Genomic DNA, 234,494 nt, shown 5'->3' with positions numbered 1-234,494 from the left:
GTTTTCAGCGCATCACTGGTGCATAAATGGGTTAGGAAATGTTGTTAGCAAGGCTGATATAATAGAAGTTGTTTCGATGTTTGTGCACCTTTAAAACTCATCCCCAAACTTCTTCAAACTTTTTCAGTCCGCCCGCAATTTGCCTGTTGGGTCTCCACTGGCCTCATTATCATAGGTCACTGAGCTCAGCGGCTGTGAGTTTCCTGGGTATGCACCGCTCCCGAAGTCAGTGTAAGTTACACCGAGACACATAAAGAGCCAGAGTGAGTGTGTGGTGGGTGGGGCCAGTGGGGGTGAGGCAAGGGTCAGAGGGTGGTGGGTGGGGGGAGAGAGGGCCAGAGGGTGGTGGGTGGGGGGAGAGAGGGCCAGAGGATGGGGTGGGTGAGGAGAGGGCCAGTGTGGGGGGTGGGGTGGGGGGTGGTGAGGAGAGGGCCGGGGTGGGGGGTGGTGAGGAGAGGGGGTGAGGAGAGGGCCGGGGGGGGGGGGTGAGGAGAAGGCCAGAGGGGAGGGGGGGGGCTGGTGAGGAGAGGGCCAGGGTGGGGAGAGGACCAGAGTGTGTGTGTGTGGGAGGGAGGGAGAGGGGCCAGAGTGTGGGGTGGGGGTGGGGTGAGGAGGGGACCAGTGGGTGGTGTGTGTGTGGGGGGGTGTGGGGGGAGTGTGAGGAGAGGGCCAGTGGGGGGGGGGGGGGGTGAATGATTATACAGGGAGCTGGAACTATCTCTGTGCTGTAGGGAAAGGTTGTAGTCCTGATGGAGCAGCGTGATAAGCAAGGTAGAACATTGTATCTGTCGTTGTATGAATTAATCAGTCAGAGCCGCAAAGCTTGTCCTTAAACAGGCGTCAGATTCATTTGTACAGTTTGATTGGGGCCTTGATTAAATTAGAAGTCGACACAAATAAAATAAACAGATGGAGGTAAATGGTGAGGGGATAAAAGGGACTGACAGCCAGCCCGGTGAAGCATCAAGTGTACAGAATCACTCGCACTGTAGCACCAGTTAATTCTCTCCAGTATTGCTGCCTCCTGCCCTCAAATCACTGCCTCTCACCGAGGTACATTCCCCGGGCCCATCCTCCGTTACAATGTCGCCATTTTTCATGTGTGACCCTAGATAGTCAGCCAGGTATGTAAACTATACCAACAACTAACTTCCCGCTCTATTCCAAACAGTTCCTGGTACAGCACGGGTTAGATACAGAGTAAAGCTCCCTCTACACTGTCCCATCAAACACTCCCAGGGCAGGTACAGCACGGGTTAGATACAGAGTAAAACTCCCTCTACACTGTCCCATCAAACACTCCCAGGGCAGGTACAGCATGGGTTAGATACAGAGTAAAGCTCCCTCTACACTGTCCCATCAAACACTCCCAGGGCAGGTACAGCACGGGGTTAGATACAGAGTAAAGCTCCCTCTACACTGTCCCATCAAACACTCCCAGAGCAGGTACAGCACGGGGTTAGATACAGAGTAAAGCTCCCTCTACACTGTCCCATCAAACACTCCCAGGGCAGGTACAGCACGGGGTTAGATACAGAGTAAAGCTCCCTCTACACTGTCCCATCAAACACTCCCAGGGCAGGTACAGCACGGGGTTAGATACAGAGTAAAGCTCCCTCTACACTGTCCCATCAAACACTCCCAGAGCAGGTACAGCTCGGGGTAGATACAGAGTAAAGCTCTCGCCAGTGAGAGTCAACACCTTCAGGAGAGGAGGGGGATCTGAACCCCAGTGAGATCCAGCACCTTCAGATGTCTATTCACCTAAACCCCCCCCATTCCTTTACAAATGTCACTGATTGGCCGAGGGACAATCTATGGATTTCAGCTTTGAGAGTCGATGCTTTATGTCTCTTTAAGAGTGAATAGTTTAAGAGGAAAGTGATTCCGTGCACATTCTCCAATCGCTGTTAAGCTGCTGAAGCTCAATTTTCAGCTAATATTAAGGTCGTGACAGCAGGCTATGAGGGCCTAGTAGGACATAATAGCGAAAGAATTGTAAATATTGGGTTTACTGAATGCGGAATGAGGAGCTGATGGGAAGGTTCCATTGGCTGCTCTCGGCCTCACTGGGCTGCGCTGAGCAATCGGTTTTTATATTCCAGTGTGTCACATTAGATTTTCGGAGGTGCAGTGTGTCAGGTACACACCATTAGTAACACTTTAAGCTGTAATGAACCCATTCATTTATCCTCCACACTCCTTATGAATACATAAACAGCTCTTCGACTGTGACAGACGAGCTGTGAGAGGGCGGAAAGTGTCCACAGGCTTTCCAGCACGAGATTACTTTCCTCGTGAACTGTAGAGGGACCAGCTGTGAAGGAGCAATCATCATTAACTGAATCATTTTAACTCTTTCTCTGCTCACTTTTATCTTTTAGTCCAGCCTTGGAATCTGAAAATAAGCAAGAAGGTAGGTATCAAGGAGCACCTTAAAGGAGGAGAGAGAGGCGGAGGGGTTTCGGGAGGAAATTCCAGAGCTTGGGGCCCAGGCAGCTGAAGGCACAGCCGCCAATGGTGAGGCGAAGGAAATGGAGGATGTGCAAGAGGCCAGAATTGGAGGAGTGGGGGTGGGGGTGGGTGGGGTTATGGGGCTGGAGGAGGTTACAGAGATAGGGAGGGGCGAGGCTATGGAGGGATTTGAAAATAAAGATGAAAATTTTAAACTTGAGGTGTTGCCAATGCAGGTTAGAGGGCACGGGGTTGATGGGTGAACGGGACTTGGTGCAAGTTTGGATGAGGGCGGCAGCATTTTTGACGAGCTGAAGTTTATGTAGGGTAGAATGTGGGAGGCCGGCCAGGAGAGCGTTGGAATAGTCAAGTGTAGAGGTAACAATGTCATGGATGAGGGTTTCAGTAGCAGGTGAGCTGAGGCAGAGATGGAGCCGGGCAATGTTACAGAGAGGGAAATAGGAACATAAGAACATAAGAAATAGGAACAACTTGGTTGTAATTTACCAAAATTCCCTGGATTCTGGGGAGGTCCCAGCAGATTGGAAAACTGCAAATGTAACGCTCCTATTTAAAAAAGGAGACAGACAAAAAGCAGGAAACTATAGACCAGTTAGCCTAACATCTGTGGTTGGAAAATGTTGGAGTCCATTATTAAAGAAGCAGTAGCAGGACATTTGGAAAAGCAAAATTTGGTCAGGCAGAGTCAGCATGGATTTATGAAGGGGAAGTCATGCTTAACAAATTTGCTAGAGTTCTTTGAGGATGTAATGAACAGGGTGGATAAAGGGGAACCAGTGGATGTGGTGTATTTGGACTTCCAGAAGGCATTTGACAAGGTGCCACATAAAAGGTTACTGCACAAGATAAAAGTTCACGGGCTGGGGGTAATATATTAGCATGGATAGAGGATTGGCTAACTAACAGAAAACAGAGTCAGGATAAATGATTCATTCTCTGGTTGGCAACCAGTAACTAGTGGGTGCCGCAGGGATCAGTGCTGGGACCCCAACTATTTACAATCTACATTAACGACTTGGAAGAAGGGACTGAGTGTAACGTAGCCAAGTTTGCTGACGATACAAAGATGGGAGGAAAAGCGATATGTGAGGAGGACACAAAAAATCTGCAAAAGGACATAGATAGGCTAAGTGAGTGGGCAAAAATTTGGCAGATGGAGTATAATGCTGGAAAGTGTGAGGTCATGCACTTTGGCAGAAAAAAATCAAAGAGCAAGTTATTATTTAAATGGAGAAAGATTGCAAAGTGCTGCAGTACAGCGGGACCTGGGGGTACTTGTGCACGAAACACAAAAGGATAGTATGCAGGTACAGCAAGTGATCAGGAAGGCCAATGGTATCTTAGCCTTTATTGCAAAGGGGATGGAGTATAAAAGCGGGGAAGTCTTACTACAGCTATACAAGGTATTGGTGAGGCCACACCTGGAATGATGCGTGCAGTTTTGGTTTCCATATTTATGAAAGGATATACTTGCTTTGGAGGCAGTTCAGAGAAGGTTCACTAGGTTGATTCCAGGGATGAGGAGGTTGACTTATGAGGAAAGGTTGAGTAGGTTGGGCCTCTACTCATTGGAATTCAGAAGAATGAGAGGTGATCATATCGAAACGTATAAGATTATGAGGGGGCTTGACAGGATGGATGCAGAGAGGATGTTTCCACTGATGGGGGAGACTAGAACTAGAGGGCATGATCTTAGAATAAGGTGCCGCCCATTTAAAACAGAGATGAGGATAAATTTCTTCTCGGAGGGTTGTAAATGTGTGGAATTCACTGCCTCAGAGAGCTGTTGAAGCTGGGATATTGAATAAATATAATACAGAAATAGACAGTTTCTTAAACGATAAGGGGATAAGGGGTTATGGGGAGCGGGCAGGAAAGTGGAGCTGAGTCCATGATCAGATCAGCCAAGATCTTATTGAATGGCAGAGCAGGCTCAAGGGGCCGTATGGCCTATTCCATAGGCGGTCTTAGTGATGGAGGAGATATGTGATCGGAAGCTCAGCTCGGGGTCAAATAAGACACGAAGGTTGCGAGCAGTCTGGTTCAGCCTCACAGTTTCCAGGGAGAGGAATGGAGTCAGTGGCTAGGGAATGGAATTTGTGGCAGGGACCAAAGACAATGGCTTCGGTCTTCCCAATATTTAATTGGAGGAAATTTCTGCTCATCCAGAACTGGATGTCGTACAAGCAGTCTGACAATCAGACAGTGGGGGGGTCGAAAGAGGTGGTGGTGAGATAGAGCTGGGTGTCGTCAGCATACATGTGGAATCTAAGTTATAAGAGAATAAATTACAAGGCACAAGATGGGGTGCGAGGGTGTATGGGGTCTAATGAGTGTGCGAGGGCACACGGGGTCTCAGTAGCCCAAGTAGTGAGTGTGACCGGCTATTTGGCCATGGGAGACATCACTGCCGAGCCTGGCCCTCTCCAACCATGTGAACTTCCAGCCCAAGTGACAGCTGGTGATCAAGAGCAGGATCTGAGGCTTGTCGATGGTTCAAGAGGAGGGCAGTGTCCCTCCCACTGGTCTGGCTGACCATTGGAAGTTCACCTGACCAGTTCCCACCCTAAAGATGAACCTAGATTTATTTTTCCAGATGTTGATCGACCTGCTGTCTATTTTCTGGTTTTATTTCAAATTCGCACTTCAAAAAAAAACTTGACCAGAAGAGTGGGATCTTGCTGTGTGAGTTGGAGCAATGTGACGGACAGAATCAAGGCCTCAAAAAAGCCTCAAAATTTATTTTTTCCCCCCTGACCGAGAAACCTTTTGAGATTAACACAGTCATTAAATATATTTTGACAAGGAACAGGAGCAGGCCATTCAGCCCCTTGAGTCTGTCTGCCATTCAATTAGATCATGGCTGATCTGAATCTGAACTCCATTTACCTGCCTTTACTCCGTATCTATTGATACCTCTGACAAAAATCTACTTGTCTGTCTCCGTCTTGAAAATTTCAATCGACCTCCAGATGTCCACAGCCTTTTGAGAGAGAATTTCAGATTTCTAGTACCCTTTGTGTGAAGAAATAAAGAAAGTCTTGCACCTTTTATGACATCGGGGTGTCCCAAAATGCTTTACAGCTAATGGAGTGTAGTCCGCTGTTGTAATGTAGGAAATGCAGCAGCCAATTTGTGCACAGCAAGCTCCCACAAACAGCAATGTGATAATGACCAGATTAATCTGTTTTAGAGATGTTGGTTGGGGGATAAAGATTGGGCAGGACACTGGGGAGAACTCTCCTGCTGTTATTCGACATAGTGCCCTGGGATCTTTCACGTCCACCTGAGAGGACAAATGGAGCCTCGGTTTAACATCTCATCGGAAAGAGGGCGCCTCCGACAGTGCAGCACTCCCTCAGTGGAGTGTCAGCCTGGATTGTGTGCTCAAGTCGCTGGAGTGGGCCTAGGATCCCACGACCTTGTGACTCAGAGATGAGAGTGTTACCACTGAACCGCGGCTGGCAAAGCGTCACCCCTGAACCTTCTGGACTCTCCCAGGCAGAGGAAATAGTTTCTCTGTACCTTACCTCATCAACTCCTTTAATCAGTTTAAACACTCTAGGAGAGAGAGAGAGAGAGAAAGAACCTTCGATATAAAAATCAAGGAGAGAATGGAAGAAAACCAGGCAACGGGTGATGGTGCTAAGATGGCAAGCTGCAGATAACGGGGCGATTTATTCCCGTGAGATACAAGCTGCAGCGTTTTTAGTTGAGGACAGTTAATTTAGTTTAAAATTTTCTTCTGATTTACTTTAATCTCTCCAGACTTTCATTGCGCTCCCCCCTCACGACTATGGATCCCCCGTCAGAAGTGGGAGAACATAAGTGATACTAGGCTGATTGTATTTAAAAGCAATAGGGAAAATAAAAAATATTTGAAAATGTATTTCATGGTAATAATGTCATATTTTATGGTGTGATAAAGGTACTGAGACACGAGCTGGATGCCTTAATTTGTATAGAAATTGTAATCATTTGTTCAACCCAAGGTGAAAATTGCATTTTTTAATTTAAATTGTATCTTCCATGATAGGCTATTATCTAGTAAAATTGTCTCCTTGTTCTGGGCCCATACAGTGAATTCACGCCTGTTAAGGTGTCGCTTATATTCATAAAAGGTTGCATTGCGTGCGTGTGTTTTTTAAAAGCTGCCCTTTTTTCGTAGAAAATTGTACAAAGAAGAGAAGAAGTCATTTAAATGTTTTCTTCTTGTTAATTAGTCAGGGTTAGGGAGACTGAACACACAATATCCAGGCAGCAGCAGAATTTCTTTTATCTCCCCTTGCTCTGAGTTTCTCTCTCAGCTTGTGGACACCAAGCTGGATTTTAACCCTTGGCCACCCAACCCTTTTACTGTTTTATTTCTTGTGTCTGATTTCTGAAATGTACCAGGAGGAATCGGTGACACCCCCACAGGACACCTATTTCCCCCACCCCCCTCCTCACACACTGCGAGTGCGGCCTAGTAAAGCAGGCTTTAATGTCTAATGAAGTAATTATAATGGAATTGGTTACTATTCTCATTTGATTAGGGTGTTGTCGTGGTAACACATGGTAAAACATGATGTTACCATGGAAAATTACTGTCGTTTACAATGAAAGCAGAATTGCCACAGCGAGAAATGAGGCCTTGACTCAACACCCTGCGAAGAACAGGCACTGCTCCGTTGTCTGAAGGCTCCACATCACCTTGGGCCCGGGTATTATGGGGCAAATTGGTACAGCAAGGTGAAGGGTCACTGCACAACAGTGCAGGGTGCCAGAGGAAAAAAGTAAAAGTGAATTGCAGTAAAAAGTGAATAGCGCCTTTCACAACCTCAGGATATCCCAAAGTGCTTTTCAGCCAATGAAGTACTTTGGAAGTGTAGGAAATGCAGTAGCCAGTCTGTGCACAGACAGCAATAAAATAAGTGAGCAGATAAACTGTTTTAGTGATGCTGATTGAGGGATAAATATTAGCCAGGACACCGGGGAGAACTCCCCTGCCCTTCTTCACATAATGTCGTGGGATCTTTTACATCCACCTGAGAGAGCAGACGTTTAACGGCTCACCCGAAAGAGGGCACCTCCGACAGCGCAGCGATCCCTCAGCACTGCACTGGGAGTATCAGTTGATTATGTGCTCAAGTTTCTGGAGTAGTGTTTAGGGTCACCAGGATTGGCGTGGTGTACCCAGGAATTAAAGATTAATCTCTAGGACACTGCTGCAAGTAAAATCCGAGGAGAAAAAGCACTGGGACATTTTAAAAAATTGTGTTTTTCTCATTTTCTTTGAACACTTTCCTTTATTATAAGAACATAAGAAATAGGAGCAGGAGCAGGCCATTTGGCCCCTCGAGCCTGCTCCGCCATTCAATAAGATCATGGCTGATCTGATCCTGGCCTCAACTCCACTTCCCTGCCTGCTCCCCATAACCTTTGACCCCTTTATCGTTCAAAAATCTGTCTACCTCCACCTTAAATATATTCAATGACCCAGCCTCCACAGCTCTTTGGGGTAGAGAATTCCAAAGATTCACGACCCCCTGAGAGAAGAAATTCCTCCTCATTTCTGTTTTAAATGGGCGACCCCTTTTATTCTGAAACTATGCCCCCTAGTTCTAGATTCCCCACGAGGGGAACCATCCTCTCTGCATCCACCCTGTCAAGCCCCCTCAAAATCTTATATGTTTCAATAAGATCACCTCTCATTCTTCTGAACTCCAATGAGTGTAAGCCCAACCTGCTCAACCTTTCTTCATAAGTCAACCCCTTCATCTCAGGAATCAACCTCGTGAACCTTCTCTGAACTGCTTTCAATGCAAGTATATCCTTCCTTAAATAAGAAGACCAAAACTGTACGCAGTACTCCAGGTGTGGTCCTGTACAGTATAGTTGGAGCAGAACTTCCCTAATTTTATACTCCATCCCCCTTGCAATAAAGGCCAATGTTCCATTTGCCTTCCTGATTCCTTGCTGTACCTGCACAGTAACTTTTTGCATTTCATGTACAAGGACCTCCAGATCCCTCTGTACTGCAGCATTTTGTAATCGCTTCCCATTTAAATAATAATTAGCTTTTTTATTTTTCCAACCAAAGTGGATAACCTCACATTTATTAATTATAAAAATCTTGGAGATGGGGAAAAAAGACTGTTTAACTGGGTGGGGTGGTTGGAAGTCATGTGATGAGCCCTCAGAGCTTGAGCCCACAACCTTGAGGCACGAGTGCTACCATTGATCCAAGGCTGACGCTGGGCAGTCAGTATGCAGTGACTACAACAACAACAACTTGTATTTATATAGCGCCTTAACGTAGTAAAACATCCCAAGACATTTCACAGGCGTATTATGCGCTAAAAATGACACCAAGCAGCATAAGTAGAAATTAGCGCAGGTGACCAAAAGCTTGGTCAAAGAGGTATGTTTTAAGGAGTGTCTTGAAGGAGGAAAAAGAGGCGGAGAGGTTTAGGGAGGGAGCTCCAGAGTTTGGGGCCTAGGCAGCAGAAGGCACGGCCACCGATGATTCAGCGATTACAATCAGGGATGCTCAAGAGGTCAGAATTAGAGGAGCGCAGACATCTCGGAGGGGTGGTGGGGCTAGAGGAGATTACAGAGATAGGGAGGGATGAGGGCTTTGAAAATAAGGATGAGAATTTTGAAATCGAGGCATGGCTTAACTGGAAGCCAATGTAGGTCAGCGAGCACAGGGGTGAAGGGTGAACAAGACTTGGTGCGAGTTAGGACACGGGCTGCTGAGTTTTGGATCACCTCTAGTTTATGTAGGGTAGAATGTGGGTGGCTAGCCAGGAGTGTGTTGGAATAGTCAAGTCTAGAGGTAACAAAGGCATGGATGAGGGCTTCAGCAGCGGATGAGCCGAAGCAGGGGCGGAGATGGGCGATGTTACGGAGGTGACTAGATAACACGTTTGGATATTAAAAGCCTGTAGACTGTAGGAGGAGGTAAGGAACATTAGCAACAGCAGGAGGCTATTCAGAGCCTCGAGTTTGCTGGTGTGTACCTCAACTCCATTTACCCGCTTTCACTCCATATCCCTTGATACCCTTACCCAACAAAAATCTATCCATCTCGGTTTTAAAAACTCCAATTGACTCCCAGCACCCACAGCTTTTTGAGGGAAGAGAGTTCCAGATTTCCACTACCTTGAAGGCTGAGGGAGGTGAGGAGTTCGACAGCAATTGCAGTCTGGGGAACAAATGGATTAGAGAAGGAGAGAGGATGTTAATCAATCTCAGGCCAGAATTCTCCTCTTTGCAATGGTGTTCTGGTGGGGCCCACTGCTCCGACTCCTGGGTCGGGGTCACGGTGGGTTCCTTGTCGGGTTCCCATGACCAAGAAGGAGCCTGCAATTGCCCGTGAGGAACACCAGGTGGTGCTACAGCACCTGACGACAGGCCGACGGTCCTTAAAGGGGTAAAGAAGCCCAGAAGAGAGCATTGCTTTTAGGCCTCAGTAAGGGAAACTTCCTGTTTACGGTGTTGCCTACACATAGTGACCAGAGTGAACCTTAGCCCCAGGTGACCAGAACTACTCACCAAAACCCCAGTTCACCAGCGAATTGCACAGGATTAAATGAACCTGTTTCCGTTTGTAATCCAATGCTCTCCAGCTGTATCCCAGGATTTGATTAAATCCTGATTAATACGAGCATGACATTGCCGGGATAGGTTTAGTGAGCGGCTGATCATCACAATCAAATCTTTTCCCTTTGCTAAAGGATGCGTATCCTGCGTGCCCACATGTTTCACATTTCCTTCACCAACGTTCTGTACCTCACTTCCATCCTCTTTAAAATCCGTCCCTCCCAGGATCCTTGTGAAATCCATTAACTTCATAATCATCGCCTGCCCTCGCTGTTTGGTGCCTTCACTGAACATTACAATTTCACTAGAAATTGTATCATTATTGATTTAATAAAGAACAGATTATCTAGTCATTTATCGCTTTGCTGCTTGTGGGATCTTGCTGTGTGCAAATTGGCTGCCATATTTCCCACATTGCAACAGTGACCACATTTCCTGAAGTGCTTCATTGACTGCAAAGCGCTTTGGGACATCCTGAGGTTGTGAAAGGCGCTCTATAATTGCAAATTCTTTCTTGATCCATGTAATTGTGACCATTGTGTGGAGCAGGCGGCCCAGAACAGGCCCCACCTAGCACAACCTGCCAGCACAGTTAGTCTAATGCTCACCACCTTCTGCCTTGTCCTCTCCGGCTGCTCCTGATTCATGTTGTTTCTCTAATATTTTTTAACCGAACTTTAACCTTCTTTGAGACCTCATATGTAGAACCAAATAAATTACACCCCACTGGACAGGACTCATCATCCACTAGGCCAGTTAATCTGGTCACGTGTTTGTAGTAAACCCGGCTTTCTAACACTCGCCCTCTGACCCCTACACATGATACAGATTCTCGGGTCACATTGACTGGATCTGGTGTTCATCTACAGTCTTAACTTGAAGACTGACGCAAAGATTTAATTTAACACACCTGTCATTTGCTGGTCTCCTGTGATATTCCCACCTAACATCCCTCAGAGGGTCAATCTGAACTTAGCACTGCAGTCACCTCACACACTCACTACTTTTTAGGGGCTATTTGCCAATTATCTATCCTGCCACCCACCCCCCCCCCCACCCCCAACCCCCAACCCCGCCAAAGTTCCTGACTCTCCCTGGGGTAAAGTCAACACAGACACTGACTCTTCCTGGGGTACGGGTTCCACAGACACTGACTCTCCCTGGGGTACAGTTCCATAGACACTGACTGTCCCTGGGGTACAGATTCCACAGACACTGACTCTCCCTGGGGTACGGGTTCCAAAGACACTGACTGTCCCTGGGGTACAGATTCCACAGACACTGACTCTCCCTGGGGTACAGTTCCATAGACACTGACTGTCCCTGGGGTACGGGTTCTACAGACACTGACTCTCCCTGGGGTACGGGTTCCAAAGACACTGACTGTCCCTGGGGTACAGATTCCACAGACACTGACTCTCCCTGGGGTACAGTTCCATAGACACTGACTGTCCCTGGGGTACAGATTCCACAGACACTGACTCTCCCTGGGGTACGGGTTCTACAGACACTGACTCTCCCTGGGGTACGGGTTCCAAAGACACTGACTGTCCCTGGGGTACGGGTTCCACAGACACTGACTCTCCCTGGGGTACGGGTTCTACAGACACTGACTCTCCCTGGGGTACGGGTTCCACAGACACTGACTCTCCCTGGGGTACGGGTTCCACAGACACTGACTCTCCCTGGGGTACGGGTTCCACAGACACTGACTCTCCCTGGGGTACAGGTTCCACAGACACTGACTCTCCCTGGGGTACGGGTTCTACAGACACTGACTCTCACTGGGGTACGGGTCCCACAGACACTGACTCTCCCTGGGGTACGGGTTCCACAGACACTGACTCTCCCTGAGGTACGGGTTCCATGGGCACCGGCTGCCTTCTGGTGCCTATGACCACCACAGCTCGCACGGTTCCTGTCCATTATGTGTAAATGCTTATGGGGGGTGGGGGCGGCGAGTTCTTTGCTGATTTTCCTGCTACCCGCCACTCTTGCACCTGTCAATATTCCACCATCCGTATCTGTGGACGTTGTCTAAGCTTGGCAAAGACAATGGGGAACTGTGGGTCTGCAGGGTTAAGGAACTGTGCTACGTGCTGGAAGGGACCAGCCTGGCACCGCCAGTGACAGCAATCGTCAGCCCCACTCTCCTTCCTGCTTCCAGCTGCCAGCACCATAATCCAGCACAGGTTCACGACACAGGAAGAGCTCATTGTGTCTGAGCCTGCTCTTTGTTAGACCAATCCTAAACTAGTCCCACTGCCCACTCTCCGCCCCCCCCCCCCCCCCCACATAGCTATGTGTCTACTTCTTCAAATATTTATCCAACCTTCCCTTGAAAGATGTGTTGGTCTCTTCCTCAAATATTCCCTGTGGTAAATCATCCCATGCTCCAACAACCTGCTTTGTAAAGACATTTCTCCAAACCTCTCTCCTCACCATCTTAGAGGTAATTTTAACTTGATGAACCCTTGTCACTGACTCTCCAACCAGAGGTTTTTCCTATTCATTCAATCAAAACCCTGCATAATTTTAGAAAAACCTCTGTTAAACCTCCTCTTAGCCTTCTCCGCTTCAGACATGACCTATGGGGATGGTACAGTGGAGGGGAAGGCATCTCATGCAGCAGCTGTCAAGCAGGGGTCAGGTGCTGGCTGGTTCTGTCTCAGGTTCACAGCTGGTGCCTACACATTGGGTTCAGTTCCCTTCATTCTGGCCTGCCCCTCTCCTGCTTCAGTCTCGGCAAAGGCCTCCTATAGGCTGAGATGTCTTCCAAATGCTGCAATCATTTATGTCCCCCTATACTGCCACTTCCCTTTAATTGTCCACTTCCCTGTAAATTTCACTGACTCACAATTGGTGTGGTCCCTGCACCTATCCAAATCTACACATGGAGCCGGTACAGACTCGATGGGCCGAATGGCCTCCTTCTGTGCTGTACTATTCTACGATACTATAAAAGTTGAATTTGATTACATTACCATTCTGATTGGATTTGTACCAGTTCTTAATTACTTAGAATTGAATTGGACCACTCCATGAAATAACATCATTCTATCTCTATATTTTCAGCTTCTCTGTAATCATTACTCGTAAATAAATTAAATACTAATTTTAGCCTGAATGCAATGGTCTAACAGTGCAGTATTTACCACCTTTCAGAATGGGAGGATAATATGGTGGACATCCTGCCCGATCTCCACTACAATCGACTATAATTAAAGAGTAATTGGTGGTATCCTGCCACACTAACACACTCACTGCACACATGCATGAAGGTGTAAGTTTTAGATTTTAAGGAAGAACGAAGAAAGAAAGACTTAGATTTATATAGTGCCTTTCACGACCACCGGACGTCTCAAAGTGCTTTTCAGCCAATAAATTACTTTGGGTGTGTAGCCACTGTTGTAATGTAAGCAACGTGGCAGCCAATTTGTGCACAATCAAACTTCCATAATGAGCAATGTGATAATGTGATCATTTGAACTAGTGCCATGGGTTCTTATATGCCCACCTGAGAGAGCAGACAGAGCCTCAGTTTATCATCTCATCTGAAAAATAACACCTCTGACAGTGCAGCACTCCCTCAGCACTGCACTGGAGTATCAGCCTGAAGTTTATGCTGGAGTCACTGGAGTGGGGCTTAAATCCACAACCTTCAGAAGCAACAGAGCTACGGCTATCAGAGCTTCACTGGTGTTTGGAAATTTCCTGCCACAAGTTAGCAAACAATTGGCTTTTTTTTGTTTCAAAAATATTTTTAACACTTTAAAATTTGAATTGTGGCACCTGAACAAAAAGAACTATGGGAACGTCTCCCATCATCACATCAGCCATGCCAGATACTCAGATCGCAATTGTCCCAGCGCCGGGGAACATATTCTGATAGTGACTGTCCTACTGAACGTAAATAGATGTCAGTACATCACACAACACAGCACAGCACACCAAAACTGATGGAGCTGGAATCTAAACGAGGGGTTTGGGTGGTTTATATTTAGAATAACATATACCCGGGAGTGAGTTACAGGCTGAAGTTATGTCATAGGTCATGGAGTGAACCTTTCCTGGGCTTCTGGCTTACACTCTGATCCCTGACCTGCGATGCCCACACCATGTTAGTCAGATGTTTGCTGGATTTGTTTTTGTTGATGACCAATACTGACAGAATGCTTGTGTGCACGCACTCGCTGGCTCACCTTCCTTGGCCACTCGCTGAATAGTCACCTGGGGGCTGTGCCTTGAGCTGAGCCTCAAACCCCACATCCACCCCATGACCAGCCTGCCATTTCATTCACCCCCACCCCACCCCACCCAGAGCCCACCCCACCCCACACAGGGCCCACCCACTCAGGGCCCACCTCACCCCACCCAGAGCCCACCCCACCCCACACAGGGCCCACCCACTCAGGGCCCACCCCACCCAGGGCCCACCGCACCCTGATCCCACCCCACCCCACACAGGGCCCACCCACTCAGGGCCCACCCCACCCAGGGCCCACCTCACCCCACCCAGGGCCCACCCCACGCAGAGCCCACCCCACCCCATCCAGAGCTCACCCCACCCCACCCAGGGCCCACCTCACCCCACCCAGAGCCCACCCACCCAGGACCCACCCCACCCCACCCAGAACTCACCCCACCCCACCCAGGGCCCACCTCACCCCACCCAGAGCCCACCCACCCAGAGCCCACCCATCCAGAGCTCACCCCACCCCACCCAGAGCCCACCCACCCAGAGCTCACCCCACCAAAAAGTCTGCACGCACCATTCTCTTTTGCAACAGGCCTGTTTACCCATAGACAAAACCATTGGGAGGAATGAGGGTGATGAATCGCATCTGAAGTTTGATGGCTGAGGTTATGAACCCTCGTAGTCCTACTCCAAATTCCAGTTTGATGCTAAGTCACAAATGACGTCCTATGTAACTGTGACTCTGGTAAGCTATCCCTCCTAATCCTTCTCGACCTGCCTGTAGCCTTTGACATGGTTGACCACAACATCCTCTTCTAATACCTCTTCTCCGTTGTCCAGCTGGGTGGAACTGCCCTTCGCTGATTTCATTCCTTTTTCTCCAGTCACAGCCAGAGAATCTGCAGCAATGGCTTCTCTTCCCTCTCCTGCTATCTTTGCAGTTCCCCAATGATCTCGCCGTGGCTCTCTCCTATTTCTCATCTACATGCTGTCCTTCGGCAACATCATCCGAAAACACATCAGGGTTCCACATGTACGCTGACGATACCCAGCTCTCCCACCACCACCTCTCTCGAGCACGCCACTGCTTATGTGCTCACCTGACCGGCCTTCCACCTTGCATCCTCCGTAAACTTGAGCTCAACTAAGATTCTGCTGCCCGTACCCTAACTCACACCAAGTCCTGTTCACCCATCCCCCCTGTGCTCGCTGACCTATATTGGCTTCCAGTTAAGCAACACCTCCATTTAAAAATTTTCACCCTTGTTTGCAAATCCCTCCATGACCTCACCCCTCCTTATCTCTGTCGCCTCCTCCAGCTCTACAACCCCCCCCCGCCCACCCTGAGATATCGAGATATCTGCACTCCTCCAATTCTGGCCTCTTACCATCCCTGATTTTAATCGCTCCAGCATTGGTGGCTTTGCCTTCAGCTGCCCAGGCCCTAAGCTTTGGAATTCCCTCTGTAAACCTCTCCTCCTCGCTACCTCTCTTTCATCCTTTAAGACGCTCCTTAAAACCTACCTCCTCTGCCTTAATATCTCCTTATGTGGCTCGATGTCAAATTTTGTTTGATAATGTTCCTGTGAAGCACATTAGGACATGTTACTACGTTAAAGGCGCTATATAAATGCAAGTTGTTGTTGTTGGTAAAGGGGCTATATAAATTGTTGCTGTTGTTGTTCACTCCCCTGTGCACACATTATGCCATAACCTCATTAACCTCATTAACCTCCACTGGCCCCCAGGTTCACCTTCACCCCTCTTCATGTGCCCACTCCATCCTACTGCTGAAATCTTCTGAAACCTTGTCCCAGCTTGCACCATCCACTCAGCCAGCTGGCCTCTTTTTGTCACTGCCTGAAAATCTCAACACCGTCAAAAATCCCCAGAAACTTCTCTCACTGATCCAACATTTCCACCCGACCATCTCTCCAGCCTCCCCTCGGTGGCCAGAACTCTGTCCGTAATGTGCTTGGACTTTGCCTCCGAGATCTCTGCGCTCCTCCAATTCTGGCACCTTGCGCATCCTCGATTTTCATCGTTCCACCATTGGTGGTCGTGCCTTCAGCTGCTTGGGCCCTAAACTGGAATTCCCTCTCTAAACCTCTCTGCCTCTCTACCTTTCTCTCCTCCTTTCAGACACTCCTTAAAACTTAATTCTTTGATTTGCTCTAATGGCTCCTTATGTAGCTTGGTGTCAAATTTTGTCTGCTAACCCTCCTGTGGGATGTTTAACTATGTTAAAGGTGCTATATTAATGCAAGTTATTGTTGTTGTATCAGCACTCTGAGGCTTGCAGTGATGCTGATTGTGTATGGAGTCTATGGTTGACCAACAGGAGGCAACATGCTCTGAGCACCAAGAATGCTGCAGAGCATCTGCTGCATGTTGGGATTTAACAGTCCTGAGCCATTTAGGGTGGAGGTTTCTTGAGCAACCTGTAGGGGTTAGTGGGGAGCTCTTGTCAATCTCACACACCGTAAGAGCATGACCTTTCACAGTGTCGATGACATTATCAGTTGCTTTATGATAAGTGCAGGATTTCCTCCAACCCTTGGGCAGCTGGCTCCCACCACAGACAATGAGGTTCCAAACAGCATGTTCCGATAGCTTGAAGTGCTCCGAAAACACAGCGTCAGTTTCCACATGTACGCTGATGACACTCAGCTCTACCTTACTACCATTTCTCACGACCTCTCCACGATTTCTAAATTGTCAGACATCTAGTTCTGGATGAACAGAAATGTTCTCCAATTGAATATTGGGAAGACTGAAGCCATTGTTTTCAGTTCCCACCACAAACTCAGTTCCCTAGCCACTGACTCCTTCCCTCTCCCCAACTTCTGTCTGAGGCTGAACCAGACTGTTCGCAACCTTGGTGTCATATTTTACCCTGAAATGAGCTTTCAACCAGATATCCGAAGCATTACTAAGACTGCCTATTTCCACCTCTGTAACATCGCCCGTCTCCACCCTTGCTTCAGCTGATTCGCTGCTGAAGCCCTCATCCATGCCTTTGTTACCTCTAGACTTGATTATACCAATGCACTCCTGGCTGGCCGCCTGCATTCTACCCTATATAAACTAGAGGTGATCCAAAATTCTGCTGCCTGTGTCCTAACTCGCACCAAGTCCCACTCACCCATCACCCCTGTGCTCGTTGACCTACATTGGCTCCCGGTTAAGCAGCACCTCGATTTCAAAATTCTCGTCCTTATTTTCAATTCCCTCCATGGCCTCGCCCCTCCTTATCTCAGTCATCTCCTCCAGCCCCACAACCCCACAAGATGTCTGCGCCACTCTATTTCTGCCCTCTTGAGCATCCCCGATTATAATCGCTCAATCATTGGTGGCCATGCTGTCTGTTGCCGAGGCCCCAAGCTCTGGAACTTCCTGGCTAAACCTCTCCGCCTCTCTACCTCTCTTTCCTCCTTCAAGACACTCCATAAAACTTTGACTCAGCTTTTGGTCACCTGCTTAATTTTTACTAATGCGCCTCATCAAATGTTTTATCTCATAATACCCCTGGGATGTTTCACTGTTAAAAGCGCTATATAAATGCAAATTGTTGTTGTTGCTTGGCAGTCTTTCCCCTTTATCCCTATCTAGTCTTCCAATTTTATCTTGCCTTATCTTCCCTCCCTCCCCTGGCCATGGCTCAGTGGGAAGCACTCTCGTCTCTGAGCCTAGAAGGTTGTGGGTTCAAACTTTGCTTCAGAGACTTGAGCACAAAAATCTAGGCTGACACTCCAGTGCTGCACTGTCAGAGGTGCCGTCTTTTGGATGGGACGTTAAACCGAGACCCCATCTGCTGGATGTAAAAGATCCCACAGCACTATTTCGAAGAAGAGCAGGGGAGTTTTCCTTGGTGACCTGGCCTCAACCAACATCACTAAAACAGATTCTCTGGTCATTATGGGCAGAGAAATCAAAGGTAAAAATCAAAAAGGGCCACATTACAACATCATTCTAAAAGGACAAAGAATGTTAAAAAAAAACAAGCCTGAAGGCTCTGTGTCTCAATGCGAGGAGCATTCGTAATAAGGTGGATGAATTGACTACGCAGACAGCTGTTAACGGATATGATGTAATTGGGATTACGGAGAGATGGCTCCAAGGTGACCAAGGCTGGGAACTCAACATCCAGGGGTAGTCAATATACAGGAAGGATAGACAGAAAGGAAAAGGAGGTGGGGTAGCGTTGCTGGTTAAAGAGGAGATTAATGCAAGTAAAGAAGGGCATTAGTTTGGATGATGTGGAATCTGCATGGGTAGAGCTGCGGAACACCAAAGGGAGGAAATTGCTAGTGGGAGTTGCACCAAACAATAGTAGTGAGGTTGGGGGTGGCATCAAACAGGAAATTAGGGATGCATGCAATAAAGGTACAGCAGTTATCATGGGTGACTTTAATCTCCATATAGATTGGGCTAAACAAACTGGTAGCAATACGGTGAAGGAGCATTTCCTGGAGTGTATAAGGGATGGTTTTCTAGACCAATATGTTGAGGAACTAACTAGAGAGCTGGCCATCCTAAACTGGGTGTTATGTAATGAGAGAGGATTAATTAGTAATCTTGTTGTGCGAGGCCCCTTGGGGAAGAGTGACCATAATATGGTACAATTCTTCATTAAGATGGAGAGTGACACAGTTAATTCAGAGACTAGGATCCTGAACTTAAAGAAAGGTAACTTCGATGGTATGAGATGTGAATTGGCTAGGATAGACTGGCGAATGATACTTAAAGGGTTGACGGTGGATAGGCAATGGCAGACATTTAAAGATCACATGGATGAACTTCAACAATAGTACATCCCTGTCTGGCATAAAAATAAAATGGGGAAGGTGGCTCAACCGTGGCTAACAAGGGAAATTAGGGATAGTGTTAAATCCAAGGAAGAGGCATATAAATTGGCCAGTAAAAGCAGCAAACCTGAGGACTGGAAGAAATTTTGAATTCAGCAGAGGAGGACAAAGGGTTTAATTAGGAGGGGGAAAATAGGGTAAGCTTGTAGGGAACATAAAAACTGACTGCTAAAGCTTCTATACATATGTGAAGAGAAAAAGATTAGTGAAGACAAATGTAGGTCCCTTGCAGTTAGAATCAGGTGAATTTATAATGAGGAACAAAGAAATGGCAGACCAATTGAACAAATACTTTGGTTCTGTCTTTACTAAGGAAGACACAAATAACCTTCCGGAAATACTAGGGGACCGAGGGGCTAGCGAGAAAGAGGAACTGAAGGAAATCCTTATTAGTCAGGAAATTGTGTTAGGGAAATTGATGAGATTGAAGGCCAATAAATCCTCAGGGCCTGATAGTCTGCATCCCAGAGTACTTAAGGAAGTGGCCCTAGAAATAGTGGATGCATTGGTGGTCATTTTCCAATATTCTATAGATGCTGAATCAGTTCCGATGGATTTGAGGGTAGCTAATGTAACGCCAATTTTTAAAAAAGGAGGGAGAGAGAAAACAGAGAATTATAGACCGGTTAGCCTGACATCAGTAGTGGGGAAAATGTTGGAATCAATTATTAAAGATGTAATAGCAGCGTATTTGGAAAGCAGTGACAGGATCGGTCCAAATCAGCATGGATTTATGAAAGGGAAATCATGCTTGACAAATCTAGAATTTTTTGACGATGTAACTAGTAGAGTGGACAAGGGAGAACCAGTGGATGTGGTGCATTTGGACTTTCAAAAGGCTTTTGAAAGTCCAAATACAAGAGATTAGTGTGCAAAATTAAAGCACATAGTATTGGGGGTAATGTATTGACATGGATCGAGAACTGGTTGGCAGACAGGAAGCAAAGAGTAGAAATAAATGGGTCCTTTTCAGAATGGCAGACAGTGACTAGTGGGGTACCGTACGGTTTGGTGCTGGGACCCCAACTATTTACAATATGCATTAATGATTTAGACGAAGGAATTGAATGTAATATCTCCAAGTTTGCTGATGGGTGGCAGTGTGAGCTGTGAGGAGGACGCTAAGAGGCTGCAGGGTGACTTGGACAGGTTAGGTGAGTGGGCAAATGCATGGCAGATGCGGTATAATGTAGATAAATGTGAGGTTATCCACTTTGGTGGCAAAAAACAGGAAGGCAGAATATTATCTGAATGGTGACAGATTAGGAAAAGGGGAGGAGCAACGAGACCTGGTACATCAGTCATTGAAAGTTGACATGCAGGTACAGCAGGCAGTGAAGAAGGCAAATGGCATGTTGGCCTTCATTGCAAGAGGAATTGAGTACAGGAGCAGGGAGGTCTTACTACAGTTGTACAGGGCCTTGGTGAGGCCACACCTTGAATATTGTGTTCAGTTTTGGTCTCCTAATCTGAGGAAGGGCATTCTTGCTGTTGAGGGAGTGCAGCGAAGGTTCACCAGACTGATTCCCAGGATGGCAGGACTGACATATGAAGAAAGATTGAATCGACTAGGCTTAAATCCACTGGAATTTAGAAGAATGAGTGGGGATCTCATAGAAACATATAAAATTCTGACGGGATTGGACAGATTAGATGCAGGAAGAATGTTTCCGATGTTGGGGAAGTCCAGAACCAAGGGTCATAGTCTAAGGATAAGGGATAAGCCACTTAGGACCGAGATGAGGAGAAAGTTTTTCACTCAGAGAATTGTGAACCTGTGGAATTCTCTACCACAGAAAATTGTTGAAGCCAGTTCATTGGATATATTCAAAAGGGAGTTAGATGTGGCCCTTACGGCTAAAGGGATCAGGGGGTATGGAGAGAAAGCAAGAATGGGGTACTGAAGTTGCATGATCAGCCATGATCATATTGAATGGTGGTGCAGTCTCGAAGGGCCGAATGGCCTACACCTGTACCTATTTTCTATGTTTCTATTATCACATTGCTGTTTGTGGGAGCTTGCTGTGCGCAAGTTGGCTGCCGTGTTTCCTACATTACAACAGTGACTACACTTCAAAAAGTACTTCAGTGGCTGTAAAGAGCTTTGGGACGTCCTGATGTTGTGAAAGGCGCTATATAAATGCAAGTCTTTCTTTCCTTGAATTTTTATTCAATTTTGTTCCTCTCTGTTCTGCCAACTCCTTCCCTCTGTCTTTCCTTCTTCCTTTGATCTACAGGCTTTAATCCCCAAGATTGGTGTCACTTATTCCCTACTTTTTGATTTATCTGACATTCCTTCAAGCTTGGTGCACTTTGGGCCTTGGGCACTTGTCTGCGTTTTAATAAAGCCAACCCCTGCATCTCATGAAACCCTGCGATTGAACCTTGCTTCCTTCCTGTACTTGTAGCCTTCTACCTTCAGTCTTGCTTTCTCTGGCGGGACAGGGACTCGGTGTTGGAGATGGATAGTCACACACACACACACACGTACTCCTGGTGCTGGCTAGTTTCAGTTAACTTTTAATGAGATAACAATTATAGCAGGTTACAAAGCCAGACATCTACTGACTGTATGTAAATGCGAGTACAGGTTCCCATCTACTCTATAATTAACAACGTAGCAGAATAAATTATGCAGTGGTTTTATATACACACATGCTCAATCAAATTATAAGAAACAAGTACAGAAGCTAGGAGACTTATTGGGACAGGGGTCAGGGAAGGGAGGTGGGTTGAAGGGTCTGTTAATGGTACAAGGATGAGCTAGACTGCCATTTAATGGAAATATAAGGTGCTTTTGAGTGTAACAATGAGGCTTTAGATATGACATTTCTGTACGACCTGCTTTTTCATCAAAGTTACTTTCAGGTGTAGCTGCCAGTCAGCTGCGTAGACCGCTATTCCAGTTGGATTTTACTGTCCACTGCATCCTCCACCCACCCCAGATTTAACCCATGAAGCACTGCACTAAAGGTCGCTCGCCAACCCTCCAGGATTGTCGGAGTCTCCAGGAATGAAATTAATCTCCAGGACACTGCTGTAAGCAGCACCCGGGGAGAAATATCACAGCGGGGGTAGAAACGTGTGTGTTTTGTTCACTTTCTTTTAACACTTTTGTTTATTTATAAACATATTGGAGATCGGGAAAGAAGGCTGTTTGACCGAGTGGGTCAGATGTAGGCGGGAGGTCATGTGATGAAATCTCCGGGTGGGCAGCCAGAGTTGGCCACCTCAGACCGCGCTGGTGTTTATTTGGTTATTTGTGTTTTGTTCTTTTATATTCCTCCCTCTAACCCCAACTCAATAATAAAATCTCAGTTACAACTCGAGGGGAAGTAGTCCACAAAAGCTCTTTGTTTTGGGGCGCATGTTGTTAACTCAATGAGGATTTGGACGGCCAAGTGTGGGACTGGGTTTGACCCCGCAGTCAATAGCTCGTCTCAGCCAAGAGGCAGTGGGGAAGGGGTCAGAGGAACGAAGCAACAAGAGGAGGCCATTTAGCCCCTCAATGTTCTGCCATTCACTGAGATCATGGGGGCGGGTGGGTGGTGATACCAGCATCTCCCTTTTATAGTGTTATTTTTAGAAAAGGATACCTGATTTGTGAATTTAAACAGTGGGAATAATAATTTTGTTTTGGATATCAATCAACTTATTGGGTCCTTTTAATCAAATTGATTTATGAATTTGTCATGGAGAAAGTACCTGTAACCATGTCACCATGGCAGGTAAATGGGATGCAGGCCTAAACTTAATGATCAGTGTCCTCCATAATAGGGGCTACAATTGGCCTCAAAGCCCTGAGCTGGGAGGGGGGAGGGGACGACGAATGAGCTGGCATTTTCCCACTCCTGATCGCTACCCAGCGAGACCCCTGTTTGGGAATTCTGAATGTTGCTGAGGTCAGGGTTGAATTTGAGTTGTGGTGGCCCTGGGTACCAAATGCCCTGCTCAATGTTGGCACAGGAAGAGCGGGCACAGGGTGGCGTGACAGGGAAGCTGCTGGTGTCAACAAGGGGGACTTCAGGAGAGGAGGTGAGAACGCTGCCTTGTCTTGTCACAGCTCGGGGTTTTCTGGGAATGAAAGCCTCGCCCGGGAGAGGGCACCGGGTTTCAGACAGCACCGAATATTTCCGTTAAATACAGTCAGGACAGAAATGGGATTTTTTTTTTTAAATTCTTGTGACGAGTCTACAATACAAGTTACAGCATAGATGGGAGGGGAGGGGGGGGGGAAGAGGGGATTGTGGGGGGGGGGGGGGAGAGAAAGAGTTATTCAGTATCTAACATGCCAAGAATGTCTATAGAATATCGGTAAAGTTCTGTCCAATGTTTTTTTTTAATTACAGTAAAATGCACGGAACCCAACTTCCTGCGACGGAAGATAAAAATCCTTCCTTGTTTCAGCACCCGGAGAAGTGGAAAAGGACAGGCTGAGAGTTTCTCCGAGTTACAGTACATTATGAAGCAGTGACCGTGGTCCCCAGGAGAGGCTGGATCCATCATAACTGAGCGGAAATGGACAATGGAGGAATGTGATCTCGAACGGTCTGGAAGGGAAGGAGAGGGTCCGAGCGAGAGCAGGGCTGGGCTGTGAGGAGACATTTACGCTAAAATGTCTTCATTCCGTTGGAGCAGTCTGTGTTCAGAGCATTCGATGTGGCAGCGTCCAGATCGCTTCTCCCTCTTGCTGAGATTCAAAGTCCTCCCAGGACCAGCCGACATTCCCGGTGTGCGTAATGGGGAAAACAAAACCCTCCTTCTGAGTTCATTTATTAAAGCAAATTGTTCTCGGAACTGCCAACTGGAGATGAGAAACACCACGAGTATTTCATTCCGGAATCAGGAATGTGGAACAGAGACAGAGTCGAGCCCAGATCCAGATTTAAACAGTGTGACTGACTCCAGGCCACTGACAGTGGGCCCGCTCTCAAAAAATACACAGAAGTCTTTTAGAAACAAACTACAGGACAATTCAGTGCCAATCTGCTATACACTCACTTATATAAACAGTATAACCCTTGCTGATCAATGCTGGAATGTTTGTGTATACTTTGAATCGCCTCCGACCGTTAATAACTGACACTTTGTACAAATCAAGAGATGAAAATTTGTTTGAATAAATCACACACACACGTTACTTTCCCTTCCAACCCCCGCAACCAAATGCAGAGCTGTTCCATCTTGCATTGGTCACAGGTCCTGCAAAAACAGGCTCCTTAATATCTGGCGCTTTTAAACTCAGTCTGGGTTTTTTTTTCTCCTCCCCTTCTTTTCAGAGAAAATCTTTCCTTTCCAAAAAAAAGTGTTTAAACTTCTGTGCGGTCTAGTTGGAATGGTTGCCGAGGCGGTGTATGAGTGGGCGAAGCCGCTGCTGACACGCCTCGCCCACGCGTTAGACTTGGGTCGCCGGCCGGAGCCTCTCTGCTTCTCCCGCGCGATGTTGAGGTGCCGAGAGTTTTTCCCCCGAGTGTTCCGGTCTGGAGTGTGAGCTTTTCCCTCTGTGCGCTCGGGTGGATCCGCCCAGCGGGTGCAGCCAGCCCGCGGCCCACGCTGGTTGTCTCACTGTGCCCATAACCAGGGCCCGGCCTCCTCCTCTCGCCACAGGGTCTCGCTGCCCTCCGTGGGGTCAGTCTCTCACAGGGCAAAGCGGCATTGACATTTCAACCCCCCCAAAAAATACACGTGTTACAAACCATCGAAGGAGCTGTACAGTTTTACAGGGGCAATTCTAGACCGTAAGCATCAAGGCCTGGATCAGAAAACACGTGGCGGCTGGTCGGCCTGAGGGTGCGGCACAGGAAGTTCGAGAACGGAGTCCAAGCTCTCCTCTAGAATTGCCCCACCATGTCCCAGCCCCAGTTTGAGCCGTTCATCTCTCTCTCTCTCTCTCTCACACACACACACACACACACCAGGCGACTGTTTTTCTCTCTCGTGTTGTTTTTTTTGTTTTGCTCCGGGAGTTTCGCGGTCCCGGGACGCCCTCAATAAGCTTGTCCCGTCTCGACCTGCAGCAACCCCAGAACAGCGGAGTGCTCGCTCAACTTCATCCGCCTCTGTGTGGACAGGCTCACGTTCTTGGTCAGGTAGTCGACCGCACCTGGGATTAAAAAAAACACACACAATCCAACAGGGTAAATAAACGCAAATCTCTCTGTCTGTCTCTCCTCATTGTTACTCCTTCACCCCCCCCCCCCCGCTTCAACAATAACAGAAACATAGAAAACTTGCATTTATATAGCACCTTTAACGTAGTAAAATGTCCCAAGGCGCAGCACAACAGCGTAAATCAGACAAACATTTGACTCCGAGCCACATAAGGCGATATTAGGCCAGACTTCCAAAAGCTTGGTTAAAGAGGTAGGTTTTAAGGAACGTCTTAAAGGAGGAGAGAGAGGCGGAGGTTTAAGGAGGGAATTCCAAAGCCTAGGATCTAGACTGATGAAGGCATGGCCGCCAATGGTGGGGCAAAAGGAATGGGGGATGTAAAGAGACTAGAATTTGAGGAATGCAGAGATCTCACACAGGATATACGGCACAGAAACAGGCCATTCGGCCCAACCAGTCCATGCTGGCATTTATGCTCCACTCGAGCCTGCTCCCGTCTTTCCTCATCTAAATCTATCAGCATCACCCTCTATTCCCTTCTCCCTCATATGCTTCTCTAGCCTCCCCTTAAATGCATCTATACTATTCGCTTCAACCACTCCCTGTGGCAGCAAGTTCCACATTCTCACCATTCGTTGAGTAAAGAAGTTTCTTCTGAATTCCCTACTGGAAGCTTGTAAGGGGCTACAGAGATAGGGAGAGGCGAGGCCATGGAAGAATATGGTTACCCTGCCAATAATTTGCCTGAGGGTTCATTCTTCACATGTGAATGAAGTGCCATTGGCCTATTTAACCATGAGGCAGCACCGGTCCTGCCTTCACCAACAGGGGTCAGTAGATGGTGATCAGGAGCAACAAGTCGGTCTGGCGCAGAGTGATCCTTGGCGTGTGCAAGGTGACCTCTGGCGTTTGTGATTTGACAAAGAATTGGAACGATTGGCTACGAATTTCAAAAAAAAAAAGTCGGTCTGACCTTTCCCTTCTCTCTAACCCGGAGTGTGAAACCCCAAATACTGTCACTGCGGAGATCAGCTAGCTCAGCACAGGCCGGGATCCAACCACATAAGGTGGGGTAATTACACTCGGAGCTATTGGGAGCGGGCCTAGAAAGCTGGAGAATAATAAAGCACTGGTGGCTCAGGAGATTCCAATCGTCAACTGATGGACATCTAGCACTGCCTGTGGTGACCTGCCATTCAGCATTAAATCTGCAGTCTAGTAACAGAAATACACAATAAAACAACAAGACTCTTCTCCTATCCCCCATAACACTCAAAGGGTTACTTTTTGGTACTGGAATTTAGAGTTGTGTTAACGTTCAGGAGTGTGGGGAGCTTCAAGGCCTAGAGTTCAGGCTTCAGGTGACGCAGTCCTGCATTTAAATGTACTCTCTTGATTCACGTTGGATAATCTTTGCTTTCTGTTCATTACCTCTCCATTTACTCTGCCAATAACTGTTCTGTGCGAGCTGGCACACCAGACAATCACTCCTGATAAATAAACAACATTTTCAGCGTGAAGCTCTCGTCATCTCTCTGCCCCAAAGGGGGGAGCGGTGTTCGATGGAAAGCCTTATTACCGAGCTGTCATTTCCATTTAAATTCACTTCATGGTCTCGCACAAAGTCTTTGATATTCCTTGGCACCAGTCTGGAGATGGGGGATTGGCTAATTAATGCACTGAGCATGCTCGGTGGCCCAGTGAGCACACCATGGCAGGATGACACCTCATGGTTCCCAGCAGGCCCTTCTTCTCAATGGACTTGTTACCCGTGGCCTTTGAACTGTGGCTCGGGGAGATCTGCTGGCGAGACTAAATCATTCAGAGTCCAGCTGAGAATTTGTTCTTCAAACCTCTTCATATCATTGGTGGCCAGTATGGTTATGGGGTGTCTGGGCTCGGACTGTGGTTATGGGGTGTCTGGGCTCAGACTGTGGTTATGGGGTATCTGGGCTCGGACTGTGGTTATGGGGTGTCTGGGCTCAGACTGTGGTTATGGGGTATCTGGGCTCAGACTGTGGTTATGGGGTGTCTGGGCTCAGACTGTGGTTATGGGGTGTCTGGGCTCAGACTGTGGTTATGGGGTGTCTGGGCTCAGACTGTGGTTATAGGGTGTCTGGGCTCAGACTGTGGTTATGGGGTGTCTGGGCTCAGACTGTGGTTATGGGGTGTCTGGGCTCAGACTGTGGTTATGGGGTGTCTGGGCTCAGACTGTGGTTCTGGGGTGTCTGGGTCTGTGGTTCCTCCCTTCCTTTTCTGTCTGAGTTGTACCGAGAATGAGCCAGTCCAGGGTCACTCGAGGTAACAAGGCTCAGGATGGGGGCTCCACACAAGGACAATCAGTGTGAGATCCTGGGGGACTCTTACAGGCCCAGATTGTCAAATAGCAGATGGGGGCTGGTAATCTTCCCATAACAAGGGTCATTTCACCACAGTGGAATGGTAGTGAGTGTACATCAGGGCTTCACCAAAGGGGGAGAACGTTGAAGGAAGAGCCTTCCGAGTGACAAGTCTATACAACGAGTAGCTGGGGGTGGTCCCTGACTGCAGACCAGGTATGTGCTGAGTTAGCAAATTGATTTTCGGCAAAAAAGCTGGGGGGAGGGGTGGGGAGATGAGGAGAATCTTTTTATGCAACGAGTTGTTGTGATCTGGAACACACTGCCTGAAAGGGCAGTGGAAGCAGATTCCATAGTAACGTTTGAAAAGGAATTGGACAAATACTTGAAAAGTAAAAATTTGCAGGGCTATGGGGAAAGAACAGGGGAGTGGGACTATTTGGATAGCGCTTTCAAAGAGCTGGCACAGGCACGATGGGCTGAATGGCTTCCTTCAGTGCTGTATCATTCTATAGGTTGGGTAACTGGTTGGGAGTAGGAGACAGAGAGGAAGGACAATGGGTTTGTTCCCTGATTGGCAGGATGGGACAAGTGGTGTTCCTCAGGAACCTGCACTGAGGCCTCAGCTTTTCACCATATATATTAATGATTTGGATGAAGGAATAAAGCATTGTACACGCAAGTTTTCAGGTGACACTAAATCAGGAGGCACAGTAAATTGTTTGGATTGGAGCAGGAAGTTACAAGGGGATATAGACAGACTAAGTGAGTGGGAGTTCAATGTTGGGATGTGCGAGGTTATCCACTTTGAGTCTCTCAGTAAGACAAATCGAAATATTTAGTTGTGGAGGAGCAAAGAGATTTGGATGTCCTTGTGCACAAATCACTAAAAGCTAGTAGACAGCTACAAAAAACTCATCAAAAAGGCTAATGGAATGTCAGTCTTTATCTCAAAGAGGGTGGGAATACAAAGGGGAAGCGTTCTGCCTCAGTTGTACAGAGTCTTGGACAGACCCCATCTGGAAGTGACGTTCAGTTTGGACACTGCTCCTCGGGAAGGATATATTGGTCTTAGAGGGGTTGCAGCACAGATTCAACAGAATGATACCAGGGGTTAGAGGGTTAAATTATGGGGACAGGTTACATAAAGTTCGTTTGTATTACCTTGAGATTAGGGGGTTGAACGAGGTGTTTAAAATAATAAAATAATTTTCAAGACAGAGATCGATAGATTTTAGTTGGGTAAGGGTATCAAGGGATATGGAGCTAAGGCTCCACATGGGGTTCAGCTACAGATCAGCCATGATCTAATTGAATGGCAGAGCATGCTCGAGGGGCTGACTGACCTCCTCCTGTTCCTATTGTTGTTGCTCCCAATCAATTTCCAGTGACCTCTACCGGAAAGGGTGTGTCTGTGTGGACATTGGTTGAAGACAAAAATTGGATTCAGCTGTGATGCCCCCACAGTTAAATAGCCCCGCCGACTCTCAAGTGTAGTTTTTCTGATTGGCAATATTTTAACTGTGCTACTACTGGTGTTTAAATAAGACCAACCGTAAAATCCAGCCTGACACGTGAAAATTGGCCTGTGGAAGTGTGTAACCCACACCTTCAGGAGAGGGGGAGGGAAATTAACAGATCAGGAAGGAGTTATAGGCTTCAGGTTGCCGATAGCTGTAAAAGAGTTTTGTTCCTGACGGGAGTGGAACAGGGGCCGTGAGCTCGTGAGAACCCCTAGGTTGTGTGGCAGGCTTTGGGACGCACTCCAGCCTGAGTCAGCAGTGTATGTGTACAGGAGCAGAGAGATCTGGGGGTGTACATACACAAAATCGAAGGCAGCAGGGCAAGTTGATAAGACTCTTAAAAAGGCATACGGGATCCTTGACTTTATAAATAGAGGCATAGAGTACAGAAGCAAGGAAGTTATGCTAAACTTTATAAATCACTGGTTAGGCCCCAGCTGGAATATTATGGACAATTCTGGGCACCGCACTTTAGGAAGGATGTCAAGACCTTGGAGAGGGTGCAGAGGAGATTTACTAGAATGGTTCCAGGGATGAGGGACTTCAGTTATGTGAAGAGGCTAGAGAAGCTGGGGTTGTTCTCTTTAGAGCAGAGAAGGTTAAGGGGAGATTTAATAGAGGTGTTCAAAATTTAGAGTGGTTTTGATATGTAGATAGGGTAGAAACTGTTTCCATGGGCAGGAGGGTCGGTAACCATAGGACACTGATTTAGGGTAATTGGCAAAAGAACCAGGGGGATATGAGGAGAATTGGTTTTATGCAGCGAGTTATGATCTGGAACGGACTGCCCGATAGGGCGGTGGAAGCAGATTCAATAGTAACTTTCAAAAGGGAATTAGATAAAAACCGGAAAAGGAAAAATTTTCAGGGCCATGGGGAAGAGTGGAGTGGAACTAATTGGATGGATCTTTAAAAGAGCCGACACAGGCACGATGGACCGAATGGCCTCCTTCTGTGCCGTAAGATTCTATATGATTCTGAACTAAATTAGCTGAGTTGTATTCAGCCTGCGCACAGGGTGTGACTGACACCTCGCCCCCGGGCACTCGTTATTGGCAATATACGATCGCAGTATTTATTCGAGATTTATATCAACTACACATGTCCGTTCACATCCAGAGGCAAGTGTGGGGAGGTCAGAGGTCGCTGCACGCGCTCGGTGAAAGGGAAAGCTGCTATTGATCCAGCCAGCTCCTGCAGAAGGTTTCAATTTAACGGCAGGAGCTAAAGACATTAGGAGCGGCTGCAGAGAGAGCGTGGAGAATGCGAGCTGGGGTCGGAAAGGACAGTAGAAGGGCAGGACAGCGAGAGCGGGGGGGAAAGGAAGAACCTCTGAACCCATTGAGCACAAGGGCTTTGTGACCAGGAAGCCGCTATTAGTTTAACATCCGAGCTCACAAACAGCAACTGGCCAGTGCGATGACCAGCTTCCATTCCCGTCTGAGAGACGGTTTTGCCTTCGTAACTTTAGCATCAAATTCTTATCAGATTCAAAACCCAACTTCTAACCTGTCAGCAATTTCCTCTCATGTCGAAGCATTTAAACAAATGGAAACAGTTTGTGGCTTCAACTATTGGTTCCAGTGAATGTTCAGCTTTGTACCTGGAGATTGCTCTCTCTCTCTCTCCCCCCCCCCCCTCTCTCCCCTGTCTCACGCACTGCAAAGGGAGAGGAAGGCTGACAATCACCTTTCAAAGAGCCCTCACTATAGCATTCCATAACACATCACAGCTCCATCAATACAAACACTCTGATATAACACACCCCTCACTGCAACACCCAGATATCCCACACCCCTTACTGTAACACCCAGATATAACGCACCCCTCACTGTAACACCCAGATATCCCACACCCCTCACTGTAACATCCAGATATAACACACCCCTCACTGTAACACCCTGATATCCCACACCCCTCACTGTAACACCCAGATATAACACACCGCTCACTGTAACACTCTGATATCCCACACCCCTCACTGTAACACTCTGATATAGCACACCCCTCACTATAACACTCTGATATAACACACCCCTCACTGTAACACTCTGATATAACACACCCCTCACTGTAACACTCTGATATAACACACCCCTCACTGTAACACCCAGACATAACACACCCCTCACTATAATATTCTGATATAACACACCCCTCACTGCAACACCCAGATATCCCACACCCCTCACTGTAACACCCAGATATAACGCACCCCTCACTGTAACACCTAGATATAACACACCCCTCACTGTAACACTCTGATATCCCACACCCCTCACTGTAACACTCTGATATAACACACCCCTCACTGTAACGCTCTGATATAACACACCCCTCACTGTAACACCCAGATATAACACACCCCTCACTATAACACTCTGATATAACACAACCCTCACTGTAACACCCAGATATAACACACCCCTCACTATAACACTCTGATATAACACATCCCTCACTGTAACACCCAGATATAACACACCCCTCACTATAACACTCTGATATAACACACCCCTCACTGTAATACATGGATATAACACACCCCTCACTGTAACACCCAGATATAACACAGCCCTCACTGTAACACCCGGATATAACACACCCCTCACTATAACACTCTGATATAACACACCCCTCACTGTAACACCCAGATATAACACAGCCCTCACTGTAACACCCGGATATAACACACCCCTCACTATAACACTCTGCTATAACACACCCCTCACTAACACTCTGATATAACACAACCCTCACTATAACTCTCTTATATAACACAGTCCTCACTGTAACACCCTGATAAATCCACATCCCTTACTGTAACACTCTGCTTTAACACACTCCTCACTATAACACTCTGATATCCCACACCCCTCACTGTCACACCCTGATCTAACACTTCACTGATCGTAACAGGATTTAGCTCATGAGCTATTATGTCCCATTGATTACAAAGTCTTTGCGTGTTATCAGCCTGGTTGTGCTGAAGTTCATGGTCAGATTTCTGAGCATGCTCACAGTCGGATACCGAGATCTTTCTAATGTGCTAAATGATCTTGCTGTGGCAGCAGGAGGTGGTGGCACAGAGCGGGAAGAAAATAAAGGAATTGGAGTTTTGAGCCCAGCTTTACGTTCAAATCTTCTTCCTTGAATAGAGACCCAACTAGTCCTCATCCACCACCATCCTCACAAACTTGTTCTCACATTGAACAACTTCTCCTTTAACTCCATTCACTTTCTCCAAATTAAAGGTGTTGCTATGGGAACACACATGGGTCCTAGCTATGCCTGCCTTTTCGTGGGATATGTGTAACATTCTTTGTTCCAGTCCTACTCAGGTCCCCTCCCTCAGCTCTTTTCCCCAGTACATTGATGACTGTATTGATGCCATTTCCTGCTCTCGCCCCAAACTGGAAAATGTTGTCAACTTTGCTTCCAATTTCCACTATTCCCTCGCCTTCACATGGTCCATCTCCAACTCTTCCCTTCCCTTCCTCGACTTCTCTGTATCCATTTTTGGGGATAGGCTATCAACCAGTATCCACAATAAGCCACTGACTCCCACAGCTACCTGGACTACACTTCCTCCCACCCCGCTTCCTGCAAGGACTCCATTCCATTCTCCTAGTTTCTCCATTTCCGTTGCATCTGTTCTTACGATGCCACCTTCCATACCAGTGCTTCCGATATGTCTTCCTTTTTCTTCAACCTAGGATTCCCCTCCACCATGGTTGACATGGCACTCGACTGTGTCTGTTCCATTTTCCGCAGTTCTGCTCTTACCCCTTCCTCTCCCTCCCAAATCACGACAGGGTTCCCCTTGTCCTCACCTTTCACTCCGCCAGCCTCCAGATTCATCGGATCATCCTCTGCCATTTTTGCCACCTCCAGTGTGATCCCACCACCAATCACATCTTCCCCTCCCCTTTCAGCATACCAATGGGACCGTTCCCTCCGCGACACCCTGGTCCAGTCATCAATCAACCCCAGCACCCACTCCCCTTCCCACGACACGGCAGGAGACGCAACACCTCCCCTTTTAGTCCCTCCCTTCCCAGGAACTAGGGCTCCAAACACTCCTTCCTCCTTCCAGGTGAAACAGTGATTTACTTGTATTTCAATATATAGATATATATATATTCGTTGCTCACATTGCGGTCTCCTCTACATTGGGGATACCAAATGCAGATTGGGTGACCGCTTTGCGGAACACCTCCTAAGCGTGACCCCGAGCTTCTGTTTACCTGTCCCTTTAATTCTCTGCTCCGCTCCCACTCCATCCTCGGCTTCTTACATTGTTCCAATGGAGCTCAACATAAGCTCGAGGAACAGCCCCTCGTCTTTCGATTAGGTACTTTACAACCTTCTGGACTCAACATCCAGTTCACCAATTTCAGGTCCTAACTGCGGCTCCCGTTGTTTTGGACGATAGCTGTTGATGGTTCTGCTCGTCCCTTTTACACCTCTGCTCGATCCATCTTTTGTTTCCTTACTGGTCCCATTACCAGCCCCTTGTGCCTCGCACCATCATCCCTTTTGTCATTTAATCTCTCCTGCCTTCCACCCTATCACAGATCTTCCCTTTTGTTCTTTCCTCCTCTCTCCTCTTTCCCTGCCTCTGTACTTGCTTAAAATCTGTTACACCTCGAACTTATTCCAGTGCTGACTGGAAAGGTCATCGACCTACAATGTTAACTTTGTTTCCCTCTCCACAGTTGCTGCCTGACCTGCTGGGTATTTCCAGCATTCTACTTCAGATGTCCAGCATCCGCGGTATTTTGCCTTTGTTTTTCCAATTCCCGCTGCATCGCTGTGGCCTGTGCCTTTAGTTTGAGGGCCCTCCAGTAATTCACTCAACATGCCATGCCTCCTCCGTCAGCCTGGACAGTCAGTGTTGACCATAAGTTCACCAACTCAAAGCCCATTGTGTCCTCACCCAGGGTAGACACATGCCCTGCCCAGAACAGTGTCACTGACAGTGATCAGGAAAGGGTGTTTGGGGCTTTTTCCTGCCTCCCTAACCCAAGGGCACTGAGGATAATTGTAGTGCCCCATATGCTCCCTTTTGGCTGAGATTGACTCACTCGGCATAGATGGAGGATCAAACCTGGGCCTCCCTGCTCAGTGTGTGAGACGTGGCACCATTTCTCCACCACCCTTTTCCCCCGCCCCAACCCCAGTACTGCTCTCTTCCCTGGGGTGTGCTTCCGGCGGGTGATGCTTACTCTGTCCATATTGGGCGTACTGGTAGCCGGGCACAGGGTCCATGCTGTATCCAGATGTGCTGTAGGCAGGCGTGCAGTAGGACTGTGAGCTGGGCAGGCTCTCCACACCCTTGATGGAGTCCGAACGCTGGCTGCAGCTGGCGGAGAGCGGGTTCGAGGTGTCCAGGCTCCCATGCATGGGGGAGATGGAGAAGTCGTGCTGCGGCTGGGTGGGGACCGCTCCGGGATTACTCAGGATACTCATCACCTGCGGGAGAGAGAAGGGGAGAGAGAGGCGAGATTACTGAAGAGAGAGGAGACTGGGCCAGAGAGAGGGAAGGGAGGTTAGAGGGGGAGGGGTGTTAGAGGAGGAGGGGGGGTTAGAGGGGAAGGTGAGGGGGGGGGGGGTGAGAGGGGTGGTTGGAGGGGCAGAGGTGAGGTGTTGAGAGAAAGGAGGAGGGGGATGAGAGGGGTGAGAAGGGAGGGGTGAGTGGGGGAGAGGGTTATTGGGAAGGGGTTAGAGAGGGGTGAGAAGGGAGGGGAGGGGTGAGTGAAGAGAGAGGGTTATAGGGGAGGGGTGAGAAGGGGAGGGGAAGCGATGATGGTGATCAGAACTCTCCGTTTTTCAAATAAAGATGTAGCCCCACCCCTGTCCCACATGTTTGTTTTTTGAAATTCGTAGCCAATCGTTCCAATTCTTTGTCAAATCACAAACGCCAGAGGTCACCTTGCACACGCCAAGGATCACTCTGCGCCAATGCTCTTAGCCAAAAGGCCTAGAGCCACTGCACCGTTCCTGGAAGTACTGCAATACCAGGTTCATGCCATGGAGGTGGATGGGTCAGGTCCCCCACACACCTCCGTGGAGGTGGATGGGTCAAGCCACCCCACCCACCTCCTGTTTCCAAAAAAGCAAGCATATACCTTCCTGATCCAGGGAGAACCACCCGGAGGTCATGGTGGCTACTCCCCTGTCAGGTCAGTTACGCATGATCTTAGCCAAAAGGCCCCACCCCTGTCCCACATGTTGGCTGTTTGGGTGCGCAGTCTATGTCAGTCCGCTAGGCTCCAGGGCCCCTGCTCCCGATCACCATCCAGTGACTCGTGAGTGTAGTTTGGGTGAGGAGAGGATCAGACTGGACTGTGACGCCCCCTTGGGGGATGGGGATAGAAATGGGGGATAGGGAGATGGGATAGGGGGTGGGAATAGGGAAGATGGGGATAGGGATAGGGGGTGGGGATAGGGGCGTGGGATTGGGGGAGGGGATAGGGGAGATGGGATAAGGATGTGGGATCGGGCCGCGGGGTGGGGGTTGTTTGGGACAGAGACCTGTCACCTAAAAACTATTTTCTGACTTGGAGTTTAGGAAGAACAAGAGAGAAAAGTTCGGAGGAGAACGGGCGGTAAGTGGATCAGACACAGCCTGCAAACTACAGCCGCACACACAGCTCCGTGCTGTAAAGTCAGCCCGAACAGCAGTGTGAGGGAGCAGCAGGCACTGACCCCCAAAATGGTCACCTGCCACTTCCCGCCTTCCGAATATCTAAAGCCCTGTCACACAGGTTGTCCTCAGGGTGGCAGTGTCGACACAGTGATCAAACACAGCAGCCCACACCAAAATACAAGCTAATGATCCCATTAAACACACATCATCCTCAGTCGGGGAAGTAAACTTTAAAAAAAACCCATGCAGGCCCTCCCCTCCCCCCGATGGGAATGTGTAAAGCGAGGTCGATGGTTCCTGAAGAGAAACCAGAAAGTGTGTAACATCTGCAATGCTTTATCTGATGGGCACTGGGAGCTCTGAGCAGCCCGGCTGTCAATCACACAGACTGACAGGGCTCCTCAGAAATCATAACCAGACCGCAGTGATTACTGGGGGTGGACTGGGCCGCTCTGCTCCCCGATCAAGGCTCTGCTGTGGGAACTTTCTGCAGGCTGGGGCGCTGGCTGCGCGGCGCTGGGGAGGATGGGTGTTTGATAGAAATCCAAGAGGTAAGGCTAAACACAGCGTCTCACTGAAAGATACGCAAAGCACCCTCGGGGCATCTCGCACTTTCCCTGCGAGATAAGTCATTCTTTGAGAGAGAAAAAAAGTAATTAATTCTGGCAACTTCAGAGCCAACAGCCTCGGGGAGTGCTAATCCCACAGGGACCATTACTTAACCCACACAAACAGCCCTGGCTGTTAAACAACAAGCTATCTGTTCCACTTACATGTGCTCCTGTTAAAGAGGGAGTCTCACCGTCAGGACCCCTTATAAAGAAGAGTCCCGCTGTCAGGACCCCTTATAAAGAGTGAGTCTCACCACCAAGACCCCCTTTAAAGAGGGAGTCAGTTACAGAGCGGAGAGGTTACTGAGTGACGGTGTGAGAGAGGTGGATTAACATTCGCAGAGATATTGTCAGTAACACAGGGCACTGGGGGAGGGTAACTGAGTTACAATGTGAGGGAGCTGATTAACATCAGTAGAGATACAGTCAATAACACACAAGTCGGGGGGGGGGTGGGGGGGGGAGAGTTACTGAGTTACAGTGTGAGGGAGCCTGATTAACATCAGTAGAGATACAGTCAGTGACACAGGGCGCTGGGGGAGGGGTTAATATAGCTCCCCCCAAATGTCACTCAGTAACCTCTCCCCCAGTGGTGTAGGGACCTGAACCCCAGTGAGAGTCAGCATCTTCATTGGAGCATGGGGAGGAATTAGGTTTAACCTTTTTTTTAAATCTATGAATGTGTTTGAAATGTTCCCTCAGTTTGAAAATTGACACCCGCAAAAATGCCAAAAGTGTCCCTTTAACCCACCAGTAATCCAGTTTTTTTTCACTCATTATTTGCACAGCATTCTCATGGAATATCAGCCTGCTGTTCTGGGGATAAAATTCCAGAGCCTTATTTTGGTCTGTGATGTTATTAAAACATCGTCTAAAACGCAAGCTGTGAATGGTTGGTGTGAGGGATCACTTCACCACTCAGCAATGTGACAAGGGGCTACACGACCCAGCTCCTCTCATTCCCACCCAGATACACTTTCACTCCTTGGCAGGGTCTGGGGATTTATAAAGCTAACGGGGCCAGATTCAGGCTACGATCACACAATGCTCTCCATCTAACCTTCACATTAGAAGACTGCAGAACATTGCGGGGTATACTGATACTCTACGCATTTAAAGGGGCAGTGTCTGCTGATAATACCTTTGCGATCTTCGTGTGTTTGCGGTCACAAGTGGGAGTGAAGTCTCTCACTTTACATATTCCAGTGATGTCACTTGCCAGTGAGGTGTTTTGACCTAATTTTACCGCTAGCTTGTCTTGGTCAGAGCATTGTGAACTTGAGCTCCACAATCCAGCGCAGTACCGACGGAGCACCACACTGTTGGAAGGGCTGTATTGAGGGAGTGCTGCACTGTCGGAGGGGCTGTACTGAGGCTGTGCTGTACTGAGGGAGTGCTGCATTGTCAGAGAGGCTGTACTGAGGGAGCACCGCACTGTCGGAGGGGCAGTACTGAGGGAGTGCTGGACTGCCGGAGGGGCAGTACTGAGGGAGTGCTGCACTATTAGAGGTGCAGTACTGAGGGAGTGCTGAACTGTTGAAGGGGCATTACTAGGGAGCGCTGCACTGTCAAAGGGTCAGTACTGAGGGAGCTGCACTTTCGGCAGGGCAGTACTGGGGGAGTGCTGCATTGTCGGAGATGCAGTACCGAGGGAGATCTGCATGGGTGAAGGCAATACTGAGGGAGCACTGCACTGTCGGAGGTGCAGTACTGAGGGAGTGCTGCACTGTCGGCGGTGCAGTACTGAGGGAGTGTTGCACTGTTGGAGGTGTAGTGCTGAGGGAGATCTGTACTGTCGGAGGGGCAGTACTGAGGGAGTGCTGCACCGTTGAGGGGCAGTGCTGAGGGAGTATTGCACTGTTGGAGGGGCAGTGCTGAGGGAGTGCTGCACTGTTGGAAGGGCAGTGCTGAGGGAGTGCTGCACTGTTGGAGGGGCAGTGCTGGGGGAGAGCTACACTGTCAGAGGGGCAGTGTTGAGGGAGCTGCACTGTCGGAGGGGCAGTACTGAGGGAATCATGCTGTGCTCAAAATGTCTATCATGTGCACCTATATAATTAACACTCACTGCATGCATCCTCCCCTGTGCTGAGACATGTTTCAACTCAATGAAGTGTATTTATAGAACAAGTTGTTGCAAAGCTGTGAAGGCCGAGCACCAGCTCAATTACTTCTCCACAAGCTTCAAGCAGTAATTGTTTAACACTGCAAAACTCGACTGCGAAGAATATTTTAGAGCAGGAGGACCACTCCTTTTTTTACAGCGAGCAAAATGCTCCTATTCCCAATGCAGACTGTCACGTGACAGCTGTGGCTCAGTGGATAGCAGTCTCACCTCTGAGTCAGAAGGTCATGGGTTCAAGCCCCACTCCAGAGACTTGAGCATGTAATCCAGGCTGACACTCCCAGGAGCAGTACTGAGGGAGTGCTGCTCTGTTGGATGTGCCATTTTTGACTGAGGCCCCGTCTGCCCTCTCAGGTGGACGTAAAAGATCCCACGGAATTATTCAAAGAAGAGCAGGGGAGCTTTCACGGGTGTCCTTGCGAATATTTATCACTAAAACAGATATCTGATTATTATCACATTGCTGTTTGTGGGACCCTGCTGTGCATGAATTGGCTGCCGCATATCCTACATTACAACAGTGACTAAACTTCAAAAGTACTTCATTGACGGTAAACTGCTTTCGGACATCCTGTGATTGTGAAAGGCGCTATATAAATGTAAGTTCTCTCCCTGGGTTTGATGTTGTGAAGATATAAAGACATTTAAGATAGAAAGGAGATAATTGATAAACTAATCAACCTTAACCTCTGGTCCAGATGGATTGCATCTGGGCATTTAAAAGAAGTTAGGGAAGAGATAGCAGAGGCACTATTACATGTACACAAAAAATTCACGAGAAAATGGGATAGTGCCAGAGGACTGGCGGACAGCTAATGTGATTTCTGTATATTAAAAGGGAGACAGAACAAGCCCAGGGAACTATAGACCAATTAGCTTAACATCAGTCATAGGAAAGTTAATAAAATCCTTAATCAAAGATGTAATAGAAAATCATCTAAAAACTGAAATTATAATTAAGAGTAGTCAGCACGGATTCCAAAAGTGAAGTTCATGCTTAACAGGCCTTATTGAATTCTTTGAAGAAGTAACAGAAAGGATAGATAAGGGTAATGAAGTAGACATAATATATTTTGTTTTCCAAAAAGCCTTCGATAAGGTACCGCATAGTAGACTCATGACTAAGGTCAGAACATGTGGAATCAGGGGACAAGTAGCAGAATGGATAGCAAGCTGACTACAAAACAGAAAACAGAGAGTCGGGGTTAAAGTTTGGCAAATAGTGGAAGTGGTATTCCACAAGAGATTTACGTAAACAATTTTGACTCAGGAATCGAAAGTCCAATTTCAAAATTTGAAGATAACACCAACTTGCGGGGGGAGGGGGGGAGCGAGGGGGTTGTTAATACGGAGGAGGACTGTGGTAAAATGCAGGCAAACATTAATAAACTTGCAGAATGGGCGTATAATTGCTAAATTAACTTCAATTTTGATAAGTGCGAGGTCATATATTTTGGTTGGAAGAATAAGGAGGCCACATACCCCCTGGAAAACAAGTGTCTAAATGGGGTAGAGGAACAGAGGGATTTGGGGGTACAGATACACACTTCATTAAAAGTCGTAATGCAGGTTTATAAGGCCATAAAAAAGCAAACAAAGCACTGGGGTTCTTTTCTAGAGGGATAGAATTGAAATTCAGTGAAGTTTGTTAAACTTGTATAGAAAGTTGGTTGGACCATACTTGGAGTACTGTGAACTGCTCTGGTCTCCATATTATAAAAAGGAGACAGAGGCACGGGAGAAGGTGCAAAATAGATTTACTAGGATGATACCAGAACTGAGAGGTTATACCTATCAGGGATGATTGAACAGGCTGGGGCTTTTTGCTCTAGAAAAGAGCAAAATGAAGGTTGACCTGATAGAGTTCTTCAAGATTATGAAAAGGTTTGATAGCGTAGACATAAATAAGATGTTTCCACTTGCAGGTGAGACCAGAACTGGAAGCCATAAATATAAGAGAGTTATTATTAAATCCAAAATGGGAATTCAGGAGAAACTTCATTTCCCAGAGAGTGGTTAGATTGTGGAACTCGCTGCCACAGGGAATAGTTGAGGTGAAAAGCATAGATACATTGAAGTGGAAGCTAGATAAATACATGAGTGAAAAAGGAATCGAAGGATACGTTGATGGAGTGAGATGAAGAGGGTTGGGAGGAGGCTCTTGTGGAATATAAACACCGCATGGACCAGTTGGGCCAAATGGTTTGTTTCTGTGCTGTAATAGTTTGTAAGTGCAGCCTGGTGATGCTGCATACTAACTCCAACTACCATTGAAAGGATTCCCGGAAAATAAATTATTTTGGGGTGAAAATGAAACATCATTTTTTTTTATTAAGAAGCTGAAAGGAAATATGGTTCAATTGGCCTCAGTATCACCTGGTTAGGAAGGGGCAGAATTGGGCTTGGCTGTGATGCCTTCCACAGTTGAACATCCCGATGACACCGGGGGTGTTAATTTTCTGAGCTGGCTGTCCTGAGGAGGAGCAGGTATCGGGAGTTTGGGCACATCCTCACCCCAGAATGCAAACACAGAAAATAGTCAAGTCACAACGTCAGTTTGGGTGAGTTAGTGAGGGTAGATGGAGATGGGTGGGGGAAATAATCGACCGCCATGGACTGTCAGCAAGAGTTATAACACTGGGGTGGGGATAGAGAAGAAACGTGGATTGGAAGGGATGAAGAGATGTAGCTGAATAAAACGCTAAATTAACAGCGAATGTGAGGTGCCTTTATTATCTTTTATTATTGCTCTATACTAAAATTATTTACATTTTTACCCTGAGTGGCACTGAAATCCGTTCTCACTCCATCTGTGATTGGTAATAATACTGTTTTTTTGCTTTGTATTCAAAGGAATCCAGGGCAATTCCTGGCTGCTGTGTGGTGTGAAAGACTGGGAACTGTTAGCAAATGATTTCGATTAAGGTTTAAAAGTTCTCTCTGTTTTCTCTCTCTTTCTCTCTCTCTCTGCACTCAGTGTTAGGAGCGCGCAGAAACCCCCTGCGGGCACAAGTAATAGACTACACCGAGTGACTTATTGGATCCAAACGAGGTTTCTTGAGATCTTTCGGGTCTCCTCAATGAAACGTGAAAGAGAGTCAAAGTACAAAGAGTGACAAGGGCAGGCTGCCCTGCCTGGGGCGACACTGTTTGCAGCACTGATAGACCGAGTTTCAGAACCCTGCCCTCCACTGCATCAGTCAGCCCCTGTAATCTATATCGAGCGGCGAAGGTGGGGGGGGGGGGGGGGGGGTGGGGGTTGTGAGGGGAACAGGAGGGGGTGGGGAGGCGAAAGGAGGGGGCACAAGACACCAGTTACAAAAACAGATCTAGTTGTTTAACAATCTGTTCTTTGAAAGCTTTGGGGGTGGGGGCTATACTGAAAGACAGCAAGGTTGAGACAGAGATAGAGGGGTGTCTTTTTATTTAAAGGGGAGAGACAATTGGAAAATGGGGCTAAATGAGACACCAAGTGAATGCAATTCACAGGGAGTTAATTTACTCGTCAGATTACAATGGAATCTGTGACCAGGCCTGATAGCAATTAAATGAATACCCAGTGTGTCCCAAACATGCAGCAACATTAAAGGCCCATCTCAGTGACTGACAAATGCAGCTAATTTCACGTAACTTAATCCTTTCACTTTAATATTTTAGTTTGTTGATGGAAGTTGAATTCTTGAAATACTGTTTAACCCTTCAACAGATCACACTGAGCTGGCACCCACTGTCCCAGCCCTCTCCCATTGGGTGACACTGAGCTAGAGCCCACTGTACCAGTCCTCTCCCACTGGGTGACACTGAGTTAGCACCCACTATCCCTCCCCTCTCCTACTGGGTGACACTGAGCTGGCACCCACCATCCCAGCCCTCACCCACTGGGTAACACTGAGCTGGAACCCCTGTACCAGCTCTCTCCCACTGGGTGACACTGAGTTAGCACCCACCGTCCCTCCCCTCTCCCACTGGGTGAAATCAAATCGCACGGGGTAGCCTGGAGGAGGAATTCATAGAATGCATACGGGATTGTTTCTTAGAACAGTATGTTACAGAACCTACAAGGGAGTAAGCTATCTTAGATCTGGTCCTGTGTAATGAGACAGGAATAATAAACGATCTCCTAGTAAAAGATCCTCTCGGAATGAGTGATCACAGTATGGTTGAATTTGTAATACAGATTGAGGGTGAGGAAGTAGTGTCTCAAACGAGCGTATTATGCTTAAACAAAGGGGACTACAGTGGGATGAGGGCAGAGTTGGCTAAAGTAGACTGGGAACACAGATTAAACGGTGGCACAATTGAGGAACAGTGGAGGACTTTTAAGGAGCTCTTTCAGAGTGCTCAACAAAAATATATTCCAGTGAAAAAGAAGGGCGGTAAGAGAAGGGATAACCAGCCGTGGATAACCAAGGAAATAAAGGAGAGTATCAAATTAAAAACCAATGCATATAAGGTGGCCAAGGTTAGTGGGAAACTAGAAGATTGGGAAAATTTTAAACGACAGCAAAGAATGACTAAGAAAGCAATAAAGAAAGGAAAGATAGATTACGAAAGTAAACTTGCGCAAAACATAAAAACAGATAGTAAAAGCTTTTACCGATATATAAAACGGAAGAGAGTGACTAAAGTAAATGTTGGTCCCTTAGAAGATGAGAAGGGCGATTTAATAATGGGAAATGTGGAAATGGCTGAGACCTTAAACAATTATTTTGCTTCAGTCTTCACAGTGGAAGACACAAAAACCATGCCAAAAATTGCTGGTCACGGGAGTGTGGGAAGGGAGGACCTTGAGACAATCACTATCACTAGGGAGGTAGTGCTGGACAGGCTAATGGGACTCAAGGTAGACAAGTCCCCTGGTCCTGATGAAATGCATTCCAATGTATTAAAAGAGATGGCGGAAGTTATAGCAGATGCATTCGTTATAATCTACCGAAGTAAAGGATGGTATCAAATTGAAAAAAAGGCAAACAATGTTGTGAAGGACAGTGGAAGGCCAGAGGATTGGGAAATTGTTAGAAACCAGCAAAGGACGACTAAAAAAATTGATGACAGAGAAGATAGCAGTTGAGAGCAAACTAGCAAGAAATATCAGTAAGAGCTTCTACAGGTAGCCTCAAAATACGGGGGAGCCAATTTAAAACCGAGTTGAGAAGGAATTTCTTCTCCCAGAGGGTTGTGAATCTGTGGAATTCTCTGCCCAAGGAAGAAGTTGAGGCTAGCTCATTGAATGTATTCAAGTCACAGATAGGTAGATTTTTAACTAATAAGGGAATTAAGGGTTATGGGGAGCAGGCGGGTAAGTGGAGCTGAGTCCACGGCCAGATCAGCCATGATCTTGTTGAATGGCGGAGCAGGCTCGAGGGGCTAGATGGCCTACTCCTGTTCCTAATTCTTAAAATTCTCTGGACTCTGGGGAGGTACCAGCGGATTGGAAAACAGCTAATGTAACGCCTCTGTTTAAAAAAGGGGGCAGACAAAAGGCAGGTAACTATAGGCCGGTTAGTTTAACATCTGTAGTGGGGAAAATGCTTGAAGCTATCATTAAGGAAGAAATAGTGGGACATCTAGATAGAAATAGTGCAATCAAGCAGACGCAACATGGATTCATGAAGGGGAAATCATGTGAAACTAATTTACTGGAATTCTTTGAGGATATAATGAGCATGGTGGATAGAGGTGTACCGATGGATGTGGTGTATTTAGATTTCCAAAAGGCATTCGATAAGGTGCCACACAAAAGGTTACTGCAGAAGATAAAGGTACGTGGAGTCAGAGGAAATGTATTAGCATGGATCGAGAATTGGCTGGCTAACAGAAAGCAGAGAGTTGGGTTAAATAGGTCCTTTTCGGGTTGGAAATCGGTGGTTAGTGGTGTGCCACAGGGATCGGTGCTGGGACCACAATTGTTTACAATATACATAGATGACCTGGAAGAGGGGACAGAGTGTAGTGTAACAAAATTTGCAGATGACACAAAGATTAGTGGGAAAGCGGGTTGTGTAGAGGACACAGAGAGGCTGCAAAGGGATTTAGATAGGTTAAGCGAATGGGCTAAGGTTTGGCAGATGGAATACAATGTCGGAAAATGTGAGGTCATCCACCTTGGAAAAAAAACAGTAAAAGGGAATATTATTTGAATGGGGAGAAATTACAACATGCTGCGGTGCAGAGGGACCTGGGGGTCCTTGTGCATGAATCCCAAAAAGTTTTGTTTGCAGGTGCAGCAGGTAATCAGGAAGGCGAATGGAATGTTGGCCTTCATTGCGAGAGGGATGGAATACAAAAGCAGGGAGGTCCTGCTGCAACTGTACAGGGTATTGGTGAGGCCGCACCTGGAGTACTGCGTGCAGTTTTGGTCACCTTACTTAAGGAAGGATATACTAGCCTTGGAGGGGGTACAGAGATGATTCACTAGGCTGATTCCGGAGATGAGGGTGTTACCTTATGATAATAGATTGAGTAGACTGGGTCTTTACTCGTTGGAGTTCAGAAGGATGAGGGGTGATCTTATAGAAACATTCAAAATAATGAAAGGGACAGACAAGATAGAGGCAGAGAGGTTGTTTCCACTGGTCGGGGAGACTAGAACTAGGGGGCACAGCCTCAAAATACGGGAAGCCAATTTAAAACTGAGCTGAGAAGGAATTTCTTCTCCCAGAGGGTTGTGAATCTGTGGAATTCTCTGCCCAAGGAAGCAGTTGAGGCTAGCTCATTGAATGTATTCAAATCACAGATAGACAGATTTTTAACCAATAAGGGAATTAGGGGTTGAGGGGAGCGGGTGGGTAAGTGGAGCTGAGTCCACGGCCAGATCAGCCATGATCTTTTTGAATGGCGGAGCAGTCTCGAGGGGCTAGATGGCCTACTCCTGTTCCTAATTCTTATGTTCTTATGTTCACCCACTGTCCCAGCCCTCTCCCACTGGGTGACACTGTTAGCACCCACAGTCCCTCCCCTCTCCCACTGGGTGACACTGAGCTGGCACCCACTGTCCCAACCCTTTCCCACTGGGTGATACTAAACTAACACCACTGTTAATGGAAATCCCTCTGGAGTAGCCAGCTGGGTCCATCTAGTGCTGACTCTGAGGATGCCCACCTGGAGGAGCTATATCACATGTCACCATGCCGAGGCAGTATAGAGCACAGTGATGGCAGTGAAGCAGGCACACAGCTTGCTGGTGCTCTCAAACCATCCTGGAGTGGTACCATCCATCGCCATTGTGTGGGATAGTCCTGTGAGCTGCGACAGAACAAGTCATCACCGCAGCCAACTGTTGCGTGCCACCACTACATACATCTTGCGCTCTGCCTTGAATGATTACTGCCGCGAGAAAGAGGCAAACGCACGTTTCACTCTGCCGGAACATGGAGGAGTTCACTCCCATTCAAACCTTCCTTCCTGCCCTTGGCGCTCAGTCACAAAACTACAACTCAGTCAATATTTAGTAATTGGACCTCCCAAATGAACATCACACCCAGTGCTCTTAATCCAGCACCAAATTGACAATCTCACTCAGAGCAGATGCAGCAAATAGAAATCTTGTCACACAATTGGAGCAAGGGAGGCACACCTGGAGTTTGAGCTTAGGAACATTGACAAGACCATGTAGAAGGAGCTTTACTCTGTATCTAACCCGTGCTGTACCTGCCCTGGGAGTGTTTGATGAGACAGTGTAGAGGAAGCTTTACTCTGTATCTAACCCGTGCTGTACCTGCCCTGGGAGTGTTTGATGGAGTAGTGTAGAGGGAGCTTTTCTCTGTATCTAACCCATGCTGTACCTGCTCTGGGAGTATTTGATGGGACAGTGTAGAGGGAGCTTTACTCTGTATATAACCCGTGCTGTACCTGCCCTAGGAGTGTTTGATGGGACAGTGTAGAGAGAGCTTTACTCTGTATCTAACCCGTGCTGTACCTGCCCTGGGAGTGTTTGATGGGACAGTGTAGAGGGAGCTTTACTCTGTATCTAACCCATGCTGTACCTGCCCTGGGAGTGTTTGATGGGACAGTGTAGAGGGAGCTTTACTCTGTATCTAACCCGTGCTGTACCTGCCCTGGGAGTGTTTGATGGGACAGTGTAGAGGGAGCTTTACTCTGTACCTAACCCGTGCTGAATCTGAGCTAGCTGCACTCAATGCAGAACACTGGGTGTCTATTTCCCAGGACTTACTGCCCTGATGAAAACAAATTTACCAAAGATATAAAGGAAATAAACATGAGAAACGTCACTCAGTTAAATCCATATAAAAAGTGCTGTGATTTTCAGATGAAGGATATGAGGGGAGGTGGCGCCACACTGAGGGGACTGGGAGGGGACAGGGGGAAGGGACCGAGAGGAAGGAAGTGGAGGGAATGGGGACGGGGGGGGGGGGGAGGGACAGTACATCTTTAAGCCAAAAAAACAGAAATTCATTACAAAAACAAATTGAGCTTCAAAACAAATTGTGATGAGTGCAATTATGAGGATTTTCATGCCTCGTTCAATCTGTTGTAATTAATAGACCTGGACTGGACAGTACTTGCGACTGAGCTTAGCTGGCTCCTGTCTGGCAGAGAGCAGATGACAGAGATGATTTTCTATCTGGTCTCCATGTCACTCGGCTAATTGGCTCCAGTGAGTTAATGAAAAGTGAAAAGCTCCAGAAGGAAATCACAGTGAGGTGGGGGGAGGGGGAGGGAAAAGGAGGGGGAGGGGGGGGAGAAGGGGGAGGAGGAGGAGGAGAGAGCGGGTGGAAGGAGGGGGAGGCCGAGGGGGGAGAGGAGGAGAGTGGGGAAGGAGGGAGAGCGGGAGGGAGAGCAGGAAGGAGGGGAGGGTGAGAGGAAGGAGAGGAGGAAGCAGAGGGAGAAGGAATGGAGAGGGAGAGAAGTGGGGCGGGGGAAGGAGAGGAGAGGAAGGAGGTGAGAGGGAGGCAGGGAAGGAGGGGAGAGGGAGGGAGGGTAGGAGGCGAGAGATAGGGAGGGAAGGAGGGGGGTGGGAAGATGGGGAGAGGGAGGGTGAGGGGGAGGGATAGGGAGGGAGGTTGAATGGGAAGAGTGGAGGAAGTGGGTTGAGGGAGGGAGAGGATGGGGAGGGAGAGGAGGAGGGTGAAGGGTATAGAGGGAGGGAGGGAAGGGGAGGGGCAGGTAGAAAATGGGCGAGAGGAGAAAGAGGGAGAGGTGGGGTGGCAGACGGAGGAAGGGAGGGGGAGGGTAGGGTCCCTGGAGTGGGCAGGAGTGTGGGACAGGGCAATTGAGCTGTTATTGTCCCAGATTATGAGTATTGCACCAGTGACAGGAAGTGAATGGTGAAGAGGATATGAAGACAAGAATAGGTCAGTAGAGGAAAGGGAGAGAAGTTCAGTGTTTGATGGTGAACCGGATTGCCCATGTTGCACTGTGTGTCACTGCCCAAGGTCCCAAACCCCAGCCTACAGTCTGACTAAAGACCTTACACTGGCAGAGGTGCGTTACTTACAAAGAAAGATCCCAGTCTCTGCTCATTGGTGAGGCATATTTTTCTTTAACTTATGTTCTCACCATGTTGAGTCCTTGCTCTGGCACTCGTTCTAATTTCCTCCTACCATCTAGAGCTTTATAAAACCCATGCTTGGTGTGATCACTCCTTGCTTCACTTCATCCTCTCTTCTGCTTCTCTTCAACCTTGGTGTCCTTGTCTAGATTAACAAGAGAAATGATGGCCCTATTTGCACCATGTTCCATCAATGTGCAGTGAGCAGGTGCACAGCCAATAAACAGCCTGTGCAGCAACTCGGAGATGTTTGGAGGATGTTGAGCTCAGATTTCACCCTCTGGAATCACCTCTCCCAGTACTGCCAACAACCAGTGGGAGATTATTCTAAACGAGTTAGAACATCACTCTCAACCAATCCGTGCTGGAGCTCTGACACAGAAGAAAAATATTTAAAACTGTTTAAACCTGTTTTGTAAGTGACAAATGTTTAATTACAGGGCTTCTCATAATACAACAACAACTTGCAATTATATAACACCTTTAACGTAGTAAAATGTCTCAAGGCGCATCACAGGGAAACTTGACACCGAGCTACAGAAGGAGATATTAGCACAGGAGACCAAAAGCTTGGTCAAAGAGCTAGGTTTTAAGGAGCGTCTTAAAGGAGGAGAGCAGTGAGAGGCAGAGAGGTTTAGGGAGGGAATTCCAGAGCTTAAGGCCTAGACGGCTGAAGGCCGTCAATGGCGGAGCAATGAAAGTGGGGGATGGGCAAGAGGCCAGAATTGGAGGCGCGCAGAGATCTCGGAGGGTTGTCGAGCTGGAGGGGATTACAGAGATTGGTTGGGGGGTGGGGGGGGGGTGCAGAACAGAGGCCATGGAGGGATTTGAACACGAGGGTGAGAATTTTAAAACTGAGGCATTACAGTAAGTTGCAGTCTGTGCTCGCCCCCAGTGACCATGCACTGAAGTGGACTCTTTGCTGGGTTCAGTGTCAGGAGCACCAAGTGCCCTCTGGCACCTGGCTCAACTAGCCAATATGGAAAGTGCCGACAAGCTGCTCAACTATGGTGGTCATCACACCCGTAATCAATTGAGTTAATGGGCAGTGATCAGGAACAGGCTCGCTGGCTGATCTTACACCTCTTCAGAATCTGCCCTTAACCCTGCTGTTGAGAGATGGGCCCAGGGAACGGACTTGGGACCTTGCACAACAGCCAGTCATTGGATTCATTGTGAGAAGAAATTTAAATACTTAACAGGAATATATATGGAAAGAGAAAAAAAAACATAGGGACCTCATACACTGTGTTTTATGGTAGGAGATTGCTTGAAACCTGTCAATCTAACGGATTTACCATATTTCCTGCCCTGTCCACGGTGACTCTTGAAAGGATCAATCCTAATTGGACACATCCGTCGCACACTTACAGTCAGACACGAGGTCAGCTTCAGGGTCAACTGTCTACCGACATGTGCAAGGGTTGGACGCTTAAACAGGCACTACCATCTGCTGTGCCCGGCTAATATGTCAGTGAATTAGCTGCCAGGCTTGCCTTGAGACATCAGGACTCTGCCAGTCTGATACACTGGTGTCGACAAGCTCCTTAAATTCATCTTTGAAAGATGACCAACAACAACAACTTGCATTTATATAGTGCCTTTAAAGTAGTAAAACGTCCTAACGCGCTTTGTAGAAGTGTTTTCAGAGCAAAAATTGATACTGAGCCATATAAGGCGACATTAGGACAGGTGACCAATAGCTTGGTCAAAGAGGTAGGTTTTAAGGAGGATCTTAAGGAGGAGAAAGAAGTGAGAGGTTTTTGAGAGGGAATTCCAGAACTTAGCATCTAGGCAGCCAATGTTGCAGTGATGAAAATCAGGGAATGCACAAGAGGCCAGAATTAGAGGAGTGCAGAGATCTCGGAGGGTTGTAGGGCTGAAGGAGGTTACAGAGATAGGGAGGGAGAAGGTTACAGAGATAGGGAGGAAGGAGGTTACAGAGATAGGGAGGAAGGAGGTTTCAGAGATAGGGAGGGAGGGGGTTACAGAGATAGGGAGGGAGGGAGGGGTTTGCAGAGATAGGGAGGGAGGAGGTTACAGAGGTAGGGAGGGAGGAGGTTACAGAGATAGGGAGGGAGGAGATTACAGAGATAGGGAGGGAGGAGATTACAGAGATATGGAGGGAGGAGGTTACAGAGGTAGGGAGGGAGGAGGTTACAATGATAGGGAGGGAGGGGGTTACAGTGATAGGGAGGGAGGGGGTTACAGAAATAGGGAGGGAGGAGGTTACAGAGATAGGGAGGGGGGAGGTTACAGAAATAGGGAGGGAGGAGGTTACAGAGATAGGGAGGGGGGAGGTTACAGAGATAGGGAGGTGGGGAAGTTACAGAGATAGGGAAGGGGGAGGTTACAGAGATAGGGAGGAGGGAGGTTACAGAGATAGGGAGGGAGGAGATTACAGAAATAGGGAGGGAGGAGATTACAGAAATAGGGAGGGGGGTTACAGAGATAGGGAGGGAGGAGGTTACAGAGATAGGGAGGGAGGAGATTACAGAAATAGGGAGGGAGGGGAGATTACAGTCCTAGGGAGGGGGGAGGTTACAGATATAGGGAGGGAGGTGGTAACAGAGATAGGGAGGGAGGAGATTACAGAAATAGGGAGGGGAATTACAGAGATAGGGAGGGGGGTTACAGAGATAGGGAGGGAGGAGATTACAGAAATAGGGAGGGGGTTACAGAGATAGGGAGAGGAGGTTACAGAGATAGGGAGGGAGGAGGTTACAGAGATAGAGAGGGAGGGGAGATTACATAGATAGGGAGGGATAAGGTTACAGAGATAGGGAGGGAGGAGGTTACAGAGATAGGGAGGTAGGGTTATAGAGATAGGAAGGGGGGAGATTACAGAGATAGGGAGGGAGGAGATTACAGAGCTAGGGAGGGAGGTGGTTACAGAACTAGGGAGGGTGGGGGGTTACAGAGATAGGGAGGGAGGAGATTACAGAGATAGGGAGGGAGGAGATTACAGAGCTAGGGAGGGGGGAGGTTGCAGAGATAGGGAGGGGGGAGGTTACAGAGATAGGGAGGGAGGGAGGAGGTTACAGAGATAGGGAGGGGGAGGTTACAGAGATAGGGAGGGCGGAGGTTACAGAGATAGGGAGGGGGGTGGTTACAGAGATAGGGAGGGCGGAGGTTACAGAGATAGGGAGGGGGGAGGTTACAGAGATAGGGAGGGCGGAGGTTACAGAGATAGGGAGGGAGGAGGTTACAGAGATAGGGAGGGCGGAGGTTACAGAGATAGGGAGGTAGGGTTATAGAGATAGGAAGGGGGGAGATTACAGAGATAGGGAGGGAGGAGATTACAGAGCTAGGGAGGGAGGAGGTTACAGAGATAGGGAGGGCGGAGGTTACAGAGATAGGGAGGGGGGTGGTTACAGAGATAGGGAGGGCGGAGGTTACAGAGATAGGGAGGGGGGAGGTTACAGAGATAGGGAGGGCGGAGGTTACAGAGATAGGGAGGGAGGAGGTTACAGAGATAGGGAGGGCGGAGGTTACAGAGATAGGGAGGGCCCCCCCACCCCTGTCAGTCAGGACCAAGACATGGGGACAGCAGGGCCTGGTTAACTGGAAGCAAGGTGGTGGGGCCAAAGCTTTGATCAAGGACTAGACTTTGCTCCATTCTTTATGTGAAAAGGTCGATGTGAGTGGAAGACAAGAGCCGGCTCAGGTTTAGACAAGAGTGGGAGTTACAAAGAAAGAAAGACTTGCATTTATATAGCGCTTTTCACAACCCCAGGACATCCCAAAGCGCTTTACAGCCAATGAAGTGTAGTCACTATTGTAATGTAGGAAACACGGCAGCCAATTTACACACAGCAAGTTCTCACAAACGGCAATGTGATAATGACCAGATAATCTGTTTTAGTGATTGTTGACTGAGGGATAAATATTGGCCAGGACACTGGAGATAACTCCCCCTGCTTTTCTTCAAAATAGTGCCATGGGATCTTTTACATCCACCTGAGAGAGCAGAAAGAACCTTGATTTAACATCTCATCTGAAAGACTGCACCTCCAACAGTGCCGCACTCCCTCAATACTGCATTGGAGTGTCTGCCTAGAATTTTCTGGAGTGGGTCTTGAACCCACAACCTTCTGACTCAGTAGACGAGAGTGCTACCCACTGAGCCACAGCGAATAGTGATGCTACGAAACAGATGCAGGATCTCGAAAGGTGGCAACCTATCACTCTGACAGTACAGATCGCTTGGAGGATCAGTCAGTTCTTGTGTTCCAGCACTACCAGACCACTAGTGGTTCATTGAATAACCTTATGGCACCACATGCACACAGCATGTTAACACAGTATACCGAGAATATCAAACACCACGGTTTCTCCAGTTGCTTTGCCAGTGTCAGAGCCCTGATCCCAGACCAATCCAAGCATCACCAAATCAGCCCATAAACCGAAACCCAAATGATCCCAACACTCAGTCTTGCAGTGAACCTATACTCTAATATTGCACTGATAGAGTCGTTCATTACATGATCCTAGCACTGTAATATTGGTGTGATCTTTATATATGATCCCAGTACAGTTAGTTCGCTCTATGTGGTCTGTATGGGTCCATGCACCAGTTTCTGTATCACTGATAACGGGAGCAATGATGGTGGAGAGAGTGCACAGTATTGCAAGCAAGAAATATAATCAAATTGTTCCAACTACATCACAACAATGAACACAAACCAGGATTGGGTTATTTGATGCAACTGCAAAGTAACACCAAAAGAAAATCAAATATATACCACTCTCTAATACTCCTCATAACATTCCATAAAAGACTCCTCTCCCTCTTATGTTCAGTTGTTGTAAAGCTCGTCCTTTGTAATGCTTCCCTCTAAATAACACTCCCCTCAATATAACCCTCCTTTAAATAACGTGCCCTTCTATACAACACACCTTATGTAATGCTCATCTCTAACATGTCCCTCTAAAATGCTGCACTGTATATCATGTTTTCCCCCATATAATGACCTCCTTATTTAAGTCCTGTTCACCAATCATCATCATCCACACGAGTCCCATCACCCCTGTGCTCGCTGACCTACATTGTCTCCCGGTCCCCAACGCCTCAAATTTAAAATTCTCATCTCTGTGTTCAAATTCCTCCATGGCCTCACCCCTCCCTATCTCTGTAACTTTCTCCAGTCCCACAAGCCCCCGAGATCTCTGCGTTTCTCCTACTCTGGCCTCTTGAGCATCCCCCACTCCCTTCGCTCCACCATCGACGGCCGTGCTTTCAACTCTCTGGCCCTAAACTCTGGAATTCCCTCCCTAAAGCTCTCAGCTGCTTCATCTCCCTCTCCTCGATTAAGACGCACCTTAAAACCTTCCTCTTAGACAAAGCTCTTGGTCACCCGTCCTAATATCTCCTTAAGTGGCTCGGTGTCAATTATTGGCTGATAGCTGCTCCTGTGAAGCACCTTGGGACATTTTACTATGTTAAAGTTTCTGTATAAACTGTAAGTTGTCGTTGATTATATTCCCGTTTCTCTGATCCAATTCCGCTGATTACAATGGGCACTGGATCAAACAGCCTAGCTTTATTTGAATTCTGCTGTTAAAGTCATCCCTGACTTGTGCAGGATTAATCTCCCATGGTCTTAGATCAATACCCTGGAGTGAAGTATGATCAGGGATCATTACAAAGCTGGATGTAGTCCACAGTGAGTTAGACGACACATCTGGGAGAGACCAGAGACCACTTAGCAATCCTGCTCTACCCATCTATTACTTTACATAATACTGAGCAGACACAGCACAGTCCCTGGGTGTAAATGGTGGCTGAAAAAAATAATAGCTGGTTGTAGATGTGAATGTAGTGTCTCTCCCTGGGTTTGTGTAGAGATAGCGAGTGAGCGAGAGAGAGAACTGTGATAAACATTATCTGCGACCCTAGGGTGTGATTTTGTACCCGGGAGAATTGGAGCACACAGCAGCTGTTTCTCAAACACTCTCTATTCATGTTTGCGATCCAATAATGACAAAGGAAAGCTGGTGTATTAATTAAAATAGTGTGTGTGCTACTGTACTGATAGTACTGACATCAGCCACCCCAAGGGCTCGCGGGAAGAATGCTCCACTCAGTGGGGTACTGAGACAGTCAGCAAGATCTCAGGTTCGAGGTCTGGTCCGTGCCGAGTTAGTGCACCTCGGCTGGGCTGGGTGTTGAGTTTCTGTCGCTTGTTTCAGTTCTGCCTGGGTTAGTGGAAATGTCAGCTGGGATTCCAGCTCCTAAAAGCTGCCCAGCGACGCTTGCTGGATCGTGCATGTCTGTGGATGTTGGACAAAAACAGAGTGGGTACTGGCTGTAACGGTCCCCTCCCCTCTCCCCGGGGGGTAATACCCTGCTAATGCTATTGAAGCTCACGCATGAGGGACGAGCATTCAGCATGGCAGTAGTGAGAGTCAGCACCTTCAGGGGAGGAGGGTCCTGAACCCCAGTGAGATTCAGCACCTTCACGGGAGGAGGGTCCTGAACCCCAGTGAGAGTCAGCATCTTCAGGGGAGGTAGGTCCTGAACCCCAGTGAGAGTCAGCACCTTCAGGGGAGGAGGGTCCTGAACTCCAGTGAGAGTCTGCACCTTCAGGGGAGGAGGGTCCTGAACCCCAGTGAGAGTCAGCACCTTCAGGGGAGGTAGGTCCTGAACCCCAGTGAGAGTCAGCACCTTCAGGGGAGGAGGGTCCTGAACTCCAGTGAGAGTCAGCACCTTCAGGGGAGGAGGGTCCTGAACCCCAGTGAGAGTCAGCATCTTCAGGGGAGGTAGGTCCTGAACCCCAGTGAGAGTCAGCACCTTCAGGGGAGGAGGGTCCTGAACTCCAGTGAGAGTCTGCACCTTCAGGGGAGGAGGGGATCTGAACCCCAGTGAGAGTCAGCACCTTCAGGGGAGGAGGGTCCTGAACCCCAGTGAGAGTCAGCACCTTCAGGGGAGGTAGGTCCTGAACCCCAGTGAGAGTCAGCACCTTCAGGGGAGGAGGGGATCTGAACCCCAGTGAGAGTCAGCACCTTCAGGGGAGGAGGGTCATGAACCCCAGTGAGAGTCAGCACCTTCAGGGGAGGTAGGTCCTGAACCCCAGTGAGAGTCAGCACCTTCAGGGGAGGTAGGTCCTGAACCCCAGTGAGAGTCAGCACCTTCAGGGGAGGAGGGTCCTGAACTCCAGTGAGAGTCAGCACCTTCAGGGGAGGTAGGTCCTGAACCCCAGTGAGAGTCAGCACCTTCAGGAGATCCAATCGCACAGTTGAGCAGGCATTTTGATAGAAGATTACCAGACAGAGTACGGAGACAGTGGAAGGGCGCAGCAGATATTCTGATATCGGACACTATCTAATGAGATAGGCATTTGTCCTGGGTGGCAGAATAAATCAGCAGCTGGTTTTATACTCCTTTTTGGAAAAGGAAATCGGGTGGTGCTGCCTCGCTATCGCCGGTTTGGTGTCGATACCGGGAATTATTTCATTCGCCCCGCAACACACACAGGGCACCGGCTGATTCAGAAATTCTTCATGCAGTTCTAAAGAGTGTGCAGCGACAGAGGGACCTGGGGGCTCATGTGCACAGATCTTTGAAGGTGGCAGGACATACTGAGAGGGTAGTTAGCAAAGCATATGGGATCCTGGGCTACATAAATAGAGGTATTGAGTACAAAAGCAGGGAATTATGTTGAACCTTTATAAAGCTCTGGTTAGGCCACAACTGGAGTATTGTGTGCAGTTCTGGTCACCACACTTTAGGAAGGACGTGAAGGTCCTCGAGAGGGTGCAGAGGAGATTCGCCAGAATGGTTCCAGGGATGAGCGATTTTAGCTACAAGGTTAGGTTGGAGAAGGGTTGTTCTCCTTGGATTTAAAGGAGGTTGAGGGGAGATTTGATAGAGGGTACAAGATTATGACAGGTTTAGGTAAGGTAGACAAAGAAAAGCTGTTCCCATTAGCTGATGGTACAAAACCAGAGGACTCATAATTAAGGTTTTGGGCAAGAGATACAGGGGGAATGTGAGGAAGAACTTTTTTACGCGGCGAGTGGTAATGACCTAGAACTCATTGCCGGCGAGGATGGTGGAAGTGGAGATGATCAATGATTTCAAAAGGAAATTGGATAGGCACTTGAGGGAAATAAACTTGCAAGCTAACGGGGATAGAGCGGCGAATGGGACTGACTGCATTGCTCTACAGAGAGCCGGCATGGACTCGATGGGCCGAATGGTGTCCTTCTGTGCCATAATGACTCTATGACTCTATTTAGGTGTGAGCATGTTTCGAGGTTTACAAACATGACAACCACTGGAACAGCTGCTCTCTGTTACAAACTGCGACCGATTAATGAGAGGTTAATATTTCACATTAAAGTTTCATTTCAAAGAACCTTTGACGCAAATTTATTCGGAGAATCTGTCAGTTTCCGAGTTCAGATTCACCAACAAGTGTAAAAAAAATGCTTTCCATACACAGCTTGCCAGATAGTCGAGCAGTGAATGAAACCGCTGAGATTAATAGTGGAAGCACAGGTCTGTTATGAATCTGCGCCGCAGTTTGAAGAGAAAACCCAGAGCAGGTTCTGAGTGGCAAGCGGTTTTGAGCGAGAACAGTGGGGAAGAGGCAAAGTGAGAAATGTCAAAGCAAATTGCTGTTGACAGAGTTAATAACTGCACCTTACAGACATAATTACATGTAAATAAATAGTGAAATAGGCTCAGCTGGAGTCTGAGTGAAGACGAGCAGCCACTTGGAGCAGTCACCAGCTGACAACTCCGAGTGGGCACGGGTTTAACCCTTGGAGTGCCGACTCTGAGTGGGCAATGGTTTAACCCTTAGCGTGCCGACTCCGACGGAGCACGGGTTTAACCCTTAGAGTGCCGACTCCGCATAGGGACCGGTTTAACCCTGAGAGTGCTGACAACTCTGAGTGGGCAACGGTTTAACCCTTCGAGTGCCAACTCTGAGTGGGAACGGGTTTGACCCTTAGAGTGCCGACTCCGACGGAGCATGGGTTTAACCCTTAGAGTGCTGACTCCGCGTGGGGACGGGTTTAACCCTGAGAGTGCCGACTCCAAGTGGGCATGGGTTTAACCCCAAGAGTGCCGACTCCGAGTGGGCAAAGATATAATCCTGAGTGCCAACTCCGACGGAACATGTATTTAGCCCTGAGAGTGCCCACACACACATACATAACCCTATACAGATATAGATGTTCACATATTCACGCGCACTCATAGTCACACATAGGCAGATCTACCAAAACATACGGACACACACATGTATAAACATACAAGTATTCATACAGACACAAACAATCATTTAGACATTCACACAAATATACATACACAGATTATATACATAGAAAATTATATACCTGTACATACACAACCACACACACACGTACATAAGAACATAAGAAATGGGAGCAGGAGTAGGCCATAAAGCCTCTCGAGCCTGCTCCGCCATTCAATAAGATCATGGCTGATCTGATCATGGACTCAGCTTCACTTCCCTGCCTGCTCCCCATAACCCCTCATCCCCCCATTGCTCAAGAAACTGTCTATTTCGGTCTTAAATTTATTTAATGTCCCAGCTTCCACAGCTCTCTGGGGCAGCGAATTCCATAGATTCACAACCCTCTGAGAGAAGAAATTTCTCCTCATCTCAGTTCTAAATGTGCGGCCCCTTATTATAAGATCATGCCCTCTAGTTCTAGTCTCCCCCACCAGTGGAAACATCCTCTCTGCATTCACCTTGTCAAGCCCCCTCATAATCTTATACGTTTCTATAAGATCACCTCTCATTCTTCTGAATTCCAATGAGTAGAGGCCCAACCTACTCAACCTTTCCTCATAAGTCAACCCCCTTATCCCCGGGATCAACCTAGTGAACCTTCTCTGAACTGCCTCCAAAGCAAGTATATCCTTTCGTAAATATGGAAACCAAAACTGCACGCAGTATTCCAGGTGTGGCCTCACCAATACCCTGTACAGCTGTAACAAGACTTCCCTGCTTTTATACTCCATCCACTTTGTAATAAAGGCCAAGATTCCATTGGCACAGTAACACACACATACATGCTCACACAGGTACATACTCACACTCTCTGACACATGTACACACTCGCACTCACACACAAGTACACACTCACACACACGTACACATTCATAAGCACACACATACACACTCATTCACACTCACACTCACACAATGTACACACTCACAAGTGGATCTCCCATGCGGCTGCTTCCAGTGGGTTTGTGGTTACACTGCTGTATAATAGGGCCATTATCACTAAGTATGATAGGAGTGAAGTATGATTCTTTTACACAACACGTTTTATTTATATAATAAACCTGCTGCTGATCCCTCAATGGCTCAGTGCCTGGTGTAATACTGAGTCAGACAGGAGGGGAGAAATCAGTCAGCGATCCCCCTCCTGATCGGTATCCACCGACCCTTGCTAGAAGGAGTGCATGTGACAGAGACCGTGTGTATGTGTGACCAGCTCAGCATCAGGCTTGCGTGTGAATACTTCTCCAGTGCAATAGCCTGCTGGCACCCATTGTGCGGCTGCACCCGGAAAAGACGGAGGTATCAGAGGGCCAGTACCCCAGCAAGGAGCCAGCAAACCTCGGGAGATGGGAAAGAGCAGAGGGAAGGAACTTTGGCAAGAGTGAGTGCAGAGGATGTGAAGGGGCTGCTCTTTGAGCCCACACCACAGCTCGCCAGGAAACTGCTGGCGATGCCAAATCACACCTGGAGCGGAGGGAGAAATGACAGTCGCGGGGAGTGTCAGTGACATTGTGGCAGCTGACCCCAAATTATGAAGGGTTTTGATGGAGTAAAGAAGGAGAACCTTTTTGCACTGGCAGATGAGTTCGTAACCAGAGGACACAGATTTAAGGTAATTGGTAAAAGAACTGGAGGGGAGACAGAGGTTTTTTTTTTACACAGTGCGTTACGATCGGGAAAGCACTGCCTGAAAGGGTGATGGAAGCAGATTGAAGAGTAACTTACAAAGGAGAATTGGATAACTACTTGAAGAGCTATGGGGAAAGAGCGGGGGGAGTGGGACTAATTGGATAACTCCAGCAAAGAGTCGGCAAAGGCACGATGGGCCGAATGGCCTCCTTCTGTGTTGTATCATTCTATGATTGTATGACTTTGGAATGAGAGAATGAGGTGGAGATTGCAGCAAGAATCTGTGGTGTTGATTGTGACCTTGCTCGATGGTGAAAGAGTAAACACTCTCACAGCCCATGGTGAATAACAGTGGTGGCTAACAGTGAATTTTACTCTCCAACTCTGCTCCACAGAATCATCCACAGTCCCAGGGTGAGAAAAGGAAGAAGCCGGGCTTGGAGAAGGCCAGGGATTAATCACAGGGCCCGCCCCTGTCAGTCTGGTATTTGTAACTAACGGAAAGCACATGCGCCCAATTGACCTTTCCGTCTCGAGCAGGCTTTCGATATCTGTCTGTTTGTCACCACATCATCATCCCTGATCCACCGCCTGTTGTACAAGAAGCATTAAAGAATCAGAGACATCAGAGCCATGCAAACAGATACAGAATGGCTCTGGGAGTGCTCGATAGGGGGAGGGAGCTCGGAGGAGAGGGAGCAAGAGTGAGGAAGGGAGAGAGAGAGGGAACGTGAGGGAATATGAGGGAGGGAGAGAGGAAATGTGAGGGAGGAAGAAAAATAATGTGAGGGAGGAAGAGAGGGAACATGAGGAAGGAAGGGCGGGACAGTGAGGGAATGTGAGGGAGGGAGAGAGAGAGAGGGAATGTGAGGGAGGGAGAGAGGGAATGTGAGGGAGGGAGAGAGGGAATGTGAGAGAGGGAGAGAGGGAGAGGGAAGGTGAGGGAGGGAGAGAGGGAAGGTGAGGGAGGGAGAGAGGGAAGGTGAGGGAGGGAGAGAGGGAAGGTGAGGGAGGGAGAGAGGGAAGGTGAGGGAGGGAGAGGGAGGGAGAGAAGGAGAGAGAGAGAGAGCGAGAGAGGGAGGGAGGGAAGTAGAGAGGGAGAGAGAGTGAGGGAGGAAGAGTGAGCGAGGGAGAGTGTGGGAGGGAGAGGGAGTTAGGAAGAGGGAGGGAGGGAGTGGAAGGTAGGGAGAAAGAAGGAGAGGGGGAGGGAGGAAGGGAGAGGGAAGTAGGAAGAGGGAGGTAGGGAGAGGGAGAGAGAGGGCAAGGGAGAGAGAGGGAGGTAGAGGGAGGAAGAGTGAAGGAGGGAAGAGAGAGTGAGGGAGGGTGAAGGAGGGAGAGTAGGGAGATTGGTGGCGAGGAAGGGAGAATAAGAGAGGGAGGGAGTAAAAGGAGGGAGAGAGAGACAGAGGGAGTCAGGGAGAGCGGGAGGGAAGGAGAAAGAGAGGGTGAGAGAGGGAGAAGGGAGAGAGAGACTGACAGTGACAGAGATAGGGAGAGAGAGTGAGACAAGCAGAGAAAGAGGACAGAGAGAGAAAGGGATGGGGAGAGAGAGAGAAGGGATAGACTGTATCGAGTGCTATTTTCCCGTGAATGATAACATACTTGGATGAAATTCCTAACGATGCTATTTTATCGGAGGCATTAACCTCTGCATTGTGGAAAAGAGTGCGGACAATATTTGTACAAACACATCTCGGCTCGGAGGAGAGCAACAGCAATCATAATTTCAAACCTATAGCCAGAGAGACAGGCAAAGATTTACAGAGAGAGAGCGAAAGTATTTACGAGATGTCTGCCTCAACATGACAAAGTATTTAATATATTCTGAAGCACCTGTACCGGAGTTCTCTGTTCCAGATATATATATTTTATTGTATTTCTACAGTTTACCAGCTGCTGGTGCGGAGGGTTCTGCACAGTGCTGGGGATCTGCTCTTATCTCCGACAGACACTTGCCAGGAATAACTGAAAACCACTCGCTCAGTCAGACTGGAAGTGGTTGTGAAGCGAGCCTGGGGCGGTGGATCAAAGGGATGCGAGGATCTCTCTCATTCCCTCGCACTGCACTCACCGAGGTGATAGCGGCTCGCTGAACATCAAATGGAGCCCAGCTCCCTCCGACTAATCAGCCCATATTCTAATTACAAAGATTCACAAATTTCTCTCTTCTTACTTATCTAGTAAAATAAAATAAAGCGAAACAAGGCCACTTGGCTCCTGATGATGAGTCGCTGTGTCCAATAAAGAGCTTCCATTCAGGAGGATTAAAGTCACCAATTGTTTGGTTGCACAAGGAGATAATTAGAAGTGTTGAGAACAATCAGACTCCCGCAGACCCCAACCCTCACAGACCCCCACAGACCCCCCACCATCCCCCACAAATCCTCACCATCCCCCGCAGACCCTCACAGACCCCCACCATTCCCCACAGAACCACAAAGACCCCCACCATCCTCCACAGACCCCCACCATCCCCCGCAGACCCCCGCAGACCCCCAGACCCCCACCAACCCCCACAGACCCCCACAGACCCCACCCCCAGAACCCCATAGACCACAACCCCCACAGACTCCCGCGGACCCCCACCATTCCCCACAGACCCCCGCAGACATCCACCATCCCCCACAGACCCCACCTTCCTTCACAGACCCCACCATCCCCCACAGACCCCTACAGACCCCCACTTCCCCCACAGACCACCACCCTCGCCCGCAGACCCTCACCATCTCCCACAGACCCTCACAATCTCCCACAGAACCCCACCATCCCCCGCAGACCCCCACCACCCCCCACAGATCCCCACCATCCCCCGCAGATCCCCACAGACCCCCACCATCCCCCCACAGACCCCCACCATCTCCCACAGACCCCACCACTCCCCACAGACCCCCACCATCCCCCGCAGATCCCCACAGACCCCCACCATCCCCCCACAGACCCCACCATCTCCCACAGACCCCCACCATCCCCTGCAGATCCCCACCACCCCCCACAGACCCCCACCATCCCCCGCAGACCCCCACAGACCCCAATCCCCCGGACCCCCACAGATCCCAACCCACACAGATGCCCCCCAGACCTCCCAGACCTTGACCTTCACAGATCTCAACTCCCCCCAGACTCCGACCCCCACAGACCCTGACCCCTACAGATCCCGACCCCCCACAGACCACGCCCTCCAGACCCCCACAGACCCCCCTCCCTGGACCCCCACCCTCCGTGACACCCCTCCTTGGACCCACACTCTCCGTGACCTCCCTCCCTGCATCCACACCCTCCACGAGCGCGACTCTTCGCCTGGGACCCCCCTTTCACCATAATGGCTGCCCCCCTAATGACTGACATTGTTGGTAATAATAATACAATAATCCAGCAAACAGAGCTATCAAACAACTGGAGAAAGAGAATGAAAGCAGACTGTAAAACATTTGTTAAAACGTTCTCATTGAGATAGAACTGACAGGCCACCACTCTGCATTAATGATTCTGTCTCCACTGATGTTAATCCTGCTCCCTCATACTGTTGGGCCCTGTAACTCCTGTTTTTTTGTAATCTTATTCCTTAATAAACTTAATTTGGTTTTTTTAGCCTCCTGGTGTTTTCTGCTAGCCCGAGAGATCAGGAGAATGAAATTCTGGTTGCCAAAGCAACAGAATATGGGTGGGACCTGGTCTTGTAGAATTCGCGCTCCTTCATCCGCCTGTCAGGAATTGTGGCAGAAGTGGACAGGGACACATAATATGCCCACCCACAAATGGGCGGGGCATTGTGATGCTATGCAACTGAGTGTACTACACCAATGGATGTGTTTGTGCCTGAATCTTGGCATATCTGGGGGCATCACTGAATATTGATTGCAGGGCTTTTTACTGGTATTCTGGAAATTGGGCTCCAGTGAAAACTGCAAGGCTTTTAGGCTCTGAAATTCACCTCCTTCCTTTCCTTGATCCCACCTATCCTGCAATGGGACACTACTGAGAATTCAGATCCCCATGTGTGGTGGGCACCACAACAGTGCTCTAGATGGTCAGACACACAGGAACAGGAGGAGCTCATTCAACCCCTTGAGTCTGTTTCGCCGTTCAATTAGTCCGTGGCTGATCTTAGCTCTATCTACCTGCTTTGTTTCTGTAACCTTTAATGCCCTTACCCAGCAAAAATCTATCAATTTCAGTTCTGAAATTTTCAATTGAACCCCCCAGCCTCAGCAGCTTTTTGGGGGCGAGATAGCTCCAGATTCCCACTACCCTGTGTGTGAAACTCTTTTAGAGTCTACCTGCAAAACATAAACATTAAACTGTGCCACCCGACCTGGGTGACACACCAGACATTTACAAGGCCCTTTTTTTCCTTTTTTTTTTTTTTTTTTGGGCACTAAAATCACAATTTCTCCGGTGCCCCCTATAAAAGGGAAGGGGACACTAAAAGCACCGGCAATTAAAACAAATTAAACTTTAAAACGTAAAATCAAATTAAAATTTGGTTGCCGGGCCGTGATGATGCACTCCAGTCCCTCCGGTGCCCACCTCTCGCGGAAGGCCGCGAGCGTACCGGTGGACACCGCGTGCTCCATCTCCAAGGACACCCTGGACCGGATGTAAGAGCGGAAGAGAGGCAGGCAGTCAGGTTGAACGAACCCTGTGTGTGAAGAAGTGCTTCCTGACATCGCACCTGAATGGCCTGGCTCCAATTTTAGGGTTATGCCTCCCTGTTCTAGACTCCCCCACCCGTCTAGCTAGCAATTCCTTTAATCAGTTTAAGTACCTCAATTCGGTGACAAGTGCCCCTTTGGGACAGGGTCAGGAGGCAATAATAAGGCAGCTGGAAGTTCTGCCCTGTTTCGCATCCTCCTCTAGAAGTGTAGAGGGAACGTGCACTGTGCCTGGTCTGTACCTCAATCAGTTATAGGGGCTTGGCACTCGGGTGGGACATCCTGTTTGGATTTCCCCGCGAGCCGGACCTTGCTGTGCAAGTGGTCCTTTGCGCTGAGGCTGAATTATCAGTGTGGCATGGATCTAAGAGGCCAGGGTGGGAGATCCATGGGCTCAGCAGCACCAGAAGCCCACACAGGTTAACAGCTCCGCCTGATGGTTAGTGCTGCAGGGGACTGTTTAATGTGGAAATATAATTTGAATGTTTTTAAGTAAAATTTGCATTAAATTAACAACAAACTGATAGCTGAGGTATCCCTCCCAACAGAGAGAGCATCTGCTCCTCCGATCTATTGTGTATAGAAGAACTCCATGAGGCTGAGTACTGTGAGCTAAACTTAGTGTGACCTTAGTCTTCTTTATTACTTCAGAGTGCCTAAACAACATGGCAGCCAACCTTTTATACTGGCCCTGCACGTGTGTGCAGGTGACCATTAGGACTCCAACAGTCATGCCCTCTGGTGGCAAGTATTACATAGTTACATACATAACATGATCAGTACACGCTCGCTCTCTATCTCTGTATTTGTCTGTCTCTTTCCCTCTCTCTTTGTCTCTGCCTGCTTGTCTGGATCCATGTGTTTCTCTGTGAGTCTGTCTCTCAATCTCCGTGCCTGTCATAGTTTCTCAGTCTCTCATTCACAGTCTCTTCCTCAGTCTTCCCTTGCTCTCAGATTTTCTCTCCCTCTCTCTCACACAGAATCTCTCTATCTCTCTCTGTCTCTCTTTCACAGTCACTCACTCTCTCTCTTGCTTACAGATTCTCTCTCTTCAATCCCCTGTTTTGGAGTTTGTTCAAGTAAGTAACACAAAAGCACTTGATTTAACATTACACAGTTTAAGAAAAGTGTTGTGCTTATCAAGGTTACAAGATGACTGTGAGGCAGCCCACTCAAGTATCTCGGAGAAACAGTAGCACAGATCGAGTGAGAACATTTTACTGGGATTACTGAAAAAAAAACGGGATTTGTTCCAAAAGGGGGTGGAAGCCGAAGAAAGGAACTTTCAACCAGAGCAAGAACACAGCTAGAAATCTGTGCAAAGTATTTAACAGCCCCCTGAGGATGGGGGGAGCTTAGCTTTCCATAGCCCTGCCATAAGATCATGATGATATGTCATGCCATGTGGCTGCAAGGCGGCCCTGCCAAGTTAGAGTGCAGACATTGTTCGGACCGTACCAGGTGCTACTAAGATCCGCTTCTCAGACAAGCTTTTTGCTCCACAGGGAACATGAAAATGAAGAACTTTCCGGCAAATGTGTCATACCCACTGCCCCGCCCACTAACAGGGAGTCAGGTCATGAGAAATTGAACGCAGTCCAGAACAGGGCTTAATGCTTCGAGTGTGGGTCTCACCGACTGACCAGCCTGAAGTGGGAAAGGATTCAATCAGTTCAGCATTCCCTGTCCCCTTGTCTCAACCCCTTTCCTGAAGGTGCTGACTCTCTGGGCTGAGAAATGGGATTCTGGTCCCCATTTCTAATGAAAGCCCTCTCTCACGCTCTTGTATCTGGGGAGGTCCCTCTCTCACTCCTGTATCTGGGTAGGTCTCTCTCTCACTCCTTTATCTGGGGAGGTCCCTCTCTCACTCCTGTATCTGGGGAGGTCCCTCTCTCACTCCTGTATCTGGGGAGGTCCCTCTCTCACTCCTGTATCTGGGGAGGTCCCTCTCTCACTCCTGTATCTGGGGAGGTCCCTCTCTCACTCCTGTATCTGGGGAGGTCCCTCTCTCACTCCTGTATCTGGGGAGGTCCCTCTCTCACTCCTGTATCTGGGGAGGTCTCTCTCTCACTCCTGTATCTGGGGAGGTCCCTCTCTCACTCCTGTATCTGGGGAGGTCCCTCTCTCACTCCTGTATCTGGGGAGGTCTCTCTCTCTCACTCCTTTATCTGGGGAGGTCCCTCTCTCACTCCTGTATCTGGGGAGGTCCCTCTCGCACTCCTGTATCTGGGGAGGTCCCTCTCCTGTATTTGGGGAGGTCCCTCTCTCACTCCTGTATCTGGGGAGGTCCCTCTTTCACTCCTGTATCTGGGGAGGTCCCTCTCTCAATCCTGTATCTGGGGAGGTCCCTCTCTCACTCCTGTATCTGAGGAGGTCTCTCTCTCACTCCTGTATCTGGGGAGGTCCCTCTCTCACTCCTGTATCTGGGGAGGTCCCTCTCTCACTCCTGTTTCTGGGGAGGTCCCTCTAACCCCTCTCTCACTTCTGTATCTGGGGTGGCCCCTCTCAACCCTCTCTCACTTCTGTATCTGGGAGGTCCCTCTAACCCCTCTCTCCCCTCTCTCACTCCTGTATCTGGGGAGGTCCCTCTCTCACTCCTGTTTCTGGGGAGGTCCCTCTAACCCCTCTCTCACTTCTGTATCTGGGGTGGCCCCTCTCAACCCTCTCTCACTCCTGTATCTGGGAGGTCCTTCTAACCCCTCTCATCCCTCTCTCACTCCTGTATCTGGGAGGCCCCTCTAACCCCTCTCACCGCTCTCTCACTCCTGTATCTGGGAGGCTCCTCTAACCCCTCTCTCACTCCTGTATTTTGGAGGCCCCTCTAACCCCTCTCTCTCACTCCTCTTTCTGGGAGGCCCCTCTCATCCCTCTCTCACTCCTGTATCTGGGAGGCCCCTCTAACCCCTCTCTTACTCCTGTATCTGGGAGATCTGTCTAACCCCTCTCTCACTCCTGTATCTGGGGAGGTCACTCTAACTCCTCTCTCACTCCTGTATCTGGGGAGGTCCCTCTAACCCCTCTCTCACTCCTGTATCTGGGGAAGTCCCTCTAATCCCTCTCATACTCCGGTACTGAACACAAGGTAAAGATTGTTGGGTCCATCGCTTACCTCTAGCTCCCACTTTCCCTCTTTACATTGCAAACACTCTAATCTCTCTCATGTTTTATCGATCAGTGCTCCCGATCTTTCCTTTCTTGTCCTTTTGAAGCTCTGAATGCCCCGTCCTAAACACACTTCCCTTTCTAAATCTTAAATCTAGGCTGACACGCCAATGCAGTGCTGAGGGAGCGCTGCACTGTCGGAGGTGCTGTCTTTTAGGTTAAACCGAGGCCCCGTCTACCCTCTCGGGTGGACGTAAAAGATCCCATGGCACTATTTCGAAGAAGAGCAGGGGAGTTCTCCCTGGTGTCCTGGCCAATATTTATCCCTCAATCAACATAACAAAAACAGATTATCCGGTCATTATCACATTGCTGTTTGTGGGAGCTTGCTGTGCGCAAATTGGCTGCCACGTTTCCCACATTACAACAGTGACTGCACTCCAAAAGTACTTCATGGGCTGTAAAACACTTTGAGACGTCCGGTGGTGGTGAAAGGCACTATAAAAATGCAAATCTTTCTTTCTTCTTTCTTTCCTAACAACACTGTGTTGCAATCAGCACATGCTGTGTCGTTCGCCGCTCAAACTCAGTCTATCCCAGGACCTCAATACTGTAGGTGTTCTCCCCTCTCTAAGTCTTCCAGACCCTCAACCTCAAGCTGGTTGTTCGTCAACCAATGTTTCCTGATTTGTCGCAATTTGTCTTTCACTCTTTTCAGTCTGGGTGCTGGACTGCACTGTGGCCTTTGGCCTTCACCTAATGGATTCCGATCCATTTGGAAATGACCGTTTGATTATCTGAATATTCCATTGAGCTCAGAGAACCAGCATAGACGTACCTTGTTACGAAGTCCAGGCTGTACCAATTGGATGAGTTATTTGGCGTGGCAGTAGCAGTGAGGGGCTCGCACTGAACATTGGCACTACTGCCTGTGTCAATGACTGACTTGATTTGGGGTGAGCTTTAATCACGGGGGTTGGGGGAGGGGGCTAACAGTGAGCAGCTGTGCCAGAGATGTTCGGGAAAACGACTGTGTGGAGGCTGACCTGTGGAGAGAGTCCATTGCTGACCTGGTTCATGGGGTTGTTGGGTCCTGTTGGGTTCATGAAGCTGTCGGGGTAGCTGGAGAAGGTGTGCCGATTGGACGTTAGGCCGTAGGAGCCAGTCTCTGCTGCCGCTGCCAGGCCGCTCTGATGCATAGACGAGGGCGGGAGAGGCTGCGGCCTGTGGACAGTGCTTCCTCCATCTGCGACCAATCACACGCCACAATCATTTCGTCACATGTTACATCACATCCACAATGTATTTCCTCTCCCCCACCTCCTCCCCACCCCTCCCTCCTCTCCTCTCCTCCTCCCCTTCTCTCCTCCCCTCCTCCCCTTCTCTCCTTCCCTCCCCCCTCCTCCGCACCCCACCCTCCTTTCCTCGCCTTCTCCCCTCCCTCCTCCCCACTCCTCCCTCCTCTTCTCCTCCCCTCCTCCCCTCCCCCCTCCTCCGCACCCTTCCCTCCTGTCCTCTCCTCCTCTCCTCCTTCCCTCCTCCCCACTCCTACCTCCTCCCCACTCCTCCTCCCCAACCCTCCCTCCTCTCCTCTCCTACTCCCCTCCTCCCCACTCCTCCCTCCTCTCCTCCTCCCCTCCTCTCCTCCCCTCACCCATCCTCCGCACCCCACCCTCCTCTCCTCCTCTCCTCCTTCCCTCCTCCCCACTCCTACCTTCTCTCCTCCCCACTCCTCCTCCCCAACCCTCCCTCCTCTCCTCTCCTACTCCCCTCCTCCCCACTCCTCCCTCCTCTCCTCCTCCCCTCCTCTCCTCCCCTCACCTCTCCTCCGCACCCCACCCTCCTCTCCTCTTCTCTCCTCCTCCTCATCTCTCCCTTCCCTTTGCTCTCCCACTCCCCTATCCTTTTCTCCTCCCCACCCCGCCCTACTTTCCTCTCCTCTCCTCCTACTCCCCTCCCTTCTCCTCCTCCCCTTTCCTCCTCACCTCTCTTCTCCCTAACCATCCCCTCTGCTCCCCTTCCCTTTCCTCCCCTCTTTTCCCCCTTCTTTCCCCTTATCTCCTCCCTTCCCCTCCTCTACTCTCCCCGCCCCCTCTTTTCTCCTCACCTCCCCTCCTCTCCCCCTCTCCTCCCCTTATAGCCTCACTTCCCCTCCTCCCCTCATCACCTCTTTTTCTCCCTTCCCCTCCCCTCTCATCTCCCCTCCCCTCTCCTCCCTTCCCCTTTTATCCCCTCCGCCTCCCCTCTTGTGGTTCCACAAGCACTGGCAGCTGGTCAACGCCTGCTACCAGTAGCTAATGCCTGATCAGTGTTAGCGGACACAGGGGCATCGTAGATGAGCCCGACACCCTCTAATGATCACACTTTCCAGCAGGCGTGACTAGACAGCATTCAGAAGCAGGAACCCTGGCTCATCCTTGCCCTCCCCAACCCAGTGGCACGGAGGCGTTGTGCTGCCCCTTTCAGCTGACCTGGCAGAGATCAGCCAAGTCTGCACAGGCAAAGGATAGAGGCCCTGAGTCAGTGGAAGAGTTCCTTAACATGCTAATCATCAGATTTTAAGAATGTGTCTGAGATTTCTGGGGTGGTAGGTTCCACCTTGTTGAACAGTAAACAGGAGAGAATCGCTCATTCCGGCTACAACATGCCTCATTTATAGTTCCATTGAAATCAATAGCATGAAAATCAGACAGGTTCCAGATCAGTCGGAGATTCCACTGCACCACATCGCCCCCAAATGGTCACTGTGATGTTGACTCCCGAGTGTCAGTTCGACCAAACACGGGGGTGGAATTGGTCTTTGCCAGGAGTGTGAAACAGGTTTGTAATGAATAGCAGCTGGTTCTGGACCACGTCCGATCGTCTTGTCTGTCGGAGTGGTGTAGAACAGGCAGCTGATTCGCTACAAGCCCGTTTGGCACTGCTACCGAAGGCCAATTTCACCACCATGTTGTTTGGCAAGCTGCCGTGTTGTACTGGATGTTGCCCTTACCTTGGGAGAGGGCAGTTGTTGGGTACGACGACTCAGGCAGCTGGTACGGGGGCAAGGTTGGCATTCCAGTGGGCGGGAAGCCTCCGGGCAACAGGTGGTTGAAAGCTGCCAGCTGGTTGGCTCCGGCCTGCTTACGCCACCGTGCACGACGATTACTGAACCACACCTGAAAATTGGAGAAAGATTATTACCGAGTGCAGCAGAAATCTACTGCTCAGGAGAGTTAAGCTAGAGCAGAGAATGGGGCACCCGGGCGGTGGCAGAGAGAGAAATGCCCAGCACACTCTTAATTCTCCTCATTCCGAATTTCACAAATGAAAAATGTATCCTGTGTGTGGCTATTTCCTTGACCTTGCTCTCACTCCGTCCATGGTCTTGATCATAGACAAGATCACTTCCTTGTTTCCCTCTCCCCTCCCCCCACCCCCAGCTCTCTGTTCCTCCAACTCTGACCTCTTGTGCATCCCCTCTCCCATCACCCCAGCTGAGCCTTACACACTGGAATTTCTCCCCTCAACCGCTCCGTCTCGCACTCCCTTTAAGGCCCTCCATAAAACCCATCTCTTTGATCAAGCTTTTGGTTACTCCAGTTAATATCTTTTGCTTTGGCTGATTTACGCTTCTCGAAGCGCCTGGGACGATTGTTCTACCTTAAAGGCCCTATATAAATGCAAGTTGTTGTTATTGTCCATGCACACTTGTCCACACTTGTCAGGAGTGTGATGGAATACTCTCCACTTGCCTGGATGAATGCAGCTCCAACAACACTCAAGAAGCTCGACACCATCCAGGACCAAGCAGCCTGCTTGATTGGCACCCCATCCACCACCTTAAATATTCACTCCCTCCACCACCGACGTACCGTGGCTGCAGTGTATACCATCTACAAGATGCACAGCAGCAACTCACCAAGACTTCTTCGGCAGCACCTCCCAAACCCACGACCTCTACCACCTAGAAGGACAAAAGCAGCAGGCGCATGGGAACACCACCACCTCCACATTCCGTATCCAAGTCACACACCATCCTGACTTGAAAATATATCATCGTTCCTTCATCGTCGCTGGGTCAAAATCCTGGAACTCCCTCCCTAACAGCACTATGGGAGTACCTTCACCACACGGACTGCAGCGGTTCAAGAAGGTGGCTCACCACCACCTTCTCAAGGGCAATTAGGGATGGGCAATAAATGCTGGCCTTGTCAGCGACACCCGCATCCCATAAACGAATAAAAAAAACTACGCACCTGTCCACACGCACCTGCCCGCCTCTTTCTCCCCTCCCATTTTCTTCACCTGAAAATGCAGATTCTCATTGGGGTTCCGTTCCATGAGCAATGGTTATCCTCCTCCAGTATTTCACACAAGCGTCTACCCTCCATCTGTGAACCGAGGCTTTGATATTTGGTGGACTATTCCATGATGAAAGGCATCACAGTCAAGCTGGATTCTGTCCTCTGAGCAGGTGCGCTTTCCATCAGGAGTCACTGGGGTAGTGACCAGGAATAGGAATCCTGGCTGGTTCTTCCCTTCTCCTAGCCCAGGGACACTGCAGCCCACTGTAGCATCTCTGAGTGCTGCCCCAGCATATTAAAAGGACAGGTTCCAAGGAGGCTTTTAATGGCAGGGAGAAAGGTAACGACTATGAGCCAAAGTGGCACTAATAGATACACAGCTCCATACACATGTGAAACCCCAGAACTAGACACATACAGGTACCTGCACAGACCTGCACACACACCCACACAAGTGAGTTTATTGTACCATAACATGAAGTGAAGTAATTCAGAGGTTGTGAGTTCAAATCCGTCCAGTGCAATTTGGGAAATTGAATTCAGTAAATCAGGTGATTTAAGGCCTGGCACCAGATAAAATAACCATGAAAGTTGTTGGTTTGTCATAAAAACCCAATCGCTTCACTATGTCCTTCGGAGAAGGGGCCCTACCGCCCCTACCCAGTCTGGCCTACACGTGACTTCAGTCCCACACCAACGTGGTCGATTCTTAATGCCCTCAGGGTAAGTAGGGATGGGCAATAAATGTGGCTTTGCCAGTGTGACTCACATCCCCAGAACAAAGAAAAGAGAACTGACATCTGAGGGTCAAAGGTGAAGTAATGTCAAGTGCATCGCAAACATATCCATGTGCAGACTAACCGAGTGTGTGAAAATATTTACAGTCAGACCTCAGTATGGAATTGACCCGTGCGGGTTCTGCTTACTGAGGCATGAATCACAAGGTTTGGCTGCTATGGGAACTGAGTGGGAAATGGGCAAGACTGCCTCCGACTGAAAATTGACAGTAACAGTTGCGACTGTGAGTGGGAGTTGTTTGCGTCGAGCCTCCAGCTACACAGAGATCTTTTGTTTTACAAAAACAGGCCGAACTGCAACCCATCGGAAGCCTGCTTGGGATTACACTCTGAAGCGAAGCCTGGCTTCACAGCAAAGACTGACGCCTTTTCAATTTATGACATCTTTAGAACGTTCGGAGCACAGGACACATTTTTAACAGGATTGCTTTCAAAAATATCCAGTTTGAAGTTAGAACAGCTAGTCCAAACCCATTAGCACCTGGAGTCAAATTTGTCTCCAATATCAGCCCACTCAAAAGTGAGAAAAAGAGGCCACTATAAAAGTTGTGTTTCAATGAAATACTTGGCCAATGTCTGGAGAACCCACGGAGGCACAGCAAGGGAAATGGCCAATTAGTTATCAATCCTACTCCTTCCACGGCCCCTGTACACTCTACCCTATCATGGATCCCACCAACCCACTTAACCTCCTTCCACAGCCTCTGTGTACTCTACCCTACCATAAACTCTACCTCACTCAATTAATCTCCTCCCCAAAGCCCTTGTACACTCTACCCTATCATCGACTCTACCCACCCACTTAACCTACTTCATTAGCTGCAAATCGTTTTGAAGCATCCGGTGGTACCTCATCATGGACCCCACCAGACCACTTAATCTCCTCCCATAGCCCCTGTGCACTCTACCCTACCATTGGCTCTACCCACCCATTTAATCTCCTCCCACAGCCCATGTACACTCTCTACTCTATCATGAACTCTAACTCACTCAAATAATCACTTTTCACACCCCATGCACAATTTACCCAAGAATGGACCCTACCCCACCTATGTAATCTGCTGAGGGAAGGTAACGTAAAAATTTCTCCCTGCTCCCAAAGCTAAATGAGTTAAACTCCAGAATATTTCTCGACATTTACATCACACATCCTTAACCTGTTGCCTTCCTGAACAAAGATGTATAAAGGGCATAGCTAGACATGGCCTGGCACTATGGCAAGTTATTTGGCTCAGAGTATTGGGTCTGAGTCAAACTTGTGCTGTTGCTATAACACGTTAAAAGACCTTACATAGACAGAGTAATACACTCTATTACTATCACATGCTTCTAGGATTTAAAGTAGTCCTCTCAGCTGCACTGAGTTGCTAGGCCACACTACTGGGCCTCAAGTGGGCCTTGAGCCTAACTGTAGTCTGTTGCTATGGCCTGTCAGTGGGCCTCTCAAAAGCTTTAAGTTAGAAGTGCACCACAGTTATGATGCATTGCCGTAGCCCAGTAGCCCCAAGTCAGTCATGTGCTTTTTTAATGGCATATCACTGAGTCAAAACTTGGACAGACACAGTTGCTAGGATACGATTTAGGCCTTAAATAGAAGTTCTTCAGGCACCATTGCAATGGGCTCTTATTAGGCCTTTGAATCATGGGTGTTGTTCAGTGGCTTACTCTCTTAATTTTGTCACTACAAACTCAATTCTATTGTGGTGGGGGAGCTCAGTCATAAATCAAATTTAATTTCAGGATTTATTTTTCTGCATCTTCGGTTCGTACTGGCAGGTAGGCCGAGGCGGCAGGGGCAGGGGCAGGGGCGGGGAAACAGTGATGGAGAATGATATGGAGGGGAAGACAAGATTTGGTGTACGGAGTCCGACTGTGAGAAAACAAACAGCGGTCTGCAGTGGGTTATTTACTGCAGGTCAACATCAGACATTCCCATCTGCCCCCACCGGATAGATTTCACTGCAACTCTCAGCAAGATAGCTGAACTCTGACCCTTCCCGTCCACAAAACCCCTCCTCCCTTTTATGTTCTCTTTAACTCCGTCCCTCAGAAGGGAAAGTGCTTAGCAGGGAACCCTGGCTCGAAAAGAAACCCCTGGTCAAAGCAGACAGTGCGTCACCCTGAGGTAACACTAGAGATGCTTGGCCAAAACGACTCTGCTTATCACTGTCTCTAACTACATTCTGTGTCAGATTATTAAATTTCACAGTCAGGAGAGCAGCATGTCAGAACTAGAGCCGTAAAAACTAAACATTAATCTTTGCCTGGTGTGCTACAGTCCTTTGGGGAAAGGGGTGGGGGGAGGGGCAGTGGGTGACGGAGGCACTGGGCAGTAACAATATTTACCCAATATTTATTTAAGTAGCCGTGTTGTGGTTGAAGAAAATCTTTGGAGATTGCAGTTGGGGAGCAGTTAAAGATGGAATGCATTTAGGGAATGGGGATCATGAATGAACTATTCTTTTCCCAATCTAGAACACATTTCAAAGTTCGCACCGGAGTCGCTGCCCCTCCTCTTTTCCAGTTGTGTTTCTCCTCTCCCACCCTGTCCCAAAGGCCCTGGTCGTTGCTGGGGTAACGGTTCCACGGGTGCTGGTAAACTCTTTGCAGCTCATTCCAGTGATGATCCTTCATATATCAGCCTCAGCAGCGAGTGTCAAGGGTCTGAGCGAATTTGGATATCATCACAGATCCCATCCAGTTCTCACCTGTTGAAGGGATCAATGAGCAGTCGATAGTGGGAGGCTTGGCTAATTTTCCACTCCACCATCCCAGGGTAATGAAGAAATTATAAATTTAGCTCCCAGTTAGAGGTCTGTGCACAGCTTTCGGCTCCTCATTATAGAAAGGATATTAAAGCCAGAGAGCGCGTGCAGTGTAGCTTCAAAATGAGGCCCCTTCCATTTTCAAAAATTGTCCTCTCTCCTCATCTCTCCTGGTAATGGGACTGTTGTTGATCTCACTTCCCCAACCCCTTCCCAGGTTATGTTTGTCCGTGTAGCCCGAGACTAACCATGGGTCTCTCAGAGAGGGCAACGTCTGGAGTTTCTGCTTCTCGAGGCTGGAGACTGTGTAAGGAACGATGATTCCTTTATACTGTATCTCACTGCAGATTAAGTTACCAGAATAAAGGTTTATTGGTAATGAAATGTAATCCTGCAGCAGATTGAGTGAGGAACCTGGGGTCCCATAAACTCCTGCAGTCTGCCCGATACTCCGCAACCCAACAGAAAAAAAGGTTGTTTATCTCAGCTGTTCAAATTCTCTGTGGTACCGAGACAGGTCCCACTGAGCATGTGAAATGCCTCAAATTTACATTTAAAGAATGTAAAGTATCAGTGTGCAACTGAGCCCCGCACGCAGAGCAGGACGAGCCCAGGTTCCATCCCGGCCTGTGTTGAGATCCTTGACCTCAGTTGGTAAAGGCAGTAGGCAGGTTACCATGGGCCGAGGTGCTCTGTGGTAGGGATAGGAAAGGAAGAACTCAGCCAGGAATCCCGCTCCGGAACATTGAACGGACCACACAGAAAGAACAGCTACTTGGGTGAGGGGCCTTCAGTGCTGTACAACCCTTCAATGGAGGTGGGAGGATTAGTGGGGAGGGGATGGAGGAGAGGATTGGGGGAGAGGGTTTGGGGGAGAGGGTTTGGGGGAGAGGGTTTGGGGGAGGGGATGGGGATGGGAAACGGGATTGGGATGGGGGGATTGGTTACAGGATTGGGGGGAATAGGGGAGGGGATTGGGAATGGGATTGGGGAGGATGATTAGTGGGAGTGATTGGGGAGGGGTGATTAGTGGGGGTGATTGGGGAGGGGTGATTAGTGGGGGTGATTGGGGAGGGGTGATTAGTGGGGGTGATTGGGGAGGGGTGATTAGTGGGGGTGATTGGGGAGGGGTGATTAGTGGGGGTGATTGGTGAGGGTGATTAGTGGGGGTGATTGGGGAGGGGTGATTAGTGGGGGTGATTGGGGAGGGGTGATTAGTGGGGGTGATTGGGGAGGGGTGATTAGTGGGGGTGATTGGGGAGGGGTGATTAGTGGGGGTGATTGAGGAGGGGTGATTAGTGGGGGTGATTGGTGAGGGTGATTAGTGGGGGTGATTGGTGAGGGTGATTGGGGAGGGGTGATTAGTGGGGGTGATTGGTGAGGGTGATTAGTGGGGGTGATTGGGGAGGGGTGATTAGTGGGGGTGATTGGGGAGGGGTGATTAGTGGGGGTGATTGAGGAGGGGTGATTAGTGGGGGTGATTGGTGAGGGTGATTAGTGGGGGTGATTGGTGAGGGTGATTGGGGAGGGGATTGGGGAGGGTGATTGGGGAGGGGATTGGGGCGAGGATAATTAATGGGGTGCTATGGTTGCCAACCTTCCAGGATTGTCCATGAGAATGGATGTGGCAAGGGACCAATGATGGGGTGGGAGGTAGTCGGAGGTGGGAGATCATGTGATGAAGCATCCTGGAATACATCCAACCAGAGTTTGTAATCTTGGGCAGGGGGTGGGGGGGAGGGCAGGACAGAAAATTTAAGGGAAAAAAGGGCAGAAGGAAAGAATTAGAGAGGAAGAAAAGGGATGAGAAAAGAAGGAGCGAGAAATAAAGGCAGGAGAAAGCCTGGAAGAGTGTCGGACAGGTAGGATTGTGTCAGTACAGAGGATCTGGGATTAATTACACCAGGAGCTGAAGATAAGGATCAGCTCTTGCAATTTGTCAGACAAGCCAGTAAGTGATCCCTTACACAGGGGAGAGGCCCAGAATCGCTCCCTCAATTGGAACCTGCCTGTTTTATGAAGATAAATTGTCTTCCAGGTGCTGAAGTGTAACAGAGCACAGCCAAAAACACCAGAGCTCACACAGTGCAGGAGTGGGAGCTTTGGCTCGACACCTTCCCGATCGTAGCCTCCTCCAAGGCCACTTTGACTGTTTTCCTCACAGAATGTTCTGCAGGTTGGCGTGGCTAAAATGAGACTGTTGACCATCGGCATTCCCTCAAAACATTACATCCTTGCGGCAATTAACCCTTTAGTGGGTCCGCGCGGCATTTCCACATTGAATGAGACATAAAGCGAGATTGAAATAAAAGCAGAAAGCGGTGGCGGTGCAGAGCAGGTCTGCCAGTGCGGGAAGCGATCGAATAATATTCCAGACATAACCTTCACTGGGTGCACCTGAGAAAGTAGGGTCTGATCAGAGAGTAACAGGCCTAAATATTGGATCACCCTTGAATTCGGTGGGAGGAGGAGGAGGAAGGGGGTGGGGGGAGGGAGGAGAGGGAGCATGGAGAGCGGGAGAACGTGGGAGTGGGGAGGGGGAGAGTGCGGGAGAGGATGGAGAGCGGGGGAGAGGGTTAGTGGGGGAGAGTATTAGTGGGGGAGAGGGGGGAGGACAGAGAGCAGGAGAGGGGGAGAAGGGAAGAGGGGGAGCAGTGGCGAGTGGGGAGAGAAGGGGAGAGGTGAACAGAGGACAGAGAGTGAGGGGAGAGTGGGCCGTGGAGGAGAGTGGGGTATGGGGAAAGGGGAAGAGAGGGCGGGAGGACGGAGAGTATGAGTGGAGAAGTGGGTTACTGGGGGAAGAGGGGGAGAGAGGGGAGGGGGAGAGAGGGGAGAGGACAGAGAGTGGGAGAGAGTGGGAGTGGGGGATGGGGGAGAGGAGGAGAGGATGGGAGTGGGGAGGAGGAGGGAGTGCGGGAGAGGGGGGAGTGGACAGAGAGCGGGAAAGAGTGGGAGTGGGGTAGAGGAGGAGAGGATGGAGAGCAGGGGAAAGGGTTAGAGGGGGAAAGGGGGGGAGAACAGAGCGGGAGAGGGAGAGTGGGGAAGTGGGGAGAGAGGGAGTGGGGGAGAGAGCGGATGAGTAGGGAGAGGATGGAGAGTGGGGAGAGGATGAGAGGGGGGTGTGGGGAGGGGAAGTGGGGGGAGGAGCGGATGAGTAGGGAGAGCCCAGAGAAGGGGGTGTAAGGGGGAGAGTGGGGTGTGGGGGAGAGGGTTAGTGGGGGAGAGGACAGAGAGCGGGACAGGGCGAGAGGGGGGTGTGGGCGAGGGGGAGTGGGGGGAGGAGTGGGGGAGATGGGGAGTGGGGGGAGAGGAGGGAGAGCGTGGGAGGGGGGAAAGGACAGAGTGGGAGAGGGGGAGTGGAGAGAGGACAGAGAGCGGGAGAGGGGGAGCGGGGGCAAGTGGGGAGAGAACAGAGAGTGGGGAGAGTGGCCCGTGGGGGAGAGGGGGGTGTGGGGAAGTGGGGAAGTGGGGAGAGAGGGAGTGGGGGGGAAGAGCGGATGAGTAGGGAGAGGATGGAGAATGGGGAGAGGGCGAGAGGGGGGTGTGGGGAGGGGAAGTGGGGGGAGGAGCGGATGAGTAGGGAGAGCCCAGAGAAGGGGGTGTAAGGGGGAGAGTGGGGTGTGGGGGAGAGGGTTAGTGGGGGAGAGGACAGAGAGCGGGACAGGGCGAGAGGGGGGTGTGGGCGAGGGGGAGTGGGGGGAGGAGTGGGGGAGAGGGAGAGTGGGGGGAAGAGCGGATGAGTAGGGAGAGGACGGAGAGGGGGGTGTGGGGGGGGGAGAGCGGGGTGTGGGGGAGAGGGTTAGTGGGGGAAAGGCCAGAGAGCGGGACAGGGCGATAGGGGGATGTGGGAGAGGGTGAGTGGGAGGAGGAGCGGACAAGTAGGAAGAGGACGCAGAGTGGGGAGGGGGGTGTGGAGGGGAGAGTGGGAGCACTCCTGCACCCTCTTGGCTTTATAATAAGATAAGTTAAAAGACCTGAAACGTTCGGGTGGACACTTCCAGTGGCCCTGTCAGTGAATTGACGGGCAGCACACGTCCAGGGTGGAATGAGCACAGCATGGCAGCCGCCATATTGGACCTCTAGGCGTTTTTTTTATGCCTGCAAAACAGGCTTAGCCTGAACCAATTTCTACGCCACATTACGGTGAAAATAAAAATGGGGAGAGGTGTAAAACAGGCTGCTGATTCGCTCTCACCCATTTTACAAAATGACCCCCATTGAGTGTTGTGCGAGAGAGACACAAAGGTAAGTGAGATGACTGCTGCCCATCAGTCTCTTTAGTGCTGTTTGTTCCCATTTGTTCCCGTACCAAACTCTATCTAACCTGCTCTTATCCCTCCCATTCGGCAGTGTGTGCCGGGGTCACAGAGCGTTAATGATATCAGTGCTCCTCGGAAACTGAATACTTCTCACAGTATCCCGGCTGTGTGTCTGTCCCATGACTGGGGAACATGTTTGCGTCACATGGCTTCTGCTCTTTAAATAAATCCATTCACCCACAAATTAAATTAGTGTGTAACGTGACTGTTCATCTGTACAAAGACTTGGTGATGACAATTCCACTTTCACAGCACTTTAACAGCCAGGCGCAGCCCGTGGAAGGAGGTTCGAAGTTGGGGGCCGGGTTCCGGGCTCGCATGTCCTCACAGAAAGAAAGAAAGCAAGAGAAAGAGAGAAAAAGAAGGAAAGAAAAAGAAAGAGAAAAAAGAAAAAGGAAGGAAAGACTTATATGTATATAGCGCCTTTCGCAACCTCAGGACCTCCCAAAACTCTTTACAGCCAATGAAGTACTTTTGAAGAGTACTTGTTGTAATTTAGGAAACACAGCAGCCAATTTGTGCACAGCAAAGTCCCACTAACAGTAATGTGATAATGATCAGAAAGTCTGTTCTAGTGATGTTGATTGAGGGATAAATATTGGCTAGGACATCAGGAATAACTCCCCTGGTCTTCTTTGAAAAAGTGCCATGGGATTTTTTATGTCCACCTGAAAGAGTAGATGGGGCCTTGGCTTAACATCTCATCTGAAAGTCGGCACCTCTGACTCAGTGCTGCTCTGCGAGTATCCGCCTATATTATGGGCTCAAGTCTCTGGATCTCGGCTTGAGTGCTACCCACTGAGCCACGGCTGACACCATGAACACGACATGGAGGGATTTGAATTCTCCCCGATTGGCGGGAAAAGGACGGTGAAGCTGCTAAAATGGCACAGCGCCATTTCCGGCTTATTTGTCCCATTTTACCGCCGCTGGTTTTGGCAATGGATGGTCTCGTTAATAAATGCAAATCAGGGCTCCATGAGATACATGGAACCCCAATGGCATTTTAACCTCTTCCTTAATCTGCAAAAGGACATAGACAGGCTAAGTGAGTGGGCAAAAATTTGGCAGATGGAGTATAATGTTGGAAAGTGTGAGGTCATGCACTTTGGCAGAAAAAAATCAAAGAGCAAGTTATTATTTAAATAGAGAAAGATTGCAAAGTGCTGGTACAGCAAGTGATCAGGAAGGCCAATGGTATCGGCCTTTATTGCAAAGGGGATGGAGTGTAAAAGTCTTGCTACAGCTATATAAGGTATTGGTGAGGCCACACCTGGAATACTGCATGCAGTTTTGGTTTCCATATTTATGAAAGGATATATTTGCTTTGGAGGCAGTTCAGAGATGGTTCATTAGGTTGATCCCGGGGATGAGAGGGTTGACTTATGAGGAAAGGTTGAGTAGGCTGGGCCTCTACTCATTGGAATTCAGAAGAATGAGGTGTGATCTTATCGAAACGTATAAGATTATGAGGGGGCTTGACAAGGTGGATGCAGAGAGGATGTTCCCACTGATGGGGGAGACTAGAACTAGAGGGCATGATCTTAGAATAAGGGGCCATCCATTTAAAACAGAGATGAGGAGAAATTTCTTCTCTCAGAGGGTTGTGAATCTGTGGAATTTGCTGCCTCAGAGAGCTGTGGAAGCTGGGACATTGAATACATTTAAGACAGAAATAGACAGTTTCTTAAACAATAAGGGGATAAGGGGTTATGGGGAGTGGGCAGGGAAGTGGAGCTGAGTCCATGATCAGATCAGCCATGATCTTATTGAATGGCTCGAGGGGCCGAATGGCCTGCTGCTGCTCCTATTTATTATGTTATTACTAGATAAAGGACAGGTAAAGCTGTCTGAAAAGGGAGTAGCACCAGGCATTTCTGAAAATGAGGAGACAACCTGGGGAAGCTGCAACACAGGACTACATTCATGCTAAATAGCAAAAGCAGCGTGCTATAGACAGAGCCAAGTGATCCCACAATCAACAGATCAGATCAAAGCTCTGCAGTCCTACCACATCCAATCATAAATGATGGTGATGAATTAAACAACTAACAGGAGGCGGTGGCTTCACAAACATCACCACCTTTAACGATGGTGGAGTCCAGCATGTCAGGGCAAAAGACAAGGCTGAAGCATTCGCAACCATCTTCAGCCAGATGTGCCGACTGGATGATCCATATCGGTCTCCTCCTGAAGTCCCCTCCATCACAGAAGCCAGTCTTCAGCCAATTCGAGTCACTCCATGTGATACCAAGAAACGGCTGAGCGCCCTGGTTACAGCGAAGACTATGGGCATTGACAACATCCCTGCTGTTGTGCTGAAGACTTGTGCTCCAGAACTGGCCGCGCTTCTAGCCAAGCCGTTCCAGTACAGTTACAACACTGACATCTATGCGGCAATGTGGAAAATTATCCAGGTATATCCTGTTCACACGAAAAAGAAAAGACTTGCATTTATGTAATGCATTTCACGACCACCAGACGTCCCAAAGCACTCTACAGCCAATGAAGTGCTTTTTGAAGTGCAGTGACTGTTGTAATGTAGGAAACGCGGCAGCCAATTTGCGCACGAGCAAGCTCCTGCAAACAGCAATGTGATAATGACCAGATAATCTGTTTTTATGATGTTGATTGAGGGATAAATATTGGCCAGGACACGGGGGCTAACTCCCTTGCTCATCTTCGAAATAATGCCATGTCCGCCTGAGAGCAGACGGGGCCTTGGTTTAATGCCTCATCCGAGATGCGGCACCTCCACCAGTACAGCACTCCCGCGGTACTGTACTGAGTGTCAGCCGAGATTTTTGCACTCAAGTCCTGCAGTGGGACTTGAACCCACAACCTTCTGACTGGCTGACAGAAGCAGGGCTAACCCAACCCGGCCAATTACCGTCCCATCAGCCTTCTCTCAATCATCAGCAAAGTGATGGAGAAGAGTGCTATCCAGCGGCACTTACTCACCAAAAACCAAAACTGGAAGGCTGCTGTTTATCTCAGCAACCTTGGTCCAGGGAGTAGGCCTAAATGGGTAGCTATTGCAAAGAGCCAGCACAGGCACGATGGGCTGAATGGCCTTCTTCTAAGCTGTAAGATTCTACGATTCTAATATGCTTCAGTGTAGCTGAAGGAGCTTTTCACTCTTGTTTCATTTCCAAGTGAGTGTCTCACACAAAATCTCAGCTTTGAGGGGCAGAAAATCTAAAGAGAAGCTTGTTTGTAGGGAAAAAAAAATAAAGGCGACAGCTGTTGTTAGCACACATTCCAGAAAGATTTCTCACTGGCAGATCCTGCCTCTTCCCACCACTTTCAAGCCCACCGATCCCGCAAACATTTTCTACATTGCAACGTCAATCCCTCAACCTCTCTGGGGCCTTCTGAAAGACTGCAAACATTAATCACTGGAGTGCTCGCGCAGCCCCAAACTCTGCCCATCCCCCACCTTCGCTGCTGAGGGGCCGAGGGGCTGAGAAAGTCTTTATGGGAACCGCGAGGAATAAGGCTAGTGGCAGAAGCCAACCCCCAAACCCCCCTCCCCGCCCCCCCCCCCCCACCACCCCACTCCGATAATTCATCGGATCATACATCTGACAAATGATTTTCTTCGGAGGTGTGGAAATCTCGGAGGCTGAGGTGAAGAATTGATGATGGGGAAGAGTTTGAGGAGTAACTGAGGGAATGGTACCAGCCTATAAGGTGAGGCGTGGGAGGAGGGGGGCCTTGGTATGATCTGCTTCATTGCCTTTCAGCTCTGTGCTCACTTCATTTGGTCCCAAAGGCTTAAGATGAGGCACTCGTGTGTCAGCCGTGACTCTGTGGCTAGCACTCTCGCCTCTGAGTCAGAAGGTCATGGGTTCAAGCCCCACTCCATAGACATGAGCCTGTGATCCAGGCCAACACTCCCAATGCAGAACTGAGGGAATGCCGCACTGTTGGAGGTGCCGTCTTTCGGATGAGATGTTAAACCGAGACCCCTTCTGCCCTCTCAGGGTGACGTAAAAGATCCCATGGCACCATTTCGAAGAAGAGCAGAGGAGATATCCCTGGTGGCCTGGACAATATTCATCCTTCAACCAACATCACTAACAAGAGAGATTATCTGGTCATTTATCACATTGCTGTTTGTGGGTTCTTACTCAGCTTCAGATCTCCGGCTCAAACGTCCCACAATCTGTTATTCCACTTTACTGGTATTCCTGGACTTGGAACTCAGAACGGCCAGCTTGCGTTGAACTCTTCTGCTTTGATTTTTTTGGTGATGAAGTAGTTGCACAAACCTTGTGTGCTGAACCCAACAGCATCCCACATTAATCCAACCACTTTGACAGGCAGGGTCGCTGCCCAGTTAAAAACTTTCATCTGTCCTGCTCCAGCGCAAACGTCTGTGCTTTGCTGCCACAACATCTGGTCCTTGCTGTTTCGTAGCAAAGGCTCCGTCAAACCCCTGCCCAAAGTATCAGCGAGAGTCGTTCCTTTCCCACTGTCCCATTTCAATCAGGGCATCCCGACATTAAAACAAGAAATGCAGTAACAGCGCATAAAGCACACAAGCCAAACAAAGCAGCTGATATTACGATTCTACAGAGGGGTGGAATGTGGAGCCCCAAATAATTCACTTACAAATATACCCTGTAATAGGACTGGGGAGAGACTTTATCACTGAGAGGCAGTGCTCGACATTCTATCATAGAATCATAGAATGATGCAGCACAGAAGGAGGCCATTCGGCTCATCGTGCCAGTGCCGGCTCTTTGGTAGAGCGATCCGATTAGTCCCACTCCTCTGCTCTTTCCCCAAAGCCCTGTCATTTTTTCCCTTCAAGTATCTATCCAATTCCCTTTTGAAAGTCACTATTGAATCTGCTTCCACCACCCTTTCAGGCAGCGCGTCCCGATTACAACAACTCGCTGCGTAAAACAAAGCCCTCATGTCGCCTCTGGTTCTTTTACCAATCACCTTAAATCTGTGTCCTCTGGTTACCGACCCTTCTGCCAGTGGAAACAGTTCCTCCTTATTTACTCCATTAAAACTGTTCATGATTCTGAACACCTCTATTAAAGCTCCTCTTAACCTTCTCTGCTCTAAGGAGACCAACCCTAGCTTCTACACATAGAAACATTGAAACATAGAGATTTACTGCGCAGAAGAAGGCCATTTCGGCCCATCGTGTCCACGCCAGCCAACAAAGAGCCACACGGCCCTTGGTCAGCAGCCTTGATGGTTACATATAAACCCATGAACAATGAACAATGGTGGACAGGTAAAGAGCGTCCGGCCCAACCAGTCCACTCCACACAACTGCGATACCCCATGTATTACACATTTTACGCTCCACCCCACTCAGAGCTATGTGATCTCCTGGGAGAGGCAAAAAAACAGATAAAAACTCAAGCCAATTGGGGGAAAAAATCTGGGAAAATTCCTCTTCGACCCAGGCGATCGAAACTAGTCCAGGAGACCACTCTGGCCATATCAGATTCCCTGATGTACTTACCATCGTATCTGCGCCAGCGAACAAGAAGTTATCCAGTCTAGTCCCACTTAACAGCTCTAGGTCCATAACCCTGCAGGTTACAGCACTTCAAGTGCCCATCCAAGCACCTTTTAAATGTGGTGAGGATTTCTGTCTCTACCATCTTTCCAGACAGTGAGTTCCAAATCCCCACAACCCTCTGTGTGAAGAAATTTCCCCTCAAATCCCCTCTAAACCTTCCACCAATCACCTTAAACCTATGTCCCCTTGTAATTGACCCCTCCACCAAGGGAAATAGGCCCTTGCTATCCACCATATTCAAGCCCCTCAAAATTTTATACACCTCAATGAGGTCTCCGCTCAGCCTCCTCTGTTCCAAGGAGAACAAACCCAGCCTATCCAATCTGTCCTCATAACTAAGATTCTCCATTCCAGGCAGCATCCTCGTAAATCTCCTCTGCACCCTCTCCAATGCAATCACGTCCTTCCCGTAATACGGCGACCAGAACTGCATGCAGTACTCCAGCTGTGGCCTAACCAGTGTATTATACAATTTAAACATAACCTCCCTGCTCTTGTATTCTATGCCTCAGCCAATAAAGGTAAGCATTCTGTATGCCTTTTTAACCACCTGGCCTGTTACATTCAGGGATCTGTGGACAAGCACGCCAAGATCCCTTTGTTCATCTACACTTCTAAGTAGCCTGCCGCTTAATGTGTATACCCTTTCTTTATGCATTACCTCACACTTCTCCGAATTAAATTCCATTTGCCACTGTTCTGCCCACCTGACCAGTAGATTGATATCCTCCTGCTGTCCATGACTTTCCTATTCATTATCAACCACACAGCCAATTTTAGTGTCAACTGCAAACTTCTTAATCATACCCCCATATTCAAATCTAGATCATTGATGTATACCACAAAAAGCAAGGGACCCAGTACTGAGCCCTGCAGAACCCCACTGGAAACATCCTTCCAGTCACAAATACATCCATCAACCATTACCCTTTGCTTCCTACCTCCAAGCGAATTTTGGATCTAACTTGCCACTTTGCCCTGGATCCCATGGGCTTTTACTTTTTCGACTAGTCTACCATGTGGGACCTTATCAAAAGTTTTGCTAAAGTCCATATACACTACATTGTAGGCACTACCCTCATCGACCCTCCTGGTTACCTCCTTGAAAAATGTAATCAGGTTAGTCAAACACAATCTTCCCTTAACAAATCCGTGCTGACTGTCCCTGATTAAGACTTGCCTTTCTAAATTTAGATTTATCCTGTCCTTCAGGATTTTTTCCAATAATTTTCCCACCACTGAGGTTAGGCTGACAGGCCTATAATTACTCAGCCTATCCCTTTCTCCCTTCTTAAACAAGGGTACTACATTAGCAGTTCTCCAGTCCTCCGGCACCATGCCTGAATCCAAAGAGAACTGGAAAATGATGGTCAAGGCCTCTGCTATTTCCTCTTTTGCTTTGCTCAACAGCCTGGGATACATTTCATCTGGGCCTAGGGGCATCCACTTTCAAAGCTGCTAAACCCCTTAATACCTCCTCTCTCACTATGTTTATTTCATGCAGAATTTCACACTCCTCCTCGATAGCAATATCTGCATTGCCCCTTTCCTTTGTGAAAACAAATGCAAAGTATTCATTAAGAACCATACCCACATATTCTGCCTCTACACACAGATTACCCTCATGGTCTCTAATAGGCCCTACCCTTTCTTTAGTTATCCTCTTGCTCTTAATATAGTTATAGAACATCTTTGGGTTTTCCTTGATTTTACTTGCCAAGAATTTTTCATGCTCTCTCTTAGCATTTCTAATATCCTTTTAATTTCACCTCTGAACTTTCTATATTCCTCCAGAGATTCTACAGTATTTAGCCATCGGTTTATGACATAAGCTTCCTTTTTTTCTTTATCCTCCCCTGTAAATCCCTAGACATCCAGGAGGCTCTAGAATTGTTATTCCCGCCCTTTTTTTTAGGGGCACAGGTATGGCCTGAGCCCTCCGGATCTCCTCCTTGAATGCCTCCCACTGTTCCGACACTGATTTACCTTCAAGTAGCTGTTTCCAGTCCACCATGACCAAATCACTTCACAACTTAGCAAAGTTAGCTTTTCTCCAATTTGGGACTTTTATTCGTGGTGTATCCTTGTCCTTATCCATAACTACCTTGAATCTGACTGATTTATGGTCACTGGCACCCAAGTGCTCTCCCACTGATACCTGCCCAACTTTATTCCCCAAAACTAAATCCAGAATTGCCCCCTGGGCTTGTTACATACTGACTAAAGAAGTTCTCTTGAATGCATTTTAGGAATTCAGTGCCCTCGATATCCTTCAAACTATATTTGTCCCAATCAATATTAGGAGAGTTAAAATCCCCTGCTATTACTGTCATATGGTTTTTAGACTTCACAGAAATTTTCCTACATATTTGCTCTTCTATCTCCCTGCCACTGTTTGGGGGTCTATAATACACGCCCAGCAGTGTGATCGCCCCTTTTTTATTTTTCAGTTCGACCCATATGGCCTAATTTGATGATCTCTCTAACATATCATCCCTCCTCACAGCTGTAATACTTTCTTTAATCAATACTGCAACCCTCCCCCCCTTTTTACCCCCCTTTCTATCTTGTCTAAAAATCCTGTAACCAGGAATAGTGATCTGCCAAACCTGCCCCTCTTTCAGCCATGTCTCTGTAATGGCTCTAATGTCATACTCCCAAGTGTCTACCTGTGCTCTTAGCTCATCCGCCTTATTCGCTATACTCCTTGCATTAAACTATATACCATTTAGCACAGGAAGACCTCCTTGATTACTACTTACTAACCCTTGTTTCCTCTGTCTTACAGATTCACTTTCTACATTCTTGCTTTACAATTTCAGCTTTACTTCCTTCTCTATTGAATTTGTTCTCATGTTCCCAACCCCCTGCCAAGCTAGTTTAAACTTTCCCCAACAGCACTAGCAAAAATGAAGCCCTTTAGCACAACTATATCTGTATCAGTCAGTCAGTGCCATTTTAAACCCACTGAAGTGAATTCATTGACCCCACTCTCTCAGCGTGCAATCCCACTCAAAGGGAATATGGGGCGGAGGACGAGCCTGTGAGTCAATGTAGCTATATCTCTGATCCATGCTGTCTTCCGGTGATCTCCCCACACTATCTCGGAGTTTATTCACCTAGACGTTCTCTCCTTTGCAAACAGTTTTAATGTTGGGTTAAAGATTTATACTCATGGAGGTGAGGGATGTCATGCCAATGAGATGCAGCAAAATCTCACCAAGAGAGCTGGCCAATATCTTGCCGAAGTTTATCTGTTCAGTAGCGGAGCCATGCAGAGCAGTACTGTCCCAGGTTAAATCTCTGGTCTGTGTTAAGTTAACTGATCTCACCCAGGGCAGCAGTGGGGTTGGCACAATTGGCCTCAGTGTCCCTTAGACTAGAGAGGGGGGAAAAGCAGTCAGGGTTCCTTCTCTTGATCACTGTCTGGTGACCCACCTGTATGTGGGCATCGGGTGAGGAGAGTATTAGGCTTCACTGCAGTATTCTCCATTATCAGATACCCTGCCAATGCTCTCTGTCTAGCTCACATAGAAATGACGAAGTATTGGGGAATGCTTAGCACCTGTGCAACTGTGTCCTGGCAGGCAGTCAAATTGGTCTTTGGCAGTAGCTCGAAATGGACTCATAATGAATCCACAGTCCATTTTATACCACTCCTAATGTTCTTATGTGTTGAAGTCAATGGGAGAGAAAATCCAGTGTGGTTAAGAATAGGAGGCTCATTTGCTACGAGCCCCTTTCCCAATACTGACAAAGACCACCTTCACCCCCAATGTCTTCAGGTCAGATGGAGGAGGCGAGAGAGAGGGAGCTTGGCTGAATGTTTAGCATTGTGAATGTCCAGCGACGTGACAGGCATGCTGCTGCCCTCACCCCGTGTAGACTGCAGGCTGGGGACCCAGTGCCAGTCTGGTTTGCAGTTGTCAGAGCAGAAACTGATCTTTGCTGAAATTTGTTCCTGAAACAGCTCCCTGGAGTCTTGGTGTAAAAATGAAACTAAATAAAGGTCCTTGCACAACCTCCACTCTCACACTTTGATGCTGCTCATTCACCAAGTGTGGGTATCACTAGATAAATACATAGCTGACCAAAGCTTAGATTCCCAATGGATCAAACCCTTTCCCATTCACTCCCATTATACAGAATCCCAAAGCACCAAAACCCTTCCCATTCACTCCCATTGTACATAATCCCAATGGATTTAAACCCCTTCCCATCAACTCCCATTGTACAGAATCCCAAAGCACCAGAATTCTTCCCACCCACTCCCATTATACTGAATCCCAATAGATTTAAACCACTTCCCATCCACTCCCATTGTATAGAATCCAATGGATTTAAACCCCTTCCCATTCAGTCCCATTGTGCAGAATCCCAGGGGAGTTATCCCTTTCCCATTCACTCCAACTAAAGATAATTTCAATGCAAACAAACTGTGTCATTCATTCCCATTGTATAAAATTCCAATGGCCAAAACTTTTACTCGTCCAATCACATTGTCAAGAATTCCAATGGACTAGACCCTTCCCATTTATTCCCATTATACAGTGTTCCTATTCCATAACTAAGAAGTGACTTGGAGAAGGGAAAATATTTTGTAGTGTACTATAGGGGGAGTCCTGAAGAGCTTTGGAAACTCAGGAAAAGCAGGATAAACTGGGAAGTCGTCCCTTACATGTAGCAAAGCGACGTCAGCAATTTACATGAATGTAATACCTTACTAATGGTGCATATGTTGGGTATACTCCATGCAGGCTCCACTACCAGGTGATGGGTAATGTGGATGTTTCACTCTGATCTGTACCCTGAGGATAATGAGCAGTGAAGAGAGGGCTGGCATTGGGACTGCCACTGGCCTTTTATTGTTAACAGCTTCTAATTCAGATGAGGAGCAGGTCCAAAGGGAACAATTGGAGTAGGACACTGGACCGGAATGGGGGTGTTACATTATTGGGGTTTCTCCCATTGTGTTGCCATAACTTTGACAGAAGCCCCGATTACGCAGGAAAATAGGTCCCTGCCAAAGGTGTGACGATGGAGCCCTGAGGGTAGTGACCCCAGAAGATCAGAGAAGGAGACAATGAAAGTTCAGAGACAGAGGGAGGGATGAATATGCCAATATCCTGTATTACAATTTCCTGGCTTTGTCTGACTTTTCAGTGTTTTCAGCATGTTAGACTAACATTGCGATAGAAAGCAGAACAAACGTCGCTCGACATGGTTCAAAGGACATAAACCAGCGGCCCTCACTCTGCTGTCTGTTTGGTGTCTCTCTCTGTGTGGGAGACTTTGGAGGCGCTGGTTGAGGTTTCTCTTGTCGAGTTGAAAGGATAGGATATGCTGATAGGCTGAGATAAGGTAGGGTGGGAGGAGGCTTGTGTGGAGCATGAACGCTGGCGTAGACCCATTGGGCCAAATGGACTGTTTCTGTGCTGTAGACTCGATGTAACTCGACACACCCACCTGGACCCGTGCCTCTGTGAGTTTGGTCCTCTGGGCCAGCTCCTCCCTGGTATAGATGTCTGGGTAGTGGGTCCTCTCGAAGGCCTTCTCCAACTCCTCCAGCTGCTCGGCGGTAAACGTGGTGCGACTGCGGCGCTGCTTTCGTTTCAGCGGGAGGTCCGGCTCGGATTCCACGTCAGAGGTCCCATCATCTAAGCGATTGCCTATTGAGTGGTAATATTCAACAGAATCGTTAGTGGATAGGGTTTAAAGAATGACATGAGCATCTTTCACAAGTCCTGAGGTGAAGAGGACTGCATATTGTGCCAAGGACACCTGAGTGCCCAACCAAAGTAATGTAGAGTATAGACAGGGCCAAGGTTAGACTGAGGGACAGGCCAAACCTGCAATGTACTTCCAATCAGAGACTATAGAAAAAAACTGCTCTCGAGGGGACAGTTCTGTGTAGCTATTCTGCCATGAGGGTTCATGGAAGCACAAAACAGCCGTTAGCGAATCAGAAGCTCACTTCCTTGAAATTCAGGTGGGGTGTAAAACAGGCCACTGATTCGCTATGGCTCATTTTGATCTTCCGCCCAGGAGGAATTTCACCCATCCACACCGCATCATGTAAACAGCACGTGCTATTGACATCTAGTGCTAGAATATCGTTACCACACCAATGTTTTCTGATTCCATATCAACTCTGAGCGATGTGACAATGGCCCTAATCTCATGTACAGCTGCTAATGCAGCTCTGCTCAGTGTTCTGAGCTCAGGCTTCAGCCTCAAGCCATGTCTGGGCCCAGTGCAAAGGATCCAGTGCAAAGGATCCAGTGCAAAGGATCCAGTGCGAACGATCCAATGCGAAGGATCCAGAGTAAATGATCCACAGCGAAGGACAGCTAGATAAGGTGGTTAAGGCAGCATTCAGGATACTTTCCTTTATTAGCCGAGGCAGAGAATACAAGAGGTTATGCTTGAACTGTATACAACACTAGTTAGGCCACAGCTAGAGTACTGTGTGCAGTTCTGGTCAGCACATTACAGGAAATATGTGATTGCACTCGTGAGGGTACAGAGAAGATATACGAGGATGTTGCCAGGATTGGAGAGTTTTAGCTCTGAGGAAAGATTGGATAGGCTAGGGTTGTTTTCTTTGAAAACTGAGGCTGAGGGAAGACTTAATTGAGGTGTATAAAATTATGAGGGGCCTAGATAGAGTGTATAGAAAGGACCTATTTCCCTTAGCAGGAGGGTCAATAACCAGGGGGCATAGATTTAACGTGATTGGCAGAAGGATCACATGGAAGTTGAGAAGAACTTTTTTCACCCGGAGGGTGGTGGGGGTCCGGAACTCACTGCCTGAAAGGGTGGTAGAGGCAAAAACCTTCACCACATTTAAAAAGTACTGGGATATGCACTTGAAGTGCCATAACCTACAGGGCTATGGACCTAAAGCTGGAGAGTGGGATTAGGCTGGATAGTTCTTTGTCGGCCAACACAGATGCGGTGGGAAGAATGGTCTCTTTCTGTGCTGTAAATGTCTATGATTCTAAGATGATCCACTGTGAAGGATCCAGTGTGAATGATCTAGTGTGAATGATCTAGTGTGAAGGATCCAGTGTGAATGATCTAGTGTGAATGATCTAGTGTGAATGATTCAGTGTGAAGAATCCAGTGTGAAGGATATATTGTGAAGGATACAGTGTGAATGACCCAGTGCAAAGGATCCAGTATAAACGATCTTGTGTGAAGGATCCAGTGTATACGATCCAGTGTGAAGGACCCAGCGTGAAGGATCCAGTATGAAGGATCCAGTGTGAAGGATTCAGTGTGAATGACCAGAGTAAATGATCCAGTGTGAAGGACCCAGTGTGAAGGATCCACTGTGTATGATCTAGTGTGAAGGATCCCGTGTGAATGATCCAGTGAAAAGGACCCAGTGTGAAGGATCCACTGTGTATGATCTAGTGTGAAGGATCCCGTGTGAATGATCCAGTGCGAAGGACCCAGTGTGAATGATCCAGTGTGTATGATCTAGTGTAAAGGATCCCATGTGAATGATCCAGTGCGAAGGACCCAGTGTGAATGATCCAGTGTGAAAGCACCAACTCTTGTTGGTTCTACAAAATCAAGCACTCTGCAGAGCCTCACCCAGACTCCACGTCTGGTCGTAGACAGTGAACATTGGCAGACTATTCAACTGTAGAGGGCATCACAGCTGAGTCTGATTCTGCCCTCACCTGCTGTGCACACAGATACTATCCAGTAAGAATCCCAGGTTACTGATTGGGAGCAGGAATTTTCCTTATCCTGGGAAGGGGCTGAGGAGGATTAGTGCCCAGCTGAGGTCAGCTAAATTCAGTCCAGACTGGAGATGGAGACCGGGACCTTGCTGTGCGATGACTCAGTATCATTGGACCATCATGGGATCACAATTTAAAATGAGTTACGGCTCGTATAAAACAGTGCCATAAAAAGGTAGGGTTCGTCTCCCCTGTAAATGTACAAGGGGTTGAGAAATATTTTCCTTTTATAATTCTACAAGATTGGACTTATTGCATAAGACTCTGATAGGGTTAATGTCAGATCCATGCACTTCTCGAAGGGTGAAGGATATTTAATCCAGTCACAGACTGGTTGCAGGAAGGCAGCTGTGGAGCTCCTGTGAAGACCAGTCCTGGCCTGCTAACATTTCTCAGCCTCACCATCAGGATGTTGCAAAACTTGGTGTCATGCTAGAGGGTTTAGCACATCAGCCAGTTACCACGGCTCTGCGGCAAGTTCTAAAGACACTGGGTGTGCGGCACAGCAAACTTACCAAGTAGTTCCTTACCTAGAATTCCGCGGACAATTTCTCCCCTACGCTGTGCTCTCGGGAGCACGGTGAACCCTGCTCGGATACTGGGCACCTCCTGGACCCTTGTCCATCCGCCAGTGACTGTCAGTTGCGTATTCGACTGAGCCAGACATCATTGCCGTGGCCGCTCCTGTCCACACATGCGGAATTTGCTACAGGAGTCCCTGGTTAATGATCTACGGTGGGAATCTTGGTTGATTTTTCACACCCTAACCCGGGGGCTCCTCAACTGCTCAACTGACAGAGATCACCTAATTAAGAGCTGACTACACATCAAACCTTCTCCTCCCTGTAACACCCTGATATAACACACCCCTCACTGTAATACCCTGATATAACACATCCCTCACTGTAATACCCTGATATAACACATCCCTCACTGTAATACCCTGATATAACACATCCCTCACTGTAATACCCTGATATAACACATCCCTCATTGTAACACCCAGATATAACACACCCCTCACTGTAATACCCTGATATAACACATCCCTCACTGTAATACCCTGATATAACACATCCCTCACTGTAATACCCTGATATAACACATCCCTCACTGTAATACCCAGATATAACACACCCCTCACTGTAATACCCTGATATAACACATCCCTCACTGTAATACCCTGATATAACACATCCCTCACTGTAATACCCTGATATAACACATCCCTCACTGTAATACCCAGATATAACACACCCCTCACTGTAACACCCTGATGTAACACACTCCTCACTGTAACGCACGGATATCACTTTTTTTTTTCTTAGACGGTCCCTCGGAGTCGAGGATGACTTGCTTCCACGTTAAAAATGAGTTCTCAGGTGATTGAAGAGTACAATGTGCAACCTACAGTCTCTGTCAGAGGTGGGGCAAACGGTGGTTGAAGGAACAGATGGTTGGGGTGCCTGGGTTGCCAAGCGCTCCTTTCCACTGTCGACGCTTGGCTTCAGCTTGCTCTCGGCGAAGAGAGTCGAGGTGTTCAGCGCCTTCCCGGATGCTTTTCCTCCAATTTGGGCGGTCTAGGGCCAGGGATTCCCAGCTATCGGTGGGGATGTTGCACATTATCAAGGAGGCTTTGAGGGTGTCCTTGAAGCGTTTCCTCTGCCCACCTGGGGCTCGCTTGCCGTGTCGGAGCTCTGAGTAGAGTGCTTGTTTTGGGAGTCTAGTATCAGGCATATGGACAATGTGGCCTGCCCAATGGAGCTGATCGAGCGTGGTCAATGCTTTGATGCTGGGATGTTGGCCTGAGTGAGAACACTGATGTTGGTGCATCTGTCCTACCAATGGATTTGCAGGATCTTGCGGAGGCAACGCTGGTGGTACTTCTCCAGTGTTTTGAGGTGCCTGCTATACATAGTCCACGTTGCTGAGCCAATAGGAGGGCGGGTATCACTACTGCTCTGTAGACCATGAGCTTGGTACTGGGTTTGAGGTCCTGGTCTTCAAACACTCTCTTCCTCAGGCAACTGAAGGCTGCGCTGGCACACTGAAGGCGATGTTGGACCTCATCGTCGATGTCTGCCCTTGTTAACAGTAGGCTCCCGAGGTATGGAAAATGGTTCACGTTGTCTAAGGCCTTGTCATGGATTTCAATAACCGGGGGACAGTGCTGTATGGCAGGGGCAGGTTGGTAGAGGACCTTTATCTTACGGATGTTTAGTGTAAGGCCCATGCTCTCGTACGCCTCGGTGAAGATGTTGATGATGGCTTGGAGTTCGGCTCCAAGGGCGTGCAGACGCAAGCGTCGTCCGCATACTGTAGTCCGATGACAGAGGATGGGACAACCTTGGATCTGAACTGGAGGCGGCGGAGGTTGAACAGATTCCTGTTTTTTCTGTAATTTAGCTCAACTCCAGCGGGGAGCTTGCTGAGGGTGAGATGGAGCATTGCAGCAAGGAAGATCGTGAAGAGTGTTGGTGCGATGGCAGCCTTGCTTGACCCCGTTCCGAACATGGATTGGGTCTGTGGTGGATCCGTTGGTCAGGATCACGGCTTGCATGTCATCGTGGAGCAGGCGGAGGATGGTGATAAACTTTTAGGGGTAGCCGAATTGGAGGAGGATGCTCCATAATCCCTTATGGGTGACAGTGTCGAAGGCCTTTGTGAGGTCAAAGAAGGCAATGTACAAGGGTTGGTACTGTTCCCTGCACTTCTCTTGTATTCGCCACGCGGTGAAGATCATGTCCATTGTATCCGTAGTGGGCGGAATCCACATTGCGACTCTGGGAGGAGCTCTTCAGCCACAGGAAGAAGGCGATTCAGGAGGATTCTTGCGATGACTTTCCCGGTGGTCGATAGCAGGGAAATTCCTCTGTAGTCACCGCAGTCGTACTTGTCACCTTTCTTGAAGATGGTCACGATTACGGCATCTCTGAGATCTCCTGGCATGCTCTACTCCTTCCAGATAAGAGAGATAAGGTCATGTATTCGCGCCAATTGTGCCTCTTCGCCATGTTTTAGCGCTTTGGCGGGGATTCCATCTGCTCCTGATGCCTTGTTGTTCTTTAGCTGTCGGATGGCCTTTTCTACCTCGTGCCGGGCTGGGGTTTTGCTGAGATGGTGGCGGGTAGCATGCTGCGGCTTGGAATCCAGGACACATGCGTCGAAGACAGAGTTTCGGTTAAGGAGATCTTCAAAGTGCTCCTTCCAGCGGGCCCTGACTGTCCTTGATGAGCACCTCTCCGTTCTTGGCCAGCAGTGGGGTGGAGCCTTGGGTCGTAGGTGGTTTTGGCTGCATTAAAGAATCCTCGCATGTCATTGTTGTCGGCTAACTGCTGGATCTCCTGTGTTTTCTCCACCCACCATCTGTTCTTGAGGTCGCTGTTTTTTTGTTGGACCTTGGCCTTCAGCCGTCTGTAGAGCTGCTTTCTTGCTCTCGAGTTGGGTTGCTGCTTCAGGTTCAGAAAAGCCTTGCGGCTTGCAGCTGATCAGCTCCTGGATCTCCTGGTCATTCTTGTCAAACCAGTCTTGGGCCCGAAATTGATCAACTTACCGCCCACTGCCGCCGATATTCCTCTGCAAGATCCGAACCAGTGCCACTTTCGAGGTGGGCTGGAACGGGCGGGAGGGGACAACCGCCCGCTGACGACAGCGGACGGCCGAGTGGCGCAACTGAGCTCCTGCCTGCCGAGCTCCCATATTGATGCAGGCGGGAGTCGGCGCCAGAACGGGGGTGGACCGCTGGCTGGAGGCTGGCCTATCCCCCACGGTATGTCTGAAGATCTGGAAAAAAAGGTTAGTGAACATTTTTTTTTTCCAGAGCGACTTACCTGGATGGGGTCCTCTGAAGGGCTTCTGATAGTTTTTTTTTCCTGATGATTTTTAATTTCAGCTGTTCGACCCTCCGTGGGCCCGACTCCAGCCTCACCGGCACTTGGGTGGCAAGCGCCTTTGCTGCCGAGAGTGGGAGCTTCCGTCGGCCGCCGCCCAGATGGGTGGCATAAGTCCCTGATTTGCTGCCCGCCGACCTTCGAGGAATATCTCGCCGAAAAAACCGTCAGGTACCTCGGCGGGCATCGGCGGTCCTTTGGGCGGCACTTGGGTGGGCGGGGGCCTTTATCAATTTCGGGCCCTTGGTGTTTCCTGGTCGAGTGACCGAGCATCTCTTCGCAGGTGATAATTATGGAGGTCTTGAGGACAGACCAGGCGCTGTGGACAATCTGCGTTTCTCGGTCACCGGGAGTCATCAGGTTGGCAGTGAGGTGCTGGCTGAATAGGGCTTTCTTATCAGGGTCTTTGTGTGCCCCAGCATGAATTTTCCTGCGGCATTGTTTCAGTTGCCGTTGTTGCTTTGGGGTTACATTGATGTTGATGACAGAGCGGATTAGGCGGTGGTCCGTCCAGCAGTCATCAGCTCCTGTCGGGTGATACACAAATTCTCGCAGTCCCTTGCTCGGACAATAACGCACCCCTCACTGTAACACCCTGATATAACACATCCCTCACTGTAACACCCTGATATAACACACCTCTCACTGTAACACCCTGATATAACACACCTCTCACTGTAACACCCTGATAGAACACACCCCTCACTGTAACACCCTGATATAACATACCTCTCACTGTAACACCCTGATATAACACACCTCTCACTGTAACACCCTGATATAACACACCTCTCACTGTAACACCCTGATATAACACACCCCTCACTGTAACACCCTGATATAACACACCTCTCACTGTAACACTGTAATATGCAGGGTATGGAACAATGCAATCTGCAGCCCTGATTGAAGAATGGGCAGTGTTTCAGAATGCATCAAGGCACAGTTGTGTAGGAGCTACGTTACTAGATGAGTAATCCAGGGTACAGTTGTGTAGGGGTTCTGTTACTGGCATAGTAATCCAGAGGCCTGGACTAATAATCCAGAAAATGTGAGTTTTTAAAAATTCATTTTTGAGATATGGGCGTCAATGACAAGGGCAGCATTGATTGCCCATCTCTAGTTGGTGTGGGACTGGAGTTACATATAGACCAGACCGGGTAAGGACGTCAGGTTTCCTTTCCTAAAGGACATTCGTTCAATGAGCTCAAACCCCACTGTGGTAGGTTGAAAATTTGAATTCAGTTTTTAAAAATCTGGTGTCAGTAAAAGTGACCGTGAAGCTGTCAGATTGTTGTAAAAGCCCAACTGGTTGGCTAATGTCCATTGGGAAAGAAATCTGCCATCCTTACCTGGTCTGGGCCTATGGGCTAGAACCTCCACTTTTGTGCTTATCACAATGGGCGTTATTTCCGGCGTGGGTTTTCAGATCACTGGCTTCTCGCCCAATCTCAAAACACCTAGTTTACATTTTTGAAAATGGGTGTTACCGCAAGCGATATCAAATGGGAGGTAGCGTTAAATTTTTTTGACCTTCTGCCGTAAAGTGTGGCCGTCCTTAGCAACGGCATGGCAACATCGATTCCTGCGATTCTGGAGGTCAAGGGTCCCCATGACAGGCGCAGAAGAGGAGACAGAGAGGGGGAAGCTCAGAGGGACTGAAGGCGTGGCTGGGTGTGGTGTGGTTGCTTTGGGAGGAAGGAAGGAGACTTTAGTGCTTCACAGCAAGTAGGCAAACAAAAATTAGCTGTTACCAGCCACATATTTGACCGAATTTGCCCTATAATGGAGAGAGAGGAGGAGGCATCACAGCACGCTGTGGAGACTGAAGCTGGAGAGAGCAGTGAGGTGGGAGAGGAGCACATTGGAGGCCGTAAAAGAGCCAGGAGGTTCTCGGACGAGGCAAATGCTTCCCTCTTGCAGGAGGTCGAGTTACGCTGGGGTGATTTGACACAGGGAGGGAGTGGGGAGCCCACCCCAAAGGCCTACCAGAGGATATGGACCGAGATAGCAGAGGTGGTCTCGTCGACGACCAACATGGTGTGTGAGGGCAACCAATGCCGCAAATGATGGATCTGCAAGTATAAGTATTACATTGATTTACATGTACTTATGTATTCATACAATGTGATTTGTAACAGTCATGAGTGACTATCAGCAGATGTGAGGTATTGCACTTTTACCGGGATTGTTTTACTCAAAGCCTGCGGTCACAGTGTACGTCTTTAGGTAAACAATGATAATCATCATAATAACCATGATTACATCTGTCGGTTATGTGTTGTATCAGTGTCTGTGACAGTACCTAGCAATGATATCACGCAATGATCTCATGCCATGTCGTCCTGTCACCTTTTACAGAAGAAGCTATCGACGATTAGGTCCGTACAGAGGCGAACAGGTGGGGGGGCCATCAGACCCCAGCGACATCACAGAGATGGAGAAGCGGGTGCTCTCACTCATGGGGAAGCACCCCCAGACAGCCACAGATGCATCTGCAGACCCTGAAGTGATGCCATGTGAGTAAAGCTTACACCATTGCGTGATGTAAAGTCAATAGATGCCACACTAACTCATATCCGAATAATCATATATGATAGATGATTTCTAAAATTGTCATAGAAATAATGCTGGCTTAATGAAAATCATTGCAAAGCAAATGTGTTGATGGTCATGAAATGTGATGTCTATGATGATTTTGAGAGCGGTGGTGCTTTTGTCGTGCATATGCTGTGTGTAGCGCTTGACTCACCTTGTCACCCTAGCACCCACTTCTCCTCTAATAACCTCATTTGTATCTTGCAGCTCAGGCCCAGGCCCCAGGCAAGGCCACAAAGGCCAGAAGGTGGGGGTGCGGGGCAGGAGTCGGCAGACGATCCTACTACATCTGGTGCTGAGGAGCTCCGATTGTCGCCCGTCAATCCGCTGGGTCTGTTCTCGAGGGATGAGAGCGCGGACTTCGAAGAACCTGCATCGTCACGCTCCAGAAGCCAATCCACCCCAAGGCCATCTAGTGGCCCTCCGGTCATTCCCGCCTCCACTCTGGAGGTACTGGCCCCAAGCACCTCTCCAAAGTGCACCCCATTTGTCCCCAGGATGGTGCCGACCCCGCAGAGGCCTCCAGGATGCGGCAGGTCTGTTCCACGAGCGCGACATGACAGCGGAGAGGTTGTCCAGGAGGACTGTAGACATTGGTGACCAGCTCATCGAAGCATTGGGGGGCATATCCCGACAGCTGATCACTATGACCGAGTACATTCCGCGCATGGTGGAGTCCCTGCTTGCAATAGCCAGGAACACTGCTGCCACAAGCCTCCCAGTGGTCGCTGAGCGCGGCACTCCACCCCTAGGTTCCGCACCACCACTGCGAACGACAGATGAGAGCAAGGACCAAGATCCTGCTTCTGCATCAGAGAATGTTGCCCCCTCGGCAACCCCCGCTCCCATACCCGTGCAACCACCGCATCTGCCTTCATCCCCCCCCCCAATGAGGCACGTGCTGAGGAGCTCCTCGGCTGGGAAGGGAAGGGAAGCGGTAGAGTTGGGGAGAAGAAGGAGAAGGGGAAAGAAAGTGAGGTGCATGTGCGCAGGTGATGGCTGTGTTATATCTCCATCTGGGTGTATGCAATTTGTTGCAATGTATGGAGGCTGGGGACCATGCTTTGCCTTTGTCTTCTGTGTTGGTGGACATGTTGAACTTGTGATTTATGTCAATGGTGACAAAAGTGGGGTGTGAGTGGGAGTTGGATGTTATTGGCTGTGATACTTATGATTTCAGACCATTGTTAGTATTAAACTTTTGTTAATGAACATAACCTTGTTGCGCATTGTCTAGATAGCTGGACCATTACACACTGGTGATTCCTTACCATGAAAGGGTTAAATACAACTTAAGATCAATCAATGTAAACTTTAACTGGCACCAAGATGATGGGCACCATTGATGTCTGAGCTGCACACACACAGCAGTGTGTCAGCGTTGTCACTCACATCAGCACTCTTTCAGGCAAATCTTTCCGATATCAGCTCCTCACGTAAGAGTGGGATTTAACAAATGCCAGCCACACCGCTGGTGTTTGTTCTGGTTAATTCCACTTTTTGTGAGCGTTTTTTTGAGCGAGCGATATTGTGGCCGATATGTGTGCGAGGTGGTGAAATTGACAATGGGCGACCTCCATGGCTGCTAGTTTGGGTAAATATGCTCTTTACGACAAAAAACAGTGGGCGGGCGTTCATATTGAATCTCGGCTTTAATTCCGTGTGGAGAGTAACGCTGGGCAATATTATGGGCGTTGATTTCGCCCATTCTGCTGATTCCGCCCAAAAAAAGAGGGCGAGTGGTAATATTTTTTCCCGGCGTTAAGCCCATTGGGAAAATAACGCTCGGCGATAAGTCTCCTAAAAAAGCCTGTCAGTTTCCATTTTGTGCCAAAATAAGCGATATATGGGTGCTATACGTAATTTCAATGGTAAAATGGGCGTTAAGTGGGCGTTAAGCATGCAAGAAAAGTGGAGGTTCTAGCCCTATATGTGACTCCAGTTCCACACCAACGTGGTTGACTTTTAACTGCCCTGTGAATTGGCCTAGCATGACACTCAATTGTACAGGACAACGAGGGACGGGCAATAAATGCCGGCCTTGCCAGTGATGCCCAAATCCCGAGAGCGAATTAAGAAAAAATGCGCGACCCTGGTGCGGAGCCTGCCCGGCCGGAATCACTGGGTAAGTGCGGATGTGCTCTCCTTGACTGTCGGCCCGTTTATTTGAATCGTGGGCAATGTGCCCATGATGCCCGAGTGCAGGGTGCCAGAGGGTGAGGGTCTGCACTTGGAGCTCGCAGTCAGTATCTCCGCCCTCTTGTCCAAACTGTAACACGTGTTCCCATCACCAGGAGGCAGTGTGCCCCCTAACTCTGTGTTGGTAGCCGCGACTGATCCATTACTGGACCTCTGGCCTGGTGTAACTGTGCGCTGTGCCGCTCTGGCTGGCTACCAGTGTAAGTTGGCCAGTTCATTTCCTGCTGTGGTTGAACCCAATCCCATTCCTCTTTAACACTCTTCTTAAAACAGCTTGAAGCCACCAATGATCAGATCCCTCTGCTGCTTGCCAAAGGAGACCAGAGGAAGCTAAATGAAAATTAGAAGTGTGGAGGCAGAGGGGTTAGAGCCTGGAGGATTAGGCCGAAATATATAAGCAAAGGCCTTTCAGGGGCTTAAAATGTAACCGTCCTTCAAATTCAATTTGATAGTGGCGGTGAAGCTGTAAACAATGTTTGCAGGTGTGATGTGGTCATTTGTGTGGGGGTTGTGAGAGTGGAAAAATTGCAGCTTTGTGATGCAGTCTACCATGAACAAATGTGTAAATTAGTGAGTAGAAGTCAAGCAGCCAGGGCACATTCTCCAATAATAAATCCAAACAAGCCCAAGAGTCATTACAGGAACGTCTTTGCAGAAGGAGTTTTGTGCGGTTAGGATTACGGAAAAATACATTTCTTGGTAAATTGAGGTGGGGGGAGGGGGGGGGCGGGAAATTGGGGCCAAGATACGCAGCGAATCAGCGATCGGCCGTGAAGTTTAATTAAACAAGGTGTTAAGGGATTAGGTGGAACCTGTCATTAAGACCCACTCAGGGGCTCCTCAGGACTGAGAGATGCTGTTTTACTTTGGAGAGGGAGTTGTGGACGGTTGCAGACATGAGGACGCATTAATGAAATTGAATTGCACATCAGCCCCTTGCAGCACCATCGCTGTGTCGGGTTTTGTTTTCTCGGGATGGCTGCGATCAGGGCTGCCCTTAGTTTGGCCTGATGCAACTCGAGGACCCAGGCCCCTGAGACAACGTCTCACGTTTCACACAGTCACTGATCCCGGGGGCTCGACGAACCCTGCTCTGAAGAGAAAAGGAGCTGATCTCAGAGAGAGCTGGACCTGTGAGTGGGCGATGGGCCGGGGTGAGGCACCTGGGGGAGGGGTGCGGAATGGATCAGCGGGCAACCCGCCTGCCGATCGATGGTTCTCTGCCCAAGGCTGACCCACGAGATGCCACGTCGAGTGCGGACACTCGGATGCCAATTGCTATACTGGCCGCAGTGGGAAGTGGCTCTGGTTCCGGGGAAACTCCCGACCTCTTGGACTCAGATCATCCCTCGGGCGGCAACACAAAACAGGCGGTATCAAATCAGCCGCTCTTTATATCCCCGTGCCCGATATTCAGTCCCATTGACTTCAACAGACAATACTGTGCTCAGTTCTGGTCTCCATATTATAAAAAGGGTACAAAGACACTGGAGAAGGTGAAACAAAGATTTACTGGAATTAGACCAGAACTGAGAGGTTAGAAATATCAAAACAGATTGAACTGGCTGCGGCTCTTTTCTCTAGAAAAGACAAGGCTGAAGGGTGACCTGATAGAGATCTTTAAGGCGATGAAAGGGTTTGATAGCGTAGACATAAATAAGATGTTTCCGCTTGTGGCGAGTCCAGAACTAGGGGCCATAAATATAAGATAGTCACTAATAAATCCAATAGGGAATTCAGGAGAAACATCTTTACCCAGAGAGTGGTTAGAATGTGGAACTCACTACCACATGGAGTGATCGAGGCGAATAGCAAAGATGCATTTCAGGGGAAGCTAGATAAACACACAAGGGAGAAAGGAATGGAAGGTTATGCTGTTAGGGTTAAATGAAGGAAGATGGGAGGAGGCTCATGTGGAGCATAAACACCGGCGTGGACCAGTTGAGCCGAATGGTCTGTTTCTGTGCTATAAATACTATGTAATTCTGTGTAATAGAACTGAATATCAAGCAGGGCTTGTAACAGCAGTTGATGTGATACCGGCCAAGGCCAAGAAATATTTCTACCCCACTGACGTCCCTCCGCTTCCCACTTCTCCGATTTGTGCTCCTACCAGCTGCCATTCTGCCCTCGGGGATTTTAAATAAAGGGGAAAAAGATCACCTGGTACATACTTTACTGTGTAAAGACACCACCCAATGTGATACACAAAGTCCCAGGTTCCAGCCCTGGTCGCTGATGAGTTAGTTAATCTCATCAGTTGGGATACTTCAATTAGCTTCATCAGCCCTGGGTAGTGAGGAGAGAGCCATCAGGCAGGGTTACTGCTCCGGATCACTATCCAACATGTGGAAGTCAGGTGTGAAGGGACCAGGCTCCGCTATGATGCCCTTCATGGTTGAATACCTGATTAGTACTCACTGCCAGGGCTCACATATGAAGAGTGGCTACTTGGGCGTGGAATCAAAGGGTGACGAATGACCCAGCAAAGGAGGGGAACTTCAGAACGGAGAAAATTGGACAATAAAAATCGTAAAACTAAAGTAAGGGAAAAAGAGGGTTAAGAAAAGGCGGAGTGAGTGGATGATGGAGCTGACACTGTTACCCTCACACCCCGGTCTACGCAGCAACAGATGCAATGTCCATCAAACCCGGTAACTGCTTTCCTTTCACATGTTCAAGCCCTTTTTCTTTGCTTGTGTCTGACCTTGCAGTGGGCTCAGAGCTAATGGGGCCTCAGCCAGTCCCTCTCCACATCTGTGAAGTCTATTATAGGCTTCACTCTGTATTCATTGCTGTGGGCACAGGCAGCCTGGGGACCTGCTCGGGAGCCTGTGCATGGACAGAAAGAGATGGGTGCAGACAGACAGACACAGAGAGAGGCAGACACAGACAGACAGAAAAAGGGAGCGAGTGACAGACAGAGAAAGTGATAGATGCAGGCAGAGAGAGAATGACAAACACAGAGAGGTTCAGAGGCAGACAGAGAGAGTGCCAGAAACAGACAAATAGACAGAGACAAAGCAGAGAAAGACAGACATACAGATAAACAGAGAGAGAGGCAGACTGAGACAAAGAGATAGCGAGAAAGAAACAGGGACGGAGAAAGACAGAGAGATATATGGAAAGAGATACAGAGGGAGACGAATATAGAGAGAAAGGCAGAGACAGAGAAAGGGAGGTAGAGAGAGAGGGAGAGAGACAGACAGAGAGAGGGAGACACACAGACAGGGAGAGGGAGAGAGAGACACACACAGACAGAGAGAGGGAGAGAGACAGAGAGAAGGAGACACACAGAGACAGAGAGAGGGACATGGACCATTGTGGATTCTGCAGTTTGCTCCTTTATTGTTTCCTGACTGGGCAAAACATTACCTCCATCATTCTGTGTTAACCCCGGACACAAACTCTCAGAAATAACTAATATTTGAGGCCTTAATTTTGGGCGGTAAAAATCGCTTCAGAAACAGTCTGGTTTTTTTTAAATTTCAGAAACAGTATAAATGTTTTTTTTTCAAGCCCAAATGAATGAAAACGCTCAAGTCTTTTATTTTTTGGCTGATAATAGTTTCTTTTGAAGGATGGGGAATTCACGGCCTTCAACTGAGCAGTTGGGCCTCCTCCCTTTTAGCACACAAAAACCTGGCACCATTTGGCTTTTAATAGCTCTTGTCATGTGTGCTGTGTGCACTCCGATTTTTTTGTCTCACCTAGGACAAAACAGAGGCCCACGGACCCTTTCAGCACTCAGCGGCCTGCACCTTAGGGGTCCATTAGTGAGTGAATACAGCACTGACAGACCCGTGCAGCCCAATGTGATATCTATAAACGCTGACATATTTACTCGATGTGGTGCGCTGTGAAGGAAGGTGCTGCCTGAATATTAAAACATTAAGCAGCGGGGGGTGGGATCACAGGGTCTCGGGCTGTTTCAGGCATAACAAAGGTACCTGCTCTTCAGGCCTAGTGGCTAAGACAGGCTGTCATTATGACTAGCTCCAAGGCCCTTTTCACACTTCCAGCCTACCCATTGATTTTTTTTCCCTTTTTTTGAGAGGGGGGGGGGAGGGAGGTGTGGTTGGTGGTGAGGGAGGAGGAGGAGGAACGAAAGTTTAAAGTGATGCTGTGAACTTATTTTTCCGCACTAATAGTCAGCCTTGGGTTTTAACCCTTTCCCGGCAGGGCCTTGTTTTGGTTGGGGTGGCAGAACCAGAATAAAATGGCTGCAGGCATCTCGGGCTGGTTAGGGGTTGGTCTGGATGTTATATTGGTGTATTAACCCTCCAACCCCCCCCCCACCCCCCAATTCCATTCCAGGTCCCTCCCTCACCATCACTGACATGTAGTCCCATGTGTCAAAGGGCTAACAGTTTGCAGCCACCTCAAGGACTGTTGGAAGTATGAACTTTACACAAATATTCCGAGGACCTTCCATCCCGCCCCCTCACCCTGTGGATTTTGATTTATTTCGAGACTCCTCCCTGCCCCCAGGCCAGTTGCAGAATTCATGGTGAGTTATTGACACTCACTGTGCCTCGAGTCTGTCCTCTCGCCTTCCGACTGGGGGAAGTGGAGCTGGGAATGTGACATAGAATTTATAGCACAGAAACAGACCATTCGGCCCATCAGGTCTGTGCTGGCATTCTCCACACGGGCCTCCTCCCGCCCACTGCATCTCAACCCATCAACATTCCTATTCCTTTCTCGCTCTTGTGCCTACCTAGCTTCCTCTTAAGTGGCTCAATGCTGTTTGCCTCAATCACTCCATGTGGTAGCAAATCCCATATTCTAACCACTCCCTGGGTAAAGATGTTTCTTCTGAATTCCTTGTTGGATTTATTAGTGGCTATCTTATATTTATGGCACCTAGTTCTGATCTCGGCCGCAAGTGGAAACAGCTTCTCTATGTCCACCCTATCAAACCCTTTCATTATCTTCATGACTGCTATCAGATCACCCCTCAGTCTTCTCCTTTCTAGAGAAAAAAGCCTAAGCCTGTTCAATCTTTCCTGATAAGTATAATCTCTCTGTTCTGGTATCATTCTAGTAAATCTTGTTTTTCACCTTCTCCAGTACCTCTATATCCTTTTTATAATATGGAGACCAGAGCTGTGCACAACACTCCAAGTGTGGTCTAAACGTGGTTCAATACATATTTAACATAACTTCTCTGCTTTTCAATTCTATCTCTCTAGAAATGAACCCCAGTGCTTGGTTTGCTTAGTTATGCCCTTTGTAACCTACGCCACTACTTTTAATGATGTATGCATCTGTGCCCCCAGATCCCTCCGCTCCTTTACCCCATTTAGAATGAGAGCAAGGGGAAAGCTCTTTTAGAGAGCCAACACGATGGGCCAAATGGTCACCTCCTGTGCTGTAAAATTCTATTAACCTGAATACCAACCCCCAAAACAGGCAGGACTTTCTATCCTTTTAAATGCATTTGGATAGAATTATATTTCAGCTGTGTCGAACCGTGTGTCTGAGTTTGTTGGTCAGATATTTGAGTGTCTGCACCCGCAGCCCCTGTGGTGATTTACAGATATATTGGATTACTTTACCCACTGGTGCCAGTACTGAGGCGCTGGCATTCCCATTCATCTCCGGGTTATCCAATGTTTTCTTTCTATGTATCACTATCTCCTGAGCAGACATTAACCACACTCCTGCTATCCACACCAAATTCCACTCACAGTCCAGACACTTTCACAGCGCTGAGAATGTTGTCAATGATCCTGAAGGATTTAGCATGGAGATCAAGAATACAAGCACGCTCGATCTCACGGGCACTGAAATTGGTGTCTGTAAATCCTGCACTGGGGAGTAGAAACTGAGCTGGGGGTTCTGCTCCTTGTTCTCTGCTCCTACTGGAAAGTGTTTCTGTGCAGGTGAATGTATGTGTGAGTGATTCAATGTGTGTGCACGGATGTGTCTGAGTGCGTGTGTGTCTGAGTGAATGTGTGCATCTGAGTGACTGTGTGCTTTTGCATATATAAGTGAATGAGTATGTGAGTGTGTGCTTGTGTGCAGGAGTGAATGTGTGTCTTTGTGTGGATGAATGGGTGAGTGAGAGAATGAGTGTGTGAGTGTGTATTGTGTGTGTGTGAGTCTGTAAGTGAATGAGTGTGTGTGTGCATGTGAGTGAATGTGTGTGTGAGTGAATGAGTGTGTGTGTATTGTGTGTGTGAGTCTATGAGTGAATGAGTGTGCGTTTGCATGTGTGAGTGTGTGTTTGCATGTGAGTGTGTGTTGTGTGTGTGAGTGTGTGAGTGAATGAGTGTGTGTTCGCGTGTGAGTGAATGTGTGTGTGAGTATGTATGGCTAAGTGAATGTGCCTGTGTGTGTGTGTGCATGAGTGAATGTGTGTGAGTGTTTTTTTAAATTAATTCACAGGATGTGGGCGATATCAGCAAGGTCAGCATTCAGTGCCCATCCTTAATTGCCTTTGAAAAGGTGGCTGCCCTCTTGAAGACGTGGCTTGCGAGGCCATTTCAGAGGGGCAGTTAGGAGTCAAGCACATTGCTGTGGGTCTGGAGTCACATATAGGCCAGACCAGGTATGGACAGCAGATTTCCTTCCCTAGAGGACACTAATGAACCAGATGGGTTTTTTGACAATCCGGTGGTTTAATGGTCACCATTACTAATACTAGCTTTTTATTCCAGATTTATTTAATTGAATTTAAATTCCCCAGCTGCCCTGGCAGTATTTGAACTCACATCTCCGGATCATTAGTCCAAGCCCCTGGTTAGTGTGTGTGAGTGTGAGTGCGCGTATGTCTGTATCTGGGAGTGTGGGACAGTGTTCACTGCGGCTCTGACTTCAAAACCTTAATTCTTGTTAGAGAAAAAACATCCGAAGCCCGTACAGACATTGTCTGGATCAACGGTTCAGTCAGGAGGGGATTCATTTCAGAGTCTGGTCCATCCCAAAGAACCAACAATGACCTGAGCTTAATGTCTGGGGCAGTGGTAGGGCTAGCAACAGCTTCCTTCAATCTTTTAGGACATGAATCTGCTTGAAATTTTTCAACCAAGATGGCAAGTAGGAAAGGTTGTTGCCTCAATCGACCTCCATCCTTCAGTCAGCCTCCCAGCCTAATGCCCCCCTCTCATCTCCCTCTGCAGATAAAGTGACTGTCCATTGTAGGACTGAGTAGAGCCTGGGGAAAGGGGGAAAGTGTGAGTGCCGGTGTGTGTGTGAGTGTCTGATTGTCTGGTAAGGACAGGATTGGGCCTCAACGTTCTGCCCTCTATGATCAAATAACCTGTGACACTCACTGTCTGGACCCACACAGGACAAGTGGGCACTTTGCACCATGGAACTTGTGCCTCTGTGAGAGCCATAGCCTTGAAGAGAGATGGGACTAGGGTACGATATCTGGCAGGGGCTGGGGTGTTATATCTGACAGGGGTTGGGATGTTATATCTGGCAGGGGTTGGGGTGCGATATCTGGCAGGGGCTGGGGTGTTATATCTGACAGGAGTTGGGGTACGATATCTGGCAGGGACTGGGGTGTTGTATCTGACAGGGGCTGGGGTGTTATATCTGGCAGGGGTTGGAGTGTTATATCTGACAGGGGCTGGGGTGTTATATCTGGCAGGGGCTGGGGTGTTATATCTGACAGGGGCTGGGGTGTTATATCTGGCAGGGGTTGGGGTGTTATATCTGACAGGGGCTGGGGTGTTATATTTGGCACGGGTTGGGTATTATATCTGACAGGGGCTGGGGTGTTATATCTGGCACGGGTTGGGGTATTATATCTGGCAGGGGTTGAGGTGTTATATCTGACAGGGGCTGGGGTGTTATATCTGGCACGGGTTGGGGTATTATATCTGGCAGGGGTTAGGGTGTTATATCTGACAGGGGCTGGGGTGTTATATCTGGCAGGAGTTGGGGTACAATATCTGGCAGGGGTTGGGGTACAATATCTGGCAGGAGTTGGGGTGTTATATTTGGTAGGGGTTGGGGTGTTATATCTGACAGGGGCTGGGGTGTTATATTTGGCACGGGTTGGGGTGTTATATCTGACAGGGGCTGGGGTGTTATATCTGGCAGGGGCTGGGGTGTTATATCTGGCAGGAGTTGGGGTGCGATATCTGACAGGGGCTGGGGTGTTATATCTGACAGGGGCTGGGGTGTTATATCTGACAGGGGTTGGGATGTTATATCTGGCAGGGGTTGGGGTGCGATATCTGGCAGGAGTTGGGGTTAGAGTTAATCCTCAATCAAAGGAATGTAGTGATGGGCAGGGCTGCCTTTTCTCATCATCTTAACGTGCAAATCTGACCAGCTGGAGGCTAGCGGTGCGTTTGTAACGTTGACTCGGGCACAAAGGTGTCTGTGAGGAGCCTAGCGAGAGCTGTGCGGGAGACAAAGCCCATGAATGGACCATATGCTTGCGGAGAGAGAGCCTCCTGCGGTTCCCGCTCAGCTACTTCAACCTGTTTCTGAAGAAACTGGAAACATGTTGCATTCTTAAAACTTTTTAACCCTGTCTTGCCCAACCTGTCTCTCTTATTGTGTCTTCATCTTTTAAAAAAAAATTCTTAGGTTGTGAGCATCACTGGCAAGGCCTGCATTTATTGCCCGGAGAAGCAGCTGGCGGCTTTTTCTGGAACCACTGGCCGTTTTAAGACTTCAGAGAGCAGTTATGAGTTAACCACGTGGGTGTGGGACTGGAGTCACATATAGGCCCAAACCGGATAAGGAAGCTTCCTTCTTTAAAGGACATTAGTGAACCAGTTGGGTTTTACAACAGTCCGACAGCTTCACGGTCACTTTTACTGAAAACACGCATTTTATTTCCAGATTTTTTAAATTGATTTCAAATTCTCAAACTGCCCTGGTGGGATTTGAAGTCTCGTTCACTGAATTATTAGTCTAGGGCTCAGGATTGCGAGTCCAGTAACAGATCATTACCAAACCCAACGTAACCTGAAAGCACCAGCTCTCACTGGGGTCCAATACCCTCCTTTCCTTGAACACAAACCAAAAACAGTAACACTAACCCGTGGTCCTAACTAGACACAAAGACTAGAGACACCAATTCGGGGCTCCAACCTGTGACACTAACAGGAGATGCTAACCAGGGACACCAACCGGGTACTTCATCCGGTCTAGACATCGCCAAATATGATCTTTGTTGGACAATGTGCTCGTAGAGACATCAGGCGAATGCAGGATCAGGCTTCGCTATAATGCCCTCAGTGGCTGAAACGCCTCCTGATACTGTCCAGGCTCCCAACAACAGCAACCACTTGCATTTATATAGCATCTTTAACATAGTAAAATGTCCCAGTCCGCTTCAAATGAGCATTATGAGACAACATTTGACACAGAGCCACATAAGGATAATTAGGACACGTGACCAAAAGCTTGGTCAGAGGCAGGTTTTAAGGAGCGTCTTGAAGCGGGAGAGTGAGGCGGAGAGGTTCAGAGAGGAAATACCAAAGCCGAGGGCCCAGGCAGCTGAAGGCAGGCCGCCAATGGTGGAGCGAAGGAAATTGGGAATGCGCAAGAGGCCAGACTTGGTGGAGTGCGGAGCTCTGGGAGGGTTGTAAGGCTGGAGGAGTTTGCAGAAATAGGGAGGGGGCATGATGAATGAGTGAGATATGCAGGTGCCCGTGGAACCTGTGCCTCAGTGACAGGAGGAGGAAAACAAACTTTTTTTTAATGATGCTCATCCCTCCTCCTCAAAACAAACAGGGTTCCTTAACAAGATATGAACTGTTCGTAAAAAAGAAAATGTGTTAAAGAAAGCTTCCAATAAGTACATCAAAAAGTTTTCGTTGCGTGAGATTATTTTAAATAAAATCGCTCACAGCTCTGCTTCAGCTCAACGCGAGAAGAAAAAGCAGCTCGAGATCAAACAAACCCAGCCAGGCATCAATAAACCTCCCCCCCTCTGCCCCGCTCCCTCCCCCCTCAAAAGAGGAATGGGAACAGCGAGCTGCCTCCCAGCTGGCCAGTCCCTACTGCTGGGCTCGCAGTCCAGCTCATTGATACATTAAGTTGGTGTAAAAGTCTGAACAAATTACTGATTTGCAACACTCAGGGAAGAACCATTTACCGCCTTTGTTTGTGTGAAAATCTCACGTGGAAATGAATCTGCTGACAGTCTCTGGCAAACTCACTGAAAAGCATAAAATGGGAGATTTTCTGCCCATAAGTGGCGTGAGTTAATGTCCATGTTTCAGCCACTGGACCATGCTGCTCGTTAGTGAAACGGGCCCTGTGATCTCACCAGGTATCTGACTTCTTAATTACTGCATAATCGTCACACAAAGCAGTCTTGCTTTGCTCCCTCCCCCGTGGCTCAATGGGTACATGGACTGTCCTCCTCATACCCAGTGAGCGAAAGACCCAGCCCAATCTCTGGTCTGGGCCTAACCAGCCAATCACAGCTCAAGTAGTCAGTGGGTACAACTGGTCACAGCGCTCCCTGGGCCAATGGAAGGAAACAATGAGGCCGAGTTCCCACTCCGTATTACTGCCTGCTGCTAAATGGACATGTGTGGACAGCATGGGGCTCTGACTGTGAAGCCTTCTGCAGTTGAATTGCCTGTCAACACTTACATATCAGTAAAGACCACTTGGGTGTGATAGCAGAGGACACCTGCTGCTGGTGAAACTTGACCTGGCAAACAGTCAGAACCCCAGTGAGAGTCAGCACCTTCAGGGGAGGAGGGGACCTGACCCTCAGTGAGAGTCAGCACCTTCAGGACAGGGGCCATACCAGCAGAGCACAGCAGGCCCCCGGACACACTGCCAGACCAGTGACAGGAAGCGCGAGTTTCCCGGAACAGTTAATCTGTCCGGGGAGGTTCTGTGCGGCTGTGGTTTGTTGACATAAACTTTGCGTTGGTAAAATAATCTGGCCACGGTTTTCACAATTCTGTTTGTTTAATCATACTTTTCAAATTCTCAGAAGAGGTTCTCCAACCTCTGTGATTACAGCGGCGTCAAACTATCCGGGACCCGTGCCAAGCCTGCCCGAGTGGGACCCTCCCCAACACAGAGTTCCCTCACACCTCGCCTGGGCTCGAGAGCGAGGCAGGCAGAGAATGGCAGATAGAGACTGAAAGAGAAAGAGAGGAGAGAGAAACACGTGCATTTATATAGCGTCTTCCGTGATCTCAGAGCGTCCCATAGCGCTTTACAGCCAGTTAAGTACTTTCTTAAGTGCAGTCACATTTCTAATGTAGGGAAACGTGGCAGCCAGTATGTGTCCAGCAAGATCCCACAAACAGCAATGAAATAAATGACCAGATCTGTTTTAGTTACGTTGGTTCAGGGGTAATTATTGGCCATGGCACCGGGGAGAACTCTCCTGCTCTCCTTTACATCCACCTGAGAGAGCAGACGAGGCCTCGATTTCACATCTCATCCGGAAGACGGCACCTCTGACTGTTCAGCACTCCCTCAGCACTGCACTAGAGGGTCAGGCTAGATGTTCAAGTCTCTGGAGTGGGGACTTAAACATACAACCTTCTGACGCAAAGGTGAGAGTGTTAGCCACTGAGCCACATTGAAATTCGTGTATGGAATCTATGCCAGTGTCATTTCGACTTTGTTCTTACTCGAGTAGCTAAACAACTTCCCTCCGCTTACCGCTCAGTCAGACATCAACCCATTTATTTTTTGAATGCTACAGCGTGGTCATCTATTCCATAAATTCTCACTTCCTCTGCTGGAGGTGTTAACTCCTTACTGGAGTGCAGTAACCATGGGCACTGGCTGCCCTCAGATAAGCCGTCCAAATGGCCACGGTGGGCTATTTGACCACTAAGGGCATCGCATCCCAGTCCTCGTTTCATGTAAATGCTTTACACTTCTATCCTTTTCTACCCCTGCCACAGACAGGGACTGAAATCTGGGAACTTGCACAAGCGGAGCCTTCAGACAGATTGCTCAGGAATGGAGGGAAGAAGATTAGGAGAGATGGGGGTGGTGGAATAAAAGTGAGTGCCTTGCAGGGAGCTGATACCTCTTCAAACATCATGCTAGGCTCAGATGTATGTTTTATTGAGTTACAGGATCTCACAAGGTATCAGTTAACCACCAAAGCAGATCACCATGAGATCCGATACACATCACATACTGGACCCAAACACTTTGTGGGAAAAGTAAAGGTAATGAATGTCTCCCTCATCAATCACAGGGATTTCTGAATTTTACACGATTAGAGAGAGAAAAAAAAATCAAGTTCCACATAAAACAGGATCTCTTCCTAAAGACATTTATCAGCCGTGGAAGAAAAATAGATGGACTCATTCCTGGTAATATATCCCAAACATCCAGCCACGACTCACAACCCTGAAACTGCTCTTAAGGTCACACAGCTCAATCCAGACGGAGCCGAACTTGCCCCTTCCTGCCTTGGGGTTCTCACCTACACTGCTTGGGTTTGTGTTGGGGGGGGGGGGTGCGGAGACGGGGATAAACAAATGATATCCCTCCTTTTCAGTGCCTCGTGGCACCATCCTCTCCCCACCCAGCCCGCCAGCACCACACTGTCAGGTATCAGTGCACCATAAACAAGGGCCCCGGCTTTGATGTGTTGCCTGTCTCCGGGCAACGGGAGGTGGCACCCAAAGCACTGGCCTCTTGCCGACAAACAGCAAGGCACCGACATTGCACAGCCTTTCAAAGCATCTCGTATAAAACGGGAACGTTCCCAGTGGAGCCTTTGGGTCATTTGTAAAATCAGGGAGACCTGATACTAAGACTCGAAATCAACTAGCGTCTCTTGTAAAATACTTTCAGGAAATTCACCTGAGCTGCATTCCTCAGTTTAAACACGTTACAGATAGATGCTCACCAATACTGATTATCCGATCCTCTGTCTTCCTCTGAGCAAGAGTGGGTGTGAGTGAGTGAATGTTTGTGTGCGTGCGAGAGTGAGTACATGTGTGTGTGTGTGTGAGAGTGAGTACGTGTGTGTGTCAGAGTACGTGTGTGTGAGAGTGAGTACATGTTTGTGTGTGTGTGTGAGTACATGTGTGTGAGTGTGAGTGTGAGTACATGTGTGTGTGAGAGTGAGTACATGTGTGTGTTAGAGTGAGTACATGTGTGTGTCAGAGTGAGTACATGTGTGCATGTGAGAGTGAGTACATGTGTGTGTGAGTGAGTGTGAGTACATGTCTGTGTCAGAGTGAGTATGTGTGTGTGTGAGAGTGAGTACATGTGCCTGTCAGAGTGAGTACATGTGTGTGTCAGTGTGAGTACATGTGTGCATGTGAGAGTGAGTATATGTGTGTGTGTGAGTGTAAGTACATGTGTGTGTTGAGTGAGTACATGCATGTGTCAGAGTGAGTACATGTGTGTGTCAGGGTGAGTACATGTGCATGTGAGAGAGTGAGTACATGTGTGTGTGTGAGAGTGAGTACGTGTGTGAGTGAGTACATGTGTGTGTGTTTATGTGCATGTGAGAGAATGAGTACATATGTGTATGTCAGGGTGAGTACATATGTGTGTGAGAGTGAGTACATGTGTGAGAGAGTGAGTACATGTGTGTGTCAGAGTGAGTACATGTTTGTGTGAGAGAGTGAGTACATGTGTGTGTGTGAGAGAGAGTACATGTGTGTGTGAGAAAGTGAGTACATGTGTAGTGAGTACATGTGTGTGTGTGTTTGTGTGAGTGTGTGTCACGTACACACATCATGTCTCTCTCCCTTGCCCATCTCTGGGTTCTCTCTATCTTTCTATCGCTTTCTTTCTGCCTCTGACTCCTCGCTATGGCTTTTCTCTCTGCCTCGTCTTGCTTTCTTTCTCTCTCTTGCACTCTTCCTCTTTCCCTCTTGCCTGACACAAACAGTTCTCAGATTTGATACATCCAATATCAACCAAAATAAAAATTAAATGATGGCAATTGAGCCCAAGAAACAGCAGATGACTGATTAAAGCTGAGGCTGGCTGGGGGTGGGTTGAGCTGTGACACTGATCAATGCAGCAAACAGCTCTGTTTATTGCAGGGCTGGTCTCTTGGGGAAGTTAATGCCTAAATGCATTGTCTTGCTAGTTAATTAATTGAGTTAATATGTACTTAACTATTGTGCGCTGTCTAACTGACTCAGCTGGAGTTGGAACTGTTGTTTAAAATATCTGAACAGTGGTAACCTCTCAAGGAGTGGGAGCAGGAAAGTCCAGCGAACTTTGTAACACTCTCAAAAGAGGAGGGGAGCCTCACATTTTACAACGAGAAACACGAGGAGGGGGTCTTGGAAATGGCGGAGTAAATCAAAGGGGTCCCAGCCGGCTGATGGTTTACAATTCACGGCTGAACTGCTTATGATAAAACCAGATGCTGCACCTGATCGCTGATCAGGATTAACTTCATTTAGGTGAAGGGGTTTTAATAAAGTAGAAGTAAAAATGAACGCAGGAGGCTACAACATGTTTAAATTAAATTAAACAGCTTAGTGAAGCTCACAGTACTCAATCCAACATCTCTCAGCGAATACTTCCTCTGATTTTTAACAGGTTTTTCCTCCTCCCCTGAAGGTGCCGACTCTCACTGGGGTTCAAGTCCCCTCCTCCCCTGAAGGTGCTGACTTTCACAGGCACCAACCTCCCTTCAACTGGCCATTCTTCATGTACAAGTCTGGACAGTGAGCATGAGCTGACTATTCAACTGTAGTAGTTATTACAGCCCAACCTATCCTATCCTCCTGCGACATCCACACTAACACTGGACAATGACCAGGAGCAGGAATTCTAACCAATTCTTTCCTTTCCCTAACCCGGGGTACTGAGACCAATAAGGGCGCTCCGACTGCTGTCCCCAGCTGAGACCAGCACAGACTGGGGATGGAATCCGAGGTCTTGCTGATCTGCCTGGCTGACCATATCAACATTGCATTTACAAACTGAGCCAGAGAGACCAGGGGTTTGTAACTGTGGTTCTGCTCTGTCCTGAGAAAGCAGGTGAAGGGTTAATTCAGTTGCAGCCTCCGTCCTCTTGCCACTTGGCCCCGTGCTTGGCCTGAGAGGAGGGTTACGTCTGTGCCTCCTGCTGGCCCTGTGATCCCGGCCTAGTCCAGGTCAAATCCCACTGACACTTGTTCCCCTTTCAATGTGCTAAGTATAGGTTAGTGAGGTCATAAGTCAGGGGGCAGTCTGTGCTCAATCAGCTATGAACAGGAGTCCAGTTCTTTGAGAGCAAGAGCGAGACACACACACACAAACTGACAAAAGAATTCTCCCTTCCAAAGTGACAGTCTATCAGCCGGTCCCATGGTTAGAGACCAGGAGGATCACAAAATCTGTTTTATTCAGATTTTATAAATGAAGTTAAAAATCGTATGTCTGTGTGATGTAGTTCTATAGAGCAGCTTGCAAAGGGTAGTCGAGATCTGGAACTCTCTCCTTCAAAAGGCTGTGGATGCTGGGGCTCAATTAGAGCTCTCAAGTCTGATATCGATAGATTTTTGTTGAGTAAGGGTATCAAGGGATATGGAGCAGAGGCGGGTGAATGGAGTTGAGGTGCACACCTGCCAAGATCGAATTGAATGGCAGAGCAGGCCCGAGGGCCCTTCTAGAATTATACAGCACACAAAGAGTCCATTCGGCCCATTGTGCCTGTGTTGGCTCTTTGAAAGAGCTCTTCAATGTTTCCCACTCTGTTGCCCTTTCCCCATAGACCAGCAAAGTTTTCCCCTTCATGCATTTATCCAATTCACTTTGGAAAGTTATTATTGAATCGGCATGCACCACCCTTTCAGGCAGTGCATTCCAGATAATAACTCGTTGTGTAAACCTTTTTCCTCATGTTGCCTCTGGTTCTTTTGGTAATTGCCTTAAATCTGTGTCCTCTGGTTACTGACCCTCCTGTCACTGAAAACAGTTTCTCCAAATTTACTCCACCAAAACTCTTAATGATTTTGAACACCTTTATCAAACCTCCCTTTAACCTTCGCTGTTCTAAGGAGAACAACCACAGTTTCTCCAGTCTCTCCATGTAACTGAAGTCTTTCATCCCTGGTACCATTCGAGTAACTCTCTCTAAAGCCTTGACATCCTTCCTAAAATGCCGTGCCCAGAATTGGCAACAATACTCCAGCTGGGGCCTAACCAGTGTTTTATGAAGGTTTAGCATAACTCTTTACTTTTGTACTCTATGCCTCTAGAACATTGGTCCTAATACCGACCCCTGCGGGACACCACTGCACACTTTCTGAAAAAACAAATGTTCACCACTACTCCCTGCTTTCTGTCCCTTAGCCAATTATGCTTCCATGTTGCCACTGCCTCTTTGATCCCATGGGGCTTCAATTTTGCTAACAAGTCTTAATATGCGGTACTTTATCAAATGCATTTTTGAAAGTCCATATACACAACATCAACCCTCATCAACCTTCTCCGTTACTTCATCAAACAACTGTTCCTACCATTGGTTTGTGATAACAACGTGATGTTCTTGGTCACATGGTTGGCAGGGCCAAGTTTGATTCCATTACCAGCCTCATCATCCCAGCCCCACTCAGCCTCCCTGCTCCCAGCCCCACTCCCAATCTCCCCGCTCCCAGCCCCACACAGCCTCCCCGCTCCCAGCCCCACTCCCAGTCTCCCTGCTTCCAGCCCCACTCCCAGTCCCCTCGCTCCCAGCCCCGCTCCCAGCCCCACATAGCCTCCCCGTTCCCAGCCTCACTCCCAGCCTCCCCGCTCCCAGCCCCACTCTCAGTCTCCCCGCTCCCAGCCTCACTCCCAGTCACCCCGCTCCCAGCCCCACTCCCAGTCCTCCCGTTCCCAGCCCCACACAGCCTCCCCGCTCCCAGCCTCACCCAGCCTCCCCGCTCCCAGCCTCACTCCCAGCCTCCCCGCTCCCAGCCTCACTCCCAGCCTCCCCGCTCCCAGCCTCACTCCCAGTCTCTCCGCTCCCAGCCTCACTCCCAGTCCCCCCGTTCCCAGCCTCACCCCCATTCCCCCCATTCCCAGCCTCACTCCCAGCCCCCCCACTCTCAGCCCCACCCCACTCTCCCCACTCTCAGCCCCAAACAGCATCCCAGCCCCACACAGTCTCCCCACTCCCAGATTCATATAGCGTCCCGCTCCCAGCCACCCCCCTCCCCCACCCCCGCTCCTAACCCCACACTACCTCCCGCACTCCCAGCCACATTTTGCCTGCACCATACATGAACCCCAAGTTGCTCAGTGTATAACCATTGCTACGGAATCTCAACTGTACATATTGCAGATTAAAACAGTGTAAATGCAGCAAAAATGGTCCGGGTCCAACAGCAGCTGGAACAAGCATCAGCAACTCTTTCCAGTTCTGATAAAAATCTCTAATGAAAAGTTAGCTGGGTCTCTGTCTGTCTGTCTCTTTCTCTCTGTCCGTCTCTTTTTCTGTCCCCCTCTATGTTTCTCTCACTCTCTCTCTGCCTCTCTTTCTCTGTCTCTGTCTCTCTCTGTGTCTCGACCTCTCTGTCTCTCTTTAAGTCACTGTCGCGCTCTCTCTCTCTCTCTCTCTCTCTCTGTCTCTCTCGTTCACTCTGTCTGTCTCTCTCTGTTTCAGTCTGTATATCTCTGACTCTTTCTCAGTCTGTCTCTCTCTGTCTGTCTCTACCTGTCTCTATCTCTACCTCTCTCTGTGTCTCTCTCTCGCTCTCTCTTCGACTCATAGGGTCTTTGTTGTGTTCTACTATTCTCGATTTCATGTTCCAGATTTTCATGATTCACAGTGTTTTCACTCCATGTGTCGAGAATATCACAACCACTTGATGATAGAAGCTGTAATCTCATCCCCGCCACCCCCGTCAAACATATTCTGCTTTGCTCAATCAAGCCGCTTGCATTATGAGATACTCTGAACCCTGTTGCTCGCAGTTCACAGAAGCACTGCGGCTGGTGATTATCACAGTAGGTCAAAGTAACACAGGGCTCCTGATCACTGGAGGGCTTGCGTTCCTGGGAGACATGTTTCTGCCAAAGGGAAATTCAGGGTCCAGAGGATTTGATAATTTCCTCAATAAATTAATAAAACAGCCACTGGAACAATAACTCACCATGTAGTCAGGCAATTGGGGAGCATGCTGGTGACGCATCCAATTTCCTTCACGATCACTTCACATGACACTTTGTGTCAGCGCTGGGGGAGCATGATGGGATCATCCCTACATTTTCGAAAGGGCATCATAAATTCTTATTTTTGAAAATTCTGCATCGGAGAGGTTGAATTGGCCACAGTGCCCCAGGCTATATAGGTCGGGGAATGGCCAGCGTTCCTGCTGCTGATGGGTATCCCGTGACTCCTGCTGGAAGTGTGGCTATAAGGCCAGGACAGATCGGGCTCCTCTGCGATGCCCCCCCCCCACCCCACAGTGGAATAGCCGCCCAGCACTTGGGGCAGGACACGTGGAGAGTGGCCACTGGGGTAAGGTACCCGGACAGGAATTGATGGCCCTTCGAGCACCCAGTGCCCATTCTTCATGCGCGAGCTTATAAGAAGCTTCATCTCAGAGAAAGACTGACAGCTGATCCCAGTCCTGCCGCCACCAATCTCCGCACACGGACACACTTTCCGGCATGGCTCACTGGGTAGTGATCAGGAGCAGAGTCCCTTGCTCAGCCACCCATTTCTTTTCTCCGGTAGTTTGTCTGAGTGCCAGGCTTTTGGCCAAGGAACCGCCAAGGTGGTTCCACAATCACTGCCGGTGGAAGGAGAGAGGAAGCTCCAGTTCACCGATGGCCTATCAACCATTTAAGCGCCAGACTAACCCTGCATGCAGCCAATATCGGGCTCCAGACGCTACAACGCTGGTTTGGCTGAGGGTAGGGCTCTACCATACCGGGCCGTATACTAAGCTGCTTCAGTTGTCGATGGGACTGAAGGGCTGGGCTCTTCCCTTCTCTCCAGGTTGTGCAGACTCCCGCCAAGGTACAGGGTCTACAAGCTCCGCCTACCCTCCTGAGCAGCCATTCTTCATGAGTGACCATGAAGCTGTTGGATTGTCATAAAAACCCAACTGGTTCGCTAATGTCCTTTAGGGAAGAAAACCTGCCATCCTTACCTGGTCTGGACCTATATGTGACTCCAGTCCCACACTAACTTAGTTGATGCTTGGCTGCTCTCTGAAGTGGCCTCTCAGTCATATCAAACCACTTCAGGAAGGCCCACCACCACCTTCTCAGGGCAACTAGGGATGGGTAATAAATGCTGACCTTGCCAGCAAAGCCCACATCCTGCAAATGAATAATTAAAACAAGAATTGATTTTTTTCCTCCTCCCTTCTCTACCCCAGGGAGTTGATGCCGAATGTGGGCTCCTACCCCTGCTACTCAGACAGAGGGACTGTGATTCAGCACAGACCAGCAGTCCATCCTGGGGCCTTCGGGTCTGTTAGTCTCAGGAGTGTGCTGGAAGGTGCTCCTTTTTTAATCTTGTTGGGATGTGGTTCCCGGTTCGGCAACGCCTCAATTTTAAAATTCTCCTCATGTTCAGATCCCTCCATGGTCTCGCCCCTCCCCATCTCTGTAACCTCCTCCAGCCCTACAACCCTTCGAGATCTCCGCACTCCTCAAATTAATTGCTCCACCATTGGCGGCCATGCTTTCAGCTGCCTAGGCCCTAAGCTCTGGAATTCCTTCCCTAGACTTCTCTATCTCTTTCTCCTCCTTTAAGACGCTCCTTAAAATCTAGCCCCTTGAAGAAGCTTTTGGTCACCTGTCCTAATATCGGTTTATGTGGCTCAGTGTTAAACTTTGTTTGCTAACACTCCTGTGAAGTGCCTCTGGATGTTTTACTATGTTAAAGGTGCTATATAAATGCAAGATGTTGTTGGACTCCAAACCTGGAATGCACAGTGCAATGACGTGATGCATTCTGGGCTGATCCACATATACAAACTTTGAGCAGTTCCTGATGTGATTGAGCCCAAGCACAGCGTCTGTTTCAGGCCTCTGAGCTGCAACTGTCCCTGCACTGGAACGGAGGGTAACCATGGAGCCTGAGATGGAATGAGCTGTCTCCAGGCAGTGGGCGTGGACCAAAGGGGATCATTCTCACCGCACCAGAGCCCAGCCACAGGGAACTGGTCGTCCGACAGTGAGGGACCTCAGCCTCCGTCTGTGGCTTCGCCTCACTGGTGTGGCGACTGAGTGACCGACTGTGCCCGCGTTGAGGTTAAACAATCCTCGCAGAAACAACAGTGCAGCGCTTTGTGCTGATCACATCCCACGCAATCTTGGGGCAAGCTGTTCCAGTAACTGAGCATGCTCCCGACCCTCCCCAACCAACCCCCGAAAGGTCTGGTGATGTCCCTTTAAACAGCAATTGGTGCTTCATGCCATCCTGGTCTTCTCCTGGGATTTCTGTGAGTGGTGAAATTGGGGGAAAGTCCCAGAATAAGGGGTCGGCTATTTAGGAATGAAATGTGGAGAAATTCCTTCACTCGGAGCATGGTGGATCTTTGGAATTCTCTACCCCAGCAGGCTGCGGATGCTCAGTCGTTGAGTATATTCAAGGCAGCGATTGCTAGATTTTTGAATACTAGGGGCTAGAAATTGCATAACGGCCCATTTGGAGTGATAACTTTTGAAGGAGCGCAAAAGTATCGTCAGGCGGAAAAGATGTTTTGCTCCCGGGACCTTCCGCTTTAGCGCTGCAAGAGGGAAGTGGAGTGCTATATCAAGCGCTACCACTTCCCTTAGAGCGTTAAAGTGTGCGAGAGGGGCGGGAGCAGCAGAGCACTGAGCAATGTTCAGTGCAGTGCTGCCGTCTTTACAGGCTGCTTCCCTCGCTTAAAGGGAAGGGCCTATGGTGGGTTGAATGAATCTTCCTCCTGTCTCTGTGGGGCCATGGGACCTGCGCTACATGCATAACAGCCCCAAGCACTCTGAGAGAGTGGAGGGCTGAGGAATTGCGAGGTCAAAATCACTCAGAAGGCACCAGACTGGGGAGATCAACACGTTCTGCCCTACCTGACCAGCACTGCCTTTAAATAGCGTTCCCGAAGCGGCCAGCTGAGGTGACAATGCCTCCTGCAGCTGCCGTTGTTGATGCCCGGTGATGCTGCAGGGGGCGGGAGCAAGTATCACATCCGGGGCGGTAACGGGGTGCTGCGCACCGGATGACATCACGATCTATGGGGCGCAAGAGAGCGAGGCGGTAAATGTTAGCACCAGCGTAAAACCACCAGGGAAGTTTGCGGGCGTCGGTTAATTCACCGCGCCCAGTCGGTAAACCCTTAGCGCCCCGTTACCGCCACCTGCAGGCACTAATGGGAGGCGCAAACCAGGCGAATTTCTCCCATAAGGGAATTAAGGGATATGGGATAGTGCTGGAAAGTGGAGTTGAGGTTGAAGATCAGCCATGATCATATTGAATTGTGGAGCAGGCTCGAGGGGCCGAATGGCCTGTTTCTGCTTCTAATTCATATGTTTTTATGGTGTTTGGCAGAACTGGTGATCACAAGTTTCCATTGGAAAAGAAAAATGCTGGGTTGTAAACCGAGCTCCCGATTTATTTTGTGCTACCACCAAAAAAACAATTTCACCTCCATGGTATTTACAGCACAGAACAAGCCATTCGGCCCAACTGGTCCAAGCCAGTGTGTATACTCCACACGAGCCTCCTGCCACCCTGCTCCCCTAACCTTCTGCTCCATTCTCCCTCATGTCTGCATCAAACCTCACCTTAAAGTGTTGATGCTGTCTACTTCAACCACACCATGTGGCAGTGGGTTACACATTCTCACCAATGTTCCCGCCAATGGTCTGGAGGTCTCATGCAGGCCACTCACCAGCTTTTAAATGGGAAAAACGGACAGTACGCAGACATTCAAATGGGTCGCAATGCCTGTTAAAGGGGCTGCACAACCCTAAACATATGGAGATATGATTTGATTCTCACCAATCTGTGTACAGGAATATCTCCTCCATTCGTTATTTGATCTATTAGTGACGATCTTATAATTATGCCCCCTTGTTCTGGACTCATCCACAAGTTGAAACAGTTTCACTACACCCACTCTATTGAACCCATTGAGTTTTAACGAACTCTATCAGGTCGCCTCTCAGCCTTCTCTTCTCCAGAGAAAAGAGCCTCAGCCTGCTCAATCCTTCATAATAGTTGCATCCTCTCAATTCTGGTAACATATTTTAAAAACTTTTCTGCACTATCTCCAATGCATTTATATCCTGTACCGTGTGTTCTCACTGTCCCGGACTGCGTGTTCTCACTCTCTCGTACCGCGTGTTCTCACCGTCCAGTACCATGTGTTCTCACTGTCCCATACCGTGTGTTCTCACTGTCCCATACCACGTGTTCTCACTGTCCCGCACCGCATGTTCTCACTCTCCCGCGTGTTCTCACTGTCCCAAACCGTGTGTTCTTACCGTCCCATACCATGTGTTCTCACTGTCCCATACCGTGTGTTCTCACTGTCTCATACCGCGTGTTCTCACTGTCCCCTACTGTGTGTTCTCACTGTCCCGTACCGTGTGTTCTCACTGTCCCGTACCGCGTGTTCTCACTGTCCCGTACCGTGTGTTGTCACTGTCCCGTACGATATGTTCTCACTGTCCCATACATAAGTTCTCACTGTCCTGTACTGTGTTCTCATTGTCCCGTACTGTGTTCTCACTGTCCTGTACCGCGTGTTCTCACTGTCCCGTACTGTGTTCTCACTGTCCCGTACTGTGTTCTCACTGTCCCGTACCGCGTGTTCTCACTGTCCCATACCACGTGTTCTCACTGTCCCGTACCGTGTGTTCTCACTGTCCCGTACCGCGTATTCTCACTGTTCCATACCGTGTGTTCTCACTGTCCCGTACCGCGTGTTCTCACTGTCCCATACCGCGTGTTCTCACTGTCCCATACCACGTGTTCTCACTGTCCCGTACCGTGTGTTCTCACTGTCCCGTACCGCGTGTTCTCACTGTCCCATACTGTGTGTTCTCACCATTCCGTACCATGTATTTTCACTGTCCCGCGTGTTCTCACTGTCCCGTACCGCGTGTTCTCACTGTCCCGTACCCCGTGTTCTCACTGTCCCGTACCGCGTGTTCTCACTGTCCCGTACCGCGTGTTGTCACTGTCCCATACCGTATGTTCTCACTGTCCCGTACCGCGTGTTCTCACCGTCCCGTACCACGTGTTGTCACTGTCCCGTACCGCGTGTTCTCACTGTCCCATACCGCGTGTTCTCACCGTCCCGTACCGCGTGTTCTCACCATCCCGTACCGCGTGTTCTCACAGTCCCATGCCGTGTGTTCTCACTGTCCCGTACCGCGTGTTCTCACTGTCCCGTACCGCGTGTTGTCACTGTCCCGTACGATGTGTTCTCACTGTCCCGTACCGTGTTCTCACTGTCCCATACCATAAGTTCTCACTGTCCTGTACTGTGTTCTCACTGTCCCGTACTGTGTTCTCACTGTCCCATACCGCGCGTTCTCACTGTCCCATACCGCGTGTTCTCACTGTCCCATACCACGTGTTCTCACTGTCCCGTACCATGTGTTCTCATTGTCCCGTACTGCGTGTTCTCACTGTCCCATACTGTGTGTTCTCACCGTTCCATACCATGTGTTTTCACTGTCCCGCGTGTTCTCACTGTCCTGTACCGTGTGTTCTCACTGTCCCGTACCCCGTGTTCTCACTGTCCCGTACCGCGTGTTCTCACCGTCCCGTACCGCGTGTTGTCACTGTTCCATACCGTATGTTCTCACTGTCCCGTACCGCGTGTTCTCACTGTCCCATGCCGTGTGTTCTCACTGTCCCGTACCGCGTATTCTCACTATCCCATACCGCGTGTTCTCACTGTGCCGCGTGTTCTCACTGTCCCGTACCGCGTGTTCTCACTGTCCCATACTGTGTGTTCTCACTGTCCCGTACCGTGTTCTCACTGTCCCGTACCGTGTTCTCACTGTCCCGTACCACGTGTTTTCACTGTCCAATACCGTGTGTTCTGACTGTCCTGCTTGTTCTCACTGTCCCATACCACATGTTCTCAATGTTTCGCGTGTTCTCACTGTCCCATACCGTGTATTCTCACTATCCCATACCGCGTGTTCTCACCATCCCGTACCATGTTCTCACTGTCACGTACTGTGTGTTCTCGCTGTCCCGTACCGCATGTTCTCACTCTCCCGCGTGTTCTCACTGTCCCATGCCGCGTGTTCTCACTGTCTCGTACCGCGTGTTCTCACTGTCCCGTACTGGGTGTTCTCACTGTTCCATACCGCGTGTTCTCACTGTCCCGTACCGTGAGTTCTCACTGACCCGAACCGCGTGTTCTCACTGTCCCGTAATGCGTGTTCTCACTGTCCCGTACCGCGTGTTCTCACTGTCCCGTACTGCGTGTTCTCACTGTCCCACACCGCGTGTTCTCACTGTCCCGTACTGGGTGTTCTCACTGTTCCATACCGCGTGTTCTCACTGTCCCGTACCATGAGTTCTCACTGACCCGAACCGCGTGTTCTCACTGTCCCGTAATGCGTGTTCTCACTGTTCCATACCTCGTGTTCTCACTGTCCCGTACCATGAGTTCTCACTGACCCGAACCGTGTGTTCTCACTGTCCCGTAACGCGTGTTCTCACTGTCCCACACCGCGTGTTCTCATTGTCCCGTACCGCGTGTTCTCACTGTCCCATACCGCATGTTCTCACGTCCCGTAACGCGTTTTCTCACTGTCCCGTACCGCGTGTTCTCAGTGTTCCACATGTTCTCATTCTCCCGTACCATGTGTTGTCACTGTCCTGTACCGCGTGTTCCACTGTCCCATACCGCGTGTTCTCACTGTCCCATACCGCGTGTTCTCACTGTCCCATACCTCGTGTTCTCACTGTATCGTACCGCGTGTTCTCACTGTCCTGTACCGAGAGTTCTCACTGACCCGAACCGCGTGTTCTCACTGTCCCGTAACGCGTGTTCTCACTGTCCCACACCGCGTGTTCTCACTGTCCCGTACCGTGAGTTCTCACTGACCCGAACCACGTGTTCTCACTGTCCCATTACGCGTGTTCTCACTGTCCTGTACCGCATGTTCTCACTGTCCCGTACCGCATGTTCTCACTGTCCCACACCGCGTATTCTCACTGTCCCGTACCGCGTGTTCTCACTGTCCCATACCACGTGTTCTCACCGTCCCGTACCGCGTGTTCTCACTGTCTCATACTGCGTGTTCTCACTGTCCCGTACCTCGTGTTCTCACTGTCCCGTACCGCATGTTCTCACTGTCACGTACCGTGTGTTCTCACTGTCTTGTACCACGTGTTCTCACTGTCATGTATCATGTGATTTCATTGTCCCATACCATATGTTCTCACTGTCCCGTACCGCGTGTTCTCACTGTCCCGTACCACGTGTTCTCACTGACCCATACAGTGTGTTCTCTCTGTCTTGTGCCGCGTGTTCTCACTGTCATCTGTGTTCTCACTTACATGTACCATGTGTTCTCACTGTCCCATACCGTGTGTTCCCACTGTCCCATGTGTTCTCCCTGTCACATACCATGTGTTCCCACTGTCCCATGTGTTCTCCCTGTCACATACCATGTGTTCTCACTGTTCCGTGTGTTCTCACTCTCCCGTGTGTTCTCATTGTCCCATGTGTTCTCAATGTCCCATACCGCGTGTTCTGATTGTCCCATACCGTGTGTTCTCACTGTCCCATACCGCGTGTGCTCACTGTCATGTATTGCACATTCTCACTGTCACATACCATGTGATCGCACTGTCCCGTACCGTGTGTGCTCACTGTCCCGTACTGCGTGTTCTCACTGTCCCACACCGCGTGTTCTCACTGTCCCGTACTGGGTGTTCTCACTGTTCCATACCGCGTGTTCTCACTGTCCCGTACCATGAGTTCTCACTGACCCGAACCGCGTGTTCTCACTGTCCCGTAACGCGTGTTCTCACTGTCCCATACCTCGTGTTCTCACTGTCCCGTACCGTGAGTTCTCACTGACCCGAACCGCGTGTTCTCACTGTCCCGTAACGCGTGTTCCCACTGTCCCACACAGCGTGTTCTCATTGTCCCGTACCGCGTGTTCTCACTGTCCCATACCGCATGTTCTCACGTCCCATAACGCGTTTTCTCACTGTCCCGTACCGCGTGTTCTCAGTGTTCCACATGTTCTCATTCTCCCGTACCATGTGTTATCACTGTCCTGTACCGCTTGTTCCATTGTCCCATACCGCGTGTTCTCACTGTCCCATACCGCGTGTTCTCACTGTCCCATACCTCGTGTTCTCACTGTATCGTACCGCGTGTTCTCACTGTCCTGTACCGTGAGTTCTCACTGACCCGAACCGCGTGTTCTCACTGTCCCGTAACGCGTGTTCTCACTGTCCCACACCGCGTGTTCTCACTGTCCCGTACCGTGAGTTCTCACTGACCCGAACCACGTGTTCTCACTGTCCCGTACCATGTGTTCTCATTGTCCCGTACTGCGTGTTCTCACTGTCCCATACTGTGTGTTCTCACCGTTCCATACCATGTGTTTTCACTGTCCCGCGTGTTCTCACTGTCCCGTACCGCGTGTTCTCACTGTCCCGTACCCCGTGTTCTCACTGTCCCGTACCGCGTGTTCTCACCGTCCCGTACCGCGTGTTGTCACTGTTCCATACCGTATGTTCTCACTGTCCCGTACCGCGTGTTCTCACCGTCCCGTACCGCGTGTTGTCACTGTCCCGTACCGCGTGTTCTCACTGTCCCATGCCGTGTGTTCTCACTGTCCCATACCGCGTATTCTCACTATCCCATACCGCGTGTTCTCACTGTGCCGCCTGTTCTCACTGTCCCGTACCATGTGTTCTCACTGTTCCATACCGCGTGTTCTCACTGTCCCATACTGTGTGTTCTCACTGTCCCGTACCGTGTTCTCACTGTCCCGTACCGTGTTCTCACTGTCCCGTACCACGTGTTTTCACTGTCCAATACCGTGTGTTCTGACTGTCCTGCTTGTTCTCACTGTCCCATACCACATGTTCTCAATGTTTTGCGTGTTCTCACTGTTCCATACCGTGTATTCTCACTATCCCATACCGCGTGTTCTCACCATCCCGTACCATGTTCTCACTGTCACGTACTGTGTGTTCTCGCTGTCCCGTACCGGATGTTCTCACTCTCCCGCGTGTTCTCACTGTCCCATGCTGCGTGTTCTCACTGTCTCGTACCGCGTGTTCTCACTGTCCCGTACTGGGTGTTCTCACTGTTCCATACCGCGTGTTCTCACTGTCCCGTACCGTGAGTTCTCACTGACCCGAACCGCGTGTTCTCACTGTCCCGTAACGCGTGTTCTCACTGTCCCGTACCGCGTGTTCTCACTGTCCCGTACTGCGTGTTCTCACTGTCCCACACCGCGTGTTCTCACTGTCCCGTACTGGGTGTTCTCACTGTTCCATACCGCGTGTTCTCACTGTCCCGTACCATGAGTTCTCACTGACCCGAACCGCGTGTTCTCACTGTCCCGTAACGCGTGTTCTCACTGTCCCATACCTCGTGTTCTCACTGTCCCATACCATGAGTTCTCACTGACCCGAACCGCGTGTTCTCACTGTCCCGTAACGCATGTTCTCACTGTCCCACACCGCGTGTTCTCATTGTCCCATACCGCGTGTTCTCACTGTCCCATACCGCATGTTCTCACGTCCCGTAACGCGTTTTCTCACTGTCCCGTACCGCGTGTTCTCAGTGTTCCACATGTTCTCATTCTCCCGTACCATGTGTTATCACTGTCCTGTACCGCGTGTTCCACTGTCCCATACCGCGTGTTCTCACTGTCCCATACCGCGTGTTCTCACTGTCCCATACCTCGTGTTCTCACTGTATCGTACCGCGTGTTCTCACTGTCCTGTACCGTGAGTTCTCACTGACCCGAACCGCGTGTTCTCACTGTCCCGTAACGCGTGTTCTCACTTTCCCACACCGCGTGTTCTCACTGTCCCGTACCGTGAGTTCTCACTGACCCGAACCACGTGTTCTCACTGTCCCGTTACGCGTGTTCTCACTGTCCCATACCACGTGTTCTCACCGTCCCGTACCGCGTGTTCTCACCGTCTCATACAGCGTGTTCTCACTGTCCCGTACCTCGTGTTCTCACTGTCCCGTACCGCATGTTCTCACTGTCACGTACCGTGTGTTCTCACTGTCTTGTACCACGTGTTCTCACTGTCATGTATCATGTGATTTCATTGTCCCATACCATATGTTCTCACTGTCCCGTACCACGTGTTCTCACTGTCCCATACCACGTGTTCTCACTGACCCGTACAGTGTGTTCTCTCTGTCTTGTGCTGCGTGTTCTCACTGTCATCTGTGTTCTCACTTACATGTACCATGTGTTCTCACTGTCCCATACCGTGTGTTCCCACTGTCCCATGTGTTCTCCCTGTCACATACCATGTGTTCCCACTGTCCCATGTGTTCTCCCTGTCACATACCATGTGTTCTCACTGTTCCGTGTGTTCTCACTCTCCCGTGTGTTCTCATTGTCCCATGTGTTCTCAATGTCCCATAACGCGTGTTCTGACTGTCCCATACCGTGTGTTCTCACTGTTCCATACCACGTGTTCTCACTGTCATGTATTGCGTATTCTCACTGTCACATACCATGTGATCGCACTGTCCCGTACCGTGTGTGCTCACTGTCCCGTAACGCATTTTCTCACTGTCCCGTACCACGTGTTCTCAGTGTCCCACATGTTCTCACTCTCCCATACCACGTGTTATCACTGTCCTGTACCGCGTGTTCCACTGTCCCATACCGCGTGTTCTCACTGTCCCATACCTCGTGTTCTCACTGTCTCGTACAGCGTGTTCTCACTGTCCCGTACTGGGTGTTCTCACTGTTCCATACCGTGTGTTCTCACTGTCCCGTACCGTGAGTTCTCACTGACCCGAACCACGTGTTCTCACTGTCCCGTAACGCGTGTTCTCACTGTCCCGTACCACATGTTCTCACTGTCCCGTACCACGTGTTCTCACTGTCCCACAGCGCGTATTCTCACTGTCCCATACCACGTGTTCTCACTGTCCCATACCACGTGTTCTCACCGTCCCGTACCGCGTGTTCTCACTGTCTCGTATCACGTGTTCTCACTGTCCCGTACCTCGTGTTCTCACTGTCACATACCATATGTTCTCACTGTCACGTACCGTGTGTTTTCACTGTCTTGTACCGCGCGTTCTCACTGTCATATATCATGTGATCTCATTGTCCCATACCATATGTTCTCACTGTCCTGTACCACGTGTTCTCACTGTCCCATACCACGTGTTCTCACTGACCCATACAGTGTGTTCTCTCTGTCCTGTGCCGCGTGTTCTCACTGTCATCTGTGTTCTCACTTACATGTACCATGTGTTCTCACTGTCCCGTACCGTGTGTTCCCACTGTCCCATGTGTTCTCCCTGTCACATACCATGTGTTCCCACTGTCCCATGTGTTCTCCCTGTCACATACCATGTGTTCTCACTGTTCCGTGTGTTCTCACTCTCCCGTGTGTTCTCATTGTCCCATGTGTTCTCAATGTCCCATACCGCGTGTTCTGACTGTCCCATACCGTGTGTTCCCACTGTCCCATACCGCGTGTTCTCACTGTCATGTATTGCGTATTCTCACTGTCACATACCATGTGATCGCACTGTCCCGTACCGTGTGTGCTCACTGTCCCGTAACGCATTTTCTCACTGTCCCGTACCACGTGTTCTCAGTGTCCCACATGTTCTCACTCTCCCGTACCACGTGTTATCACTGTCCTGTACCACATGTTCCACTGTCCCATACCGCGTGTTCTCACTGTCCCATACCTCGTGTTCTCACTGTCTCGTACAGCGTGTTCTCACTGTCCCGTACTGGGTGTTCTCACTGTCCCATACCGTGTGTTCTCACTGTCCCGTACCGTGAGTTCTCACTGTCCCGTAGCGTGAGTTCTCACTGACCCGAACCGCGTGTTCTCACTATCCCGTAACGCGTGTTCTCACTGTCATGTACCATGCGATCTCATTGCCCCATACCATGTGTTCTCACTGTCCCACACCGCGTGTTCACGCTATCCCGTATTATGTGTTCTCACTGTCCCGTACCGCGTGTTCTCACTGTCCCATACCACGTGTTCTCACTGACCCATACAGTGTGTTCTCTCTGTCCTGTGACACGTGTTCTCACTGTCATCTGTGTTCTTACTTACATGTACCATGTGTTCTCACTGTCCCATACCATGTGTTCCCACTATCCCATGTGTCCTCCCTGTCACATACCATGTGTTCTCACTGTTCCGTGTGTTCTCACTCTCCCGTGTGTTCTCATTGTCCCATGTGTTCTCAATGTTCCATACCCCGTGTTCTGACTGTCCCATACCGTGTGTTCCCACTGTCCCATACCGCGTGTTCTCACCAGGTCATACTGCGTGTTCTCACTGTCATGTACTGCGTGTTCTCACAGTCCCATACCATGTGTTCGCACTGTCCTGTACTGTGTTCTCACTGTCCCGTACTGTGTTCTCACTATCCCGTACCGAGTGTTCACACTGTCCAGTACCGTGTGTTCTGACTGTCCTGCGTGTTCTCACTGTCCCATACCACATGTTCTCACTGTTTCGCGTGTTCTCACTGTCCCGTACCATGTATTCTCACTATCCCGTACCGCGTGTTCTCACTGTCCCATACCGCTTGTTCTCACTGTCACATACTGTGTGTTCTCACTGTCCCATACAGCTTGTTCTCACTGTCCCGTCCCACGTGTTTTCACTGTCGCGTACTGTGTTTTCTCACTGTCCCATGTATTCTCACTGTCCTGTACCGCATGTTTTCACTGTCGCGCACTCATGTTCTCACTGTTCCGTACCGCGTGTTCTCACTGTCCCGTACCGTGCATTCTCATTTTCACATACTGCGTGTTCTCACTGTCCTGTACTGCGTGTTCCCACTGTCGTGTACCGCATGTTCTCACTGTCCCATACCGCGTGTTCTCACTGTCACGTACCGCGTGTTCTCACTGTCCCGTCCCGCGTGTTTTCACTGTCGCGCACCGCATGTTCTCACTGTCCCGTACCGTGTGTTCTCACTGTCCCGTACCGTGTGTTCTCACTGTCCCGTCCCGCGTGTTTTCACTGTTGCGCACCGCATGTTCTCACTGTCCCGTACCGCGTGTTCTCACTGTCCCGTACCATGTATTCTCACTGTCCCCTACCGTGTGTTCTCACTGTCGCATACTGCATCTTCTCACTGTTCCATACCACGTGTTCTCATTGTCTCATACCGCGTGTTCTCACTGTCGCATACTGCATGTTCTCACTGTCCCGTACCGCGTGTTCTCACTGTCCCGTACCGCGTGTTCTCACTGTCCCGTACTGCGTGTTCTCACTGTCCCACACCGCGTGTTCTCACTGTCCCGTACTGGGCGTTCTCACTGTTCCATACCGCGTGTTCTCACTGTCCCGTACCATGAGTTCTCACTGACCCGAACCACATGTTCTCACTGTCCAGTAACGCGTGTTCTCAATGTCCCATACCACATGTTCTCACTGTCCCGTACCACGTGTTTTCACTGTCCCACACCGCGTATTCTCACTGTCCCATACCGCGTGTTCTCACTGTCCCATACCACGTGTTCTCACCGTCCCGTACCGCGTGTTCTCACTGTCTCGTACCGCGTGTTCTCACTGTCCCGTACCTCGTGTTCTCACTGTCACATACCATGTGTTCTCACTGTCACGTACCGTGTGTTTTCACTGTCTTGTACTGCGCGTTCTCACTGTCATGTATCATGTGATCTCATTGTCCCATACCATATGTTCTCACTGTCCCGTACCACGTGTTCTCACTGTCCCATACCACGTGTTCCCACTGATCCATACAGTGTGTTCTCTCTGTCCTGTGCCGCGTGTTCTCACTGTCATCTGTGTTCTCACTTACATGTACCATGTGTTCTCACTGTCCCGTACCGTGTGTTCCCACTATCCCATGTGTTCTCCCTGTCACATACCATGTGTTCCCACTGTCCCATGTGTTCTCCCTGTCACATACCATGTGTTCTCACTGTTCCGTGTGTTCTCACTCTCCCGTGTGATATCATTGTCCCACGTGTTCTCAATGTCCCATACCGCGTGTTCTGACTGTCCCATACCGTGTGTTCCCACTGTCCCATACCGCGTGTTCTCACTGTCATGTATTGCGTATTCTCACTGTCACATACCATGTGATCGCACTGTCCCGTACCGTGTGTGCTCACTGTCCCGTAACGCATTTTCTCACTGTCCCGTACCACGTGTTCTCAGTGTCCCACATGTTCTCACTCTCCCGTACCACGTGTTATCACTGTCCTGTACCGCGTGTTCCACTGTCCCATACCGCATGTTCTCACTGTCCCATACCTCGTGTTCTCACTGTCTCATACAGCGTGTTCTCACTGTCCCGTACTGGGTGTTCTCACTGTCCCATACCGTGTGTTCTCACTGTCCCGTACCGTGAGTTCTCACTGTCCCGTAGCGTGAGTTCTCACTGACCCGAACCGCGTGTTCTCACTATCCCGTAACACGTGTTCTCACTGTCATGTACCATGCGATCTCATTGCCCCATACCATGTGTTCTCACTGTCCCACACCGCGTGTTCACGCTATCCCGTATTATGTGTTCTCACTGTCCCGTACCTCGTGTTCTCACTGTCCCATACCACGTGTTCTCACTGACCCATACAGTGTATTCTCTCTGTCCTGTGCCACGTGTTCTCACTGTCATCTGTGTTCTTACTTACATGTACCATGTGTTCTCACTGTCCCATACCATGTGTTCCCACTGTCCCATGTGTCCTCCCTGTCACATACCATGTGTTCTCACTGTTCCATGTGTTCTCACTCTCCCGTGTGTTCTCATTGTCCCATGTGTTCTCAATGTTCCATACCCCGTGTTCTGACTGTCCCATACCGTGTGTTCCCACTGTCCCATACCGCGTGTTCTCACCAGGTCGTACTGTGTGTTCTCACTGTCATGTACTGCGTGTTCTCACTGTTCCATACCATGTGTTCTCACTGTCCTGTACTGTGTTCTCACTGTCCCGTACTGTGTTCTCACTATCCCGTACCGAGTGTTCTCACTGTCCAGTACCGTGTGTTCTGACTGTCCTGCGTGTTCTCACTGTCCCATACCACATGTTCTCACTGTTTCGCGTGTTCTCACTGTCCCGTACCATGTATTCTCACTATCCCGTACCGCGTGTTCTCACTGTCCCATACCACTTGTTCTCACTGTCACATACTGTGTGTTCTCACTGTCCCATACCGCTTGTTCTCACTGTCCCATCCCGCGTGTTTTCACTGTCGCGTACTGTGTTTTCTCACTGTCCCATTTATTCTCACTGTCCTGTACCGCATGTTTTCACTGTCGCGCACTCATGTTCTCACTGTTCCGTACCGCGTGTTCTCACTGTCCCGTACCGTGCATTCTCATTTTCACATACTGCGTGTTCTCACTGTCCTGTACTGCGTGTTCCCACTGTCGTGTACCGCATGTTCTCACTGTCCCATACCGCGTGTTCTCACTGTCACGTACCACGTGTTCTCACTGTCCCGTCCCGCGTGTTTTCACTGTCGCGCACCGCATGTTCTCACTGTCCCGTACCGTGTGTTCTCACTGTCCCGTACCGTGTGTTCTCACTGTCCCGTCCCGCGTGTTTTCACTGTTGCGCACCGCATGTTCTCACTGTCCTGTACCGCGTGTTCTCACTGTCCCGTACCATGTATTCTCACTGTCCCCTACCGTGTGTTCTCACTGTCGCATACTGCATGTTCTCACTGTTCTATACCACGTGTTCTCACTGTCTCGTACCGCGTGTTCTCACTGTCGCATACTGCATGTTCTCACTGTCCCGTACCGTGTGTTCTCACTGTCCTGTACCGTGTGTTCTCACTGTCCCGTCCCGCGTGTTTTCACTGTTGCGCACCGCATGTTCTCACTGTCCCGTACCGTGTGTTCTCACTGTCCCGTACCATGTATTCTCACTGTCCCCTACCGTGTGTTCTCACTGTCGCATACTGCATGTTCTCACTGTTCCATACCACGTGTTCTCATTGTCTCGTACCGCGTGTTCTCACTGTCGCATACTGCATGTTCTCACTGTCCTGTACCGCATGTTCTCACTGTCCCGTACGTGTTCTCACTGTCCTGTACCGCGTGTTCTCATTTTCCCATATTGCGTGTTCTCATGGTCACGTACCTCATGTTCTCACTGTCCCATACCGCGTGTTCTCACTGTCCCATACTACATGTTCTCACTGTCCCGTACCGTGTGTTCTCACTGTCCCGTACCGCGTGTTCTCATTTTCCCATACTGCGTGTGTTCACTGTCCTGTACCGTATGTTCTCACTATCGTGCGTGTTCTCACTGTCCCATGTGTTCTCACTGACCTGTACCACATGTTCTCACTGTCCTGTACCACGTGTTCTCACTGTCGTGTACTGCGTGTTCTCACTGTCCTGTCCCACGTGTTTTCACTGTCGCATACCGCATGTTCTCATTGTCCCATACCATGTGTTCTCACTGTCCCGTACCGCGTGTTCTCACTGTCCCGTACCGCATGTTCTCACTGTCTCATACCACGTGTTCTCACTGTCCCGTACCACGTGTTCTCACTTTCCCGTACCACGTGTTCTCATTGTCCCACACCACATGTTCTCACGTTCCTGTACTGCGTGTTCCACGGTCACATGTGTTCTCGCTGTCCCATACCGCATGTTCTCACTGTCCCGTACTGTGTGTTCTCACTATCCCATGCCATGTTCTCACTATTCCGTGTGTTCTCACCATCCCACACCACATGTTCACACTGTCCCATACCGCGTGTTCTCACCGGGTCATACCGCGTGTTCTCACTGTCCCGTACCGTGCGTTCTCCATTATCGATTATGTGATGTGTGAACTACTTTCCCTTCCATTTACCTTCATCAAACCCTTTCTGTTTGAAGGGCGGCTTCTGATTCTACAAAGCTGGTTCCTCCCTCCGAAGGTGGAGTTACAAACTTAAACTTGTGATTTGTTGAACTCCAATTCTGCTATCTGCACTCAACCATTTAGCTTGGTGGAAATTAACTAGAAATAATGACTTTAAGTAAGGAAAAATGAGAGAATACATCAGAAAGGACGACTGCAGTAGTCCATGGAGATTCAAACAATCAGCACGTTTTTAAAAGTTTTAAGATTTGTAAGCTTTTCAGATCGCTTTTCAGATGTGGGACTAGACTTTTTGCTGTAATAAAAGCAGCAAATGCTGGACCCAGTGAGCGGGCCAGGCAACGTGTGCGGAGAGAGGCAGGTAGGGCTAACGTTTCAGATCCAGGAGCTCTGGGGCACAGCCCAAACGTTTTGTTGCGCCCTTTGTGTGTGTGATTGCAGACACTCGGCAGCGAAAAGGCCAGGCTGACAGAGAGGGCCTGGGGGGACCCTCACACTCTGAGTAGTGCAGATGTACATTAATGCAGAAAGCGGCTCAGATCCATAGATTTTTTTTTTTAAAAGAGCGACCCAAATAAGTCTCCTTCCCTTTTAACATACTGTTGTCTGGTTTGATGGTGTCACTTTTGTGAGAGGTCCTATTGGGAAGTATTCAGGCAGCAGCTTTTGTGAGGGGGGCCTGATTGGGAGTTGATGAACTCACTTGCCTACTTGCTTCAACCCTTTAGTCCCCATTGTTTTCTGGCCTCTTAATAAACTTTTTGGAAGAGTTAATTAATCCGCTTGAATTGCTTGATGGAGTGATTCTCAGAAGTTGAAATAACAGAAGGTTCCCCTTTTGAAGGGGCTGGGAGAGGAGAGTGTGTGACAGACATCAGCGTGTCACGTAATCAAAGCCAGGAAGGAAACAAAAAACCCAGCCTCCAACTCGGAGAAAGGAACGCCGGAGTTAGGAGCGAGTTCCCTTTTCACTGTCCGAATGCCCTGTGTTATAACAGACCATCAGTCCAACCTGTCACAGCTGACGAATATATCAGGGTCTGCCGCTTTACAGAATTTAAATAGCGGGTTATTTTGGGGAGATCACATTGAGGAGAATTACTCTCAGCTCTTTAGTTGACCCATTTGTTTTAAAATTACTCAGATTATAACAGTTTCATTCTCGATGTTAGATGATTTAGTTGCCTTTGCTTTACTAACGTGTTGTGATGGAGTTATCTCCCCCAGGATTATTAGAATTAAAGGCAGTTTAACATTTCTATGTGGGCGGAGGAGTCGGTTAACGGGACAGTGCCGTGTATAAAGAACCGGTCCCATTACTCACCCCCCCCCCCTTCCCCCTTCCCCGATGGGCGCATTCGAGCCAGTGTTTGGAGAGAGTGGGTCAGGATCCCGGGATAGTCAGTGTGGAAGGATGGACCAGTTCCAGGTTACTCTCCTTGCACTGACACCCACTGTGGATGTGTCTGTAACGGGGCGTTTACAGCCCGTGAGCACCAACACTAGGAAAAGGGACTGCAGACAGACTCACCGAGATATTCTTCCCCTTTCTCGCCTTTCCTTCTCCTGCCTCGCTCTTCCTCCGTTTCTTACTGTATAATTCCGAGTTCCCCACCCTCCTTCTGTATATATATTTAGGAGTCAACTCGGTATCCGATACCTCACTCACTCACTCACCCCATCCCATTCCCCTCCCGCATCTCCTCCCTTGGCCCCTCTCTCTCTACTGGCCCCTCTCCCTGCTTCTGCCCCTCCACTCGCCCCCTCTCCCTGCTCAGTCCAAACTGTAGCTGTGTCCAGTTATAAAGTTGCAGTTTGAGCACAGCGCACTTTATATAAAACACATGTAAACAAGTGGGGGAAAACCCCTTTAACAAATGGAATTCAGGTTAGTCGGGAATATCACAGAGCAGGTGAGAGAAAATGTGTTTGTGATAAGTCCAATTAAATAAATTCTGTTAGTCCCCTCACCTGGGGAGGGGAGAGTTGGTTAGTTTTTGAGACTGTGGGAGTGGGGCCGATGAGAGAGAAACAAAATAAAGAGAGGTAGATCGATCTACAGGTCGGTGTTAAATAATAACATTCCAACAAGTCACTTCCAGACTGCAGTGAAGTCTATGCGCTTTTCATTCTCGGGACACTACAGCTAATAACACATTGCGGTTAGAAGTTCAATATCTCAATTGACAAATAATATTGGTATTTTGGAAACCGCATCAGTGACAGGATAAAGCCGTGTGCAATCGGGCAATGACTGAGGCGATCTACTCTCCCTGCTTCTGTCTTTCTTTCTAAACTTCAAATATTTGCTGTTCTTAATCCGCTGGGTTATTTGCAATCATCCAGAGAATGATCTGTCCCGTAGTATTCCACATTAGCCCCTCGTGGTGAGGCAAAGACAGATCACAGTCTGTGGGATTCCCCAGACTGATAACCCACAGGTAAAATCCGGCACGTTACTCAAACTCATTGAAATGTCGTGCTAGCCTCCTTCTGCAAGGAGAGAAGTCTATTTCAGGTAGTCCTTCTCCCCTGGATCTGTCGAAGTATCAGTGGTGTTTATGTGTTCTGTATACACTGATACTTCAATATATCGATATGCGGTGATATTCTGCAGATTGTATATTCACTGGTATTCTAATGATTGTATGTGCGGATTTTGATTGTATATGTAATAGCATCCTGCAGTTTGGCTATTGAGTGGTGCTCTGCCGATGTGTCCCTGACCATATTATTAGGAAATATGTGTTTATGCTTCTAACAGCCGTGTTAATCTGCCTATAATCCCAGCTGTGTCTAAACCTGTTTTGGCCACATGTTATGTTCACAACTAAGGACTGTTTTGGACCACAGTTTTCTCCTTCACACACTCTCTCACACACCCATTCACCATAATCCACACACACTCATTCTCTCACACTCCCATTCTCTCAGGCACATTCCCTCCATCTCTCGTATACACACATTTCCAGAAACATTCTCTCTCCCCCATGCACATTGTCTCTCATATACTCACACACATACATTCTCTCTCACATATGTTCTCTATCACATATTTTCTCTCCCAAATATATATCCTACCCACACCTTGTACCCAGCTATCACTCCACACCCAGACAACACCTGGGCCTCACCCCATACCATCCTATACTTGGCACTGCCCCAGCCATTGCTTAATGTCCAAATTTCACCCCCGGCCAGGCTCTGCATGCTCTCACTGCACCCGCTCACTACACCCTCACACCACTCTGCACCATCCATCACACCACTTTTCAGCCAGCCGTCAACATGCCCCCCAAAAGAGTTGTATCCAGCCCGTACACCACACTCAGCCCGTACCCCGCGCCCGTACCCTGCACCCACAGCCCACACCCAGCCATTACCCTACACCCAACACTTAGCCTACACCCAGCCCATACCCCGTGCCCACACCCTGCGCCCACAGCCCACACCCAGCCATTACCCTACACCCAACACTTTGCCTACACCCAGCCCTTACCCGATCCTGATCCATCACACTCATCCCTCACCCCCTCAGCCAATCAATTCCCTGTAGATTCCTTTCACTCAGGGAGTCCCAGGAATGGCTGATGGAACAAAACTAAAAAATACTTTAACCCCCAAACATTTCTAAATGTGTGTTCCCCAGGTGATCTGTAGAATGAGGAGCCCTAATATATTTGATCTCACTACTGTTCGCAGCTGGTTAAGCAGAGTTTGGTTTGCACTCTACTGAAACTGGAGTGCATCATCACCCCCGGAAACCACATTTTGAATTAATTTGTAAGATTTTCTTTAACATTTTTGGTTAGTTTGCAGTTTCTAGTTGTTGTGCCCCATTAACAAGGGGGCTCTTGGTTTAATTGTATAATTTAAAAGAATGGCAATCTACTGAACAGGCTGGACATGTCTAAAAATTGAATGTCCCCGGTATACTGGAATAATTAGACAGGTAGAAAATTGTTAAACCAAGGTGAGGAATAAGCACACATTTGAGCTTGATCGGACAAACTGTAGCCCTTCAAATTGTACACTGTCCCCAAGAACTCAAGTTCGCAGTCCGGTTGAACCAACTCCCCTCCCACCCCAAGTGAGACTAATTGGACAGCTTTTCCAAAGAACCAGCACAGGCTCGATGGGTCAAATGGCCTCAACAACAATCACAACAACAACTTATATTTATATAGCGCCTTTAACGTAATGAAACGTCCCAAGGCACTATTATGAGATAAAAATTTGAAATCGAGCCACATAAATAGAAATTCGCGCAGATTACCAAAATCTTGGTCAAAGAGGTAGGTTTTAAGGAGTGTCTTGAAGGAGGTAGAGAGGCAGTGAGGTTTAGGAAGGGAGTTCTAGAGCTTGGACAGGCAGCAGAAGGTACCGCCACCAATGACTGAGTGATTATAATCAGGGATGCTCAAGAGGGCAGAATTAGAGGAGCACAGACATCTCATGGGATTGTGGGGCTGGAAGAGATTACTGAACTAGGGAGGAGTGAGGCCATGGAGGGATTTCAAAATAAGTATGAGAATTTTGAAATTTCGGCATTGCTTAACCAGAAGCCAATGTTGGTCAGAGGTGATGGGTGAGTGGGACTTGGTGCGAGTTAGGACATGGGCAGCCGAGTTTTGGATCATCTCTAGTTTACGTAGAGTAGAATGTGAGAAGCCTGCTAGGAGTGCGTTGGAATAGTCAAGTCTGGAGGTAACAAAGGCATGGATGAGGAAAGGGCGGAGATGGGCGATGTTACAGAGGTGGAAATAGGTGGTCTTGTGCTGCGGATATGTGGTCGAAAGCTCATTTCAGAGTCAAATATGACACCAAAGTTGCAAACAGTCTGGTTCAGCCTTAGATAGAAGTTGGGGAAAGGGATGGAGTCAGTGGCTAGGGGACGGAGTTTGTGGCGGTATGATTTTATGATTACTCCTACCTGTGCTGTATTCTAGGGCCTACCAGAAGCTAGTGGGCATCTCTGAAATGGCCCGGCCCAGCTTCATCAGAATCTGTGCTCGACTTAAAGGGCAGTGCTTTTGGAAATGTAATTTTATTTTATTCATCATTATCTGCAGTCTTTCAAGAAAATGAGGCTGTCTCCTTAAGGATGCAGTCATGCGTTTTCCCTTTAAATTCAATAATGATCGACTAAACAAAGAGCCCCCAATTGTCCTTTTACGGGCCCATTATGCAAAGCAGGGTCTGGATATGGGACTGGTGGTCACCCGAAGCCACGCTTCACTCTCTGACCCTTTCCCCAGTCTCTCTCTTCCCTCCCCCCACTTTTCCCTCAGTCGCCGTTTAATTAAAGGCTGATTATAGACTGGGGAGCGGCAGGGACCCGAAACTCCTTATCCAGGTGCGAGTCCCCAGCGGCAGATAAATTACAGAGCAAGTGCAAATAAGTGGAGTTTACATCCAACCGGGTTCAAAAACCCCTTGGAGCCGCCGCCAAATCCCAGCACAGCCAGTCTGCAGTGAAGCGGGCGATGCTAAGCCATGCAAAAAATGGGCAAGTTAACTGGGAAATAACAGAGCATTTCACAGACCTATTAACATTCCTCTATCACACGGACAACACACAGCCCCGCACACATACACCACAGCTCTAAAAAGAGTTTGCAGAAACTGAGGTCCTTGTACTCAGGGCAGCCCCGAGTATTAAACTCAGAAACAGCCAGCACTTGAAAGTACGGTAAAAATCTTAACCCCAGCCGGCAAACCGTGCCCTCTAATGTACCTCCAGTCTGTGTGCAATTAGCAGCTCGTTCAATTCCAATCAAAGTTCGGCCCAGAAAGAGACGGGGTTCAAGAGTTGTTGAGGGTGAATGGATCCCATAATCCAACGGTGTGTGAGGGTCACAGGGGCTGGGGTTCTCGGAGAGGAGGGGGTTGAATGGGCTTCTGAAGGAGGGATGGGTTGGGGGTGGCGAGAGGAGTTCTGGGGAGGGAGAGGGGGTTTTCGATGGGGTTCTGGGGGAGATGGATGGGGGTCTGGAGAGAGGGATGGGGTTCTGGAGGAAGAGGGGACACGGTGCAGAAGGTTGATTCGAATTTACATAGAATTCCATACAGTACAGAAACAGGCCCTTCGGCCCAACTGGTCTATGCTTCATGCTCCACGGGGACCTCCTCCCAACCCTCTTCCCCTCGCCTTATCAGCATATCCTATTCTTTTCGCCCTCATAGAGTTATCTAACTTCCCCTTAACTGTATCTGCGCTATTCGCTTCAACTATTCCATGTGGTCGTGAGTTCCACATTCTCAGCACTCTCTGGGTAAAGCAGTTTTCCCTGATTTTATTGGTGACTATCTTACATTCGTGTTTTGATGATCTCCACAAGTGGAACCATCTTCTCTATGTCTCCCCTATCAAACCCATTTATAATCTTAAAGATCTCTATCAAGTCACCCCTCAGACTTCTCTTCCCCAGACTGTTCGATCTTTCCTGGTAATTTCACCAATCCCGGACTGTCCCATTAGATTCAACTGGCAAAGAACGGGATCAGAAAGTGAGCAGATTGAGCGAGTTAAATAAGAATCACAATTTGTTCTCCAGAGTTGGAGAGTTCGTTATATTCGATTCTTAAACAAACGAAAACTCAGGAGAAGTCATCCCCAACCCATTCCAAACTAACATGGAAGTGCTTCTTGGATGCTATGTTTTTAATAAAGTAGACTCTCTGATAACTGGAGCTAAAATGGGGTTAATAATCACCGAAAACGGACTATCAAGGTTCAGTGTCTTCTTTTGATCATATAAGTTTGTCACACAGGGTGGGAATCTATATTCAGAATTAGAGAGCGACACAGGCGGGCGAAGCAGTGGACGATCACATTCTGTGAAATGATGTCTCCACAGATTCTGACTGCACTTCCAGCTATTGTTGCTGATTTCCAGTATTTTCAGTTGTTTGCTAGTCTTTATTTTGAACTGAAACCCCAGGACTCCTGATCCCACTTCCTGGTCACGCGCATCCAGGGCTCAAACCTCATTCGGATTTGTAATAAACAAAACTGCATTTACGACCAGTGCTTTTTAGGGGGCGAGAGATATAACGGGGGGGAGGGGAGGTGGGGCGTGGAGCTGCTTTACTTCACCAGATTAGCGATATTGGAGCAATTTTATCAAGCAGTTCTATCCAGATATGAAGCGCAGGCTGCAGGGTTTGGGACTGTGACGGGAATGAGCTGCACTCGCAGGGTCAGAGTGAATGATGCATGTGACTCAGGTTTTACTCCGCCGAGTCCTCGCCGCTTTCTCCTTTGTACAATCACCATCTTTTGTTAGATAATCAGCCGCCTGATGGGATGAGGAATAGATAAAGATTCTTGGCATCTGGCGGCTAAAATGAAAGGGGGATTAGGTACCGGCCGCTGCACACTCCATGGCACAAGGGGCTGCTATTCCCCCCCATTCAGGACACCATTCATTACACACAACTCTCCGTGTTTGGTTACATCTCCCGAGATGTTTGTATTTCTAAATTCGTTGGACAAAAAGTAAGTAACCCCATGCTGAATGTGAAAGAAAGTACCTTTTAACATCTTCAATTACTGGGAACCTTAAAGGGACAGTCCTACCTCTGCAGCGCTCCATCGTTAAATTACCGCAGTAAACAACACACCTTTCTCGCTCCAGTGGTTTAAAGTATAACATTAAACGACGGGTTTATAACAATTTTGCAGTGTTTAACAACACAGGCTTTCGTGCGCAAAGTGATTAAAATCGACGATTGCTGTAGAGCTAGGATAGCTCTTACATTATAAAGACTGGGATAGTCACTACAGTATAAGAGCATACGAACATAAAAATTAGGAGCAGGAGGAGGCCATTCGGCCCCTCGAGCCTCCTCCACCATTCAATAAGATCATAGCTGATCTTCGACCTCAACTCCACTTTCTGCACTGTCCCCATATCCCTTGATTTCCTTAATATTCAAAAATCCATCGATCCCTGTCTTGAATATACTCAAAGACTCAGCCTCCACAGCCCAAGGGAAATATCCTCCCTGCATCGACCCTGTCAAGCCCTGTAAAAATGTTGTATGTTTCAATGAGATCATCTCTTATTCTTCTAAACTCTAGAGAATATAGGGCTAGTCTACTGGCTCTCTCCGTATAGGACAATCCCTCCATCCCAGGAATCAGTCTGGTGAACCTTTGTTGCATTCCTTCTATGGCAAGTATATCCTTCCTTAGGTAAGGAGACCAAACTGTACACAATACTCCAGGTGTGGTCTCACCAGGGCCCTATATAATTGCAATAAGACGTCTTTACTCTTATACTCAAAACCTCTTGTAATAAAGGCCAACATACCATTAGCTTTTTTAATTGCTTGTTGTACCTGCATGTTCACTTTCAGTAATTCATGTACAAGGACACCCAGGTCCTTCTGAACACCAACATTTCCCAATCTATCACCGGTATAAATAACTGCGATAGTCCCTACAGTGTATAGAACTGGGATAGTCTCTACAACAACAACAACATTTATTTATATAGCACCTTTAATGTAGTAAAATGTCCCAAGGCGCTACACAGCAGTGTTAAGACAAAATAAATACATTTGACACTGAGCCACATAGAAAGAAATTATGGTAGATCCCCAAAAGCTTGGTCAAAGAGGTAGGGTTTAAGGAGTATCTTAAAGGATCAAAGAGAGGTAGAAAGGCAGAAAGGTTTAGGGGGGGAGTTCCAGAGTTTAGGGCCCAGGCAGCTGAAGGCATGCCCACCGATGGTTAAGCAGTATTAATCAGGGATGCTCAAGAGAGCAGAATTTGAGGAGCACTGACATCTCATGGGGTTATGAGGCTGAAAGAGATTACAGAGATAGGGAGGGGTGAGACCATGGTAGGATTTGTAAACAGGGATGAGGATTTTGAAATCGAGGCGTTACTAAACAGGGAGCCAATGTCGGTCAGCGAGCACAGGGGTTTGTCACCATCCTCCGCCTGCTGCACAATGACATGCAAGCCGTGATCTTGACCAACGGATCCACCACAGAACCAACCCACGTCCGGACCGGGGTAAAGCAAGGCTGCGCCATTGCGCCAACGCTATTCTCGATCTTCCTCACTGCAATGCTCCATCTCACGCTCAACCAGCTCCCCGTTGGAGTGGAACTAAACTATAGAACCAATGGGAACCTGTTTAACCTTCTTCACTTCCAGGCTAGATCCAAGGTCGTCCCATCCTCTGTCATCCAATTACAGTACACGGACGACACTTGCATCTGCGCACATTCAGAGGCTGAATTCCAAGCCATCATCAACATCTTCACCGAGGCGTATGACAGCATGGGTCTTACACTAAACACCCATATGACAAAGGTCCTCCACCAACCTGACCCCACCACACAGCACTGCCCCAGTCATCAAAATCCACGCACGGCCTTGGACAACATGGAACATGTTCCATACCTTGGAAGCTTACTATCAGCAAGGGCAGACATCGACGACGAGGTCCAACATCGCCTCCAGTGTGCCAGTGCAGCCTTCGGTCGCCTGAGGAAGAGTGTTCGAAGACCAGGACTTCAAATCTGGCACAAAGCTTATGGTCTACAGGGCTTGAGTGATATCAGCCCTCCTATATGGCTCAGAAATGTGGACCATATACAGTAGACACCTCAAAGCGCTGGAGAAATACCAGCAACGCTGCCTCCGCAAGATCCTGCAAATCCCCTGGGAGGATAGATGCACCAACATCAGTGTTCTCAATAAGGCCAAAATCCCCAGCATCGAAGCACTGACCACACTCAACCAGCACTATTGGGTGGGCCACATCGTCCGCATGCCCAACATGAGACTCCTAAAGCAAGCACTCTATTTGGAACTCTTACATGGCAAGCGAGCCCCAAGTGGGCAGAGGAAATGTTTCAAGGACACCCTCAAAGCCTCCTTGATAAAGTGCAACATCCCCACCGACACCTGGGAATCCCTGACCCAAGACTGCCCTAAGTGGAGGAAGAGCATCCGGGAGGGCGCTGAGCACCTCGAGTCCCATCACCGAGAGCATGCAGAAAACAAGCGGATGGAACGTGCGGCAAACCAGACTCCCCACCTTTCCTCCAACGACTATCTGCCCCACATGTGACAGAGACTGTAATTCCCATATTGGACTGTTCAGTCACCTGAGAACTTACTTTTAGAGTTGGAGCAAGTCTTCCTCGATTTCTAGTGACTGCCTATGATGATGATGATGAGTGATTGGGACTTGGTACGAGTTAGGACACGGGCTGTCGAGTTTTGGATGACCTCACGTAGGGTAGAATGTGAAGGCCAGCCAGGAGTGCATTGGAGTAGTCAGGTCTAGAGGTAACAAAGGCATGGATGAGGGTTTCAGCAGCAGATGAGCTGAGGCAGGGGCAGAGGCAGGCAATGTTATGGAGGTGGAAATAGGCAGTTTTAGTTATGCCGCGGATATGTGGCCGGAAGCTCAATTCAGGGTCAAATATGACACCTAGGTTGCGAACAGTCTGGTTTAGACTCAGATAGATGCTAGGGAGAGGGATGGAATCAGTGGCTAAGGAATGCAGTTTGTGGCGGGGACCAAAGACAATGGCTTCGGTCTTCCCAATATTTAATTGGAGAACATTTCTGCTCATCCAGTACTGCTCATCCAGTACTACAGAATAAAGAACTGGGATTGTCCCTACAATATATAGAACTGGGATAGAATCATAGAAATCATAGAAATTTACAGCATGGAAGGAGGCCATTTCGGCCCATCGTGCCCACGCCGACCAACAAAGCTATGCAGCCTAATCCCACTTTACAGCACTAGGTCCATAGCCCCATAGGTTATGGCACTTCAAGTGCACATGCAAGTACTTTTTAAATGTGGAGAGGATTTCTGCCTCTACCATCCTTTTAGGCAGTGAGTTCCAAACCCCCACCATCATCTGGGTGAAGAAATTTCCCCTCAAATCCCTTCTAAACCTCCCACCAATTATTTTAAATCTATGCCCCCTGGTTGTTGACTAAGGGAAATAAGTTCATCCTAGCCACTCTATCTAGGCCTCTCTTAATTTTATACACCTCAATAAGGTCTCCCCTCAACCTCCATTGTTCCAAAGAAAACAAACCCAGCCTATTCAATCTTTCCTCATAGCTAAAATTCTCCAGTCCAGGCAACATCCTCGTAAATCTCCTCTGCACCCTATCTAGTGCAATCACATATTTCCTGTAATGTGGTGACCGGAACTGCATGCAGTACTCTAGCTGTGGCCTAAATAGTGTTTTATACAGTTCAAGCATAACCTCCCTGCTCTTTTATTCTATGCCTCGGCTAATAAAGGCATGTATTCCGTATGCCTTCTTAACCACCTTATCTACTTGGCCTGGTACAGTCAGGGATCAGTGGACCTGCACTCCAAGATCCCTTTGTTCCTCTACATTTCTCAGTGCCCTACCATTTAATGTGTATTCCTTGTCTTGTTAGCCCTCCCCAAATACATTACCTCACACTTCTGATTGAATTCCATTTGCCACTATTCTGCCCACCTGACCAGTTCATTGATATCTTCCTGCAGTCTACAGCTTTCTTTATTATCAACCACACAGCCGATTTTAGTATCGTCTACAAACTTCTTAATCATACCCCCTACATTCAAGTCTAAATCATTGAAATATGCCACAAAAAGCAAGGGGCCCAGTACTGAGCCCCACTGGAAACAGCTTTGAAGTCACAAAAACACCTATCAACCATTATTACCCATTGCTTCCTGCCTTTGAGTATATTTTGGATCCAACTAGCCACTTGCCCTGGAACCATTGGGCTTTTACTTTCACGACCAGTCTGTCAAGTGATATCTTATCAAAAGCCTTGCTAAAATCCATATACACTACATCAAATGCACTACCCTCATCGACCCTCCTTGTTACCTGCTCAAAAAATTCAGTCAAGTTAGTCAGACACGACCTCCTTTAAGAAATCCATGCTGACTGTCTTTGATTAATCCATATCTTTCGAAATGAAGAGTTATCCTGTCCCTCAGAATTTTTTCCATGAAATTTCCCACCACCGAGATTAGGCTGACTGGCCTGTAATTACTCGGTCTATCCCTTTCGCCCTTTTTAAACAAAGGTACCATGTTAGCACTTCTCCAGTCCTCCGGCACCACGCCAGTAGCCAGAGAGGATTGGAAAATGATGGTCAGAGCCTCTGCTATTTCCTCTTTTGCTTCTCTTAACAGCCTGGGATACATTGCATCTGGGCCTGGGGATTTATCCACTTTCAAAGCTGCTAAGCCCCTTAATACTTCCTCTCTCACTATGTTTATCTTGTCGAACATTTCACACTCCTCCTCCCTGATTGCAATGTCTGCTTCACCCCTCTCTTTTGTGAAAACAGACGCAAAGTATTCATTAAGAACCATACCCACATATTCTGCCTCCACACACAGATTACCTTTATGGTCGGCAATAGGCCCTACACTTTATTTAGTTATCCTCTTACTCTTAATGTATTTATAAAACATCTTTGGGTTTTTCTTGATTTTACTTGCCAAAATTTTTTCATGCTCTCTTTGCTTTCCTAATTTCCTTTTTAATTTCACCCCTGTGCTTTCTATACTCCTCTAGAGTTTTTGCAGTATTGAGCCCTCGGTATCTGTCATAAGCCTCCCTTTTTTACTTTTCCCAACCCTGTATGTCCCTTGACATCTAGGGGGCTCTAGATTTGTTAGTCCCACCCTTTTTCTTTCAGGGAACATACTTGCTCTGAACCCTCCGGATCTTCTCCTTGAGTGCCCCCCACTGCTCTGACACTGATTAACCTTCAAGTAGCTGTTTCCAGTCCACTATGGCTAAATCACCTTGCAGCTTACCAAAATTGGCTTTTCCCCATTTATTCCTGGTCTAACTTTGTTCTTTTCCATAATGACCGTAAGTCAAACTGAATTTTGATCACTAGCACCAAAACGCTCTTTCACTGATACCCTTTCCACCTGCCCAGCTTCATTCCCCAAAACTACACCCAGAACTGCCCCTCCATTGTTGGGCTCTAAATCTTTCACACTAATTTTATCCCAGTTAATATTTGTGTAGTTGCAATTCCCTACTATTATTGTGCTATAGTTGTTGCACTTCTCAGAAATGTGCTTACATATTTGCTCTTCTATCTTCCTCTGACTGTTTTGGGGTCTATAGTACACTACCAGCAGTTTGATCGCCCCTTTTTTGTTCTTCAATTCCACCCATATGACCTCATTTAATGATCCTTCCATCATATCATCCCTCCTCACAGCTGTTATTGTTTCGTTAATCAATACTGTGACCTCCCCTCCTTTTTTTTACCCCCTCTCTATCCTGTCTGAAAACCCTGTAACCAGGAATGTTGAGCTACCATACCTGCCCTTCTTTCAGCCATGTCTCAGTAATAACTATAATATCATACACCCAAGTGTCTATCTGTGCTCTCAGCTCATCTCCTTATTCCCTATATTCCTTGCATTGAAGTGCATACCATTTAGCACTGCCAAACTTCCTTGCTTTCTATTGTCTAGCCCTTGTTTCCTCTGTCTTCCAAATTCTCTTTCTACTTTCTTGCTTTCCAATTCCAGCTTTGCTTCTCTCCATACTGAATATATTCTCAGGTTCCCATCCTCCTGCCAAGCTAGTTTAAATCCTCCCCAACAGCACTAGCAACCCCCCCATCTCCTGACGAAGATATCGGTCCTGGCTCTGTTGAGGTGCAACCCATCTGGCTTGTACAGGTCCCACCTCCCCCAGAAATGGTCCCAATGCCTCAGGAATCTAAAGCCCTCTCTCATGTACCATCCTTCCAGCCACGTATTCATGTGCTCTATCCTCCTACTTCTGTACTCACTAGCTCATGGCACCAGGAGTAATCCAGAGATTACTATCTTTGAGGTTCTGCTTTTTAATTTCTCTCCTAGCTCCCTAAAATCTTCCTGTAGGACCTCTTTCTACCTATGTCATTGGTACCGAAATGGACCACAACCACTGGCTGTTCATCCTTTCCCCACAGAATGTCCTGCAGCTGCTCTGTGACATTATTGACCCTGGCACCAGGGAGGCAACATCCCATTCTTGAGTCACATCGGTGGCCGTAGAAACGCCTGTCTGCTCGCATAACTATTGAATCCCCTACCACTATTGCTCTTCCACTCTTTTTCCTCTCCCCTGTGCAACTGAGGCACCTTTGGTGCCATGGACTTGGCTCTGGTTGCGCCCCCACCAGTAATTAGAACAGAATACTGGTTGGAGAGTGAGATGCACTCAGGGGACTTCTGCACTACCTGTCTGGTCCTCCTCTTCTGTCTGGCGGTTACCCACTTCCTCTGTGCCTGCACACTCTTAAGCTGTGGGGTGGCCACCTCTAAAAACATGCTATTCAAGAAGTTCTCAGCCTCACGGATGCACCGCTTTGATTCCAGCCGCCGATCAAGCTCCAAAACCCGGAGCTCAAGTTGCTGTAGCTGGTAACAGTACCTGCACATGTGGTCGTCCAGTGCATAGAACTGGGATAGCGCCTACAGTATAAAGAATTGGGATAGTTCCTACAGTATAAGAACTGGGATAGTGTCTACAGTGTATATTACTGGAATAGTCCATATAGTACAGAGTACTAGCATAGCTCCTACAGTACAAAGAACTGGGATAGTCCCTACAATATATAAAACTGGGATAGATCCTTCAGTGTATAGAACTGGGATAACCTGTGCAGTACATAGCACTGGAATAGTCCCTACAACAACAACAACAACAACTTGTATTTATGTAGCACCTTTAACGCAGTAAAACATCACTAGTTGCTCCACAGAAGTGTTATAAGACAAAACAAATAAATTTGACACCGAGCCACATAAGAAGAAATTACAGCAGATGACTAAATGCTTGGTCAAAAATGTAGGTTTGAAGGAGCGTCTTAAAGGAGGAAAGCGAGGTAAAGAGTCAGAGAGGTTGAAGCTCATTTCAGGGTCAAATATGACATCTAGGTTGCGAACAGTCTGGTTCAGCCTCAGACAGATGCTAGGGAGAGGGTTGGAGTCTGTGGCTAGGGAACGCAGTTTGTGGTGGGGACCAAAGACAATGGCTTCGGTCTTCCCAGTATTTAATTGGAGAAAATCTCTGCTTATCCAGTACTGGATGTCGGCCACATATTCGTGGCATAACTAAAACCGCCTATTTCCACCTCTGTAATGTTGCTCGTCTCCACCCCTGCCTCAGCTCATTTTTGAGAAGAGGGATGATGATGATAGATTTGAAGGAGAGGGGGACAGTACCTGAGGAGAAATGTTAACAATGTCAGGTAACATGCGAGCAAGAAAAGGATGTTGGTGGTCAGCGGTTTAGTGGGAATAGGGTCAAGGGAGCAGGAAATGGGTCTTATAAGAACATAAGAAATAGGAGCAGGAGAAGCCTGCTCCACCATTTAATACGATCATGGCTGATCCGACCATGGACTCAGGTCCACTTCCCTGCCCGTTCTCCATAACCCCTTATTCCGTTATTGTTTAAGAAACTGTCTATTTCTGTCTTAAATTTATTCAATGTCCGAGCTTCCACAGCTCTCTGAGGCAGCAAATTCTACAGATCCACAACCCTCGTAGAGAAGAAATTTCTCCTCATCTCAGTTTTAAATGCATGTCCCCTTATTCTAAGATTATGCCCTCTAGTTCTAGTCACCCCTATCAGTGGAACCACCCTCTCTGCATCCACCTTATCAAGCCCCCTCATAACCTTATATGTTTTGATAAGATTGCCGCTCAGTCTTCTGAATTCCAATGAGTAGAGGCCTAACCTACTCAACCTTTCCTCATAAGTCAACCCCCTCATTCTGGAATCAACCTTGTGAACCTTCTATGAACTGCCTCTGAAGCAAGTATATCCTTTCATAATTATGGAAACCAAAACTGCATGCAGTATTCCAGGTCTCATGGACAAGATGAGCGTAGAGAGGTCAAGAGAAAAGGATGAGGCAGAACTGGACTGTTCACAACCTAGATGTCATATTTGACCCTGAAATGAGCTTCCGGCCACATATCCGCGGCATAATTAAAACCGCCTATTTACAACTCCATAACATTGCCTGTCTCCGCCCCTGCCTCAGCTCATCTGCTGTTGACAATTTAGAGACCATGGAGGGGTCGAGAGAAGTAGTAGTGAAGTAGAGCTGGGTGTCATCAGCGTACATGTGGAAACTGACACCGTGTTTTCGGATGATGTCGCCTCGGGGCAGCATATAGATGAGAAATATGAGGGGTTCAAGGATAGATACTTGTGGGACAACAGAGGCAATGATGCGGGAGTGGGAAGAGAAGCCATTGCAGGTGATTTTCTGGCTATGATTAGATAGATAAGAATGGAACAGGGCGAGTGCCGTCCCACCCAGCTGGACGGTGGCGGAGAGGCGTTGGAGGAGGATGGAGTGGTCAGCTGTGTCAAATGCTGCAGACACGTTGATTAGGATGAGGAGGGATAGTTTACCTTTGTCACAGTCACAAAAGATGTCATTTGTGACTTTGATGAGAGCCGTTTCGGTACTGTGGTTGGGGCAGAAACCTGATTGAAGGGATTTAAACATGGAGTTCCGGGAAAGATGGACATGGATTTGGGAGGCAACAACACATTCAAGGACTTTGGAGAGAGATGAAGATTGGAGATGGGGCGGTAACTTGCAAGCACAATGGGTTCAAGGGTTGTTTTTTTGAGGAGAGGGGCGATGACGGCAGATTTGAAGGAGAGGGGACAGAGGAGAGAGAGCCTTTAACAATGTCAGGTAACATGGGAGCCAGAAAAGGAGGTTGGGTGGTCAGCAGTTTAGTGGGAATAGGGTCAAGGGAGCAGGAAGTGGGTCTCCTGGACAAGATGAGCATGGAGAGGTCAAGAGGGAAGATCAGAGAGAGATGCAAGTTCAGGGCTAGAGCAGGGGGGAACCTTACAGGAAGTTTGGCCCTCCAGTATACAGAACTGAAATAGTATCTACAGTATAAAGAACTGGGATAGCCCCTACAGTATTATCAACTGGGATCATCGCTACAGTGTATAGAACTGGGATTAGAGGGAACGGTAGCATAGTGGTTAAATTACAGGACTAGTAATCCAGAGACATAATTTCAAATCCCACCACGGCAGCTGTGGAACTTAAATTCAGTTAATTAAATAAAAATCTGGAATAAAAAACTAGTGTCAGTAATGGTGACCAAGAACTACTGGATTATCGTAAAAACCCATCTGGTTCACTAATGTCCTTTCGGAAAGGAAATCTGCCGTCCTTTCCCGATCTGGCCTATATGTGACTCTAGACCCACAGCAATGTGGCTGACTCTTAACTGCCCTCTGAAATGGCCTAGCAAGCCACTCAATTGTAACAAATCACTACAGGAAAGAATAAAACTGGACGGACCACCAATTGTTACAATTGAATAGCTTGCTGGGCCATTTCAGAGGGCAGTTAAGAGTCAGCCACATTGCTGTGGGCCTGGAGTCACATATAGGCCAGACCAGGTAAAGACGACAGATTTCCTTCCCTAAAGGACATTAACAGCAGCAGAATTGTATTCCAACCTGGGAAAGCTGCAACACAGGACTACATGCATGCTAAGCAGTGGAAGTGGCATACCATAAACAGAGCTAAATGATCCCACAGTTAACGATTCAGATCAAAGCTCTGCAGTCCTGCCACATCCAGTCGTGAATGGTGGTGAACAATTTAACAACTAATGGGAGGAGGAGGCTCCATGAATATCCCCATCCTCAATGATGACAGAGCCCAGCACGCGAGTGCAAAAGTCATGGCTGAAACATTTGCAAACATCTTCAGCCAGAAGTGCCGAATAGATGATCCATATCATCCTCCTCCTGAGGTCCCCATCATCACAGTCCTCGTGATACTCCTCGTGATACCAAGAAATGGCGGAGTACTCTGGATACAGCAAAGGCTATGGGCCCCGACAACATCCCGACTGTTGTGCTGAAGACTTGTGCTCCAGAACTAGCCGCACCTCTAGCTAAACTGTTCCAGTACAGCTATAACACTGGCATCTACCCGACAATGTGGGAAACTGCCCAGGTATGTCCTGTCCACAAAAAGCAGGGCAAATCCAACCCGGTCAATTATCGCCCCATCAGGCTACTCTCAATCATCAGCAAAGACGACAGTGCTATCAAATGGCACTTACAATATATAAAACTGGGATCGTCCCTACAGTATAGAACTGGGATATTTCCTACTGTGTGTAGCTGTTGAGAGAGTTTACCTGATAGCTGGATAGAAATTTGCAATTTGTGTTCTGTGGGGATAGAAGTGATGTGTTTTAAGATGGATTGCTTGACTCAGGGTTCTGACTGACTGGCTCGCTTGCTGAGACAGAGCGAGGCGTTGGTATGCTAGCCTGTGCATTTAGTGGTGGGAAATCGCCCGCTGTGACAGAGCATTCATCTTGTTGGGTAATTCAGGCAGCTGGGGTTTGGGGGTCGGGTCTGGTGTGCGCTGTAGAGACAAGCAGGCAGGGACTAGGAGAGAAGTTGCAAGAGGCATTGCTCAATAGCGGCCATCACACTGCACCTTAATCCCAGACCATCGTCTAACTCGTGCAGTCATCGCAAGTCCCTGGAGCAGCACATGGCCCGGAATGGAGAGGGGACTGAGGGGATTGGTCTTCCAGTCTCTTCACTTTTACACATTACTGCGCAATGTTAACCTGACGCCAACAACTGCACCCCCAGAGCCCGGGGACCTGGGATGGACTGTCCATTTTCCCCGGACAAGGGCATTGCTCAGTTGGGCCAATCCTGTAACACTGTCTCTTGCAATTTACAGGGAACAAATATTTACAGCAGTGCTTGCAGCCGCCAGAAATTAGCGCGGAGGCGAAAGCTTGCAGAGAACTTTTCAGGAGATGGGAGTTATGCCGAGGTGATGAATAGGATATTTGGCGCTATCGCCGCGTACCGCGACCGATTGGAAAAGACAGAAAACTGTGCTCAAAGCACGGCCACGGATCTGGGAATTGGAGCGGAAAGCACATTCCACCCACCTCGCCCCATAAAGCATTTGGTCTCACAGATCTTGGGCTTTGAGATATATCTAATCTGCTGCAACATTTTAAAAATAACAAATATTGTAAAATATGTGGCGGCACATTCTGTGTATTTGGCTTTCGGAGTGCTGCGGGAAGAGCCCGTGTCCCGCCCACTCTCACTCCGGACAGACTGCTTGCACCAATTGATTTAAACGAGTTTGTTCTGATTGCCTGTAGCCCCAGAGCGGGACAGCGCGTCCCATGTGGATTATTAATTAACGTGCTTGATGTATGAGGTAACTAATTAACAAACCCCTCTCCCGACCCAGGACATTCACGGTCGTTACCCGCAGATAGATATATCACGACAGCCAGCTTTAAAGTCTTCCCTATCAATGGAACCTCTCCCGTTCAGGTTTGGAGCCCGTTCTCCAGTCGCGGGACCGGTCCCAATTCAGGGGTTTCATTTCCCAGCACTGCAGACCTGAAATCTTTCATCAAACTGCCAGAAGTCTGCTCATTACAAGTGTTATTCTCTCTCTCTCCCTCTCTGTTGTCATTGCTTTTCAGAAAGACAAGTTGCCCCGAGCGCCCTGTGTCTGTGCAGCAACCCCCAGGAGTTCTGCAGCAAACTTTGTTTCAGCTTTTCAATCCGAGCTCTTGCGCGCAGTAAATATGTATCCACTCGCTCCAGAGCACACACGGAGCACGGGGCTGACAGGGTTAATCAGTAAAGTTTCTCTCTCATTCCATCCACTCCAGGTCTCCCCCGCCCCCTCCCCCTCCATTACTCTGGCGGGGTCACTTTCATCTGCGGTCTGTGCCTCTCAACAAAGAGCTCAGGCCAGGCGCAAAGGGCGAGAGCAGCCGGCGGCTCCTTGGGCCAAAGTCCGCTAAACAGAACTTCATCAAAAGCTGGTCAGGGTCAGGGAAAGTTCTGTTACGCTTTCTAATTCTGGACGCTGCAAACACACCGGAGTAGTGAGTACTGCAGTGTTGACACAGCAATGAGTACAGCAGCATTGAGAGGGTAGTGTGTACAGCAGTATTGAGAAAGTAATGAATAGAGCAATATTATCACAGTAGTGAGTACAGCAATATTGAGAGGGCAGTGAGTACTGCAGTATTGAGAGAGTAGTGAATAAAGCAGTATTATGACAGCAGTGAGTATAGCAGTATTGAGGAGGTATTGAAGACAACAGGATTCTGACAGTAATGTGTACAGCAGTATTATGACAGTAGTGAGTACGGCAATATTATGAGAGTAGTGAATAAAGCAATATTATGAGAGTAATGAGTACAGCAGTATTATGAGTAGTGAATACAGCAGTATTGAGACACTTGTGAATACAGCCTTATCGTGAGTCGTGAATACAACAGTATTGTGACATAGTGAGTACAGTAGTTTTAAAGAAAGACTTGCATTGAAATAGCGCCTTTCACTGCATCAGAACATCCCAAAGCCCTTTACAGCCAATGAATTACGTTTGAAGTGTTGTCATTGTTGTAATATAGGAAACGGGGCAGCCAATTTTCGCACAGGAAGCTCCCAGAAACAGCAATTTGTTAATGATCAGATAATCTGTTTTTAGAGAAGTTGATTGAGTTGTAAGTATTGGCCAAATGGCAGGGATAGCTTTCATACTCTATGAAATAGTGCCATGGCATCTTTCACGCCCACCTGTGAGGGCAGACTGGGCCTCGTTTTATCATCTCATCAGAAACACAATGCCCCCAACAGTGTAGCACTCCCTCAGCACTGCACTGGAGTGTCAGCCTTGATTTGTCCTCAAGTCTTTGGAGTGGGATTTGAACCTATAACCTTCAACTCAGAGATAAGAGACTGCTGCCCACTGAGCAACGGTTCACAGAGTAATGAACTCAGCAGTATTGATAGATTAGTGAGTACAGAGATGCTGAGAGGGGAGTGAGTTCAGTAGTATTGAGAGATTAGTGAGTACAGTGATATTGAGACAGTAGTGACTATTGCAATATTGAGTGGGTAGTGATTTCAACAGTATTGAGCGGGTAGGGAGTACAGCAGTATTGAGAGCGTATTGAGCACAGCAGTTTTGTGACCATAGTTAATGCTGCAGTGGTGTGACTGTAATCAGTAAAGCAGTATTGACACAGCAGTGAGTACAGCGGTATTGAGAGAATAGTGGGCAGAGCAGTATTATGACAGTAGTGAGTACAGCAATATTGGGACAGTAGTGAGGTCAGTAGTATTGAGAAGGTAGTTTCAAATTATTGCCAGTTCTGATGACAGTAGTGAGTACATGCAGTATTTGACCTGAAATATTAACTCTGTTTCTCTCTCCATAGAGGCTGCCTGACCCACTGAGATTTCCAGAATTTTCTGTTTTTATTTCAGATTCTAGCATCCGCAGCATTTTGCTTTTGTATATTAAAAGGGTTGTGAGTAAGGCAGTATTGAGAGGTTGGGACGAACAGCAGTATTGAGAAGGTAGTGAGTCCAGCGATATTGAGACAGTAGTGACAAATGCAATATTAAGAGGGTAGTGCGTACAGCGATATTGACTCAGTAGTGAGTATTGCAGGAAACTATAAACCAGTTAGTCTAATATCTGTCATTGGGAAAATGCTGGAGTCCATTATTAAGGAAGCAGTAGCGGTACATTTGGAAAAGCATAATTCAATCAATCAGAGTCAGCATGGGTTTATGAAAGGGAAATCATGTTTGACAAATTTGCTGGAGTTCTTTGACAATGTAATGAGCAGGGTGGATAAGGGAGAACCAGTGGATGTGGTGTATTTGGATGTCCAGAAGGCATTCGATAAGGTGCTACATAAGAGGTTACATAAGAACATAAGAATTAGGAACAGGAGTAGGCCATCTAGCCCCTCGAGCCTGCTCCGCCATTCAATAAGATCATGGCTGTTCTGGCCGTGGACTCAGCTCCACTTACCCGCCCGCTCCCCGTAACCCTTAATTCCCTTATTGGTTAAAAATCTATCTATCTGTGACTTGAATACATTCAATTAGCTAACCTCAACTGCTTCTTTGGGCAGAGACTGCAGTTACTGCACAAGGTAAAAGCTCATGGGGTTGGGTGTAATATATTAGCATGGATAGAGGATTGGCTAACTAACAGAAAACAGAGAGTTGGGATACATGGGTCATTTTTCAGTTGGCAAACTGTGACTACTGGGGTGCCGCAAGTATTGGTACAATCTAATTTAATGACTTGGATGAAGGGACCGAGTGTAATGTAGCCAAGTTTGCTGATGATACAAAGATGGGTGGGAAAGCAAATTGTGAGGAGGTCACAAAAAATCATCAAAGGGATATAGACAGGCTAAGTGAGTGGGCAAAAATTTGGCAGATGGAGTATAATATGGGAAAATGTGAGGCTATCCACTTTGGCAGAAATAATAGAAAAACAAATTATAATTTAAATGGAGAAAAATTACAAAGTGCTGCAGTACAGAGGGACCTGGGGTCCTTGTGCATGAATCACAAAACGTTTGTGTACAGGTATTGCAAGTAATCAGGAAGGCAAATGGAATGTTGGCCTTTATTGCAAGGGTGATAGAGTATAAAAGTAGGGAAGTCCTGCTACAACTGTACAGGATATTGGTGAGGCCACACCTGGAGTACTGCATACAGTTTTGATCTCCATATTTAAAGAAGGCTATACTTGCATTGGAGGCTGTTCAGAGAAGGTTCACTAGGTTGATTCCGGAGATGAGGGACTTATGAGGATAGGTTGAGTAAGTTGGGCCTATACACATTGAAGTTCAGAGAATGAGAGATGATCTTATTGAAACTTATAAGATAATGAGGGGGTTCGTCAAGGTGGATGCAGAGAGGATATTTCCACTCATAGGGGAAACTAAAACTAGGGGACATAGTCTTAGAATAAGGGACCGCCCATTTAAAACTGAGATGAGGAGAAATGTCTTCTCTCAGAGGGTAAATCTATGGAATTCTCTGCCCCAGAGAGCTGTGGAGGCTGGGTCATTGAATATATTTAAGGCGGAGATAGACAGATTTTTGAGCGATAAGGGTTATGGGGAGCGGGCAGGGAAGTGGAGCTGAGTCCATGATCAGATCAGCCATGATCTTATTGAATGGGGAGCAGGCTTGAGGGGCCAAATGGCCTCCTCCTGCTCCTATTTCTTATGTTCTTATGTATTGCAATATTGAGAGGGTAGTGACTTCAACAGTATTGAGAGGGTAGTAGGTACAGCAGTATTGAGAGGGCAGTTAGTACTGCAGTATTGAGAGTGTATTGAGCACAGCAGCTTTGTGACAGTATTAAGCACTGCAGTGGTGTGACTGTAGTCAGTAAAGCAGTATTGACACAGCAGTGAGTACAGTGGTATTGTGAGAGTAGTGAGTATTGCTGTATCGAGAGGGTAGGTATAGCAGTATTGAGGGGATAGTGAGTATAGTAGTGTTGAGGGGGTAGAGAGGACAGCAGTGTTGAGGGAATGGGGAGGGCAGCAGTGTTGAGGGGGTATTGAGTACAGCAGTGTTGAGGGGGTGGGGAGGACAGCCATGTTGAGGGGGTATTGAGTACAGCAGTGTTGAGGGGGTGGGGAGGACAGCCGTGTTGAGGGGGTAGTGAGTACAGCAGTGTTGAGGGGGTATTGAGTACAGCAGTGTTGAGGGAGTGGGGAGGACAGCCGTGTTGAGGGGGTATTGAGTACAGCAGTGTTGAGGGGGTAGTGAGTACAGCAGTGTTGAGGGAATGGGGAGGACAGCAGTGTTGAGGGAATGGGGAGGACAGCAGTGTTGAGGGGGTAGTGAGTACAGCAGTGTTGAGGGGGTAGTGAGTACAGCAGTGTTGAGGGGGTATTGAGTACAGCAGTGTTGAGGGGGTAGGGAGTACAGCAGTATTGAGGGGGTAGGGAGGACAGCAGTGTTGAGGGGGTAGTGAGTACAGCAGTGTTGAGGGGGTAGGGAGTACAGCAGTGTTGAGGGGGTAGGGAGTATAGCAGTGTTGAGGGGGTAGGGAGGACAGCAGTGTTGAGGAGGTAGGGAGTACAGCAGTATTGAGGGGGTAGTGAGTACAGCAGTGTTGAGGGGGTAGGGAGTATAGCAGTGTTGAGGGGGTAGGGAGGACAGCAGTATTGAGGGGGTAGTGAGTACAGCAGTATTGAGGGGGTAGTGAGTACAGCAGTGTTGAGGGGGTAGTGAGTACAGCAGTGTTGAGGGGGTAGTGATTACAGCAGTATTGAGGGGGTAGTGAGTACAGCCGTGTTGAGGGGGTATTGAGTACAGCAGTGTTATGGGGGTAGTGAGTACAGCAGTGTTGAGGGAATGGGGAGGACAGCAGTGTTTAGGGGGTAGTGAGTACAGCAGTGTTGAGGGAATGGGGAGGACAGCAGTGTTGAGGAGGTAGTGAGTACAGCAGTGTTGAGGGGGTATTGAGTACAGCAGTGTTGAGGGGGTAGGGAGTACAGCAATATTGAGGGGGTAGGGAGGACAGCAGTGTTGAGGGGGTAGTGAGTACAGCAGTGTTGAGGGGGTAGTGAGTACAGCAGTGTTGAGCAGGTAGTGAGTACAGCAGTGTTGAGGGGGTAGTGAGTTCAGCAGTGTTGAGGGGGTAGTGAGTACAGCAGTGTTGAGGGGGTAGTGAGTTCAGCAGTATTGAGGGGGTAGGGAGGACAGCAGTATTGAGGGGGTAGGGAGTACAGCAGTGTTGAGGGGGTAGTGAGTTCAGCAGTATTGAGAGGGTAGGGAGTACAGCAGTGTTGAGGGGTTAGGGAGTACAGCAGTATTGAGGGGGTAGGGAGTACAGCAGTGTTGAGGGGGTAGTGAGTACAGCAGTGTTGAGGGGGTAGGGAGTACAGCAGTATTGAGGGGGTAGGGAGTACAGCAGTGTTGAGGGGGTAGTGAGTACAGCAGTGTTGAGGGGGTAGGGAGTACAGCAGTGTTGAGGGGGTAGGGAGTACAGCAGTATTGAGGGGGTAGGGTGTACAGCAGTCTTGAGGGGGTAGTGAGTACAGCAGTGTTGAGGGGGTAGGGAGTACAGCAGTGTTGAGGGGGTAGGGAGTACAGCAGTATTGAGGGGGTAGGGAGTACAGCAGTGTTGAGGGGGTAGTGAGTACAGCAGTGTTGAGGGGGTAGTGAGTACAGCAGTATTGAGAGGGTAGTGAGTACAGCAGTGTTGAGGGGGTAGTGAGTACAGCAGTATTGAGGGGGTAGGGAGTGCAGCAGTGTTGAGGGGGTAGTGAGTACAGCAGTATTGAGGGGGTAGTGAGTACAGCAGTGTTGAGGGGGTAGTGAGTACAGCAGTGTTGAGGGGGTAGTGAGTACAGCAGTGTTGAGGGGGTAGTGAGTACAGCAGTGTTGAGGGGGTAGTGAGTACAGCAGTGTTGAGGGGGTAGTGAGTACAGCAGCGTTGAGGGGGTAGTGAGTACAGCAGTGTTGAGGGGGTAGTGAGTACAGCAGTGTTGAGGGAGTAGTGAGTACAGCAGTGTTGAGGGGGTAGTGAGTACAGCAGTGTTGAGGGGGTAGTGAGTACAGCAGTGTTGAGGGGGTAGTGAGTACAGCAGTGTTGTGAGAGCGGCAGACTGCAAGAAACAATTGCACTCTGGAGCTGCAGGCGACAGTCTTTAATTAAACCTACCAGCGGGGATTTCTGGCCTTTACTTGTACCTTATTGTAACGCCGCGCATCATTTAAAGACCCTCTATCTAAGTCTCTTCCCCTCCTCCCATTCAAAGCGGCGTCTCAACATTCGTCGAGTCCACAACGCACCTGGGAGATGGTGCAGTTGAAAGTTGGTTTCGGGGCTGTGCTGTTAATCCGGTTCCTCCACCTCAGACACAGCCGTTTCCACGACTACTGAATTAACTCTTCCTTTCTTTTAACCCTTATTCAAACACTCGTCGAGTTCTGAGCTGATCTATCAGTGGTGAATACACAGGGAGAGGGAGCAGTACATTGATATGTTAGACTCAAACGTTTCCCCGTAGGTTATGTAATAATTTATAATGAAATTGCTGACATATAGTTCCCAAGCGGAAACACATCACTAACACAAGTCTGGTTTAACATATACAGTGCACGTGAAGACTGGCCTTTATGTAACGTCCCTTCTTGAGTTACCAACATTGAATGATACATCACACAAGGAGGCCATTCGGCCCATCGAGCTGTCCGATTAATCCCACTCCGTGTTCCTTCCCAATAGCCTTGCAAATTTTTCCTTTTCAAATATTTATCCTTTTGAAAGTTTAGGATATTTTCAGTGAGTTTATAGCCGCCTCGACCTATATAACCTCACGGCATCCCCCACCACGCCCCCCGCCCCCGACATAAAACAGCATGGTTCGCTAAATATGCGTTAATTATTTTCCTACAGTAATCGATCGAGTATGGGCTCAAACTGAGAGGTGGATGGTGTGGAGTGGATGTTTTTAGCTATTGGTGGGATTAGTGAATGGCTATTTCATATAATATTATTTACAGATAGTGTGGTCTCCTGTGAATTTGCGGGGCTGGCTCTGAATCAATTTACTCCATATTGAAGCACTAAGGCTAAGGGCATTTAGACGGCGGGGACCCTTCAGTACTGGGGCGGGGAAGGGGAGGGGGTGCGGGTCACTCAATAAATTGGCCCCAAATCTCGGCGGGTTTTGTATGGTCACTGCGGGGTGTCTGTATGTCAGAGATCCGGGGCTTCGGAGCCGCATTTCTCGATGGTTCAAATATTCCGATTTAATTTAAAGAGGGATCTGGACTGAAAAGTGCCTAAAATAACGAGAAATCCATCCCCTACAGCCTCAAATCACATCTGATGGCTCACTGGACGTTGTTAACGAGGAACTGGATTCCTGCCCCGTCTCCCTCAACATACACACACAAACACATACTCTCACACTCACACACAAAGACACACTCTCACACTCTCTCACATATTCTCTCACACACACCCACAGATATACAATCACGCCCTCACAGACATACAGACACGCGCACACACACACACTCTCAGAAATATCAACACACCCTCAAAGACCTACACACTCATACCCACTCTCACACTCACACATAAAGACACACTCACACAGTCTCACACACACTCAGAGATATACAAAGACACCCTCACAGACATACACACACTCACACTCTCAAACACACACTCTCAGAAATATCCAACACACCCTCAAAGACCTACACACTCATACCCACTCTCACACTCACACAAAGACATACTCTGACACACACACTCAGAGATATACAAACACACCCTCACAGACATACACACTCACACTCTCAAACACACACTCTCTCGGAAATATAAACACACCCTCAAAGACCTACACACTCATACCCACTCTCACACTCACACAAAGACACACTCTGACACACACTCAGAGATATACAAACACACCCTTACAGACATACACACACACTCACACACTCATTCTCAAACACACACTCACTCTCTCAGACATATAAACACAGCCTCAAAGACCTACACACACACTTACACACACTCACAGATATACAGACACATTCACAGAGACATACATATACTCACACAGACACACGTTTCAATTCTCGGACTGTATAAAACAAGGAGTCTCCATCTCCTTTACAAATGAACGTTAGTAAATGGTTTCAGAGAAAGGTTGAAGAGGGCTGAAGGGTCAGAGTGACCGATTTCTTTTCATTCTTCTCAATTTTTTCTTTACATACAAATTAACATTACATCTCACGGGTTCTCTGAGGAGAGGTCAATACAGTTCCGACCCAAGATCCGTGGCCATATAATAGCACAGATTAACCCGACGGGAGATAAATTCAAACACACAGATAATAAAACGCACTTTCGGTTGATCTTTTACAACCTGTCCCCCCTGCCCTTCCACCGCCGTATCTCAGAGTCCCAGATTAGTTCGATCTTTCATTCACCTTCTTTACTTGTGGATATTTCGTCTGCTCTGAAATCCTGGCTCTAAACAGTTCCTGCAACAGTTCCGAGTACAGTGGGCAGGTCGCGGCAGCTGGCTGACTTTCTCCTAAACTAATCCTTTACAAACACTGACACAAAGTTTACCGAGAGATTAAACGAATTTAACCTCCGCTTGCAATCACTGTAATAATTCACTGTAAGAGACTAAGGGGCAAAGTCTGACCCTCTCTGTACCATTTATTGCTTGGAACAGGCCAAACCCGTCAGCAATTCCGACCGTATTCTTTTAAAACCATCTGTTGATTTAAAAAGTTCAAATATTGCAGCCCATGGTGGGGAGATGGTCTCTGCCTGCCCACGTGAAACAAGATGGGTAAACTGGGCACAACAATTGCCCTTAATTTGGCCAATTCGCAATCTAACTGAGAGAGGCTGAGGGCTAGCTGGTGTGGGAAATGGGAAAATGTCACATCGGCACAAGTGGGACACTTCTACTTGCGAAGAGACATTTTGATGGGACAGTTTAGAGGGAGCTTTACTCTGTACCTAATCCGTACTGTACTTGCCCTGTGAGTGTTTGATGGGACAGTGTAGAGGGAGCTTTACTCTGTACCTAACCGTGCTGTACCTGCCCTGGGATTGTTTGATGGACCAGTTTAGAGGGGGGTTAATCTGTATCTAACCCGTGCTGTACCTACCCTGGGAGTGTTTGATGGACCAGTTTAGAGGGGGGTTAATCTGTATCTAACCCATGCTGCACCTGCCTCCTGGGAGAGTTGGTAACTGACACTGGGTACGTGAAATAAAACGAATCCTCGCACTAACAGCTTCACCTGATTAACTATGACTGAAGGTGAGGGAGGTGAGGGCCGGTACAGGAGGGATGCCTGATGACCTGTCAATAAAACTAGAAGTGTGGGCTGAAGTGGTGAGGGGGTGGTCGATGCTCTGCATTTCAGCAGCGCCGGGTGTCCTGCTCCCGAAGGTGATCGAACACTTTCTGGGCTTCACGTGCGGTCTAACTGCCGACTGTGTGGAGCCAATTCCTTCTAACTTAATGTCCAGGTCGGGTCGAAAACCTCCATCTTTTATTGTTGTTGAGAGCGGACATCGCGGGCAGGGTTAAAACCCTCACTGGCATTCTCAGACTGCCGCTGAAACCTGTGTCTGGCCCGGGTATCCTGCGCCACAGGTCCGATCAGTGCTCACCCCTGGCACTACCTTAACTGGGGCACTGGTGCCGAACTTACACCCGTTGTATCAAGGCACCAATAAAGGAGATTAATTCCAGGCGAGAAATGTGCCAGGACCCTCAGACATCCCAATCGAAGACCTGCCAACTGGGCAGGCAACTCGAATACATTTTGGAGCCACTAGCCGTGTTGCCATTAATATTCTAAGATTAGTTTTGTGTGGGCGAATCTCGATTGGGAGTTATTTTAACAAAACAGCAAATTTAGGAAGAGGCGGGGATTTATTCCGTACATTTTATTCTGTTAGCACAGACCTCCTAAATTCCGCACTGTGATTCCCCCTCCCACCACAAAGAATGGCCAGAGAACCCTATTCATTCGAGCAAGTGATATGTGTGCTGAGATCTAGCCTGTCCCCAATGCAGACTCTCCTTAATTAGTTGAAAACGGGAGCCCCGCACTAAAGCATGGCGAGACTGTAATATGATGAACTCCCTTTGTTAAAGTGTCACCATAAATGTTCCTGATAAGCAAAAGCGAGAAGGATCAAAGGAAATAAGCTTCTCAATTTCCTGACTCGGTCTCGTACTTTTCCTCACCTAGTTTTTTTCCTTTAAACAACAGCCCCGACAATCCGTCCTGTTCCTTGCCAACGGGAGTTCAGAGGTCAGCCAAGCACTTGGAAATAATTGCGTATTAATATCCCCCTCAAAAGGCTTATTCTAGGCTTTCCCCCCAGATGTAAATGACAAATGTCTTTATAAATTCGCATTGAGATGACATCCAATTTTATTTTTCCTTGGTCACGATCCTACAGCCGAGTCTGAAACTTAATCTGCTGTGGAGTTTGTCTGAAAGTGTCCCTTTACAAAGCGGGGATGGGTTATCGGCTCCTATTAAATATTTCTCAAAACGCACCATAATCAACTTCCCCCTTCCTCCCCCACCCATCCCCAACAGCAGTGGCTGGCGGGCGTCTGGATTGTTTTCTAAGGCAGGTTTAGATGTTTTGCTTCTTTCCTTGTTTGTTATGACTGAATTGGCCCTGTGTTTTGGGTTGGGCGCATGTTAGTATCTGTGTGTTTGGACTCAGTTTCCTTTGATGTGGCTCTAAGACCAGAAGCTGCACAGTTGCAGCCTTATTAAGATTTGCAGGTTCCAAATCTTGTGTATATATTTAAAAAAAACATAAAATTCGATTCCATATTTCAACATTGATTTGCAAATCCAACCTGTTTCTTTAAGTTTAAATGTGAGACACTGTTTCCTATTGTATCCGCGCTGCAGCCCGTATTGGGACAACCTGTTGGCGTGTGCTGTATTAAAGTTGCTGTAATGATCACCCATATTAAACCAGCTCAATGTGACGCGAGATCCCTGCACAGCCTCCAATCCCCAGTATCAAGCTCAATCCCTCAGTCTTGTCCTATGGGTAGTTTGTACCTGGAATAGCAAATCGATATCTGCCCTGCAAAGCTCCCACAAAGTCAGGATGAATCTGATCTTTGATACAGAGTCACCTCACACACTCGCACCCCACGTCTGGGATGTCCCGTCGGTCCTGTCACCTTTCATCGAAAACTCGGTACTTCATACAATCCAGTGTTGTCTGAAACATCGAGTTGAATCGATTTACCAGGACCGCTGCACTTCCGGCTAAACTTTGGGATGCAATCGATAACGTGACTATGGATTGACGAAATAAATAAACCATTTAAAATTAGAAATCGCCAATAGCGGAAAGAAGCGCGGTATTATACAGAAGCTACATTTCCAACTTTGTTTCAGCGAACCTTTAAATAAACTCACATCACCTTTAACACCAGGGGATTCTGGGTAAGGCACAACGATTTAAAAAAATTGTTTAACTTAAATTCCGAAGTGTGACTCTCCCAATCTGCGATGGATGGCATTTCACAATCGAATTGAAATGCTGGGTCACTTTTTTATTATTATTGTTATTATTTAATAAATTTGAGAGCGGATTTAGGGTTTTGCTCCGTCCCAAAGACCTTTCAGCTTTAAGTTCTGGGTCCTATATGTTCTTTAAAATCCTTTCCATACAAATTGCAATGAAATATAGAAGGGGTAAGAGGGAAAGCCTTGATGGGAAAGGGGAGGTTAATCCTGGTTTAATGCAGTGATGCAGCTATAGGACCGAGCTCTGCTGATTGTGTTATCTCTGCCCAACATTTGTATCTCGCTCAATTCCTGCAGCCAAATAGCTGGGAGAAAGTGGAGATGTATGGACTGCTGATGCCTCGGGAAAATATGTTATTAATATCTAAATAACGTTGCCATATTTGAGCTAAATCTCTCTCTCTCACTCTTTCCTGGTGTTGGATGAATTCGTTTGAAGTGCAGTCCTATCGCTTTCTCTCATCCTCTTTCTTCGTTATGCCTCCTCACTTCTGACACATGAATCGTAGATAGTTTAACTCATGCAAAATATTAAAAAAATACTCAATTTCCTAACTCAGTCTGGTAAATTATTCTCTGTCCCTTTCTTTTTCTCCCTCAGCCTTTATTCCTTTCTCTACACTTTTCTATCCTTTTACACTCTCACTTGCAATTATTCTGATTTAAATCATATTATTGGTTTCGAGTTTCTTTGCTCTGATGTCTCTTGCTCTCTGCTTCCCATCATCCAAAAAGGTACAATTCTCTCTTTCGTTTCCCTAAGCCACGGTTCTTTCGCTTCTACTGTTTCCATCATTCCATCCCCTTCAAACCTTGCCCATTACCCCAAATCGTTCCCACATTCTCCTTTTTCCAGTTCGTTGAACTTGAATCGCTCTGTTTACTGTCTTAACTTGTTTTCTCTCTCGTCCACTCGCGTGTTTATTTATGTAAACCCCGACTAGTAAAGTATTCCGCGCTAGTATTTGCTTTAGTAATTGCTATCTCAGCGTTGTGCCTTATTTGTCTTCGCTTTCTCTGACAAGTGTCATTCGTGTGGCTACTATATCCTTTTCTTTAATTGAATATGCACATTACAATGAGTTGTAGGCCCGGATAGTTTGACATTCCGCTATCTGTTCCCTGGCCTCTATTATTTCAGCTGATTCCCCTCACAAACACAGAAATCCTCTCTGCTTTCTGTTTGATTAAATTCACAACTTCCAGGTGACCCTCCGGTCTTCAAGTGTCTATTATAGCCTCTCTCTCTCTCTCCTACACATGCAGGTTGCCGGTTAACTCTCTGTAGTTAGATTACTAAATAGACTCTCCTATCTCAGCAAGCTAAAAAAAACGCCTCCAGGTGTGAAATACCCACCCCCACCCCTCCTCCCCAAATACTTTAGTGGGTGTCTCCTTCATTTTATTCATATCCCTCCTTGTCAGCTCCCTGTATAGAGTATAACCTGGCTCGCACACGCGGTATCACTCTGCTTTGCCAAATGCAACTGGCTTGTCCAAATGTTTACATGATCGCAAAAGTCAACACCTCCCCACTCCATCACACACGACTGTACACCAAACACATTCACAAATCTCCTCACCAAAAACAATCGGCCTGCCTATGCTTCTAAACTTCATTCTCACTCAGAATCCCCAATCGCCAATCTCTAAAACTACCACACATTAATTACACTATCAGATTGCTCCATTGTTTATTCGTCCGATGCAAATTTCTTCCTTAATATTGCATTGATCTCTATTATTGGCCATTGTTCGTTACACAGTCTATTTACCCATCGTTTTTCTCCAACACTTGTCACCTAATTTAATTCCCCCGTGTCTGTTGATCTAGCTCCCATTTATAATAATGCACACACCACGTATTGTTGTAACATGTTGCAGATGCTCGCAATCGTCACCTACATTTCTACTTTCATTGCAAATCGTGTCGTGCATATTGCAATACTATCAGAGAAATTCCGTAGTATAAAAATCATCCACGGCAATTTTTTTCTCATCATTCCGCTCATTTGCCGTTTCCAGATTATGTCGAATCTGTACCCACTCGAGATATTTTTGGAGTCGACAATTCATTAATAAATCAACGGGAATTGTACTTTTGGGAGGAGTGTTGACGCAGTAATCCCCCCCCCCCCCCCCCGCCACCACACACCCCCTCGGTATTACCGGCCAGAAGCCCAGTGTCAGTAGATGAACTTTATTTCAAGCATCCATTCATTGTCACAGAATTTATTTGATTGCAACCATCTCCCTTTTAAATATACAGTTTTGTTTTTAACAAGTTCCCTCAACCACACAGTAAGCATTTTCAACAATTATTTCCAGCACTGGGTGATTGTTGTCAGCACGAGGTCGGAGGAGCATGTGACAAAATGTTAAATATATCCTAAAATAATATATAAATTTATAAAAAAATCTCGTACTATAAAAGGGAACTGAAATCTGGCAAATTTGTGCCTGGAGCTACGCAGAGCGAAGCGTTTAAAGATGAAAGTGCGAGAAATAAAAGGGCTCAATTTAATCTGCCTTAAAACCCTTCAACATAACGTTTGTGCTTAAAAGTCCCCACAGTGGCTGATTGGGGCTAAATACACTTCTAACCGTGGCTAGGAGCTATTACACTCCTCGGAAACACAGCCCCTCATTCACACGGCGCCGTTTTCATTACTTTCTATAATAAGCCTAAACATTATTAAATGTCAGAGAGCTGAGAGAGAAAGGAACAGTCCAGCAAAATCTTTGCTTAAAAAAGAGAGAAAGGGCATTAGAATCTCTGCCATGAGTTACCGCAGTAAAGACACAAATTAAGTTAAGATATGTTTGGTTTCCTGTCGTTCTGTGAAATATAAATAATTGCACAAATGAATTCGCTTAAGGAGACAGGCCCATATGTTGGCACTTTCTACTCAGCGTGTATTATAGGCAAGTATTGAAGAGTCAGCATAAAAAAGTTGTCACCAAAGTTCCTCTTTTAAAAGTTATCAGAAGCAGTCCCCCAGATGTTGCGATGGGATGTGTGGTTATTGATAGGTGGGTGTTAAGATTGTTTTGTGCGGTGTTAACACCCAGGGCTGTTGAACCACGCGTGTTATTGGGCGCCCGTGCGGTTTGATATTTTGAAGATTTCTAAAAACAAAATTCTGTTTAGGTCTAAAGATGACTATGAGCGAAGATATTCCACCTCACGAATGGTTTAAATTAGAGATCTATACCCTTAAAAAAAATCACAAAGGTCGTCAGCGGTTTAAACATCCGGTCGTCTTACTGGACTGAATTTAAAAAGTAAAAGGAAAGTTTTGTAGACTTTTTTTTAAACACTTCCACTAAAAATGTATTTATAAATATAAACACGATCATGTCACCCGGGTGTCTTAAAGAAAAAAATCAGTCTTTTCGCTGTCGCCCAGCGAGGGCTCCAGCTCCTCTTTAAAGGCAGCACGCGGGGCTCTCTTTTTTAAATGTTTTAGCATTTTAAAACATATATTTTAAATGTTAAGAATCAAAGCTTTCGGCGAGTGCCACAAGGTAGTTATATATAACTCAGCATAAATTTCATCTTCTCTAAAACTCACTACCTGAAACTTGAGGGTAAGTTTAAGATAATGAAAAGTTTTTGAAAGTTGGAATTTGTTAAATCGGCGACAAATTTTTTTTAAACTGTGAAAGATTTGCAAATTAAACTACATTCACCCAGACCAATAACTAAAACATAAACAAACAGTCAGTAAACATTTTTTTTTACAGTTTATCTCGGCTGGAATGAGATTTATCAAACCAAATCTCTTTCATGCAATGAGTGTCCATAATCAATTAAAACCTCAGTATAATCGCTTACAAAATTATACCGTTCAGAATTTTTCAGACTTTGTTCTACTGAGATTGAATTTATATATATATGGATAGTTTTAAACGGATGGAAGGCCTGCATTGCGGAGTGCGCAAGCAAACAGCATTTAAAAAGCTCAGGGCAAGAACTGCACGAGAGTGACACACTAAATAAAATCCGAGAACGGATTAAATAAAACTTGACAAAATAATTAAAGACTTCATTATATCAGGACGGTTTAAGAAAAACCGAAGAGAAGTGTTTCCTCGTTTCCTTCTTATGTGACTCCCTCTGCGATATAGTAGAGGTTTATTTTTTAAATTTGATTTAAATGTTTAAACATTTAGCGTTGAATTGTTGGATTCAGAAGCGGACGGGGGCAAACTGCACGGAATCTGCCTCCCAAATGAATATTGACTGTTTCTAAATGTTTTTTTAAAATCGTTTTGTACCTTCAACCAGTTATTCTTTCCCAATAATATTACAAAACTCTTAACAGCGGGGAGGGTTTGCATTATTCATGTGATTCCCCTTCTCCATTATTTGCTCCCTCGCTCTTTTGTTCTGATATTTTTTTCCCCTCTCGCAGGTTTTTTGAATGAGAATGTCGGCCTCTGTCCGCCTTAGCACAGGCTGCTGTCTTTCTCTTTCTCTCTCTCTCTCTCTCCTCGCCTCTGTTCGCTTTTGTATTTCAGCTTTTAAAACATTTTCAATGGACTCGATGGTCTTTGTGCTCAAGTTCATCTCCAAGTCTGGAAATGAGTCCGTCTTCGAGAAACCCCTTTGTCAAACCCAGTAGAAATGTTTGAACATCTCGTTTGACAGTTTTTTGTCCTCTTTTTTTTAACAAGAAAAAAAAGAGTAAGTGTTTATTTGAATATTCCCGAGTGGCCCCCGAGGAATTAAAAGAACAAGCGAGCTTTTTTTTCAAAGTTTGGAGCACGAATAATCTCGAGTTGGTACACAAGTCAGCGGCCAAGCTTCACCCCGTCAGCACTTAAAGGATAAACCGATTGATTCAACTTAAAGGGACTTTGCTTGTAACACGTCAGATAATATAAGGGGAAGGAGCGGAGTCAGAAGCATGTGTGAGGGAAGCCATTTACTCTAACAGAGACTATCTTAAATTTAACCAAACATGCATGAAACCAAAGGCAAATATTCCAACTTAATTTGCATAAAAATCATATCACACCATTTATTTCTGATTTCCCCAAGAAACAACAGCATTACTAAATAAATACAAGTTAATAACTTTTCTGATCTATATTTTCGGGCCATATCCTTTCGCATTGATCCCCTGAACTCTCCAATTTATTTCCTAACGAAGTGATGGTGTTTGTATTTTATCCCCCCCCCCCCCACCCCCCCACCGTACCCTTGTCTGTCCCTTGATCATCAGAACAGAGTAAATGTCCCATCTCTTCGCCTTTCATCAGCCGGCCGCACCGATCTCCCTTCCTAATTGTTATTGATTGGCAAAGCGGGCAACTGTCAAGCGCGGTTTCAAGGGACCGTTTAAGAAACGCGGAGAACGATCTGTCCACAACACAAATTAATTTAAGCACCGACAATACTTTCCATCAGGCTCTGGGGTGAATAATTGATGGCTGCAGCCTGCCAAAGGGGACGCCAGCAGTTTTCAACTTCCTGCACCAAAGCGTTTTACACTCGGGGCCGTCTCATGGGATGGAAGTTTCCTAGTTTGGACAGAATATTCACCCGAATCTACAGAAACACTTTAGGGCCCAGCCACAGACTTGTGAATATAACAAAATAACTCACTATTTCTGCGAGGGAAGGACAGAGCGGGCTGAACACTCATGTTCTTTCTCTTTACTGCATACTTTATATGTACATATCCAACCATTGTATCGACAATATTTATGTGTGTGTGTGCATATGTGTATATTCTATGGAATATATAAGATAACAAACACAGATCTGTGTGTGTATTTCTATCTACATTCAGAATCCATTTCTGATTCCATCATGAACAGGCCGCGAACCCAAAACCGAGCGCCGATACTGAGCGCAGGAATGCAGGCGGGTGCAGGCCACTGCACTTTTATAAAGCATTCTGAATAACCCCGCTCCCCCTATTAAAAAATGAAGATTTAAGATGCAAAATTCATTTTTCATTTTCAAAATAAAAAAGTTCCCAATTTTGGTAAAACAAAAAAAAAGTGGTGAAATCCAGACTTAAGCAGGAAATTTCTCCTCCCCCCCCCCCCCACCCAACCCCCACCTTCCCGGTTCCCACCCACCCTAGAAATCGGCGGAACGTAAAGAGCAACTCAACTAAACCCCAGTGGGAAAAAAAACAGGCGTCAATGTTACCTTTCTCCCCGAGGATTCCATCAATACTATGTTTAGTCTTTCTGCCCCCTTCTTCCTCTTTCTTCTCCATTTCTTCGTCATCATCTCTCTTTCCAAACTTGGCTCTTAACACCCGACTGATGGAACTCACTTTCAAAAGAAAAAAATAAATAAAAGAATTATAAAAAAAATTTAGGAAACTTTGAAAATCGACAGTCTGGAAGGTTTTGTTTAAGTGCCGATTCTCTACATCGTAAGCTTTAAACAAATCCATCCAACCTAAGCCAATTCTTCACATGTCTCCTGGCCATTTAAGGCAATAATTTAATAATTTCGGATTAAAAAGTTCTCTTTAAAAAGTTCTTATGTAATTTGATAACATTAAATATAAGCCGTGGTCGTTTTTCTTAAAATTAGCTGTTGACAAATTCGATCCTGCTCACTAATAATGACCTTTCCTGATGGTCGTTACTGAGAGTTTATGTAACCAGAAAGGTAATTCTGAAAAGTTTGTGCCAGTTAATGGTAAAACTCCGGGTGTCTGAGGGGACTGGGGAGTGTTGGGACTGTCCCAGAACTGTAGCTCCCCCTCCCCATTCCCAACCCCCTAAACCTGTCAATTTCGAGTCAATTTCATTGATTGGAATAGCAACCGATTGCCGGCGCTTCGGTCCCAGGGGTGGTAGGAAGATCGGTGAAACCGACCGCTGTGGCCCAACCGGAAGAAAGAAAAATGATCACGAAGAAATGCTGCAAAAAAAAACACGAAAATAGTCAACAGAAAAAAAACAGAATAGTTTCCGCCTGCCCTCGGTACCGAATTCTAGCATAGGGCCCGTGGGGGGCTCAATGACACCAACCTGCAACTTCAAACAGTTTAGCTGAAACTGAGCGTTTAAATCTACCGGCATCGAGCTGCAATAGAAGGTGATTAAATTGTCAGGGATAGTTTTACAGATAAATCAAATTGTGTGTGTACTTTTTTTTTGCATGGGTGTCAATTTTGATGAAGTTTAAGTGAGAACTGTAGCAAGCCCAAGGAGACACAGAGGCTTTAACAACTGCAGTTTGTGTCGCGGCTGGGTTCTGCTATCCCTTTCTGTCTCTCTCTAACGTGGCTGAGATCAGTAATGGAAATTATGTGTTTCCCTCTGACAGGTGCTCTCTGTGCATGCTCAGGGCGCAGGCTGTTGAAGCGAGAAATCCCCCTCACCTGAAGGAACAGTGCTCCTGTCACAAATCCCGTCTTTCAGTAGTTTGTCCCTGATCTCCCAACTAAACATCCCCGGGTTTTCTCGCTTGTATTCCTCGATCTTTTTCTCCACATCAGGCGTTGCTACCTGCTTTAGAGGGGAACAGACACAGAAACAGACAGGCACCGACACAGACAGACAAGCGCAAACAGGCACAGGGAAACACAGGCATACAGACAGACACAGAAAGACAAAAATAAACTTTTAATTTAATTGATGTGAAATCAAAAAGTAATTAAAACAGAACATTTCAATCCATTGGTTGCAAATCACTGAAATTACTTTAAACATTCACGTTTGTTGGAATTCTAATATTTATTGTTGTGAATTGCTATATGTTTTCTCTAATTGTGATAAGGACAGTATATGAGGCGATTCCCAACTGCACATTTTCCTTCCTCTTAAATACGAGTTTCTTTAAATTATATATACAGCTTTTTATTGATTGTGATGGTTTCGGTCTGTGATGATGCTGATTTATGTCCTACTGTGAATTCAGGTTTTAAAACTCAGTATCGAATTCCAGTCCAGTTCGCTCAGCTCTCAACGTTGTTACTGTCCAGGTTTATTTTGAAAGGACTCTCTCTGTGTCTGTGTGGCTGTGAGGAATAGTGATTCTGTTCTTTTGCCTGTGTCTCAAACACTAGCTAGCCGGGACACCCGCTGGTTTAAGTTAATAGTTTTGCTCCGTGTTACCAATTTGGCGGAATATCCGCTGCTTCGAAAAAAAAAGCCACAACAAGCATTTTAAGGAAAGTTTTTTTTCCGGTGGTGTTTTATACTAAGTTTGCTTCGAGAAATAAATAAAATTGACCGGCGAGCGAGGGATGCAGGCAATGACTTAAGGATCTCTACTGGAGTGCGTGCTCGCGTTGGCCGTTGTGGGTTTAGGCCTTTTGGGAGGGTTATTTTTGTGCTGTGGTTTTTAAAAAATAGATGCAAATTATTTTTATTATTGTTCATACTTTTTCTACTTGCAGCCTTCACCAGACATCTCCAACACACGTTTAGCATTGGGGCTAGGAGGTGTGAGTGTGTGGGAGGTAATATAAAGTGTAACTTAGGAAGCCCAATTGGACTAGTGCCGATGGAGGAGAATGCTGTGAAGATTTCGATGATTATTCTCAGCGTCTCTCTCTCTCTCTGAATTGCACATTCCCCTCTCCTCCAAATATATCCTGTATTTTATTTCTTGCTCCTCTCTGTCATCATTCCGACCTGTCAATGGGTCACCTCGGCCCCGCCATTTCCTCCACTCACCCTGGGCTTGCTGCCTCCGATGGCCCCAGGCCGGATAGAGCCAGTCTCTTGATAGCGGCACAAGATTTTGGAAACGCAGCCGTGGGAGACTCGCAACTGCCTGGAGATGACACAGGGTCGGATGCCGTGATGAGCCATTTCCACGATTTTGTGTCGAATATGGTTCGGTAAGGGTCTGCCGTTTATAAACACTCCGCCCAGCTGGTTAACTCTCCCCTGACCCAGAGGCGTGGACACTGTTTAGAGAGAGAGAGAGAGAGAAAGAGAAAGAGAGAAAAAGAGATAGAGTAAAACATGTCACCAGTGGCACTAGCACCCAGCGAGCACACGGTATCTGTCAAAAACTGTGTCAGCTTTAAAACTACCCAACAGTGATGTGCAGCTGAACCCACAAAACATCGCCTTTATTTTCACTTTAATTAGGAGATCTTATTTCCCCTGAAGACTCCTGGAATCTATATCAGCCCCTAAGATGGTGATAATTGTCGAACAGATGAATGCAGCTTTTCAAACAGGTGTGTGTTACTGGCTTGGCTCCAGACTCAGTTACAAGAAGTTAAGGAACTGCCCATCTCCTGTGATTGTTTAAGAAGTGTAATATTCATTTAATATTAGTTTGTAATGTAACTTTTCCCGATTAAATATTAGGGAAAAAATGCTGAGTTAAACTTCAGTTGAGGCGGTCACAAACTCCGGTGGAGATGAACACAGTTTGAGCCAAATATCCTAGAAATTTAATCAGGCTAATGTAATTAAACCTCTAACTTTTTAAACAGGCCTGAGGATATCCGGCCATGCAAGGTTTACAAACCTTTCTATAGAATTGAAAATAATTCTAATTTAATGCATTCGCTCAATACAAATCGGGGCGACCTCTCTTCATAGAAATGTTTTATTTTCCAGTTAAAGGCCGAACTCCGCTAACGAAATCGGCTTTAATAAATTCGTTTTCCAAGAAAGGTTTGCTTGCTAAATGAAGTGTGTTAGTTGTATTTAATGGATAAAAGGCGAGACGGAATAAAAATACATACAAGCCGATCGGAAGCTCGCATCGCCGCTCCACCAAGCAGATTAGGGCTCTTTATTTCTTAATCTGAATCAGGCATTGCTAATTTAAAGTAATGATGACCAACACATGCGGTTAGCTGGGACACGACTCATTCCTCCCAAACATCTTCAAGTGGCCCATTTCAGCACTCAATAGACACTGGAAATTGTAGCACTTTCCTCACTCATTATTCCCAGTCATGTTGTGCAAATATTGGTGTAATCCCCCTTATCCCTCTCCTGACTATTTCTTCACTTCAATGTGCTGAATGATGCACTTCACTAAATCCACCGGGCTTGTGTGTTTTACGGCATGCGTGGCTTGTGGGGTTTTGCGAATTTCTCCTTAATCACGAAATGCACGAGTCGAGAGCAGCAACTAAATAAATCCTATCCCAAACCCTACAGCAACATCACTCTGTGCAGGGCTGCACGTGCTCGGAAATCTTATAACACAAATAAAATTAGCAATAAATGCCCAGTGCCACTTAATTCAAGATACATTAACGCCTTATGTTAAAACAGGTGCATCAGAACTGAGCAGACTCCAGGGAAAATAAACTAACTTTCCCCCCAACACGGTTAAGGAAATATTATATTTATGTAAACTCTACTTATATTTAAAATACGAATCTATGTTTATTTTCCTTCCATCTAGACTTGTTTGTACTTTTATATGTTAATTTATTTCATTAAATTGAGACACACGGTGATCAGGCCAGACATACCTTCTAAAGGGAATCCAGTCCTGCTGTAGTTCTGGCCTGCACTCGGGCGCATCATCCGCGGTACTGTCCCGGTTAGAGACGTCATTCTCGAATCGGTATCGAGACGAATGGTATCGGGGGGGCAAAAGGAGAGATTTACAAAAAAAAGTAATGAGCGAATCACAAAGTCCTGCAGACAGGGTGAATGGAGTAGCTCTCGCCCCTGGTGATCTGATGCTTGTCAGTCTGTATCCGCCGCAGCTGCCTTCGCCGGCCAGGCTGGACTCGCTCTGTGGTCTTTCTGAAAAAAAGTTTCTTAGGAAAATGGGATTGAGGAGTTAGAAGACTGAAGGGAGAGTTGGGGGCGCAGAAGTAAAGGGAATCCTTTACTGGTCTGATGTAGCAATCCCCGCCCCAACAAGACTTTCCTTGTTTGCTGTTAATTCCCCCCCCCCCACCCCCCCCCCACCCAGCCCTGATTTTTTTTAATGCTCTTTTGTGGAGGGTTTCTACACTGCTAAAAGTCTCCAGGAAGCTGGGAGATGTTGAGGCGCCCAAGTTCGGCGCAGTGTGGAGGAGGAGAGGAGTTTAAACTGTGATAGGCTCGGGCTGATTCTTTTATTCATGAGGAGGGTGCGAATACACTGACAAGTGAATGCGCCAATGACGGTGGGAGACTCCGGGCCCGATCACACTCTGTACATTCACTCTTTCGCTGCCTCGTTTTGAACCAAACAGATGTTTTATTAAAACAAATCTAAAAAATAAAAATATAAACCAGCCACGAGTAAAAATAATCAGTGATAAAAGCTATTTGAACAAATAGAGACATCTCTCCCCGCCTTCTCATCAATGGGAACCATAGGCAGAGCCGGCATTATTAACTAAACTTCAGCCGGAAAGATGGGATATTTCAAACTCACTCCAATACACGTTGTTTAACAACCTCTCGCACCCAACTGGACAAACATCGAGCTAAAAAGCAAAACGCCTTGTCTCCACAGCCGCGGTCTGACTTACTGTCTCTGAACACCGTTGTCTGATCGTGTATACAAATAGTGGTATTAATGACAGATTGTGATCCCTATTTAAGAAATGTCATTTAACATTAACTCGCTTTAATGCTGTAGATCCAGCGACTGAAATTGAGCGAGTGTCAGTATCCCTCAGGTTGCGAGGAGGTTATACAGGACTATAACCCGTGGAACTACATTAAAAGATGTAATGTAAAAGTGTATGTGTTGATGACAACAATAAGGGATTGTGTTTTATGCCAGGATCTGTTAGATTCGCCTCTCCTTCTATCTCCCTTATACATATCCCACACCTTCGGAACGGTCTTGTCTTGGGTTATATAATTTTATTCTTATAGCAACTTTTTTCGAATATTTCAAAATTCATTTGACCAGGCAGAGATTTCCCTCTGAGCATTTCCGTATTTTTAATTCCTGTTGGTATCAATTCGTTAACATTACTTAATCCACACCAGGGAAACATAAAAAACGAAATATTTTTTCGTTCTGTTTAAATAGGCCGTTTATTCTGAGAGCTGGAATGAGGGGTCGGGATGTGCTGTGTCTTTTTCCCATCACATAGAGCGCAGATGTGTTTGGAAACGGTGGTTGTTTTTAAGGCATGAATCTTTTTGATGGATTTGAAAAAGAACCCCCTTGTCTGAGAAAGCTGTGCCGGAATCTCCTTCCCAAAACCACATCAAGTACAGACCGGCATCACCTGCGCCGAACACCCCCTCCACCACTACCACACATACACATACACACACACACATACACACACACACACACATACACCAACACACACACATACACACATATATACACACACATACCCACACACCCATACACACACGCACATATATACACACACACCCACACACCCATACACACACACATACACACACACATACACACACACACACCCATACAGACCCATAAACACACCCACACACCCATACACACACACACACACACACCCACACACATACACACACACACATACCCATACACCCACACACCCATACACACACCACCATACACACACACCCATACACACACATACACACACACACACACATACATCCCCATACACACCCACCCACACGCACACATACACCCATACACACCCACCCACACACACACACACATACCCATACACACACACCCACACTCCTATACACACACGCCCCCATACACCCCCCCACACACACACACACCCATACACCCCGATACACACCACCCACACACACACTTACACCTACACACCCATGCACACACACCCATACAAACACACACACGCACGTACCAATACACACACACCCATACACACACGCGCACACTCGTACACACACAGGCACACACATCCACACGCACACACACCCAAACATACACACAAACACATAAACTCACACACACACCCAAATGCACACTCACACACACATACCCACACTCACACACAGACCCCCCCCCAACACACATACATACATACGCGCATCCAGACACACACACACATACACAAACCCATGCACAGAAATACACAAACATACACCCCTCACACACAGATACATACACGCACCCAGATCGACACTCACACACACACATACACACATTCATAAACACCCAAATACACACCCACACACACATACCCACACCCACACGCAGAACCCCCCCCAACACACACATACATACACGCATCCAGATACACACACACTCATTCACACACACACACACACACACAGAGAAATATACACACGTACACCTCCCACACACACATATATACACGCACCCAGATATACACACACACACTCACAGATATACACCCACAGACACACAGACACATCCATACACACAGACACACAAAATACACACCCACACACACAGACAGATACACATACATACACACACATACACACACAAATACACACACTTATATACACACACTAACACACACGCACCAATGCACACACCCCACATACACACCCACACACACAAACACACAGATACATTCACCCATAAACACACACACACAAAATAGAACCTTGTTATGAGAATCACCAAAAATGACTCACAAAAGTTTCTGATTCAATTTCCCCTCAGTGGCTGATCTCCCGAGCATGTTAATTGTTCTAATGTAATACAACACTGATCATTGGTGCCAGGAACCAATCGATGATTCCTTTATTAAATGTGTTCTGTTATGGCTATTTTACAAAATGTCACTGATGTTAATTATAATAATAAGAATTTTAAAAAGTTGCGCTTTGCTTCACACACCCTCCCTTAATCTTCATTTAATTCGTATTCAGCTCGGCTAATAATTCGCCTGCCAAGTAATAACAGCGCGTGTATTCCACAAATAACACTCTAAATGAAAATTGGGAACAAAAGGGTGTCTCGCTGTGTGTCAGCCAGATACCCAGGCCGGAGGTGAGACCCGTACAGTCCCTGAAATCCACACAATAATTAATTGCAATTCACTTCTCTTTTTATTAAAAATGTTACAAATATTTGGACCATCCGTTACGTTCGAACTGCATTAAAACAATCTCCACGCAGAAGTTGAATCATGAATTGATCCGGCTCCATGACAACTCATCTGAGTGCGATATTCACTCCGAGATGACCGCCAGTTCTCTGGTAGTCTGTTTAGAGTTCCTGCTTAGAGCGGTGTTCTTATAAACCGTTCAGTAATTGAAATACCGTTTCTGATATTCTTAGCCTCTAACTCTTCCCACCCTAACCTTCATCCCGACTCGAATCCTAGCATAATTCAACCCCAGCCCCAAACCTAACCCTAAAACCCGACTCTAACCCAATTGCAGCCCAATACTGACCCCAATCTCTATTCTAACCCTAACCATATTCCTAACACAGTTTTCCGTGCCTGCTAGCCCAACTCAAATCCTACATCTCGGCCTCAGTCCTAAACCAAATAATTGCTCAGAGTCCTGCCGGTTACAATTGAACGAATTGCTATAAAGAGCAACGTTTGAAACCATTTGCCTAATCCCGGGAGAGCGGCGAGCGTCACGGGACACGGCTTGTACCGAACGGTCAGACTCTTCTTCCTGCAGCTGCCTCTCGGGTTCCAGCTCCCTGCTCCTCCCGAATCGTAGTCCGATTTCCTTTTTAGCCTCGTCTCAACGTTCATTGAGAGAAAGAGGCAGTCAGCTGAAAAAGACGGATGGGCGGGTAGATGAAAAAGTGGAATATCAATCCCCCATTATCAAATGATATTACTCTCCAGTGTCCAGTTATCTCTTTCAAAAATATCCAGTTCTGCGAATCCTTAATATCAAGTTATGCCAGTCCCTAATGAACAGTTACATCCGTGTCACTATCCACTTAAGACGCTCTCCAATATTCAGATACATTAGTCCCCAATATCCAGTTATTTCAATCCCCAATATCCAGTTAGATCAACCCCCAATATCCCGTTATATCAGTCCCCAATATCAAGTTATTTCAGTTCCCAATAACCAGTTATACCAATCTCCAGTATTCAGTTATTTTGGACCCCAATATCCCGCTAATTCAGTCCCCAATATCCAGTTATATTTCTCCACTATATTCAGTCGTGGCAGTGCCCAATATACATATATAAAAGTTTCTAACATCCAGTTATAACAGGTCATTAAATTGAATTATATTAGCCCCTAATATTCAGTTATATCAGTCTCCAATATTGCTGTATCAGTCCTGAATATCCAGTTATATCAGTTCCCAAAATCCACTTATTAGTTCCCAATATGCAATTATATCAGTCCCAACTATCCAGATATGTGAGCCCCCAAATCAAGTTATAACAGACCATACTATTCAGTATATTAGTCATCAATAACCAGTCATATCAACTACCAATAATGAGATATATTCATTCCTAATATCTAGTTACCAGCCCCAATATCTAGTTAATAATTCCAATATTGACATATTTGTTCCTAAAGTGCAGTTTCATCAACACCTGTTATATCTATCCCAATAGTCAGTAATTATCTGTCTTCAATATCCAGTTGAATCACTTCCTAATATTTACTTATATTTGGTTTTCAAAATCCAATTATACCAGTTCCCAATGTTCAGGTATATTAACCTCCAATAACTTGTTCAGTTATATCAGCCCCCAATATCCAGTTATATTAGTCCCCAGTATCCAGTTATATCAGCTCCAATATCCAGTTATATCAGCCCCAGTATCCAGTTATCAGTCCCCAATATCCAGATATATCAGTCCCCAATATCCAGTTACACCAGCTCCAATATCCAGTTATATCAACCCCAATACCCAGTTATATCCATCCCCAATATCCTGTTATATCAACCCCAATATCCAGTCCATCAATCTCCAATATCCAGTTATATCAGCCCTAGTATCCAGTTATATTAGCCCCAATATCTAATTATATCAGCCCCAATATCCAGTTAAACCGGCCCCAATATTCAGTTATATTAGCCACAATATCCAGTTATATCAGTCCCCAATATCCATTTATATCAGTCCCCAATATCCATTTATATCAGCCCCAATATCCAGTTATATCAGCCCCAGTATTCAGTTATCAGTCCCCAATATCCAGTTAAATCAAATTCCAGTAATATCAACGTCAATACCCAGTTATATCAGCCCCAATATCCAGTTATATCAGGCCCCAATATCCAGATATAACAGTCCCCAATATCTAGATATATTAGCCCCCAAAAGCCAGTAATATCAGTCCCCAATATCCAGTTATATTAGTTCACAATATCCAGATATATCAATCCTCAATATACAGTTCCCAATATCCAGTTCTACCGTCACCAATATCCAGTTATATCAGTTCTCAATATCCAGTTATAATAGTTGCCAATATCTAGTTATAGCAGTCCCCAATATCCAGCTATATCAATCACCAATATCCAGATATATCAGTCCCCGATATCCAGTTATGTTAATTCCAATATCCAGTTATATTAGCCCCAATATCTAGTTATATCAGTCCCCAATATCCAGTTACAGCAACTCCAATATCCAATTATATCAGCCCCAATACCCACTTATATCAATCCCCAATATCCAATTATATCAGCCTCAATATCCAGTCCATCAAACTCCAATATCCAGTTAAATCAGCCCCAATATTCAGTTATATTAGCCACAAAATCCAGTCGTATCAGTCCCTAATATCCAGTTAGACCAACTCCAATATCCAGTTATATCTGCCTCAACATCCAGTTATATAATTTCACAATATTCAGTTATATCAGTCCCCAATATCCAGTTATATCAGTCCCCAATATCCAGATATACGAGTCCCCAATATCCAGTTACACCAACTCCAAATTCCAGTTATATCAACCCCAATACCCAATTATATCAGTCCCAACATCCAGTTATATCATTTCACAATATCCAGCTATATCAGCCCCAATATCCAGTTATATCAGTCCCCAATATCCACATATATCAATCCCCAATATACAGTTATATCAGTCCCCAATATCCAGTTCTACCATCCCCAATATCCAGTTATATCAGTCCTCAATATCCATTTATATCAGTCCCCAATATCCTGCGATATCAGACCCTACTATGCAGTAATATCAGTCCCCAATATCCAGCTATATCAGTCCCCAATATCCAGATATATCAGTCCCCAATATCCAGATATATCAGTCCCCGATATCCAGTTATATTAACTCCAATATCCAGTTATATCAGTCCACATATCCAGTTATGTTAGTCCCCAATATCGAGTTATATCAACTCTAATATCCAGTTATCCTATATCAAGTCCATGACACTCCAATATCTAGATAAATCAGCCCCAATATCCAATTATTTCAGTCCCCAATATCCAGTTATATTAGCCCCCAATATCCAGTTATATCAACTCCAATATTCAGTTATATCAGTCCCCAATATCCAATTATATCAATCCCCAATACTCAATTATATACTTCCCCAATATCCAGTTATATCAGTCCCTAATATTCAGTTACATCAGTCCCGAATATCTCATTATATCAGTGCCCAATATCCAGTTATATCAGTTCTCAATATCCAGCTATATCAGTCCCCAATATCATAGAATCATAGAAATTTACAGCACGGAAGGAGGCCATTTCAGTCCATCATGTCCGCGTTGGCCGACGAAGAGCTAGCCAACCTAATCCCACTTTCCAACTATATTAGTCCCCAATATCCAATTTTAATAATCGCCACTATCGAGAAATATCAGTCTCCAATATCCAGTTAATTCAGCCCCAATAACCAGTTATACCAGTCCCCAATATCCAGTTATATTAGTGCCCAATATCCAGTTATAGCAGTCCCAATATCCAGTTATATCAGCCCCCAGTATCTAGATGTATTAGTCCTCAATATCCAGATATATCACTCCCCAATATCCAATTATATCATCCCCAATATCCAGTTATATCAGTCCCCAATATCCAGTTATATCGGTCCCCAATATCCAGTTATATCTATCCCCAATATCCAGTTATATCAGTCCCCAATATCCAGTTATATCAACTCCAATATTCAGTTATATCAGTCCCCAATATCCAATTATATCAATCCCCAATACTCAATTATATACTTCCCCAATATCCAGTTATATCAGTCCCTAATATTCAGTTACATCAGTCCCGAATATCTCATTATATCAGTGCCCAATATCCAGTTATATCAGTTCTCAATATCCAGCTATATCAGTCCCCAATATCATAGAATCATAGAAATTTACAGCACGGAAGGAGGCCATTTCAGTCCATCATGTCCGCGTTGGCCGACGAAGAGCTAGCCAACCTAATCCCACTTTCCAACTATATTAGTCCCCAATATCCAATTTTAATAATCGCCACTATCCAGAAATATCAGTCTCCAATATCCAGTTAATTCAGCCCCAATAACCAGTTATACCAGTCCCCAATATCCAGTTATATTAGTGCCCAATATCCAGTTGTATCAGACTCAATATCCAGTTATATCTGCCCCAGTATCCAGTTATCAGTCCCCAATATCCAGATATACCAGTCCCCAATATCCAGTCACACCAACACCAATGTCCAGTTATATCAGCCCCATCATTATCATCATAGGCAGTCCCTCGGAATCGAGGAAGACTTGTTTCCACTCATGAAGTGAGTTGTTTAGTGGCTGAACAGTCCAATACGAGAGCCACAGACTCTGTCACAAGAGGGACAGATAGTCATTGAGGGAAGGGGTCAGTGGGACTGGTTTGCCGCATGCTCTTTCCGCTGCCTGCGCTTGATTTCTGCATGCTCTCGGTGTTGAGACTCGAAGTGCTCAACGCCCTCCCGGATGCACTTTCTCCACTTAGAGCAATCTTTGGCCAGGGACTCCCAGGTGTCAGTGGCGATGTTGCACTTTTTCAGGAAGGCTTTGAGGATGTCCTTGTAATGTTTCCTCTGCCCACCTTTGGCTCGTTTGCCATGAAGGAGTTCCACATAGAGCACTTGCTTTTGGAGTGTTGTGTCTGGCATGCGAACTATGTGGCCTACCCAGCGAAGCCGATCGAGTGTGGTCAGTGCTTCAATGCTGGGGATGTTAGCCTGGATGAGGACACTGATGTTGGTGTGCCTGTCCTCTCAGGGGATTTATAGGATCTTGCGGAGACATCATTGGTGATATATCTCCAGCGACTTGACATATTTCTGTACATCATCCATGCTTCTGAACCATACAGGAGGGCAGGTATTACTACAGTCCTGTAGACCAGGAGCTTGGTGGCAGATTTGAGGGCAGTCCATCAAACTCCGATATCCAGTTATATCCGTCCCCAATATCCTGTTACATCAGCCCCAATATTCAGTTATGTTAACCCCAATATCCAGTTATATCAGCCCCAATATTCAGTTATATTAACCCCAATATCCAGTTATATCAGTCCCCAATATCCAGATATATTAGTCCCCAATATCCAGATATATCAGTCCCCAATATCCAGTTATACCATCCCCAATATCCAGTTATATTAGCCCCAATATCCAGTTATATCAACTCCAATATTCAGTTATATCAGTCCCCAATATCCAATTATATAAATCCCCAATACTCAATTATATACTTCCCCAATATCCAGTTATATCAGTCCCTAATATTCAGTTACATCAATCCCGAAATATCCCATTATATCAGTGCCCAATATCCAGTTATATCAGTTCTCAATATCCAGCTATATCAGTCCCCAATATCATAGAATCATAGAAATTTACAGCACGGAAGGAGGCCATTTCAGTCCATCATGTCCGCGTTGGCCGACGAAGAGCTAGCCAACCTAATCCCACTTTCCAACTATATTAGTCCCCAATATCCAATTTTAATAATCGCCAATATCCAGAAATATCAGTCCCCAATATCCAGTTAATTCAGCCCCAATAACCAGTTATACCAGTCCCCAATATCCAGTTATATTAGTGCCCAATATCCAGTTGTATCAGACTCAATATCCAGTTATATCTGCCCCAGTATCCAGTTATCAGTCCCCAATATCCAGATATACCAGTCCCCAATATCCAGTCACACCAACACCAATGTCCAGTTATATCAGCCCCATCATTATCATCATAGGCAGTCCCTCGGAATCGAGGAAGACTTGTTTCCACTCATGAAGTGAGTTGTTTAGTGGCTGAACAGTCCAATACGAGAGCCACAGACTCCGTCACAAGAGGAACAGATAGTCGTTGAGGGAAGGGGTCAGTGGGACTGGTTTGCCGCATGCTCTTTCCGCTGCCTGCGCTTGATTTCTGCATGCTCTCGGTGTTGAGACTCGAAATGCTCAACGCCCTCCCGGATGCACTTTCTCCACTTAGGGCGATCTTTGGCCAGGGACTCCCAGGTGTCAGTGGCGATGTTGCACTTTTTCAGGGAGGCTTTGAGGGTGTCCTTGTAATGTTTCCTCTGCCCACCTTTGGCTCGTTTGCCATGAAGGAGTTCCACATAGAGCACTTGCTTTTGGAGTGTTGTGTCTGGCATGCGAACTATGTGGCCTACCCAGCGAAGCTGATCGAGTGTGGTCAGTGCTTCAATGCTGGGGATGTTAGCCTGGATGAGGACACTGATGTTGGTGTGCCTGTCCTCTAAGGGGATTTATAGGATCTTGCGGAGACATCATTGGTGATATATCTCCAGCGACTTGACATATTTCTGTACATCATCCATGCTTCTGAACCATACAGGAGGGCAGGTATTACTACAGTCCTGTAGACCAGGAGCTTGGTGGCAGATTTGAGGGCAGTCCATCAAACTCCGATATCCAGTTATATCCGTCCCCAATATCCTGTTACATCAGCCCCAATATTCAGTTATGTTAACCCCAATATCCAGTTATATCAGTCCCCAATATCCAGATATATTAGTCCCCAATGTCCAGATATATCAGTCCCCAATATCCAGTTATACCATCCCTAATATCCAGTTATAATAGTCACCAATATCCAGTCATATCGGTCCCCAATATCCAGTTATATATGTCCCCAATATCCAGTTATAATAGTCGCCAATATCCAGATATATCAGTCCCCAATATCCAGTTATACCATCCCCAATATCCAGTTATATCAGTCCCCAATATCCAGTTATAGCAACCCCAATATCCAGTTGTATCAGCACCAATATACAATTATATCAGTCCCCAATATCAAATTATATCAACTCCAATATCCTGTTCTATCAGTCTCTAATATCCAGTTAGATGAGCCCCACTATTCAGTTATATCAGTCCCCATTATCCAATTATATCAATCCCCAATATCCAGTTATATCAGTCCCCAATATCCAGTTTAATTAGCCCCAATATTCAGTTATATCAGTCCCCAATATCCAATTATATCAATCGCCAATACTCAAATATATCCTTCCCCAATATCCAGTTATATCAGTCCCTAATATCCAGTTATATTATTCCCCAATATCCCATTATATCAGCCTGTTGTTGATCGATAATAATAGACCCAGGTTCGGGATCTGGATGAATGTTAAATAAGAGACAAGACAAATGAAGTAAAGATAAAACACCGTTTACTGAGAGAAATGAAACATAATACAACACCAATATCCAGTTAAATCAGCCCAATATCCAGTTATATCAGCCCTAATATCAAGTTACACCAACTGAAATATCCACTTCAATCAGCCCCAATATCCAGTTATATCAGACCCCAATATACAGTTATATCAGTTCCCAATATGCAGATATATCAGTCCCCAATATCCAGTTATATGAGCCCCAATATCCAAGTATATCTGTCGCCAATATCCAGGTACACCAACTCCAATATCCTGTTATATCAGCCCCAATACCCAGTTATATCAGTCAGCAATATACAGTTATATCAGCCCCAATATCCAGCCTATCAAACACCAATATCCAGTTAAATCAGCCCAATATCCAGTTATATCAGCCCTAATATCAAGTTACACCAACTGAACATCCAGTTCAATCAGCCCCAATATCCAGTTATATCAGACCCCAATATACAGTTATATCGGTTCCCAATATGCAGATATATCAGTCCCCAATATCCAGTTATATGAGCCCCAAATATCCAGTTATACTAGTCGCCAATATCCAGTTATATCAGTCCCCAATATCCAGTGATATCAGTCCCCAATATCCAGTTATACCACCCCCAATATCCAGTTATATCAGCCCCAATATCCAGTTAGATGCATATCAATTGTAGTTATATTTATATCCTTTATTCAGTATATCTGTCCCAATATCCAGTTACATCACTGCTCATTATCCATTCATATTATCCAAATAACAAGTTATCATTTGTCTTTAATATTGTACTAAATTACTTTATAATATGCACTTGCAACAATTGTCCAAATTACAGATATATTAGTTTCAATAACCAGTCTATCAAACCACAATATCCAATTATATTAACTCTAATATCCAGTTATATCCGTCCCCAATCTCCAGTTATGACAGTCCCCAATATTTAGTTATAATAGTCACCAATAATCAGTTACAGAAGTCTCCAATATCCAGTTATATCAATCCCCAATATCCACATATATCAGTCCACAATATCCACTTATATTAGTCCCGAATATCCAGTTATAATAGTCACCAATATCCCATTATATCAGTCCCCAATATCCAGTGATATCAGTCCCCAATATCCAGTTATACCACCCCCAATATCCAGTTATAATAGTCCCCAATATCCAGTTATATCATCCCCAATATCCAGTTATATCAGCCCCAATATCCAGTTAGATGCATATCAATTGTAGTTATATTTATATCCTTTATTCAGTATATCTGTCCCAATATCCAGTTACATCATTGTTCATTATCCAGTCATATTATCCAAATAACAAGTTATCATCTGTCTTTAATATTGTACTAAATTACTTTATAATATGCACTTGCAACAATTGTCCAAATTACAGATATATTAGTTTCAATAACCAGTCTATCAAACCACAATATCCAATTATATTAACTCTAATATCCAATTATATCCGTCCCCAATCTCCAGTTATGACAGTCCCCAATATTTAGTTATAATAGTCACCAATAATCAGTTACAGCAGTCTGCAATATCCAGTTATATCAGTCCCCAATATCCACATATATCAGTCCCCAATATCCAGATGTATTAGTCCCCAATATCCAAATATATCTCCCCAATATCCAGTTATACCATCCCCAATATCCAGTTATATTAGTCCCCAATATCCAGATATATCAGTCCCCAGTATCCAGTTATATCAGTACCCAATATTCAGTTATAGCAACTCCAATATCCTGTTCTATCAGTCTCCAATATCCAATTATATGAAACCCAATACTCAGTTATACATGTCCCCAATATCCAGTCATATCGGTCCCCAATATCGAGTTATATCAGTCCCCAATATCCAGTTATATCAGTCCCCAATATCCAGCTATATCAGTCCCCAATATCCAGTTACATTAGTTCCCAATATCCTGTTATATCAGCCCCAATATCCAGTCCATCAAACTCCAATATGAGTTATATCAGTCCCAATATCCAGTTATATGAGCCCCAATATCCAAGTATATCTGTCGCCAATATCCAGGTACACCAACTCCAATATCCTGTTATATCAGCCCCAATACCCAGTTATATCATCAGCAATATACAGTTATATCAGCCCCAATATGCAGATATGTCAGTCCCCAATATCCAGTTATATGAGCCCCAAATATCCAGTTATACTAGTCGCCAATATCCAGTTATATCAGTCCCCAATATCCAGTGATATCAGTCCCCAATATCCAGTTATACCACCCCCAATATCCAGTTATAATAGTCCCCAATATCCAGTTATACCATCCCCAATATCCAGTTATATTAGTCCCCAATATCCAGATATATCAGTCCCCAATATCCAGTTATATCAGTCCCCAATATTCAGTTATAGCAAATCCAATATCCTGTTCTATCAGTCTCCAATATCCAATTATATGAAACCCAATGCTCAGTTATACATGTCACCAATATCCAGTCATATTGGTCCCCAATATCGAGTTATATCAGTCCCCAATATCCAGTTATATCCGTCCCCAATATCCAGCTATATCAGTCCCCAATATCCAGTTACATTAGTTCCCAATATCCTGTTATATCAGCCCCAATATCCAGTCCATCAAACTCCAATATGAGTTATATCAGTCCCAATATCCAGTTATATGAGCCCCAATATCCAAGTATATCTGTCGCCAATATCCAGGTACACCAACTCCAATATCCTGTTATATCAGCCCCAATACCCAGTTATATCAGTCAGCAATATACAGTTATATCAGCCCCAATATCCAGCCCATCAAACACCAATATCCAGTTAAATCAGCCCAATATCCAGTTATATCAGCCCTAATATCAAGTTACACCAACTGAAATATCCAGTTCAATCAGCCCCAATATCCAATTATATCAGACCCCAATATACAGTTATATCAGTTCCCAATATGCAGATATATCAGTCTCCAATATACAGTTATATGAGCCCCAATATCCAAGTATATCTGTCGCCAATATCCAGGTACACCAACTCCAATATCCTGTTATATCTGCCCCAATACCCAGTTATATCAGTCAGCAATATACAGTTATATCAGCCCCAATATCCAGCCCATCAAACACCAATATCCAGTTAAATCAGCCCAATATCCAGTTATATCAGCCCTAATATCAAGTTACACCAACTGAAATATCCAGTTCAATCAGCCCCAATATCCAGTTATATCAGACCCCAATATACAGTTATATCGGTTCCCAATATGCAGATATATCAGTCCCCAATATCCAGTTATATGAGCCCCAAATATCCAGTTATACTAGTCGCCAATATCCAGTTATATCAGTCCCCAATATCCAGTGATATAAGTCCCCAATATCCAGTTATAATAGTTCCCAATATCCAGTTATATCATCCCCAATATCCAGTTATATCAGCCCCAATATCCAGTTAGATGCATATCAATTGTAGTTATATTTATATCCTTTATTCAGTATATCTGTCCCAATATCCAGTTACATTACTGCTCATTATCCATTCATATTATCCAAATAACAAGTTATCATTTGTCTTTAATATTGTACTAAATTACTTTATAATATGCACTTGCAACAATTGTCCAAATTACAGATATATTAGTTTCAATAACCAGTCTATAAAACCACAATATCCAATTATATTAACTCTAATATACAGTTATATCCGTCCCCAATCTCCAGTTATGACAGTCCCCAATATTTAGTTATAATAGTCACCAATAATCAGTTACAGCAGTCTCCAATATCCAGTTATATCAGTCCCCAATATCCACATATATCAGTCCACAATATCCACTTATATTAGTCCCGAATATCCAGTTATAATAGTCACCAATATCCCATTATATCAGTCCCCAATAACCAGTTATATCAGTCCCCAATATCCAGTTATATTAGTCCACAATACCCAGTTATATCAGTCCCCAATATCCAGTTATATCAGTCCCCAATATCCAGTTATAGCAGTCCCAATATCCAGTTATATCAGTCCCCAATATCCAGATGTATTAGTCCCCAATATCCAGATATATCACTCCCCAATATCCAATTATATCATCCCCAATATCCAGTTATATCAGTTCCCAATATCTAGATACATCAGTCCCCAATATCCAGTTATATCAGTCCCCAATATTCAGTTATAGCAACTCCAATATCCTGTTCTATCAGTCTCCAATATCCAATTATATGAAACCCAATACTCAGTTATACATGTCTCCAATATCCAGTCATATTGGTCCCCAATATCGAGTTATATCAGTCCCCAATATCCAGTTATATCAGTCCCAATATCCAAGTATATCTGTCGCCAATATCCAGGTACACCAACTCCAATATCAGTCCCCAATATCCAGTTACATTAGTTCCCAATATCCTGTTATATCAGCCCCAATACCCAGTTATATCAGTCCGCAATATACAGTTATATCAGCCCCAAAATCCAGCCCATCAAACACAAATATCCAGTTAAATCAGTCCAATATCCAGTTATATCAGCCCTAATATCAAGTTACACCACCTGCAATATCCAGCTAAATCAGCCCCAATATCCGCTTATATCAGAACCCAATATACAGTTATATCGGTTCCCAATATCCAGATATATCAGTCCCCAATATCCAGTTATATGAGCCCCAAATATCCAGTTATACTAGTCACCAATATCCAGTTATATCAGTCCCCAATATCTAGATATATCAGTCCCCAATATCCAGTGATATCAGTCCCCAATATCGAGTTATACCATCCCCAATATCCAGTTATAATAGTCCCCAATATCCAGTTATATCAGCCCCAATATCCAGTTAGATGCATATCAATTGTAGTTATATTTATATCCTTTATTCAGTATATCTGTCCCAATATCCAGTTACATCATTGCTCATTATCCAGTCATATTATCCAAATAACAAGTTATCATTTGTCTTTTATATTGTACTAAATTACTTTATAATATGCACTTGCAACAATTGTCCAAATTACAGATATATTAGTTTCAATAACCAGTCTATCAAACCCCAATATCCAATTATATTAACTCTAATATCCAGTTATATCCGTCCCCAATCTCCAGTTATGACAGTCCCCAATATTTAGTTATAATAGTCACCAATAATCAGTTACAGCAGTCTCCAATATCCAGTTATATCAGTCCCCAATATCCACATATATCAGTCCACAATATCCACTTATATTAGTCCCGAATATCCAGTTATAATAGTCACCAATATCCCATTATATCAGTCCCCAATATCCAGTGATATCAGTCCCCAATATCCAGTTATACCACCCCCAATATCCAGTTATAATAGTCCCCAATATCCAGTTATATCATCCCCAATATCCAGTTATATCAGCCCCAATATCCAGTTAGATGCATATCAATTGTAGTTATATTTATATCCTTTATTCAGTATATCTGTCCCAATATCCAGTTACATCATTGTTCATTATCCAGTCATATTATCCAAATAACAAGTTATCATTTGTCTTTAATATTGTACTAAATTACTTTATAATATGCACTTGCAACAATTGTCCAAATTAAAGATATATTAGTTTCAATAACCAGTCTATCAAACCCCAATATCCAATTATATTAAATCTAATATCCAGTTATATCCATCCCCAATCTCCAGTTATGACAGTCCCCAATATTTAGTTATAATAGTCACCAATAATCAGTTACAGCAGTCTCCAATATCCAGTTATAATAGTCACCAATATCCACATATATCAGTCCCCAATATCCAGTGATATCAGTCCCCAATATCCAGTTATACAACCCCCAATATCCAGTTATAACAGTCCCCAATAACCAGTTATATCAGTCCCCAATATCCAGTTATATTAGTCCACAATACCCAGTTATATCCGTCCCCAATATCCAGTTATATCAGTCCCCAATATCCAGTTATAGCAGTCCCAATATCCAGTTATATCAGTCCCCAATATCCAGATGTATTAGTCCCCAATATCCAGATATATCACTCCCCAATATCCAAATATACCATCCCCAATATCCAGTTATATCAGTCCCCAATATCTAGATATATCAGTCCCCAATATCCAGTTATATCAGTCCCCAATATTCAGTTATAGCAACTCCAATATCCTGTTCTATCAGTCTCCAATATCCAATTATATGAAACCCAATACTCAGTTATACATGTCTCCAATATCCAGTCATATTGGTCCCCAATATCGAGTTATATCAGTCCCCAATATCCAGTTATATCAGTCCCAATATCCAAGTATATCTGTCGCCAATATCCAGGTACACCAACTCCAATATCAGTCCCCAATATCCAGTTACATTAGTTCCCAATATCCTGTTATATCAGCCCCAATACCCAGTTATATCAGTCCGCAATATAAAGTTATATCAGCCCCAAAATCCAGCCCATCAAACACAAATATCCAGTTAAATCAGTCCAATATCCAGTTATATCAGCCCTAATATCAAGTTACACCACCTGCAATATCCAGCTAAATCAGCCCCAATATCCGCTTATATCAGAACCCAATATACAGTTATATCGGTTCCCAATATCCAGATATATCAGTCCCCAATATCCAGTTATATGAGCCCCAAATATCCAGTTATACTAGTCACCAATATCCAGTTATATCAGTCCCCAATATCTAGATATATCAGTCCCCAATATCCAGTGATATCAGTCCCCAATATCGAGTTATACCATCCCCAATATCCAGTTATAATAGTCCCCAATATCCAGTTATATCAGCCCCAATATCCAGTTAGATGCATATCAATTGTAGTTATATTTATATCCTTTATTCAGTATATCTGTCCCAATATCCAGTTACATCATTGTTCATTATCCAGTCATATTATCCAAATAACAAGTTATCATTTGTCTTTTATATTGTACTAAATTACTTTATAATATGCACTTGCAACAATTGTCCAAATTACAGATATATTAGTTTCAATAACCAGTCTATCAAACCCCAATATCCAATTATATTAACTCTAATATCCAGTTATATCCGTCCCCAATCTCCAGTTATGACAGTCCCCAATATTTAGTTATAATAGTCACCAATAACCAGTTACAGCAGTCTCCAATATCCAGTTATATCAGTCCCCAATATCCACATATATCAGTCCACAATATCCACTTATATTAGTCCCAAATATCCAGTTATAATAGTCACCAATATCCCATTATATCAGTCCCCAATATCCAGTTATATCAGTCGTCAATATTCAGTTATATCAGCCTCAATAACCAGTTATATCAGTCCCCAATATCCAGTTATATTAGTCCACAATACCCAGTTATATCAGTCCCCAATATCCAGTTATATCTGCCCCCAATATCCAGTTATAGCAGTCCCAATATCCAGTTATATCAGCCCCCAGTATCTAGATGTATTAGTCCCCAATATCCAGATATATCACTCCCCAATATCCAATTATATCATCCCCAATATCCAGTTATATCAGTCCCCAATATCCAGTTATATCGGTCCCCAATATCCAGTTATATCTATCCCCAATATCCAGTTATATCAGTCCCCAATATCCAGTTATATTAGTCCACAATACCCAGTTATATCAGTCCCCAATATCCAGTTATATCTGCCCCCAATATCCAGTTATAGCAGTCCCAATATCCAGTTATATCAGTCCCCAGTATCTAGATGTATTAGTCCCCAATATCCAGATATATCACTCCCCAATATCCAGTTATACCATCCCCAATATCCAGTTATATCAGTCCCCAATATCCAGTTATATCGGTCCCCAATATCCAGTTATATCTATCCCCAATATCCAGATATATCAGTCCCCAATATCATAGAATCATAGAATCATGGAAATTTACAACACGGAAGGAGGCCTTTTTGGCCCAGCATGACCGCGCCGGCTGACCAATAGCTGTGCAGCCTAATCCCACTTTCCAGCTATTTTAGTCCCCAATATCCAATTATAATAGTCACCAATATCCAATTATATCAGTCCCCAATATCCAGTTAGTTGCATATCAATTGTAATTATATTTATACCCATTATTCAGTATATCTGCCCCAATATCCAGTTATATCATTCCTCATTATCCGGTCATATTGTCCCAATAACAAGTTATCATTAGTTTTATAATATTGTGTTAAATTGCTTTATAATATGCACTTGCAACAATTGTCCAAAATACAGATATATTAGTATCAATAATTGAATAAATTAATAAATTGAAAAGCTGAACCACAAAGGTAATAATCTCTGCATTATTACCTGAGCCACGAGCAAATTGTCATAGGGTCAATAGAATCAGGGAGATGAGTGCGTGGCTCAGAGGTTGGTGTGGGAGAAGTGGGTTTTAATTCGTGGGGCACTGGCACCAATACTCGGGAAAGAGAGAGCTGTTCCGTGGGTACGGACTACACCTGAACTATGCTGGGACCAGAGTTCTAGCGAATCGAATAACTAGGGAGGTAAACAGGGCTTTAAACTAAATAAGGGTGTGGCGGGGGTGAGTGGGGGCGGGGCGGCGCGGGTGGTAGTGTGTGTGGGCGGATCCCAGTGGAGAGCAATCTAGAATGCTAAAGAGAAAAGAAAAGGAAGCAATGCAGGAAAGTGATTGTGGTAAGGATAACCACATTATGTCAGGAAGGGACAGAGCATACAAACAAAAAAGTGCACTAACAAATAGGGTCCAGGTAAGAAAAAATAGCGATAAGACAAATAGGGCTATGGTACAAAATAATGTTAAGATGTCTAATAATGTTAAAAAAGACAAATCTAAAAGCACTGTGCCTGAATGCACGAAGCATCCGTAATAAGGTAGATGAATTAATAGTGCAAATAGATGTAAACTGATACGATATAGTTGTAATTACGGAGACATGGTTGCAGGGTGACCAGGAGTGGGAACTGAAAATCCAAGGATATTCTATATTTAGGAAGGACAGGCAAAAAGGAAAAGGGGGTGGTGTGGTGTTGTTAGTAAAGAATGAAATCAGAGCAATAGTGAGAAAGGATATTGGCTCAGAAAATCAAGATGTGGAATCCGTCTGGGTGGAGCTAACATGCACCAAGGGGCAGAAAACATTGGTGGGAGTTATCTATAGGCCTCCAAACAGTAGTGGTAATGTAGGGGATGGCATCAAACAGGAAATTAGAGATGCATGTAACAAGGATACTACAGTAATCGTAGGTGACTTTAATCTACATATAGACTGGCCAAACCAAATTAGGAATAATACTGTGGAAGATAAATTCCTAGAGTGTGAATGAGATGGTTTTTTAGACCAGTACGTTTAGGAGCCTATGAGGGAACAGGCTTTCCTAGATTGGGTAATGTGAAATGAGAAGGGGTTACTTAACAGTCTTGTTTTGCAGGATCCTTTAGGGAAGAGTGACCATAACGTGTTTATTAAGATGTAAAGTGAAGTAGTCCGATCTGAAACTAGGGTCCTAAATCTAAACAACGGAATCTACAAAGATATGAAGAATGAATTGGCCATGATAGATTGGGAAGATTCATTAAAAGGCATGACGGTGAATAGGCAATTGCTCACATTTAAAGAATGAATGCATGAATTGCAACAGTTATACATTTCTTTCTGGCACAAAAACACAAAAGGAAAAGTGGCCCAACCATGGCTAACAAAATAAATTAAGGATAGTATTAGATCCAAAGACGAGTCATACAAAGTTGCCAGAAAAAGTAACAAGTCTGAGAATTGGGAGCAGTCTAGAATTCAGCAAAAAAGGACCAAGAGATTGATTAAGAGGGGAAAAATAGAGTATGAGAGAAAACTTGCAAGGAACATAAAAAACGATTGCAAAAGTTTCTACAAGTATGTAAAAAGAAAAAGATTAGTGAAGACAAATTTAGGTCCTCTATAGTCAAAAATGGGAGAATTTATAATGGGGAACAAGTAAATGGCAGAACAATTAAATAAATACTTCGGTTCTGTCTTCACGGAAGAGGACATAAATAACGTCCCGGAAATGCTCGGGAACCAAGGGTTTAGTGAGCAAGAGGAATTAATGATTATTAGTAAGAAAATAGTGCTGAAGAAACTAATGGGACTGAAAGCCAATAAATCCCCAGGGTCTGATAATCTGCATCCCAGAGTACTAAAAGAGGTAGCCACGGAAAGAGTGGATGCATTGGTGGTCATCTTCCAAAATTCTATAGATTATGGAACAGTTCCTGCAGATTGGAGGATGGCAAGTATAACTCCATTATTTAAAAAGGGAGGGAGAGAGAAAACAGGGAACTACAGACCGGTTAGCATAACATCAGTAGTAGGGAAAGAGCTAGAGTTTATTAGAAAGGATGTGATAACGGCACACTTAGATAATATCAATAGGATTAGACAAAGTCAACGTGGTATGTTGGGGGTAATATACTGGCATGGATTGAAAATTAGTTAACTGACAGGAAACAGAGAGTACAAATAAATGGATCTTTTTTTGGGGTGGTGGGCAGTGACTAATGGGGTATCACAGGGATCAGAATTTGGACCCCAGCTATTCACAATATATATAAATGATTTGGATGAACGAACCAAATGTAATATTTCCAAATTTGCTGATGACAGGAAAATAGGTGGGCTTGTGAGTTGTGAGGAGGATGCAACGACACTGCACGGCGATTTAGATAGGTTGAGTGAGTGGGCAAACACATGGCAGATGCAGTATAACATGGATAAATGTGAAGTTATCCATTTTGGTAGGAAAATCATATAAAGACAAAGTATTATTTAAATGGTGATAACTTGAGAAATGTCGAATACAAAGGGACCTGGGTGTCCTTGTACACAGTCATTGAAAGCAAACATGCAGGTGCAGCAAGCAGTTAGGAAGGCAAATGGTATGTTGGCCTTCATTGCAAGAGGATTTGAGTACAGGAGCAAGGATGTCTTACTACAGTTATTCAGGGCCTTGGTGAGACCAAACTTGGAGTATTGTGTGCAGTTTTGGTCTCCTTACCTAAGAAAGGATATACTTGCCATAGAGGGAGCGCAGTGAAGGTTCACCAGACTGATTCCTGGGATGGTAGGACTGTTGTATGAGGAGAGATTGGGTTGACTAGGCCTGTATTCACTAGAATTTAGAAGAATGAGAGGGATCTCATTGAAACAAATAAAATTCTGGCGGGGTTGGACAGACTGGATGCGGGGAAGATGTTTCCCCTGGCTGGGAAATCTAGAACAAGGGGGTCACAGTCTCAGGATACGGGGTAGGAAATTTAGGACTGAGTTGAGGAGAAATTTCTTCACTCAGATGGTGGTGAACCTGTGGAATTATCTACCATAGAAGGTTGTGGAGGCCAAGTCACTGAACATATTTAAGGAGCTAGATAGATTTCTAGACACAAAAGGCATCAAGGGGTATGGGGAGAATATATGAATATGGTGTTGAATAGAGCATCAGCCATGATCATATTGAATGGGGGGAGAGAGAGCCTTGGGGGGGGAGGGAGAGAGAATTATTGGGGGTAGAGAGATGGGGGAGCGAACCCATATCTATAGCAGGTTTGAGGGCCCATATTGAATGGTGGTGCAGGCTCCTATTTTCTATGTTTCTATGTTAATAACCAGCCTATCAAATCCCAATTTCCAGTTATGTTAACTCCAATATCCAGTTACATCAGCCCCAATATCCTGTTATATCAGTCCCCAATATCCAGTCATATCAGCCCCAATCTCCAGTTATATCAGCCCCAATATCCAGTCCATCAAACTCCAATATCCAGTTATATCAGCCCCACTACCTAGTTAGTTCACTCCCCAATATTCAGTTACATCAACCCTGATATCCAATTATATCAATCCTCAATACTCAATTATATCTGTCACTAATATCCATATATCAGTCCCAATATCCAGTTATATCAGCCCCAAAACCCAGTTATATCAGTCCCAATATCCAGTTATATCAACCCCAATATCCAGTTAGACCAATTTCCAATATCCCGATAAACCAGTCATAAATATCCAATTATAATAGTCTACAATATCCAGTTATATCAGCTGCAATATCCAGTTATTTCAGTCCCCAATATCCAGTTATTTCAGTCCCCAATATCCAGTTATATCAGCCCCAATATCCAGTTATATCAGTCTCAAATTACAGTTATATCAGTCCCCAAAATCCAGTTACATCAGCCCCATTATCCAGTTATATCAGTCCCCAGTATGCAGTTATATCAGCCCCAATATCCAGTTATATTAGCCTCAATATCCAGTCCATCAAACTCCAATATCCAGTTATCTCAATCCCCAATATCCAGTTAGATCAATCCCAACATCCAATTATATCAGTCTCAAATTACAGTTATATCAGTCCCCAATATCCAGTTACATCATGCACAATATCCAATTATATCCGTCATCAATATCCAGTTATATCAGTTCCCACTTTCCAATTAACCCAACTCCAATATCCAGTTGTATCAGCCCCAATATCCAGTTATATCATTCCCCAATATCCAGCTATACCTGCCCCAATATCCAGTTAAAGAAGTCCAGCCCCAATATTCTGTTATATCAGCCTCAATATCAAGTCCATCAAACTCCAATATCTAGTTATATCAGCCCCAATATCCAGTTATATTAGCCCCAATATCCAATTATATCTGTCCACAATATCCAGTTACATCAAGCCTCAATACTCAGTTATATCCATCCCCAGTATCCAGTTATATCAGCCCCAATATCCAGTTATATCAATGCCAGCATCCATTTATATCAGTCCCCAATGTCCAGTTATATCAATCCCCAATATCCAGTTATATCACCCAAATATCCAGTTATATCAACTCCAATATCCCGTTATATCAGTCCTCACTATCCAGTCACTAATTATCACTAATATCCTGTTTTATCGCCCTCCATTATCCAATTATATCAGTCCCCAACATTTAATTATATTAGCCCCCAGTATCCAACAATCTGCAGCCTGCTGAGAGTTGCTGGAAGCCCCTGAATTTCAATATAATTTGACCAGGTGTGGGCTTGATCCCGACCCCCAGGATTAATATTACTGGCCATATTTACTGACACTGTCTATTCGTGGTTGCAGGGAGCTTGAGATAAAATCCCTGGCTGCTTCCTCAGGTGATTTGTGTGGGCCCCACACAATCTCCTGTTGTCTGTAATCTCAGTTTGACATCAACAACAGGTGAGAGGCAGAGTGTGGGCTGAGCCACTAATCCAAAGCTGCCTCTGTTTCACAAAACAGCAAAATCCAGACTCTGGTTTCATCGCGGTTAATAAAGCAAAGATCAAAGAGGATCTTGTCACCGTGACCGCACAAATGTAAATATATTTAAACACATTAAAACTTCAATCAGGCTGTACAGGTGCAGGTTTGGAGCAGAGAAGTGTCGCGGAGGCGTGCACACTGCACTGGGTTCATTAACCATCAATATCAGGTTATCATTGGGAGGGGTTGAGGGGGTGGGGCATCACCAGGTAAAGCAGGTGACCAGGCAAAGCTCCCAAATTATTTCCCTAACAATCAGGGATAAAATGGCGATTTCACATGGGAAAGGGGAGAGGGTAAGCGGGAAAGAGAGAGAGAATGTAAGAAAGGGGAGAGAGAGAAAGTGGGAAAAGGGGAGAAAGCGGTAACGGGGAGGGAAAGTGGGAAAGGGGGAGAGAGAAAGTGGGAAAGGGAGAGGAAGTGGGAAAGGGGAAAGATAAATTGGGAAAGGGGAGAGAGAAAGTGGGAAAGGTGACGAAAAGTAGGAAAAGGGGAGAGATAAATTGGGAAAGGGGAGAGATAAATTGGGAAAGGGAAGAGAAAGTGGGATGGAGAGAGAAAGTGGGAAAGGGAAAGATAATAGGGTAAAGGGAGTGTTTGATGGGACAGTGTAGAGGGAGCTTTACTCTGTATCTAACCCCGTGCTGTACCTGCCCTGGGAGTGTTTGATGGGGCAGTGTAGAGGGAACTTTACTCTGTATCTAACCCATGCTGTACCTGCCCTGGGAGTGTTTGATGGGACAGTGCAGAGGGAACTTTACTCTGTATCTAACCCGTGCTGTACCTGCCCTGGGAGTGTTTGATGGGACAGTGTAGAGGGAGCTTTACTCTGTATCTAACCCGTGCTGGACCTGCCCCAGAGTGTTTGATGCTGACACTGCAGGGTTTAATTCTGTAGCTCTGACATCTTGATGAGCACAACATTCATAAAGAAAGTAGAAACTTTGCTGAAATTTCTGAATCTCTGATGGCAAAGTCTTGTGGTGCAGAGCAAATTATTTAGGAAAGTCAAATAGAATTCTTTAACCGTCAAAATCCATGTTCCAGATAAAGTCAACTGTATTTGAATCAATGCAGGCTCCCTGTAGCCGCACAGACTGCAGTAAGAGCAGGCATTGAACTTCTCTGAAAGAAATGCATCTTCACTTAAAGTTACAGAGCTTCTCTTAAAGGGTCTGTCAAACGGTCTGTTTGATGTTCAATGAACCACGACAGTTAAAGGGATGCCGCCTTGAAGGAAAACAAAATCTCTAGCAAATCTTTTTTAGTTTCCAAATACCCAGCCCAATGAATTGTTACATGAATTGCAACTGATGATATTGATCTGAGTCTCTTCCAGTTGTTGTTAGCCAATGAAAGAAGTGTTTGCCAGATGCTTTAATGATTAAGGCATGCTCCTTTAAGGGGCAGCGAGTCTAATATTTCTTACCCAGTCTGGGCTTCAGTCCATTTGGTGAATAATTATGAGATTAGCAGTAGTGAGAGTCATATTGTAAACTGTCAAACTGTCGACTAGACACACCAATAACCTCCACATTATCTATTTAAAAGAACAGGCATCAAACTAAATGAGTCAGGGCTTGGCTTTCAACCACTTGGCCCTCACACAGGTCATTGGGTAAATCACCGCTCAGTTGAGTGAGTCGAGAGCTGGGAACAGATGAGGGGTATCACTGCGGGGGCAAAGGGCTTATTCTCCTACCCATTGACACAACCAAGAGTTAAATTTGACACGATCCCTCGCCCAGCATGAACCTTGAACTAGAGCCAGTGCCCATCGGAATATCGTAGGAGCATCCGTGAATTTCCAATGTTCACCGGCACCAAACGTAGGGTCACCCATCCTCCAGAACTGTCCTGGAATTTCCAGGAATTAAAGATTCATCTCCAGGACACTGCCTGTGAGCAACATCCAGGAAAAAAAACCACGCTGTTCATTTTCTTTGAACACTTTTGTTTATTAGTTAAAAAAAGTATTGGAGATTGGGAAATAAGGGCTGTTTGACTGGGTGGGACGGTTGGTGACAAGTGGTCATGTGATGAAATCTCCAGGAATGTATGCAACTAGAGTTGGCCACCTGAATAGTGCCTCAGGCTATTTACCTATTTACCCTCCAATGGCAACATGAAATAATCCTTTGTTAGGGACATACGCAGGCCTCATATAAAAAGAAAGACTTGCACATAAACAGTGGCTTTCATGACCACAGAACATTCATAGAAACATAGAAAATAGGTGCAGGAGTAGGCCATTCGGCCCTTTGAGCCTGCACCGCCATTCAATAGGATCATGGCTGATCATTCACCTCAGTACCCCTTTCCTGCTTTCTCTCCATGCACCTTGATCCCTTTAGCCATAAGGGCCATATCTAATTCCCTTTTGCATATTTCTAACGAACTGGCCTCAACAACTTTCTGTGGTAGAGAATTCCACAGATTCACAATTCTCTGAGTGAAGAAGTTTCTCCTCATCTCGGTCCTAAATGGCTTACCCCTTATCCTTAGACTGTGACCCCTGATTCTGGACTTCCCCAACATCGGGAACATTCTTCCTGCATCTAGCCTGTCAAATCCCATCAGAATTTTATATGTTTTTATGAGATCCCCTCTCATTCTTCTAAATTCCAGTGAATATAATCTCATCACTGCTAATCTCATAATTATTCACCAAATGAACTGAAGCCCAGACTTTCGTCATATGTCAGTACTGCCATCCCAGGAATCAGTCTGGTGAACCTTCGCTGCACTCCCTCAATAGCAAGAATGTCCTTCCTCAGATTAGGAGAACAAAACTGTACACAATATTCAAAGTGTGGCCTCACCAAGGCCCTGTATAACTGCAGCAAGACCTCCCTGTTCCTATACGCAAATCCTCTGCTATGAAGGCCAACATGCCATTTGCCTTTTTCACCACCTGCTGGACCTGCATGCCAACTTTCAATGACTGATGTACCATGACAACCAGGTCTCGTTGCACCTCCCCTTTTCCCAATCTGTCACCATTCAGATAATATTCTGCCTTCCTGTTTTTGCCACCAAACCTCACGTTTATCCACATTATACTGCATCTGCCATGCATTTGCCCACTCACCTAACCTGTCCAAGTCACCCTGCAGCCTCTTAGAATCCTCCTCACAGCTCACACTGCCACCCAGCTTAGTGTCATCTGCAAACTTGGAGATATTACGTTCAATTCCTTCGTCTAACTCATTAATGTACATTGTAAATAGCTGGGGTCCCAGCACTGAACCTTGCTGTACCCCACTAGTCACTGCCTGCCATTCTGAAAAGGACCCATTTAATCCTACTCTTTGCTTCCTGTCTGCTAACCAGTTCTCTATCCACGTCAATACATTAACTCCAATACCATGTGCTTTAATTTTGCACACCAATCTCTCATGTGGGACCTTGTCAAAAGCCTTTTGAAAGTCCAAATACACCACATCCACTGGTTCTCCCTTGTCCACTCTACTAGTTACATCCTTAAAAAATTCTAGAAGATTTGTCAAGCATGATATCCCTTTCATAAATCCATGCTGACTTGGACTGATCCTGTCACTGCTTTCCAAATGCGTTGCTATTACATCTTTAATAATTGATTCCAACATTTTCCCTACTACTGATGTCAGGCTAACTGGTCTATAATTCCTCGTTTTCTCTCTCCCTCCTTTTTTAAAAAGTGGGGTTACATTAGCTACCTTCCAATCCATAGGATCCAGATTCTATGGAATATTGGAAAATTACCATCAATGCATTCACTATTTCTAGGGCCACTTCCTTAAGTACTCTGGGATGCAGACTATCAGGCCATGGGGATTTACCAGCCTTCAATCCCATCAATTTTACCATCACAATTTCCTGACCAAAAGGATTTCCTTCAGTTCCTCCTTTTCGCTAGACCCTCGGTCCCTTAGTATTTCCGGAAGGTTATTTGTGTCTTCCTTAGTGAAGACGGAACCAAAGTATTTGTTCAATTGGTCTGCCATTTATTTGTTCCCCATTATAAATTCACCTGATTCTGACTGCAAGGGACCTACATTTGTCTTCACTAATCTTCTTCTCTTCACATATCTATAGAAGCTTTAGCAGTCAGTTTTTATGTTCCCTGCAAGCTTACTCTCATACTCAATTTTCCCCCTCCCAATTAAACCCTTTGTCCTCCTCTACTGAATTCTAAATTTCTCCCAGTCCTCAGACTTGCTGCTTTTTCTAGCCAATTTGTATGCCTCTTCCTTGGATTTAACACTATCCTTAATTTCCCTTGTTAGCCACGGTTGAGCCACCTTCCCAGTTTTATTTTTATGCCAGACAGGGATGTAGAATTGTTAAAGTTCATCAATGTGATCTTTAAATGTCTGCCATTGCCTATCCACCGTCAACCCTTTAAGTATCATTCACCAGTCTATCCTAGCCAATTCACGTCTCATACCATTGAAGTTACCTTTCTTTAAGTTCAGGACCCTAGTCTCTGAATTAACTGTGTCAATCTCCATCTTATGGTCACTCTTCCCCAAGGGGCCTCGCACAACAAGATTGCTAATTAATCTTCTCTCATTACACAACACCCAGTCTAGGATGGCCAGCTCTCTAGTTGGTTCTATTGTGTTCCTAACACAGATGAGACTTCACACAGGGAGGTTAAAGTAACAGTGACCTCAGTCTTTATTAAGACACTCCAGAGTGAGGAACAGGCCTTAGGGGTCGGCTTATATATAGTGCTCCCAAGGGATGCTGGGATCCCTTGGGATGTCAGGGGATGCGTTCCCTGGTGGCGGAACATGGGAGGGCATGCTTTACAGATACACAACATCACTCCCCACCAAAGTCAAAGTGAAAACTATTTATAAGGTGAGGCGGTCGGGAGCCTTTCTTTCCCTGGTGGACCGCCTCGGTACAAATGTCCGTTCTGGTGTGTTGGCTGTGCCCTCGCTGGGCTGGCGTATTGTTGGCCCTGCAGGGCTGCTGGGTGAGCCTGGCCTTGCTGGGCTGTTGGGCGTGATGGATTATATTTCCTGGTCCGGGGTGGTGTTGTTGATCCTTTGGGTGTGTGTTGTGGGCTCGAAAAAGGTGGTGTCTGCTGTGGGTTGTTCAGGGCAGTCTGTGAACTGCAGCCTCGTTTGGTCCAGGTGCTTTCTGCAAACTTGCCCATTGTCTAGTTTGACTACAAACACCCCACTCCCTTCTTTAGCTATCACCGTGCCCGTGATCCACTTGGGACCATGTCCATAGTTTAGCACATACACAGGGTCATTCAGATCAATTTCCTGTGACACAGTTGCACGACCATCGTTTACATTTTGTTGCTGCCGCCTGCTCTCTACCTGATCATGCAGGTTGGGGTGAAACAGCGAGAGTCTGGTTTTAAGTGTCCTTTTCATGAGTAGCTCAGCCGGGGGCACCCCTGTGAGCGAGTGGGGTCTCGTGCGGTAGCTGAGCAGTACTCGGGACAGGCGGGTTTGGAGTGAGCCTTCTGTGATTTGTTTAAGGCTCTGTTTGATTGTTTGTACTGCCTGCTCTGCCTGCCCATTGGAGGCTTGTTTAAACGGGGCCGAGGTGACATGTTTGATGCCATTGTGGGTCATGAATTCTTTAAATTTGGCACTGGTGAAACATGGCCTGTTGTCACTGGCCAGTATGTCAGGCAGGCCGTGGGTAACAAACATGGCCCTCAGGCTTTCAATGGTGGCGGTGGCGGTGCTTCCCAACATTATTTCACATTCAATCCATTTTGAAAAAGCATCCACCACCAGCAGGAATATTTTACCGAGAAACGGGCCCACATTGTCGACATGGATCCTCGACCATGGTCTGGAGGGCCAGGACCACAAACTTAGTGGGGCCTCTCTGGGCACGTTGCTCAACTGAGCACATACGCTGCATTGCCATACACAGGACTCTAAGTCAGATTCGATACCGGGCAACCACACGTGGGATCTGGCTATCACTTTCAACTTTACTATACCCGGATGTGTGCTGTGGAGATCCGAGATGAACGTCTCCCTGCCCTTTTTGGGTAGCACTACGCGGTTACCCCACAACAGGCAATCTGCCTGAATGGACAGCTCGTCCTTTCGCAGCTGGAAAGGCTTGATTAGCTCTTGCATTTCAACGGGGATGCTGACCCAGCTCCCATGCAGTACACAGTTTTCTACTAGGGACAGCAGAGCGTCTTGGCTGGTCCAAGTCCTAATCTGACGGGTCGTGACAGGTGATTTATCATTTTCAAACGCTTCCATGACAATCAACAAGTCTGCGGGCTGCACCACCATCAACAAGTTTGCAGGTTGCACCATTTCCACCCCCGTGGTGGGCAATGGTAGCCGACTGAGAGCATCCACACAGTTCTCGGTGCCTGGCCTGTGGCGGGTGGTATAGTTATATGCAGATAGCGCGAGTGCCCACCTTTGTATGCGGGCTGAGGCATTAATATTTATCCCCTTGTTTTCAGCGAACAGGGATATGAGGGGCTTGTGATCGGTTTCCAGGTCAAATTTGAGGCCAAACGGGTACTGATGCATTTTCTTTACCCCGAACACACACGCTAATGCCTCTTTCTCAATCATGCTGTAGGCCCTCTCGGCCTTAGACAAACTCCTGGAGGCATAGGCGACATGTTGCAACTTCCCCGCAACGTTAGCTTGTTGTAATACACACCCGACTCCGTACGACGACGCGTCACATGCTAGCACAAGTCTTTTAGACGGGTTATACAACACAAGCAGCTTGTTGGAGCATAAAATGTTTCTGGCTTTCTCAAAAGCAATTACTTGTTTTTTCCCCATGCCCACTTCTCACCTTTACGCAATAATAAATGTAGGGGCTCTAAGAGGGTGCTTAACCCCAGTAGGAAGTTACCAAAATAGTTGAGGAGTCCCAGAAATGACTGCAGCTCCATGACGTTCTGTGGCCTGGGCGCGTTCCTGATAGCCTCTGTCTTGGCGTCTGTGGGCCGAATGCCATCTGCCGCGATCTTTCTCCCCAAAAACTGCACTTCTGTTGCCATGAAGACGCATTTCGACCTCTTCAGCCACAGCCCTACGTGATCCAGTCGCTGGAGGACCTCATCCAGGTTTTGTAGGTGCTCGACGGTGTCCCGACCCCTGACCAATAGGTCGTCCTGAAAAACCACCGTGCGTGGTACCGACTTGAGTAGGCTCTCCATGTTTCTCTGGAAGATCGCTGCAGCCGACCGAATTCCAAACGGGCATCTGTTGTAGATGAACAGTCCCTTGTGCGTGTTGATGCAGGTGAGGCCCTTCAAAGACTCCTCCAGCTCCTGCGTCATGTAGGCTGAAGTCAGGTCTAGCTTGGTGAACGTCTTGCCTCCTGTCAGCATCGCAAATAGGTCGTCTGCCTTAAGTAGCGGGTATTGGTCCTGTAGTGAGAAACGATTAATAGTTACTTTATAATCACCTTAAATCCTGACTGTGACTTTTGAGTACTGGAACAATCGGGCTGGTCCACTCGCTGAATTCCACTGGGGAGATGATGCCCTCACGTTGCAGCCTGTCCAGCTCGATTTCCACTCTCTCCCTCATCATGTGAGGTACCGCTTGCGCCTTGTGGTGAATGGGTCATGGCGCTGGGACCAATGGATCCGCACCTTCCAATGCCTGGCTCAAAAAGGGAACGAAATTTGTTAAGAACCTGGATACATGAGGCCTCATCGACATGTGATAGCGCTCAGATGTCATCCCAGTTCCAGCAGATTTTGCCCAGCCAGCTCCTTCCAAGCAGTGTGGGGCCATCGCCCGGGACAATCCAAAGTGGCAGTTCATGCATCGTGCCCTTGTAGGTGACCTAGACCATGGCGCTGCCCAGGACAGTGATGAGCTCTTTGGTGCACGTTCTCAGTTTCATGTGGATGGGACTCAGGGCTGGTCTGAGTGCCTTGCTGCACCACAGTCTCTCAAACATCTTTTTACTCATGATGGATTGGCTAGTGCCAGTGTCCAGTTCCATGGCTACGGGTAAGCCATTTACTTTTACATTCAGCATTATAGGTGGACATTTAATCGAAAATGTGTGCACCCCGTGTACTTCAGCATCTGCTTCCTCTCTCTGAGGCTTGAAATTGCTTTGATCCACCATGGACCGATCTTCCTCTGGCACGTGGTGGTTAGCAGGTTTTACAGAGCTTGCAGCTCATCTGCAAGCTCGTTGGAGGTGCCCCATTGTTCCACAGCTCTTGCAAACATACATTTTGAAGCAGCATGAATAGGCTGAATGGAAGCCACCACAACGCCAACAAGGTGTGAATTGCCTTGCATTCATCCTTTGTTGGGGTCTGGGTCACCTGAGGCCTGCTGGCAGTTGCAGACTCGTAGTTTCTGCCTTGTACATTTCTGCTCACAAACACAGTTCCAGTTAATTTATGAACATTGCTAGCACTTGTGTGCTGAGAGATTTATTTGGTGTTATCACTGGTGGACATAAACGCCTGTGCTATCGCAATGGCCTTATTGAGGGTTGGTGTCTCTACAGTTAAAGTTTTTATAGGATGGTCTCGTGGCCAATGCCAAGTACAAAAAATTCTCTGAGCATCTGCTCCAGGTAGCCATCAAACTCACATTGTCCTGCAAGTCGCCTTAGCTCGGCGACGTAGCTCACCACTTCCTGACCTTCAGATCGCTGGCACGTGTAGAACTGATATCTCGCCATCAGCACGCTCTCCCTTGGAGATGGAGATGCTCCAGAACCAGTGTACACAGCTTCTCATATGATTTATCTGTGGGTTTCACCAGAGCCAGAAGATTCTTCATGAGGCTGTAGGTCGGGGCCCCGCAGACCATGAGGAAGAACGCTATCCTTTTGTCAGCGCTTCCTTCTCCGTCCAGCTCGTTGGCTACAAAGTACTGGTCTAGCTGTTCATAGAAACATAGAAACATAGAAAATAGGTGCAGGAGAAGGCCATTCAGCCCTTCGAGCCTGCACCGCCATTCAATGAGTTCATGGCTGAACATGCAACTTCAGTCCCCCATTCCTGCTTTCTCGCCATACCCCTTGATCCCCCTGGTAGTAAGGACTACATTTAACTCCTTTTTGAATATAGTTAGTGAATTGGCCTCAAGAACTTTCTGTGGTAGAGAATTCCACAGGTTCACCACTCTCTGGGTGAAGAAGTTTGTCCTCATCTCGGTCCTAAATGGCTTACCCCTTATCCTTAGACTGTGACCCCTGGTTCTGGACTTCCCCAACACTGGGAACATTCTTCCTGCAAGTAACCTGTCTAAACCCATCAGAATTTTAAACGTTTCTATGAGATCCCCTCTCATTCTTCTGAACTCCAGTGAATACAAGCCCAGTTGATCAAGTCTTTCTTGATTTGTCAGTCACGCCATCCCGGGAATCAGTCTGGTGAACCTTCGCTGCACTCCCTCAATAGCAAGAATGTCCTTCGTCAAGTTAGGAGACCAAAACTGTACACAATACTCCAGGTGTGGCCTCACCAAGGCCCTGTACAACTTTAGTTACACCTCCCTGTCCCTGTACTCAAATCCCCTCGCTATGAAGGCCAACATGCCATTTGCTTTCTTAACCGCCTGCTGTACCTGCATGCCAACCTTCAATGACTGATGTACCATGACACCCAGGTCTTGTTGCACCTCCCCTTTTCCTAATCTGTCACCATTCAGATAATAGTCTGTCTCTCTGTTTTTACCACCAAAGTGGATAACCTCACATTTATCCACATTATACTTCATCTGCCATACATTTGCCCACTCACCTAACCTATCCAAGTCACTCTGCAGCCTCATAGCATCCTCCTCGCAGCTCACACTGCCACCCAACTTAGTGTCATCCACAAATTTGGAGATACTACATTTAATCCCCTCATCTAAATCATTAATGTACAATGTAAACAGCTGGAGCCCCAGCACAGAACCTTGCGGTACCCCACTAGTCACTGGCTGCCATTCTGAAAAGTACCCATTTACTCCTACTCTTTGCTTCCTGTCTGCCAACCAGTTCTCAATCCATGTCAGCACACTAACCCCAATCCCATGTGCTTTAACTTTGCACATTAATCTATTGTGTGGGACCTTGTCGAAAGCCTTCTGAAAGTCCAAATACACCACATCAACTGGTTCTCCCTTGTCCACTCTACTGGAAACATCCTCAAAAAATTCCAGAAGATTTGTCAAGCATGATTTCCCTTTCACAAATCCATGCTGACTTGGACCTATCATGTCACCTCTTTCCAAATGCGCTGCTATGATATCCTTAATAATTGATTCCATCATTTTACCCACTACTGATGTCAGGCAGACCGGTCTATAATTCCTTGTTTTCTCTCTCCCTCCTTTTTTAAAAAGTGGGGTTACATTGGCTACCCTCCACTCCATAGGAACTGATCCAGAATCTATGGAATGTTGGAAAATGACTGTCAATGCATCTGCTATTTCCAAGGCCACCTCCTTAAGTACTCTGGGATGCAGACCATCAGGCCCTGGGGATTTATCGGCCTTCAATCCCATCAATTTCCCCAACACAATTTCCTGACTAATAAGGATTTCCCTCAGTTCCTCCTTTTTGCTAGACCCTCTGATCCCTTTTATATCCGGAAGGTTCGACATAGGCTTCCCAGTCCTCACCCTCCGAGAACTTCTCCAGGATGCCCACAGTTTGCTGCATCTTTGTTGGATTCATATACTCATCGCCAGTTATTGTGTTCCTAACACAGATGAGGCTGCACACAGGGAGGTTAAAGTAACAGTGACCTCAGTCTTTATTAAGACACTCCAGAGTGAGGAACGGGCCTTAGGGGCTGGCTTATATACAGTGCTCCCAAGGGATTCCGGGGATCCCTTGGGATTTCAGGGGATGCGCTCCCTGGTGGTGGAACATGGGAGTGCATGATTTACAGATACACAACAGGTTTCTCGACATATTGGTTTTGAAAACCATCCCTTATACACTCCAGGAAATCCTCCTCCACCATATTGCTACCAGTTTGGTTAGCCCTTTACAGGCACTTTACAGCCAATGAAATACCTCTGAAGTGTCTGTTATAATGTAGGGAAAGGCGGCAGCCAATTTGTGTACAGCAAGGTCCCACAAACAGCAACGTGACAATGACCGGGTAATCACCTCAAGTCGCTGGAGAAATACCACCAATGATATATCCGCATGATCCTACAAATCCCCTGGGAGGACAGACGCACCGACGTTAGCAACCTCAACCAGGCCAACATCCCCAGCATTGAAACACTGACCACACTCGATCAGCTTCGTTGGGCAGGCCACATTGTTCGCATGCCTGACACGAGACTCCCAAAGCAAGCGCTCTACTTGGAACTACTTCATGGCAAATGAGCCAAAGGTGGGCAGAGGAAACGTTACAGGACACCCTCAAAGCCTCCCTGATAAAGTGCAACATCCCCACTGATACCTGGGCAAAGACCGCCCTAAGTGGAGGAAGTGCATCCAGGAAGGCGCTGGGCACCTCGAGTCTCATCGCCGAGAGCGTGCAGAGATCAAGCGCAGGCAGCGGAAAGAGCGTGCAGCAAACCAGTCCCACCCACCCCTTCCCTCAACCACTATCTGTCCCACCTGTGACAGGGACTGTGGTTCTCATATTGGACTGTTCAGCCACCTAAGGACTCATTTTTAGAGTGGAAGCAAGTCTTCCTCGATTCCGTGGGACTGCCTATGATGATGAATCTGTTTTAGTGATGTTGGTTGATGTATAAATATTGCCCAGGACACCGGAGAGAACTTCCCCGCTTTACTTTAAAATAGTGACTGCGGGATCTTTTACGTCCACCTGAGAGGGCAGGTCGGCCCTTGGTATAATGTCTCATCTGAAAAACGGCACCTCCGACAGTGCAATGCTCCCTCAGTACTGCACTGGGAAGGTCAGCCTGGCTTATGTGCCCAAGTCCCTGGAGTGGGCTTGAACCTATGACCTTCTGACTCGGGGTGAGAGTGCTACCTACTGAGCCAGGATATAGAAAGGTACAATTTTGTTCTCGTTGCACCTTTTTCTGTGTGGATTCAGCAGGGCTATATCCTGAAACACCTCCGATGCCATTTTGCTTATGCTAACGAGGGACCAAATGCCTTTTGAAGCAATTGGGATTGCTGTGGCCACCACCAAAAACAAGTGTTGGTTATCGTGGAGCCGGGTGGAATATTCCTGCTCCGTCCCCCCCCCCCACCCCTCACGATGCTCATGATCCGGGGCAGGATTGATGGACCAGTAGGTCTTTTCCTGCCCGTCGGTTTCGTTTGTTCTCTTTTCCATCCCTGACAATAGGGAAATTATAGCACCCGTCGCATTCACTGGCTCAGATTGGCTTACTCGACACAGAACAGAACTCAGAAATCTGCACATGTGGACATCAGGTGACGACAGATTGGGCTTGACTGTGATGCCCCAACAGTTGAATATCATCAAAGTCTAGCCTCCCACATGGGAAATGGCCATTTGGGCAAAGCGCTGTCTGCTACCAAAATCAAGTGTCTATGTGTGAACCCAGACACTGAGTGGTGTCAGGCTATTCGACTGTGGGGGCACCACAGAAACGCATTACTTTGTCCCCTTATGGACAATCTAGTGAATGGCCAATGGCTCTCTGGCCCAGGGACACTGAGGTGAATTATAGCACTCCCTACTGCTCCAGCTGAGATTAGCTAACGCAACACAGGCTGGTTACACAGCGGATGCTGCACTTACCCACTGAACCATTTCTGTTTACACAGGTACAAAACACTCTGCCATCGATGAGAGATGTGAGCTGTCTGGATTCATGGGTGTGGGGCAATGGGGATGGGGAGCAGCGAGAATGTTACTGAGAAACAGCGGAAAGCAGAGAGTGAAAAACAGGTTTGGACAATGAGGTAATTAAACAGGAATTAATCTTTCATTCTTCCTTGTATTGCAGCTCAGCCTGTTATATAATTTACATAGGTTTTTAATAACTGGCTTGGATTACACCAGCTCAATCATTTGTGAAGCAGCGATGATACCAGAGCTGAGAGGATATACGCTTGGGGCTATTTTCTCTGCAGAAGAGAAGACTGAGGGGTGACGAGATAGAGATCTTTAAGATTCTGAAAAGGGTTTGAAAGGGTAGACATAGAAAAGATGTTTCCACTTGTGTGGGACTCTAAAACTAGGGGCCATTAATATAAGATAGTCACCAATAAATCCAATAAAGAATTCAGGAGTACCTTCTTTACCCAGAGAGTGGCAAGAATGTGGAACTTGCTACCACAGGGAGTGGTTCAGATGAATAGCATAGATACACTTATGGAGAAGCTGGATAAACACATGAGGGAGAAAGGAATAGAAGGTTATGTTGATAGGGTTAGATGGAGGGTGGGAAGAGGTTTGGGTGAAGCATAAACACTGGCATAGACCAGTAGGACTGAATGACCTGTTTCTATGCTGTACAATCTATGCAATATTGTGTATGGTTGCATAGCCCAGGCAGCTCTTGCACTCAGGCCTGTGTATGTGTGCTGCCCCAACAGTCCACAAGCCAGTACAGATGAGGAAGGCCATTCAACCCATCTTGGCTTAACTGTTCGGAAGGAAAAATGGATAGTCCTCATCACACAATCCGTGTCAGTGAGTGAGTAAGGATTTCACCTCACTCATTAACCTGGAGTCAATTCCAGGTATTGATTAATATCAGTCGCGAATAGATCTTTCACCAGTTAGAACCTATTGTCTGTATTTCTCATGATGAATTACTACTCTGGATTTGCCCTTTCCTATACCAGTTGATATCTTATATCCTTCTTTTAAGGTTTAAAAAAACGACAGGCTTTCCTCAAATCTCAAACCTTTAATGCCCGGGCTCATTCTCATGACAACTTCAATTTGGTCAATTCACCGCCTCCTGTGTACCTTGCTCTTACAGTCAGAGGTTATTTTTAATTCATTCTCTGGATGTGGGCGTCGCTGGCAATGCTGGGATTTATTGCCCATCTCTAACTGTCCTTGAGAAGGTGGTGGTGAGCTGCTTGAACTCCCACAGTGCTGTTAGGTAGGGAGTTGCAGGATTTTGATCCAGCCACAATGAAGGAATGGCCGATATATCTCCTCAGGATGGTGTATCACTCGGAGGGGAACTTGGAAGTGATGATGCTCCCATGCACCATCTGCCCTTGTCCATCTAGGTGGAGGTCGCCGGTTTGGGAGGTGCTGTCAAAGAAGCCCAGGCAAGTTACCGCAGAGCATCCTGTGGATATTACACACTGTTGCCATGATGTGCCGGTGGTAGAGGAGTGAATGTTTAAGGTAGTGGATAGGGTGTCGATCAAGTGGACCGTTTTGTCTTGGATGACGTTGGGCTTCTTGAGTGTTGTTGGAGCTGCACTCATCCAGGCAAGTGGAGAGTATTCCATCACACTTCTGACTTGTGCCTTGTAGATGATGGGAAGGCTTTGGGGAGTCAGGATACTTGCCGCAGAATACCCAGCCTCTGACCTGCTCTTGTAGCCACAGTATTTATGTGGTTGGTTCAGTTGAGTTTCTGGTCAATGGTGACCCCCAGGATGTTGAAGTTGGGGGATTTGGCAATGGTAATGCCGTTGAATGTCACGGGACTGGAAACTAATCGATCTACAGGAAAGGAGGGAGAACATTGAGAAATAAAAGGTTTAGAAAAACCTGGAGTACTGCGTTCAGCTTTTGGCATGACACCTTTCACTGAATCATTGACTTGGATGAAGGAATGGAACATTGTATATCCAAGTTTGCAGGTGACACTAAATTTGAAGGCACAGTAAATTGTGTGGAAGGGAGAAGGAAGTTACAAGGGGACATAGACAGACTAAGTGAGTGGGGAAAACTATGACAGATGGACTTCAATGTTGGGATGTGTGAGGTTATCCACTTTGGTTCTCAGAAGGAGAAATAGGAATATTTTCTTTAGGATGAAACACCAGGAACTGCGGAGGAGCAATGGGACTTGGGTGCCCATGTACACAAATCACTAAAGGCTAGTGCACAGGTACATAAAGTAATAAAATAGACTAATGGGATGTTGGTCTTTATCTCAAGTGGGTTGGAATACAGAAATGCTTCAGTTGTACAGAGCCTTGATCACACCCCATCTGGAGTATACATTCAGTACTGGGCACCGCATCCCAGGAAGCATATATTGGTCTTGGGGGGGTTGCAGCATAGATTCACCAGAATGATACCGGGGCTTACAGGGTTAAATTCTGAGGGCAGGTTGCATAAACCTGGATTGTATTTCTTTGAGTTTAGAAGATTGACGGACGATCTAATCGAGTTGTTTAAAATGATAGGGTAGATACAGGGAAACTATTTCCTCTGGTGAGGGAATCTAGAACAAAAGGGCACCATCTTAAGATTAGAGCTTGGCTGTTCAAGAGTGAAATCAGAAAGCACTTTTTCACACAAAGGATAGCGGAAATCTGGAACTCTCTTCCCCAAAAGGCTAGTGCTGGGAGTCAATTCAAACTTTCAAGACTGAGATTAATAGATTTTTGTTGGTTAAAGGTATCAAGGGATATGGAGCTAAGACGGGAAAATGGTTTTGAGGTACAAATCAGCCATGATCTAATTGAATGGCGGAACAGGCTCGAGAGGTTGAATGGCCTGCTCCAGTTCGTACATTCCAACAAACAAAAATAAACCAGGGTTTGATCTGACTACATTTCAATCTACATTACAACAGTGACCATACTTCCAAAGTATTTCCTTGACTGTAAAGCACTTTGGGATGTCTTGTGGTCATGAAAGGTGCTATATAAATGCAAGTCCTTTTTTGGACTGAATCTTTCATGGACCAGGGGACTTTGGCAGAATTTCTGTAGAAGTTTATGAAATGAATAAATGGTGGCTCTGGATGTGAAGTACAAATGCTTAAAAAATAGTTCCTAATGTTAGTTGTGATCACAGTAAGTAACATAGTAGAGCTGCGAGTGAGTGAGGGTTATGAGTAGAGTTGGTTGGGATTGGACAGCACAGGCTGCAGGTTGCAGGTGTGATTGGCAGATGGCGCTGTTGGACCCAGTGTGATGCTGTGTACAGTAATCCTACAGGGAAAAGGGTCCCAGGATGCTCCCTGAAGGAATTGACTGGGCTCCCTCTCTCCATAAATCCTATCTGTGTTTTAGGTGAACATTTGCCCCATAACCCATCTCTATTTTCGCTTTCCTTTGAAAAATTATTTTGCTGGTCCCTCTTGTGTCCAAGAAACTGTAGTCTCCCCCTTACAAAAAATAAATTCTGAAAGACATGGGAATCTGGAGATTTGATAACATCATATGGATGGACAAGGGTATAGCTGAGAAAATGAAAAGATTACAATTAAATATGTAAAATCATCACACAGCCCATAAATACAAATATAAGATTTCAATACAACAGTGCTCCGTGTCTGTGCTTGTAAGAGGGGAAGAGTGTGCACAAGTTAGTGTGATAGAGCTTCTTTGTGTGTTTGTGCATGTGTTTGTCTATGTGCATATGTAACCATAGAGGTTTACAGCACACAAGGCCATTCAGCCCATCGTATCTGTGCCGACTCTTTGATAAAGCAATCCAAAATGAATACCACTGTCCCACTCTCTCCTCAAAGCCGTGAACCTTATTCTGTTTCAAATATTTATCTAATTTTCCTTTAAAAGATGCAATAGTCTCTGACTCAGCCTCTCCACATGGCAAAACTTTCCCTGCTCCAACAACCCGCTGTGTAAAGGAATTTCCCCTCATTCTTTCGCTGACTCCCCAACCAGATTAATTAGTCTTTCCTTATTCACGCTACCAAAACCCTTCATAATTTTAAACACTTCTTTTAAATCTCCTCTTAGCCTTCGCTGCCAAGTTATAGTTTCTCATCCCTTACATCATCCTGGCAAATCTACACTATGCGTTCACTGAGGCATTGCAATCTTTCTCTAACGGGGAGCCCAACATAGTCTCAAACTGTGGCCTGAGCAATGTTGTGTATAATTTTATTAATACTTCTTTACTCTTGTAATCGTTGTCCCTATTTATAAAACCCCAATTTCTATTGACCCGTTTATGGTTTTATCCACCTGCTCTCGTACCTTTGTAGAATTCTGCAGTTGAACCCCAGGTCTCTCTGTTTATCCACACCCTTCAGTGTCTTTCCATTGAGTACACACATCCATTGCTTGTTTTTCCTCCAAAAACATATCAATTCCCACTTATCCATGTTAAACTGTATCTGCACACTGTAGGATGTAACACTATAAGGATATAACACTATGGGGTATAACAATATAGGGTATAACACTAAGAAAGCAATAAAGAAAGGAAAGATAGATTACAAAATTAAATTGTGCAAAACATAAAAACAGATAGTAAAAGCTTTTACCGATATGTAAAACGGAAAAGAGTGACTAAAGTAAATGTTGGTCCCTTCGAAGATGAGAAGGGGGATTTAATAATGGGAAATGTGGAAATGGCTGAGACCTTAAACAATTATTTTGCTTCGATCTTCACAGTGGAAGACACAAAAACCATGCCAAAAATTGCTGGTCACGGGAATGTGGGAAGGAGGACCTTGAGATAATCACTATCACTAGGGGGGTAGTGCTGGATAGGCTAATGGGACTCAAGGTAGACAAGTTCCCTGGTCCGGATGAAATGCATCCCAGGGTATTAAAAGAGATGGCGGAAGTTATAGCAGATGCATTCGTTATAATCTACCAAAATTCTCTGGACTCTGGGGAGGTACCAGCGGATTGGAAAGCAGCTAATGTAACGCCTCTGTTTAAAAAAGGGGGCAGACAAAAGGCAGGTAACTATAGGCCGGTTAGTTTAACATCTGTAGTGGGGAAAATGCTTGAAGCTATCATTAAGGAGGAAATAGCGGGACATCTAGATAGGAATAGTGCAATCAAGCAGACGCAACATGGATTCATGAAGGGGAAATCATGTTTAACTAATTTACTGGAATTCTTTGAGGATATAACGAGCATGGTGGATAGAGGTGTACCGATGGATGTGATGTATTTAGATTTCCAAAAGGCATTCGATAAGGTGCCACACAAAAGGTTACTGCAGAACTTGTCTACCTTGAGTCCCATTTCCTCTGTACGCGGGGTCAGAGGAAATGTATTAGCATGGATCGAGAATTGGCTGGCTAACAGAAAGCAGAGAATCGGGATAAATGGGTCCTTTTCGTGTTGGAAATCGGTGGTTATTGGTGTGCCACAGGGATCAGTGCTGGGACCACAACTGTTTACAATATACATAGATGACCTGGAAGAGGGGACAGAGTGTAGTGTAACAAAATTTGCAGATGACACAAAGATTAGTGGGAAAGCGGGTTGTGTAGAGGACACAGAGAGGCTGCAAAGAGATTTAGATAGGTTAAGCGAATGGGCTAAGGTTTGGCAGATGGAATACAATGTCGGAAAATGCGAGGTCATCCACCTTGGGGAAAAAAAACAGTAAAAGGGAATATTATTTGAATGGGGAGAAATTACAACATGCTGCAGTGCAGAGGGACCTGGGGGTCCTTGTGTATTAATCCCAAAAAGTTAGTTTGCAGGTGCAGCAGATAATCAGGAAGGTGAATGAAATGTTGGCCTTCATTGCGAGAAGGATGGAGTACAAAAGCAGGGAGGTCCTGCTGCAACTGTATAGGGTATTAGTGAGGCCGCACCTGGAGTACTGCGTGCAGTTTTGGTCACCTTACTTAAGGAAGGATATACTAGCTTTGGAGGGGGTACAGAGACGATTCACTAGGCTGATTCCAGAGATGAGAGGGTTACCTTATGATGATAGATTGAGTAGACTGGGTCTTTACTCGTTGGAGTTCAGAAGGATGAGGGGTGATCTTATAGAAACATTTAAAATAATGAAAGGGATAGACAAGATAGAGGCAGAGAGGTTGTTTCCACTGGTCGGGGAGACTAGAACTAGGGGGCACAGCCTCAAAATACGGGGGAGCCAATTTAAAACCGAGTTGAGAAGGAACTTCTTCTCCCAGAGGGTTGTGAATCTGTGGAATTCTCTGCTCAAGGAAGCAGTTGAGGCTAGCTCATTGAATGTATTCAAGTCACAGATAGATAGATTTTTAACCAATAAGGGAATTAAGGGTTAGGGGAGCGGGCGGGTAAGTGGAGCTGAGTCCATGGCCAGATCAGCCATGATCTTGTTGAATGGCGGAGTAGGCTCGAGGGGCTAGATGGCCTACTCCTGTTCCTAATTCTTATGTATTAGGGATATAATACTATAGGGTATAACAATATAGGGTATAACACTATAGGGTATAACAATATAGGGTATAACACTATAGGGTATAACAATATAGGGTACAACACTATAGGGTATAACAATATAGGGTATAGCACTATAGGGTATAACAATATAGGGTATAGCACTATAGGGTATAACAATATGGGGTATAACATTATAGGATATAACAGTATAGGATATAACTATAGGATATAACACTATAGGATATAACACCATAGAATATAACACTATAAGAAATAACACTGTAGGATATAACACTATAGAGTATAACAACATAGAGTATAACAATATAGGGTATAACAATATAGGGATATAATACTATAAGGTGGAACACTATAGAGTATAACAATATTGAGTATAACAATATAGGGTATTACAATATAGCGATATAATACTATAAGGTATAACACTATAGGGTATAATAATATAGGGTATAACAATATAGGGTATAACACTGTAGGATATAACACTATAGAGGATAACAATATAGGGTATAACACTATAGAGCATAATACCACAGGATATAACAATATAGGATATAACACTATAGAGTATGACACTATAGGATATAACAATATAAGGTGTAATACTATAGGGATATAACAATATAGGATATAACACTATAGAGTATAACAAAACAGGGTATAACGCTATAGGGTATAACAATATAGGGTATAACACTATAGGATATAACAGTATAGGGTATAACTATGGAGTATAGCAATATATGGTACACCACTAATACTATAGAGTATAACAATATAGGGTATAACACTGTAGGATATAACACTATAGAGGATAACAATATAGGGTATAACACTATAGAGCATAATACCACAGGATATAACAATATAGGATATAACACTATAGAGTATGACACTATAGGATATAACAATATAAGGTGTAATACTATAGGGATATTACAATATAGGATATAACACTATAGAGTATAACAAAACAGGGTATAACGCTATAGGGTATAACAATATAGGGTATAACACTATAGGATATAACAGTATAGGGTATAACTATGGAGTATAGCAATATATGGTACACCACTAATACTATAGAGTATAACAATATAGGGTATAACACTATAGGGATATAACACAAAAGGATATAACATTATAGAGTATAACACGATAGAGTATAACACTATAGGATATAACAATATAGGGTATAACACTATAGGGATATAACACTACAATGTATAACATTATCCGGCATAACACCATAGGCTACAACATTATACGACATAGCACTATAGGGATATAGCACTACAAGGTACAACATTACACCATATAAAACTATAGGGTATAATAGAATCATAGACTGGTACAGCACAGAAAGAGAACATTTAACCCATCAAGTCTGCCCGACTCATTCGAAGAGCAATCCAGTTAATCCCACACCACCTACATCCCGGCATTTTTCCTCCTTAAGTATTTATTCTATTCCTATATGAAGGCTACTATTGAATCTGCACCAAACACACTATCAGGCCATGCATTCCAAAACCTACAGGGTAGAACACGATAATGTCTAACCCTATAGGATATACAATTTTAGGTTATAAGGTATAACACGAGAGGATATAAACGATAATGTATAACAGTATAGGGTAGAACACTATAGTGTATCGGTATAACACTATGCAATATAACACTATGGGGTATAACACTATGGGGTATAACACCATGAGCTAGAACTTCCATTTTTGTGGTTATTGCCCAAAAATGGGCAATGTTTCCGGACTGGGCGGTAAAAAAAGGTTTTCAGATCGGCGGTTTCGCGCCCATTCTCGCCCACCTAGTCTCCAGGTGGGCGTTACCGCAAGCGATATAAAATAGGCGGTAGCGTTAAATTTTTTTGACCTTCTGCCGTAAAGTGTGGCCATCCTTAGCAACGGCATGGCAACGCTCGATTCCTGCGATTCTGTAGGTCAAGGGACAGAGAGAGAGGGAGCTCAGAGGGACTGAAGGCGTGGCTGGGTGTGGTGTGGCTGCTTTGGGAGGAAGGAGGGAGACTTTAGAGCTTCATAGCAAGTAGGCAAACAAAAAGTAGTTGTTACCAGCTGCATATTTGATCGAATTTGGCCTATAATAGAGAGAGGAGGTGACGCTGGGCGATCTCCTGGGCGTTAATTTAGGAAAATGTGATTTTTACGACAAAAAAAGCGGGCGGTCGGTATTATTGAATCTCAGCATTAATTCTGTGCAGAAACTAATGCTGGGCGCTATTATGGGCGTTGATTTGGCCCATTCTGACGATTCTGCCCCCAGAAAATGGGAGGGCGGTATTATTTTTTCCCGGCGTTACGGACATGGGGAAAGTAACGTTCGGCGATAAGTGTCCAAAAAATGCGCGTCAGATTCCATTTTGTGGCTAAATGGGCGATATATGGGCGTTATACATCATGTCAGCATTAAAATGGATGTTAAGTAGGCGTTAAGCATGCAAAAAAAGTGGACAATCTAGCCCTATGGGTGTAAAACTATGCGATATAACACTAGGTGGTATAAAACTGTAGGGAATAAAACTATGGTGTATAAAACTATGGGGTGTAAAACTCTGGGTATAAAACTATGGGGTATAATACTATGGGGTATAATATTATGGGGTATAACAATATGGGGTAAAACACTATGGGGAATAGCACTATGGGTATAACACTATGGGTATAACACGAAGGGGTATAACACTATGGGGTATAACACTATGGGGTATAACACTATGAGGTATAACACTATGGGTATACCACTATGGGTATAACACTATGGGGTATAACACTATGGGTATACCACTATGGGTATAACACTATGGGTATAACATTAAGGGGTATAACACTAAGGCATATAACACTATGGGATATAAAACTATGGGGTATAATACTATGGGTATAACACTATGGGTATAACACTATGAGGTATAACACTATGGGTATACCACTATGGGTATAACACTATGCGGTATAATACTATGGGATATAACACTATGGGGTATAACACTATGGGTATAACACTATGCGGTATAATACTATGGGATATAACACTATTGGATATAACACTATGGGGTATAACACTATGGGGTATAACACTATGGGGTATAACACTAAGGGGTAAAACACTATGGGTATAAAATTATGGTGTATAACACTCTGGGGTATAACACGATGGGGAATAACACTAAGGGGTATAACACTCTGGGGTATAACACAATGAGGTATATTACGATGGGGTATAACACTAACAGATATAACACTATGGGGTATAATACTCTGAGGTACATCAATATGGGGTATAACACAAAGGAGTATAACACTACGGGGTATAACACTATGGGTGTAACACTATGGGGTATAACACTAATGTGCTAGCACACTATGGGGTATAACACTATAGGGTATAAAACTACGGGGTATAACATTATGGGTATAACACTATGGGGATAACACTATGGGGTATAACACTATGGGGTATAACACTATGGGGTATAACACTATGGGGTATAACACTATGGGGTATAATACTAATGGGGTATAACACTAATGTGTTATAACACTATGGGGTATATCACTATGGGGTATAACATTAAGGGGTATAACACTAAGGGGTATAACACTATGGGGTAAACCATTAAGGGGTATAACACTAAGGGGTGTAACGCTAAGTGGTAAAACACTAACGATTATAAAACTATGGGTATAACATGATGGGTATAACACTAAGGGGTATAACACTATGGGGGATAAAACTAAGGTGTATAACACTATGGGGTATAACACTATGGGGTATAACACTATGGGGTATATAAATATGGGGTATAACACTGTGGTTATAACACTATGGGGTATAACACTAAGGGGTATAACACTATGGTGTATAACACTAAGGGGTATAACACTATGGGGGATAAAACTAAGGGGTATAACACTAAGGGGTATAACACTATGGGGTATAACACTATGGGGGATAACACTAAGGGGTATAAGACTAAGGGGTATAACACTAAGGGGTATAACACTATGGGGTATAACACTATGGTGTATAACACGAAGGGGTATTACACTATGGGGGATAAAACTAAGGGGTATAACACTATCGGGTATAAGACTATGGGGTATAACACTATGGGGTATATAAATATGGGGTATAACACTGTGGTTATAACACTATGGGGTATAACACTAAGGGGTATAACACTATGGTGTATAACACTAAGGGGTATAACACTATGGGGGATAAAACTAAGGGGTATAACACAAAGGGGTATAACACTATGGGGTATAACACTATGGGGGATAACACTAAGGGGTATAACACTAAGGGGTATAACACTAAGGGGTATAACACTATGGGGTATAACACGATGGGGTATAAAACTATGGGTATAACACTAAGGGGTATAACAATATGGGGTATAACACTATGGGTATAACACTAAGGGGTATAACACTATGGGTATAACACTATGGGTATAACACTAAGGGGTATAACACTAAGGGTATAACACTATGGGTATAACACTATGGGTATAACCCTATGGGGTATAACACGAAGGTGTATAATACTAACGGGTATAACACTAACGGCTATAACACAAAGGGGTATAACACTATGAGGTGTAACACTATGGGGTCTAACACTCAGGAGTATAAAACTGTGCGTATAACATTATGGGGTATTACAATATGAGATATAACAATAAGGGGTATAACACAAAGCTGTATAACGCTAAGGTGTATAAGACTATGGGGGATAACACTATGGGGTATAACACTATGGGGTATATAAATATGGGGTATAACACTATGGGGTATAACACTATGGGGTATAAAACTATGGGGTATAACACTATGAGGTATAACACGATGAGATATAACACTAAGGGGTATAGCACTCTGGTGTATAACACTATGGGGAATAACACTAAGGGGTATAACACTCTGGTGTATAACACTAAGGGGTATAGCACTAAGGGGTATAATGCTAAGGGGTATAACATAATGGGATATAACACTAAGGGGTATAACACTAAGGGGTATAAAACTATGGGGTATAACACGATGGGGTATAAAACTACGGGGAATAACACTATGGTGATAACACTATGGGTATAACACTATGGGGTAGAACAGTAATGGGTTATAAAACTAATGGGGTATAACACTATGTTGTATAACACTAAGGGGTATAACACTATGGGGTATAACACTATGGGGTATAACACTATGGGGTATAAAACTATGGGGTATAACATTATGAGGTATAACACGATGAGATATAACACTAAGGGGTATAGCACTCTGGTGTATAACACTATGGGGAATAACACTAAGGGGTATAACACTCTGGTGTATAACACTAAGGGGTATAGCACTAAGGGGTATAATGCTAAGGGGTATAATACAATGGGATATAACACTAAGGGGTATAACACTATGGGTATAACACTATGGGGTATAAAACTAAGGGGTATAACATAATGGGATATAACACTAAGGGGTATAACACTAAGGGGTATAACACTATGGGGTATAACACGATGGGGGATAAAACTACGGGGAATAACACTATGGTGATAACACTATGGGTATAACACTATGGGGTAGAACAGTAATGGGTTATAAAACTAATGGGGTATAACACTATGTTGTATAACACTTATAACACTATGGGGTATAACACTATGGGGTATAACACTGTGAGGTATATCACTATGGGGTATAATACTAATGGGGTATAACACTAATGTGGTATAACACTATGGGGTATATCACTATGAGGTATAACATTAAGGGGTATAACACTAAGGTGTATAACACTATGGGGTAAACCATTAAGGGGTATAACACTAAGGGGTGTAACGCTAAGTGGTAAAACACTAACGAGTATAACACTATGGGTATAACATTATGGGGATAACACTAAGGGGTATAACACTATGGGGGATAAAACTAAGGTGTATAACACTATGGGGTATAACACTAAGGGATATAACACTATGGTGTATAACACTAAGGTGTATAACACTATGGGGGATAAAACTAAGGGGTATAACACTATCAGGTGTAACACTATGGGGTATAACACTATGGGGTATATAAATATGGGGTATAACACTGTGGTTATAACACTATGGGGTATAACACTAAGGGGTATAACACTATGGTGTATAACACTAAGGGGTATAACACTATGGGGGATAAAACTAAGGGGTATAACACTAAGAGGTATAACACTATGGGGTATAACACTATGGGGGATAACACTAAGGGGTATAAGACTAAGGGGTATAACACTAAGGGGTATAACACGATGGGGTATAACACTATGGTGTATAACACTAAGGGGTATAACACTATGGGGGATAACACTAAGGGATATAACACTATGGGGTATAACACTGTGGTTATAACACTAAGGGGTAACACTATGGTGTATAACACTAAGGGGTATAACACTATGGTGTATAACACTAAGGCGTATAAAACTGTGGGGTATAAAACTACGGGGAATAACACTATGGTGATAACACTATGGGTATAACACTATGCGGTAAAACAGTCATGGGTTATAACACTAATGGGGTATAACACTATGGTGTATAACACTAAGGGGTATAACACTATGGGGTATAACACTGTGAGGTATATCACTATGGGGTATAATACTAATGGGGTATAACACTAATGTGGTATAACACTTTGGGGTATATCACTATGGGGTATAACATTAAGGGGTATAACACTATGGGGTAAACCATTAAGGGGTATAACACTAAGGGGTGTAACGCTAAGTGGTAAAACACTAACGAGTATAACACTATGGGTATAACATTATGGGTATAACACTAAGGGGTATAACACTATGGGGGATAAAACTAAGGTGTATAACACTATGGGGTATAACACTAAGGGGTATAACACTATGGGGTATAACACTAAGGTGTATAACACTATGGGTATAACACTAAGGGGTATAACAATATGGGGTATAACACTAAGGGGTATAACACTAAGGGGTATAACACTATGGGTATAACACTATGGGTATAACACTAAGGGGTCTAACCCTATGGGGTATAACACTATGGTGTATAATACTAAGGGGTATAACACTAACGGCTATAACACAAAGGGGTATAACACTATGAGGTGTAACACTATGGGGTCTAACACTCAGGAGTATAAAACTGTGCGTATAACATTATGGGGTATTACAATATGAGATATAACAATAAGGGGTATAACACAAAGCGGTATAACGCTAAGGTGTATAAGACTATGGGGGATAACACTATGGGGTATAACACTATGGGGTACAACACTATGGGGTATAACACTCTGGGGTATAAAACTATGGGGTATAACACTATGGGGTATAAAACTATGGGGTATAACATTATGAGGTATAACACGATGAGATATAACACTAAGGGGTATAGCACTCTGGAGTATAACACTAAGGGGTATAGCACGAAGGGGTATAATGCTAAGGGGTATAAGACTATGGGGTATAACACTATGGGTTATACCACTAAGGGGTATAACACTAATGAGGTATAACATTAAGGCGTATAAAACTATGGGGTATAAAACTACGGGGAATAACACTATGGTGATAACACTATGGGTTATAACACTAATGGGGTATAACACTATGGTGTATAACACTAAGGGGTATAACACTATGGGGTATAACACTATGGGGTATAACACTGTGGGGTATATCACTATGGGGTATAATACTAATGGGGTATAACACTAATGTGGTATAACACTATGGGGTATATCACTATGGGGTATAACATTAAGGGGTATAACACTAAGGGGTATAACACTATGGGGTAAACCATTAAGGGGTATAACACTAAGGGGTGTAACGCTAAGTGGTAAAACACTAACGAGTATAACACTATGGGTATAACTATGGGTATAACACTAAGGGGTATAACACTATGGGGGATAAAACTAAGGTGTATAACACTATGGGGTATAACACTAAGGGGTATAACACTATGGGGTATAACACTAAGGGGTATAACACTATGGGGGATAAAACTAAGAGGTATAACACTATCGGGTATAACACTATGGGGTATAACACTATGGGCTATATAAATATGGGGTTAACACTGTGGTTATAACACTATGGGGTATAACACTAAGGGGTATAACACTATGGTGTATAACACTAAGGGGTATAACATTATGGGGGATAACACTAAGGGATATAACACTATGAGGTATAACACTAAGGGGTATAACACTATGGGGTATAACACTAAGGGGTATAACACTATGGGGGATAACACTGTGGTTATAACACTAAGGGGTAACACTATGGTGTATAACACTAAGGGGTATAACACTATGGGGTATAACACTAAGGGGTATAACACTATGGGGGATAACACTAAGGGGTATAACACTATGGGGTATAACACTGTGGTTATAACACTATGGGGTAACACTATGGGGGATAACACTAAGGGGTATAACACTATGGGGTATAACACTGTGAGGTATATCACTATGGGGTATAATACTAATGGGGTATAACACTAATGTGGTATAACATTATGGGGTATATCACTATGGGGTATAACATTAAGGGGTATAACACTAAGGGGTATAACACTATGGGGTAAACCATTAAGGGGTATAACACTGTTGTTTCACACTATGGGGTATAACACTAATAGGTATAACACAATGGGGTATAATACTCTGAGGTACATCAATATTCCGTATAACACAAAGGGGTATAACACTTCGCGGTATAACACTATGGGTGTAACACTATGGGGTATAACACTATGAGGTATAACACTATAGGGTATAAAACTACGGGGTATAACATTATGGGTATAACACTATGGGGATAACACTATGAGGTATAACACGATGGGGATAACACTATGAGGTATAACACTATGCATTATAACACTATGGGTATAACACTATGGGGTATAACACTATGGGTATAACACTAAGGTGTATAACACTAAGGTGCATATCACTATGGGGTATAACACTAAGGGGTATATTACGATGGGGTATAACACGAAGGGGTATAACACTATGCGGTATAACACTATGGGGCATAATACTCTGAGGTATATCACTATGGGGTATAACAATAAGGGGTATAACACTATGGGTGTAACACTATGGTGTATAACACTATGGGGTATAATACTCTGAGGTATATCACTATGGGGTATAACACTAAGGGGAATAACAGTATGTGGTATAACGCTAATGGTTATAACACTATGGGGTATAAAACTATGGGGTATAACACTATGGGGCAGAACACTAAGGACTATAACACTATGGGGTATAATACTAAGGGGTATAAGACTATGGGGTATAACACTATGGGGTATAACACTAATTGGGTATAAAACTATAGGGTATAACACTAAGGGCTATAACACTGTGTTGTATAACACTATGGGGTATAACACTATGGGGTATAACACTATGGGTATAACACTAAAGGGTATAACACTATGGGTATAACACTATGGGGTATAAAACTAAGGGGTATAACACAATGGGATATAACACTAAGGGGTATAACACTATGGGTATAACACTATGGGGTATAAAACTAAGGGGTATAACACAATGGGATATAACACGAAGGGGTATAACACTAAGGGGTATAACACTATGGGGTATAACATGATGGGGTATAAAACTATAGGGTATAACACTATGGGTATAACACTAAGGGTATAGCATTATGGGGTATAACACTAAGGGTTATAACACTTTGGGGTATAACACTATTGGGTAAAACACTAAGGGGTATAACACTATGGGTATAACACTAAGGGGTATAACACTAAGGGGTATAACACTATGGGTATAACACTAAGGGGTATAACATTATGGGGTATAACACTATGGGTATAACACTAAGGGGTATAACACTATGGGTATAACACTATGGGTATAACACTAAGGGGTATAACACTAAGGGGTATAACACTATGGGTATAACACTATGGGTATAACCATATGGGGTATAACACTAAGGTGTATAATACTAACGGGTATAACACGAACGGCTATAACACAAAGGGGTATAACACTATGAGGTGTAACACTATGGGGTCTAACACTCAGGAGTATAAAACTGTGCGTATAACATTATGGGGTATTACAATATGAGATATAACAATAAGGGGTATAACACAAAGCGGTATAACGCTAAGGTGTATAAGACTATGGGGGATAACACTATGGGGTATAACACTATGGGGTATATAAATATGGGGTATAACACTATGGGGTATAAAACTATGGGGTATAACACTATGGGGTATAAAACTATGGGGTATAACATTATGAGGTATAACACGATGAGATATAACACTAAGGGGTATAGCACTCTGGTGTATAACACAATGGGGAATAACACTAAGGGGTATAACACTCTGGTGTATAACACTAAGGGGTATAGCACTAAGGGGTATAATGCTAAGGGGTATAACACAATGGGATATAACACTAAGGGGCATAACACTATGGGTATAACACTATGGGGTATAAAACTAAGGGGTATAACATAATGGGATATAACACTAAGGGGTATAACACTAAGGGGTATAACACTATGGGGTATAACACTATGGGGTAGAACAGTAATGGGTTATAACACTAATGGGGTATAACACTATGTTGTATAACACTAAGGGGTATAACACTATGGGGTATAACACTATGGGGTATAACACTATGGGGTATAACACTGTGAGGTATATCACTATGGGGAAAAATTCTAATGGGGTATAACACTAATGTGGTATAACACTATGGGGTATATCACTATGGCGTATAACATTAAGGGGTATAACACTAAGGGGTATAACACTATGGGGTAAACCATTAAGGGGTATAACACTAAGGGGTGTAACGCTAAGTGGTAAAACACTAACGAGTATAACACTATGGGTATAACATTATGGGTATAACATTAAGGGGTATAACACTATGGGGTATAACACTATGGGGTATATAAATATGGGGTATAACACTGTGGTTATAACACTATGGGGTATAACACTAAGGGGTATAACACTAAGGGGTATAACACTATGGGGTATAACACTATGGGGTAGAACAGTAATGGGTTATAACACTAATGGGGTATAACACTATGTTGTATAACACTAAGGGGTATAACGCTATGGGGTATAACACTATGGGGTATAACACTATGGGGTATAACACTATGGGGTATAACACTGTGAGGTATATCACTATGGGGAAAAATTCTAATGGGGTATAACACTAATGTGGTATAACACTATGGGGTATATCACTATGGGGTATAACATTAAGGGGTATAACACTAAGGGGTATAACACTATGGGGTAAACCATTAAGGGGTATAACACTAAGGGGTGTAATGCTAAGTGGTAAAACACTAACGAGTATAACACTATGGGTATAACATTATGGGTATAACATTAAGGGGTATAACACTATGGGGTATAACACTATGGGGTATATAAATATGGGGTATAACACTGTGGTTATAACACTATGGGGTATAACACTAAGGTGTATAACACTATGGATGTAACACTATGGTGTATAACACTATGGGGTATAATACTCTGAGGTATATCACTATGGGGTATAATACTAAGGGGTATAACAGTATGTGGTATAACGCTAATGGTTATAACACTATGGGGTATAAAACTATGGGGTATAACACTATGGGGCAGAACACTAAGGACTATAACACTATGGGGTATAATACTAAGGGGTATAATGCTAAGGGGTATAAGACTATGGGGTATAACACTATGGGTTATACCACTAAGGGGTATAACACTAATGAGGTATAACACTAAGGCGTATAAAACTATGGGGTATAAAACTACGGGGAATAACACTGTGGTGATAACACTATGGGTATAACACTATGGGGTAGAACAGTAATGGGTTATAACACTAATGGGGTATAACACTATGGTGTATAACACTAAGGGGTATAACACTATGGGGTATAACACTATGGGGTATAACACTGTGAGGTATATCACTATGGGGTATAATACTAATGGGGTATAACACTAATGTGGTATAACACTATGGGGTATATCACTATGGGGTATAACATTAAGGGGTATAATACTAAGGGGTATAACACTATGGGGTAAACCATTAAGGGGTATAACACTAAGGGGTGTAACGCTAAGTGGTAAAACACTAACGAGTATAACACTATGGGTATAACTATGGGTATAACACTAAGGGGTATAACACTATGGGGGATAAAACTAAGGTGTATAACACTATGGGGTATAACACTAAGGGGTATAACACTATGGGGTATAACACTAAGGGGTATAACACTATGGGGGATAAAACTAAGGGGTATAACACTATCGGGTATAACACTATGGGGTATAACACTATGGGCTATATAAATATGGGGTATAACACTGTGGTTATAACACTATGAGGTATAACACTAAGGGGTATAACACTATGGTGTATAACACTAAGGGGTATAACACTATGGGGTATAACACTATGGTGTATAACACTAAGGGGTATAACACTATGGGGGATAACACTAAGGGATATAACACTATGGGGTATAACACTAAGGGGTATAACACTATGGGGTATAACACTAAGGGGTATAACACTATGGGGGATAACACTGTGGTTATAACACTAAGGGGTAACACTATGGTGTATAACACTAAGGGGTATAACACTATGGGGTATAACACTAAGGGGTATAACACTATGGGGGATAACACTAAGGGGTATAACACTATGGGGTATAACACTGTGGTTATAACACTATGGGGTAACACTATGGGGGATAACACTAAGGGGTATAACACTATGGGGTATAACACTGTGGTTATAACACTAAGGGCTAATACTATGGTGTATAACACTAAGGGGTATAACACTATGGGGTATAACACTAAGGGGTATAACACTGTGGTTATAACACTAAGGGGTAATACTATGGGGTATAACACTATGGGGGATAACACTAAGGGGTATAACACTATGGGGTATAACACTAAGTGGTATAACACTGTGGGTATAACACTATGGGATATAACACTAAGGGGTATAACACTATGGGGTATAACACTAAGTGGTAAAACACTAACGAGTATAACACTATGGGTATAACACTATGGGTATAACACTATGGGGGATAACACTAAGGGGTATAACACTATGGGATATAACACTAAGGGGTATAACACTTATGGGGGTTTCACACTAATGGTGTATAACACTTTGGGGTATAACACTATGGGGTATATAAATATGGGGTATAACACTATGGGATATAACACTATGGGATATAACACTAAGGGCTATAACACTATGGGATATAACACTATGGAGTACAACACTATGGGGTATAACACTATGGGTATAAAACTAAAGTGTATAAAACTAAAGGGTATAACACTAAAGGATAAAACACTCAGGGGTATAACACTATGGGGTATATAAATATGGGGTATAACACTATGGGGTATAGCACTAAGGGGTATAACATTATGGGGTCTATCACTATGGGGTATAACACTATCGGGTATAAAACTAAGGGGTATAACACTATGGGGTATAACACTATGGGGTATAACACTAAGTGGTATAACACTGTGGGTATAACACTACGGGGTATGACACTATGGCGTACAAGACTATGGGGTATAACACTATGGGGTATAACACTAATTGGGTATAAAACTATAGGGTATAACACTAAGGGCTATAACACTGTGTTGTATAACACTATGGGGTATAACACTATGGGGTATAACACTATGGG

At 46.4% G+C, this 234,494-nt stretch overlaps 1 protein-coding gene across 3 annotated transcripts; it reads right to left on the bottom strand.

The window, feature by feature from the left end:
• Positions 1 to 21,674: 21,674 nt before the first annotated feature.
• On the bottom strand, positions 21,675 to 177,551 carry LOC139228906 (paired box protein Pax-7). 3 transcript variants are annotated; one of them, XM_070860406.1, is made up of 9 exons: positions 177,138 to 177,551; positions 175,363 to 175,598; positions 174,063 to 174,192; positions 172,871 to 172,999; positions 89,834 to 90,036; positions 69,642 to 69,807; positions 67,696 to 67,895; positions 34,330 to 34,576; positions 21,675 to 25,231 (listed from the first exon to the last, which is right to left on the bottom strand). In XM_070860406.1, the coding sequence occupies exons 1-9, from the start codon at positions 177,220 to 177,222 to the stop codon at positions 25,116 to 25,118; spliced, it is 1,512 nt and encodes a 503-aa protein (XP_070716507.1). In that variant the 5' UTR covers positions 177,223 to 177,551; the 3' UTR covers positions 21,675 to 25,115. The 3 variants fall into 3 exon arrangements, with proteins under 3 accessions (XP_070716507.1, XP_070716508.1, XP_070716509.1); XM_070860407.1 differs by having other exon boundaries at positions 67,720 to 67,895; XM_070860408.1 differs by lacking the exon at positions 172,871 to 172,999.
• Between the last annotated feature and the right edge of the window lie 56,943 nt (positions 177,552 to 234,494).

Source organism: Pristiophorus japonicus, chromosome 18 (genome assembly GCF_044704955.1).
Source record: "Pristiophorus japonicus isolate sPriJap1 chromosome 18, sPriJap1.hap1, whole genome shotgun sequence".
Taxonomy (NCBI): Eukaryota; Metazoa; Chordata; class Chondrichthyes; family Pristiophoridae; genus Pristiophorus; species Pristiophorus japonicus.
Note: the sequence above shows the minus strand (reverse complement) of the source record. Positions and strands in the feature narration are given on the sequence as shown.

Bases quoted from the DNA above. Each gene is read 5' to 3' on its own strand.
- LOC139228906 (XM_070860406.1), bottom strand. From the start codon at position 177,222: ATGACGTCTCTAACCGGGACAGTACCGCGGATGATGCGCCCGAGTGCA. The intron at 90,037-172,870 runs GTAACATTGACG...ACCACTCAATAG, and splicing joins TGGAATCCTCGGGGAGAAAG to GCAATCGCTTAGATGATGGG. The intron at 69,808-89,833 runs GTGGGTGTGTCG...TCCAATTTTCAG, and splicing joins TCACAGAGGCACGGGTCCAG to GTGTGGTTCAGTAATCGTCG.